Below are 257386 nucleotides of genomic sequence, written 5' to 3'. Positions count from 1 at the left end.
TTGTCTCAACGTATGATGCGTGAGCTCTGACATTTGTTTGAGAAGTTGAACGGAAACCTTGGTGTGACCTGACTTTCAAATTTTTGTTCAACCTCTCAAATGATCGTTGTGTTCTCGTGTTGTATTACACGATCCAACTTTTCATTTGACATGAGTGAAGGAAAAGTGACGTCTGAATTGAGCCTTAGCTATTACTTGGTATTTTTATTCAGAAATGTAAGTAGTGTGAGAGATATATCTGAAGTTACAGATGAGGCCTTAAACTTTTAACTCTAGAGGGCTAAAACATCACATCCTTATCAACGATGTTTCAGTGAATTATCAGATGTCCAATAATTTACTTCCTATTTTTATGGCTACCAATGCAATAATTGCTTTTACACACAATTTTACCAATGCTTTTTCACAAGTATTTTGTCCTATTACTAAAAATTATTTGGCTATCCTCAGAACTTATTTTAACTTCTCAAGAAATGTTGGTTGGCTTCACCTTGAGATTGTTTTAATTTAGTGCTGATCATTGGTTGTACTCATGGTTTTGATGCGCTGTACATTATTCATTTTTCAGAGCTTTCATAAAAACACACCGAGACATTTACCTGCCTTGTTCAGCTGCAGCAATCGCCATTTGTTTCCTATCATCTGGCAGTTCCTTTGATCTTATCGAACAGCCATTCGCAGGGAATTAGTGGCAACCTTTAAACCATCAAGATGCAATTAAGCTTCCCAGACAGAAACCAAAATCTACAGTTCATATTTCACTCTCTTGGCCTCTAATTTGGATAGTGTTGTGATAATTTTTGGTGCTGTTTTCCGTGCTTATTGTGAAATAATTTGAATATGTTTTCACATTGTCAACTGAATGAAATCTTATTTGAAACGTTGAGCGTGCAGTATGTGACGCGAAGGTACAGTGCGGTAGTTTCTCAATTGTTAAAAGAATTATTACATCTCTGTCAAGTATAGTTGGTACTATGTGTCTTCAAGTTGGTGAGTGTATCATTTTCATTTATTTTGATTACAAGGAAAACTTGTAAATCATCTAATTAAATACTAAAAAAACCAGCAACATTGAGTAGAACAGTTCTATGATGACTTAAAGAAACAACACCATGGTAACTTGATGGTGGAAACCTGCATGAGACACAGTGAGTGCTGTGGCAGGTTTCCACGGTGAGAATTTGCCGTGGAGAAATTTTCCATGGAGAAATTTTCCATGGTGACATTTTCCGTGGTGCTTTCCGTGGAGAAATTTTCCATGGAAAAATTTTCCGTGCCCAATTTTACGTGGAGAAATTTTCCATGGAAAACCAGCATGGAATTCCATGAAAAATTTTTAGCAGGGATTTCTCCCCATTTTGGACCACTGTACGTCCAAAATTTTTGAAACTGAACACAGTTACATGCACGGGGGCTCAATAAGAACATTTAAAGCCCAAACCCATCAATAGTGTAACTTTTTCGTCCATTTTTCCCGTCTTTTTGCTGTAAAAATGCTGTCCAGAATGATGGCGATTTGGCAACTTTGCCCCCCCCATTTCTCAAAAACGGTGCGTATACTCAAGCTAAAATTTTTACCAGAGTTTTAGGGTATCATAAGGTATCGTTTGGGCCCGGTTTCAGAAAAATCCCTTCTGGCCCAAATTGTGCCAAAAAACGGTCGTTTTTGGCGTCGCTCTTTTCCATCATTTCAGACGCAAAATGTATACGAATCAGTGTTGGGTTTGGATGGATGGGCGGTTATTTAGAGGACTCAAATTTCACAGCAAAATGAAATCGATAAATTAGAACTTTCATTTTGAAAAATGCTACTCGGGACCCGAACGTGGATATTCTTATCGCGTCATTTACTCCGTGTCCTCTTGGCCGGTCTTAAAAAAGCGCGCGATATTCGAAACGGCACATGACCATCAGTCCTATGACCACCTCCTTCCTCCCTACCGCGCCTATCTGGGCCCAAAAAGAAAAGAAAAATCTGAGTAAAAAAAAAAAGATTGGTCAAAAAAAAATATTAGTCTAAATAAAACATTGGTCAGCAATCGCAAACTAGAGCAACTCTGAAGCAGTTTATACTTATACACCATGTAATAATTTATGCTTGTATTTTACATTTTTTTCAGTGCATGATGGCGTGTCTTATGAGAGAGGCCAAAATTGTAAGTAAAAAGCTTTGAGCGTTCTTTAAGCATTATTATTTTTATAAGTACGCCCCTAATTAAAAATTGAACGATGGCGGGATACGTCCTCATGACGTTAAGCTTTTCTGGGATAAAACATTTAGGCAATCAAGATACTTGTGAGAGTGTCAGCGTTGAGGCATTCAATTATTTATAACAAATTCAAATTCACTAACTAAAAAAATAAGATTAAATCGTCATAATTTCATTACAGCATCGCAGTTGTAAAGACACCATTTCAGCTTGTCTAGTTTTTCGTTTCTCCATACACGTGATTCCTGATTACGTGCCGAATAAAGCTAAAAATTATGGTATGAATGCCAATGATAATAATTACTACTTATCAAAAAAAAAAAAAAAAAAAAAAAGAAGAAGAAGAAGAAGATAAATTTTGGACAGTTTATGAGTAATATCCCCCCCCCCCTCTCTCTCTCTGAGGTGTGCTGCTGGTTTTCTATTTCCTTTTTCAGTCTGATTATATTTTCCTGCACAATTATTTCTATATTTTAGATTGTTAACAAAAGATTTTCAAAGGATGGTGCCATGGCTTTAGCGCAGAGGTATTACAGCACTCAACCTCAGAATATGGACAAAGCAAAGCAGGTCATAGTAGCATGTGATAAGCAAGGTTAGTTCTTGTTTTTGAAATAAACATTACCACTGTCGGTGACATAGAATTTTTATTAATTCCATTCATTTTATACGTGCTTGATACCGTTATGACAGGACAAACGGAGCTCATGCCCTAGTCTGGAGAAGGAGGGGCAGTTTCCAAGACAAATCACAAATTCACTCGAAATTTCATTCATTCAAGCTCAATCAAAATTGAGTCGTAGATCCTTCATCTTAAGTTGATGCAAGTTCGTGTATGTACCTAGGTACTACTTTAGAAACAGTCTCCTATCATCTCCCGAATTCTTTGTAGAGACGGTTATGTACCTAATAGCCAAGGATGCTGAATGTCTATAAATAAAATAACTAACTAACTATTATGTGAAACATTCTTTACTTTCCAAGATTAATTCATTAAAAGAATAAAATGGGTTGAAAATGCTATCTCATTTGAGAGACCTTTGTCTTTAACCCCCCCCCCCCTCCCGCCCACACTTCTAGTTACCTGACCCTGACTTAAATCCTCCTTCAAAGTCATCATGAGAACCTGAAATGAAATTTGTATGTTCAGTAAAACAGACATGACCTAAATGGTGACCACGAGACAAACTTGTTCAAACAAATGAAAAAAAGCGGTAATACAGTCTATGTTTGTACCTCATACTTAGCTCTGTTTTCCTACTGCTTTCTAGTTGAACATGAAAGGAATGAGTGCAACATTGCAGGAAAGCTAGCAGAATGCGTGGTTACTGAAGCTCAAAGGGTAATTTTATCTTGTGAATTTTCTGATATTTTTTCATTTTTCTCTTGTTAGACACGTACATTAAGATGTCTTGTAATTGCACTTTTTACAAGTTTCAAAAACAGGTGATAAAAACCTGGTGCTAATTACCATTTTGTCTAAAATTCTTCGATATCATTTTTAATTTTATAACAGCTACATTAAAATCAAATGAGACAGCAAATTTGCAACATTGGCAGTCAATTTCCATGCTATTTTGTGAAAATACCTGCCTAAAAAGTCCATTGAAAATGAGAAGGCTGAATGAAATGATTTAATCCAGTTTTTTTAAAGTTCGAAGTGTGCTGAGTATTCAGATTTTTTTTTTTAAAATATTGCCAGTCATGAGAACCTCAAAAGATTTTACATAATTAAACTTGAAGCAGTTGATGAAAATTGTTAAGTTCTTATTTTACTTGAACAAAACTTCACGGAGCTTTCTTAAGGCTTTAGAGTATATTTCAGACCTTCCAAATAATGATATGGGGAATCAAATAAGTACCTATTCTGAAACCCTGTCTACATACAGCTACCAGCTACAAAATTCCATAATTTCATGGGGGTGTTTATGAGCAATTTTTCAGTTTTTATGTGTCATATAGGCAGATTTATGTTTTCATTTAAGATTTAGCCTTTATAATTTGAAAATATAATCATCTCTTTTTTGCTTCAACAGGTTGGCTTAACATCAGTGCCCAAAGGCTAAATCACCCAAAATCTATCTACTTCCAATCAAAAGACCTTTAAAGTGACTATTATGTTGGAGAGACAATCAAATTAAGGAGAGATCTTAAACCGAAATCAGCAACAGAGGGCCATTAGTTATGCTAAGGAAATTATTTTTAAGCTAATATTTATCTTTTATTACTTTAGATTTTTATTTTAAGTATTTATTTCTGTACAAAAGCAGTATTGACTGCATAATTTATTATATTGAAAATAAAGAAGTTTAAAGTTCAAAAAAGCTTTCGTAAATGCTCAAATCAAAGTTCATTGGTTTCTCCTTATAATTTCTATAGAGAACGAGACGGACAGCCTTAAAATTTCTAACATCAATTGTATGTATTTAGGCTAAAAGGAACTCCATGCAAATAAATTAAATCAAAAGGAGATGTGTGGCATTCAGACCCTGTGCACAGTTTCTTTCAATATACTTCATTTGTGAACAATTCCTTTCAGCAAAAACACGTCCAATTCTTGCCTGAGAACTCAACATTTTCCATATCTGCCAATCTAAAAGTAATCTCACTTGCAAATCAAAGTCTGTTCCAAGTCAAAACTTGTAACAATTTAGAGATTTCTTTGTGTGTGCTGTGCTGTTCTTCCAAGAAAATCTTATTTAGCATGGAGTATCAGATATGAAGTTTGCTATAAAACCTGACTCAGAATATTTTCTGAATGCAGTGCATAATTCTTAAAGGCTTGTAATAATTTTGGTTCCCTCTGGAGGAAGGAAGTTTTAATTGATATCCATCAATTAAAACTTCCTTCGAAACTTCCTTCAATTAAAACTTCCTTCCTTCGAATTAAAACTTCCTCCTTCTTACGATTTGGGTTGTACAATGTACAATTGGTGTAAACAAAAAATACCATTGAAAATAAACAAATTACTTTAAATAAAAACACAGATACTTTTTTAAAATAGAATTTGACATTTATTAACAGAGCATTGTGCTATTTCAACTTCATCAGCTTTGTAGAAAAATTAGTTCGTTTTGAGGAGACAGTGCAACAACACCCCATGATGCAAATAATTTTGAGAAACTTGTCTATTTCTGGGAGGATTACAAATTTGAAATTTAGATGTTCCACAAAAACAAGAAGTGTTGCATACTTCCTAACTTTGATTTTTAGGGTCGGTTTTTATCCTCGCGAAGATTTTCTCCTTTTTTGTTACTTATAATTGACTACTTATGACAAATTAAGTTATTTATTTCATGGTATCCAAAGAATCATTATTTAAAATATTTAAATGATGAAACAACTTACAAGAATTAACAAACTGAGAGATAAAAACAAAACAGATAATACAAAATATAACAAAAGAACAACAGGGCAAATGCTCAAATATAGTCAAGTAACATACATGATGGCCATGAAAAAATGGACCTTATACGGACTAGATATTCAGATATAAGGTTTAAAAGATGAGTCAGAAATATTAGTTCCTCGATGCAAAATGAAGCTCTAATGGAAGCAAATCTTACAGGAGAGTAATTTTTGTCAAATGAGCTTGTTTAGTAATGTTTAATTCCTGTATTTCTGAAAACTTGAGAGTGCACAGAGTTCACAGGAATTTTCCTTGGTGCATTGAAACAATAATAATCCACAAAAGACGAGCTCAAAGTTGCATATTTGGAGCTCCCATCTAAGCGCGCGTCGGTGGGTCACTAAAAATGGCTGCAGCAAACGCCCGTCGGAGAATGGCCCCGCTCGTTGAGTTAACTCCGTAGTGTTCTGTAGCCTGCTCAAGAACTGTAGAAAATCGCGCTGCATCGCGTGCAAACTATAGGACGCTGCAGTGATTAACTCAAAGAGTGTGGCCACTCTTCGACGGGCGACCGTGGCGGCCATCTTGGATGACCCGCCGACACACGTTTACATGCCAGCTCGAAATATGCAACTTCAAGCTCGTTTTTCGTGGGTTGTTATTGTTCAAAAACATCAAGAAAAATTCCTGTGAGCTCTGTGCACTCCCTAGTTTGTAGACATGCAGGAATTAAGCATCACTAAACAAGCTCATTCAGTTGAAAAATCGGAATTTAAGTTTTTAGCAAAAAATGCTCTTCGCTAAAAGCCGACTTCAGTTGCACTTATAATGTTCTCAGACCTTTTTGACAGCTGCTTAACTTCTTTCCTGTGCTGCCTATCTCATCAAAAACCGCAGAACTTCACTTCGGACTAAGAGTCTTTTTTATCACATGCAGTTTTTATTCTTTCAGGATGCGTACTTTATATTCTGTAGTGTGTACCCTGAAGTAACTAATTTTGCGGGTATGAAAGTTACCTTGTTCTATAGTACCAGATTCAAAAATCACAGAATCTGAAATGCAGAACCGTAATTCTGATGTAGCACAGCACAATATTGTACAGTGGCAATGTAAATCCTTCCTTCACTTTCCTTTGAAAGTCAGAGTAAAGAACCCTGTTTAGCATTATTAGAGCTTTCCTTCCTTGGAATTCAGGATCTCTGATGGCCAAAATGTGCTGAGTTCTGTGTAAAAGTATCTCAATTTTGACGAAGATCCCTTTCCCCTAGGATGTTCACTTGTAGTAAATAAATGATTTGAACCCCTCGATTTCCCCTTTGTTAGGGTGTACTTGAAAATGATTATAAAAATAATCCAAACCTTAGCATTGTCTGATTAACAGTTTCCTTCAGCAAATAGAGTCATATGATCTGAGTTATCATTCATTTTACGTCGCTTTCATTTCTGGGTTTCAAGCACAGCCATGAGAAAGTTTTCGATTGTTCTAACTCAGGTAAATTGATGTAAAAATGATCATGTTCATAATTAATCCTTCCTGAGGTAGAGAAAGGTATGTGCCATGTACCTTCCTGAGATTTATGGGGTATCAAAAAGTGCTCCACAGGATACTGCAAAAAAGCGAAGTATTAAAATTAGAACAATACAAACGAATTGACAAAGAAAAAGTGAACAAAGATGATCAGATAGATTCCTGCTGGTGCAGATTGGTAAATATGTGAAAATAGCAGACCAGCAATGCATTTGTGACCGTGTGGTTAAAGGCAGACTTTTCAGTACAGAGCAATTTTTAGCAAATTGGGTTTCAAAATAGATCTTCAGATATTGACAAAGAACTCTTTCTTGAGCCCTACAGATTAATTTGCGAGCATTTTAGCTAAGGTTTGTGCCAATAGGGGTGTGAGGTTGCATTGTAATCCGAGAATTTCCTATCCTGAACCGTCTAGATTAGAAATTAGAATTTTAAAAAGCTTTTCCTGGAACTATATTTTTTAATTGCCAACTTCAAACTGCAGTAACTTTGGTTGGTTTTGACAGAAAGACAATGGCAATCCTCCCCCCCCCCCCAAACGCTCATAGAACCCTCCTTTAAGCTCTGGTATCAATAACTTAATTTTGAGTATTAATAAGACAAAGGTCTCCTTTTCCATCAACGGTCACATTTTAGGTGGAACATCTGCCGTTTTCAGCTTGCTATTTGTTACTGAAAGGAGGGGAAACAAGTGAATGAGGCACAAGTGACAGATTGCAGCATACGAGCCCGGTGAAAATTGGACAGAAGTTCCACACAGTCAAACGAAGCTCGAATTTCAGACTAATAAGTCAAAAATCAGCCACTTTTACCGGTGAATCTCGTTGCCAAGAACAATTTTAAGCTTTTTTTCAGTTATTTTTTGTCGATCACTTTATATCGGAAAGAGTCAGCATCAACTGTAATTTTCATAGCTGGTGAGCCAAGGGGTGAAAATTTACAAAATCTGTGATTGTTTAATAATACCAAGTGAAACCTTTAATCATGACTCCTTTTTCTTAGGACTGAAACCATTTACTTGTAACGTTTAAAAGCTGAGCTGAAGCGCCAAGATTGAGGTTGCCACATTTTCATACTGAAAAGACTGTCGTAGTGACGTTTAATGTGTGACTAAACTCAAGTAGCTTATTGATTTTTCTATGAGCGGGAAGTTGGATTTCATGCATCGAAAAATGCTAATATCTTGATACAGAATTACTTTCAGGAATTTCCTCTGTACAAATCGTGTTCAACGTGAAGTTTTGATGAGAAAACATGTATCATAGTGCTTGAATTTGCAACATTTCTTTTGGTTTACTATTGATCATCTTATAGCATAGCTTTATTATTCTTTGATATTTTGTCATGTTCGTCTCTTTGACTCAAAGACACGGATTGGGCTAATTCGGTGCTTGATTTTACACTTCAAAACTAGCAAGAGACTAACCTGCAACGCGGTTTCATAGCCTATCCTGTAAGGTACTATTTGATGGGACTGCTGCCATAACTTGAAAGTTTTTCGCAGTTCAGTGGTGCTTAAGCTGGATTTGTGACCTCGCATAAAATCTTTTGAGATGAAACATGTTCCCAGAGGATTATGTAAAGCTGCATACAATAAATAATTGTCATCAGAAGATCTGAAATATTATCCAAAAAAAAAAAAATATGAAAGGCTCAATTAAAGACCGGAAACATAAAACTTTTAGATGACCCTCAGAGATAGAAAGTCATTAGATGAGTGTTCAAGTATTGAGTGATTGGTATTCCAAGGGCTTTATTTATCTCAACTTCTTAAAACAACTCTGATTTTGAAACACAAAGCTCTGCACCAGTTTTTGGGAATGATTTGGTCCCCGAGGCACCCATCTTGCGCGCAATTATAGTTTGGATGTGTTGGTTTAGCTGTTATGTTCATTATTGTAGGGCCCCTGCATCCACCACAGGAAAATTGTACTTCCTGAAGGAACGACTTAAACCAAGGCCTGTCATGAAAGGCGTAAAAATTACACTTCCGCAAAGGGCAGCAATAAGAGGGCAACAATTCTCATGTTTCTAGGTTAGTTTAATTTTTAAGAGATTCCTTTAAGATTTTTTCTTTCTCTCACTTACTTAAGGTTGGTATCCTGAACCATGCATATTTTTGTCCACTTCAAACATGGTTGTTAAACTTCGAACATTTCAACACTGAACTTTGAAAGAACAGCCAAAACTCTGCTCACTTGTAATTAGAAGATTATCCCTATAATATTTGTGCTTTTTTACCCCTCAACCTCTCGTGAGGGGAGGGGACGAATTTGCTGTTTAAGTGGAGGAAATTTCACCTTCGCATTCACCCTGCTTGATATAGTTTTGGTCCAGCATAGTTACTAGAAGGTAACAATTTCGAAAAACAGCAATGATTAAAACAGTCTGTCCAATGTAACTTTCTTCCTGTGACTCACTGTACGATAAGGTGTTTGTCCAAAATATATCTGCCTCTGATCCACTATAAAACAAACAGTTTGTCCGGAAACTCTTCTCTCTCCCCCCCCCCCCCTCCAAAAGCACACCACAATGGAAAAATTGGACTGCAGTTTCCATTTAAATCAATAATATTGCAATTTTTTGACCATGAAATTACAATATTTTTGCACCATTTGGTCAATAAATGCCAATTTTAAATAATCAATATAATAAGTTCCATGCATTGAGAAGATAGAAAATTTTCAGTGCAGCAAAAAAATCAGATTATTTCAATTTTAAAGCGATAAATTTCAAAAAGAGGTGCCCCTTCTAATAGTAGATAGGCAACATACACAACGCTCAAATATACAGTTGGCAATAATTTCACCATGTTATTTGCAGTTTATTGCAACCTGTACTACTTGGAACGTCCATGACTCACTGAGTGAACAGGTCCCCTCATCTCACATATCCGCACTTAAAACTTTTGAAGCTTACCATTTTGCGACAGCATAGCTGATTTCGATTTGACAAAGAATCTTGTCCAGTATAATAGAATTTCATTTGGAGGTTCTTTTGTGCTAGACATGCATTGTGAGGGCTATTACCTCTTTATTTAGGATATGAGACTTTTTTTGTTACATAGAAGGAAAAACTTGTAGTTTCTCTATCCGAGCTAATTATGTTTGACACCACTTCTTTCAATAAATTTTTCAGTTTTTCTTTCCTACGATAGAACACTTAATACAAATTAAAACTTACTCATTATCAACGAAGAAAATGTTGCAGTGAGAGGTGACAAAATTCATGTCAGGGTCCTTGTAACTTTTCATGTGGTTCCGTAAAAAGACCAGAATTTTTTTATTTTGCGCCACAAACGGGTGTACAACCATTTTTAACTGACAGGATATAGAAAAAATTATGCTTCAAGATAAAGAAAACCAAATAATATGCATTGAACAGAAGGTCAAAACTTCTCGACGAAAAACTTGGGCGGAAAGGTTTCTTCAGAATCATATAGCAATGGCTTAGCGCAAAGAGGTGTAACTACCGTTTTTAAAAAATCCAGTCATTCATAATCTTGGTGTCATGGTTATTTATAATCTCAGTAGGTGGGGCTCTATATATTTGAAACAATTTGGTATTGGTGCCTATCAGCAAACAGAATATGCAAAACTTCACAAATTGTGCATTGCATGGAAAACAATTGGACCATTGCTCAGCGCAATTTTCTCATTCAAACTTGAAAAAATGAGGTTGAGACCCTTCCGCTCTAAGCTATTGATACAAGGGGTAAACACACAAAACCACTATAAAGTGCTCTTAATTAGGAACTGAGAAAGTTTTGAAACTATATATTTCCTCTTCATAGTTTGCACATTTGAAAAACACTCACTTCAGTCCCAAGGTCATTGAAAAACTTTACAAAAAGTTTAAGAACTTTTAGTTACTGACTATCTTCAAGGTAGGTTTTGTAATCCACAAATTTTTAAAAAATAATGATTCCATTTCCGTGAATTCTTATTTTCTTTTTAGAAAAGGTAGCAGGCTGTGGCATAGTCTTACAGCAAATTTAAAAGAGCAATTTTCTAATTAATATCACAAAGATTGAACATTCACGAGAACATTTTCTTATCTCAATCTAAAAATTTGGCTATCAAATTTAAAGTCCAGGAAAGTTCAATGCATAACTATTATTTAGGAGCCTCCATAGAGAGAGCACGGCCATGTTGCCCCTTCAGTTTCTCATGTAGGCTTGAGGACCTTAGGATGGTGAATGGTGACAACATTGGATTAGAGTCCCTTTATACTGAGAGTCAAGACAACACCCCTCATGGAGTCACAAACGGGAATAAAGATTACAGAAATTGAACGTTCTTTGTAATCTTTGATCGGCCCATTCTTAAATTCCTTTCTCCGTTCCTTCTCTCATTCCGTGTGTTCCTTGCCGAACCCGTAATTCCCTGGTCCATTCCAGATTATAATCTTTGCAATCGGTGAAAATGTAATCTTTACTCCCGTTTGTGACACTGTGAAGGCCTAAAATACGGGAACCAATCAGAAATGGATTCACATTGTCTTGACTCTCAGTATAAAGGGACTCTACATTGGATGAGATGGGGCCTATTGCCAACCTTTGATGGTTACCTCCCGTTGCGAACATTCTAATAAAATTGAACTATAGTAAAAGCAGTTTTTCAATTATAATGCCCCAACTTGATTAATTAAGTGTAGAAATCAGTAGATTTACGTAATTGCAGCAAAATTCATGGAGGTTAAAGGTGAATTAAATCACATTCTCAGTTAATCTAGCATATGCGCATTTCCGAAGTTCACCATTTTTGGGTCCTAAGATTTCCAAGAAAGCCTTAGATGTAAGAGCCAATGAAAAGCAGCCTCCTCATGGCAATTCTCTTCCTATACAGGTATTCCAACTATTAGAGGTAGTAAGTACGCTACAGTAATCTTCAAATTGGATTAATGTAAAACTAGAGATTTTACCGAGCGAGATTTGAAGTGCCTTGGACCATCTGGCTTCACTAGGTACATGACATTCAGTCCGTCAACAACTATGTCATAGGGAGAGGTTCTTCTGATGAAAGATAGGAAATTTTTCAGTTCATTCGGATTGGTTTTTTTAAAGATATCTCCTCCTATGAGGGAGTCGCTGATGAGTGCAACTTTCAAATTCTCATACTCTTTTTGGGTTATCTTGATTTTAGTGAGGGCTTGAGAGCAATGCTGGCACCGACCACTGGAATTCAGAAAAAAAAAATTGAAAACATGTGCATGTAAAATATGTGTTGCTGTCCGTAGGAACAAAGAACTTCATGCTTAAAAAAACTTAAAATGGAGGTACCTTTGAATATCAAACGTGCAGACAAGGATTTTAGCACAAATGTCAAACCATTATTATGAAGTTAAGAAAAGTTTATAGTTTAATAAAAAGCATGGTTTTGAGAAAATTGATTTAAAGATTTTATCTACTGCATTTAGAACTCTTTCGGCTGATTGGAATGCACCTTAACGTCCCTTTTCATATGGGCTACTACCCAATGAAACATAAGTGCAAAAATTAAGAAAAGTAATGGAATCCGAGTTTTTTTTTTCTTTTAAAACAATCACTTGACTTTTTTGTTAGAATTTGAACACTTTTTTATAGAGCTTGTATGATGACCACAAAATGACTTTTTGCTGTCCAAATATTATTTTGGGAATAGAAATATATATGGCAGCCGCTTGTGTGGTGTATGTTTTGCTCCCAGAAAATGAGTTAATCCTGATTTGCCCAGGGATCTATTTGCGGTCAAACTGGCAATTTTCCATCTCTTCAATTAACTAAGATTTCTAAGCAGATTTTATTTATTTTCATTCAAAAAAAATTAGAACCCTTCTACATGAGGGAATGGTGTCATTTTCATAGGGAATTTTTTTGTAAAACTAATAAAGATAGATTTTTTGTTTTGTGCAACAAAACATACTGTATTCAATGTAATGCTCGACTCCAATCATGGTGGTAATACATTTTTCAAAACAAAATCTTTCCCACCTAAAACCAGAGTTTTATTTCTGATTCTTTATAACTCAGTGCAATTGACTTAAACACAAATGTACTTTTTTAGTCTTTTGGAATAAGAGAAGAAAAAATTTCACCAGGCTTTTTACCAGTAGGAAAAACTTGCGAGCAAGTAAAACTTGTAAACTGCAACTTTGATTGCATCTTAACCTTGGGATGGGCCACCTTGAGGTAAAAATATTTCTTACACTATGGGGGCTATCATTTCGTTCAGATTGATCGATCCCCTTCTCCTCTTGTAGTGCTTATGCAGCGTAGGTCCCAATCCTTTAACCAAAACAAAATTGCGCAACATTCTCCTTGGCCTCTCATCCCCCCCCCCCCCCCCCCGAGCAATACATATTTTATGACTAGCCTCATAGGATAGACTGTAAGAATAATTTAATAATACATACTTTGAGATGGATGTGATAGAACCTTTGAAAGGAACCAGCTCAAATGAGCTCAACTCGACCAATTTTTCAGCAAAACATGCCTCAGGAATGATCATGTGCCGATTCATAAGGTGAAGTAGGGACTCAATATACGATGCCTTACCAGCATCTGAACATTGGGTGATGAAGACAACTATTGTTTTACTTGGGATATCTCTGTCACACTCATAACCATCCTCGAACAGTTTTAAGGCAACATCAAATTTCTTCAGGGATGCTGCTGTTTCAATCAAAGCTGCATAGCTTCCTGTATTTGCATGACTGTCGTCTTTGCAAAGTTCTAGGTATTTGAGTCCTTCCTCTAGTCTGAAAAACAAAATTTGATGATAGTGGACATCTGGATGGGATAATGAATAAGAGGGCAATCATCATCATAATTTTAAGATTCTAAAAATGGATTTCTGGCCACATTAGCTGAACAAGGTCTCATTTTAAAGTTACGAATATGGGCTAAAACCTCCTATGAACTGCTTTCAAACCCTGGCTTAATTGTATCAAACCAGTAACTTTAAATATAAAGATTTTTATACTAACTTACTTATTAATCTTAGCAATGCGATGGACGCTGAGAATCACTGAGGATGAGGGTAGGGTCCTCAAAATGCGTCCATCTGATTGTGAAAATTAGTGGGCAAGCGAGTATGGAAATCTTAAAAGTTAATTAGTTTTATGCTGCCCTTAAGAAGTGAACTTTTATTAGAGCTGTCCTCAGCTAAGTTGACGGTTGTTTACTTTCGGTTTGCAGGCATTTTCGCGTCACTACTATCCACATGAAAACATTTGACTCTCTCAGAAGCAAGAACACAAGCTTAGATAAGTTTTTTAATACTTTCAGACCTTGTAATACTTTAAGTTTTAGCCACAAAGAAATCACAACCACAAAAAAGACACAAATCATAACTAATAAGTACATATAGTTTTTTTTTACGATACGATCATGAGACTGATGTTTTCAGTGTGGATAGTAGTGAACGCCGCTTTGTTCAGAGGCCCAAATTTGTCATTGGTGCTTGCAAACCGAAAGTAAACAACCGTCAACTTAGCTGACGACACCTCTAAACCAGGTTTGATGTCAAATGTTTGGGAATATCCCATGTTGGTTCTTGTTTCCTTTGAAAAATGTTAAAAAAAATAACTAACAATTAATCTAATTTACACTAAAATAAGTAAAACAATATTTAATTAAACCAATTTATTTAATTACTAGATATTTAAACCATGTTTTTATATCAAATCTAAAAATTTATTGATTTCAACTTTTAAACGTTAATAATATTAAAACTTTTATATGTTAATAAATTTTGAGATAGTAAATTTCTTTTTTAAGCTGGCATCCCTCCATCTCATGACGGATGTCCTCTACCCACCGATTGGCTGGACACCCTCTTCGATGCCTAACGGGAGGATACATATAAGTACAAAAAAAAAAAAAAACGAGCCACAGTGCCCTCTGAGAAAAATCTTTTTCAATTTATCTGACATTGCCTTCTTCCTTTAAAAGAAATGATTTAAGAACGATTAAGATGAGAATTTTATTAGACGTGAATGTTACCTGTTGGTTAAAGCAAGGCCAAGGATGAAGTCATTGATGAATTTGCCATGCAAAAACATGTGGTACTTCGTTTGAACAATATTGCACATATTACTCAACTCCTGTAGATCATCCTCTGTCAAACAATGTTTGAAATTGTTACACAGCTTAAAATATGATAATATTACACCTACAGTTAGAGGAGAGCCACTTGATTTTAGGTGGCTTAGGAATGCTTTGCCTGCATCAAAATCTTGCAACTGACCACAAACTTGGAGTATTCTTACTGATATGTTCCTTCGATTGCAAAATTTTACCAACTGTAATGCTTCTTCCTGTATGCTATTCCAGTCTACACTTTTATTTTTGGAAAATTCCTCAGATAACCTGTTTCTCAGAAGACGTATTGGCCCTGTCTCTTTGGGTGATGCGTCATCTTCTGAGGGAGTTTGGCCAAGTTCAGTAAGATTCCTTCTCTGGATTGAAACAAATGCAGAGGTAAGCCCTTTCCTCAGGAAGTTTTTTGTTGCCATGTTCGTGACTTTGAAAACAGAGTGACAAGTGCGCTCCATTTTTCCATGTAAATCCTAAAATCAAAATGAAACCAGCATTACAAATTAAGATGAAGGAGTAATTAGATAATAAAACCAGAAGTGGGGACTTTTATGCTGAACAGGGTTTTAAGTGAAGACTTTAGAAGCTACCATTCTGGACAAATTATGTCCTTATGCCACATAAATGAGACAGAATATTAGATTCTCTAGGCCTGAAAACACATGGCTAGAGGGCTGAGAAACATCTTTTTTAATCATTTTGATCTAACACAATATTTTTATTATCATTGTGACTTGCTTAAGAGTTCCAGCAATGAGCCTGTTGCAAATTTTTGCTAAAGCAAAAGTAAGAGTTGTTCTTTACAGATAATGTCTCAAAAGTCACGATAAGCGCATCAGCAAACTCTGAAATGCACTCCTAAGTTCACAATCTGTGTAAGAAATTTGCGCAATTTTAAGATTCTCGCTTCAAAAAGGACACAACTAGCACAAGTGAACATTTTGTTAGAGGAATCGTTCCATTCAATCTCTGCTCAACAGACGGACGCTTCCACTCGCTAGTTGAGGAGAGCACAAGATCAATCACGGCAGATATCTAACGACGCAAGAAAAATGTGAATGTATGGTTGGATGGAATGACTCCTCTAACAAAATGTTCACCTGTCCTGTGATATCGTTTTCGAAGCAGAAAGCTTAGAAAAATGCAAATTTTTTACACAAATTGTGCAGTAATGAGTGCATTTCAGACTTAGCCGATGCGCTCATTGTGATTTTTGAGACGCTTTCTACAAGTAATAACTCTTATTTTTTCTCTAGCAAAAGTTTGCAACGTAGCAGAGTAGTGCATTTCATAATTTGACCAGAGCTCCTCAGAGAGTTTCTGACAGAAAGTGTGAATGTTGATGACAACCAATCAGGGATGGTTGGTTCATAACAGCAAATTCATCAGTGCAACCGACAATATCGTCAATAGCTCTCCTAATGCCTAACCATAGACTAGAGTCAATCTACTCCGGCTTCTCTGAATGATGGGTGGATTTGTGTAAACCAACCATTCATCCCTGATTGGCTGATACCAGGTCAACAATCACTTCTGTAAATCCAGCGGCAAAGCTCTGGTCAGTTTACAAAACCACTGTTTGTTCTTGGGGCTTTTGAAAGTTCTATAGAAAGGCCTGAATAAAAATAAGATATCATTAATTATCTGGACATCAAGGTATTCCTCAGTAAGATAATCACTAAGAGTGTGCCTCCTCGCAGAAAGTTTGTGAATGTTATACTTACCCAGATACTGAAAAAGTCAAGATTGTGCCACAGAGTCAGATATTGATGTTTAATTTGGTCATATCATCGCGGCGATAAAATAATGAGAAAATGAACAATACTGTGGTCACTTACGGAAGTGATGAGGAAAAATTAATCATTCAACTTCAACACAACATTGGAGAATTCTTTAGACATGTGTCTGCTGTCTCCGAAAAATGTAAACAAATACCAGGTAACTTATTTTGAGGTTATGTTATTATTGACGTCAGACGGCGGGAATTTTAATTTGACGGCATAATGCTGAGGGGGCGACAATTCACCTACTAGTAGATACTGTGACAGAGGCACTTAGCAAACGAGTAAACCGACACGATGATTGTCAGTTTTGATGGAGACTTTTTATCTGAAAAAATTACTAACATTTTAAATCATCCGCTCGAAATTTTCAGCTGCAGAGAAAATTTCAGTGTGTCAATTGTCAAATCTTCCGAGTGAATAACAGTTTAAGACTCTTCCCTTCCAGTTCTTCTCTGTCCACTCGCTTCCTTCCATGAATGTTGAAGAGGTAAGGAAACAATAAATGGATGAAATGATCAAAAGTCAGTGCTGTGTTTTAATGATAGTGATATTTTATTTTTTAAGTATACAGATTAATAAGCTCATACCTAGGTCTAGATAAATATAGGAGCTCACTTGAGTAATGCTTACTTAAGAAATACCTATTGATTTGATTTACGGTGGATATGTTTTCCTTGCATGGCATTGCACAAATAATAACAATTTCATTCTTCGGAAAAGTAGCAAATACTGTGGTGATTTTTTTTACTCTGCACTACTTCTTTCTTACCATTGATTACATAGGATGATGAAAAAGAAAAACATGTACCTTGATTTGTCATACCTGGCAGAGCTATCTATCATGACTTATTTTGAGAAAAGAATCCGGTCGATCATTTAAACATTTGCAAGATTTTTTTCTTTTTTCAAGAATAAATTAGTTGTATTTGTACAAGAGACCCTGGCTGGTTTTCTTGAGTACCATTTGGACTTTTTTTCTTCATTACTTATGATTGCAATTAAAAAAAAAAAAAAATAAATAAATAAATAAATAAAGATTGAGATCAGAGTTTTGGATACCACAATTCAAAAAGCCATTTATTGGAGTTGCCATTGCTAAATAAATTAATTGAATTTACATGAAAACCCCAAAACAACTATTTCCTCAAAGATCGCGAATATTTCCGTCCAAAAGAGTGAGAATTTTGTTTTCTTTTGAAGTTAACAAGAATAATTTTATAGCAAATTTCTTCTCTCAAAGAGTATAAAGATAAAATGAGGAGGTTTCAGAGGAGCTTGTGTACCTATTACAATGATGTACACGCTTCCCTCCCAGACATTACATGTAATTTTTTTGATAGCCTTAAGTCTATGCAGCAAACTTTACACGAAATAGACTCCAACAAACCTAGATAGCAGTAGTAAACTGCTAGGATGTTAGGGAAGATCTGTCGTCCTATTTTGGCATTAAAACTAAAGATAGGAAACAAGATGGCACATTTTCTGTCTTACTTTAAAAGTCAGTCATCTTGCTTGACTTGAATTTAAATAATTTTTTCAGAGAGAACTTAAATTTAGAGTAATTTTTCAGTAAGAGCTTTTTCCTTTCTACATAGAATACTTTAATAAGAAACCACTATCGTTGGCTTACCTTTAAAAGCGCCTATCTGCAAAGGGAAACTAATGGCATACATGTTATTTCCAAAATAAGCCAGAAATAGTAGCTTCTTATTGCAAAATGTGAGCCAACTGACATAAAAAACTGCAACTATAAGTATAATTGGATCAAATACAGTAGAAGAGATGTATTAACATTTTTAAAATATTAGAGATCAAAGATTTCTTTTTTACAGCTTAGAAGGAATAAATTCAGTCTTGAAGAAGTTCATGACTTCGATAAGAACCTCCGGGTGAAGAAACGGAAAATTAATTCTGAAAAAACATCTTCCTGATTTTAGAATTGTGTAGCAATTCCTTTAATGGATTAGCGATTTTGCATTGAGAAAATATCACAAGAAGTACCTTGAATTAAGAGTTATTAGAGGTTAAACTTTCCATTTTGATCTTAACTTCTGACTGCAGAGAATGTTGAGAAAGTGCACGAGTTGAATCCACTTTGTAAGTCTAAGATAAAAGGATAAAACTTCCATACATAAATTTTAACAGTTATTTTGAAGAATTACACTCTTAATTTGAGGAAATGATAGAAGACTATTCAAAATTTCTAGACAGTGTTGATTGTACTTTTTTGGTTGCATTTGATCCAATGTTGAAGGGTTTATAAGACATTAAACTTGAATAATTTTGTTTTAAAACAGTAGGTATGAAAAATATTTTCAGAATTTCAATGAAATAGTAAATATAGGTTCAATGTTCTGTCTAGCATTCCATATATAAAATAATTATGCAGTAAAAAAATAGAGACATAACATAACAATGAGTAAAACTATGATAATATCACGCTTGAATAATGTCAAGGTTGCAACAGTACTTAAAGGTTAGGTGCTTTTTCACCAATTGGTCAGCTTATGACCTAAATTGGCTGACAGAAAAACATTTGATGGCCATGGCATTGTTTCAGGATTGCAATTAATGGTTCTTCTGTCTTTACTGGTGAAAACCGAAGTACTTTGATATTTATAAAAAAGTTTCAATAATACTTATAGTGTTATATGTGACCTTGAAAAGAATTGGCTGAACTGGAATGTTAGTGACAAGTCCACTAAATCGTTTGATTTCTTTGGTGTGCCTCAATCCGATCAAATAATGATCGATTACCCATCACCAACAAAGGTAACTTTCGTTTAATGATTCACTTGCCGGAAAATGGTGAAACAAAGATTTTTAGTGATACAACTGACCAGTCACCAGACTCAATTTCAGTTCAGCCAATCTTGGTCTCATCAACAGAGACAAAATTTTCGACAATTGGTTGATAACCTGCTTCCACAACCCCCACTTACTCGGGCTCTAATTTCTAAATCAAGAGTGCATCACCAGATAGAAGTAAAATGTCTCACACAGAAACAGTTTATCAGTCTTTGGCTACGAAGGAGGGGAAAAAATTGGTGACCTACCCTCTTTGGCAATCCTTAGAGCTTTCAGCACTGCTGCTGTATCAAGTTCTTTTTGAGTTGGCTTTTCGTTATCTAGGCACAAATCCTGGGCTCGGTCACCGAACAGCTCGAAAACTTTTATTCGATAATCAACTATAGTCGCAACAGGGTTGCCTGTCAACACAAGGTAGTCCAAACAAGGAAGCGAACTGATTTGCTCAACTTTTTTAATGTCTTTAATGGAATTGGATCCCACATCTAAACTTTCTAGGGCATATAGTTTTGAAAAATCTTCCAGTGACTGCAATGAATTCTGAGCCATACTCAACGAGACAATTTTTCCTATTTTTTGGTGCAAATTTTCTATAGACTTGTCGCTTAAACAGTTACCTGATAGATTTAGAACCCGCAAGTGAGAAAGAACAGTCATGTTACCTAGGTCAAAGATTTTGTTATCGGCAAGGACCAGTTTCTCAGCATTGGGTATTAACAGTACAGCATTACCAATGGAAGATATGTTATTCCGACTGAAGTCAACTTCAATGAGATCTTTCCAAACATGTGCTGAGTTGACGGTCTCAAGGTTTTTGTGCATTTCATCGCAAAGCAAGAATTCAGACATTAACGTTACACGGCAATTGTTGACATGGAGGGATTTTAAAGATGTCCTTAGTGAGCCCACACTGAAAATGTTACTTACTATGACATTGGTCAAGCACAGTTTTTCTAGAGATTTGAAGATGGTAAGGTCAAAAGGAAGGGAGTTGTACTTGATGCTACTGCGGCCAACAAATTCTTCGCAGTTTTGAACGTGAAGGGTTTTCAATTGGCTGCAAAAGTCGAGGATGTGACTGAAATCTTGCATCTTTCCTTGAATTTCTAGTGATGAACAGGGTTGCTTCAACCGTTCGCTGATTGCATGAAGCTATAAATAAAAAATGAAGCAAATTAAATGAGGCTATAAAATCCCTGCTACAATCCTTTAAGAGAATGACATTTTTTAAGAGTACCATAAAGAACAATGGGCTGCCAGCTATTTTTGGAAAGACTGGCTTGAGAAATACTGAGAGTAATCTGTTAGATAGATTCAACCAGAATTAGTCTAATTGCATTTGTTGTCCCAAACCTTATCAAGTTTTTTCCTTTTTTTTAACAGGGAGCTAAACAACATAACGTCTTGAAATTTTCTGTGAATTAGAGTGTAGAGAATTTACTCACTATCTAAGACTTAAAGTAGGTACCTAAAAAAAGTACTAAACACAATATTCAGTTTAATATTAGTTTTGAAGAGAAGCTGTAGTTAGCATTATGGTTCTAAATATTGATACATCATTTGAATGAGTTAAGTTCAATTCTTGAATCAGAGTCAAGATCATCTATATAGGTTAGTCAGTGCTCAGATTTCCCCGCTTGAGGTCCCCCCGTCCATTAGATTGTGACATCAGTATTACTGCTGCAAAAACCAGAAATGTCAGAAACAATGCTTTTTTTATTGGAGAATACTGTTTTAGTGATGAATTATTTAAATTTCTGACTTTTAAATCCTTTGAGACTTCCTGAGTGCTGAAAAGAACGTTTAGACATTAGCATTCAGGGTTTCAACTTTGCTGAATTCGTTTTTTCATTATTACAGTTGACTCTGCATCAACCATTTTTACATGCCAAATCTATACCATAAAATGGCTCGCACAGTGCTGAATTCAATTACCTACCATTTAAAAATATAAAAAAGTAAATTCGGCTGAATCAAAACCCTGAAAGCTAAGGTGTAAATGTTGTTTTCAACTCTCGAAAAGCTTTAAACTATTTAAGAGTAAGAAATTTTGATGATTCGTCAATAAAAAATAGCCTTCTCCCATAAGAAAAGCACTGATTTCCAGCTTTCTGGCTTTCGCGGCAGTAATACTGATGTCATACGCAGAAGATTCTCATTTTGGTTCAAGATTCAAGATTTCAAGATTTATTTACTTCAAAAATTTAAATTTACGTGAGTAAAATAAAACAGCTCCATATGCCAAAAGTGAGCTTGTGTGGTTCTGGGAATGACTGGGCTATAAGAATAGATCTTGATCAGAGTGAGATTAACAAAATCTTAATCAGTTTTCTCTAGAGTATGCTGTTTGAAAGGACCTTCTCATCTGCCCAGGTGATCAATGATGATTACATAATTTTTGTGAAAAATAATTCAAAGAACAGTTTGATAAGCCATACATTGTCTGACATAATCAGAATCTCGCATCATAGAGTTATAGATGATAAGAAAAGAACGGCAAATAATTGATTCTTTACCTGCAGTGAATCTAAGGTGAAGGATTTTGAACTGGACAAGTACAGATCACCATGGAGGAAGAGATCAGATGCCAACTCATTCAAGAGAAAGAGCGTGTCATACTTGTGGAAATCCAGGAATACTACTAGTTCTTGAGGCATCGTTCTTTGGAGAAAGGAAATAAGCATTTTAAGGTAGTTCTCTAAACCAAAACGACGTTTCTCCAAAAACTGTGGATCTTTATTTCCTATCACTTTCTTGGGAGGAAGGGCATCTTTCGCAACACTGTGATCTTCTACTAATTTCTTATGCAGATCCACGAAGTCACTGTAACGGTGTTGAACAAACCAAGTGACATCGCTCACTTTCACAGAGATGTTATACATAGCGACACCTTGAGGATTCAGCTCCACATTCGGGATAGATACTGATGTATTGTTCTGATTTTTTACAAAACTAGCCATTTCTGATGCGCATCAATAGTAATCGCGTCACTAAGTGTCAAATTTAAGTACTAGATTAAAAAATCTGTTATAATTGCTCTGACATAACCTTAGTGTCCTGGAAGATTCCCAACATAATTGAGCTGATCACGATAGGAGATGACTCATAAACTTCAAAGGAGGGATGGCACATGATGTATACTTCGATAAAAAAATTATTGCACTATCGGCTGATGTCTCTTAAAACTTCAATTAATTTTCTTCCGAAAAAAAGTCAGCAATGACGTGTGTGGTAACAAGTTGTGGAGAGAACTTTCCTTTCACTCTGGGCTATTTAATCAATGTAAAATCTCGAAAAATCTCGATCGCTAGTGAGATTCTCCTCTGTTCTCTTGTAAAAAATCGCTTGAAAAAGCGATTTTTTGTATGTGTGAGTGCGCTCCCATAAGATCTGATGTAACCGCTTATTGTATTAGTGTGTATTTTACAGGGGTTTTTCGAGACTACCGATAGTCGCTGTTCGATACGTCGATACGTCGATTCAATTCTAAACCTACCAACCCTTTCCTACAAAATACCCTGTTCCTTCTGAGTTTCCTTAACTTTGCCTTCTTTAACTCCGTTTCTAAATAAACTGTATTAATTATCTGAAGTTCTTTATATCTTAAAGCTTCAATTTCCAATATGAATTTCCTAACTTTTTCACCATTTTCCTTATAAAACAAAATCAATTTACGTATGTACTTTTTACCCTTGTGTTTAGCGCTTGTTTCATTTGTGCGTCAGCTTTGATACAATGGCGGATTGTTTACGTTCATTTTATAGTTGAGCATTTTCCAATTTTTTCCTTTAAATCTCTTCGAAAAAGTCCCAAAATGACTTAGCACTCTTTAAATAAGTAATTCACCCCTTCAACTTAACATTGATGGTACTTTGGATGGTTCCACCTTTTGCAGTGAGAGAAACTGAATTGCCGAGTTTCTGAGCTGGCTATAGCTGGCTCCTTGGTTTGTCCGTGTCCTTCGGTTTGATTTGTGATTTGTGCAACTTCCTTAATGGATAATCTTACTTATCAAAATACTCTTTGACTGTGCGTGGAGTGTAATTTTGTCTTGAGTCTTGACAGCATTAGCACCATGTGAATCAAAATTTCAATCAACTCCATTTTTGCCGCAGGGTAGGGATCCTTTAGCTATCCTACCGCTATCAGAGTGCTGTCGAGAAACTAATCACAACTGTCGGTATGTTCTGTTGAGCAGTTATGTAAATATAAAACGGTTGTATTTGTTAGTCAATTTCTTTTGTATGTGAACAATAACTGAATGTCCAGAATTCCAAACATCTGACTGTATCTCAAGTATATGTCGGAAATATTTATCAAGGTCAGAGTTTGTGAATCCTTGGCAGCAGTTAATGAATTTCCCCTAAGTAACAACTTCGCTCAACAAAGTTTGGTAAGTAAGTACAGCTCAGATCCACCATCGTACACATATAATTACATATTAGTTTAAACTCAGTGCGAGTAATGTTTTGAGGGTAAAGTGTTCTCTATTCTCCAACATTTATTAGCAGGGGTGCGAATTGCGCGGAGGCTGAGAGGTACTTGTTATTTTTCTAGATTTTTCAGATTTGCAATTTTTGTGGAATACTTACTGTGACTTTGGCACACATTCTAAAATTAACAAGAAATTCCACAAAAGTTTGATCAGCGCGTTGTGCTGACCTTCTTGCGAGAACCTAGCCCGAAGCTGAAAATTGCAGAGGCATGAAACAAGGTTCACTTTGGTTTGTGAGATTTTCTTATAAACTTGGCATCCTCATATTTGTCCGACTTTTACCAAAATAATCTTGAAATTATCTCTCCCATCACCACATAGCAACAAAATTAGCATAAACATTCTTGATAAGAGGTGGCATAGTATCCAGAGACCCCTGAGAGTTTTGTATTAAATACTAATGATGCTCCTCTGGCAGAATTAAAAATTGACCATTCTAAACTACATACTCATATCAACAGCTCTTGCTGACAACAACCTGCTACCTTCATCAACTTAATCTGAAGTTTAGAATAATAGATAAGCCGCCAACTAATGTACTATCATTTCCATGCAAACAGTCAACCTTGTATTTATTGAGGAATGATAAATACAGTTTTTACTATGCCTTAGAGTTCTTACCATAATTCTTACCATTTGGAGTCAGGAAATAAAAATAATTGCTTCATTGTTTGCATTTTTATTGGCCAACTAAGTTCACAGTGGAACTTTCGTCTACTTGGTGTTAATGAAGGTAAATATTTATTCTTCTCTTATTTGGATGAGAATTACCTAGGTACATCAAATAGGTATGACATACTGTGACACTGGGTGCCGCTACTAGGTACTCTACTTATATTTCAACGATACTGGCAAGGTAGATTTACACAGGTATGGACAGAACTAAACAACTGGCCTCTGATTGGCTCTCCAGCGGCCCCTTAACGTCAGCCATTTTGGATGTTTTGATTATTTTGATTTATTATGTTCGGTTTATCGTTTGTCAAAATTTTGTGGGATTTTTTGCACAATTTTGATTATGGGATATTAATTTTAGCGTTTAAACGCACAAACGTTTGAATGTTAATTTGATTGTAATTTAATTAAAAAACGGGCCCCTTAACCTACGTCACGAGGTCATGTGACACGTACTGAGGCTCATGGGAAATTTTCAACTTTTCCATACCTGTGTAAATCTACCTTGGATACTGGAAAAATTCATAACTCAGGTAAGGGCGTTATCTTGCAAGCTACAGAGCTAGTAATTAGTCATATTTCGATCCTTTGAGATTCTTTCATCATTCAGAAATAAAACACTAAATTCAGCTGGAACAGGCACATTTCTAGGAAGGAATGTGACGGATCATTTATATCTAATTTATATCTCATCGTCATCTCATTTATCAAACAATGCTTCTCGTCCTCATCTTGTTCTAATCTTGTTGAGAGCAGGCGAAGATTTGAAATGCGCGCTACAGATTCGGTAGTCGCCTGGCAAAAGTGGTACCCGCCTGACGTCACAAAACTTCAAGATGGCAACAAAAATCAAACTGGGACAATAATCAAAGAAAAGGACTGTGGTGGTTACAAAGGAATACCTAAATGATCATTCATTTTTTCGAACCCTTATAATTTAAACAAATTAATTTGAAGTGAAGTACGTATTTGGAGACTTTACACTTTACTGGGAGAACATCCAATGCCCAGCATGAGCATTGGAAACGTCATTCGTGAACTTTTATATTTTGATTGCACGACTTGCGGCGAAGAGAGGGGCGAGGGGCGAGAGAGAGTGCTGAATGATCATTGGTCGATGTCTACTGACAGAACGTGTCACTGCGATTGGCTGTGTCGGTCTTCTTACGGCGCGCGCCAAAAAGTCTTTAATTCAAATTTACGGACTTTTTTTCGTGGCCCGCTTACACTTTTCGTATGGAACGATCACTTTCCAGGGACAGAAAACTGCGGCTAGTAGGGTATTCCTCAAAATAATCGGCCTACACCATTCGCTTGTTTCATTTTTCGAAAAAAAAAAAAAAAAAAAAAAATGAAGGAAAATAAAACAAATTATCGATTTATTTCAATCACAGATTTGAGTTTCTTTTTTATGATACTCTAAATCATTTGACTGGGTACCAAGAAGGAGTAACGGACAAATCTTCATAGGTAGTGCAGCGGTACCTACCTATCTCGAGAACAAAAAATGGATGAAGGGGACATTTTTGTGGATAGAGAAAGCATGGCATATCCACGGTGTAAGTCCGCAACTGTGTATCTCGTTTGCGGTGTTTGAAAATCTTCGCTCATATTTTATTTTTTTAAAGGAGAAAAAATGGACGTCATTCCTTGAAGTTTTCGCAGAATATTCTTAATACAGAGAGGAAAAATCTGTGCAGTTTTTGAGAATAGCCGTTGAGTAATTTTCCATTTAAAAAATAAAGTGTGTTAGGAAAATCTACAACGTCGCAAACCGAGATACGTGGTTGCGTACTTACGCCGTCGATGCTCATGCTGATGAGGAAATGATTCTTTTAGTTTAAGTGAATGTTTCCTTCACTTCAGTGCTGGAAGAATATGATTTACTCGTTGGCTTCGTTTTATTTTCTTCAAAGAGAATACGTGCACATTTTCACAAAATAATCCTGATTATCGTTGAAGTAAATAGGCATGGATTTCATAGCTCAACGTCTTAATGATACTTCGTGAGATCCTTTTTGCGCTTAAATTGAAGTATTAATTTCAACTTTAAAAATTTCGAAAGTGAGGGCGTGCCTAGAGTGGCCGATGCCTGTCAATAGGTTTACGCATGGTCCATTGGTTTAGTAACGTTTACGTAAAGCGATATTATAATGCACAGTGTTTGGAATGAATAAAAACTTTCCGTGTTCTCCGATATGTTTGTTACCATTGTAGCAATAAATTGAAGGCGACCTTTAAATGGACCATATACGCACCAATAGGTTAACGTCATCATTTATCGGTTCAATCGAAACTAATGGAGCGGTTGAGCACAGGGGAAAATTTCATGAGCCACTGTCAACCCGCGGGCGCGGGCACTATGGTCCAAAACTCAAGAATAGGAAGAAATAAGTCGGATAGTGACTGAAAGATCAAGAAAGTTTAAAAACCAATTTTTTTTGAGTCGCTAATTTCGAATTTGATGTCAAATTGCCTACATTTTAACACCCTGACCTATTAATTGTGGGCAAGTTTATGGCACGCTGCGGCGCGGCTCGCTGCAGCCGCTTCCAACTAGAAACGCGCACTGACGCCTACAAACCTAAAGGGATACTTCAAGCATTGCACAATGCGTGCTGCAGCCGCTTCCAGCTCGAAACGCGCACCGACGCCTACAAACCTAAAGGGATACTTCAAGCATTGCACAGTGCGTGCTGCAGCCGCTTCCAGCTCAAAACGCGCACCGACGCCTACAAACCTAAAGGGATACTTCAAGCATTGCACAATTCGTGGTGTAGCCCTTTAGGTTTGTAGGCGTCAGTGCGCGTTTCGCACTGGTAGCACGCCGCGGTGCGGCGCCCGCCCCCAACGGGCGGGTGGTTAAAGATTTCTTGTGGGGAGAGCTCCCTGGCAGAGAAACTCGTATATCGTGTACATTTTTTTTTAATTTTCGATTTTTAAAATTATTCACTGGTCGTGTGAAGTAATTAGTGAACTCTCAACGCTAGATGAAGTGTAATAATCAAAGGCGGGTCGTGCGCCAGGCGCGCTGCGGTCGGCTCATGCAATTCTCCCCTGTGCTCTGCCGCTAAATGGAGCTAGGTTTTGTGTTTTTCGAATAGGTAACTTTTCGCGCTCTCAGGTATCTTATTGCCTATGCAGTGAAATTGAAGGCGAGATTCAAGTTGATGATATCTACCAATAGAATCACACATCGTTAATCGGTTCGGTTAAAGCTTACAGTGGTATGACAATGTTTTCGAACGGCTTGCCATTCGTGCTGCCGGGTAAGGTTGTTCCTTATCGTTACTCTTCATTTTTTCTCTCCTCTTTTTTCTTTCTTCTCATTTTAGCGTCTTCATTGCAATGGCATGGCGCTAGGGCGTCTGGTCCAACCGCTTCTCATCGTCACCTTTAATCCTGCCCTGCAAGAAGTGAACGTTGCAAGTTTCGTGAAATTTTCCCGACTTTTCCCGCACTTTATCGATAAAATACCCAATGACTATACTCATGCCAACTGTGCCTGCCCTTTCTGTCCCAGTTTATTACTCTCATTTCTTCCAGTGGTTCTCTAAAGTGGAAAGAAAGTTCAGTGAATTGATGCGTTGCGGAACATCTGCGAAAACCCTCATCAATAAAGCTTTCAAAATTTTAATACATCGGCACATAAATAACTCCATGTTAATTCAAATGCAAATCCATTTCGTGATGGAAACTTCACATTGGCTCTCCATTCACTCCACGATTAATCTGATGTTGTGCTAGGCTACTGAAAAAACAGCAAAAAAGGGAAAGTATTCTAGGACAACGATTTTCATTGCGGGGGAAAGAAGGGAGAAAGAGGACGAATGTACAATAAGTATACGGACTATATGATATCTGCAGCCGTGCATGAGAGTGCAATCTGTAAATACCTGGAAAAAACAGTTATATTTACATTTACATGAATGACTAAAAAAGCTATTCGGTTGCATCTCTCACATTTCACACAAAATACGATTCGCTCGTCCAGCAGAATCAACCACCAATTAATCAAATTTTGAAGAAAACTCAATTTTGAAAATTTCACAGTTACTGCTCTTTTTGGCAGTTCGACTGAGAAGATATATTCGTTGTACAGAGATCGAGAGACTTTCCCAACAAATCAAATAGTGAGGCCCCAAGTCAAGTACACGAGTCAGTCGATGTTGAAACCTATAGCCTGTTCATCGTCAGATAGACCCTGGAACGCAGGCGTTTTAATGGACTTCGGGGCTCAACAGCATAAATGGACAAGTGAGGTTTTGACATCAATCAGTTCACATGAACAGGCCTGTCAGGACTCAGTGTGGACGAATCAAAATCGTCCTGTGGGGGCCGAAAAACGGGGGCAATGGAGCAGAACTCATCCACAGAGCAACGGCAACGCGTGAACGCTATGAATTATGAACAATCACCTGGCTGCTGGCCGCAGACTCCCCGGCTGCCCACTCATATTAGCATTTTAACGGGAATGCCCTCCAAATATACAGCCGTATTGTCCGAATAAATCGGTGGTCACCGATGGGCGCTGGGCGCCGCGCGCCGTCTCGGGGTTGCCTAACTGCCCGGCGAAATCGGTCATCTTTGCATGTCGAAGGATCGAGCTTTTGTACTTGACTCTCATCACCCGGTGCAGTCAGGAATTTTTCTTTGGGGAGGGTGCGGTTGTTCAGCCAAAAAATTCAGAGATGCGTCCAGACATAGGCAATAAACAAGTGAAAAATATACCTACCAGAAACACCAGAAACCTACGGAAAATTGAATTTTTCGTTTTTTTCCGATTTAGTAAAACGAATTAATAGTATTAATAGAGTACATATATACATATCGACGGTGTAAGTCGGCAATCACATAACTCGTTTGCGGTGTCTGAAAATCTCCGCCTCTATGTTCATTTTTTAAAGGAGAACAAATTGACATCATTCCTTGAAGTTTATGCAGAATTTTCTTCGCACAGAGAAGAAAAATCACGGCAGTTTTAAAGAATTGCCGTTGAGTAGTTTTCCGTTTAAAAAATAAAGTATGACAGGAAGTCTGCGACGTCGCAAACCGAGTTATGTGATTGCCGACTTACACCGTCGATATACCGCAGTTTTGGGTATTAGCGATCTGAGAGAGCGCGCTCGATGGAGAGAGAGTGGTTTTTTTTCTCTCTCTCTCTCTTGAGGGTTGATATTAGAGTAACTGGAAAATGTGTAAGAGAAGGGCTTTTATAACTTGTTTTGATGGTTGAAATGAAAATAATCGGACATTATTTTTTCATCGAGGCATTAAATTTCTTGAAAAGTTGTGTTTATTTCTTGTGAAAAATTGGAAAATATGACAAATTTTCAACCTAAAATTATTTCATTTCGACAAATTATGTATTCTTCAATGTTTTTTTTTTTTTTTTTTTTTTTTTTTTTTTTTAAAAAAAGAAAAATGTATCTCTGGCTAATCGTACCGGTTATCTTTCGTCTATTTGCCTCATCCAGAGTATTTTTGATGCTATTCGCTGCGGAAAGCCCATACTCTACTGAATAATTTTATAAGGGTGAGTGGTAGAGCCCCGAGAGTGAAATTTTTATACGCCGAGAAAGGTTACTAGAGGGTTATATTAACCTGCCTATGGCAACGAGGCATCGTTAGAGGAAAAATCATCCTCACACCTCGCTCTGACTATGGGCGCACGCATCCAAAAACCAACATCCAACAAAGAGACGGATTGAGCTCTTCATCTTTGCCCGGATTCGAGATCGAATAATTGTGAACGTGCGCGGCTAGCGCTGCAATGACCATCTTATTTTTTTTAAAAGAAAAAAAAATCGTCCAGGATACTGCCGTGCTAAGGAAAAACGCCAGATGAACCTTCAGGCGTTGCCAAATTGCCTTTAATAAAATGCAAATTTCCTGGAAAACTTGTGGAAATTTTCCTCCCAATTTTTGACAGAATTTCAATAATTCAAATTTTCAATTTGTTACGTTTTCTGAAAATTTAAAGAAAAATATTCATAACGCTTCTTAAAAATTAACATTTTTTCGGAGATGATTTGGCAACTCTCGAATGCTCATACGGCGTTCTTCCTTAGCAAAGCAGGATAGGAGAGGGGTCGAATTTTGTAGGGGAAACCTCTATAAAGACACTCAGGAGGAGTGTTACCCGGCATTTGTGACAGCAACCTCGTTATATATTTGATAAATTAAAGCATTCTTCGGAAAATTGACTATGTCGCGGTAAAAATCAGTAATAGTTTACTTCATCGGCACGATAGGCAACGCTAGAATTAAGCTACGATGTGAGAGAAACAAGCAAAGCGCCCTTCGTTAGTATCGAATGCGACGAACACTATCCTAATTTCATTTTAACTCCTGGATGCAACTATTCGGGCTCCATGGATGTCCATGTTGTATACGCACGCAATTGAAGGCGTTTTGTCCGTCCAGGCTTTCACCACTTCACCTGCGGCGCGGCACAAACAGTGGCTTTACTGCGAGGATACAAAATAGCAGAGTGCTTTCAATTCTCCGTTTATACCGACGTGCGACACTTCCCGCAGGCACGAATAGTTGCGTACAGGTGAAGGATGAGAGTAACTTTTGGGCTTCAGTTTTGATATCCCGATGTGCTGAGAATAAATTGTTGAGCAAATGTTCGTGCGCAAGAGATGTTTTCAAAGTGTCAATGAAGAATTATGGGAAGATCCTTGGAGTAAAGTCTACCGCACAATGAAACGGGCCTTTCAGAGAGGTTATGGTTATGGACATAAAATTTTCGTCCGAAACTGTAAAATTTTGGTGTCGCTTCTTCACATTATAAATTAAGTAAGTCGCTTCTGGAATAAATTTTACTTGAAAATCAATTTAACCACTGCTAAAACCTCTACGTTTCGTGCGAATATCGATATGAGCTTAATGTTTCCACTGTTTGTCCGACTGATTAGCTCCACTGAGCGCCGCTGGTAAGGCGATTAGTGTCAGCAGAATTAAAACGCCTTCAGCTCCGTGCTTATGCAACATGGACATCCATGGAGCCCGAATAGTTGCATCCAGGCGCCGGGATGCAATTCGTTGAGTATCGTTGCATGCGACAGTCATTGAGACTTTTATTTATTCTCATACATTGTAGCTTAATTCCAGCTACGCTAATTGTGCCGATGAAGTAAATTATTACTGATTTTTATCGAGAGATAGTCAACTTTTAGAGTAATGATCATTTACATGTATTACGACATCGTCGGCCTTCAAAATCGCAAAAAATTAGGTACCCGAGTATTATATGTAGAGTCTCTTTTAACCTACTTGTTCGATTGAGAAATTTCTAGATTGGATCATTAAAATGTTGTAGGATTTCAATTTGCAACTCAAATACTTATCAGTGCCCCAGAGTCAAAAGGTATTTTAGTCACTCATAGTATATCAGTAGTATAAGTATACTCGTAGTACATCAGTTTAGTATAGTTTAGTATATCATGGGAAAACTGTGCGTTTGGGATCAATGTAAATCGCAATTTTTGAAACACCACATCTCAAAGTCGGCGTAAGATAGGGCTATCAAATTGTCCCCACACACCGAACTGTTATTGGAGATTTTCAAAACGACACTGACTCAATTTTTTCAAAAATGTAAGTTAGGTACCTTTCGGCTCTGGGATACTGACATATATCACGGGAACTAAATTTCATTAATTTTGAACCAAGATTTCTCTTAATCTGGGATAAAGTTTTTTACTTGCGCTTTTGATCAGATTGAGGGAAGAAGGCTCCAAGGTGTTAATAAGTATTAATTTAGCCATACACTTTTTTTTATAAAAAAAACAACTTAAATCGGGACTAAGGCCGTAAATAATAAAAATAACACATAAAATGAAATAAAAAGCCCGGAACGCTCCCCCCGGCCACCCCAAACAGCCGGAACATCTAAACAGAGATCACCTCTGGAACACCTGAGTAATTTCCGTTTAGATGTGCTTTGTTTGAAGTTGCACTTGCTCGTTTATTTTGGTTTCACTATCAGTCTCACAATAACAGCGGTGAGGCTCATAGTGTCTTTCTTATTAATCTCTTAATTTTCTTTGTTTTGCCGGTTAAAAATGCGGGTTCTGATCCCTGAGAAACATCCCGGGCTTTTTATTTTATTTTATGTGTTATTTTTATTATTTGCGGCCTTAGTCCCGATTTAAGTTGTTTTTTTTTTGTCAGTGTTTCAGGCCGATTAAGTTGTTTCTTTTTATTTATAAAAAAATTCCTGAACTTTCGCAAGAGTGAATTTCACTGCATTTCACTTCCCTGGTCCACTTCCAGTAAAGATAGCGCCTAGTCCGGCAAGAGGGGAGGTGGTCAATAGTACGCGCCAAAACTCGAATCCATAGTCCAGCGTCAGCGTTTAGCCACTGCACTCATGTCGCAGAATTTGCAAGTCACAACACTGAAAACCTTGCTAGAGTGTCTTTCTAACTTGGGCTTGGCGTGCATCCTGCCACGATTGTTCCTATTCGGCCACGAAACGTGAGGCCAAAACCGCGGAGCAGCTCCCCCCCCCCCCCCCCCCTAACTCCTTCATCAGTTCCGAGTGCTTAGATCGTCTATTATTTATGTATTATTTCGAGTTGGTCACTCGTGAAGCCCCGAAAATTGATTTTTGATTGTTTCTGGCTGAGACACGAAAAAGTGGGCACACGGTTGCCACCCGCTGGACTAGACAAACACTGGGAAAACGGTTTTGAAAACACGGTCTAGAATTAAAAAAAGTCTCCCGATTGAAATTTTTGTTTTTAAAGCATGAAATATTTTTATACAAAGGAAATTGTTTTCAAGCGAAATAAGGCAAAAGTTCGTGCTCATATCGATGCGCGTCTTGAAGATATATGAATAGCAAAAGAACTTTCATTTCTTGGAAGGGGCCAAGTGGATTTCTGTGGGTGGGTGGGGGGGGCGACCCTCCCTCTTTCCGCCCAAGGACTTTTCCTACGTTCCTGACCGTTGAAATTTTTGGAGAAGTACATATATAAAGCTGTGAGTTTGAAATGTTTTAATCCACAAATTTCTTTCTAGCATTTAAATAGTTCAACTGCAACTTATGAGGACAAATAATATAAAACGGAAGTGGATATTCGAAGGTATTATAGCCGAAGGTATCAATTAATTTACATATGGAGAGACCAATTGGAAATTTGAGACAGATTATTAAAAAGTTATTTAATCTTCTCACGATCCTTATGCTGAAGTACCTATGTACCATGGGCAATCACAGTTGGTCCACATGTCGCGATGCTGAATACGGACCATTTTGATTAAGTTCAACGTTCATTGTGTTCTTTGTCATCTTTACATCACCCAAGTAGCATTGGTCGCGATAAATAGCGATTTTATCGGTTGGTTTTCGCGATTATATCGGTGGCAATATATCTACATATTATCGCATTAAAAATTGCAATACATGGCGATTAAATCGCTACACATCACAGTTTTTGGTTCGATAACTTCGTGATCAATTTTCGTCGATAAAATCGAGATTAAATCGCCATTTATCGCGATTTTTACTTCGAAAATATCGCGATAAATTGTCGGACGATAAAAGCGCAATTTTATCGCGATAAGATCGAAGATAACAGCTCAGATGATAATGATCCTGGCGATTTTATCGGCGATAAAATCGCAATATGTAGCGATTTTTCCGTTGAGAATTGCTACTTGGGTAGCGATTTTTCCGTTGAGAATTGCTACTTGGATACAAACACTGAGAAATAGATCTGACAACGCAGCAAAAAATTGTGCACTTTTAACGGTCTCGACAAAACTCAGCCGACGAAGAGCAACCATTAGAAGAGGATAAGCATGAGGAGGGATTAAGAGAGTGTCACTGTCAAGGGGACGTATGTGAAAGACTCGCAGCATGGACACGATCCTTCACTGGAGTATCGTCAAGAAAGCTCTCCAACTTTCATTGAGGTCTCTTCAGTCATAACAGTTCGAGTTCGCAATCGGATTCCACCCGGACAGTAAATAGTTGCGAGTGTCAACGCAGCTATCACATTTTGACATCGAGGGTAGAGAGACCAGAGAGAAAACATTCTCAGCCCAATGAAGGAAACGCGTACGACTAAAGTTAATTTTTGTAAGGGTGTTTATTGGCCTTAAAATCTTCATGCGAACGTCATTTACCTCGTCTAAATCTAACATTCGTCAACATGTATTGTATTACGATTAATTTCAAAAAGAAATAAACAGGGCATAGTAAAGGAAAACGCAGAGTTACGAAGAATGTATCTTTTTTCTTTTCCTTTTTTTTTCCGAAGCTCTCTGATTTAATTAAAATTTATCGATGAGGTTTAAAGTATGAAGATTTTTTTATAAATACTGGCCGCTAGGAAGGACTCTTTGAGCTGGTCTAAAACTAGAAAATTTGAGGATGCTAAAGCTGCACAAGGCTGGTGTGCCCTCAATATTCGAGGTATCAGGATAGAAAATATCCTCCGTGCTGTTACAGTTGCCTATTCAAAGATTGGAAGGCTATGCATCGCCCGCATTCCTTATCTTGCTGTAATAAGTCTCGTTAAACTCCAAACAGCTGCACAGTCCTGACAATTTTAATTCGTTCTGCTACTCCATTCATCTATCCCGTATGATTGATTAATTAACTTATTATAAATTATATAATTACACATTCCTAAACTATGAAAAAATAGTGTGATTTCTCATTCCAATGGTGTAAAACCAATCATTCCTCCTTCTTAAGATTCCGTATGATTTTCAGAACCTTCTTTTACTTCTTTCAAAAAGTAGGTAGTTTTATTTCCTCTTGCAAAATAAAGCTTGGAAAGAAAACTCTAAACCGGCGCATGTAAGCTACGGAGTTTTTTCTGGTACCATCCCTGGTAAAAATTGGCGATAGGAGCTGCGTTTCAAAATACCATAGGAGTTCTTATAGCCGACTGAAGAAGGCGATAGAAAATCACATATAGCTGGCTGTAGAAAGTGGAAAAAATCGTACGGCCGGGCTACACGAAGCGATAAAAAATTAAACAGCCGGGCTATAGTTCCTGTCGCCGGGCTTTACACTTATCGCCATTGGCTATAAAAGGCTATAAGAAATTGTGTAGAAATTCGTGTGCTTTGGAAATCCGCAAGTTTGTAAGGAATCACCATACTATTTACAAAACGCACATTATATTTTCCTTTACTACATTATTTGTTTTCATTAATTAAAATGAGAATAATCCATACAGAATGTGCAAACATTTCAAAGTCATGAGTTGAAAAACACTGACTCCACGAGATTAAATATTAGAGCCTAACACAAAGCGGAGCGGCGGCGCACTGGCGCCCACAAACCTAACAGGGATACTTCACGCACTGCGCAATGCATGAAGTATCCCTGTTAGGTTTGTAGGCGCCAATGCGCGTTCCGCGCTGGCTGCCCGCCCTCCGCGCTGCGCCGCAGTGTACCACGGCGCTTGAAGCAACTATTTCACACCAGAAGTATTTCACAGTATCGTACGAAATTGAAGGCGCTCCAACATAGGAATGGCAGGCATCCTTCAAAAGTACGGAGCTTCCCTCGCAAAATAAATCAAGATACTACGGCCCAAAAAGAGAGCGGTAGTCCAAAAACTCACTAAGTCCTAGCATCCGTAATTAGTAACGGATAGCATGCACTTTATCGTCAGGCTGTTGCTTAATCGCCATCGGCTATAAAAGGCTATAAGAAATTGTGTTGCCGGCTATAGAAGCTATTGGAAATCTTACAGTCGGCTGTAGGTCTATAGTATTTTGGAACACAGATTCTACTGCCAATTTTTACCAGGGATTAACTGTCTGATACTGTAACAATATGGAGCTACCTTGATAGGAAGTCGCCGATTTTATTCAGGATTTAATCGGTAAATTGCAAAAAATTGCCGCAATATTATTAGAAATCCTTTGATCCTTTTGAGATTGAGCGCCTGGATAATAGGTATCTCCAGAGTTAGGTACCAAATCGAGAATTTCATGAAACGATTTTTTAACGACACTGTATGACATTTCGTGGATTGGTTGTTGCTTTTTTTTTAATTTTAGATCATAGACTTAGGAAGCCATTATATGTCTGAGGATGGTATAACTCACTTTTGAACTTTATTTTGAAAAAACAAAAGCTCATTATGAGGTAAACCTCCTGGCTACTCGTTGGATTCGCGTTTATTTTTTGAGGTTGTATTTTCAGCCCCGCAAAATGTTACAAACCATTCACAGCAAAATAACATTTTCTCTGCATGACCTACCACAAGCAGGATCAACGCAATCGCGATGAGTCACCGAATCAGATTGCAAAGTATCATAGCGTCAAAACTGCACATGCACCGTTTCCCGCGACAAAGGGCTAAACGGTCATTCAACGGTGTGAACTGTTCAATCATAAACGAAGTCTAGAAAGTCCAGACAAACAAACAAAGGGAACCACCGGTATGCGTCAGTTACTTCAAGCGTAATTTATTTGTAATGAAAATAACAGAGGAAGCGGAGGAGAGGAATGCATGCCGTGCGAAAACAGAGCCCCCAAATTGCATGCGAATGGGCTCTCTTCGAGTCGCACGGTGGGAGGAAAATCGTGACTTTCCGCCCGCATCTGGTGACAATGGGCTCTGCGCATGCTTGAGTTTTGAATGGTCCGCCAAATGCTCCCGATGGGCCGTCGCAAATCCTTCCGTGCCGACGAAGAACACCGCACGAGCACTCCGACGTTGCCACATTTCCTCCGAATAAAACGCACATCCTGGAAAACTTAAAAACGTTTCACATTGGATTTTTCGGACAGTTTCACTCTCAGTTTAATTTGCTAATTCAGAAAATTTCAATGGGAAAAGAGAATTTGCAGGTGTCTGAAATTTGATGAATTTCGCGTTAAAGTGGAAACTACACTGGAAAATAAACACATTGGATCTAGAATCCAGATTCTTGAAAACATTGACAAGAAAAAAATACTCTTGATTCAATCGGATTTTTGCTTGAGTCAAAACGAAATCCGCTTAAATTAAGAGGCTTGGTTCTTGATTTAAGCTAGATTCCGATTGAATCAAGAGTACTTTTTCTTGTCGATGTTTTTAAGAGTCTTGACTCTAGATCCAATGTGTTTTTTTTTTCAAGTGTACTGAGTGAACTGAATACGAGGATACCCTTGGTTCATGAATTGAACAATTATTGGAGAAGATATGACAAAATGATTAAATCTGCTAAAATACGTGTGTTTAAATGGGAAATGCCGCTCTATGACGTCACTAGGCGGTGAATTTTCTCACTCTTACATCTATTTTGATTCGATTTCCCATATCAGAAATAACTCATAAAAAATACTGTGAAATCAGCTCTTTAAGCACATTCAGATGAAGCAATAAAAAATTTGTATGCAAATTCTCCAATGTCTAAAAATTTTTGGCTAACCAATCATTTGTTGCAAAGTAATTCGGAAATGTTCAAATGCACATGCGACGTTTTTCCTCAGCATGGTGGAAGATCGAAGTCCGGACATGCAAACGCGCCCGTGGAAGAAGAGGGCCCGCAAATCTGCCGTGCTAAGGAAAAACGCCGTATGAGCCTTCAGACGTTGCCAAGTTACCTTCGATAAAAACTGAATTTGCTGGGAAAATTGTGAATATTTTTTTCCAAAATTTTCAGACAATTTTGTACGCACTTTAGTCTAAAACATCTGAAAATTTCAAAGGAAAATGTGCATGAGTGTCGTCCAAAATACATGTTTTATCAAGGGAAATTTGGCAACTCTCGAATGTTCATACGGCGTTTTTCCTTAGCACGGCAGAAATGGAAGGAAGCTTCGAGGAGAGCGGGAATAGGGGCGAGAAATGAAGAGAGCTCTTCAGGTGGTATCGATATTATGCACACATTCGCACAGGTTGTCTTCAAAGTTGCTTTGCTCGTGATAGGGGCCTTGGTGAAAAAATCCCAAAATCACCGAGCAATGATACCGTGTAGAAAATTGCCTTTGAACGATCGAATGCTATAAAAAATGCCCTCATAAAATATTTATTTTTGAGAGGCTGTCAATATTTCTCCTTGAAATTTTTCAGTGCTCTAGGTTAAGTTGTGTCACACAACTTCAATCTGCAATATTAATCTCGGCACGAGACGCGCAGTAACACCTACAAACCTAAGGGGATACTTCACGCATTGCGCAATGCTTGAAGTATCCCCTTAGGTTTGTAGGCGTCAATGCGCGTTGGGAGCTGGCCAGCCGCGCCGCGCCGCGCAGCGTGCCAAGGCGCCTTAAGCAACTATTTCACAACAGAGGTGTTGCACGGTATCAAACGAAATCGAAGGCGCTCTAACATTTTAAGAATGATAGGCGTCCTTTGAGATTACAAAGCTTTCCTCGCAAATTGAATCAAGGTACTACGGCACAAACTCCCCTGCCGAAAAAACGCGTGTATATGAACTACTAGAAGAACCAGGTGTACTACTTGTGTGTAATATTTTCGGTGAATTTCAAATAAAAATAATTGATTATTATTTTATTGGAGGATATTTGACAACGTCCGACATTCGTACGGTGCGGCAGCGCGGCGTTACATCTCGACAAGACAGGGTGGATCGCAAAACTGATCAAGAACTTAAGCACTACAGGAAATATTCTCGCATCAGAATTTCACGCTAAATACGTTATACGTACTAAAAATGCCCACAACTAACATATACGAGAGAATTTCACACCAGAGTTAGGAATCAGTAGCATTTTCTTACGTATACACTAGGAAAATACTACCTCTTACGAAAAATTTGAAGATGTTTTGTTACTTTATGATATTTATTAATGAATGAATCGCTCGTAAATTGATAAAAAAAAAAAAGAAACCTGGCGTCAAAATCTTTGATAAATTAAGTCAGTTTGCCATAATTTTCCGCACGGCAAACAACGCAGGGGACAAAACTTTGAGGAGATACCATAATTGCACGGATGATGTTATTTTGGCCTACCTAAAAAATTGAAGGGGAAATAGCGGGCGTCTTCTCATTATACTCCAGTTAGGAAACGCCATTGTAGGGAATACGAATAATGGTGGCAAGGCGCGTAGATACATGTAATGGAGATTTTAAACAAGAATGCATTCAGCAAGAGTTATATCCGACTCAAAACGGATTGTTGAATACTTACTTGTTTCTAACTTCACTTTTATACTAACTTTCGAGGCATCCAGTCTCGCCGCTCGTAAAACCAAGATTTAGCTTCAGGCTCAGGCTCGAGGAGGGAAGTTGAAGGAAGGAGGATAATCAAAAGAAGAGAACATAGAGCAAAGGAAACGAGAGAAGACACTTGATCTAGTGCGAAATCAAATGATAATTGCAGCGATTCGCGCTACCCGCACTTGAATGCATCGGCCGACAGCAGCCGCCGTACATCCGTACAATGAAGCAGCTATCTGCATGTCAGCACCCACTATGTGTCGGATCAGTTTCCCTTTTCTGACCATCCGGTAATTGAATTAAGCAGAAAAAAACCAAGGTAAATTCCCGCAATGTGTGAAGAGATTCACTTTCGTCCGAGTCGGCCATAACGTTACAAGCATGCGCAAACTGAGGCGGGAAAAAATAGAGGGAACGAATCCTGCATTGAGCGGATTTAGCTGAGCGGACGAACAACTCACAGATTTTGAGAGAGGGGCATGTTGTGAGCAATTTTGCACTCTGAAACGGGAAAACTGGTTTCAAGCTGAAAACCACACGAGGATCTACGACTCGAAAATTTTGAACCGGCGACTGGTCAACGTACAAGTATAATTGAAGGTCTTGGAGGATAAGGCGCGAAAGTGCAGTTTTTGCTATTCCGAAAAATACGTGTTTGACGTTTCGAAATTACGTGGATCCTTAAGGCGGAAAGAAAGTTCAAACCGGCTTTTTGATGCCTAAAAATTGGAATTTTGGAGCGAATTATTCACAGAATATGTTTTCAAACTAGTTTTGGTCATGAATATAATTTTTGTCAACTCCCTGATGACCTGTGGGAAGACCGAGCTTTGAGGCGATTGGGCGTCGTAGAGCGCCGAAGAGCGCTGTAAAAGCGACTCATATGTATGTATATAATTTTTTCAAAAACTGCACGTATGCGCCTTGTATACTCCAAGCTTCTCAATTTTACCACGAATGGCTGTTAACTCAACGTACGAGGACATTGGCGGTTTGAAGATAGAATTAGAAAAACGTTCTTTTCAGAAAAGCTGTATGAAGTTTTTGTTGTATGCATCATGGTTTATCTGTCCTTTTTCGGGTCTCAGAAGTATCAGATGAGAATGAAACTTTACGCCCGTAACATAAAATTGAACCAGACCTTTCGCAACTTTTCCATTGAAATGTCATCGAGTGCGTTTTCCAGTAAAAGCTAGAATTTTGATTTCTCCTTTGATCTTGATAAGAATTGGTGTTCCAAAAAAATATCCATCGCGCATCAAAGTGTCTTTTCCAGTGAGCAGTAACATCTTTGAGAAATTCCTCGCGAATCGGCACCACTGTGCGACGATGGAAATCGGGGAAAGCGCGAATGACGTCACTGCGCAAGTTTCGCCCCCTCCACGGGGCCATTGATCAGGGGTGATTTTTGCGCAGGACGAAACTCACCCTCGCTACCACAACATTTCCCGAGTTGTGCCTTCCAGCTCCCGACTGACTGAATTACTCTCCTTTTTTTAGCAATTTTTTGTCGCAAATTAGACTGCGTGCCTATGTAAATCGTGCTTCCGTTTTAGATTTAGTTTCACTCCTGGTTGTGACGCCATTCCACCGCGGCTGCAGCCCCGTGAAAAGTAAGTGAATAACCTTTTAGCTTCTTTAGCGTAGCTCTCACAATGTCTGGAATATGGCTCGTATTAAAAATAATAATAGGAATTGCGGTTTGAAAGTAAGGCTCTATGGATGAGCCCAGAGCCATATTTCACGTTCGCAAGAATACTGGTGCGTGGAAAAATTTGTCAACACTGAGGTTACGACATATTTGGTACCATGTTAGGTTGGTGGTACCGCTTCGGATAATATATGTATGAAGACGCGGTTATTTTCTCTCTCTCTTGTTTTCTTTGCTTTTTTCTATTTATATTTGTTGGACGTCCTGCATTCCGACTCAAACAATTTAGCACGTCTATTTTTCATTTTAAAACACCAACAATTTTTACCTGTTGCTCCATACGGAGCTTCCCTCGATAGCCCCATTCAGAGAGCAGGGTCGCCTACCCAAAGTAGCATTTCTCAACGGAAAAATCGGTATATATTGCGATTTTATCGGCGATGAAATCGCCCTTTATAATCGCGATAAATGGAGATTTAATCTCGATTATATCCAACCAAAAATTGCGATGACTAGCGATTTAATCGCCATATATCGCGATTTTTAATGCGATAATATCTCGATATATTGCCACCGATAAATTCGCTATTCATCGCGATCACTGCAACTTGGGTAAACAGATAAAAGCCGCAGGGGAAACTCCCCCTGGGGGAGTAGGGGGCATAGAGGAAAACAGAGGTGTTTGCATTTCGGGCATCTTGGATTTTTTTGATGACGTAGGTCGGCACGGACGACTTTTGTCGTCGATTTTCTTGGAAATGGTGTAGTTTATGGAAAAAAGTCATTCTACTTAAAGTGTTTGAAATTATATCATGAGTTGATTAAAGAAAACGAATCGGCATGGTCCGTTTTTCATACTTCAAAGTCCGGATTTGCTGGCCATGCTGTACCGACCTACGTCGCTTCCAGGACTTAATGTCTTCCTACCATTCGTCCATTAAATAAATGTCCACCGCTATTTATGTCCACTAAACGTTAAGTCCAGTCTTTAGTAAGTCCACATGATTTAATGTCCAACCATGAATATGTCCAAAATTGTCATATTGCGGACATGTTATGTCCACATTTTTTTCTTCTCATTTAAATAACAGGAACCACCTCAAAAATAAATGCATACTACTACTACCTTCATTCTTAAAAACATTTCATTCATGAATAAAGTCATGAAATAGAACAGACTCTAAGAGCAGATAAAAACATATGTTCATGTGTACACTCTACGGATATGATAAGATGAAAACCAAAGCGGGAGCTTAGGAAACGCTCCAATGCCAAATTAAACATTTTTCAGTAACAGATGCAGTCAAAATTGAAAGTCCTCTTTAACTAGTTATTTCGTGCACCTTCAATCTTGTAGGATACTGTGCAACGCCTCTGACGCGAAATAGTTGCTTAAAGCGTTGCGGCGCGGCAGGTTACCAGCGTGACACGCGCATAGGCGCCTACAAACCTAACGGGATACTTCACGCGTTGCGCAATGCGTGAAGTATCCCGTTAGGTTTGTAGGCGCCAGTGCGCGTTCTGCGCTGCTAACACGCCGCTCCGCTCTGTGTTAGGCTCTAATATTTAAACTCGCGGAGTCAGCGTTTTTCGACTCATGATTTTGAAATGTTTGCACTCTCTGCATTGATTATTCCCTTTCAAACTGATGAAAAAGAAATATGTACAACTGGAAAATATAATGTGTTTTTTGTAAATATAATAGTGGTTCCGTGTCAAATTTAATGATTTCCAAAGCATTCAAATTTATTCTTTTATGTGTTGGGCTTTTACTGTGCTGCAGCGTGGTGTAAGTGCAACACGAGACGCTCAAAATTGGACGTATTTGACTCAAGGAGGTCGATGTACAAATAAGTTAAAAACAAAAAATTGCGTGCTTCTTTGTTTTTTTCTTCTTTTATTGATTTTTGTATAGTTTCTTTCATCACAACTACGGCTCAGTGAGATTTATATCGATGCCATTACTTGGAAAAGGTTTTAAAAATATTTACATACATAAAGCCGCTTTTATAGCGCCGCCTCGCGCTCTGCGACGCCCACTCGCCATTGCCCCCTATCCTCCCAGAGATCATCAGGCAATTGGCACCTTTTGATCTCCTCCTCCACCCCTTGTCGCCAACCTTTCACAGGACGTCCACGCCGTCGCCTTCCGGGAGGAACCCAATCGAAGACCTGCTTGGGCAACCGATCATCAGCCATCCTTCGCACATGTCCATACCAGACCAACTGCTTGGACCTGATATCGTGCACAATGTCCTTCTCCACACCCATTATCTCGCGTACCTTCTCATTGCGGATACGCTCTCTTCTAGATATCCCAGCAGAGAGCAGACCTTCGCCAAAAGTCCATCTCGGTTGCCCTAAGCATGTCTTCAGTTCTTTTCTTGAGTTGCTAGACCTCACTCCCGTAAGTTACGATACTCTTCACGATGACGTTAAAAATATTTACCACGTTTTAAAAATGTAAATGTTTTTAAAATGAAGTAATCAATTTCATTAAAAAAAAGAATGTACATTTAAGGCATATTTTATATCGGAAATTTCAAGGATAGAAATGAAACCAAGTATTTACCAAAGAAAATTTAAAAAGATGAATCGAAAGAAGAAATTAACATTTCATTTAAAATATGAGTTACGATAACAACACCTCATTCTCTCTTAATTTTCTCATTTCGATATTGTCAACATAATTTTACACACGGACTAAAATATGACGCTTGAATTTGATTTTAGTGGACTTTACATTTGTGGACTTAACTTAGTGGACGTTTAAGTGATGGACTTAACAATATTGTGGGCTTTAGAACTGTGGACGTAAAAATTGTGGACGAAAAGTCTGTGGACGTAAAAAAAGTGGACATAAAGTCCGCGTACCCCTACGTCACGGGACTTACGGGGTAAACAATCCTCAAGATGCAAACCTCATTTTTCTCCATGCGTCAAGGGAGGGACCCACAGGTGAAGCCAGGAGAGGAGGGTGCAGGCTCCAACTAACGATGCAGTTTCGAGCTTATTCGATGTGAATTTCAAGCCTTCTAATAGCTTTAATTAAACGCGAAAATATCTGAATTTTCAATTTCCAGAATTGTATAAGAGTTACTCACATTTTCAGGTAAAATTTTGCAATGACGCATCAAAGGGGGGGGGGGGGGACTGCGAGAAAGGCCTCTCGACTTGAACAAAACGCAAAAATTATGTTGAAGCGTGAGGTCCCGAGAGGGATTAACAAATTGATTGGGCCCATTGACTGATTGACCCCATTGGGTTCCTTCTGGAGCCCGGGTCCCAGGACGAAAGTCCCTTCCCCCTCCACCCTATGGGCGGCCTTGGTCCCAAACGCACTCTTATACTGCCGTGCTAAGGAAGAACGCCGTATGAGCATTCGAGAGTTGCCACATTTACTTCGATAAAATGTTCATTTTTTAGGAAAGTTATGAATATTTTTCCTTTAGATTTTCAGAATCTTTAGGTGAAACTGCGAACAAAATTATCTGAAAAATTGAGAGGAAAATATTCATAAGTTTACCAGAAAATTTGCATTTTATGAAAGGAAATTTGGCAACGCCTGAAGGTTCATACGGCGTTTTTCTTTAGCACGGCAGTATAGCGCCATGTGGACTACGTCATTGATTATGCCCGGTGAATATCTCAACCTGAGCGCCATGTATTTTCTCCAGTGGCATGGCGTGGTTCGATAAATGTCGATATTTCCCCATTTGCAGCTATGGTAAAGAATCGATTAATTCGGTGTTCGCTGCAAACGACCTAAATTATCGATCCTTTTCCATAGGTTTAAATGGCATAACAATCGATATATCGCAATTCACGCCACGCCACTGATTTTCTCTAATCGAAAGGCCCTCTCTTCGCACCGCGAAAATTCTTCGACGAGAATGAGATTGTATAATATTAGCGTGAACTTCTCGGCTCAGTTGAGTGGATATCGGTATAAAGAAGCGAAGGGCGAAGAAAGTATAAAAGAGAGAGTAAATAATAGATTTAGCGCGGAGGGAAGGGGGGTGTCGGTGCGCGGCGATTGTGAGTCTGTGCGCTATGGGTCCATCTCTATGCACAATAAAAAAAAGAAGAAAAAATATTAAACATGAGACTAAAACTAATTTGATGGCCGTTCGAGGAAAGTCGCGCTTCTGCTTCCACTCACGGTCGTATCATTGAATGTTTTCTTCGTGGCGGTGTTGCCGTGTCCTCACTTGAAATTGTCGGATTTCGAGGAGTCGATAAGCGTAGAGTACTTACCTAGGTATATGCGGGAAGAGTATTGCCATCTCAATCCTTTTATCACAGAAAAAGTGTGCCGCTCTCTGATTGGTCGGCTATCATGGAGCCCCAAAGTTGGACCAATGTAAACAAACCCCAGCAACAGCCCCTCCGCTCCTAGTTCGGCCCAATGTAAACAAACAAGATGGCGACAAAGTTCTACAAAGTTCTAGACGTGATTTTGGATGTGATAGAGTTATTTCATGATATACTTCTGAATTGAGTTCGGATCGATCTTTAATGGATATTTTTGCCGAAAATTAACCTGTGAGTGTGATTTTCATTCCTTTCTCAGCCGATAATACGTATTCCTCTGGGTCGGGTTTGTTTACATTGGTCCAAATTTGGAGATCCATGATAACCTAAGACTGATGAACCAATCAGAGAGAGTACCTATATTGAGAGAGTATGGCCACTGGGCCCCATGGACTGCTTAGGACCCAAAAATGGCGGTGCTTTGTTTTGGTTTTTGTGGATGGGAGGGGGGTCATTGCCAACTTTTGACGTTTATCATCAACCGCACTTGCTGCCAACCTTACTACATCTACGATAATTTTTCTCAAAAATTGCACACGATTAGCCTTAAAAATATGTAAAGAAGTCCCAATAGTGCATTTGGGTAAATTTCTCGTTACGATACCCTGGTAAAAATTGGCAGTAGAATGTGTGTTCCAAAATACTATAGACATAAAGCCGGCTGTAAGATTTACAATAGCTTCTGTAGCCGGCTGTACAATTTCTTATAGCCTTTCATAGTCGATGGCGATTAAGCAACAGCCAGACGATGAAGTTTATGCTAAACGTTACTAATTACGGATACTAGGACTTAGTTAGTTTTTGGACTACCGCTCTCTTTTTGTGCCGTAGTATCTTGATTTATTTTGCGAGGAAAGCTCCGTACTTTTGAAGGATGCCTGACATTCTTAATATGTTGGAGCGCCTTCAATTTCTTATGATACTGTGCAATACCTCTGGTGTGAAATAGTTGCTTCAGACGCCGTGGCACGCTGCGGCGCGGCAGGCGGGCAGAGAGCGCGAAACGCGCATTGGGCCTACAAACCTAACAGGGATACTTCACGCATTGCGCAATGCGTGAAGTATCCCCGTTAGGTTTGTAGGCGCCAGTGCGTCGCCGCTCCGCTTTGTGTTAGGCTCTAATATTTAATCTCGCGGAGTCAACGTTTTTCAACTCATGATTTTGAAATGTTTGCACACTCTGTATGGACTATTCTCATTTTAATTGATGAAGAAAAAAATATGTTTTAAAGGAAAATATAATGTGTGTTTTGTAAATATTAAGGTAGTTCCGTATCAAACTTAAGTAATGATTTCCAAAGCATACGAATTTCTACACAATTTCTTTTAGCCTTTTATAGCCGATGGCGATACAGTGTAAACCCCGGAGATAGGAACTATAGCCCGACTGTATACTATTTTATAGCTTCGTATAGCCCGGCTATATGATTTGCTCCACTTTCTACAGTCAGCTATATGATTTTCGATAGCCTTCTTTAGTCGGCTATAAGAACTCCTATGATATTTCGAAACGCAGCTCCTATCGCCAATTTTTACCAGGGTAAGCAAAGAAAACTACATTTTGAGTCATTTTGCATTAGATTAATTTATGGCGTCCGCCATTTTTGTGTCCTAAGGGCTCCATTCAGCCGAAGATAGCTGAGCCAATCAGAGGTGGTAACACCAGTGGCCATACTCTCTCAATATACGGTACAATCAGAGAGCGGCACAGAGATGGCAATACTCTCCCGAAGGTAGGTACTCTAGATAAGCGAGGAAAAAGACAGAAGATTCGGATGATGCTTTTACTGAATTGCAATTATATGCTCCTGCGGCCCCGAGCAATAAGGTGATGTCTTTTTCTTCTTTGACTACAAGAATGATTTGCCCGAGGCTGTAAAGACAAATGCAGTCGTATTTGCCAAGGAAGCAATTTATTATCATGCACTTTTGTACCTCGCAAATCTATGATAATGACAAGTTCCAATGCAGATTCAGGAGGGGCGCAGGAATTTTTTATGAAATTTTTCCATTATAAAATGGTGCGCCAACATCCGTTTTTTCCGAACAAAAGATGGGATAAGGGATAAGGTGCGTAAGGGAGAAAGGATAAATTAAATAGGATTTTCTTCGGCTGGATGGCAAAAAAACACAACGTTGATGACAAGTCGGAAACTTTGTATCTCATTGCAACGTCCTAAAATCTCAGGTCATTCTTTATTTTTTGTAAAAAAAAATACGATCCGAAGAATAGAAATTTCTGTGGAAATGATTTGATAAATAAAGAAAATACACGAGAAATCTAGAGAGAAGCTATGGGTTCGTTTATCAAAAAATAGTTTATGAGCGGAGACTTGCAACGTTGTCATCGAAGATACTCATTTTCGACTTCAGCAGCCATCGATGTTGATGGTGGAACTACGAAACCGGGGATATTGCTTTGAAACGATGAAGATTTCCTGTCACGTGTTTACTTTTTCGCAAGATTATCTTTTGTAAACACAATTTCATCCGATGTTGTAATTTTTGTATTCCTCTTTCCATATTCTACACGCATTTTTTTTTTGCAAAAAAGTTTCTTTGAATACATACGAAATTAAAGAAGTCTGACGAACAATTCTGAAACATCGCAATCAGGATCTTAGTTTTCATAATTTTATTGTCAATGTAGATATTGAATCTCACTGATTTTAGTTTAGAGGAGGAATAAAATTTAAGTAGAAATTTTATCTGTAGCATTTCAAAGATACACCTAAATATTTTTGTACCAGGACATTGAGATACATTGAGAGCGTTGCCGAAAAATTTTCTTGAGTTGGGTGTCATTCTGTTTACGTGGTGATACTTCTTCATAATTCCTCTCAAGTGGTGTTAAATATAACACTTACAACAAAGCCAACGTTTCTTGAAGCTAGACTCTCTTAAAAATTGCATTTACCAACAAGTTTCGAAATTAATTTTTGGACCGAAGACCCCTAGCAAAATAAAGTACAGACAGCAGACAGTATAAACAGTGCTTGACTTTCAAAGCAGGAATAATAGTTCTATGACGACTGAATACTCGAGAGTTAATCTTTAACGAAATGATACGACGATAATAAACGACGTTATGATACGACGTTAATGTGACGATGTTAATGAAATTGGACGGATTTGCAATGGCTCCCTCTTAATAGTAACTAATATTCACGGAACAAGGTTCATTCTGCCATTCCTCGGAAACATTTTCCCCAAATCATCACCGATATTTGGCTGTCCATTTTTTACGCACCAATAAATCTTCGCCAGACACCAACCCGCATTATTTCAGAATGGTGTTGTTTTTTTTTACTTACCTCCGTTTTCGAGCGATGGTCATCACTCTCGGCCAACGATTTCAGCCACGTTTGCTACCGCATTGAACAGATCCAATAGAGATAATAGATTCCGAATACGAACTACGGATTCCAAGAACTCCTAGTTGTAACTGCCAGCGTCTACGAGAAATATCGCACTGATCTTAAATTGTATACAATTTACATAACATACGTACTTACATTTGCATTATTTCTCTCGTAGATTCAGTCAACACCGCGCATATTGTTGAAACACCATTACCGATGCGAGTATTGTAGTTCATTTTTTGTATTTATCTGCTTCGCGCGCGCTGTGAACGGGAGAAAACATGGGAACTTCGGTGCCAAAGTGTACAAAAACCGTAATTTTTTATTATTTTTTTAGATGGTATTCCAAATATCTGGAAAACACAACTATCCTGTGTAAAATGTTTAGTGAAATGTTGGTAATACATATCTGTATTTTTAAAAAAAGAAGGGATTTCTTGTGCTAGTAAGATCTTTAATATCTACAGGCTGACTGCTTTCACGAAATCTTATCCCGAGGAGACCGCTGCGTCTGAGGAATTTCCAAATTTGATAATTCAAGCCTTTGAAATTCCTCAATTGTTCAAAAAAACAAAGGCTTTTGTTCACGTTCAGGCGCTGCACTCCGGGTTTCTTTTTGTTGCTATGTGCGGGCGTTCACTCCCAGCTTCCAGATTCGATGATGCTGAGGTACAGTAGACTCTGGATTATCCGGATTAATTGTAGCCGGGCCCGATCCGGAAATCAGTAACATAAGACACATTTTCCACAAGCTTGGTTCCGGTCGCGACGGATTCTGAATTAACTGCAGGCTAATGTAAATTTCTGGCCAGACTTTTATCTAATTCTTAAACGAGAAAAAATGCTAATATCTTGAGGCGCGCGCCTGAATTTCTCCAAAAATAACCAAGAAACGACTTTGCCACATTCGTCGTTCTTCAGTCATAGAGGGTAGGGGCCGCACTGCCGTAGCCCACATTTTAGGACGATAACTGAACATTTTTTACAATCAAGATCGTGCGGGAAATTGACGATGTCGCGATTAAAATCAGTAATTGTATGCCTCATGGACACAATAGACAACGCTGGAATAAAGTAACGATGTGAGAGGAACAAGCAAAGCGCCCTTATTTAGTGTCGAACGCTGCAAGCATCATACGAATTCCATCTTACTCCTGCATGCAACTATTCGGGCTCCATGGATGTCCGTGGTGCATACGCACGTAAGTGAAGGCGTTTTGACTGTCCAAACACCCACCACTTCACCCGCGGCCAGCGGCGCAACGAACGGCGGGCTTTGCTGCATAGGCGGGTCCAGACACCTCTAACGGGGGGAAGGGGGCAGAAGGGAGTTCCGGAGAACTTCCGACAAAAAATTGTTGAAATCGTAAAGCATTTAACATGCAATTTGAGTCAATTTTGTCATGAATAATTACTAAATATAAGCGTCCGTCCTTCTTTCTCCCCCTTTTTCCTCCTTCCTCTTTTTCAGCAAACAGAGGAACGTACGCCCCCCCCCCCCCCCCGGTTGGATCCGCCTATATGCTTTACAGCGAAGATCGAAAATAGCACAGCGCTTTTAATTTGTCGTTTATGCTGAAAAGATTTCTTCAAGGCACGAATAGTTGCATACAGGTGTAAGATATGGGTATTAGCTCTTGTGATTCAGTTTTGATATCGCGATGTGTTGACCATGATTTGTAGAGTCACTATTTATGCCTGAAAGACGTGTCATTGAAGTATTAATGAAGAGTTGAAGGCACTCTGCCGTTTTAGATAGAAAAAATCATTAGGATTATTCGGAAAATTTTGCAACTAATTACATACAGTCAGTTTGCGATCATAGTGTTTGAAACGTTGGAGGCTATATTCTGAAACATCATGACCGAGAAGTGGTCTTTCTCCACCCAGCAAGCTGATTATTGAAATTAATAGACAAAGCCATAGACAGAGGAGAGGGGAAATGGAAGGATCCTATCGGTGGAAGTTGTTAGTTGCAATATACAAAGGTGATGAGTATGGACTAACTATCGGCAACCCACGAGAGAGCCTTTTTTCCTATTTCCTCCTAGTCCATGATAAAGTGATAACCACTCGTTTCACGCAATAAAGATCCCACTATTTTCCCGTCATCTTCTTTGCCTTTCGATTTGCCTATCAATTTCAGTAATCAGCCTCCAGCGGGGTGATTGTTGAAATTGATATACAAAGCGATAGGCAAAGAAAAAAAAAGGAAATGGAGGATCCTATTTGTGGAAGGGGGTGGTTGCACTGGACAAAGAACGTAAGTAATAGACTAGCTAACGGCACGGCAACCCACGAGAGACCCGATAGTTGTTCCATCATTTACCCCCTTAGTCTTTAAGAGCCACCCACTTCAACCAATAGGATCGCTGCATACTCCTTATGTCTTCTTTTTCTATCGCTTTGTCTATCAATATCAAAAATCAGCCCGCAGCGCTTCAATATCTCACTTATCTGTTGATTCTGAACTTTTGTAGCAGGTTAAACGTACTCTGCGTGCATTTTCAACCAAGGAACACGAGTATAAAACCTACATAGGTAGTCCTCACTCTATCTTTATCTAGTGGTCCATTGTCGCCTATGCTGCCGTCCTACGAAAGAACGCCGTATGAACATTCCGAGAGTTGCCAAATCTCCTTCAATTAAATGTTTATTTTTGAGGAAAGATGCGAATATTTTCCTTTGAAATTTTCAGAGACTTTAGGTGAAATTGTGAACAAAATTATCTAAAAAGTTGGAAGGAAAATATTTATAAGTTTACCAGCCCTGGTAAAAATTGGCGATAGGAGCTGCGTTTCAAAATACCAAAGGAATTCTTATAGCCGGCTAAAGAAGGCAATAGAAAATCATATAGCTGGCTGTAGAAAGCGGAGCAAATCATATAGCCGAGCTATACGAAGCGATAAAAAAGTATGCAGCCGGGCTATAGTTCCTATCGCCGGGCTTTACACTTTATCCCCATCGGCTATAAAAGGCTATAAGAAATTGTGTAGAAATTCGTGTGCTTTAGAAAGCATTAAGTTTGATACGGAGCCACCTTAATATTGAAAAAACACACATTATATTTTCCTTTAATACATATTTTTTTTCATCAATTAAAATGAGAATAATCCATACAGGATGTGCAAACATTTCAAAATCATGAGTTGAATAACGCTGACTCCGCCAGATTAAATATTAGAGCCGAACACAAAGCAGAGCGGCGACGCACCAGTGCCTACAAACCTAACAGGGATACTTCACGCATGGCGCAATGCGTGAAGTATCCCTGTTAGGTTTGTAGGCGCTAAGGCGCTTTTCGCGCTGGCTGCCCGCCCGCCCGCCGCGCCGCAACGTGCCACGGCGCTTGAAGCAACTATTTCACACCAGAAGTATTGCACAGTATCATACGAAATTGAAGGCGCTCCAACATATTAGGAAGGCAGGCATCCCTCAAAAGTACGGAGCTTTCCGCGCAAAATAAATCAAGATACTACGGCCCAAAAATAGAGCGGTGATCCAAAAACAGTCCTAGCATCCGTAATAAGTAACATTTAGCATACACTTTATCGCCTGGCTGTTGCTCAATCGCCATCGGCTGTAGAAGGCTATAAGAAATTGTGCAGCCGGCTATAGAAGCTTTTGAAAATCTTACTGCCGGCTTTAGGTCGCTGGTATTTTGGAACACAGATTCTACTGCCAATTTTTACCAGGGAGAACATTCGTGTTTCATTAGAGGAAATTTGGTAACGCCTGAAGGTTCATATGCCGTTTTTACTCTACACGGCAGCATGCCGTCGTGCAAAAGTTTTGCGGCAACCTCGGACCGCGTCTTCGGAAGCGGCTGCTGCGATGCGGAGGGGTGGTTCCGCGAGTGAGAGTTCACCAGTGGACTCTTCCTCAGTTGCAGTTGATCGGTGCTTCGCGTCCATCTATGTTCCGATCGATTTTCTTTCCGCGCTAGTTTCCTCGAGGATCGACGCCGAGTGACCAGTGTCAGACCGCAAATCTTACGGTTTGGGCCCTTTGAGGACCTTCGCTCTTCACGAAAATTGCATCGTGCTTCAGTCAATGTTACCCTAGTGCGTTTATCAATCGCTTTAAGCATTTTCTTTAAGATAATTTTCAAAAAATATTCAAAGTACTCGTTTGTCCTCATTCCGAGGGAAAAGTCCAGGAATACGTTTGGGGTTTTGCGTGATGTTAATCTTGGAATAAGATCCGAGGTGCCATTGGACCTTAGGGTCTATTCTGATCCTGAAAAACCCGAGTGGCATTACCGAGAAGGTAAAATCCTCGCTGCTAGAGAGGAATTAACACCGCAAACGTATGAGATTCCGCTCTGAATTCGCACGGTTCCAATGGATGCGCGGGATGCAGAAAGGGATTTCTTGGTTGCAGTGTCTCAAAATCTCCGCTAACATTTCATCCATTATGATTAAAGTAAATGCATAAAAAATTTTTAAAACTTTGACTCGATATTCTTTATGATTTTACAGTGCTAAAAACGTAAAGTTTTAGAAAATTCACCCTATGGTTTCCTCTCTGGAATAAAAATTAGTACGGGAGATTCTGAGATACCGCAACCAAGAAATTCCTTTTCCGCACCCAACGCCTCAATTATTAAGTGAACTATACACTTTGGAGTGAGATGCACTCTGGATCTTATTCCGAGATTTTTAGCAGAGTAAATTGAGTAATGTATCCTCCCCCAAAAAAACTCTTTATAGGATTGTCTTTAGTTCAAAAACTACCTGAAAGTTCTGAACGTTAAAATCGGACCGCGCGAGGGTCTATTATATTTCCTTTCCTTTATAACTGGTCAAGAATTGGCATTTTAATTGAAATTATTGTAAACATTCATTGGTATTGATCATTGCTCGTGATGGCCAGCTGTCATAAGAACACAAATTTCTATCCCAAAGTTATGCTACTTTCCTCCTTTTAAAATAGTGTGATGTGATGTGGGTACCCAGTGAGAAATTGTTTACAACTTTGGAAAAGAACAGAAATGTTCTTGTTTTCAACTGCAACTCAATCATGAACGTTTAGACCCTTGAAACTGGCAAAACTCGGTCGGCAGAGACAAGACACACTACGTATCGATAAACCCAGTTTTTGAAATGCTCAGAGCACATTCAGTTTCCAAATGTTTGAGAAATTGATCGATTGAAACATTTTTCTCTTTATATTCTTTGGTGTATGAAAAGTTTTAGTACTGAAAATTTAATTTCAAATACCTCACTCATAAAATAACTGTCAGCCCCCCCCCCCATCCCGCTCAAAAAGGGGGAAAATTTCTAACGCATGCATTTTACAAAACAGCAACAACAACAATATTTTATAAAACATCTCCTTACGCAATGATTGACTCAAAATAATTCATTATTATGAGGAAACCGAAATTTCCTGCTTATTCAAAATGTCGGTCCCTCCTCAAATAATAAGATTTTACTCAAATCCAAATTTTATTTTTAGAGATGACTTGTGTAACTCATAGGGTATTCCATCCGACTTTGTAAAAGTCTGAGAGGATTTTTACACTTTTCCATGTAATGACAAGTGAAATTCTCGCGACTTGAGCAAATCGGAAGTCTGTTTTAACACCGAACGTATTACATTTCTCAGATTTTAATTGAAGCGGCACGCGAAAACCGTGACTTTTGACGGTTTGGAAAATCAACTTCAACTGACCAAAAATGACGCGTGTGATTAAATTTGAAATATTTTACACATTCGGGCTCACTTGCGTGCTGGCAAGCTGATTTCCATACCAACTAACTCAATTTTTCGTCTAGGTACTTCTGCCAAGGTAACTGTTTTTCATTTCTTTTATCTTACGGTGGATTTAATGGTTTACTCATCAAAAAAAATTCACTATGTTGAAGTATACTGCTCAATTTTTGACACTTTATCCGCACTATGAACACTTATTTTTCTGTTTAAATTAAATTTTTTGAAAACCGACTATATATACCGATTTTATATATACCGATTATATATAACCGATTATATATAATCGGTTTTTAAAAGAGTTTAGTTTAGACAGAAAAATAAGCAAAAAAGAATTGCATGTAAAATTGTTTATGGGTTTCTTGAAGTGCGAATGTTAGCGCTGGTAAAAATTGGCAGTAGAATTTGTGTTCCAAAATACCATAGACCTACAGTTGGCCGTAAGATTTCCAATAGCTTCTATGGCCGGCAACACAATTTCTCATAGCCTTTTACAGCCGATGGTGACTAAGCAACAGCCTGGCGATAAAGTGTATGCTTAACTTTACTAATTATGGATGCTAGGACTTAGTGAGTTCTTGGACTACCGCTCTTTTTTTGGGCCGAAGTATCTTGATTTATTTTGCAAGGAAAGCTCCGTACTTTTGAAGGATGCCTGCCATTCCTAATATGTTGGAACGCCTTCAATTTTGTATGATGCTGTGCAATACCTCTGGTGTGAAATAGTTGCTTCAATCGCCGTGGTACGCTGCGGCGCGGCGCGGCGGGTGGGCAGCCAGCGCAAAACGCGCATTGGCGCCTACAAACCTAACAGGGATACTTCACGCATTACGCAATGCGTGAGGTATACCCTGCCGTCGCGCCGCGCCGCTCCGCTTTGTGTTAGGCTCTAATATTTAATCTCTTGGAGTCAGCGTTTTTCAACTCATGACTTTGAAATGTATGCACACTCTGTATGGATTATTCTCATTTTAATTGATGAAAAAAATATGTAGTAAAGGAAAATATAATGTGCGTTTTGTAAATACTTAAGGTGATTCCGTACAAACTTAAGGATTTACAAACCACACGAATTTCTACACAATTTCTTATAGCCTTTTATAGCCGATGCATGGCGAAAAAACCAACAGCCAGGCGAAAAAGTGTAAAGCCCGGCGATAGGAACAATAGCCCGGCTGTATAATTTTTTATCGCTTCGCGTAGCCCGGCCTTCTGATTTTTTCCACTTTCTACAGCCAGCTATATGATTTTTTATCGCCTGCTTCAGTCGGCTATAAGAACTCCTATGGTATTTTGAAACGCAGCTCCTATCGCCAATTTTTACCAGGGAGCGCTGCTAAACGGGGAGTTCAACAGCGTGTTCCATTTACTGATGGTTTTTAAATGAGCACTGTCGGTGTTCATTCAAACAAGGGCATTCATGAAGGGAAGGAAATTAGTGAATACTCAAAATTAGGTATTTTTTATATCATCTCTAAGACGATAGTTCGCGATTAATGTGATGCGATTAACACGCAAATTAAAGGCGCTGCGTCGTAAAACTTTCGGGAGATATTGTATAAAATCAACAGAATAATTGAATCAGTGAGAACGAAAACACACCAACTCGAAAAAAATGAATATAATCAAGGAACATACAAAACTGCACAGTAGAAGTTAGTCTAGGAAAAAGATGTCTGGTGCAGAAAGACAAGCATTCAAAGCTACTTTAAAGGTCCAAGTTAGAACAGATGCGCTAACTTCAATGACCTTTATAAAGTTGCCGAGTTGGTGTGTTTTCGTATTCTTCAGTGACGTGGCGTGAATTGCGATATATCGATTGTTATGCCATTTAAACCTACGGAAAAGGATCGATAAATAGGGCTTTCGCAGCGAACACCTTATACTTTCTTTACCATAGCTGCAAATGGGGGAATATCGACATATATCGAACCACGCCACGCCACGCCACTGGTACTCTCTGATTCAATTAGGCTCTCCTTTATTTCTGCAATTATGCAATTGTCATAGCTCAGGAGGCAAAATAATTGTTTCGTGAAGTTTAGTCTCTTGTCGCTACGTTTTGGAAGGAACAGTTGCGTTATGGAGTTAGGTTTAAGAGTTTACTATTCTCGGAATAATCGGAAGTATTCTGAAAAACCGTAATATTGATAGTTTCCGTCAGTTTTTCAACGAGGACCGAGGGACTGCTTGTCCCTTGGTCCCGGACTGGGACTATCTCACCGTGACAGTTATATAGTACCTGTATCACTGATATAACAAGTGATAAGGCACCTGTATAAGTGTTCACAAACCAATATTTACGAAACTATCATGACATCAGATCGACTGCGACAGTTTAAAATGAGCAGAAAAGTATGATTTTTACCTCTAAATCTATGTCATGTCGACAGCATCTTACGCTCTTTCAGCTGGTTTTCGGAACGCAGATCATGGCAATACATCTCGATTTTGTCAATGATGATTATAACTTTTTACCCGCAGATCGTCTATTTGAAGCGTTATGATCGAGTTTTTTTTATACTTAATCTTTGGAAGAAATTGATTTAGTGTACTTACGATATTTCCGCTGATATTTTCGCCGATATTTCGGCGATCACAGACACCGTCGACGGTTGATATTATTCCCATCCTAAAGCTTAAAAGGCAATTGTGAGTAACATCAGCTTCTACTACTTAATTTTTCGATAATCACAACCAGGGCCGGATTTACCTACTTGCCGCCCATGGGCCGCCTGTATCTTGCCGCCCCTTTCTCATTCGTTTTGAAACATCAATAAAAACCATCTAATGAACGTGCCAGCGGGGGAGGGGTGCATAAGACGCGTTTACTCGTGTTGGACACATTTTTTGGGAAAGCCCTGTCAACACTACCAGCAAAAGTTCACGGAACTTTGCGTGAAATTTAAGTTTCGTAAACCTATCTCTTTGTCGACAAGACCTTCCATTCATAAGAAATGAACGAGAAAATCGTGAAAGAAGAAACATAAATGTGGTTCAATGATTTTAACTTCCGCCACCGTGCCACGCAGACCGCACCGTGTTTGGCGCAATGCGTGAAGTATTCCGACAGTCTTGTAGGCGCTATGCGTTTCACGCTGACCGCACTGCGTTTGGCGCAATGCGTGAAGTATTCATGCATTCTTGTAGGCGCTATCCGTTTCACGCTGACCGCAATGACCGCACTGTGTTTGATGCAATGCGTGAAGTATTCGTGCAGTCTTGTAGGCGCTAATGTACATGCCGATCGATCGCCGCGGCGAGGGGTTCTCCTTTTCATCTCAAGTCCTCGTCATCATTTCTCTCCAAGTTCCCGGCCAAATTGCGTGTTTGGTTTCTCTCTAAACTCGACTAATTAAAGGTGCTGTCACTTGTATCACTGAAAGACGACAAAATTAGAAATTACTGTACTCTCAGGAAATGAGAGATTTTGTCGCCTTTTTTCGTTTGTATTTTTTTTTTTTCTAAATCCGATTTTTTTATACACCTACATTTAAAATAAATTGCAAAACGTGCCGCCCCCCTAGATTTGCCGCCATGGGCTGCGGCCCATGTGTCCACCCCCTTAATCCGGCCCTGATCACAACCAAATTCTTCAGTGCTAGCTGAATGCCGGAAAATCAAACAAAAAAATTCGGTATTTCAATTTATTATTCCCAAAAGACGCGCACGGCTCTTTAATTTTTTAAACCATAACATTGTTTAGATTTTCTCCGCCTCATATTGCCTCATATTGCGTTATCCATATTGCGTTTCTCAATTCAAACCATCAATATTGGTGCACCATTCCACAGAATTGCACGTTTTATCCTATGGGTAATGTTGTTCCAATGTTAATGCAATATCCCCTTTTAATATTATGCCAGGGATTTTGAAATATTGAGTCAATATTTATGCAGTATTGCTTTGCATCAGAGCGAGTCAGTTCATGAACTTTTCGTAGCTCTGCCGATAACTTTTTTCCGCCTTTGGATATCTGTTAATCATAATTTTATTTTTACACTTTCCTCAGACTGGAATGGCAGGAGATTATCTCAATTCAACGCTTTTTGTGGATCAAATTTATGGTTTTTACCAATGGACTCAGTCATTATCAGGTAATTATTTTCCTATCGCTCATTTTCCGCTTCCTGCGCCCATGAGTTGAGTTCTTGGTCGCTCATTTTCTTTCTAATTTTTAATAGTTTTCTTGTACCTTTATTATTTTCTATGAGAACCAAGGAGCTGTGTGCAATTATGAAAAAAAGAAAAAAGTTCATTCTTATGAAAATATTGTCCGTCGCAAAGCATGAAATTTTAAGTCGATGAGCAACAGGCGGAATAACGGTAAAAATGCAGGAACGCGATCCTCGATTTCACGACGTTGCAGACTATTTGTCATAATTCGTTTTTTTTAATACTCAACTTCTTTGTTGAGAACTTCCTTTTTTTCTTCCCTGTGTGAGGGAAATTATATGATCTTTGAAAATTTCAAGCAACAGCGTTGATTTCTTCTCCTTTCATAAAATTAAAGGAGAAGAAATCAACGCAGTTGCTTGAAATTCTCAAAGATCATAAGATTTTCTTCGGATATTTTAAAGTAATGTTCATGAAAATTGACCCCTAAAATTGTGATCATTAAAATAATTTCAATATTTTGAATCATGCGTTTATCCACGAAGGCAAAGGAGTGTTTTTTTTTCTAATGTGTTACTTTGAAAATCCTCGTAGATCAAGATTTTTGACTTGATACTCATGAGAGACTGAAAACCAAGGTTTCCTAAGGGGGCCACGCTCATTGAAACTTTAGCGAATTGATATCGAATACAGCCATATTGTAATGAGTAATTGCAATGAAATTGAAACTAGTTGCAATTTTTCGTAGCATTTCCAATCGCCTATCTTTTCTGAGCATTTGATCGGTTGAAAAGTGGCATTTACTTTCAGCAAATGAACATATTTATGCTAAAAGGTACCAGAGATTGGTGGGGAAAAAGGAATGCGCTTGTTAGCTGCGAGCCATAAGAGTGAATATGGGAATTATTAAGCGCCAGTGACGTCAGCGGCGACAACCGGCCTCAGTGCGACGATGAGCTCGACGGTTATGGGCTTAAACTCATGAGCCCTGTCACAACGCTCTTGTAACTTGCCCACGGCTCATGAGTTAACATATTTTTGACGCTTAGTTCCTTTTGATTAACTGTAAATTCCCACATCGTGAGACACTTTCAAGAGCGATAGTCGTCGGAAAGAACCTGAAAAAAGGATGATCTTTGCGAAGGGGGAAAAAAATGAAAAATTAAACACTATGCAACCCCAATCCGCTGATTAAGGTTTTGTGTTTTCACAGATCACAGGACGAAAGGATGGCTGATGGTGGACTCACCGGTCCCAACGTTCGTTTACACGACTATGTATCTGAGTATAGTGTGTATAGGACCCAGGTTGATGCGGGACAGGCGGCCTTTCAGGCTCAACTGGCTCCTCCTCCCTTATAATTTCGCCATGGCTGCCCTGAATTTGTACATCGCAATAGAGGTACCTTACAATTTATTTCTAATAAATGCCAAATGAGCAATGAGGCTACGAGACAACTTCATTGTAATCACGGAGGAAAACAACCGTTGCTCCAACAAAGTTCATGGTGGATTCTAGGTCTCATCAATTTTTCTAGGGATAGTTAAAACGGCACTTTTGGCATTTGCTTCGATCTTGGCAACAATTCAGCATTGTAACCGTAACCAGCAACTTCGGAGCCCACGCTGTACAGATAGCAATAAATTGCAAGTTGGTGATTAAATTTTTGCCACCGCAGTGACGTGTTGCGTGCGTTGCATATATTTTAATTGAAGGGGCTCTGCTTATCGAAATTCATTGCGATAAAATTAAAATAATTAGACATTGCTCTTTGTATTGCAAATCGCATGTCCATCTGATGCAACAAACTCACTTAATTAATCGTCTGAGATGGACATTTATCAAACAAATGATGAAAAATACTGCAATGCCATTCTCAGTTTCATTTTATTTTATTTCATTCAATGGCAACTTTATTTCAATATTTTCGTCACACAATGCTTCTTGGGGATTCCGACTAGGAAATTAGAAAAGTACGTTAGATTTTGAATCCACTGTAAGCACCGTGAAAGCAAAGATTCATTTTTCTCTGTGATGCACCGAAGTTTCAGCTAACAAATTATAAGTCTTATTTATTCAATGACAAGAGGTATTTTGATGGGAAACATTTTGGAGGGATTTTCTCAAATCACAAAGAAAATATTCAGAAAAAAAATAAAAAGTGCACAAAAACTTTTGAAGTAATAAACCCTTGCAAAAATCGACCTTTTCAATTAATATTGGCGCAGGTCAATGCAATGTGGTTTAAATGAAAACTTCCAGCCGGCAAACTTCCAGGCGAAATATCTGCCGGAGGCAGCATTTTGTTTGAACCATGCAGCGTGTCTTAATGGTTAAGGATTGACTTGTTGATAGCCTCAAACCTTTGTTACGAAAATTCAATTATAACCTTGAATACCAATCCATCACCATCGCGTGGTAATAGCAACGTGCAGGCCAAGGAAATGGTCCTTCAAATTAAGTTGCATCAACATAGCTTGATGTATTTTACGTCCCATACTTGCCAATTTATGAATAATTGTCTTCCTGGATCCTGAATCAAAGTTGAAGGAGGGACAGTGATTTGTTCAGATTTTTGATTGTTCAAAAGCACCAACCACCTCCAAGAAAAGAATGGCATACTGCTGTCATTGATGCAAACAACTTGGAGGGATGCTTCACTGTTCCCCTCCCGTTCGGTAAAAAAGAAGAATCACATCGGCGATTTTCCTAGCCCATTGCCCGATATCAGGCTAAAAATTGATTCTCTTAATGTGCTTCAATTAAGTACAGTATTTTTTTTCATTTTCAGCTCCTCATTGCCTCGACAAGACTGAGGTATAGCTACGTCTGCCAGCCGGTGACTTTCGTAAATAGTGAAGAGGAACTTCGGGTGAGGATTTTCGTGATCTATTTTTATACTTCGTTTCACTCGAAGAACATATCGACGAAACGTGAAACCACCAAACCACGTATCTCGGTTTGCGACGTCGCAGACTTCGTGTCATACATAATCTTTTAAATGGAAAACTATTCGACGTCAATTTTTAAAAACTTCTGGGAACGTTTGTGCGAAGAAAACTCTGCGGAAAGTCCAAGGAATGATATTGATTTGGTCCTCTTTAAAAAAAATGAAATTAGAGCGGAGATTTTTCAATACCGCAAAAGAGATACATGGTCTGGTAAATGCACCGTCGATATTTTGTTCGTCCACGGGAAAAGAGACCTTCGTGAATGGAGGTTTTTTTCCGGATTACGATTTTTTTTTCAAGTTAAGTCGGAAGGCGGACTTTGAATTTTTGACTGAAAACATTCTCTAGTATCTCGAGAAACAACTTACGAGTTTGTTAGTTCTTTTACAGACTCATGTAAGATGTGAAGTTTTATTTTAATCGAACGATTTTGATCCTCGAGGATAACAAATTAAAAAGCCAACTAAGACCGGAATTTTGTATAAGCACCTTGAAATCCGCCTTAGCTTGGACCATCTTGAGAGTTTTTCATGTGAATCTCGATACCTACAGCTGAAAAAAGATTCTTAGTCAATTCATGCAGTTTTTAGAAGCATCTAAGACCGAAGGGATTGAGCCGACTTAAAAGTTCCTAGGATTGAAATATTTATAAATTAGTATCATTGTAATAGTAAGTAGAAAAAAATCTTCTTGAGTGAGGAAATTTTAATAGATTACGCAAAAATATTTTAACCCTGGTAAAGGCGATCAGCATGATTTCATGTTGAATCAGTATGATATCATGCTACCTCAACGTGTAATGACATGTGCGCCGACCAGCGAACCGCACTGTTAGGCGCAATGCGTGAAGTATTCATGCAGTCATGCAGGCGCTCATATGCGCTCCGCGCCGACCGGCGAACGCACTGTGTTTGGCGCAATGCGTGAAGTATTCCTGCAGTCTTGTAGGCGCTAATATGCATTTTGCGTCGACCGTCGGCCGCACTATGTTCGGCGCGATTAGAAACGACGACCCAATTCACATTATGATATCATGCTGATTAACTTTACCGGGGTAGGGGAATTTCAAGGAGCGTCGCTCAAAATTGTGGCCACCTTTTCGCCTAGATAGTTTCTTCTCAGAACTACTGTTCCTTGAGAGAAGGAATTCAGTCAGAGAAAGTGGTAGTGGGTGGTTTCACGATAACTGGAATAGTTTTGTCGCCGTCACAGACAACACACTATTCGGTAATATTTTTAGTAGAAATGACAATCACTCGAATTTTTTCGCATTAATCTTCAAAGGGTTACGTATTATAACGCTTCCTAATGATTTATTGCTCTACTTCTCAATTAGTATTATGCAAATTCCGAAAATGTGCTATCTGTTACGCGGTAAAAAGTCAGCGTAACAGACAGCACATTTTAGGTCATTTATATATTAAAATTGAAAAGTAGAGCGATACATCTTTAAAAAACGTTATAACATGTAACCCTGTGTAGATTTATGCAAAAAAAATTGAGAGATTATCATTACTATTAAAGGTATGACCGAAAATGCGTTGTCTGTTACGGCGACAAAACTATTCCAGCTATCATGAAACCACCCTAGTACTGTTTCGAAAATCAATACCTCAAGAGACTCTTAATCCTTGACCATAATGTGGGGGTAACACTTCTCTGCGTTTAGAAAGTTTTTGGTTTATCGACGATGAACCCCCCCCCCCCCCCTCCATGGACTGTCATATTTCTCCATTTTTTCCAACATAAACATTGAAAATATTTGTAATCTATTATGATACAGATAGCGAACGCTGTGTGGTGGTACTACTTCTCGAAGTTGCTGGAGTTCTGCGACACGTTCTTTTTCATTCTTCGGAAAAAGGACAACCAGCTGACGTTCCTCCACGTGTACCATCACTCGACTATGTTTGGGCTCTGGTACATCGGCATCAAGTGGGTGCCTAGTGGGTCCACCTTCCTCCCGGCCATGGTCAACAGTTTCATCCACGTCCTCATGTACTCCTACTACGGTCTCACCGCCCTCGGTCCCAAGACTGCCAAATACCTCTGGTGGAAGAAGTACCTCACCATACTTCAATTGGTCAGTTTTTGATGTACATATTTATTTCATCGAGTAAAGATTAAACATAGTAAAAAAAAATTAGATAGAAAGCTGCCGTTGCAGTAAGTATAGCTGTGATATTTTTCACAATGGACCACTAGACAAGGTACGAATTAAAGCATTCTGATACATGTTTCTTGACCAGAATTTCACGTAAAACACGTTTCGCGCAACGAAACTTACCAAAATCAACTCCTAACAAAGATATTAACATGTTTATATCACATTGGTTACGAGGAATTTGAACTGCCCGCTCACAAGAAACTCAAAGCTCTACGTGAGTCAAATCGTGTACTACAACGGTTTCAGCAAGCTTCTCAATCGAGCAATGTTCATTTCCCACCATGTGTTGTTTAAACTATAAACAACTTGCTATTGCTGAGCCAAAGCGTCAAGATTGAGGTTGCCAGATTTTTTTTCGCAGAGGCTGTCATGATAACGTTTAGCGCGCGATGTGAGTCACGTAGAGCATTGAGTTTTCATGAGCGGGTGGTTTGAATTTACGCATCAAGAATCATTAAATATCTTCGTAAGGAGTTGATTTTGGTAATTTTCGTTGTGCGCATCGTATTCTACGTGAAATTTTGGTTATGAAACGTGTATCAAAATGCTGAAATCGTGCCTTGTCTATCAGTCCATTCAGATTGAGAGAGACGCCCTGTTTAAGCCCCTTTTCTGATTATGGGAAAGAAAGTAGTGGTAGTCGTTAAATACATCTTACTTTAAAAGGTGCCCTAATTCAATGGTTATTGATGTTAACACCTTCGTGCTGAAAATAAATGGTTTCAAATAGAAGGAATTCAGACAGAGAAAGTGGTAGTATTACTTAACACGATAATTTTATTTTACCTGGTGGAGTACCTAACTTCTTTCTGAATATTTACACCTTGAGGAGAAAAGAAAAAAGAAAGATTAAAGAATCGCAAAAATTTAAAGAACGGAGAAGAAACAAAAAAATTATGTAAGCTTAAAAGTATAATGAATGGGGTTTTTTTTCTTCTAGGGAAATGAATATATTGTCGTTGATACTAATTAATTACAATCATTTCTTGATATTTATCGATTAATTTCGAATACTTTTCGAAACATAAAACTCCAATTCAGCTGCTAAATTAATGAGCAGTATACTAAAGACGCGCGTAGGCACTAACTGTAGCGCCTGTTGAATACAACTATTCGTTCCCAATGGATGTGCAAGTAGCATATCCAAAAATTGAAGGGGCTTGATCTCTCTGATCGTCGAAACTAATTTATTGTACGTTACGTGCAGAAAACATGCAACTGGTTGTAAGAAACTACTAAGTTTTGGACTTGTCATCGTTGTTTCAGAACTGTGCTAATAGCAATGTTGCTAGGTTTTAAATAACCGTTTTATTACGTGTAAGAATGTTCAATGAAATTGGCATGCTATCCCATGTTCTAGATCCAGTTTACAACAGCCTTGATTTTGGGTATCAATGGAATTCGCTCCGGTTGTAATTTCCCGCTATGGATGCAGTACTTACTTGTTGTCTACATGATTTCTTTCATCGTGTTATTTGGAAATTTCTACGCTCAAGCCTATTTGAAAAAGGTAACCGCGTCACAAAAAAAGGTGACACTTGTGTCTCTGAGTAAAAAAAAAAAAATAATAATAATCACTATAATATGCAGTTTGTAAAAAATAATATTCCACCTTGAAATGTTTACTCTCGCCTGAACGACAGTTGCAACAATCATTAAATTGTTAGGTAATAAGGGGGTCTCATTTTTTACCTCTTTCCGAAATTGACAGTTTTAATGAATACTTGCTGCTCCTTGCCGCCTTCGAAGAAACTTTTTTCAGTCAAACCTAAAGGATAACCGTATGACGTATCTTGGGCACTGTCTTTACCATCAGACACAGCTCTGTTTAAAAAAATCGAGAATAGCCAGGAGGTGTTAAAAAATTGGTGAAAATAAAACATTCAGGTGTTCTAGAAACAACATTATGGTGAACATTTCTGCTTATTCTGAAAAATGAGTGAAATAAAGAACACTCCGTCCTTTCGCTCTCTTTTAAACCTCAATGTAGCTGTACTTAACTACTTACCGCTGAAGGTAGATAGTTTGAAGGATAAATAAACGCCAAAATAGAGTCTTTTAATTCAGAGCAATAAATTCGACGCCTCAGTTCTTAAAGCAAAAGTCTCAATCGCCTTGCATTAATTCGAACGGGTTGAAAACTTAAAATTTTCTTTTATTTTCCTTTTTCAGGGCCAGGATGCATTTCAACGAAATATTTGCAGCAGTCATCTAATATCGAACGAAGATTACAACGAAACTGAGAATCAGGATGGCCAAGAGGGGAAAAAGTCGAACTAACCGAACACTCAACATTTGCGATGACCAATGCACGATCTTATATCTTGCGCAGATTTTTCCTCGTGATGATACTTCAAAGAAAACTATTTCCTCCGTGCGGCATTGGACGAAAGAAAAAAAAACATCGAATAATTTAAAAATGATCTTTTTTAGTTAAGTCAATTATAATGATGAGATTGACAATAATTGAGTTGGCTCACAATGATTATTGCGGAACTCTAATTTCGTACAATTTTGAAATTTTTTGTGCAACCGAATAATTTTTTTCTCTGTACCTTTTCGTTTAGAGTATTGACCTGTAGGTGAAGTGTAAAAACCACCGGATGCCTCAAGCCTCATAAAATGAACTCAGGTGGCTTTCATCATCACAAAAAAAATTAGGGGAGATCAATTAAAAGAAAAAAAGTATTTTCAAAAGGTTTGAATGTGACAGTAACTAGATTTCTATCATGCCAAATAATTAGGTCATAAATACGATACGAGCGTAAAAGTCCTCCAAAGTTAGTCTTCCCTACCTCTCTGATGCTTTTTTTCTTCGATGAGGGAAGTATGAGAACAACATCTTATCAGACTGTGGATGAGAGATTTTTCTTCAAATGAAAATCATTCCATCCAATATGCCAACCACAATCGGGTCGATTGTTAAATTGTTATCGAATCACCTGCATCGGTTTATCCCTCTTAGCAATGGTTTTACATAGCATCGATTGATAACGATTCAATAATCGACCCTAATGGGTTACTAGACGAGGTCTGCGATAGAAAAACACGTAACATGTTATCTCTTCATAACCGTTTATACATATAACCGACCCTCATCGTAATCACTTCTCCATTCTCGAAATCGAAATCTTAAATCAAGGCGATGGACAGGTAAATGTATATTACCGTACAACGAAAGTTTTCTTGCCTAAACGGAAAAATGAAGGCGCGCTTAGCCCGTTACACACAAGAGACACAAGACCCTCTAAAGCAGGAATCATCATCTCAGCAGCCCTGCCCAAGTAGTCGCTTAACGGACTCCATGTTTTTTGGACGGCTATGTAACTCTCACAAAAATTGCGAGTAAAACTCTAAAGACTAAGTGCAATTATTGTATTGTATTAATTCATACCTGATCTCTTGTGAAAAACTACGCACAAACTTTCTTTTTTTTCATGGTTTTATCAGTATTATATTTATTGTCCCCTCCAAAGAATCGTTCTTTTAATTTTAACTTTTATCCTCGAATACGAATGTGTAAAAAGTTTCAATAAACGAATTAACCACATACTTATGTATTCGTAGAGTTTTCAGTGCATTGAATCAACCAAACCTGTCTCCTTACTCGATTTACATTTCACAGACTAATATTATCTCGGGCTGAATTGAATGTAAGCGTCTCTCCATTTCACTTTCCCCCCGTATTCCCATTATTCCCGTAGGAGTAGTTAGTAGTACTTCAAAGTGAAATTGAGTATATGAGGCGTAGAATAAATTGAATGAACTCAAGGACTTTGCTTTCAGTGTTCTTCTTTATAAGGAATCTTCATTATGAGGAAACAATATGTAAACAATTTTGATTTTTCCCTGTCTTCCGGTCAACGAGAGTCCCACCAATCGTATTCTTTCCCGCGCGAAACGCTGATTGGTCATTGCACCGAACGAGCAGCGAGTGGCGGGAAATCTGCGCGGGTAGGGAAAATTAATGCAGTATTTTCCCCTGCTTTTTGATGCGAGTCGTGTGAGCATCTCTCGAAATTAATCGTTCATAGTTTTCATAAACACAGCTTTGCGTCTCGCACACCTCGCGAAATATCTTTCAATTTTTCATAAAATTTTGATTTTTTACGCTTTCCGGCCGACAGAGGCCACCAATCGCGTACTTTCCCGCGCGCAACGCTGATTGGCCGTTGCACTTAAGGAGCGGCGTTTGGCGGGAAATCTGCGCGGGAAGTGAAATGAGGCTTGTGGAGCGATGAAATAATGTAGCTATTTTTTTCAAGCTCTCCAGCTCTCTCTCTGACAACAATTTAGAAATTGTAGATGGTGATGGCTTACGAAAAAACGTAGCACACATGGAGCGGTCGTTCGATAGGCGGGCGGGGAGTGGAAATGGCCAATTGCTATCTTCGTCATAACCTCAAATACATGGGATCTTACTGGAGTTTTTACATAAATGATTTGGCGTTGAAATTTTAATCGTAAACTCACTTGAAGAAAGCTAGGTTTCACATCTTGACACAGATTTTCAAACGGTTGGTTGCGAATTTGATGTAAGTCATTGTTCAGCAAGAGTCCCATTAGAAGCCATGGTAACCGACTATCCTCGTCATAACCTAATTGTTGCTCCTAGTGTGTTACGAAATTCACCATTGGCGGAGCATAGGATCCCCCTATCTATAGTTTTTAGATCGTTGCTCTCTAGTCGATTTGTTACCACTGTGAAGAAATTGAAAGCAAACCTCATGCGAACTAATCCTGCGCCAAAAAGTTTGCGCATCGTGTATAGTATTGGCTTTAGTAAATAAATACAGGTTTCAAAGGATCAATGAAATGAGTTCCATGTGTAAGAAATGTAGGCAATTAGAAATGCAGAAAAATTGAAACTCATTGCAATTTTATTGCAATAAATTTCAATTACTTAGTGACATTCCTTCACTCAAAGAATGGTGAATAGACAGCATGCCCACGAATGGAGATAACACTCCGATATTGTAATAAATTTACAACGTGATTTCAACTTATTACGACCTATACTACTTGGGGAGGACTTGAAAATTTGAATAAAAATTAAATCATATTAAAAAAATGTTTAATTTGTGATTACCTATTAAAACGGCTATTAAAATGCATCCATCCAATCATGCAAAACTGGGTTCGGTTAAAAGGTATAACCAGAAACTTCGAAGTTATTCAAATAAACTTTTTATTTTTAACAATGAACATAAGATATTAAAGTATTTTTGGTACAAAAGTTACAGGTTTCTGGAAAAAGATTGTTTCCAAACTTCATCCTTCATACAAAATTCTAATTAGGTTCTTTGATTGATGATTACTTTTCATGGTCAACGCATGGATCAAATTTGAAATTAGTTCTAAATACTACAGTGTAAAGCCTAGTTTTCATTAAACATATGATGAACAATGAAATAAAAAGTGACATTTTGAATAAATAACCGGACGGTAAAAAAGGAATTACTTACAACAATTCAATAATTCAATTTTAAGGGTGAGTTTAAAAGAAAAATCAAGTTATCACAAAATTTCAGTTTAAAATGATTGCAATCTAATGCTTGTAATAAAATCTGAAAACGTAGAAGAAAACCGATTACTCTGCAACTGACTTTGACAGCTTCTGTAGAGAAACAGCTAACCTTCATTATTGTACATGCCAAATTTTTAAGCTTACTGATCTATTGACTTCATTGACTCCAAATAGAGTGAAAATAATACTTCGGAGACTTGAATAAAAAATTATCATAAAAACACAAGTCTTTTATAAATAGATTTGTCTCCACTTAGAAACAGTCGATAAAAACCAACATAACATGCATTAGTTTACTTAAAATTTTTGGAATATGACTGTCTTGCCTGCTAATTACTGAGACAAGGCTCAAACTTTCAACCGAGAAAAAACATAAAATATCCGAGAAAATTATCCAGGACAATGCTATTGCACTCAACTGTTAGTGTTTCTTCTAAAAAATCCCAGCCTCCATAAAACTAAGTTTCCCCAGACTACGAACACTGCATGCCCAAACCTGCTTGAAGCATGCTGAAAACTGAATAGCTTTGAGGCATTATACAAGAAATGTACTACATTTTGCAATAAGAAACTATTACATAATTCTAGTTCATTTTGGGAACAAGGTATATGCCATTAGTTTCCCTATGCAGATAGGTGCTTTTTTGTCTACTAAGCAGAAATGGTTTTTTCCCTATTGCAGATGAACTGTTATAGTGTTACACCAACTGTTGACCTAAAATTGAGACAAGAATCCTCGATTTTGAACAATTACTAAAGCTTTGCCTTAAATTGGTGCTAACAGTCTAATTAAGTGTCAGGATTTTCCACTAACACAGATGCTTCAGTAACATTGATAAATAAAACTACTACCCCATACGGTAGTAATGATACAAATTTTCGATCAGCAAAGACATTTGAGTCAGTGCAGTTAGTACTATCTTAGCTGTTTGCAAAGAACACCAACTGGCAGAGAAAATCAAGAAACCAAAATGGACAATGTCTGACTTATAAGTACGTACCTACATATTTACACAATAAAAAACCTTGGCTTTTGCAACGGAGTACAAAATATAAAAATAACAAGCAATGCTTAAGATCAATATCACTGTAGATAAATATTCATTTGCAAAGCGGACTGAATCAAAATTTTTATTCCCGGCATAAAACTTGCTATTTGTGCGAAATCAGGGCCAGAGGCGAGTTGAGTGTAGAGAGCAAGGGCACTATTGTAATCTCCCATTTGAATTAATTGAACTAGTTGATGGAGACTGGATAGTGTGTTGTTTGATAGCTGAAACCAAAGAAAAATTAGATGTTGAAAAAAAACTGGGAATTAAATGATAAGATGTAAATAAGTATTCAAATATAAAATCATCCGTTTTCTATTCTAATCTATTTTTTAAAGTATTATATAATTGTATAATTTTTAAATTGTCAAAATAACTGCTGAATCTAGCATTCAACAGTTGGCGAGGACAAATGAAACACATCAATGCTTGAAATGAGACAGTTGAGTTAGTTTTATTTTTTTAAGGATTCCAATAATTGGGCATACATTTGTAAGTTAATTCAAAAGTGCAAAATACTTGGGTAGCCATCGAGGAATTTGAGTGACACACATGCAAATCTAGCAAGTTATTACTCCTAAACAATAGGACTGCAGAATCGAAAGTAACAGAATACGCAGTGGCACTGAAATAGTGATCAGCTTTAGATTTCAGGTTGACTTGAGCTCGGAACTGTTACCGTCATCCTGCTTACGTCATGCAACTTGTGCCTTGTGTAGATGCCTGGGAAGTGGTTCTGTTCATCTACCTTTTGGGCATTTTAGGGCATGTGCAAAATAAGGTGTTATTCCTTCTAGAGGACCATTTTTAAAGCTTTCAACATACTCATCATTTTCTAATGCTATGGATGGCAAGAGACGACTATTTGCGAGTCAACTTTTCTTGAATCTGAATGACTCATGGAGGACAAATATTTTTGATAAAGAGAATAGCATACCTTAGATTCTCGTAGAGCATCATAAAGCGTTTCCAACTTGCGAGAAATTTCTTCCAGTTTTCTTTTCGATTGCTGGAAAAAAAAACCTTGTGTTATTTGCAAAAATTAGTGTTGGATGTTGTTGGTCAATCAAGGGTGCTAATCAAATTAATCTAAGTAATGAGAGATTTTTTTAAAGGAGCAGACCATCTGAGAACAACAAAAACTGAATTTCTGTACTAACAGTAAAACGAATAGTTTTGGAAGTAAATATATATGTAGTATTAATTTTATTTGTTCAGTCATTTTTTTTTTTTACTTTCTCCTTGGACTTTCAAAAACCGAGACACAAATTGAGAATGGAACAAGAAAAACATTTATGTTTTAAAATTACGTAAATATTATTTAGAGAGGATATAACCAGACACTTTGGTATAAAGTTTTCTGAGAATATTTTTGGTAGGGTATAGATAATCTATGAACAAGTCATCCTTGAAAAATACAGAATGAGACGAAAAATCTGCGACCTCGCAAACTAAGATACATGATTCGAGCCATGATTTGAGACGTTAGGCATGGCCCTACTTAAACCAATCAGACGAAGAGAATTTATAGGGACTTGAACAACTTTAACTTTACGACATGAAAACATAGCGATGACTAAGGAACAATACCACTTATCTGCAAACTAACAATTTTACAGAACGATGAAATAGCTTTGCCTTTTAACTTTTTAGTATTTTGAGGTTGGGTTTCCAATTTTTTTATACATTAAAATGTCATTATAGCTGTTCTATGCGGAGTTTGAAAAAACTAGAAACATTAGCTTGCGGGTTTCATACTGTAGAATGTGGCAAATTTGCTCCCTCATTTATGCCAAAAATGAGCGGGTATTTCATTTTTGTCAATTAAGCATAGTGTTCCTTAGCCCTTGATATCTCCTTAACCTTGTCAATGTGGGTTGAAAATAAATACTTACTGGATTTTGGGCAGTGTTGTAACATCTATTTCTCAGATCCTCGAGAACAGTTTGAAGTTGTTGGTGCTCGGCTGGAATTGGAGCTTTTGGACGAGGAGGTTCAGGCTCACTTTTCATTATTTCTGGTGCATGAGCAACCGCTTGCGGCTGATAAGTTGGCTGATAAGAAGGCGTTGCATTAAATTGATCCCTGTAGCCACCGTTCATCTGTAAATCCATTTTCAATAGCATTTATTTTTTAATTGAAGCTGGCAAACATTATTCTTTGCCCCTACTTATTTCATTAGTTTCCATAGTCTCTTAGTGGTTTTACTGCTTTACTATTTACTGGTTCAAGTGATAGAGGATGACTCTTGATTACATTATTCATTAAAAACACTTTTTTTCCCCCTTTGAAGGAAAAAAGACGTTTCTCCACTTACTCATGACTGACTGCAAGAGAAAAGACTTTAGAACTTGAATGTTTGCAAGTTTAGGAGAGCAATTTTCTAGTATTCCCGTTTTCAGAGTCCAGAAAATTGGGGGTTGTCCAGCTTACATGCTAGGTTTAAATAAACTTGGATTTCGTATCAACCTGAACACACCCCCTCAGTAAGCTGAGACTTAGTTTCAATGGATCACAAAATAAGCTATCAATTTAGGCATTCCGATAGATGTTTCTTCTACTAAATTGGACTTAAAATACGACTGATCCAACAAAAATTAATGATGTTTACTCTTAACCAAGTTACTAATGTTTTTATTTAGTATTGGAAACATACCTGAGGGTAGTTTGTAGGCGGAGACATCACTTGTTCCTGCGGTGTTGCTCCAAACAGAGGGTGAGTGATAGGATTCTGCGGTGCAAAATCTTGTCTGGACTGAAATAAAAATGGAGGAAAGAAAAAAAATTAGATTCGTCATGTATCATTCCATAAATTTTGCTGCCAAATGTGATACATGTAGCTAAATTTAATCTCCCCCAAAAGACAAATCAAATTAAAATTTAAGTTTATCACAGGTTTTTGGGACAATATATAAAGAAGAAGGAAAATGAAAGCACACCAACGAAAAAAAGAATCTGATTCCTTGGAATTTTTTTTGAGTGATAATTATTTGGTTTTGTTGAAAAATAATTCCTTGAAATCTGGAGCGAAAATGATCTATGGCATCCCAGAAGCAAAATGTGCACAATTCAGTTTATTTGTGTGCTCACAGAGAATAGAAAGCAGTACTTTAGTCGACAATTTGGAGCCTGAACTTGGGGAATTGAAATCTCGATTTAGCAAAAAGTTCATAAAACACAAGTTACTATAATGGTACCTAACACATCACCTTTTACAGTTACATTTTGATTTTCCTCCCTCAAGTTCTGATGTCTTATTAGATAAAAATAAACAAATAGGAAAGCGAAAGTCAGGTTCGCCATGCAAAGAGGTTCTTATGGGATGGGTACTTGTTGGTGTCAATAATCCTCTGTTTTAATGCAAAATTTACGCACAACCACAAATTTCAAACATAAAAAAATCTTTCAATGCACTTCAAACAAAATATTGGTTAGTTGAAATAAGTTACACGCTTCATTCCGAAGACAGAAATCAATAAAAACGTTCATGAAAGTTCAAATACCTCCTTCAATGATACATGTTTCATGAGTGCACCCCATTTCTTGGTGCCAGCATGTATTGGGGACATCTCACAACTCTTCTCTACGAACTAATCATCAAACTATTAATAATTTTAACATAATTTCATGATAAAAAGTTTCAAAAAGCATACCTTTTATGTCTCATGTCTTTACTCTTAGATTCATGGGACCAAACTTCAATTCATGGAGTGTCGGCTCAAAACCCTTTCAGTAAAACATTTTCAAGGGGGCGAGGGAAATGGGGCGGTTCAAATTAAGAACAAAACTCTCTAATGAAGAGCCCTAAATCATGAATAATTTTAAATGGAGCCTATAATAATGAAAAACTCTAATTTCCGAGACTCTACAAACCTCAGTTTAAATTGATGATGAAACAAAAAGACCTCTGAGAAGAGCTAGAATGGGTAATATTTTAATGTGACAATAGATAAATAAAGAAGAGAAACCAATATTGAGATGAAGAGTCTCTAACACTAGACTCTAAAATTTTAACTTTCGAGTCAATAAAATAACTTTTTGGTGACTTCTTCTTGCTTCATTGTTAAATAAGCTAACAGCCAATTTCTTAAGCAGACTTTTTCAGACTCGACTTTACATTTTAATATAGAGGATGTCTGCCTGAAAGTTATTTCCTCCGATATCTTTTCCGCCAACATATTTCTGTGTTTGTATTCTTACCATGCCAAAACAGCAAATGTGAGTGTCGCAACTACCTTTAAGGGATATTGCTGCAGTGCTAAAGCTACCTTTCATTTGCATACATTATTTGTGATTTGAGGTTTGTTACATAGTAGATGCTTAGATAGCGCCCTTATTATTTTCAAGCGATGAAGACACATCGTAGAAAACACAGGCTAAAATAACCTGTTTGACCTCGGCAAAAAACAGTCACTGACTGGATTTGAAGGAAGCTTGTACAAAATGAAACCATTTTTATTGTTTGAAAAAAAAAGGAATTAATGAATTCATTTTTTAAAAAAAAGGCTAAGATTATATAGATCAATGAATTGCCAGTTCATTTCCTCACCAAACTGATCTATTTTTGGTTATTTTCTGAGTTTATTCTAATGAAAAAAAAATGTACAAACCTGCTGCCGTGATGAGGCACTGAGAGATGGAGGGTCGTTCCAGCCTGGTGGAGCAGCATTTGTGGCAGCTGTCGGACCATAAGGTCTATTCACAACTGGAGGAACGTCTGCATTAGGAACAAATTGAGACTGAGCACCACCGTACATTGCAGAGGACGCTGGCGGCGTGAATGGCATGGAAGAAGCCGCAACATCACCGTAAGCGGGCTGATTAACATTCATAAAACCTGGATGGGCTAATACAAAACAAACCATCAATTGAGTGGAATCACTGCATTTAAGAAAATCTAATGTTGCTCATTATGTCCAAGTCATGAAAATACAGACTTGGAGTGAGAGCTTAAATTTCCTGGAGCAGCAAAAAAACTTGGCTCGAAGAAAATTCTCAGTTTTCTGGTTTTCAGAGTGTTTAAAAGCAAGTATTCATTTCCTAACCCTTCAAACACACAGGGTCAAAAAGTCTTAAAGTTTTGTCACCTTGTTAAAGGTAAACTCATAAAGTTGAAAATGAGACAATTTTTGGCAGGATTTAAGTCAAATTAGGGATTCTGAAAAAATAAAGTATGACTTGAAGTACAAACATACATACAGGTCGCTTTATAGTATTCCCTCGTGCGTGCACCTAACATCCACTGCTCTCTGTCTGATCACAACCCTTGAGGCATTGAGCACCTTAACATTTCTGTTTCAATCCCCTCCCTCCAACCTCTTATTGGGCGCCCTCTGCGCCTTCTCCCGTAGCTATGACTTGAAGTAAACTCTCGAAAAGACTAAATTCATACAAGCTTACGCACCAGGACCTGTGGAGAATGAGGGCTGAGCAGTGATTGGGGCAGGTGTCTGTGAGCGGTACCCTCCGTAACCACTCTGTACAGAAGGATCTACAACGTATTTGCTGCGACTTGATACACCACCTGATACATACGTTTAGCAAATTAATAAACACTAGAAAGCTTAAAAAGAAAGCAAGGGATTTAAAACACAGTTTCACACCGTATCTTTGAATTGATTCTTGAATGGACACCCGCAAAAAGTACTCACTGACAATAAATATTGGCAGATAAAATAATAGTAATGATGTGAGGGTCAAATGAAAGTAACAAAAAGATCCCTTCAAAATAAATTCTTTACACAGTTTTAAAACTCGGTCTCTTATGGGCACCAAGGAAAATAAAAAGACTGAACTTTGGGAGACTTCTATCTGGAAATTTAGAGGTGTTATGAGCAGAAATGTTTCATTGCAGAAAGAATGATTTGATTGACAAATTATCGGCCGGGCCAGTCATAAAAATCTTTTTTAGGGGTTCCTCACAGGCCAAGACAGGCATAGTGATCCATCTCCTCTGAGGCATGTATTCATCCTGCTACTAAGAAATAAGATCACTACCTGTGGGCTGAGAAAGTAATTATTGGTTTTATAGTATAGGCACAACCCACAAGTAGTGCGAGCATTGTAGCGGTTTTTGAAGAGCAATATTATCTCATTGTCTTCACATGTTAGTGTTTCTTTGGCTGTTTTGATGGTCTGCTAAGAATACAAATGCACCAACACATTTGCAGGGAACACTGTAGAAATAGTACATACATACCTTGAGCAGATAAACTGGGGCCAGGGCTACTTTTGCCACCACTAAAACTTCCTGATGCAGGGAGTGGTGGAGGAGGCAAGGCACTTGAAGCAGGCGTCACAGGATTCAAGGTGCTAGGAGCAGCAGTTGGCGGAGGAGCCATTGATGGTGAATTGAAGCTGGGCTGCATGACGGATGGAGAGAATGGTGATGGAGCAACAGGTGGTTTTGTTGTTGATCCAGGCGGATTGAACAAGGGAGTTGTCTGTTGTGCAGATCCGTACATAGGATTGAGATGATTTTGCTGGTTGTTGACAGGCGGAAATCCTGATGCAGGGGACTTATAAGAAGCTCCAGAGGGAGTGTACTGTCCGAACTGCATGGCCGGGGACTGTTGGAAATTTGATGTTGAGTAAGGTGGTATATTACCCAATGATTGTCTCCCATATAAGTTGTTCGACCGCACTGGCTGTGCGTTTAATTGTTTGTGGCCCAAAGCAATCTCTAATCGTTCTCGTAAGTCGTTTATTCGTTCCTCATCTGAGGAGCGTAAATAGTCCAGAGCTGCTTTCAGAGCACCTTGTGTGACAAGAATTTCAGCATACTGAGTCATAATGATGGCAAGATGTCCAGAGACATTGACTGGTTTACCACGTATCTGCAGGGCCTCCTTCAAAACAACAACTAGTTCAGCAATATCCTGAATTTTTGCTGGAGAGAATGAATCATTTTTCCATGCATCAGCAAGCATTTGGATGTTCCCAGCGCAGATATAGCAAAGCTCTGCTTTTAAGGCACAATTTGGACTTCCTTCCGTTTTCAACCGCTCTCCGAGTTTGACACAAAGAGCAGCTAGCTCATCATCGTTGCAATAAGTCAAGAGCCCTGCCAGAACTTCTTTCCAGCTTGAAACATCACAGGTGGAGACAACTGGCGCCCAATCATTTGTAACGACAGCCGATATAATACTAGACAAATTAGATCTTTGATTCTGCAACAACATAAAAAAGGGAATATTAATTGAACAAACTGATGTGATTAGGAATATGAACCTTGTATCATAACAGAGGAAAAAGGCTTGAAATTGCGAGTATGATTATTAAGGGTTGGGCCCTAATTTAAGCAATCGATTCTAGGAAAACTTGGTTTGTATAAAGAATTATAAAATAGTGCTGGCATGAAATATGATATGGACAGATGCAATTTCCAGGTGTACATAAACAATTTCTGATTGAACAAAATAAATTAATTAAGATCCTAGGAGGGCTTGAGCGCAGCTAGTTACAATATTCATTTGACCAACAGACCTGTCTCCATCATATTGAATAAGTCTTTTTCTTAAGCGCATCTGGGTGCAGCCAACTGAAATGGAATCAAATTACTACAGTTAAACACAAGGTTTTATCAAGGTCCATTTTCAAGGTTGAGATAGGAGCATAGGCACTGAAAACCTTTTTTTTCCTATCCTTCACCAAATCTTGCTTGCACTCAATATTCTTACACAAAACTTCGGAGTAAGAAACAATGTCTCAGAGCAAAGAGTTGAATCAGGGTTTGCTTATCATACTCTTGCAGCCCTCTGAAGAAACTCACATGAAAATATTTGGATAAGGTCCTAGAGTAGATTTCTTCACCCGCAGTTTTTGCTAGAACCAAAGCGTCCGCAAATCTACTTTCCGATAAGCAGACTTCAACAGCATCCTTGATGTTCCCCATCAATAAAGCTTTACAAATGGTTCCATCAACATCTAAAAACAAAATTAAAGGAAATCATGATCATATGACTTCATGAAACTCTGCCATCTATAACATGCATCACAATTCTTGCAAATAGAAGGCTTAAAAAATCTTCACAAAAACTACATACAAAACTAAGTGCTTCCAAAAATGCAGCATATACAGTGAAACCTCGATATAACGAATTTCTGGGGACTGGCAAAAAATTTCATTGAATCGAAAACCGCGGAAAACCCGATTTTAGGCCACAATTTTTTTTGGAATGTTCGGTTTTTTCCAGTTTTGTGTGCACCCCCCACCCGCTCTTAAATTATGACGATACTTTACGGAAAATCGGCGAAAAACACCCGGTTAGCATTTGATTAATAAAACTGCGCAGTGGTAGTGATGAGCACCCGGCAGGGGTTGAAATCGTACTGGTGACACTGTTCACGTAGCTTCTTAATCACCCCATTTACTCAAGGAAACATGTGCGCCTTGGAAATCCCTAATCCCGCCATATCGGAAGATGACTTTTGCACCGACACCGACGTACACTACGCGGGTGAAGACAAGCCCACTTTATCCCCAGCAGTGTTGCCAGGCGCGCGGAAATTCCTGTGCATTCGTTAAATAGAGTTTGATTTGCATGGTAAAGTTCATACTCGGACCGAAGATTTCCTTCGTAAAAGCGAATATTCGTTATATAGAATTCATTTCACATTGAAAAGATAGGGATTTTTTCGGGACCGCAAAAAAATTCATTAATTTGAAGAATTCGTTATATCGAAGTTTTACTATAGCTAAAAATAGGGTTAAGCAAAGGATCTTGGCAAAAATGACAGCTTTCCATTGACAAAGGACAAAATATTATTGATGTTGCAGGAAGTTTGAACTCGAAGGAGTCCTTGTACACACATTTCTATAGGTCTCGGTGGCAATATGGGTGTCACTGAGCTTCAATAATCTACCTTGGATGAATATTTTGAGTGAAGCTGTTCATTAAGATTTCTATTTATTGGATTTCACAGGACTACATAGGTGTTCAATCAAATAATTAGTTGTTTTTTAAAAGGAGTCTTGTCTGTTATTTGATACTGATGTTTTTTCCATTTTTGAGAAAAAAATATGCGGCAAATTCATACCATCACCAGAGGAAATCTTGATAGGTGAACTTTGCGGAGACAACGAGGACCTACTGATGCTATCAAAAGGCGAGGCTGAGTTCAAATTTGTTTCATTTTGTTGCTAAAACAGAAAAAAAATGGAAATTAGACTGCAAAAATTAAAATCTTAGAGAGATTTTGAAATTTTTTACCAACAGTCAATCGAAACTGAAAGTTCTACAATTTTAAAATTACATCACACTATACAAATTATGTATACACATGATTGAATAAAAAACTATGCGAAATTCATGCTATATTCAAATATGGGGATAAAATGTTTTCTTTCTGATTTGTTTTTCAACATAATTGATTTTTTGGTAGTTATTAGCAAAGGGCATTAATTCGTGAGAAAATAAGAAAGACAAGCATAAGACTTACGTCATTGTTGAACTGCGAGAAATTGTCTTTAGAAAAGTCTCCATCCGCGGGTTGTTTTATGCTGAGAGACTTGTTAACAAGCTTGCTTAACTGTAAAATTAAGTAGATTCATATTTTATAATCATAACAAAAACAAAAGAAAATTTCAATAGATAAAATATCTAAACCTACTCTCAATCACTGACTTCTGATGGTCATGCTGAAAAATAAAGGCAATAACTCTTTAATAAGTCTTTCGGTAGTATTGTAGTACCTTTTCATAAACTCATTAAAGTTCATTGCAAAGTGTAAGCTGCATGTTACACATAAAACGAAGCAACCTATATTGGCAGAGAAAAACAGGGGTTTCTGGACATTTCGTCAACAATTTTCCAAACCTTCATTCTTCCAAGACATTTTAAATTTTCATCCAAAAACGTCGTGAGCAATTGTCATTTGTATTTATAAGTGGACCAATTAACTTTAGATCTCAATTGGTAGGTGGACCAAAACTCTCCTGCCGAAAAAACGCGTGGACTTAAACTACTAGAAAAAACAGGTGCGCAGACAAAAATCGTTGACAAAATGTCATATAACCAAACCAGGTGACACTCTTCACACTGAGATAAGTAATCATGTACTTAAAAAATAATATCTCACATAGAAAAAAGTTCTTTGAAATATTTTAAGGATTTGCATGATAACTTTGTATAAGTTTTCAGCTTATTTTCTTACAAATTTTTCTACGATTTTATGTTCTCTACAGCATAGATATTGACCCAACTTACTTGATTACTTATTGATTCTTCTGTGAAGCCAAGCAAGTTCAACATTTGAGCTCGTGAATCCACTTGAAAATTGGCACCGATGAAATTCCATATGTCTTGCGTGTGCGGATCAGAATGCGATGCTACTTTATTTTGGCAATACTCTATGTACTGACCAGACTGCAACGCAACTTCTAATTCATCAGACCTTTTGATTATTTCAGGCTCTGTTACAACTTGACTCATGAATACTTTCTTTTCTGCAGATGTAAAAAAAACCAGTCTACCGCCAAACTAAAGAAAACAAACAACAAATCCTGAATTGAAAAACAGGGTAATCTAAAAGAGGAAAATTCATAAATTACAGAAAAAGGCAATCAGGAAAAATGTATGAGAAAACACTTAGATATCAAACCTAGTTATTGGCATTCTATTCAATATTAACTTCAATGAAAAGCAAATCCTTTGTCGATTGACAACTATACTTCAAAGTTTTTCCTTATACAGCAACATTGAATGGGTTTGTTGCACTTAAAAGATACAGCAAACTAAGTGAAATTGATACAGATAAAATTCCACAAAAATTATGTTTTTTAGGTGAAATTCTCTTTTCTATTTTCTTCAAGGAGAAAAAATAAAAAATTGTCATCAAAGGAACTTACCGCAAAAGAAGCTCCTGCAGGCCTAGATAGCCATTTGGGCGGTTTGCGTAAATCTACAACAGAATGATACGTGGGCTGATCGATTGGTTGAGCTTGTGTAAGTCGTTCCATTCCGGGAAATGAATCAGCTATCTGAACACATTACAATAATAATCATGAGTACAATGTAATGGACACCTTATAATAAGAGTTCAAATTAATCTATAACAGTAACATTTGGTTCATATAGTAATGTTTATAGCAGAGAACTTTGTATGTTATTAAAAGGTATCTGCTAGATCTATGGGAAAGTCTACCTAGAGGAGATACGATACAAACAATTTTTTATCAATAATTTTAATATTCAAAGTATAAATAACTTCAGACTGTATAAAAATGCATTGAGCTTCTACCTCTTTTCAGCGTTATTAAAACACTCAGCAACTTAAAATACCTGAATATGTTTGGGAGCCTTTTTTAATTTTGACCAATTTGACTGCATTTTCAACTGTTTCATAAACTTTCTTTCATTAATCTTTTCCTTTCTGTACTGACACATTCTCCTAGGAGCAGATTTATCGACTGACATTTACCACACGACAACAGACTAAGTATACTTCGGCCCTGAATGGGTTCTATAATTATGATGACAAGGCATCTTTGTATTAAAACTTTTCTGATGATTTGAGACCATTTTGACCGTTTACTTAAATTCACATTTTATTTATGCATTTTGCTCATTCATTCACAAAAATGAAAGGCCCAAGCCCAAGAAAGAGAGAGAAAGTGCAGGTTAATAGTATGAGAACTGTTACCTTGTTTGTAGTTGGAGCCTGACACTGACCACCACTTAGAGAATAGATGCTACAGTGTCCGTCAAAACTTGAATTAGAAATTAAGAAAGGATTCCGTGGACACCAACTAACTTCAAAACTCCACTGATTGCTTGTTGATAGTTCGCAGACTATTTCTCCTGTCTAAAAAAAAAAAAAAAGAACAAAGACAATGGACAAAACTTCTATGAACAACATTGAGTTTGAAAAATATAATATTCATTGGAAACAGAAGGATTTTAGACACTGTCTCAATAAAGAGGAGAAATAATGGTACTTCTTGTCACAAGTTGGCATGCTTTGATTAGAAGTTGATGAGGAATATGTTAGGAGTATCTAATATTTTTTTGTAGTTTATTTCACTGCAGTTTTGGCATAGGAACCATTCGCTTCTCGACTGATAATCAGTTGCTGTAAAGTAATCTAATGCAAAACCTCTCAAACCTGAAAGTTCAACAGATGCAAGAAGAAAATATTATCATTTAATTGTTATGTGAGATGGGAAGGGGAAGGGAAACTCTCATGAAGGTTGCAACCACCTTGTCCTTCATTCATGTTATTTTTCTCTGCTTATAGAGATTTGTGGAGATCTAAGGAGAGAGATTTAGCCCCCCTTACCTTGAATAGGTATCATAATTTTTGAGCATCATCAGCAAATGCAAGAGATATTCAGTTGATTAATGTGATCAGTATTAAAATGACCGCTCGCTTCTTTACACAAAGTGTAAAATACAAAAACAAGACATCTCCAGGAAATGGAGTGTTTTCAAACTTCAGGTGCGCGTGATGAGCGTGGCTGTTTTTGGCACTTCTGATCAGAAATTGAAAAAAGTCTGACGGATTAATTTTCCAATGAATAATCAGAATTAAAAAAATTGGGAGTTGGCAAGTTCTTGTGCTATTTGATTTAATTGCCAAAAATTTACAGGGCTGTGTATTCAACTTGACTCCATCAATTATGGAGGCCAAAACCTCGCTGAAAACAATCATTATGAGTTTGAACACTGCTGCACAGAGGCTAGAAAATGCATCAAAGATCACTTACATGAATAACTGTATCAAGCTGATGCAGAGGGCATGTCTGACTAGATCACTGGTGTTCTGACTCAAAATATACAAACCTATAAACTCATGAGAAATATTTTAGAAACTGAAAACGATTGCATTAACAAACCTGATGAGAACTGTTGGGGTTCCACACAAAAAGTTTGTCATCTTTGCCACAACTAGCTAATAGATCTGAGTCTTGACTGCACCAACTTATTGAAAGTACTCCTCTGAAACACGCAAAAAGATCTTTTCATAAGACTATTCTGCTGTAGAGGTTGAGAAAAAACTTTTCTCACTTTTTGGACAATTTTTTTTAAAATTATTGACTTACTTGTTTTAGAGCTTAGGTAGAGGCATCAGTAAATGGTGCAAACCATGCTAAAGTGGTGAGTAAACATAAGTACCAGTCTTAAATTTTTCTTGGAATACATTGATCTTTACTTACACCGCTTTTCTGACACTTGAGAATTCTGACTTAAGCCTATTCTCTACTTTAAATTTCTTTTGACTTTTCCCAGTGTGTCCTAGCATTTGCAAATTCCCAAGTTTATTCCTGGTTGTCCCTGACAGGAAACATTTTGTGAATAATCTAGGTTTTTGCTGACTTTATGAAATTTCCTGATTCTTCCTGGTTTTCCATCACACTTAAGAATTCCTACCTTTTTTAGTTCACTTTTAAAATTCCATGACTTTTTGTGGTTCTCCTTGACATTTAAAAGTTTCCTTGTTTTCCCTGGCAATTCATAGCCTGAAAGAGGACGGCCGACCCGCAAAATGTTGTCCGGACAAAGAAGTAAAACAAAGAAAGTCTGAAGATTTTTAAGTTTGCGATTCCCGTTTCTTTTGTTTAGGTGCAACAAGTTAGGCTAATTATCGTTAGAGTCATTTGTAAAATGGCTTTTTAGGGCAGCAAGTATTTTCCTTGGCTCAATCAGAGACTGCAGGAGTTAGTTGTATTCTTGTGGTACTGAAACCAATTTTTCTTGATATGATGTTTAAAGGGACGAGGAACACTTGAAAATTCATCTTTAAAAACTTTAAAATGTTGATTGTTTCACCTCTGTTCAAAAGTTTGGTCTTAAATATTAGAAGTTGCATCATGTGGACACTGAAAAAAACCAGTATGATAAACTGTGAAAGAAGAGAGGCAAAAGGGATTTATACCTTTGATGACCCTCTAACGTCTTGATTGGAGAAGTAGCAAACCGAAGATCCCATAGCTGTATGACAGGACTTTGGTCTTCTTCAGAGGCTAAACAAAGTTGAGTGGCGACATCCGGATTCCAAGCTACAACTTTCCACCTCACCTGTTAAACGCCATGACAGAAAGTTAATTTCACGTAGAATTTGAAAAGGTAGACAGAGAATGGACAGCTTTAACTGGAATCAACTGAGCTGAATAGCTAACCTACTTTCTTCCTTTGTTTCACTTTTTAATAAAAAGCTGAGCAGAATTCTACCATAAAGTTTTTGTAATTTTGTCCTTATATGATCATTGATCATGTTCTTCATAATCTGGAAAACATTAAGTGCTAGATACAATTTTGCTAGATCTGGCTCGATAATTTTGTCACCTTCCAGACAAAAAGTCACGAGTGCTATTGTTGATGAATTGGAATATGCCTAGAATGATTTTTTTGGTTCAGAACTTTTCTGTTTTAAAGATAACAATTTAGGTGTCACATTTTCTAATTTTTAACATTTCGAAAAACATTCATTGCCTATTGGTTTATTTACTTTTGCTAAAGAAATTAAAAACAGTTTATTACAAGCACCAATAGGTCAAAAAACAGAGTGTCACAGGCGCCAAAATGGACATTTGACTTGACTTTCCACTTCAAAGTTTATCCAAATCAGATGCTGAGTGATCCTGAACTTGTGATCAAAATTTCAAACCTATGTCGAGTTTATTACAGCCGCAATTAACTTTTTCCGTTTTACATTAGTCTTTTGGAGATAAGCACTCAATTGGAACTTGTGATACTTTGGCCAGGAGGTGACGATTTGCGTTACTTGTCATTTTGACCCGCCATGCATTATTTATTGTGCCTTGAAGATTTGGCGATTCAATGTGAATTTATTCTTACTTTTAAAGGTGATTCTGAATATTCTTCCCTGTGGAGCAAGTAATAGATACTGGTAGCACTTCGTAACGAAATCTTAGATAGTTTCAAGTTTTCAATTTTTTCCTGTATTTCCAACTAAGATCACTAAGAGGACTGTTCAACCTTTGGTTTATTTAAAAAGTACGATGAAATTTATTTGAAGGGAACTTAATTTAAATTTTTTATCTGCAGAGCTCTATTTTTGTTTGAAAGGACATCTATTCCAGTTTAATCTGGGTCTAACGGAAATGCACCTAGTCACACCAAGTTTGAACTAAGAAAAAGAAATTTGAAGTTTAGTCCCTCCATTAGACTCAATTTTAGGGGCAAAGCTCAACAACTGTTTAATGTTCAAAATATTTATTCTCTACTAACTAAATTCAAAACCACCCTCGAATCACATTCCTCCAAAATGCAACTTGATGCAATACTGTTAAACTGCGTCCAAACAATATATGACACATAAGTAAATAAAATAAGGACTTCAGATACTTACACGAGATGTGCTGTCACTAAGTTTGATGATTGGTTCATTTTTCCTTAGATCCCAAACAACACATCGAGTTGGAAATGTCGAGGCTAAAATATGTTGAACTGTTGTGAAAATAAAGGGAGAAAAAAGATTACTTGAGATTTGCAGAACATAAATAAATTGTAATGTGATTTATCAGAAAAAACATAAAATGTCAAGCCTTCCCATTTTAAAAACCCTTTGAGGCCTTCCTATTGTTGCTTGTCATCAGTTGCAACTCACCTGGTTGCAAGGCTAGAAGTTTTTTCACTGTTGTGCATTGGGGTCCCAACTTGTTTTGATCCCCTCAAATGTAACCAAGGCATACTGAAAGTGTTCAAAATGATCAAGTCACTGGTTATACATTGAGTTAAATTGCACTTTCAATCAGAACTTGTACAAGAAATAACATTTCTGGAGAAATTGATTGCATTTCTAAATAAAATAGTAAGGTCTTAGTGATTGAAATTGATTTTCTTCCTAGAAATTATTGAACGGAAGAAAATGAATGAAAAAAACTATACTTCTATTTTTCAATTTTTGTTGTATTTCCATCAATTAAGAGGGGAAGGGGTGAGTCTTGAAAAATTGCCAACGTCCTATTTTTAATATAGATTCCACACAAGATCCAACAGAGGTAAATACAAGGGTTTATTTTAAAGATGTAGTGACTGAGTAATTAAGTTTTCTTTACAACTATAATTCTTCAAATTTAGGTACATCGATACTCCTTTGCTTACAACCAACTATTTTTTTCTTTCAATTCTTCACTTCTCCAACCTTTCAACTCGTAATTGATTCAGAAATGAATATTTGTGCCGATGTAGCTTTGAAAAAAGCTTCTCTTTAAAAAGTCTTCTTAAAATTAGAAAATAGATAGGGGAATACCTTGCGTGTTCCACGCCACCCAAACAACATCTTCTGCAGGCTGGAACTTTGTCCCTGGTGTCATTGGGACACTTGTGTTATTCAAATCCCAAATAAAGATTTCAGAGTCTGAGGCACCAGTAGCAAGAAGGTTGGTCTGAAAAACAACACATACATAGAACAAAGTTGTTGTTTCAAAATTATAGTATTGACAAAGACAGGGGTCATTGAATGTTAGGAGCACATAAAGATCTTTCAGAAGTTAGATAATACGTTGGTTGCATGCAAGAGACGCAGCTAGGTTAATAAACTTTCAAAAGGTAAAATTGCACAAAAATCACAGTGGGCTCATGGAAAAAGTCTGAAATCCACCCTGCAGTGTGCAATACGGTGGGCCAAGAAAATTGCTTTGTCTGGAATCGTTTGCGGATAGAAGGGATATAGGGTTACTACGATGCACATTGCTCTAAATCAAATCAAATTTTTTTAATTTTCCGAGGTTCCAAATTGAATATGTACATTTTTGTTTCCACTAATTTCATCAGTTTGTTGTCAATTTCACCTCATAGTTTTTGATGTATGGACTTTTTGCCCAACAGCTAAAGAAAATACTTTAATTGAGCATAAAAAGTGGCTTTTACCAGAAACTGAGCCCAACACTTTTTGGAGTTCGAAAATTGATGTAGATAATTAAAGTTTCTCGATGCATGCAATTTTTGAACCCTGATAATTTAACAAAAATGCAGAAAGTTATTGTCTAAATTTCCGATCCATGTTTGCTTATTAAGCACAGAACTTACTTGAAATGAGTTGAATTCAATAGCCCTAACAGCTCCTGAGTGCTTGTCTTGTCTAGCAATGATGCTATTTTCTCCTTTGAGCAATTTGGAGACATTGTACATCTGAACTCGGCCATCATCACAACCACCTACGATTATTCCATCTGCATTATCGGAACCAAGACCACAAGCTCCCCATGCTAACTTATGAAACCTGGAAAAAACAAAAGCAAAGATAAAAAACTTTAGGATACCTATTCACTGACCTTTCATGACAGATTATAATTCATGGAATCAGAGGAAATAATCGAAAACTGCGTTAAGAGTCAGTAAAGTCTTAAATAATTTTTGAGATAAAACTTGATGACACTCTAAGAAAGCCTCCTCATATGCAGTGCTATTTTAACGTGCACAGGTGTCTGGATATGGATATTTGATTTATAACAAATTTTGCACGAATTTCAAAGATTAAAAGTGTGGAAAGCAGATTCTACTAGTCCGAATATGTTGAGGACAAGCAGAGGTAAATCAGAAAGAAAAACTTTTTGATGGAAAATGTAACCAGAATTTCTGGAATCAAAATACTTCAACGACCAAAAATTTTATAAGAGTATCATGTTATCAAAAAATAGGGATTTGCCTTCAGAACTGACACAAATCCCAAAAAATTGAGTTGGCTATTTTAAAAATTATTTTTAGCTTTTGAACAATTTCTGACTTCCTCTCGTGAAAATTTAGCTTTTGATAATGAAAACTGCAAGTGAAACGTTAAAGAGATGTTAATACTTGTGTTCATTCGGAGTGGATGCAACTAAAGTCATGTCCAATCCTGGCTCTGTCAAGTTCAAAGAGTAAACTTCCAAAGCGGCTGCGGTGCTGAAGGAGGCATCAAACTGTTGAGCAGCAGTCCCGGTCGCTAGCAAAATTGGGTGAAGTGTGGCAGGAGACCATGCCACATTCACAGTTCGATCCAGCTCCTTGACTTTCATTTTACCAGTTTGTATTGCTTTGCTCCTGAAAATAAAACATAAACAAATTACAAATGATGAGTTGATAAGGATGTTCATTCGATATACATTCCATGCGTCCAGATCCTATTGCTTTGGAAATGAAATGTAATTCAAAAAACATTTCCAACTTGAGTCTCATTGATTACACCTGGACATCATTGTCATAACAAGGAACGGCATTTAAGCTTGTCGAGCAGTATATCCTCCCATGATTACATGTATCGAAGGGGAGCTAGGACAAGTTTCATAGGTCAAGCACTTTTGGATACGAGGATGTTCACAAAAAATAACATACACCCAAGGATATAGATTGATGTTTCACCCTTCGGAAGGGAATGCAAACAGTAAATTCATACATGTAAACACTCGCCATAACCTAGCAAATTCAAACTGTATTTTGCCTAAAGAGAGATGAATAGTCCGTAAGATTTTTTGGGAGGAAAAATCGGGATCTATGAGTATGATACTTGCTAAGGATTCAGTACCTATTTTATTCCTAAAGATCTTTACCATAGAATGCAATGAGAGCCTCCAGAGAGTAACTTAGATTCGCCGATCACAACTGAGAGACAGTTATGGAAGTCTTCTGGCTGTGAGAAAAATGATTCACCGTTCTTCTTTTGATAAACTTCTAGCTGCCAATTGTGCTCAAAGGCCTAGGAATAGATTTTGTTCATCTAGACAATTGGCTCTTATGAGAGTCTTCGCCTAGGGCAGACGCAGAGGGACACTCGATAAAAATACCATCTGACTGCCAAGAGAGAATCACTCAATGAATAAGTATTGACATACCGGCAGGTACGCTGAAAGGAGGCCTCATAAAACGTTAATCGCCAAAAGCGGAACGTACATTGAACAAGACTGATAATGGCTCAGAACATCTTGGAGTTGTTGATAACAAATTGTCAAACAGATAACACACACGCAAACTACACTGGTAGAGAGGCTAAAGAATTCTAGAATTACCTTTGAAACTAAAGATAAATCCCAGGCCTTACGTTTAATTAACACATAGAGCACTAAAATAAGTACAACTTGGACTAAAAAATAAAGAAAACGCAATGAAAGAAGAGATAATTGGCTTTTCGGCCGGGCATTACACTCCACTTCCAACGTGGCTTAGGCGAGACGAAGGGCGAGCTTCACAAAATAAACAGGTCGAATGGATCCAAAATGATCCAAACAAAGCACTTGATTGGTTCTTGATTGGTTGATTCAAGCGGCAAAATTCAAACAGACCAATCAAGTGCCAATTTGGTCTCTCGTCATCACTAACACGTATTTTGAACGTTCATTCGATATGTCGCAAAAGAATCGAATTGGTTCCAAATTTGGTTCCAAATCAATGATAAAATGAAAAATGAGGTTATTTGTTGTGATACCGACCGCTGAGGTGATTAGGTGAAAAAGTGAGGAGAAATCTCATCACTTCATTAGAATTGGAAATTGATCGCGAGACTGATTTAATTTTTTACTGCTAACTTCACTTATTTTTCATATTATGGTGCTACATTTGTGTGATATGAGTGTTATTTAGTACCTGATTTGCAGATTTTTAGTTATTTCTTCAGCTACAATGGTGGAGGGAAATAATACAACAGGTGATTACAGGGTTCAATGCCCAGAAATTTCAAGCTCTCTCCCAATTTCACGAAGAAGTTCGATTCCTGGTCCTGAGCATTGTCCTCTTAGTCTCTCTCGACCGATTTTTCAAGAAGTATCTCTCGGCTACCCAAATTTGAGACCCTCACCTCGTAGGCCCATTCACTCCTTCAGCTCACTTGATTTCCAATGTCCAAACGCATCCTCTTTCATTCATCGTAAGCTTTTTTTATTTAAATTTATTTTGAGATTCCGATTTTAGCCATTATAGTGCCCAATGAGTAACATTACTGTGTTTTTGTTATCAGTTGTTAGCAGGGTAGGAACAACAACCTTACTCCACGCTTATTCAATTCATTAACTGTTTATCTCAGGTTATAGTAAAGAAACTTTGTTGATTAGAAACTGTGACTTCCATTTGCACTGGACAAAGTGAACTCGCTTGAATGGTTAAAGGTAAATTTGAGGAAATCTTTGGCGGAAGGGCTTGCAGCCTGATTGTTGAAATTTATGTCAGGACAACAAGATGTTGAAAATAGTCAAGTAGGTACTTATATTACACGGCAAAGACATGACAGTGAAGCAAGATAAAGTTTAATTAATCAGGCTTCAGTGAGGCTCGTAATTTTTTTCACACAACAATTGCAGAAAAGTAGGAAATATTCTTGACTTAGTTTAGGAAGAATACAAAGCAGAGCTTTTGGGTAGGTCACTAGTAGGTATTTGCAGAGCCAGGTTTCATTAGTCTCAGTAGCATTGCAAGTCTTGCAGGCTCTTTCACTAAAAAATGCTCATTCACGAACAGCTCATTTTATTATAAATTCAAATTAACTGAGTTTTATAATTTACATATGTTTGTAGAATTTTTTTTTTACAAACGCTAGGTTTGATAGGAGAATTCCATATAATTTATAGGGAGTCCTGACATTTCCTCAGTTTGTTCCCTTTACCCATTCATTTTCCGACTTATGAAATGTTTTAATTTTCTTAATAACTTTTAACATGACCAAGAATTAAGGATCTGAATACGTATTTGTTCACCCAATTTTGAACAGTTTCACTCCTTTATTTTCCACAATTTTTTGCACATTCTTCATCATTTGTCAATTCTTCGTACACAAGGCATTTTTAAAGCTTGCTGACACTATATCCTAATCATCAAATCAGAATGAGGCACTTCTAATCCTGCAATTTTTTAACGGAATTATACTTCTTCCTATCACATCTCCATTATCAGTTTATCTCCACATTTATCACAAGCACTTATTCCTTCTTTTTTATCCACTATCCTTTCTATGTGTTGTAGGTGCAACCACCACATCGGGACAGATCACGAAGAAATTGGCGATGGGTGAATCAACAAAATCCATAGTGATTCTATCGGGAGTTTTTTTACTGAGCTCGGTCATTCTAGCATCTGTTTATTACACTTTTCCGGAATTAGACCCGTAAGTCATGTTTTAAAGACTCTTTACAGTCATAACTTGTCATACTTTATCTCTTCGTACGAATAATTATATTTCAACTGTAAGCTTATAGTTACTGGTAATCTCTGTGAGGGTTTCATTGTGCCCTTAACAGGCCCATGTAATGCGTGGGATCACAGGACCCAATATAACAGAAACTTTTACATAAAGGTTATCAACTTTAGAGATTAAATTTAATTTGAAAGGGAAGGGAGCTTGAATTGTAATTTTTGTGGACCTTGAGTAGGTGCTGATTCCGAGTAATCCCGGCAAAAGAAGGTATTTTATCCCTGACATTAAGTACACAGGTCTGCATAAATAAAACACAAAAGTTTGTACAGCTGATTTCTATGTAATCCTTAGTGCTGAGTCCAAAAGTGACTTAGTTTTCCCCCTACACTCACCAATTTCCCAAGTATCGAAGTTGATTTAAACGAACAGGTTTTTCAAAAGAAAATTCAATTTTCTGGGAAGTTTGTGCACAAAAGAGATGAATATGGTGATTTTTGGAAACAGCAACTTTTAAGGACAGCTTGCATTGTATGCGTAAAAAAATTTTGCTGCCATATCTAATAACAAGGTATTTCCGCTGAAATGGCATAATCTGCCTTCATACCCTCGCTTTTCTGTTTGTTTTGCGTCCACAAGGTTGGGAAAATAATTTGATCCAGGCGTCTTATGGAGCCAGACGAAGGGGACGCCCAGTGAGAGGGTGGTGACAGGGAGTGATAAATGAGATGAGGGATTGTCAACTCCCTGATGGATTGTGGGAAGACGGAGTTTTGTGGCGATTAGGCGTTGCAAAGCGCCAGAGAGCGCTATAAAAGCGACTCATGTAGTATGTATCCTATGGAGCTACTTCAATGTTCTTTGCTGCTCAATTCGATAAGTACCTTCGATTTTTTTCATGACTCACACTAGTGTTTTCTAAGTTTGGTCCATTGGGAAATTGGGATTTTCCTAAAAAATAGAGTATTTTATCAGGTCCAAAAGTCGTGCAGTAGATTTTATTCAACATTTTAAAGACGTAATTTATACTAATTGCAGATATTCTACTTCTGTTTCAGCTCAGAAAAGCAATATTTTAGATTGCCTCGGAGCTATGATGATGCCCTCAATTTAGGTCGAGTCCTAGAAAGATACACTGAGAAATACTATTTTCAAGTCATTTCTGCTATGATTTGTGTGTATATATTGTATCCTTTTCTTCACTGACAGGTTTTGCCATTCGCTGTCCCATCCATCAGTTTTTCACCTCCTGAAAAGAAATTTTTATAGTTGTTGAAAGGCCCTTTTCTATGCTTTAATTAGAGTTCAGTAACATTTTTATGGTTGATAATGCACAGGAAACTATGCACAACATCCCGCATTTCTTTAATTTTTGTTTTTCAGCCTCATCCTTGCGTTATTTCATTTTCTCTTCTGTGTTTTTATAATTGAAACCATCAATCTGACTTTTTTGCTATCTTTCAGCCTCCTAAAAAGGTTTGATGTTTTGAATTATGTAGAGAATGGAGTCCCCTTAAAGTCATTTTCTAAGGCAATCATTATTTTCTGTGGCTTTTTCCTTGACATTTGTTATTAGTTTACAAACATTTGCTATCCCAGGGTCAATTTTTCTATCCGTATTATCAGGATTTTTGTATCCCTTTGCGGTGGCCTTGGGTTTAGTCTGCTTTTGCTCAGCAACGGGTGCATCATTTTGTTACCTTCTATCTCAGTATCTTGGAAGGAAATTAGTCTACAAATATTTCCCAGATCGAGCCAACAAATACGCTGTCTTGGTAAGACTTTTACTTTATTTTTACCAATCAATTCTTGCTTTTGTGAACAGGAACAGTAATTTTGTTAAGAATTGATGAAAAGAATGAGATTTCCCTTTGAAGTGTCTCTCTTTCTGGTTTCTTTCCATATCATTTATTTCCTGACTGTCTTGTGAGTCTCATCAAGATTTTTTTTAGCAAGAGAAAGATGTCTACAATCAGCCTCTTACCGAATTATTTTCAGTCTTAGAAAAGTTTTACCCGCAAAATTGATCTGCCTGTCAACATAAGCAAAATGGAAAATTGGATTCTCTGAGGACATCAATTAACAATGGAGTTATCTCCTTCTAATTCCTCCAATTTGGCATTCCATTGGATTCGGATGATGGTTTTTGTTTTCTCAATAAATATTTTCATGGACTGAGTAACAAATTTTTGCCTCAATGTAATCAAAGTTAAGACTAATAAAATTGTTAGTTTAAAGTAGATCTCTTTTTTGCAATGTTTAAAATGCTGCCATCTTGAATTTATTTCAAGAAATTTTTGGAACTGGAACTAATATTTTGCAAAAGTTTATTTTTTATGTGTTTCAAAAAAGAGAAAAAGTCACCATCAAAATCTGAAACTGCGTATTGCCAACTCGAATGAACGGGCATGAAAGAACCATACAATAAAGTATGAAGAAAAATGCAACCCTAACAGCAAAATTAGCAGTTGATGTTTACAATTTTTTCACAACAACTTGATAATTTATGCAATTCCATGTTTTCAGGTTCGAAATCATAAAGACGATTTGCTGAGTTACATAATATTTTTAAGAATCACCCCATTCCTACCTAACTGGTTTATCAACATTGCAGCTCCAGTCGTTGATGTTCCTTTAGTACCATTTTATATTGGCACTTTCCTCGGTAATTTATCTTCAAAATTATGTCTTAGTTAGCAATTCAAGTACACCTAGCACAATTCCGCAGAACTTAAGTAGTTGGCCCTAAGAATCAGAGAGACTACTAAACCAGATTATCCAAATGTGAGAAAGAAAATAAGAACCAACTTTTCTCAAGCAAACCGTAGCTGTAACTTTATAGGATGAATTTCAAAAGCCGATGTGATAATCATTTCCTGAGAAATTGGAAGGCAGGGAATCCTTTTATAAGAATATCAACAGTGAAACTGAAAATGCGTTTCTCAGTTGCGGTGTTCCATAATTTCTGCCACTGTTTCATTTTTTAAAAGGAGACATAACCAACTTCATGGCTTGAATCTACAGACTGTTCTTTGCAAAGATAAAAAAATGAGGGAAGTCCTCAAGAAATGTCCTTCAGTTGTTTCCTTCCTAGAAAATAAAGTATGACAGAAAGTCTGCAACGCCGCAAACTGAGAAAGGTGCACATTTCTACAGTTTCACCATCAATGTAGTATCAAAATGATATGTATAACTGTTTTTAGAACAAAGTAGCAATTATTTTGTCTTTATTCATTACGAGTATGATTTTGTTTCTCTTTAAAAGATCGATCATCTGTAAAGCTTTTAAATACTATTAAATCCTGTTAAAACCTCATGTTTTGTCAATCATCCAGGAAAATGAATTTTGTCCATGAGACTGATCAAAAGACAAAACCTATTAGAAGCATTTTTAAACATCTTGTATACCATCAACTTGTTTTCCTATCTATTTATTTGATTTTTATCATTTCGCAACAATTTTATTTTAATCTGAGCCCAGAGTTTTACTCTCGGATAAAAAAATTTTAACATGAAATTTTTTCTCGTTTTGTAGGTGTTGCTCCCCCTTCATTTGTGGCGATACAAGGAGGAAAAAGTCTCCACGAATTGACAAAAAGTGGCAATACTATGTCTCTATCTTCTGTCATTCTGCTTGCTGTTTTTGCAACAATTTCTTTAATACCAGTATTTTTACGGACAAGGTTACGTGCAAAATTTGATTGAAATCTCAAGATACTGTAATTAATTCTAGTCCTTCGTCTTGGTCAATGTATTCTCATTTTGTGGAGTCTAAAGCACAAGAATTTTTTGTATTTCAATGGAGTAAAATTTGGTACAATTACTTACAGACCATCTTATGGCATGTTGCTGTCAAAAGATTTATCACCCCTCTTTTAATGTAAAAGGCAGGTGTTACTATGTAAAAAAGTAACACTTTATTAAGATGGATGGGAAAATGAAAGTAATTACCGGGAGGAGACCTGTGTTTTTCATGTAAAATTATTTCTATTCTTTTTAAATTTATCTGAAGCCACAAAACCATTAGAATTGTTTGTGGTTCAAAATTTGGTCAGGAGGAATCATTCCTCTACAATGTCAATGTATTTTTGAGGTGACAAGAAACTTTTTAAAGCAGATCAAGATTTTAAATTTATCTTGAAAACATAATTTCATCGAAATGGTGGTATTAAGCCCAATCCACACAGTTTATTTTTCATCATCCAACTTTTCCTTCATTTCCATTGCATGGAAATTTTTCCTGATTGAAATATGTGCCTAGTACAAATTTTCACCCATGAAAGTTTCAAGAAAAGTTGCATCATGTGAATTGGGCTGAACAGTTCCGAGAAATGTAACTAGTTCTTTTATTATTGCTATTTTTTTTCTTCTCTTTTTCAAAAAGAAAACTTTTAAAGAAAATCGAAAATTCTAGACATGAGGTAAAGTCAGCTCCTGGAACAGGAGAGGAGGATTATTTTTTATTTTTTCTCTTTTTAATTTTTCTCAGAAGTCAATATTTTTATTTACAAAATAGGAACTTTGCTTTTGTTTATATTTCATTCTTTTCATAGTAGAATTACGAAGTAAGACCAATGAAAATTTGATTTTGAAGGGAATGAGTCTCATTCAATCAGTTAATCATTCTTCTGGGCTCACTTTCAACAAAGAGGTTGCTAGTATTTACTGTTAATTTAATATGAGGGCCATCAAAAGAGCTAGATTTCCTATTTTATAAGTATGAAATAAACAGAATAAATGGAATCATTAATAGGTACGTATTAAGCTCACTTTCAATTTTGGACCACATCCCATTGACCCCTGACCCACCGACACTGAGCAAATGAGTTTTACTTTTCTTCATACTTCTCTCTTTTTTCTCATTTTACTTATCCTTTCCTATTTCAAGTGAAGTTTCAAAGATATTGTAACTACCACATCAAGCTTAAATTCTAGTATGCACTGTTCCCAAAATTTTAGTGTAAACATATGTATCTTCCTAGCTTGGTTGCGGCCAATATGTGTTCAAGCTGTAAATCCTGATAATAACGTGCTTTATCACATACTCAGGATTCTTCAAAAATTCCCGTGAAAGATTTTTAAGGAAATTTTTCCAAGATTTTCTAATATTTCATTTTAATTAATCAAAATAATGACTGGGGTGATTATGGTCGTAATCTTCCTTCTCTTCCCTCCCCCAACCCCCCCTTACTGGTTTTAGGCAGGCAAATTGTCACAGAAGGAGCCTAATACATTCATGAAAATTCTTTTTTCTTTGTCATTACTTTTCAGTTTATGTCAGTATAGTTCGCCCAAGAGATGAAATTATTTTCCACATTTTACAATGCACAATTTTGTCAGTACTTAATTTTCAAGGCTTTAGCATTGAATCAAGCCTAAAAATCATGTGAGGGAAAGTATTTGTATACATAGCATCTTTTGCTATGATTTTTTACCTTATTTATATTTTCTTTTTTTATCTTAAAAAAAAAGAATAGGCCATAAAAAAAAAAAAAAATTCTGTAGGATATCTTGAAGAATCACTCTACATTCCAACAGAGATAGAATTTGTATGTGTCTAGAATTCACCTTTGTAATACATATTCGTTTTTAATAGTTATTATCTTGATATTTTATTTAGTTATGTTTTTCCTTTTTATCAGTTTGAAATTTATTTGACACATAGGGAAGGCCAGGTGGAATTTTAATTTATCTGATTTGTTATCCGATTGCTAAGAGACCATACTTCTTTAATTGATTAGCAAACATAGAATCTGTTTCGAAAAGGAATTCTCAATCAATTTGTTTCGGAATTGATTTTTGACTCAAATCTTAATTTTAGTAAACCCAACTTTAAATTTTTTTGAATTTTTAAATTACCAACGACATACCATTCTGCCTTTTTTTGTAACTTTCACTGTGAATTTCTTTGCTGCTGGATATTGTAATATCATTTTATCATAATATGCATCAGCATTACTTATTTGACGCTGATGCAAATTTTTTTGTCAATCCTCCGATTTGATTTTGGATTCTGTTGGAAATCAGCTGTTGGTTTTTGCAGTGATGGAAACTAGCTCAGTAAAATATGCATTTATGATAATAAATAAATTGACAAGACTATAGGACTATGTTGACGACTCTTTTACTCTCAGATTGCATCCTCTGCTCTATAAAGAATCCAGACCATAGAAAGTTAGGATCGGAATTTCCTGATGCTTCTTTCAGAAAATTTTATGACTTTTGAGACAGTGCAAGATAAATACAAATTACTTGAAGATTTTCTGATTAGGCTCTTGATTGCACCCTCCTGCTTCAATGCCATTCTTTTCCTAGCTTTCCATGACTGTGGTTATCCTTAATCCTCCGTAAAAAAAGAGGAAGATAACCTGATGAGAAGTCTAATGTAGGTGACGAAAAATAAAAAAAAAACTGATAAAATTCATGTTTCATTACTTGATACATATATTTATGTAGAAAAAAAATACCTAGAAAAAGGAACACATTTGCTTTGAAAAATACTTAGAATCAAGGTTTGAAATTTTGATAAAAGTTGAGGAGTGTTGTTGGTGTGCGAGGAGTGACAACAGTGAGCGCATAGTCAAAATGAGAGCGAGAAATAGCCATTGTCTCAAGATCCTCTTCAAGAGCTTTCAAAGCTGCCTCATGGCATACCCCAACCAACTGAACAAACAAAAAGGTAAGGTTAGTATACTTGAACATAGATTAAAAGCAAAGTCGACCTGGAAAGAGTTTACTATGCAACACATTAGAAACTCTAATATCATCTGCTGTGGGTTGAGAGAAATAGATTGGGGAGGGCAAGAAAGGCTGAGTTGTAAAAACTGGATAGCCTTGATTGCATCTTAATTAAAGGACTACGAAGAGAATCGGAAAAATTTAGCACCACCTAAATTTCGAGTTTCTTATTAGGGTGTTCCTAACAATATCTTAGGTAAGACGAGCTTTCAATACATCACTGCATATGCTCCGAAATTTGCGGCGAGCAGTTGCACCGTCAGAGGTGCGCCTGCAGTGGAAAGGATACTTTCGGACGCTGCTCCGTATTGGTTTTCATGGCAATGTATGTTCAGATGGAAGCTCAAGAGACTCAACTTTCAACTCGTTCCATTTCGTTCATAAAAATCTGTGATAATTCCAGAAAACAAAGCGAAGTCTCTACTTCTCAAAAATGCAAAAATTAGCTCATTCTCTTTTGTTGGATTAGCCTGAACAACTGATGTAACGTTCTGTTCTCCATTCTTTGAATTTCGGACTAAGTAGAAATATTGAGACCATATTGTACCCATCTACATCACAGAGGTACGAAATTGGAAACTGTCACCACATTTCATTCTCCTTTGGGGCTTTAAATGCTCGAGAAAGGATCCTATTTTTCATTGAGGTGCTAAATCTATGAAGATTTTTCAGCAAGGGAAAAAATAACATGAAAATTGTTGATTGCTCTAGAACACGCCTTACAACTTGCTTAAAGGTGCAAGGTGACAAAGCATTGACAAATTGCAATTTCGTGAAGATAGCCTCCAGAATTATGTTGCTGGCTATAAAAAATAGTACAAATAAAAAGCATACCTCTGCTCCTGAATAACCAGCTGTTGCAGTGACCAACCACTCCAAGTCTACATCTGAGCATACAGGTGTTTTTCTGAACTTAATGGTTAATATTTCTTTCCTTGTCTCTGCATCAGGTAAAGGTATATATATTAACCTGTCAAGTCTTCCGGGTCGAAGCAGCGCCTAAGTTATGAACAGAAAAAAATGGTTCGAAGTAAGATCGTGAGGAGATCAGAAATCGTTTCTTTCTAATCGAAAAAAATTTCTATAAATGTCACATTGGAAAGACTGCAGATCTTTTTCAGCATTTACATCTCAAGTGCAGGTGTCTTGGCAAGAAAACATACAGGACTAACTTCTTCAAAAAATTGGATTGACACTTAAGAAGCTACTGTAATTACCACGTTCCATCACCTTAGATCTCCTACATTAGGAGGGAGGTATAGATTCCCTCTATTTAGCAAAAGAGTTCAATGATGGACCACTAAACCGGCAATGGTGTGCTGTTCTGGTAAGCAAAGCAAGCCATCCCAAGATTTCAGAGAAAAGAAGAAAGCCGTCCCCGAAAAATCAGTTGAATTTTTGCTAAATATGATTGTTAAGAGGTTTCCACTTAGTTAAGTGTAGTAAACACAAAAGGGGAGAGATGAAAAAGCGCATGAAACCACAATAAAAAGCATGAAGATGGGCTGATAGAGGTGCTAAAGTGGGCTGCGCAGTCAGGACAAAGGCCACTTTCTGCCTCGGAGAATCAACTGTTGTAGGCTAAACAAAGAGCTGCAACTCAATGACAGAATCTAAACAGGGTGAAAGTGCGATACGCGCAGAGTTTGAGCGATTCAATGCTCAATCGGAGCTTGCTTCCCTCAAAACTTGTATTGTGGTGCTTCATTTTGTATCCTGTATAGTAGTTCACTTTAATAGAGTATTCTACTGGCATTTTTAAATTTGAGTGATGAGAGATAGAATTTAAAGCTGCAAACCAAGTCTATATGCCCGAGGAAAAACTACTAACCTTATCAATTCTGTCGGGTCGATTTGTGGCTGCAACCACAGTTACATTTTTCAACGGGGAGACTCCATCAAGCTCAACCAATAGCTGAGCCAGTACTCTTTCCTGAACGTTAGTTCCGCCATCACTAGTTGCGTCACCTCTCTCTCCAGCTAGAGCATCAAGTTCATCAAAGAAAATTATAGATGGCGTTACTTGTCGAGCTCGGTAGAATACAGTGCTCACAGCTTTCTCTGATTCACCAACATATTTGTTCAACAGTTCAGAGCCCTGAAAAATTAAGGAAAAAAGAAATTAAATAAGATAGATAGGTTAAATTAATAGATGAAGAGAAGATATATATTAATCATTAGCAATAGAGAAGGAGAGGTAGAATAATATATACATAAAGTAATATAGTTAGTAATATTTAAGTGTTGACATAAAACAGCACTTAAATATGTTAAATTAATAGATGAAGAGAAGATACATATTAATCATTAGCTTGCTGCAGAGGAAAGGTGTAAAAATTAGATAATCAGAGCAGGTTCCAGTAGCAGATTCAGGGCAGGTTACAGTATTTTCATTATATAATTTGCCCGCTCATAATTGATTTTTCCGGAAAAATGGGAAAAGTTTCTCAGTGCGAAAGAAAGTCTCATTTATAATGTTTTCTGTAAAAAAATAGAGAATTCTCCACTTTCCAATTGAGTCTCAAAAGCTTGAATTTTTTTAAAAACTGTGTTTATTGCTGTTTTAATGTTGATATGATGAAAACTGAAGTCTAGGGCCTTGTCCACACAAGCGCAGTTTGCAGAACTTTTAGGCGAATTGCTTCATTGAACTGGGGTTTTGCAAAATAAGTTATAACTGAGTTAAAATAAGTCCTAGGAACAAGTTTACCCAAAAGTTCCATGAACTGCTCTTATATGTACTATGATATACATTTTTCAAATTTTTGCTTCAATTCAATTATACCTAACTGGAGGCGAAAAAAGAAGGTGGCACGAGAATACATCTTTGAAAATATGAAAATCCCTTTGCTTGTGATCTGATAGGTTTTAGTTAATTGATGATTTCTCAGCTGAAAGCTTTTCAACTTCTACTGATTCAACTGTTGAAATCTTGTGTTCTTCAACTGAATAAGGCAATACAAATGTCAAATGAAGTTGAGTGATTGGTCAGCTTTGTCGGTTATTTTCTTTAAAATGCCTGCGTTGGGTGGCTTTGACAGCAAGCTATCAGCAACTCAAGAGAAGCCTCTAGCTTGTAGTCGATTCCACCGACAAAGGACAACTAATGGAGCTGACAAATCACAGAACTTAATTTTACCTTGACCTTGTCTTGTCCAGTCAATGAAGACAAAATTTCAAAAATTGGCCTGCTGCCTGAGACTGATTCCATAACAAGAAGTAAATAATGCATAGAGAAAATCCATTTTTGGACGATTAAAATAAAAGCGATCACAAAAAATTTACAAATGATCCAGTTATGATGCTGAGAAATTACCTTGACAGAGATGAAATTTAGTTTGCTCTCTGTGGCAAGAGCTTTGGCTATCATTGTTTTTGAACAACCAGGTGGACCATAAAGTAAAACTCCTGCAGGTGGCCGGATACCAAGTCGCACAAAGCTTTCTGGGTGAGTTAAAGGCCACTCAACAGCTTGCCTCAGCTTCAGCTTTATCTCGTGTTGACCGCCAATATCACTCCACAACACCTACTCAATCAAAAATATTAAGAGAAAATAGGCACCAATGTAAGTAAAACAGCGGTGAGTAACTGAGAATGCACTTTTAATTCTTTTTATCCTAGAGCCCTGCAGGATACCAATAGACACTGTCTTTCGACATCATGACATGAAACTTCCATACTTATAGCTAAGAGCTAAGGAGCTGTAACTAATTTCACTGATTTGCGATATTCAGAAAAAACTTGGTTTCCACAATCAAGATGAGCCCATCAAAATGGATCATTAATGGAAGTGTTGAGTATTGTCGCTTAAAATTAAGAGGAGCAACTACTTTTTGATCAACAAAAATCGTGAACAGATATCAAATGAATGTCTATTGATACTCTGCTCGCAATTCATGTTGATCCAAACTTAGAGGCGTCTCCTAATTTTGATCAGCAACACTTAACTGTCACATCAATGACCCACTTTAATGGACTCATTTTGATATGGAAAACTAAGTTAAAAACTGCTCGACAGGCATATTACTCCCAATGTAATGAGCAATTTTTAAAAATCTACATCTTGTCTCTGTTATTTGATATCATTTCCAAATTTAATAACACTGAGCCTCTTCTGGGCATAACTTGTCCTGGGGCGTAATCTTAACTGTTTCGCAACAGCAGAGATCATTCCTATTTTCTTTACATGTGACTGGTTGTAGGCAGGGCTTGTTTGTTTGGAATTTTCAGCACATGGCACCACTGTCATAACATCTTGATATGTAACACTCAGAATGTGCTTTGAGCAGAGAGCAACACTCACACAGAGATGCACAGAGTTTTTACCGTCAGTTCAGACTGATTAAGACATGACAAAAAAAAATTCTGGAGGCAATCAGACAGATTAGATAATAAGAGTAACTTACATGAGGCACCTCTACCAGGACTTCCCTCATGGCGGTTGGATTGACAGATGATAGCGCACATTGCAAATGGTTTATTGTTACAACAGGCGCAGACGATGAACTTGTGTGTTCTAACATGGCCCTCGTTCCAGCATGATTGATCACTGCCCCCAAATCGGCACCAACGAACCCGTGAGCAATTTTAGCGAGACTTTCAATTTCAGAGTCACCTACATTGTTATTGATGGATGAAAGGAGCTGCTTAAGGATTTCATGACGTTCTTCAACTTTTGGTACTGGCAATTCGATTTCAAAATCAAACCTGTAATCGAAATCTTTCATAATTCTTCAATATACTATACATTGGAGTCCTTGGCTACTTAAAGTAATAATAATGATACGAAAAAAAAAACTTGACATCTACACTGCAATAAAATGACTCTGAGTTCAGTGGAAAAACCTGAATAAACCTGGTTTTGAGGGATTTTGCTACTCAGAAGTTACTTTAAAATTAGGATGTAATTGAGAAAAAAACTAAACGAAACTTTAATTTGCGATCATTTGTACGATTCTACACTTACATTCGAAAGATTGATGCCTTAGTGAGCTAAAGCCGATGCTAACAGTGTAAAATTTTAGGTGAATATTACCTAGTTTTTGGAGAAAGTGAGACTTCACCCTGTTGATAGTCTACTATCATTGAACTAGAAAGAACAACAAAATAGGTCTTGACTTCCATACTGAAGTTGGCTGATGAATCTGTAGATTACATTTGCTAGGTATTGATCCCAGCATTGCTTAATATTGAGCAACTTGATTGCATTACAGTCTTCAAATTCATGTAATGAGCCAGTAATGCCCATTTCTTTTCATTCATTTTCTAACAGTATGTAGTGATTTAAGTTTCCAGGAATTTTTTTACCCCTAAATGGCAAAGAAAATGCCACAATTGGGACTTTTTTGAAACAATATTTTTGGGGGGCTCTGATGACGTAGCCAGACGGAGAGAACAGCATTTGCTGATTGGCTAGAGGCTAAACTCAGCCTCAGGCTTTGCCTTACTGCGTTAACTTGACTGTCAGCTTTTCAGTGGTCGGTTTTGTATTAGATTGTTCTCCCCTAAGAAATGATTTTTAATGAACTTTATGGTTTTGTCACAAAATTTTACCTAAGGAAAACTATACTACAATTGGACGTATTTATGCTAAATGGAAATATGTGCATGTGGAAAGATGGGATGCGCTCCTTAGTGGTCGGGCCATAAGAATGAATGAGAAATATAAGGCGGCAGTGACGTCAGCGGCAGCAACGAGAGAAACGACAATCAACGACTTGGTCTCTAACTCATACGCCCTGTCCACAAGGCTCTTGTCACATGCCCACGGCTAACGAGTTAGCGCTCAGTTCCTTTTGATTTAATTGATCCAGCTTTTCCATTTTCTCAAAAGAAACTATATCCACTTTTATATAGTTTCATACCCCATCTTTCCACTTCCACAAAGTTCCTTTTAGCATAAATAAGTCCAATTCTGAGAAAATTTCTTGCCACTGCCCCATTAAATAACAAGAGTAAGAAGTAAATAAACAATACCTTCCAGGTCTCCTTAGGGCTGGATCAATCAACTGAGGTTGTGTGCAGGTTCCAAGAACAACAAGCCGAGTCTTCGAAGACCTCACTGAGTCGAGAGCAGATATTAAAGATGCACAGATTCGCCTTTGCTGATCTGTTCCTTTATGACTGGGGCACAAGATGTTGACTTCATCGATAAGAATAATGCTTGGTTCATTACTGCTCGCTTCTTCAAAATAAGACTTAATTCTGGTTTCGCTTTCTCCGAAGTACTTGCTGAAGACTTCAGAACTCTGAGAAGATTTATAAATTTATTATTCTTTAAATCACATTAGCTTTGGTAGCATTGGTTTATAGAAGAGAAAAATACGAGTGTCTATAATTAAATGGTTTTCTTGTGACTGTATACTCTGAGCGAAGAGTTCAGTACAAATGCATTCTTCTCACTTGTAATTGAGAATTTTCTGATGCCATTTCAGTCACCTAATTCTAGATAGCTTTTAAGAACGTCTACAGACTTCAGAATATTTAATGCCAGGCCAGTCCAAGTTTTTTCTGCAAAAAAATTCCAAGACTGTTTGAAGTATCTTGATTTAACTTACGATGCCTCTTTGGGTATTCAAAAAAGTAAAATGTTAGGAATTTTTTCCAGAAAAAGATCTAGGTAGTATCTTACTTCTGAAATATAAAGTGGTTTTGAATTAAACTACATATTAGGTCTGATCCCCATTCAATGGCTCCCTAGGCCGTGCAGATTGGGGAATTTCTACTTAAAATCATAATTTTGTTCTCATGAACGTGTTTTGATGATTATTTCAGTCCTCAAGTAAAATAATACAGTATAATTAGTTGAACCACGAAAATTAAAACTAAAAATGGCAAGATTTCTTAAAGGATTAACTGTATCACTCATGAAAACCGAATGTAATCATCAAAATAATAGAAATAAAGTTGATACTTCTAAAGTAAAAAAAATTCTTTCAGCATCTGCGTCATAGGGACTGAAAAACATTGTTGGAAAAAATTACATTTTCAGCCAATTATGTAGGAGCAAACTAAGCAATTTTGATAAAAATGAACCTTAGTAATGCTATATGCAATATCTCAAAGATAAAATACCTTCAAAAATAAATGTTTTTTTATCAAATACAGGTAAAGATTTAGGGAAAAATTGTATTTAAGCAATCCGTTACACCACTCCTTGATCTTGTTATCAAAGTACTTCTCTCTGAGCAGGAAACTATTTTTTGCCCCACAATAGAAAAATTTCAGATTTAATCATTTTAGAGATAAATTTTTCATACAGATAAATTATCATCCCATGGTGAAAGAATGTAAGATTCAATGAGAGCAAAATTACCTGAACTTCTACCACATTAACATTGAAGGAATATGCCAGCGATTTCATCAACATTGTTTTTCCAGTGCCATGAATGCCGAAAAGCAAAATACCACTTGCAGGTTTTCTGATGCCTAAACATAGATAAAGAAGAGAGGGTAAATAAATATGGGTGATTTGTGCTATTTCTATGATAGGGAATTAACCCCAAAAAATTCGAATTTCATTATCCCAAAGTTTCCTTGGTCCCCCTTGAAATATAAAATAGTGTGAGAAGGAATTCTGACATGATCATGATTAGCAAAGTTTCTACAGCAGTATTACTGCTTTTGGCTTAAAAATGCATCCAACAGTTTTTTACAGTTTGTTGGGGCTCTTTCGCAAACTCCACTTAAAACTAGTTCTGTTCTTTCATTAATTTTTTGTCTTAATCTATTATTTTAAAAAAATTGCAAAAGCAAGAGGCACAGTGAAAAACTACACACAAAACTGACATAACTTTTCCACCTAACTAGTTCATTCACTGATTTTGGCATCATTACTCCAATAAAATCTTAAGTTATAAAGTGACTAGACAGGGTTGCCAATTTGTGTTTGATCTTATAAAATGGTGTTCATTAGCGAGAGAGCATTGAAAAAGTTTTAGAGGCTGATTTCAGAAAGAGTAAATTCTTAAAAATACCGTAGGCGGTTGTCATTTGCTCCATGTTGAAATTGACATTAATTCGCCAATTTTTAATTAAATAGATTAATCTTGATTTCAATTGACTTTCTTTAATACAGTAGACTCTGGATTATCCGGATCGATTTTGCAACCGGTGGACCAGGGTGTATTTGCAGCAACCAAGAAACTTTTTCGGCGAGAGCTTCTCACTGCTCTGCTCACCTCTTACGACGCAGGGATAGATGTCCCTACTGCGTTGAAAAAAGTAGATATGGTCGACGTTATAAACTAGGTAGCACTTGCCTGGGATAAAATTTCACCATTGACTCTGCTGAAATCATGGAAACCCTTGTTGGACCATGTCGTCGACTTTGAAGTCCCTCAAACTGACGAAATTGATCAACAACTATTAGCATTACTACAACAACTACCCGGCGATAAGGTTACTGGAAAAACCCTTGATGATTGGCTCGCTGCTGACGAGCTCACTGACAAGCTGACAGACAAAAATATCGTCAACACGGTCAGCGAAGAGCCAAACGATACTTCCGAAGGAAATGCGGGAGACAGTGAACCAGCCTGTGTTTCCATTCCACCCTCTCAAGAATACAAGTCCCTCGCAGATGCGCTCAACTACATCGCGGAGCAGTCGGAATCAACGGCAATCGACATCAGTTATTCACAACGCTGGCAGGATTTGGCATCCAAGAAACATGCGGATTCTAAAAGACAGAGACCGTTGACTGCCTACTTCAAGCCCGTTTAAGTTGGTATGTACATGATGCATACAAAATAAGAATACTGTGGTGTTGGTTGGTGGTGTTTGTGTTTCCTACTATTATCCGGATTTTTTTTTATCCGAATCGGGCCCGGCACCAATTGATCCGGATAATCCAGAGTCTACTGTACCATTAAATGAAACCAAAATCAGCTTAATAGATTCCTCAGTTTTTTTAATTACAGCGCTGGTCCCAGCCATTTTGGGACACCGCATGTCTTTGATACTATTTATGGAAAATTTTGGCAGATTTTTGGATGTCTAATGATACTTTTCAAGTATCATTGCATGAACAAATTCAGGAACATACAACCTTGGTTTACGATTGTTTTACTCTAAGTTGCTCATCAGCCCCAGAGAAATGGCTATTCTTGTTATCGTGAAATTACTTACACTCCATTCAGGGATGCAAAAAATGATCTGGGGACGATGGCAAATGAATCAGTAAGTATGAAAACACACTAACTCAGTAACTTGAACATACTCAAAATATATTAAAGACAGTCAATTTGCATAACAGTCATTGAAGTTAGCGCATCTGGTTCAACTTGAACCTTTAACAAGTTATTAATTAATTGTCTTTTGGCACCAAAAAACCTTTCTCTTAGACTAACTTCTGCAGTTTTGTGTGCATCTTGATTATTTACATTTTTTTGAGTTGGCGCGTTTTTGTTCTCACTAATTCAAATGAGGCAAATTTTGGCAAAAATGATAATATTTTTACCCCCTCATCACTTTAAAAAAAGAGGATATGGTAGACCGTTTGCCTGAAATCGGACAGCAGATCAGAAATGTGGCTACATAGCAAAAATGCCTGATCCTAAGAAATGGACGGGGTTTTGGAAGTTTCACTTTGGCTGTTTTCTCAAAACAGCCAGAGTGTACTTCTGGCTGTTTTGACAGGATAAAAGTTCTGCGTATAGAACACTTACCAACATCTTTTGAGGAAAGACACAGCTTGATCATATCTTGCAGCTGACTGATAACATTTCTAAGACCTCCAACTTTGGATAACATGAAGACCTCCTTCTCCCCAGTTTTTTCTGTCTGAGAGGAGCTGCCCGATAATGTCCATTTGGTAGATTCACAACTTTGAACAAAGTTGCCAGAAGCAACACTGTCGTCTTCCAAAGACAAATAGCTAAAATTTACAGCTACATCATTCCCATCAAAATGTTTAACAGCTGAATCGACGATGGCTGTGAGCTTTGTTCCGTAAAATGTGAAGGAAAGTTTTGAGCCAATCTTGAAGTAGTGATTTCGATAATTTTGTGCCAAGTATTCCATGATTTTTTCATGATTCACGTCACCATCAGCAATTGAAAACACTATTTCTTTGGCTGGTGGCGGCAAGCGATCAATTTTCTTAACCTTCACTGGTCCTCTCTCAAAAGAAATATTTTTCAGCTCTAAACAGACACAAAATGAGATGAGAATGTGAGAAATATTATAATAGAATATTTTATGACACAAGAATGAGATGGAGAAAAAACCACTGGTCTTGGTAATTACTGAGAAAAAATGGTTAAAGGTTAAAGCTAGAGGATAGGAGGTTAATGGAAGACGTATGAATTATAGCATTGCATTCTAAATATGTCTTTAGTTTACAATTTGGAGCAGTGGAGGCCACAAAATAAGAAATCTTCACAAATTAACCCCTTTATTTACCTTTATATACCCTTTAATAAGTTTATTACCTTTAAATTAGCAGTGGACATTGAATAATAAATACCAGATAGGTAACCAACAGAATCTTCCTTTCTCCAGGACGATTCATACCACAATTACCATTATCGCAGTTTATTTACAACAATTCCTCTTTTTTGGATCTTCAGCTTCCAACTTTGGAAGCAAGAACTTTGGTGGCAAAGAATTTTGGCAGGGTTGTGATATAGTTTCTCTAACGCAAAATTTTTTGAGAAAACCAAAATAATCATTTAAAGTTCAAAAAAGTATTTCTAAGGAAAGAAGAAGCTGATCAAAATCCGATCAAAATGCCTGAAGCCGAGCTCAGCCAATCAGCCACCGCCATTTCCCCCACCAGGCTAAATCATCAAGGCCTACCAAAATTATATTTTCAAATAGGTACCATTTTTGACAGTTTTGATACAGGTTGTCTTTGCAATTTAGAGTTAAAAAAAAATCTGAAAAACTTCTGAAGACTTAGTTAGCTCCATGCTTTCAGAAAATGAATTGAAAATAGGTGACACTGCACCATTCTTTGGATGGATATCTTTATGATAGCGACAAAACCCAATCAATGAAACTTAGAAATCCTTTTTACCTCTAAAGGCCTTGTCCACACGCACTCAGTTTGGACAATTTATTCCACAAATGGGGGTATCAGGAACAAATTATAGGTGGGTGATAACAAGTTCCTGAAACAAGTTTACCTGAAGTTTCTTAAACCGCAATCGCGTAGACAATACCTAACTTGCTCCTCGAGCCCCCAGACTGTGGAACTAATTTGCCCAAACTGCACTCGTGTGGACAAGGCCTACTCTTTGAAATTTTACTACCATTTCTTATTTAAAACATCATGTTTTAAGACGGATCTTTGGTTTATAGAATTATTTACCATAACATCTCTCTCTCTCTCTCTCTCTTATGAATACCACCTTATTCGGTAACTTACCTTCCTCAGCGATGAATATTTTGAAGTTCTGATTTTGAGGTACTAATGACTGGCGGACAAGTTTTATCACAACTTGTTTGTTTTGAATCAAGAGTACTGCTTCACCGATCACCAGTTTATTGAGCCGGATCATTGCCTCTGATATATGAACATAATTGTAAGCATCATCATCTGAAAAACAATGTAATGTAAATATTGTAGTATCAAAATTTACAAACATGTATGTATTACAGAAGAATTAGAAATGATGATTGAAACATAAAGTTGATGATTCAAAACTGAGCATAACCGAGCAGTATTTAACGTTTCAGAACTCAGAATTTCTGGCTCTTGACAGAATAACGCAAAGCTTACTATTAGATTGAAAAAACTTTGTGTTGCCATTGGAGGTTATATAGAAATGAACAAAAAAATGGATGTACATAAACCCCGGCACAGTTATTGTAGAATGGGATTTATTACTGTGCCAAAGTGTTGATTAAGTAACACTCAAGTCTCAAAAGAGCAAAATTATATCAATAGAGACAATTAAAATTCTTACCAAGAGTGTCAAGAGAGGAGTATATGACGGAGTCAAGAATGAAAGGATGTTTCCAAAGCTCTGCGGAGGGTGGGCAGAACTCCTTTTGATGTAATTCTAAATTGGTATAAAATAATATTGATCCACAATTTTCGCAAAGACACCATGTGCCTTCACCAGATTTTCTCCTTTTCATTTTTAAGCACTTCTATTTTCTTCACAAGTACCTGCAGCAAAAGACTATATCAGGAATTTTCAAAACAATTTCCTTCACCTTAACTCAGTTGCACCCTTTAAAGTTAAATTGCAAGTTGCATGGAGTCATTCATGACCTCGTATTGCTTTTACCTATACTAAGATGTTATTTTCGGGTTTTAACTTCAAATATGCAATAACAGCTTATAAGCTGTCTCATGAATGTCTACTAACTTCACAATCAAAATTTATTGAAATTTATTCCAGTCCGAAAAAAATATCAACTGTGTTGCGGGTCAGAAAACTGCAGGAAATCAACTACCACACAAACTTGTGGTCGTTAGCTCTCTGTTTACACAGTGTTGTGCTGCCACTGTCCAACCTCAAAAAAGATTGATACAACATGAACAACAAGATATTGTGTGATTTGGAAGGAAGTGATCACTGTTACCTTGGTCTTGCTCACAGTTGATTTATCAAGACTTAACTTACTTGTAAGTAACTTCGAGTTGAACAGTCAAACAGGTAAACCTGCTATGTCCAAATTTTGCTAAGGATTTCACAATTTCAGATTCTTAATCCCTCATCTCTTGATTGTTCTTGAAACATCTGAAGGAAAGGCAATGATGAAATAGTAATGTAAATATTTAAAAGAAAATAATGAGAGTTAGGTACTAATTAGATGATGCTCCAATTTAAGCACTCATTGAAAAGCAGCACGAAGTCCAGGAAGATGTCTTACCTTGATAGGTTTATTTTCCCTACTTTGCAGAATGCAGCCCAGTCAACTTTTGGAGGATGTATCAGAAAAAACTTGAAGATGCAGTTTACTCAGGACTTCCTTCACTGGGTGGTCCAACTTAGATTGTAGTAACGCTTTACTAGCAATAGATTGTTCTTCAATTATATGAGAAATTCCACTCGATTCAATTTCAGGTCTTTGACAGATGATACAATCTTTAGAATCTTGCTTATTAGATGCTAAGAGGTGCTCTGTGCCACTAATCTTCTTAAACGCTAAAACTTTCATAATTCCTTCCACTTCACCAAGAGGGAAGTTGTTGGCTAAACCCTCGTTAAAGCCAACATTAAAGGCTTGCTGCAAAGTTTCTTCTTTCCCAATTTCAGCACCTTCTCTAAAGCCTTCTTGAAAGAGAGCTTGGGACATGCGGTTCCAAGATTTATTTCCTATCAATAATTCTTCATCCATCATTTGTAGAATCTACTTTTGATATCAAAGTCTGAAGTCATATCACTTACTCACAAAAGACTATCTGTCTCCAAAAATGACGAATAACACTAAGCGATACAAATCTGAAGATTAAAGTTATGTGAAACAGAATTTTTCGTCGTGAGGCAAAGACGAAAAATTAATACTTCTCTAGAAATATGTGAAAAGCACGTAATCTAAACAGGTCCCGAGAAGCACGATCCGATCTGCTACTCTACTCATGTCATGTAAAGTGAGGTTATGTTTATCACACGCGTGTCACGTGTTTCTGACACAGGCTGACACTCTCCTCTGATTGGCCAACGAGATTGTCTCAAGGTCATTATGTTTGTTGACATTTTTAAACACTTTGATGATTGATAACAACCAATGCAATATTAATTATTGATAAAAAGTAGAGAAAGCAAGTGAGAATTAAACAATTTAATAAACTCAAAACAGTTAAAATTTTCAGTAATTATTCTACTAAAGCTTTCCGTTTGTAGACACACTAAGTTCTAATATTCTACTTTTTCTCTCAATAATTGTGTGTTATTAGTGAGTTTCTGTCATTACCTACAAGATTTTGATTCTCTGCGTTAGTTAATCACACGAAATGGATTTCAAGTCACAGTTGGTCTTGGTCGGTCTGTTAACTCACCTCCAAGAATTTCCTGTATGACCTTATTCAGCGTTCTCAAGGAACCAGTGGGTCTCAAACTGCCGAACTTAAACTCTCTAAAACTGCTGCAGCGGCTGTGTACAGTTGGAATCATGCATGATTACATGGATCTCTCGCATCTCTCACGAAAGGTTAGTCCCGGATCTCCTCACAGTCAGCATTCAGATGTGGATCCTTTGTGTCTCTCACCAAATGCTAGTTCTGGATCCCCTCAAAGTCAGCATTCAGACGCCTCCTCAGGTAAAGAACATGATCCTCCAACCATGGACGAACTCGATGTCTTCGTCAAGCAATTCAAGAAGAGACGAATCAATCTAGGATTCAGTCAAAGTGCTGTTGGATCTGCTTTAGGTCCATTATGTGGCCATGAGATTCCACAGGCAATAATTTCAAGGTTTGAAGCATCCATGTTAAAATTTAAAAATATGTGCAAATTGAAGGTGTTTCTGCAGAAGTGGTTAGACGAAGCCACCAGTATGTCAGTACCCGCAACTAGTATTGGTCCTGCTTCTGCACAGAGTGGAAACAAAAGAAAACGGCAAGGTAAAGATGACTCACAAAAACTTGCATTGGAGCAACATTTCCACCAGCAGCCAAAGCCTTCAAGCTGTGAAATCTCTTCAATAGCAGATAGCTTGCAACTTGAAAAGAAATTAGTCAGGCATTGGTTTGGTAATAGGCGGCAGAAAGAAAAAAGAATGACTATGCCTAGTAGGATAGAAAGGTCCCAAGATCGCCCCTTGGACAGTAAAAAGAGTTCTGGACCATCTGAGCAGAAAAGAAAAAAAGACAACCAGTCTTCATGACAGATCCGTCTACTTGTTAAGTTGGTACTCTAAGCAGCTCTGCTGTTGGTTATAAACAAGATTTTCTCTAAATACATCGTAAAACAATTTTTTGGAGTCTAAAAATCCTAGGGTAAGTAATGGATCTGACCATGGAGGATTGAGTAGGCGCAGAATGTGCAAGGAAGGGTGATGCAGTGAAAGGGGTAGCGGACACACCCGGTGTTAAGTTCTTAAGCGTTACGCTCATTAACTTTATGATTTTATATTATAGAATAAGTTTCTCTATTTTCTCTCCAGATTTTCATATTTATTCCGGAAGCTGAATTCCATCTTAAGTCATTTCATTCATACCCATATACCATTTTTTTGTTTGCGAACATGCAAACTTCACCACATCTCAACCATCCAGTCTCAACTCTTGATTTTTCATTCAAGCCTGATGGTTTAAAAGGAATTTATGTCGGAATGGGTGCCTCCGTGGCTTTCAGCATGGGAAGGGGTAGAGAAGGAACGTTAGCGTGAGGCCCTACAGCCATCAGGGTTCTGGGACAAAGTCCCCCCTTTTCTCAGCTACCCGCACAGCAGTGCCCTTGTGCGATACACATTCTGTAGCTATGGTCACAGCGTTTTCAATTGTGGATGGTTATCAGGATTACCCATGTGCTTGACTCCTTGTTTCGACTAGTAAACCATGTTAATTCCATGGTATTCAGGCTTTTTATTTTGATGAATTCAACACATGTACCTGCTGAGGAGATGCCCCTGACTTCATTGACTTTGTTTGAATTATCTCTGTTGTCTGAATTCTACAGTAAAGTACTTAATTATTATGATATGACATGCCTGTCTTTCCCATTATCCAAGTTGTCAAAGGACCCGAATTGCCAGTATTTGACCCGAGAAAAAGGGTTCTTTCAATGTTATGTATTCATGTGACATGTAGCAAAACCAACGAATAAATGATTAAAACAAAGTAATAGCCTTGTGTAAACTAAATTTTGACACCGTTTCCCGCCATTTTACTAGATTTGGGCATGTCCTTGGATCTGCTCATGTGGCAACGTCCCTTGTCCAAACATTTTTCAGAATTTCCAAAGGACAATTTAAATATACTTCCTTATGTTTCATTATTTAATTTGAAATCCTGCAAATTTAATCAAACTTCACCAAAGACGTTGAGTAAATTTGTTAATGAATGTGGTATACAAGCTGCTATTCTGAAAAAAAAAAAGTTTGGACATGAGGCGTTTTTGCGTAAGTTAATTGAATTAGGAATGCTTAAATTTCTTTCTTTCTTTTCTAAGTTATTGATAGCAGAGCAAAGAAAAGTATTTAAAAATTAATTTAGGACATGGGGGGAAAAAAAACCCCAGAGTTATGACACTCTGAAGTTTGCAGTTAAAAAAATGTAGCCTTAAGAAGAAACTCCTTAAAATTCTATGAAATTAGCATGTTCAGGGTATAAAATTGCTGGATTACAATAAAACTAAACCTCAATGCCTGCTATTTGCACAAAACTGAACTAAATTGTGTGCATCTTATTTTTAGGACCCTAGTGAGAGTTTTCCAGAGTAATCGAAATTTTTAGTAGCTACTGAAAATTTTGCTGCCGATGGCAAAGTCTCTTTTCCCGTGGATGGTCACCAGGGATAGACTGGGACTGAAGAGGAAACCGTGATAATTGGCCAATCAGAGCCTGAAGCAACCCATTTTAGCCGTATTCTCTGTCACAAGGAAATAAACCAGTCTAAAATTAACTAAAATACTGACCCACCAGGATTTTTACAGGGTTCCTGCCTGCTTTTCCGTTCCTGATGGTCACAAATACTTTAATTTCTGTAGGGGGAAAAGCGAAACCTTCCAAAAAATTATTCGGTCAAATTCACATGTGAGCTAGCAGAATTTTCTGTAATCCTCTCAAATTTGGAAAATTTCACAATATACCAAGGCATCATGAGAGGTGATTTTCTCTGATTGCAGTGTTGATGGCATACATACATGCATACATACAACAAAATAATCTGCATAAGCTTCCAGAGCTGTTATTTGAAATTACTTTCAAAACAAAATTCGTTGAAGAGGCCTTAATTGTCTGAAAAAGCAAATACAGCCCGGAAGCAGCCTTTTTGATTTCACCCTTGGCTGAACACAAGCGTCAGGGTACAAAACAATCAAACAAAAAACTTGTTGGATAAAACAAATGAGGAACGTGTGCTACTGATGCGAGCAAAGTGAGTGACTAATTCTAAGAAAATAAGTCGGGATTAAGATCAAATTAAATGAGATTTATTGACTTAAAGAACATTATACATATTTATGTATAAATAAAAGTTTTTTGGTAAAATATAATACAATGATACCCAACTGACAATATAAACCTCCAGTCGAAATCCCTCTGGCTGGAAACTTAAAATTGAGAGGAAAGACAAACTAACAACTAATTATCTGAGGTAGGGTGCAAAGGTAGTAGGTAACTCTGTCCTTTGCATGTCTAATAAGAAAAAACTAATGGATGGCTTAGCTCAAAAACCATATATTTTAACTGCAACATTTCAAAAACGCTGCTGCAAGTGGCAGGGTATTTTTTGCAGGGGTGTCGGCCAGAGGGGAGATGATCTCTCTACAGTCTATGCATTTACACTACAAATCCGGCTTTGTGTTGCACATTTACTAAAAGGGGGAGAGAATATGTAAAAAAATATAAAAAACGCTGTGTGTAATACTTGAACCACTTCTTCAAAGAAGTAAAAAACTTTCAGTAAAAATCATGTTAAAGTTACGTTAACAAGGTGTTCACTAACTGAGGTCTAATAAATAGGTTTCAAGGGACAGAAAAATCCAACAATGGTAGCCTGTGCTGTAGTTACATCTTTAAAACAACTCTGGTCAAAGATTTTTTGATTGAATATTTATCACAGCCTGGTATTATAAGTTTCAAATTCTAGTTCAGGCAAAGTCTGAGAACACTGGGGGAAAAACTAAAAACTAAAAATAAATACATACAAATATGTCTAAATATGATGACGTTAGGTAGTTACACTGTACATTTTCATGATGAAACTTCTCGTAGAAACAAGAGGACTCCCTGCTTAGCGAATGAAAATGAGAAAAAGCCCCATATTTTCAAAATTATATCGCATTAAATTTAATAAAAAGTTTGATTTTATTTTTTTCCATCTCGACAGCTGAATAATGTTCCTCACGCACAAGAATTTGATTTTTCATTCACACTGTTGGCTGGCTTTTAACACAATATACAACTGAAAGTAAAAAAGAGTCTATTTATAAATTAAATGACAGCACTTGAGAGGGAGAGAGGATTGCAAAAAGGAAACGTCGAGCTCACTGCTATGCACCAAAATCAAATTTGATTAAAATAGCTAGGGTAATTTTTTGGGCAGAGAAAAATTTTTGAAACAAATTTTGTCAAAATGGGTCTGTCGCATACTCGAAACTCAGCTAACTAAATAGACTAGCAGTGTGCAAAATCTCTGCTAAATCATGTTAGGCTCATTCAAATCCAAAGACATAAAGAAAAAGTGCTCGTATCTAAAAGCACGGGGAAAAAGTGAAGCCTGGTTTGGCGCTGGGTGCTTGTGTGAGTATGTAAATTAGCACAGGAATTCATGGCGGCAAACGGAAATTGGATTTTAACTTGTCCTCTTGATTTTTCCACATTTCTTCTTCTGAACGTGTTTTAAATGCTTACAACGAACATATTAAGAAAGTAGGGACATTGAATTTTTATAATACACCTACTTTTGCTCGGTAACAGGCAGTAATCTCAGATAAAGTTAGTTTTTCTTCTGCTCATGGTGGTCCTGCCGGTTCAAACAGGCCGTTACAGTCCTAGATGACCGTTACTCCCAAATGAAATTAATTGGTCAATGACGGACCAAAAATAACCTAAAGCTAAAAAAATATATGTACGTAAGTGAATTTGGGCAAAAATCAACTTAGCATACTTTGTTTGCGCCATTTTATTCAGTTCCCGCCTTACACTTGAATTTCAAACTTGTCCCGATTTTGGCGCCAATCCTTTAGCCAATAGTGGCGGTGGTTGAAAAGAAGCTTCATTTTTTGCTTTTAGCGCTCCGTCTTTATGTCTTTGTTCAAATTTCTAGAACTCACTTTCAAGTTTCCCACACTCTTGGGCACTGTTTTTTTGGTTGCTGGCTATCAGGTTAGCTTACAGGGCAAAACCTACAATAAAAGCAGCAATTATTATTATTCCTATAAATTTGCCTAAATTTGCTTATTTTCCTTTATTTTTTTTTTATTTCTTTTTATACACATCTGTCTCGAGGCAAACCTGGTTGCCAGCCACAGGAAAAAGGTGCCTACAGACAGAGAGAATTAAGAAATGCATGTTACGAACACTGAATATTGTGTTTTGAGAGGGAATTTCAAACATTTTTGATGTGCTGAATAGGATTTTTGTGTAATTTTACTTGCAAAGAATCTACTCAGTTTACTATATCTCTTGTGCGCAACAAACCCACTGCATAATCTACAAAGGCAGGTTAGCATTGAAGACTTGACAAAATATAAAAACATGTACAAGTACATCACGTTGTAGATGAACCAGGCCTAAATTTTTCCAAGAATAAAAGATAAGGTCTTGATAGTAGGCACCTAATATCAATCTAGTAATAAAAAATCAATAAAAAAGTTAAGTACAAACATAATATGTGAGGTTAAAAATAATTGATAAAAATTGTACCAAAAATTAACAAAAAGAATATAAAGACAAAAAGCAATCAAGGCCACTCAAAATGGATGATTTGAAAGACAAGATGATACCTCTTAACTCAAAATAAGGCTACAGTGACAAGATTACAGTGGTTTAACAGCAGAGCATCTATAAACTTGGGGGGGAAAAGAAATCCTAACATTTTGAAATAATATCTGGACAACTTGAAAAGCAGCCGCCATTCCTACTGAAGAAGAAAGTTTTTCAAACTTCTCTGTGTTCCAACACATTGGTACGTTTGTGGGGGGGGGGGGGGGGGGATTCATTTTAAAAACATTCCTACTTATAATGTTCCATTAAATTTTCTCTGATCATTAGCTAAACCTATAAAACCAAAAAAAAAAAAAAAATTAGTAAAAGCAAGAGATTTCTGTCCTTTCCATTAATTCTCTTGTGCTTCTCTATAATATAGTATTATATTATAATTATGAGGTAAATATGTTTCTGTGTATCAGTTCAGTGCATCCTAATCACAGATTTGACAAATTACTGCCAATTTCTTCACCAAATATTAGAGAATTTAGAAAAGTAGCAGAAATTTGACTGGACTTTAATACATAATTATGAGAGGCAAAAATTTTTAAAAATTTAATGGAACAGACAATGGAACACAGACAGGGAACACAAAATAACTCCTTTTTTAATACCCTGAGAAGGGGAAGTCTTCTTGTAGCATTACAGAACGGTCTCATGGCGTGCTTTGCAATAAATCAATTGATCTTCCATTTAAACCTTTGGAAAATGATGGATAAACACGGTGTTCGCAACGAACACCTTGATAATCGATTCTCTACCGTAGCTTCAAATTGGGAAATACCAATAATCGATCATTCATGCTTCGCCAATGTTACAAAGCAAGCAGTTAAGACTGCATTGTTTTCATGATTCAATCAATTCTTACAGGGTGTTTACAGATTTCAGCAAAATAGACTTCGCACGAAATATTAAGAAATTCAGTGCCCGCAAAATTTCGATAATATCTGCTATGATGTTCCTGCCGGCGTTCTGAGCCTGATGAGCTTTTGAAATCAAACTTTCTACAAGCCAATCTCCAGAAAAACGGAGCAAAAAAAGGAATCTTTTGATGTCATTATACCGAAAAACTAAAGGGAACGTTGCAATATCTTAGTGTTGATCAAGGAGAGCTTTTGTTTCCTCGCAGGAGGGGAAGATATGACAGACAAAAAGAATAAAATCCTTCCAAATGATAACAGTACGCAGCGCAGCATCTACACACACATATCAACAGTCCCTCATCTCCAGTAGGCGATGCAAATAGGAGGGCCTTAAAAGTAACTTTTTATCCCCCCTTTTCTCAAAATCAGCGCATAGGAAGGTCAATTTTAAAGGCTTATCTTGTACAAGAGATTGCAAGGACGACGTATCAAATAATATCAAAATTTAGCCAACACCTAATTTCTTAGTATTCCGAGTGAAGTCCTTCCTCTAGCTTTCCCAATCAACTATCAGTAAATTAGCATAAAAATAGGAACTATGCTGTCGAAGAACCTCAGCACTTTGTGTTTTTCTCACCTAAGTAACATTTTTTTTTAAAATCTTAATTCGAATAGAAAATAAGACTAAAAATATGGAGAAATATTTATCTTAAGAAAAAAAATTCCATTCTTCCTAATGAGATTACACAATATTAATGGATTCACATTTTGACCATAACTTTCAATGATTGCAGACACTTTGACTTACTGCAGAAATTATAAGTGTCACCTCACTACCATTATTAAACTGGTTAATACAGTTTGTTTAGCGTTTCCAGCCTTCTTATGACTTTAACAGGTAAGTTGCAAAAAACTTACTCCTGTCATGATTTCGGTCCAATCTCAAATGAAAATTCCTTAGAAAACAGATGCAAAAAAGCAGAGCTACAGCCATTGAAGGAAATTCAAAATAATGGAAAAGTAACATGTTTGTAGTATATTCATAAGAAAAAGTCAAATTGTGAGGGAGCTATCCCTACCTTTGTCTTATCTTTTGATGAAAGGACTTGCACCTTTGACGTAGAGTGTAGATATAAAGGACTGCAAAAATCATGAGAAGTTGACAGGAAGTGTAGTACACACAAAAATGGTATTCTTCAGTACACTTGTCTCTTGGACATCCAGAAAAATAATTTCATCGACTTGCGTCAATTTATTTTGAAGTCAAATCAAGCAGAGGACCTAAGAAATAATTCGAGTTCGATTAGAAAATCAGTACTAGGAAAAAAGTTTGTTAACGTAATACTACCAAAAATCAAACCAATTAATGAAACTTGAATGGACAAGGTGTCCACTAAAATTTCAATATGGTTTTTCCTGAAATTTTCATGATTTTTCTTGATATTTTAAGTGAAATTTAATGATTCTTTTCAAGATAAAATTGATACTAGTTTGATTATACAAACCCACATATTTGATTGATTGAATTCAATGTTTCACTTTTGCAAGTGGGAGCTGCATGTAGTTAAAAATTATTGACGTACTCTGAATTTCCTGATCTATGACTGATTTCCCTGATATTTTTCTGATGACATCAAAGTTCCTGATGTTTTCCAGCTTTTCTGGTTTTTACTGACAATAGACACCTTGATAAAGATGTATTAGTAATTATTATTACCATTACAGTAACAACAAGGTTTTTACTTCTTTAAGAGAAACATAGTGTCTCAAAAGTTTCCGGACTGGTCCAATGATTCTGAAACTAAGCTAGTCATTGAGCTGATCTTAGTCTAATTCTAAAGCTTGCGAAGTTCCTGACTAATTGAGATTTAAAAATAATTTCATTTGTTAAAAAAAATTATAAAGCTCTGACAATTTTATGGAAGGGTGAAATGCTGTTACCCAATATTTTTTGACAGATGTATTCTTAGGTACCAAGTCCAACAAGTTTTAATCTATATTTCCCCAGCCCCCAAAATCTAATTGAAAATCAGACAGTTTCTCAACATATTTTAGATTGTTCCTGATGCACTCTTTTATTCGGTAATGAGAATTTCTAAGCGCAGATTTGTACGTCTCGCTGAAAATGCACTAGAAAGTCAACTTGATTTCTGCCTGATTCTCCACCATGGAAAATGAGACAATGTTGAATTTGATTTACAATAAGACAAGAAATTGCTACTTCTGAAACTGTCTGAGAATGAGGATCAACAGCTTCTACTGCTGTTGATGTGGAAAAAAAAGGGAGAGAAAAATATCAATTGTGAATGAGATATCAAATTCCATTCTAGGTATTTACTATTTTTTATAACTGTAACATACAGAGCCAGATTTAGGGGGGGGGGGAGGTGCCATGGCACCGGGCGGCAAATTTTTGGGGGCAGCAAATTTCAGATTTTTTTTTTTTCTTCTTCATAGAAAAAGAAAGGAGAGAGAAAAAAATGAGGGAAAAACTACTGGGCAGCAGCAAGGCACTGACTTCCATTTCGAATTGATTCAATCTCCGGGTGAATCATCTCACTTTGAAAATTATGGGCAACTTCAAGGCGGCCAAGCCGCCTAATAAGAAATTATTTCTTGACTTTCTTGGAATTGGATTCTCTTTGGAATCTTTCTTGAATCGGATTTCGCTTTTGCCGAGTTTTCGAAACTTACATTTCATGCGCAACGCGTGTTTCTATAAGATTATTCAGATATCACAGTTCGGTAGGGGGGCGGGGGTGGGGGCGGCAAGATCTTAAATCCGGCTCTGGTAACATACATTGGAAAATAAAATAAGCCATCACTTACCTTGAAACTGACAAGATAGAAAATCTAGTAAAAATTGGAATCACGATTTCAAAACAGATTAGGAACAGGATTGGCACCGACACCATAACTGAAGAAAACTGAGAGACTGATGGCAAATATTAAAGTGACGCCACAGAGTTCTTTGTCTCTGGAAGATACGCACTGGAAAAAAATGAAGACAGAGTTTTTTTAACGCACTTCAGAAAAGTATTCACGAGGAACTTACAAACCTTTACAATGAATTGCAACAGTAAGGAGGTAATCTAACAAGAAGTTGATAAGCAAGTGCATTGCTCCCTACTGATTAGCAAAACTTTAACAACTACATATGGCTTCGCTGCATGCAAATTCTTGGAAGGGAAATCAAGTCTTTCAATGAGAAAGTTATGGCTGAACGGATTCTTGTACATGCTTCTTTTTCAACATTTAGATTAGATGATATACCATTTGACATAAAGTTTGGAAATAAATTCCAACACTTGATTTCAATTGTAAAAATTACAGTTGATCAAATGCAAAACCTCGTAAAACATGAGCTGACATCCATCATTCTGCTTAAGGAATACTAATCATAGTGAGTAAAGAGTAGCTGAAGCGTTTATTTTTGTTTTAGTGGGGTTAATTATACTTGATTTAAAGAATTAAACCACTCTTTAAAAGCAAACGCTCATACTAGATCATAAATACCATAAAAAGCACATCCAAATCAATGCTTCTTAGTTTTAAATACAAGGACAAAGGTGGAATGATGAAGAAATACATTTTTTTGAGATTTTTTTTTAAAGATTCCCTGATTTCATTGCCTACGTAGTACGCATCCATTTGGCTTAAAGCTCTCAAAGATTGTTATTTATTAATTTATGTGTATATACAAATAATTTTCAAGGGAGGGGACTTTGGCAGAGTCTATCTTGTTGTCCAGGTACCTCCTGAATGGCTGCAAACAGTGCTGTGTCGGCACAATAAATCAATATTCAATGGACTGGGTGTTGAAAGGAACATGGTGGGCATCTGCATTCCATGTTGAGTGATAATGATGTTACATCGCTATAAATTGTACTTGACAAAAGAGCGTGAATATGCTAATGAAGTTTTGACATTGTTTGCATGTAGGCTATCAATCAGAGATTTTTGTCAGGTACTGTGATCACCAGACCAGTCTAAACCGATTCTTTATCTCTGTAGAACTTTCAGAGTATATTGTGGTTCTACTCCCTTCCTAACTTCCATCCTGTTTATTTTCCTTGATTCAATTCAGTAAGAACAATTGTCAATTTTGAAATATATAAGCCTACAAACCTGCTGCTGGCACCAGGCAACGATTAGTCCTTCTATACATTATTTTCTGTATTTTTTTGGTAGTTTTTAAAGAAGTTGTTTTTCATTATTTTTTGAAATGACTAATGCTTCTTTTCATCAGCTAACTATAGCACCAGAAACAACCAGGATCGAACTGTCTTTTTTTTAGTGTATTTTTGGAGGGCAAATATTCTATTACAACCTACCCTGATACCTAGCTTAGTCATAGAACTTTCAAAAGGGGACTGATTAAAGGCTGTATATGTAAAAAATGATACGTATTCTGATTAATCTTCTCATGTGCTATAATGATTGAAGTTCTGCTCAGTGGTCAGTTATACTGACCACCTTTTTAAATAATTATTCATGGCCGTTTTGGCGCGACATACCCTTACCAACCATGTAGTTATACTTGGGATATGGTCCAGAATATGAAAAAAAATATTTCCGGGCGATGTTATATTGGCAATATTGTTTTATCCTCTATTGTTTAACTCCGATTCGTTGGAGGTTTGGTGCTGCCGGTGTTATCTCCAGTTTTGCAGTTGTCAGTTGCTTGTGGGATGCAAATGGTTCTGATTTAGTAGTAAAATATTAAGTTAGACTATAATGCTGTGAGAATATCATTTGGCAAGTGAAAAATTCAAAAGTTTTGATTATTTAATTTATGCTGGAACATGGTGGTTAGTGTAACTCACCACCGAGCAGGCGGCTAGGAGCTGGAACTGGATACTTGTTGCTGAAAGGATTCATCCTCTCCTCATTTTGACGATTTATTTCATTTACTTTTTTCAAACTTATTACACAAATAATTATATGACCTCGAGGAAATCAAACTTTCAGTCTGATAATTTCATTTTTTTTTTTTTTTTTTTTATCGGTAATTTTTATGATTATGCTCATAACTTTTAATTATAGACCAAAATTATTATTTTAAAATTGCTTGTCTCATGTGGGAAAGGACCATTATCGTTACATTTTGAAAAAATGAATTTATTTCATTGTGACTAGTCTTTGATTGCCTTCTTACTTACTCCAGTTACGCTCATATGTTGCTCACTTCAAGTTTTTTTAACATATTTCTGCTCCATTTATACTCTTTTGTAATAAATTATACATTTTTCTAAGACTAGCTTCACTCAATTTCCAAAAACAGAGACTCTATCACTTACAAACATGTAAGAAAAAGTGAAAAAATTACAAAATCTACGTAGTCAACATTTATAATTCACTGGTGAAGTTAGTATGGAAGGTAAGGGGGGGTCTGCGAGGGAGGGGATGGGGGCTTGGAGTGCAGAGAGTGAATGTCTTGCGCGGATAGGTAGAGACAAGGATCATTTTTACACAAAAATAAAAAAAACACGAAAATTATATCAACATAGGTGAATAGGGAATTTGCGTATTCCTATCCTGCTCAGTGGTCAGTCATACTGACCACCCTTTTTTGTCAAAATTTTCGGGTAAAAAAAAGTAAAAAAAGAATTTTTTCACTAATTTTGAGTTATCTAGACCCGAGAGGCCTCAGAAAACTCGAAATTTCAAAAAAAAGTTCGAAACCTATAATGTGTGCAGGTTAGGGTTAAAAAAAAAAAAAAAAAAAAAAAAAAAAAAAAAAAAAAAAAAAAAAAAAAAAACAGATCACTCTCAGCAACAATTTTGATCTGAGGTTAAAGTTAGGGAGTAAATACAGGGGGCAACCTCTGCAGTCCGTTTATGGTAACTTTAGTAAAAGGATGAAAGCAGCTGTATGTGGTATTTAAACTTGCATAACAGAAACCATTTTTTAGTCCCAGAGAGGGCCATCACTTACAAAAAAAAATGGTGATTTCTTTCACTTACTGAATGAAGATGCTGAGTAACATTGTGGAGCCAGCAAAGATTAGAAATGAGTATCCGGCGAGATAGTTGAAAAATGTTGTGAATGTTAAACTGACAAGGAAGTTTCCACCCCAGTTAGCAAAACTTCCAAAAGCCATTGCGATAGGACGAGGCCCAACAGCAAACAATTCTAAAATTATCAAACACGACAATTAGAAAAACCGTAATTTGTAAACTTTATTAAAGTCTCTTGCAGGGATATTATGAGGCCTCATCAAGAGGCTACTAGACTTTCACCATGGTGACTGCTGATTTTAAGAGAAAAATCCCTTGCTTCATTCAGGTTTTTCTTAACCAAAGCGGCAAACAACTTTAATATTTTTTTTTTTTTTTTAAGATGAATCTACTGGCAAGAATTTATAAATGGACAAATTTACTGTCTTTTCAAGGCGGATTCAAGAATGGATCAGTTTTTTTTTTTCTTAACCTATTTGCTCTTTTAACGTTTTTTGTCTAAAGCTTTCTTGCTCTGAAGACTTTTCATGTTCTTATCTTAAAAATTTAACGACGATTTTTGGAGCAATTTCCATTCGAAGAAAATGATCAAACTTTGAAAAGAAGGCTTTCAAAATTGATTAATTTTTTATTTAAATTTGTAGATGCTTTAAAAATTGAGATGCGTCTGGAATGCAGAGGGCATGCAACAGAGGCGCACAATACTCTGGTGTGCATGGTGAAGTCGAAAACTTCACAACATTATGAAACACATGGTAAATAAAAGATTGTTTAACTTATGTGTACTGACCTGACCCAATAAAATAAGGAATAGGACCCAAACCAACTCCATACATAAAAACATACAACATGACAACAGCTATTGATGCATTTGGTAGCCAGCTTACAGTTTGCTAAAAAAGAATCCAGAGAATAGATAATGGTGAGAATGAGATTTCTTTTTGGTAAAGTCAAAATTTTAGAGTAGGTAAATTATGTTGAAAAAGTTTCAAGAGGAGTATATTGATGGCTCTTTGGCTTGTACATTAATTTTTATCATTTTATGATAAGTAGCCACTGGATACATACTCCATTAGACTGATTTTGATAACTTTTATTTTCAAAACGAAATATTTCCATTAGAATGATCTTACGAAAGTTAAAATTCGAATCGTCCAAAAGAATTTTGAAAAAAACAGCTTCATACAGAGGGACTTATTGCTGATTGAGAGTGTAGGCATCAAAATAAGGGCTTCAACTGATTTCCGACGTCATAAAGAGGAGTGTAAATAATCTTGGAAAGTGATTATGAATAGAACCAGTTTTTTTTTCAATTACTTATGAGGGCAACCAAATAAAATTTATAATTAAGAAACTTTTAAATTTAAATGAGAAGGCCTGCGTACTGAAGAGCAATTAAAAATCACAAAATGAAAAAATTTCCGATTTTCTGCATCAAAGACCTAAATCCCATATAAATTTACAGAACATCTCTTGTTCTAAGCCACTTCTGCAAGAAACTTGGCTGTGATAAATTTTTTCTACCAAAAAATCATGCACTTCATTAAAGCAAAATTGGTGTAAGACCTTCAGAGCGTTACTTTCTATGTCACAGCTCTGACTTTACATTCTCCTGGGACTTTCCAGACTTTATGAGCTACATTGAAAATGTTGTTTATTTTTCAACACCCAGACTTATCCTAATATATTTTTCACTCATTTTCAGCACTACAAATTCATCCTAATATATCTGAGTATCACTATCAGCGTCAGAAAGCCAAAGAGGCAACATGCAGCAAGTAATTAAAATAACATTAAGATCTTGAAATAAAAAGAAATAAAGTGTCCCTTGCCAATAGAGAAACTTACCATGTAGTGACTACAAAGCGTCAATAAAAGAAGGCTTAATACTGTGCCATAACAGCTTAGCAGAACTAGGAAGCGCCGCGTGAAATATTTTAAAGTAAAAACTGCAATCACATTTACTCCTAGATTAACACAGCCTGTTCCAATCACAGCATACTCCCGAGAGGTTTCATCAAGACCTGCACTTTTAAAGATGTCAGATGAATAAAAAAATACCTGAAAATAACAGCACAGGTGTAAGAGAATTTTTTTCCCAAATAAGCTATAAAGGACCAAAAAAAAAAAAGTTTCAAAGTTTTTCATGGTTACAGAAGTAATAGATTTGCCACTAAAGTTCAGACTTAAATCCTACACCTTACCAAGGTCTAAAGAATGAGATCAGCCTAAAACTCTATCTCAGTCAACCAATCATTAGATTTTCATTGTTCTGGGTAGATTGAGATTGCCTCAGTAGATTGCGAGTAGATTGCCTTTTGAAGAAAGAGTAGACTTAGTATAATTGTCATTGTGATTTGTATTTGTTTCCTTAAAAAGGATGAAGTAATAGATTAATACGAACTGGCGTTTGTTAGGATGTTTTATTTAGAATAACATGAATTGTGTACTGTTTGTGTAGGGATTTCCCCGATTTTACATCAGAAAAGCATACATTTCTCCAATTATCCCATCATAAGAAATGTATAATGAGTAATTCTTTTTAAGAAAATGACAACGATATAAAAATTCTTACTTTTTGACAACCCCTCCAAGTTTTAAACACAGTAAACTCTCAGTGAATTTGGAATAAAGAGTAAAAATCTGGGTTTTGATTTCAATTCGAAATTGAGAAAATTTAGAATTTCACCAGTAATAATTATCAGCAAATTATATGATGATGCATGAAATCAGTGTACTCACCGCATTGATACCAGCAAATTGTTGTCCAGCCTGTAAAGCGATGACTAAAGCTAACGGTAAAAGGAGCGACCTTGTTCGGAGAACTTGAGCAACGGACCAAGTTTGAATTTCTTCATTGTTAAAATTATTTTCTGCCGTGTCTTTTGAATCTAACTCCGATTGTAATAGGTCTGCTGGTAGTCCTCTGAGCCTGGATAGAGCTAAAAGAATACACGAGTCAGAAGAAGAAAATGATATCGTCCTTACTCATGTTACCCATTGAAGGATATGAGGAATAAGGCCCTTTGAAAATACGGGTAGTGAGGGATTTTGAGCACACCAGTATATTAGATAAGATTCTACAAAAAAACATGGTCGATGAGGCTCTTAAAATAATGTGAATTAATAGCTTTTCAAAACACAGGAGACAACAATTAACAAAAAATACAAAGGATGAAGTCTTTTGAAAACTGCAGAGTCAAATCTTGGAAATGACAGTGATTGATGAACTCCCAGTAAAGATGCAAGTGACCAAAACAAGCATTCAATTTGAAAAAAGAAATTAATTTTTTGGAAAATTTATCCCAACCAAAATTTTGAATTTGGAAACAAATACTGATGAGCTGGTGTTTTTTATACATTTTTCCCAAACTTAGCACTAAAAATTATAAATGAATCACTTGGAACCATCAGGCCATGTGACTTTACCATAAATAAAGTCCTGTGTAATTTGCATGAGGAAAATGTAAGGTGAAAATAAGACCTACCTTGTAAGGCACTTTGTCTTTCATTTTTAACCGAAAATAGATATTTTGGGCTTTCTGGAAGACATGGGAAAGTAAGAAGGCAAAAGAGAACACAAAGTATGTAGGCGCTCAGTAAATAAGGCCAGCGGGTTTCTCCACCTGCAAAAAAGAAAATAAGAAATATTTTAGGGGAAGAAGAGAAAAACTTTTGTGCACTAAAAATAATGAACTTGACTGGAGAGAAGTTAGTGATAAAGGTAAATTAGTGGTAAAGAGGTGTTTCTTGTGAGACATTGAGTGAATGCCTGAAATAGCAGAGAATCTGCTTGATTTAGGGAAATATTTATACCTAGATTGTTTGACTTTGTGGTTTGCAGGGTGGTAATTTTTGGATTGAGAAAGTTTGCAGTATGAGCCATTCATCGGATCTGCTTTTACAGCTGACTTACTATTATGAAATTTTAAGATTGCATTTTGTTACTTACAGAAATCAACTTCAAATAAAAAAAAAAAAGGCAGAGTTTTCTAGGTGGATAAATATAGCAGCTGATAATACGCAATTTGTACAACATGAAATTAGACACTTTTTCTTTGAGGACTCTGCATCTACACATGGTTCAATTTTCTTACGAAATTCTGAGCGCAAGCCCTGGAATCTTGTGACTGCTTTGGATTCTGACACCGACGACTGATTTTAGGAGTGAAAAAACAACACAGGTGTTTACCTAGAAGCCAATTCAGTCCTAATATTTGACCCAAGAGGACACCGATAGTTATGCCAAGAGAGAAGAAAGTAGCAATACTTCCTTGCAATTTGGTAGGTGCTATTTCCAGTAAATACATGGGAACAACAGCAGTGCCAAGTCCTAGAGAAAAAAGAGTGTTTGATTTAGTTGGAAAATTAATACAAAAGAGGGGAGGAAATATACAATTCCAGTTTCTATCTATATTTTTCCTTTTTGAAACACAGTGATCGCACAGAATTATTGACTGTTCAAAATGATATTCTATTAAGTGGCTGAATTTGTGTGGGACTACGACAGAAAAATAAAAGTTTTTAACGATATAGAATGGAAACAATATGATTTAGATGACTTGTAGGAAAATTGATACAAATAGTATAAATATAATAATGACAAACATTTTCAACCTCCTCATTTTTTCCATGCTTTAAAGTAAAAACAGAACTATTTACACATCAATTCTTCCCCCTCCCCAATTCAAAGGACTTATTCGAACTTGCAGTTGCATGAATCATCTTCAAAATATATATTCAAAGAGAAAACAAAGAATCTAGGGCAATAAGTAACATCCTGTCTATTGGCTCATTCCATACAAAACTAACTTCGTAGGAGATAGTATAACGATTATTACCGGCAGAAAGTCCAACAATAGCTCTCCCCGCAAACAAAAGCTCTATCCTGTTGACAATTAACGGAGAAAGGAAACAGAGACCAGCCACAGTAGACAATAAGCAGCTTACTAACATTGCACCTTTCCTGTTAATTAATACATCAAAGACAGAGAATTATTACAAATAAAATAAAAAATGAAAACTACGCCATGACAAGGACTGTAGAGCTTTAATAAGTATAAGTAACTTGCAAGATTTTAAAAAAATTTAAACTTAGTGATGAAAACACAAAAGAAATTGTTATGTAGTTGGTTAGTTAATTCATTAAGATCAGCTAATATGGCTATTTATTTGGAGTCCAGAGGAATTTGATTTTAAGGTTCAGGATATTAAAAAATTGTAGAATAACAGTGACAGAGGTGTCTACATCCATATATTATTCTATTTATTATTTCTATAAATTACTTCTATCTACATGTATATATGATAAGATATTTTGTATTGCTTTTGCACAATCTTATCCTTTTGTCCTCATTGACGGATGCAGCAAGTTGGCAATACTATTGTCTTTCCATTCAAACTATTTGCGTGTGGAGGGTATTGATTCTCCTGGTGGGAAGGGGGAGGGGGGGAAGTGCTCAACACAGGTTTAAATGGAAGAAATGTAGTCTTGTCAATTTGCTGCATTCGTCTCTGTATGGCTTTCAGCTTTGGATTAACATTACATAATCAGTTGCACAGTTTCATTTTAATCCAGTGGCTCTTGAATGATTGGACAAGGTAAGACACAACTGGAGAACTTTGGATGATTTATACCCTAATTTTTATTTTGGGGAATTTGTGCAAATCACAGAACTCATTATAATTCTTAATTTGAATGAAATCAACACAGAGTTTTAAAAAAAGTAGGTTTTGAAGGTAAAGAACTGAACCTGACGTACCTTCCAATCAGATTTGCAAGCCAACCGCCAATGAAACTTCCAACAACTCCACTCAAGAGAAACACTGAGACAATCACAGACCAAATTAAGTCTAAATCTTTCTTATCTGTGAGCACAACATCATAATTGGCCTGCAAGGTTTCATTACACCAGGCTCGGATTACCTGTTTGTGGAAAAAAATGGGAGAACATTAGTGAACAATAAAATAAAAAATTATATAAAAAATTCAATTACTCCAAAGTAAGTGCATAGATGTAGGATACCGAATGTGGTATCATAGAAAACCTAATTTTCTATAAGAGCAAGAAAACTTTTAACTTTTCTTGCCTTTAACGATAGAAAGGTACCTATGTAATGATTCTTGAGGAAAGCAACAATAAGATCGCTAACCTCTCCGATCTTCCAAATTTTTTGAAAATAATTCAACTGTAGGAAATTATGAGAGGGAAACCAATAAGCAGCACTGTTTCTTGACATACATAAATTTAAAATACGGCTCTAGGCCGATTATTGAAGATTTTAATCAAAAGTTTGACTAAAGAGATGTTAAGCATAATAAGTTTAAAATGCGCATGGTGGGAAACTCTATGAATCTGAGAAAATATATTATTCTGATTTTGCGACAGTTTGCTCTTGGGTAGTATTGGCAAATGCACACAGGGCAACAACGGCCATAGAAGTTATCAGTAATAATGCAGTATTATGTTCGATCAGTATATAAATATCAAAGTCTGATAGATTTACACAGGTGACAATGCTGGATTTTGCAAATTACCCTGAAACTTGAAAATAGAACTAGGTACATATTTAGATAACTTTTCAAATTATTTTTACCATAATATTTAGATGGCAGCTAAACAGCTGACATCTCATCCAACTGATTTATGCAACTAACCAAAATTGACAAAATTCGAGATTCACAGTTCAGTGGTTCCACCATTAACTTGCTTTTTACGCTAGGAACTTGGGGAGCCCAAGATTTTCTGTTTTATTTTTTTGGTTGAGGTTTTCCTATATTATTTAGAACAATGCATTTACAACGGCAGTTCTTGCGATTAATTATGCTTGTTCAAATAAATACACTCAATAGAGGGCAAAACTTCTAGATCATGACAGTAGCCAATAGAATATAGAATTAATTCAAGAGCATGTTTGTTTCATTCCATAAAAATTAGAGTATGTTATCATTTTCCTGAAGAAAGAGAAAAACTTACATCTGCGGGAGTGTTAATGACTCCTATTCCATATCCCATTGGAATTGCTAATCCCATGATGGTAGAAAAAGCGCAAAACATCAGCAAACTTGTCCATCCTTGTTTCTGGAGGTATAAATAGAGTTGATAACATTACCAAGAGTTTGAAAAATTAATCGTTCTTAAATAAAACACTAGACATAAAAATCAAGAAAAAAGTCATGCAAAAAATGTAAAGAGGGGTGCACTTTCTCTTGTTCAAATTGGTTTAGGATTTGAAAACCCAACAGATGTTCATAATAAAATGTTAAAAATTTTCTTTAAAGAATGGACTGAGCTAACCTTGTTCTGTTTTTAACAGAGATACTAAGAATATGATCTTCCATCAAAGGTTCAACGCAAATTAAAATAAAAAAAAGTGCTTGGGGGCAAAATAAAACATTTAATCACCAGTGAGTTTGCTACCTAACAAGTCAAGCAAATCCATTTTTATATAAATTTTTTAATAGTTTTAAAGTGCAACCTAAATAAGAATCAACAAAAGGAATCAGTCGTAATTTTATCCAGACAAAATTGGAAAAAATAACAGAGGCTAATTGAATTGCTGGGTGCAGAAATGGCACATCTCTGTTGCAGTGTCTCAGAATCTTCCTTAACGTTTCTTTGATTATAATCAAAGCTAATGTATGTAATTTGTTGAAAATTTTACTCAATGTTTTTCATAATTGGACAATTTTCAAAACTAAATTTTTTTAGAAAATTTACTCAACAGTTTCCTCAATAAAATATGAATTATTGACGGAGATCCTGGTGGAAACCGGTCCATGGGTATTCCATGCATGAAGAACAAGGGCTCAAAAATTTTCTGAAGAAAAAATGTTTAAATTTAAATTTTACAAAACAATTCCTTACTTGCTGAGCTGTCAATCTGCTATTAATATTGCAGACTTCAATTGAACTCACAGGACATAAAATGAAAACAATAATTAAAAATGATTTAGATGCTAACTGTTGCTTAAAAAGAACCTTTTTTGAAAGCAAGAAAAAAATCAAGGAAAGACTTACAATTCTAGTTGGGGTAGAAAATGGTGAGTTGGGAGCTGAGACCAACTGGGTGCTGTCCTGTATCATTTTTTAAAGCATGGAGTACCTATGACAGATTAAAAATATTATATTAAACTCATGAGTACACAGTGTGTAAGAACAGGACCAAGACTCCTTGGAATCCAACACTTCATCTCCTTAGTCCCAGATAAAAAAAAAAAAAAGGATTTTTCAAACTCATTTTTCCGAATCAAAAATGTTCTTCATAAATCTCTAACCTAGCAATTTTATCGTTTGAAACCCTGCGCTCAAAAAAAAAAAATAAAATAAAATAAAACTGCAAAACTTTTGATTAATTTTTCAAATTTCTAATTTGATTCGAGTTTGATACAGGACTAAGTGACTAGATTTTAAAGATTGAATTAAATTCCTGAAGAGGAGGGGAGTTAGAAAGATTAATTCGATAAACTCGACTTGTTCTAGAAAGAGATATTTTGGTAAAACAATTTTGACAGCGATTCTCGTCATTCACACACATTTACACACACAAAAATCAAAGAAATCATGTAACTGTTAACTAACTTATTCTTTCAGATTGAGTTCTTGAAGGTTCTTTTTAAAGACGGTTACTCCACTGCATTTGGGGAAATTCAATAGTTCATAAACTTTGAAAGAATAAGAAATCACCTGAAAGGGTGAAAATTTATACTTTAAAGCCTGTGAAAGTTAGTAGAAATGAATGATTCTAAACAAAATAACAGCACAAGACATTTCACTTGCTTGCTTCTTTATTTCTTATTACTGAAAGGAGTGTAACTGAGAAACAATAAGTAATATGCAATTAATTGCTTTTTATTTACTTAGGTGCTTCAGAAAATTCAGTGGAAAGGAGAGCAAGGTAAAATAAAAAAAATAAGCAGTACATGTTATTGTCATGCTGTCATCCTGGAAATATTTGGAGATTACAGCTACAACGTAGAAAGAAAACATACATGAAAGATACAATGGGGAAGAAAATGAAGGTTACTACGTAATAACAGATACATGTTTGCTTTGAGATAAGCACATTCCTAACACCTGTGCCAGTGCGTAACAGATAAAGTCGTCAACATTCGAGGATACAAGGTGAGAAAGATTGTTCTGTCATGATCGTTGAAAATCACACCATGTTGTTATGAAAGTTAAAAACTGAAGGATTAAACAGCTCAGGTGAATGAAAAGTGGCTTACCTACTTTTTGAAATTCGTGCTCAACAAGTTACTATCAAGTAGAGAGAGAAGTGAGATTAAAAAGTATAATACATAATCAGGAATGTGTAAGACCAAAACTTGATATGCTTGATTTTAAAAAGAAATTCAATGGGAGGGTAAATAAAGAGAAATTTGAGGTAGAGAGGGCGAGGAAAAGAGAGGAAGGTAGAAAAAGAACCTTAATAACTACTAAAGCAAATAAAAAACTCGTGAAGATCAACTGTTCATTGAATGAAATATTATTGATAGGTGAAAGTACTGAATTAAGCTGCAAAATGAAAGGTAGGGGAGAACCGATTTGCAAGATTCAAATGACATGTGAGTTCTGTTCTAATGCATCTTACATTGAAAAAATTCTACATAAAACTTTCAAGAGATAGCGACAAAAATAAACCTGACAGGAGAACTTAGTGATCAAATTTCAAAAACATTGCAAAAGGAAATTAGATTGAAAAGGCCATGGTGCTTGGACGACCAAAAATTGAGGGTGCTTTTCCTTTACAAATTATTAATACTTACAATTTGAGGCAAACTGTTCTTGACGTTTCTAGTGAGTAATAATGGGCTGAATAAAATTTTAAATTTTTTTCACATACACAGAAGTTAAGTCTACTTTCATTGCTAAAGAAAAAAGCATATCAGTAGTTGATCTTCCTCTGATAGGAAAAATGGTCAAATTTAGGTTACAGAAAGGCAGCATCCAGAAAAATCGAAAAAACAAGGAACTTTTTTTTTCTGGTCCAAGCTAAAAGCAAGTCCGGCACTTAAGCATAGCACTAAAACTGCTGATTTTTCTTCTCTGTGCGAAGAAAATTCTGCAAAAACTTCAAGGAATGATGTAAATTTGTTCTCCTTTAAAAAAATAACATGGACGCTGAGATTTTCAGACACTGCCAACAGGATATGTGATTACGGACTTACGCCGTCGACATTCATTTAGTGTGTTAAAGTATTCGATTCCTTTTCAACGAGCGAAGTCTGATTATCTATATCATTACGCTTTGAAGAAAGGAAAAGGCAAAGAGTTCAACATCAAAACATTCAAAATATGTTGCTCCTTAATAGTTAGTTCCATACATGATCTTGACTACAATATTGAAAGTAACTTGAGAGCTTTTGGTGGAGACAGTCAGAAATTTTTATTTTTAAAATTTGTTCCACTTGAAAAATAAATCTATACCAAAAAGAATTTTTTAAGAGCACTTTCCCCTTTACCTTTGATGAACGAAAAGAGAAGTCAAAGCTGTCCTATTTCAATTTGTTTTATTGCGTATAGGATGTTTACAAAAAAAAGTTTTAGGAATATTACCGCTCATTAAAATTATTATAAGAATTTTTTAATTTTATTCTTACTTTTTTAGAAGTTGAAATTTGATAGTGTATAGCTAGTAAAGCATCTTCAAGCTGATGGAAAGCACAAACCAAAGATGCAATGGCTTCTGCAAGTTGCTTTAATGCATTTTTAACAATAAATATCTAGTCATCATCAGAGGCGTAGTATGATAGAATTTAGTATGCTGTTACGGAACACAGTTTCAAAAAAATATAATAGATTCCAATTATTAAAATAAGCAATGAACACATTCACTCATGCTTACTGACTTGTATACTCTCCTTATCTTCCCAAAAATCTCTTCTTTCTTCCTCTCATGGACAAACTTATAAGTACCTGTGATACTATTTATAACTAGCTGAATGTATTATTTTACTGTAATTATTTTATTATTAAACAAATGAACATGCTGTGTAATAGGCATATTCTTTGGAATCTGCATTCAGTAATGAGATACTACATACTGGCATGTTTATGTTGCTTCTGATTATGACTACATATTTCCAGTTTAAAATGCATTAAAGTGAATCACAAAATTCATTTGATATTTGGTAGTTATTTTCATCACCGTTTCAAAAAGTGCTTAGAAGTCCTTTTTCAGAATAATACTGAAAGAAACCACTAGCTCTAAAGCAGCAGGAATGACACTGCAAAAACTGAAAATCCACCAGTACAGATGACAGTCCCAGACATCCGTTACGTAATGGGATAGTAAAATTGTGGCGATGGAATGACTTGCGACAGCTAAGCAGAAGATGAGTTAAGGAGAACATACTTCAGTTTTATACAACCCCTTTAATGATGAAAAGAAACGCAAATCTTGTTATTGTTGTTGTTATGGTTTGTGGCGTTGCAGACTTCCCATCACTCATATTCTGGGTAGAAAACTACTAAGCATCATTTCTTGAGAAATTAGGGTGATTTTGCTTATCTACGAAAAGAATATTCTGCAAATGCCCTACATGCAATAAGATCCTTTTTCTTGTGAACAATCACACTTTCCAAAGAACATTTTTTAAAGCTATCATCAATATATTAATTACTCTCTCTTAGAAAAAAAATTGAAAAGGAGAGGATATTTGAAAAACAGCATGTAGGAAACGTGTTTTTTTCTGATTTCATCACGGATAGCTTTGTATGAGGCAGTTGAGAGGTTCAGATTGTCAGCAGAGAAATTAAAAAGTCATTCCACCAAAACAGGAAAGGGATTAATAAAAAAAAGAAAAGTTATATACATAGATGAAAAAAAAGGATACATGTTAGTGACACGCATGGGAAAAACATTGAAATGCCACTGAGAAAGCCGAGCAATTCAAAACCAATCAGGCATAAGGCAGCAGATAACCCAATCAACATTCTGTAAAATTATTAAGGAAGCTGGTATAAAAAATGACCTTATTACAACCTTCAACGACTAAAGTATGTATGAGAGGTTTTCAATAAAGCCTGGCAGAAATTCAAAAGATATTATGTTACAGAAAATTCAATGGGCAGTATTTTTTTCAAAAAAACGATCTAATTTTTTGAAAACAGTAAAAGCTGTTATATTATAACTTTAAAATATTAAAAAGACTGATGCTTTAACTATAAGATTACATGTTGATCAGGTCGGCTCGTTTATGTTAACACTTGGAGTTATATACAATTTTAATAGAATCATAATATAATCTCTTAGTGAGAGCATGAGTTTTTTTTTTTTAAATATTTTAAAGTTTCATTGGACAGTTTTACCGAATTGAGTCAATTCTGACTTTTTGACCTTTAATCAAATAATTTTCGTAGATAAGTACTGTTCTCCATACCAGGTGAAGCTGAGAAAGTTAATGGTGGCCAAAACTATGCAAGAAGGTCAGTAATTCCCCATAGCACTCACAATCCCTTGGAGAATTTTTTTTCCCTTGGAAATTTCTGCATCATATGTTTCCAACTGCTATTAAAAGAGTTTTGATCATGCTGTATATCTGAAGGCATACTTTCCCACAGACGATACATTTATACAATTTTCACCACTGATAATGACTACATCTACTCTATTCAGTGATGTCACTTCTCTTTAGAATTTTAGGAGTCATGCAAAGCTTACAAGCTTAATTCTTAGGAGCTACATGGACAATCTGAAAAGTAAATGCTATAATTATTGCAAATTTGAGCGATCAGATAAGGATATTGACATATCCAAGCAAGAGGTCAGAGTCTCTTTGCTACCCACAGAGCAAACAAAGCAGGTTCCAACAACAAAATGGTAAGTAAAAGCTAATGAAGCATGCATCTTTTGTTGGAAATTTACCTAAATATGGAATAAAGGACTGCCTTTATTTTATGTTGAAGTAAGTACATAACGAAGGCTGTCAGTTACTCTGAAGTAGCTTGCACTGAACACTGAAATTAATTACCGAAGTCTGATTTTACTGGATGACCGATTAACAGATAAATGGTTAGGACAGAAATACTTACTCTTGATCTTTCGTTTTCAAGTCTGACTCCTCATAATCATACGGCAAGCAAGCTTTCAGATTTTCTTCCTGTTCAAATAAAAAGCTATAGTTAATTCTAATAAGTGATCTTTTGTTTATTTGTTTTTTGGTGCTCATATAGCTACCGACTCCATAACCTTCCGAAAAAAAAATTCTTTCTAGGGCTCCTTTCAGAGCTTAATAACGCAAAGAAACAATTTTTGTAAAGGGATTAGGTCCCTCGTAAACTCGACTTCCTCACTTAGTGCATCCTACAAATTTGCTTCTATCATTATTTGTATTTTGGCTCTACCTACTATTAAAAAGAACGTATTTTAAAACAGAATCCATGTGCACAGGCACTGTAATGTCTGGTAGCTTAAATAGTTTCCATTTTTCCTATAGCCAGTTACATATTAATAACAGAAAAAGATACAACTTCTTCATTTTTGATGTGTTTATGAAACGTCAAGCGAAATTGTTAAGCCCTGTCAAAACTAATGAGACGACTGAATTTAAGAAATTGCTTACTGTCATGAATGAATTGAGGAAAGACACAGTGAATCGATGAACTAAAGAGCAAAGCACTAATCGATGCACTTATTGAATTAGGCGTGTTGGGTGTATTTTACTTGTATCACACCCATGGAGTACATTGGAGCCTCCATGTACTGGAGCGCTGCTGAAGTCAATCCTCCAATTATGGTTTTCTAGCCTTCTGTTTGCTCAGCGTTGGGACCAAGCAAGGACCAACTTTGCCATTTTTGACATAGTGGCTTACGGAGAAATTGCGGGTCGCAAGTGCTTTTTGGGATTTATTAATTTAATTGATAAGTAATTATTATTGCAAACTTGGGAAAATAATGTTGACCAATGTGACGTTCAATCATGTGCAGATCACTTAGTTTTTGTGTTGTAAATTTTTTACTTTAACATATTGAGGGAAGCTAGGAGCTGAGAACTAGCAAATGCAGCACCCCCAGTCGCAGCACAAGAGTCTTAAAAGTACTGGCAAAACAGCCTCAAAATGTGACTTCATTGGCATTCCTGCATGTAACGACTCTGATGAACTTTATGATTACGCCAAAGAAAATAGAGAATAGAAAAAGCCAAACTCACCCGTGACCAAAGAATTATAGCAAGCATAGATAGATGAGAGACAAGGCACAGAAACCGAGCTGGTATTAGTCTATCATTGCAACCCATCACAGTTAATGATTATTAAGGAGTGTAAATCTGTTGTTGAATGCAAAACAAACAAGATTAGGTAAACTCGCAGATGTAAAAAGAAGAGGTAAAAGCAAAGAACAATTTATGCAGCAGATTATTGCAGGTGACAGAGGCTGTGGTTTCTTGCATGCAGTTTCAGCGACTCTTGTGAGAGATATTTTACAGCCTGGTAATGACCGTAAATGTCAAGAAGATGACATCTTCAAAACACTAGTATCAACGGTTTCGTAAAGCTTGCTGTAAGGAATACAATTGAGGGGCTTGGAGGACAAGGCGCATACTGCAGTTTTTGCTATTTTGAGAACTACGGCTTTAAAGTAACAAAATTACATGGATCCCTATAGCAAAAAGAAAGTTCAAACTGCCTCTTCGGTACTTGAACATTGGAATTTTGGAGCAAATTTTTCTCAGAATATGCTTTGAGACTAGCTTTACTTGAAATAATTGATATTACAATTTTGTCATAAACTGCTCTTATGTGCCTTGTCCTCCAAGCCCCTCAATTCAACTATTTATTAGTTAATGGAACACACTCGTTTTTGGAGTATTAGTTCAGTCAATGTCAATTCCTGTTACTGAAACCATGTAGGTATTTACATACTTCTGTGCATGTATTTTATCACAAAAGCGTGAAGTTTCCTGATGGACTCTGAAAGTGAGTGGACTTATTTGGCAGGGACTCCAGTTAGGTACATATTGGATTGTTAAGGTGATTTGTCAAGCTCAAAAGAAGTGGCCAAATTGGCATGCGATACATCGCATCTTTCAGGTCGAAAATCTCAGCAGATTTTTAATTTTTAGCAAAACGAAGGACGATAGTCCCTGCGCATGAGCCTGAAGAATCATTCTAAATCCAAAAATCGGCAAAATTCAGAGAAATGAAAGCAGAATATTGTTTGGAAAAAACCCCGCATTCGATACAGAAATCGATTGCTGAATCGAATGCGAGGTTTTTTTCCAAACACTGTGCTACTTTCGTTTCTCTGAATTTTGCCAATATTTGGGTTCAGAATGATTCTTTAGGCTCATGTGCAGGGGCTATCGTCCTTTGTTTTGCTAAAAATTAAAAATCTGCTGAGATTTTAGACCTAAAAGATGCGATATATCGCATGCCAGTTCTACCACGTTACTTGAGCTTGGCGAATCACCTTAAGGTCAAGTTTACAGACAGCTCGTCTTCTAGGACAATTAAATCTTCAAATTATCCAGGTTGAAATATCGGAAACAAATCAACTGCTGGCTGCAAAATCATGAGGTAAAATGACATGGCTCAGGAAAAACAGGAGTTGGTCAAGATAAACTTCCTTCGGTGGATTGCAAGAGTGTCGACGTTCAGTTCCTCGTCTGATTAAAAAGGCATTCGAGGACCGAATTTTTGGAAAAGGATGTAAAGACTGATGATACTCACCTCCAGGTAGTAAAAATAAAATATAGCGAAGGAAGTATAATATCACGAAGACTGACAAACCATGAAAAATATCAAAATTTTTATTTAGCGGCTGTCTAAATTAGGTCTAAATCACTATCACATTCACAATAATCAAACAAACGAGATTTTGTTGTTGATGTTTGTTTTGATTAGACAAAAAGTGGGAGGAGCTTGAAAAAGGACCGTTCTGATTTGTCATACTGACGCATGTTGGTTGCTTGGCGCGTTTTTCAAATTGCTGGGTGTGAACATGAAAAGAGAAATGAGCCTTGTCTGGTCTGCGGCGAATTCTAAGCAATATGGATTAATTTAGCAAAGAACACAAGGGATTTTCTTCATGTGAGATTCCTTTAATGTTCTTCATGAGAAGAGTTTTCGTTTCAAAATGTTACCAGTGACAAAATATGGGAACTTTGAAGGGTTCTTTCTGCGTAAGGAGGTGAAATTCACTGCAAAAATCATTCAATTTTTTAAGTGATTGAAAACTTAGTTCCCCTCTTCAGAAAGCATTCCCTAATCATTTTACAGAAACTGAAATCAATTGAATAATGATGCTAATGGAGTTCTCTTAAACAGCTAATGAGCACACCCCTTGTGTCTTGTCTGCCAAAAAACTTGTTTCCTCTGATCAGTCAACTTGACCCATCTTAGAATGGATAACTTTTTGAAGACAGGTCGGAAGTTTTGAGCTATCGCCTTGTCACCACGGGACGTTTCACGGAATTTTTCCCAATAAGTTCGAATTGCACGAATGAAATTTCTAGGCTTCTTCCCCGTTAAAAATAATTAATTATTAATAGAAAATAATTTCTTCTTCTTCTTTTGAAGTCGTTCCTGGGACTCCACAAGGACTCTTACAATTAGTTGGTACTGTGATTAGTATTGACTAACTCAATATTTTTCTCAACTTCGCAACTGAGAGTTTTCCCTGAGACAAATCCCATGAAACGTCCCGTGGAGACAAGGCTTTAGTCTTTGGATAGAACCAGATTTCGGGTCATCGGTGCAATTTCTTCGACACTGTCTGAAAAATGATTATTTTCTAAATGGCACTACCAGCAGATTAGAATTCCTAGGATAGATTGAAAAGCAAGTGTAACTTATCTTCAGTGCGTTTATTTAGCGGTTCCTGTCTCCCTCATCAAGATTAGCCCCCAATAATTGAGGAGTGAGCACTTTTTCCTCAGGACCAGTTGACTTCTTCTACAGTGTCACAGCTTAAAACAGCCAGTATAATTCTGAAGTGCAAAATACATACATTCATTTTGGCATTTCAAAATCTTTGATCATAAGTCTTCTATTTTCATTAGAATGAAGCCAAAATATCTCCTTCAAACTTTCATTTCTGTAAATATTTTTTGATGGCCAAAGAAAATTCACACAAAATTTCAGGGTTAAGTATCATATTCTGATGTATTTTGGTACTATGTATCCTAAAATTCTACCTGCCTTGCAAGTTTTTCTTCACAGTTCATGACTGCAAATTAGAACAGCTTAACTGGACGATAGCTAATTTTGTTAGTTGTGAGGACTGCAATTGATATCAGGAAAAATCTTTGCACCAAGCTCAATGTATACTGACAGGATACCCTCATTTAAATCTACTTTACAGGTAATCATAATTTTGTTTCTGTCTTTATGATCAGATGAGATTTTAACCCTATTTACTTACTTGGTGGGAATAATTGTTTCAGCTGAAAATTCCTCAAAAGGAGGTATCATGTAGCTCTTTTTTAACATCTGGCCAGTGTAATTTTTGCTATAAATGGTACATTTAAATTAGAAGTTTTGAAAAATTAAATCAAGTTGATGCCATGTTCAGCACCACAAAAAATAAATTTCTGCGTTCCTGGCTTAACAATTTTTCCCCATTTCGGCTGAACTTTTCAGAAAAGACATGTTATTCTGACTGAAATTAAGTAAATTTTCTAGACACATTTTGTGCATCCAATTCGAATAAAACAAAAATGTTCAAACCAGCAAGTTTGTAGAACCTGAATAATGGCATTGAAATAGGTGAAATCGACGATTTTGTTAAAGTACTGTTCAGAGATTGAAACTGGCAGATCTCAGACAAAGAAAATGACTGATTTGATTATCTCCAGAGTAAGGGCACCATTTTTACCTTCAATTAAAGTGGACATTTTATAAGGTATAAACAAAGAGAAAGATCTGAAAAATTAAAACTAGACAGCAATTAAATCAACTTATTGTTTTTAATAAAAAAAATACAATTTCAAAACTAACAAAATTCATATAAATTATAAAAAGTGAAAAAAGGGTTTATTTAACAATGATAAAACTCAACAGTCCCAACTCACAAAATTAAGACTGAAACATGTAAATGACTATATTTCCTATAGAGGAGGGGGGGAATCGTTAATATGTTAACTGTACTGCATGTCAATATTTAAGAAACTCCTGGGAAATACTTAGAGTAAGAAGATGGTGCCCATGTTAAGAGCTGTGGGCAAATAAACCAACTCCAAGAAGAGATCAATTAAAGGTATCAAAGGGGATTTGTGATGACACACTTTGAAATGAGAAAGTCTAGAAGCATTACTCTTTAAAGTAGTAAATGTTGGATCATTGTGCGGAAGATGTGATTTTGGCACCATTTCATGAGTGCAGGAGAGCCGCAAAAAGATATAAAATCAAGTACAATATGGCCCTTCAAGAGTGCAAACTACAATTCAGCCTGAATTAAGTGGTGAGAGACACCATAGAACTGAATTTTACACTGCTTCCCACACTGAGCTTCTCCAGGACAAATATTGTATGAAAAAGTACACAATCAATAATCACTGAGAGTTAATTCAAAATAACATTGTATCACTAAACCTTTGAAGTTCCGCAGGTGTTCCTACACCAAATCATGTTTGCAATGTGAGTGTAAATGAACTATCAACTCGGACTAAAGAATAGGAAAGGAATGTTAAAATTTTAAAGAGTGAATACTTTAATAAGAAATAGGCACAGGAGAAGTGTATTTTTGAAGTATTTACGACACGGTTGTCACAGAATTTAGAATATGAAATTCCCTGACATTTTCCTGATTTACCTAACACATTTTGGAAAAAATCCTCAATAATTGAAGATATACCAGATGGTTAAAAAGACATAATTTGGAATTGTTTTCAGGCAAAGTTTGTGTTCAAAATGTTAAACCTATTCTAGAAAGCATAGAAAGATGACTTAGCAATTTTGCCTGACATTTTTGTCATTTCCCCCGACTATTACAGGTTTTCCCTAATTTTTTAAAGTCCCTGACATTTCCCGGTATTCCCCGACTGTGGCAACCCTGTCACAACAAGACTTGTCTCCGAGATATCAATGATTAGTGCAGCTAGAGCAAATGACTTCTGTAAAGAGGGAAAAGCTCCTTCATTCTACAGGGCGATTCAAAAGTCCCGCACAACCCTTATAACCTCTAGGGTTCTTGCCCCTCTGTGGGGTAATCCCCTTAAAAGTTCACGGGTCCATTGACCTAGAAGCAATCACAAAATTTCAAGTCTATTTCAATTTATATATAGATGTGGGATTCACAAAATTATAGATTCCACACCAAGCAGGATGTAAACAACAACAGGCAGTCGGAATTTAGCCTTGAAGAAGGGACCGAGGTGTCCCGAAACGCGTCGGCTTTTTAATTTTATTTTGTGAGTTTGAGTTTTTTAATTTTCCGATTCTTCTCTGTTTTCTCATTTAATTAGCTCACAGTTTGTTACCTCGGTTTTTTTCCGTTAGTTTCGTTTGTTTTCGACTCTTTCGGTCGTACGTTTTAGCTTCAAGTTATTTCGAGGTTAAGTGATGGAAATTCCGAACATTTTTCAAATTTTACGTGATGACGAGGGTTTAAGATTGCACTTACCCGAGATTGACAAGTATTTTAGCTACAAGATGAAGATTAAGAATCTATCGGCTGATATCCATTTCTTAAATTTGTGCCTACAAAAAGATGTCTCTCTAAAATTCTTAAACAAACTCAACAAAGTTCTAGAACAGATTGGAAGTTTCCAGAAAGCGGTAAGGAGGAAAGTCTTGCAATTTAATATCTCAAAGTTTTACCAAAAAAGAGCTTGTTTGGAGTTAGAAGCCTATAATCTGCATGTTAAACTATCGAATAAACTTGATGGATGGTTATGGCAAAGTCTTGAGAAGAAACTGTACGATCTTATCCATGTTGAATTTCATAAGAAAAAAGATACTTTGAAGAAGAAGCTTTGGTGTCTCAAAGGTCCTGAGTCTAAAAAGAAAAGAGAGAATAATTTTATAAACTTGTCAGATTGTCCATTATCCAAAATGGAGGAAAGGGTGTTAAGTAGAGGCTTAAAAACTTGCCACACATTTAGTAAGAAAGTGGAAGATTATGTGGTAGATGTTGATCTTGCTTCGTCTCTACTTCCCAAAGAAGAAAAAGAAGCTTTCAAGAGAGATTGTCTCCCTCTTTTGAATTTGATCAAAGAAGAACGATCTGATCTTAAAAAGAAAGAAATAGAGTATTTTAAAGTAGTTAAGCAGCTAAAATCAAGAAATTTGGTAGTCATGAAAGCTGATAAGGGAAATCAAGTAGTGGTAATGAACAAAAATGATTATGTCAATAGAACACAGAGAATGTTAGATGATGGTGACTTTGTTCAAGTAATCAAGGATCCTACTAACGACATAGCAAAGAAAGTGAGCAACGCCTTGAAAGCCGTCACAGTGATGGATGACAAAACTAAAGCAAGATTGAAAGCTTCTAATCCGGTGACACCTAAACTTTACACCTTACCTAAAACCCACAAACAAGGGGAAAAGATGAGACCCATTGTTAGTAACATTGATTCACCAACTTACAGCCTCGCAAAGTGGTTAAATAAAAGTTTCCTGCAGCTAGGACCTATCAATAGTATGTCGGTCAAGAACAGCAACCAATTCATCAATGAAGTTCAAGACACAAAAATAAGTGAAGATCAGGTAATGGTTTCTTTTGATGTTGAGTCACTCTTTCCAAGTGTACCGATAAGGAAAACCCTGGATATTTTAAAGAAATGGTTGCTAGAAAAAGAGCTAGATGAAAAAATTGTCAACAATCTTGTAAATCTAACAGAAATTTGCACCGAAAACCGGTTTTTCCAGTTCAATGGTAAAATTTATAAACAAGAAGACGGTCTAACGATGGGCAACCCTCTATCCCCCTTCCTTGCAGAACTTTTCATGAGTGACTTGGAAAGAAAGATTAAAAATGGTTTCAATTGGCTTTTCAATGTGTGGAGAAGGTTTGTGGATGATGTTTTTAGTATATTGAAGAGAAGAAATTTAGATGACGCCTTGAAGTTCTTAAACTTGCAAGAAAAGTCGGTTAAGTTCACCTACGAGGTTGAGAATAACGAGAAACTTTCCTTTCTCGATTTAATGGTACATAGGCAGAAGGGAATGTTAAATTTTGACATTTTCAGAAAAGGAACGCATACTGACATTTACATTAGTAACGACTCTTACAACCCTCCTAGCCAAAAATTGAGCATTTTCAATAGTTTGATCCACCGGATGCTCAGTGTTCCTTTGTCGCCTATGGATCGTAGTAAAGAAGAGCAGAGAATTTTGGAAATTGCAGTGAAAAATGGTTTTCAAGTTGAAACTGTAAGGAATTTAATTCGTAAAAAAGAATTTCGCAAAAGGGTTCAGGAAGTGACCACTCTTAAAAGTATAAGAGAGGATGAAGGCGCCTTTGTGAAGATCTGCTACCATCCAAACCATTTTTCAAAGTTTAAAAAAGTGTTTCTGAAGTATCACCTAAAAGCAGTTCCAGTTAATAGGCACAATTTGAAATCAGTGTTCCATGGTGATCTTAAGGACCAAGTTAGAGAAGAAGACAGGGCTGGCATCTACAGTTTGAAATGTAAAGACTGTGACAAGCAATACATTGGGCAGACAAGAAGGAAGATGAAAGTAAGAATAAAAGAACATCAAAGATGTATTAAGAACAGAGAAATTGACAAGTCAGCAGTAGCTTTGCATAATCTTGAGACAGGACATCGGTTCGAAGAGGAAGGGAAACTGTTAATTGGATGCAACGATAGAAGGAAGCTGAACATCTTGGAAGCTATGGAAATGCACAAAAAGAGAGACAAGTTGGTAAATTTAGATTTGGAATGCCTGGAAAACTGTTTGCTCAAAGTGATTGGCAGCACTGATAGATTCCACACCAAGCAGGATGTAAACAACAACAGGCAGTCGGAATTTAGCCTTGAAGAAGGGACCGAGGTGTCCCGAAACGCGTCGGCTTTTTAATTTTATTTTGTGAGTTTGAGTTTTTTAATTTTCCGATTCTTCTTCTCTGTTTTTCCTATTTCAATTTGTTCAAAACTTACAGGGATAATGCTGAGTGCTGATCAAGCACACTTATAAACCACCCTGTAGAAGAACTTAGGCAAAGATATGGTTTTAATTTTTATGTAAACAAATCATAAAGTGTAAAATCTCAAATGAAAACATGAAAATTTGAGAAAAGTGTAAAATCAAAGCAAGTTTGGGTACACTATTATTGTGTGGAACTTGTACTGTATTGTGTTATAATTCTGGAACGAAATACATAAAGATATTGATGGCACAAAGAATCAAAATTTGAACTCTTTCTTTTACACTGAATTGGATAAATTGTGCGTTTAAAATATTTTTAGCATCTATTGACCTTTTACATCTTTTTCTCTCCTCTTACGGAATCTTATTTTCACTGACATCGGACCAACCGCTGATTTAAAGCAAAAGTTCAAATTAAGATCAAACCTAGACAAATTTCCAGAATTTAAAAAGAATAATAAGTTACCCAATTTACTTTTTTAGTATACATAGTATACAAAAATATTCAGTACTCACATAAAAATATGAATTCTATTACATTATAATAAAAATTTTAAAAAATAGATGGAACACATTGAGTGAACGCATTGGAGATCATTTGTGAAGGGAAACCTTAATATAAAATTTGTACAAGGCTACCTATTTTGTATCAGAAGGTGCTGAGAGATCTGTGATGGGCCTTCCGTAAGTTTCATTGAATGATTTGATAAAATCTCTACAGCTCCGACATGACAGTAAATTCTCACGAATCTTCTTCAATAGACTAAGATATCGTTTGTGACGCCAATCTTTTGATTTTTTGTAGTGACACTCTGAAACCAGCTTGTCTACCGTGTAGTGCAGCCAAAATACATTCGTTCTTGGATTGAAAGTGCACCAATCATCACTGTAAAATTGGGAAAGAACATCATTGATCATAATGATACATCATGATACATAAATAAAGTATGAACTGAATATATTGTACACAGTCAATACAGTGATGAGAATTTCAGTTTTACACAGATTTTTTATGCACATTAGCAAAAAAACCAACTTGCTTGTCAAAACGACTCGTGCGTTAAATCACTATTTGATTAGTTGAAACACTGCCTTGGCAGGGCTGTTTGGATAATCTATTCACTAGATGGCAGTAGGTTCACGTGCTATGACGGTCACACGCCCAAATCTCGGTTTGATTTTCAAAACCTCTGCTAGCTCAGAAGTGGAAAATCAGGATGCTGTCTACGTTGATGACTGGTACAGTTTAACTCAATATCATCTGCAGTTGCCTTCCTAATTGGCCCTAACTAGTGCGGCACCGCACAGTATTTCCCTAGGAGCAGAAATTGTGCTCAAATGAGCTTTTCTCCTCTGTGGTAGAATTTCCAAGTGGTATACGTTGAGATGGGGAAATCTGGAAAGTTTGATCTGTGCGGTTCAGGGAGAATAAATTGTTAATAAAGACCGTAGGCGGTTGTGAAACATCCTTAATAAACTGCCACAACTTGGCCAATATTCGTTCCAATGAGCCTCAATCAGTTGCTTTTGAAGTCTCTTTTCAAATGAGATAGAAGTAATCTTGATAGGGTGTTATAGTAAGACCTCGATTTATCGGATTTCATGGGACCGGAGGCCGAATCCGTTAAATCGCGGAATCCCCTAAATCGCGTTAGTCGGTCCCGCTGAAGGGACCGGAGGATCGATCTGTTAAATCGCGGAATCCGTTAAATCGCGATCCGATAATTCGAGGTCTTACTGTAGATTTTTTAATCAGAGTGCCAAAGCGGATCATTTTGGGTCATTCTGTATAGTTTCAGCCTCCAAATAAGATCTTCAAGTATGTCCTAAAAATCCAAAATAACTCAAAAGTATTACATTGTACAGACCTGAGAGAGAAACAAAAATTGACTTACTTGTTCGATTCTTTCATCATTCGATAGATATCAAATTGATAATCCCCTTCAGACATAAACAATTCCGGGTCATTTCCGAGGTTGAAATAAACTACGTACTTGCCCAGCTCATGTTTAAACGTAGTCCTGGACAGAGTAAAGTCAATGACGGTGGTCTGAAAGAGATCAAAATGAGGGGTTCCATTATTTAAACTGCAATAGCTTGAACAAAGAATTAGCTGTCTGAATTGTGAAATCACAGATCAAAGAGAACAGTAAAGTTGGCCTAAAACATGATTTTGTTGGCCCATCAAAATCATCATTTTCTTTGGTTTGTGTGGACTTTTGTACAACCTTAGAAATCCAATACCTTGGTAAGACCTTGTGTTAATTGTCTTGGTCGAATGGATTGCATTAATTTGTTTTGAGAGCTACTTTTCAGAATCATATACAGACGTGGTGTGTGAGGATTTAGGAAAAATTATTTAAGAGCATTATTTCTCGGCCAAATGATGAACATTTTCCTATTTTCCTAAATAATGATGAGCAATTATTAACACGCGCAGGGAAATATCAATTTCAACCACTTCCTCTAAAATAGGTCATACAGTTATGAGTTTCTTTTCAAAGTTTCTGGCTAAACTGAGAAACAATATCTCTTGACAGCACTGCTTTAAAATTTCTGCTCCCATTTCATATTATAAAGGGATACAAGCCATCTTCATTATTTAAAATTTTTGCAGAATATGTTTCAAACAGAAAATAAATTGTACATTTCCAAGAAATTACATTGGTAAGTTTTTCTGCTAAAAAATAACACAGAGTGCTATAGTTTGACAAAACACTTCACAACATAAAATTCAAAGACATTTAAGAGCATTTATGCCGTCCCCACTGAATTAAGGATTTTAAAGGAATTTCTGAGACATCAAATAATCTTGCGATAAAACTGGAGACAGAAACCTGAGCTAACTTTAGGAGGGACAAGAGGTTAATGACTACAATATAAGGAAAAAGCCCGCTAACCTGTACACCATGCATTGGGATGCTGTATTCTACTCCGTCGAGGACGAACGGCATCAGTCGCTCCTTTGTTGGTTTGATAAGGAGGTTACCCCAGTGAAGGTCCCTGTGTTCAAATTCGACCTCTGTTTCGGCAACCGCTAAAGCGAAGGCCAACTGAAAGAAGAAAAAATAATAATTAACACCAAGAGTTTAATTAGCATCGACTTAAAATGTACTTTTTCCTTCATTTACAAAACCTTACTGAAGGATAAAGAACCCCGAAACACCAATGAGAGGTCAGTGGCTCTTGATGTATTCTGACAAAATTTAATGAATTTCTTTTTAGGTCCAAAGCCAAACAATTACATGAATTGTACTTGTAAGAGCCAAAGGAGGAATTCTGAGTCCTCCTTCCTTCCTCCTGGCTGTTCGGAACTCATGCATACCTTCAGTAGATAAGCATTGGCTAGATTGGCGCGGGGGGGGGGGGGGGGGGATCTTCTCTGTATTAGCTGATATGTTCCAGCAACTTCCAGTATTATCAGCATTGACCATTTTGACAGAGGAAGCCCAGTCACATTCCTAATCTTCGAACGGAAGGCACCAACTGCTTGCTTCAGACAACTCTCCTCTACCATCTTCCCTGATTCAGTCTTTCCCTTTCTTTAGCCTTGCATAGCTAATTGAAACGTCCACTTGACAGAAGACAATAGACGGCCGTAGGTATCTGGAAGGAGACCTTTTTGCTCACTCAAGTGTACTAAGGCAAGGAGAGGTAACAGTGATTTCTGTACCTTCACCGCATGGAGGATAGTCTAAGTTTAAACGCAAATATTTTGCCTCTTACACTTGCAATTTAAGTAGTTTTTTGGCTTGGGTCTACCACTGGCATTGCAAGCTTTGAGAGGAGGAGAAAGGGTGCGGAGAAAAGATAAAAATAATTGGGTATTAAAATACCGAAGAAATTGGAAGCAAGGATACATCAAATAAACTAAGGTGAACATGGTGGAGAAATCTAAATTTATCTTTCTCCGCAAATAAAATATGTGCCTGGCTAAAAAAAGACTGAAATCTTGAAAACATTCACAATGATGTTGCACACCAAACAAATAACTAACTAAGATAACAGTTTTTTAAAAAAATTGCATAGTAATCACACTGAGCACATTAAAATTATTTTAAGTTGACAATTTAGCGTACTCTTGAAATCTTTGTTCTCAGACGATTTGAATTGTTTTGAAGGATACCTTTCCTTTTTAATTATAATAAAAGGCATAAATTAATGCTTGTAACAATAAAACTCATATGTATCATCAAAAGTCTACACGAAGAGAAATCCTTTCGCAAATCCCCCAAACTAAGTGAGCTACGGCTATAGCCCCCTGGAGTCTTCAACATTCATCACCAAAAGGTTCAGGCGTTAACACCATTGAGTACCCGACAACATAACCTTCAAATTTTGCTGCAATGATGAAGATACGAACACTTCAGGGGAGCAACCGAATCCCAAAGGAACATTGAAGTATTAAGTGCTGAAGTCCTTGGGAGACCATGGTTTACAAAGTATGGTGTAAGCACGGAAAGCTTTTTCTTTGTGTAGAGCTTTTAGCACTGCTGGGCATTTATCATAGAGGACTCCATTTTGGGAAAAAAATCTAATTTTTGATTGAAGCTTAATTGGGCTGAAATCAAATAAAGAAATAAAAATTAAATAACATCAATGCGTATGGATCGTATTCAATACATCAAACAGGTGAGATTGTATCGATATCGATTGGTTCAAAACGTAAACATAGCCTCAAAAGTCGATTGAGTAATCTGATGGAACAGGTTTTTTGTTATAGATTTTTGATTCGTATGAGTACTAGTTGGCCAAGAGTACTTAGTGAAAATGCACCAAAATTTTTCATTTTCAGCTTTTCTGACTAGTATCCTAAAATTTTGGTTTGAGGTTATTGTTTTGAATCAAACGATACATCAGACCACTATCGAATACCAACATTAATTACAAAAACTTGCCATGGTGGTCTTCACTTGCAAATAAAAATCTCCTCAGGCATGAGTGCATTACAGTATATGTTTTAGTACTTAAGCAAGTAACTTTGAGATAGTTACAATAAAAAGTGATCTTGAAGATGGCGGATCCCTTTGCCAAGTTGAAAAATTACTTTTAACAAATTTGGTACATGGGACCCTCTCTGGTATCATAGATAACTAGTTAGTTTACTGATCATAATTTAAAATTTGACAAGGATACATATCTATTAATGACAACGATAGGGAATAGTAACACATGAAAACATCAGGTCCTGTCAGATAGAGCTACATTATTTCAGGTCTCCAGTTTTCATATTCTTGAAATGAGTAGAAGCCTTCATTATTAATTAGCCTAGGTATCAACTTTTTTGCGGAGGGTTTTGCTGCACTTTCAGCTTTAATCAATGGAAGCAGCTTATTGTAGAGCCCCAAAAACACTTTCATACTTTGAAGCAGGGGTAAGTTTCACATCATCCTGTCCCCTTGTGTTTTAGTTATGTACATCAGCTAAGTTTTCAAACTCTTCAAGATTTTCTTTTAAATAAGTACTCTCATAAGTAGAAACTAGTAATTGTCTTTATCCCTAACTCTTTAAAAGCGTTTCCCCAGGATTCTTGATAATTCAGTCCGAGCATCTATTGTACTATTCTCTTTCAGATCTTGGATACTTAGTCTATAAATTTTGCATTTCCCTAGAGGGAAATGTTATAGTTTATTACAGATTGTGCATGTGCAAAACCAATCAATTTGAAAGTTTTAGTTGTGAGTGTAACCGTAAGTTGTTTCATTACATATAGAGACTTAGTTTTATACATACATTATCTAATCACAGGTCCCACCTTAGTTCATTATCAAGCATTTCCAAGATATTAACTTCCTTTGCCTCCTCCTTTACAAAGGCTGGTTAAAATTTCTCTAACCTTGAGTATTGAAAAAGCATAACTTTAGTCTTATCAAGGTTCAGAATTAGCTCTAGATTGCTGAAGTATTGTTCAATTTCTTTCATGACTATGTGATAGCCGACCTCAAGATTTTGCAAATTCAAGGCACTTAATATTATTGACGTATCATCTGCATACTGGGTTAGGTTTTGCTTCTCTAATAATCCGTACATATCGTTAACGTATAGAAGAAGGAACAAAGGTCCAAAGATGCTCCCTTGCAGAACCAACACCAATAACTCTAAGTATTGATTTTGCATTGCCTTTGGTACCCTTAATAAGTGCAAAAAATATTTTGGAATTTTCAAGGAATAAAACTATGTGAAATAATGTATGGTTTACTTAAGGTGATACCTGAACCGCTTTAGGTACTAGACATCTTTAATAATCCTGAATTGGTAGCACATTTCCACTTGAAAATGTGGATAATGAGTTTGGCTTTTTTAACAAATTTTCTAAGAATTCAGGCAAAATTTTATCCCATGACTTTCCAAGCTCACAATCTTGTAAATGGATGAGCTCACTCCAAGAAAATATAAAATCTATCTATGCCTACAGTTTACAGAAATTTCAATGTTAGTTGTACACACAAAAAGTAAGAAAATAAAAACTAGGAGAAGAGAAAGTGCATAATATTGACTGAATTTTTTCCTGATGAAGATGGCGGTGTTCTGTGCAAATCCTGTTCATGGAAATACCAGCCTGAATGAGTGAAAATCTAGTCATGAAACAACACAACATGGGCCAGAAATCCACCCACTCAAGCCAGTAAATCATAAGTACAACCCTCGGAAGGATGAATATCTTGAAAGTGGCAGAGATTCCATTCTCAGTCACACGTAATGCAGGAGTGCGCTGAATTGTTCATCTAAGAGACCTCTAAAAAGTATGAAAAAGAAATTCGTAGGTACAGGTATAATTTAAACCATCCACAGGAAAAGGGACCACAATCCTCAAAAACCCTACATTGAGTTATTGATATTACAGTACAAAGGAAAGCTCTACAAACCTCTGAAGACAAAAACGCCTACAAGTGTTAAATCAAACCAGAGTTGAGAGACTTTGAAGTTATGAGGGGAAAAAACATGTTTTTGAGAAAACACTATTTATTATTCTAAATTTTCATAATCTGAGCACAAATTGCTGACCCCACAATAATAGAGCATTTTTGGCCGAAAACTTAAATTCTGATTCATCAATCCACTTTACAAAATTCACACTTCTAAGAAATTTGACTTTCGGCACAAAGGTATTTTCCTGTGGACAGACTCAAATTAAGGCAACTACAAATTGGAGTTTCAAGAGAGAGAAAAAAAGAAAAAGAAGAAGAGAGAAGGCAAAAAGAGAATGACTTACTTGTAGAAATGCTGAGTAGGATTGGTAGGCACTTGTGAATTCAAAAGATTCCAGGTCTTTACCAGCATTTTCTAGTTTCAAAACCACATACAGTTGTTCCTCATCGAACATATCAGGTCTATCATTGTAAGTTTCTGCACAAAAAAGCATAAACATAGAGGTTCAAGGTACAGCTGAAAGATAATGAGGAGGAAGGAATATTAAATAAAGGGTGGATATTTGCCAATTTGATTAAATACTAGCATCTTAGACTATTATTAGGATACTAGGGGGCTCCGCCCCCTGCCTGCTACACGGCCCAACCCCCGAAGGCCAGCTTCGCGGCCAGCAAAATCTCAAAAGAAAAAAGTCCCAGTATCATTTATATTAAAAAAAAGGAAACATCAATCAACAACTAAGAATGAAATAATGAGAAACATAGCACAAGCCAACTACGAAGGGAATAAAGAGAAACAGAGGACAGAAGTCAGAGTCAACATCAACGCGAAGGGGAACAGCAGCTCCCAATAATCAGAGCTCTTGAGAGCAAGCGACTTAACTGATTGCAGTTAGCAGCTGAATGCTCCCTGCTGCTGTGCCGGCCTGACTCCCCTGATTGGCCTGCACACCTCATGCGATCCCACTTACAGATGTTGGAAATCCCCTTCCCCGACCCTCGCCTATTGATCGTCTTACTCCCCTTCCTCACCCCGTCCATCGAGCATCTTAAAAATGATTTTATTAGAATGAAGAGGATTAATAGGATACAGGACTAAGGATGTTAGGGAGAGAGATAGCCCCAGAGTAGGCAGAAGGAGATAAGCAGACAGACACTTGCTACGTTTTCCCTTATTCACATCAGACTATTTCTCGAGTGGCTTGTTATTTTTGACTCTTTAGCGCCGAATAATTGAAGCGTTCTGGGCATATTGTGCAAAAACGGTACATCATAGAGAGTTGGTGCAATGATCACTTTTAATCAGCATCTTGAGATTAATGGAATGCAGTAAAAAAATTAAAAATTGATCGTGGTGCACTTTCCCACAAGGAGTGTGCGGGGTCCTTTACTTGTAACCTCGTAACTTTGATGACTATCCCTCACTTGCATTCTACGGAGATGAATGTCTTCGGACCAAAAATTGACTTCAAAATTCTTACTTTCTTTCTCTGCATAGATGTCCCACTGCTCGATGAGGATAGGAGGGTATTTCCCACACACAATATTGACTGCAAGCACTTGATTGAAATTCACCGTGTTGTTTGACTCCGTATGCCTCAAGTCTGACAGGACCCTGAAATGACATCAGTTAAATTATTGGGGGAGAGGTAAGAGAGTCATCTAAAATATAGGGTTCTCTGTTTCATACCTAAGTGCTACCAATATCAAACAGATAGACCGAATTGGTAAAAGAGACTAGTTCAGCACATTCCCAAGTTTTTGAAGAACTGTTGAGGGGCTTGCAAGAAAATTAACTGAAGTCAGTTCTCATTGCCTTGTGCACATGTGCTCATAAATTGATATCTATCTAGTTGATTGTCTAAAGGATATGAGCCTAAAATTATTGGTAGAGCAGGGTTATGTACGTTATTTGAAATTACGATAAGAGGTAAACACATGCTGAATGTATAGACATGCGGAGTGTAAAACTTGCATTCTCAGCGCCTTCTGCTTTTTAGGAAAAAGAGGGGCTTTAGAGGGATCCACCAATGCATTGGACCATGGGCATGCAGCGACAGAAATTGGTTCAGGTGGTGGGACCAGTTGCATCCCACTTATTGACCTATCAATCATGATAAGATTTTCTTCTATTGCGGGCGTTTCTGTTGACTTCTGTTACAGTTTAGTTTCATGATTGCTCTTTCTTCTCCTATTTAAAACGTGTTCATAGGTTTCCTTTGTTATGTATAGTTACTACTCCTTAATGTGAACATTTTTGCACCAGCGGCTATTCTAAACTATTTCCCTTGCCTATTCTCCGATTCACAGCAGACTATGAGGCATGTAACATGTAACTTACTGTGCGGTAATTATTTCTGATAGGACTTCATGGAATTTCTTCTGCCTCTCCTCATTGACGATTTTATCTCCTTCTATGGGGATGATTTTTATCACACTGTTGTTTTGTGTTTGACCGAGAAGAAACACTTCGCCGAAGACTCCTTCTCCTAATTTTTTGCATTGCCTTAGAATCCTGCAAGAATATAAAAAGAAATCAGCAATGATAAGTCCAGGCCAGGCAAATAGTCCACAGGGGCCTGGTTATGCATACATACCATGTAGCATAAGTGTGGCAGTAATCGGGTAAATTTCAACACCTTGGTCTGAGTTTCGACTGTGCGCCAAAATGTTTGTGCTGTATAGTTACTGAATTTGGAAAAAATGGCTTGAAATTGGCTTTTTTATGGCTTAGGCTGATATTTCCAGAGAGGAACGAAAGCTCAACTTCAAGATGTCAAAAATGACAGGATTTTTCGAATTAAGAGTGTCATATGATAGGAAGCTTTAGCTCTCCTCTACCGAGGGTTTTTTGTAGTACTTGGACTTTCCTCTTATACATAGTGATATAGTGAGACATAGTTTTTCCAGTTCGGGAGATACTCCGTTTCAGTTAAATTTTTTCACACCTCTTTCTGGGCAAACCTGATAGCTGGCAACTAAAAAAAAAAAATGCTTACTGATGCAGAAACATTGAAAAAAATCTAAGCAAATTGTGTATTGCAGTAGGTATTTTAGATATGACTGATAAGCTCCATGTTATTTTTGTGAATATTAACTTAGGTAGAGAAGTCTTCTCAGTAGGCTGGATCTCCGATGTGGAACAAATCCATTAATACGAAAAATATCGGCTAACAAGGATATGGATTGAGATAAAAAACTTGCTTTTGAGGAAAATTTGCAGTGACTTACTTGTCTGAATAGAGCTCACTAAACTTGAGAGGTCCATCCTGATAGCACCTTTCAAAGGTTAGTTCCTTGGCAGAGATCTTTTGCAGTAAATGATCTAATGCTACCTCCTCATCAGGCACTTCTTGAAAGCCTATTTGAAAGAAAATAAATAATATGCATTGTAATAATACCTAAAAACACATTTTCCCAATTTAAAGAGAACTGTTCTACTGACTTATTTAAAATATCTGTTCGTATGTGCACTGGTCTGTTTTGCATCTATGAGCTCCGTACTGTCTTATTTCTGATGCAATCCCTCTGAAAATACCAGACGATCTACACCAGAAGTCCATCTCTGGTGCTTCTGAAACCTCCTGGATTAGCTATTTCATCAGTATTTTACACCTTTAAGTTTCCATACCAGGAAGTCTACGGACTCAGATGAGAAAGGTTCTCTGACTTTTCCAAGTTTTCCTGGATCATGATGTTCAAATTTTCCTTCCTTTCTACATTTACAATTCCCATGCATAGAGCTGAAAATAAACAATTTTTAGTGTTAATTTCACCGCAAGAGGCAGAAACATGTGAACCTCTTTTTTTTTCAGATAAAAATAATTCAATTGACTAAAATTTAAATTCTCCATTAAAACTAAATTCTCTGACACTTTCCGAATTGCAACTTGCAGCACTGAGCCTGAATTTGGTCTGAGGCACAGTTGGACTGTATGGACAGCACTAATGTTTTTACAGATTTCAAATTTCAAGTTTTCTTACAATTTCCAGTCTTTTTCATTTCTTGAATCATTCATTTCATCATCCCTGACAAGTCCTTGTTTCAACAAGTAGCAAAAGCTACCTGCTGAGGGGGCGCTGCCCCCCCAGACCCCCCTTTCAAATTATATATGTGAGACTTTGAGTATCATAGAAGCCGTGCGGCGACATGCCGAATGAAATGCCACGATTAAAATTATTGGATCAGATGATGAGCTGATAAAAGCCTTACCTAGTGATTTGGGAACATTTCTGACACAGTTTGGTTGCTTTAACTATCACTTTGATTTGCGAAATACAAATCGTTTCGTATGTAGTTAAATTTGATTTTGACTGACTTAGTTTCTAATGGATTCAAACTCATAATATACATTTAGGTTCCAGGGAAAGAAAAATGCAGATGGGCTACACTTCACATGAATTAAATTGATTAAAAATAAATAATCCGAAGAAGTGATGGAATAAATGATAATTGTTTACTACAGTAAATACTCTACCTAGGATTCCTAGGAATTTTTAATAAAATCCCACCCATCACTAAAATAACCCATATGTATATACTCGTGGTGCCTGCTCTCGGCTCGATTTCGCCGAATGGAATTCTTTATCATCGCGGTTGTCCCTGTTGCGTGCGGGAGGAAATGAAGGCGCGCTCGCAGTAGCAAGAAGCAGACGCGCCAGCCACGGTTCGTTTCAGAGGGAGGTAAATAAAATAGTGTTGCCCACTCAAAATTCCTTCGGGATCTTGAAGTAGGATGCATACACAGTCATTTAAGCCTAAGTCATTTAAACATTTGCATAATTTTCTTGGGCGCGTGGTACTAACCCTATTATAGAAAGTTTTTTCACGCCAGAATTTACACATTTTCTCGATAGGACGCCTTCTTTAAATTTTTGTCGACTTTTTCTACCTAATGCATCTGTTTCTGTTAATTCAGGAACAGAAGACTGAACTGAGAGACAAATTTTCAAAAATCCCTGTCCGCCATCGACGCCTATTTTTAAATGGACATCAGACATATTACATGATTTCTTTACAAATTCAATGAAAGCTCCAACATCATTGCAAAATACAAATGTTTCATCATATTTACTTTCGACGTCGGATTTCACTTTTGAAACCTCAATTTGCTCAACTGTAAAAAATTCGTCTACATTGTGAGAGAGTTGCTCAATCTTTTTCTTTAAATTAGGCTCAACTATAAGTTTGTTTTTTGAGGCCACTCTCATAGTGTTGGCAATACCGAGAGTGGTTCTTGCACTAAGATCGAACGATGTTTGCACGTTATGGAAATATTTCGCAGAAAATAAACAGTTATTTGACGTTTTGGGGGTCTTATTATTGACGGAAACTTTAAGTGGCTTTCCTTTAATTTGGGAAAGCGATAAAATTGAATCAACATTTCCACCATTATTTGCAGATTTTGAATCAATTACTTTCTTAATAAGGACTGATGAAAGTTGTTCAATGTTTTTGGAAGAACAAGAACCTTCAACGAGTGAGGAAATATTGCTGATAAGAGAGTTTTTATTACACTTATGTCGAATACCTGGTTGTATCTTATTGAAACACTTACTGCAGCGTTTTTGGAACCTCGGGTTTTTCGATTCACGATTCGTCACGACTGCTTTCGAACTTCCAAAAATTTTAAGTCTAGGGGGTAGAACTTGACCACTTTTGGATAGATTAGCGTTCACTGCACTCCTCGCCAGTTTACACAGATGACAGTTACAAGAAAAGCCACTTTCCTGGGACCGGGTTTGTTTTTGCGGCACAAATGCTGAAAAGTCCGGTTGTTCCTTCAGCGCAGCTCCTCTGTAAATGCTTCTTCTGCACTTGTCACACAGAACACGTGGTAAAAATTCATTGTTTGGGTCATACTGTGGCACTAAGTTCTTGATTTTTCTCTCCAAGTTCTCCCCAATGTTCCGCACTTTTCCTCTCCCTAAACATAAGAGGCACAAGATGCGTCTGTTTTCCTCGTGGGTTCTAGGTCTATTTAGTCCCATATTTCACTGATTTAAAACACTTCAGTGTAAAAAAAATCAACAAGAATCACGCTGAACTATAAAATTATAATTCCCGAAATGTGTAGGACACTGGACTTGTTGTGACTGAAACTGATTCCGAGTACACGCATGAACCCGTCAATCAGTGCAGATCAGCATGCGTGCGAACTGATATCATTCTTCACAGCACTAGATCAGATCTGAGATAAGCATCGTGCTTTCATGCAGGAGCTTACACAGTGGACTGGCTGAAGGAGGCCAAAGGTCATCAAATTATAGAACAGTTTCTTGTTACTTATTCAGAAGTCTCATTTTAAAGTCAAAGAAAGGCCAATTTCAGCATCCAGTTTGAATATAAAAGACAAAAAATATTTTCAAAGCTCTTCCGGAGCTCCACCTGGGCCTACTGCGTGTTCTTGGATTAGGAACCCCCGGATTGACTCGGGACCAAGCGCATTCGATTTCTCGCCCGAAATTACCTGATAATCAATACCCATGACGGCACAGGTTTTCTCACGCCAAAATGGGGAAAAAATGGGCCCAAAACAACCCTAAAATCCCAAAAAGGCCCATTTTTCGGTATATGAAGCTTCGGACCGATTCGGGACCCTGCTCAATCAATTCCTGGTCCAAAAATACGTAGATTTCATCATACATGTACCATTTTGCATATGCACAACCCATCGGAATTGAATCATTGATCGTTTTTGAAGGCCATTTTAGCGCCAAACACACTAAAATCGATTTTATTTTCGAAGAGCTCGACAGAATATTTTCATTTTAGGCTTAAATGACTGTGTATGCATCCTACTTCAAGATCCCGAAGGTATTTTGAGTGGGCAACACTATTTTATTTACCTCCCTCTCACGGTTCGTTTCAGAGGGAGGTAAATAAAATAGTGTTGCCCACTCAAAATACCTTCGGGATCTTGAAGTAGGATGCATACACAGTCATTTAAGCCTAAAATGAAAATATTCTGTCGAGCTCTTCGAAACTAAAATCGATTTTTGTGTTTTTGGCGCTAAAATGGCCTTCAAAAAGAATCAATGATTCAATTACGATGGGTTGTGCATATGCAAAATGGTACATGTATGATGAAATCTACGTATTTTTGGACCAGGAATTGATTGAGCAGGGTCCCGAATCGGTCCGAAGCTTCATAGACCGAAAAATGGGCCTTTTTCTGATTTTAGGGTTGTTTTGGGCCCATTTTTTCCCCCTTTTGGCGTGAGAAAACCTGTGCCGTCATGGGTATTGATTATCAGGTAATTTCGGGCGAGAAATCGAATGCGCTTGGTCCCGAGTCAATCCGGGGGTTCCTAATCCAAGAACACGCAGTAGGCCCAGGTGGAGCTCCGGAAGAGCTTTGAAAATATTTTTTGTCTTTTATGCTCAAACTCACGCCAAAATGGGGAAAACATGAGCCCAAAACATCCCTAACATCCCAAAAAAGGCCCATTTTTCGGTCTATGAGGCTTCGATCCGATTCGGGACCCTGCTCAATCGATTCCTGGTCCAAAAATACGTAGATTTCATCATACATGCACCATTTTGCATACGCACAACCCATCGGAATTGAATCATTGATCGTTTTTGAAGGCCATTTTAGCGCCAAAACACACTAAAATCGATTTTATTTTCGAAGAGCTCGACAGAATATTTTCATTTTAGGCTTAAATGACTGTGTATGCATCCTACTTCAAGATCCCGAAGGTATTTTGAGTGGGCACCACTATTTTATTTACCTCCCTCTACCAGGTTGCTTGCGACGCGTGAATGTATAGCTTAACCTCCACAGATTAACAAACCGTCGAGCAGCCACGCGAAAAGTCCTATACCTACTTAGAGAAAAAAAAGGAGGTATTTGCATCTTGATTTTATTTTCGAAGAGCTCGACAGAATATTTTCATTTTAGGCTTAAATGACTGTGTATGCATCCTACTTCAAGATCCCGAAGGTATTTTGAGTGGGCAACACTATTTTATTTACCTCCCTCTACCAGGTTGCTTGCGACGCGTGAATGTAGCTTAACCTCCACAGATTAACAAACCGTCGAGCAGCCACGCGAAAAGTCCTATACCTACATAGAGAAAAAAAAGGAGGTATTTGCATCTTGATTTTATTTTCGAAGAGCTCGACAGAATATTTTCATTTTAGGCTTAAATGACTGTGTATGCATCCTACTTCAAGATCCCGAAGGAATTTTGAGTGGGCAACACTATTTTATTTACCTCCCTCTGAAACGAACCGTGAGAGGGAGGTAAATAACATAGTGTTGCCCACTCAAAATACCTTCGGGATCTTGAAGTAGGATGCATACACAGTCATTTAAGCCTAAAATGAAAATATTCTGTCGAGCTCTTCGAAAATAAAATCGATTTTAGTGTGTTTATCGCTAAAATGGCCTTCAAAAACGATCAATGATTCAATTCCGATGGGTTGTGCATACAGGGTTATCCAGAAGTCCGGGACCCCCCTTATAACTTTTGAACAAAAAATGCTAGAGATTCGAAATTTGGGGAATGTTCCTAGGTCAAAGGGAACTACTTTTTGGCGTACCCAAAATTTTGGGGGGCGCCCCCCCTGAGGGAGGGCGGACCCTAACTTTTTTTTTTCAAATCGGAACCCCTATCTTGTGATACATCATTCGAAAGGGCTTGAAAGAAGAAAACTTTTGGCGCAAACCGATTGTCGATATCTCAATTTTTAACAAAATGGCGGCCAATAAATGGCGGAAATGCGTTTTTTGGTTATTTACCGACGTATTCGCTTGAAACTTGGTTTCCACAGGTTTTCGAGCACGAAAAAAACAAAAACGATATTGGATATGCAAAATACCCGAGCTTTTCCAAGATGGCGGCCGAAAAATGGCGGGAAAATAAGTTTAAATCGGAATAAGTCAGATTTCCTGTGCGTTGCTCTCAGCCAGTTGAGAATCGTGTTTCCTGATTTGTCATTTCAACTACCCAGGACTCACCACGGGGAGGTGGCTACGCGTCGAGTCCCACCCGTGCCTCCCCTTCCGCCCGACCACTGAGGCACATTTTAACAGCGTTCGCGGTGTCTTAGTAAGCAAATAAATTAAAGAAACTGTTATCAAGGAGAGTTTTAACTGAAATTACTCACCCTTGCCAAAAAAATAAAGGAAAAAAATCTGCCAAATCTTTTAAGAATAAGCATGTTAAGCAATGACTTTATTGAAGGTTGACGTGAGCTCACGCCCTTTAACCCTACAAAAAATCTTACTCATCAGGCTAAGGCTGTTTATTTTTGATGATATTGACCAAGCACTATTTGTTCTACGCACAATTACCTGAATTTTCTTTTCGAGAGTCCTGGGTAGTTGAAATGACAAATCAGGAAACACGATTTTCAACTGGCTGAGAGCAACGCACAGGAAATCTGACACATTCCGATTTAAACTTATTTTCCCGCCATTTTTCGGCCGCCATCTTGGAAAAGCTCGGGTATTTTACATATCCAATATCGTTTTTGTTTTTTTCGTGCTCGAAAACCTGTGGAAACCAAGTTTCAAGCGAATACGTCGGTAAATAACCAAAAAACGCATTTCCGCCATTTTTTGGCCGCCATTTTGTTAAAAATTGAGGTATCGACAATCGGTTTGCGCCAAAGGTTTTCTTTTTTCAAGCCCTTTCGAATGATGTATCACAAGATAGGGGTTCCCATTTGAAAAAAAAAAGTTAGGGTCCGCCCTCCCTCAGGGGGGGCGCCCCCCAAAATTTTGGGTACGCCAAAAAGTAGTTCCCTTTGACCTAGGAACATTCCCCAAATTTCAAATCTCTAGCATTTTTTGTTCAAAAGTTAAAAGGGGGGTCCCGGACTTCTGGATAACCCTGTATGCAAAATGGTACATGTACAGGGTGCGGCAAAAGTCCCGGGACGGCTGTTTATTTTTTAAACGGCTAAACGTAGAAAAACGAATTTTGGGGGATGTTTTTGGGTCAAAGTAAGCTACTTTTTGGCACTCCCCAAAATTTGTTTGGGGGCCCCCCTAGGGGAGGGCGGGGGGCAACTTTTTTTTTTCAAATAGCAACCCACCCTTTGTGATACCTCATTCGAAAGATAATAAAAAAGAAAATTTTTGGCGCAAACCGCAGGTCAAAATGTTCATTTTTGACAAAATGGCGGCCGGTCAAAGTTCAAAATGGCGGAAATTTGGCATCTCCGTTGTTTATTGACGGATTCGTGTGAAAATCGGAATCCTAGGGTTTTTCGAGATGAGAAAAACGCTTCTGGTATTGGTTTTTCAGAAAAGTCAGTCCTTTTCAAAATGGCGGCGGTCAAAATGGCGGCCTCGAGCGGGAAGTGGATATTTAGGCTGCATATCGTTGGATTTGCATGAAACTTGGTATCTGGGGGTATTTCGGCACGTGGAGAACGAATCTTTCATCGGATATCTGAAATTTTGACCAATTCCAAAATGGCGGCGGAAAAATTGCGGGAAATCAGTTTTACGGCTCTTTATCGATGGATTTGCATGAAATTATTTGATATTTCAAGAATCTAATGAAAGATTCCTTTGACGAGCCAAAAACCGCCAGCATATCGAATTTCATGCAAATCCATCGGTAAAGAGCCGTAACACTGATTTCCCGCAATTTTTCCGCCGCCATTTTGGAATTTGTCAAAATTTCAGATATCCGATGAAAGATTCGTTCTCCACGTGCCGAAATACCCCCAGATACCAAGTTTCATGCAAATCCATCGATATGCAGCCTAAATATCCACTTCCCGCTCGACGCCGCCATTTTGACCGCCGCCATTTTGAAAAGGACTGACTTTTCTGGAAAACCAATACCAGAATCGTTTTTCTCATCTCGAAAAACCCTAGGATTCCGAGTTTCACACCAATCCGTCAATAAACAACGGAGATGCCAAATTTCCGCCATTTTGAACTTCGACCGGCCGCCATTTTGTCAAAAATGAACATTTTGACCTGCGGTTTGCGCCAAAAATTTTCTTTTTTCATTATCTTTCGAATGAGGTATCACAAAGGGGGGGTTGCTATTTGAAAAAAAAAGTTGCCCCCCGCCCTCCCCTAGGGGGGCCCCCAAACAAATTTTGGGGAGTGCCAAATAGTAGCTTACTTTGACCCAAGAACATCCCCCAAAATTCGTTCTTCTACGTGTAGCCGTTTAAAAAATAAACAGCCGTCCCGGGACTTTTGCCGCACCCTGTATGATGAAATCTACGTATTATTGGACCAGGAATCGATTGAGCAGGGTCCCGAATCGGTCCGAAGCTTCATAGACCGAAAAGTGGGCCTTTTTTGGGATTTTAGGGATGTTTTGGGCCCATTTTTTCCCCATTTTGGCGTGAGTTTGAACATAAAAGACAAAAAATATTTTCAAAGCTCTTCCGGAGCTCCACCTGGGCCTACTGCGTGTTCTTGGATTAGGAAGCCCCGGATTGACTCGGGACCAAGCGCATTCGATTTCTCGCCCGAAATTACCTGATAATCAATACCCATGACGGCACAGGTTTTCTCACGCCAAAAGGGGGAAAAAATGGGCCCAAAACAACCCTAAAATCAGAAAAAGGCCCATTTTTCGGTCTATGAAGCTTCGGACCGATTCGGGACCCTGCTCAATCAATTCCTGGTCCAAAAATACGTAGATTTCATCATACATGTACCATTTTGCATATGCACAACCCATCGTAATTGAATCATTGATCGTTTTTGAAGGCCATTTTAGCGCCAAAAACACAAAAATCGATTTTAGTTTCGAAGAGCTCGACAGAATATTTTCATTTTAGGCTTAAATGACTGTGTATGCATCCTACTTCAAGATCCCGAAGGAATTTTGAGTGGGCAACACTATTTTATTTACCTCCCTCTGAAACGAACCGTGAGAGGGAGGTAAATAACATAGTGTTGCCCACTCAAAATACCTTCGGGATCTTGAAGTAGGATGCATACACAGTCATTTAAGCCTAAAATGAAAATATTCTGTCGAGCTCTTCGAAAATAAAATCGATTTTAGTGTGTTTGGCGCTAAAATGGCCTTCAAAAACGATCAATGATTCAATTCCGATGGGTTGTGCATATGCAAAATGGTACATGTATGATGAAATCTACGTATTTTTGGACCAGGAATCGATTGAGCAGGGTCCCGAATCGGTCCGAAGCTTCATAGACCGAAAAGTGGGCCTTTTTTGGGATTTTAGGGATGTTTTGGGCCCATTTTTTCCCCATTTTGGCGTGAGAAAACCTGTGCCGTCATGGGTATTGATTATCAGGTAATTTCGGGCGAGAAATCGAATGCGCTTGGTCCCGAGTCAATCCGGGGGTTCCTAATCCAAGAACACGCAGTAGGCCCAGGTGGAGCTCCGGAAGAGCTTTGAAAATATTTTTTGTCTTTTATATTCAAACTGGATGCTGAAATTGGCCTTTCTTTGACTTTAAAATGAGACTTCTGAATAAGTAACAAGAAACTGTTCTATAATTTGATGACCTTTGGCCTCCTTCAGCCAGTCCACTGTGTAAGCTCCTGCATGAAAGCACGATGCTTATCTCAGATCTGATCTAGTGCTGTGAAGAATGATATCAGTTCGCACGCATGCTGATCTGCACTGATTGACGGGTTCATGCGTGTACTCGGAATCAGTTTCAGTCACAACAAGTCCAGTGTCCTACACATTTCGGGAATTATAATTTTATAGTTCAGCGTGATTCTTGTTGATTTTTTTTACACTGAAGTGTTTTAAATCAGTGAAATATGGGACTAAATAGACCTAGAACCCACGAGGAAAACAGACGCATCTTGTGCCTCTTATGTTTAGGGAGAGGAAAAGTGCGGAACATTGGGGAGAACTTGGAGAGAAAAATCAAGAACTTAGTGCCACAGTATGACCCAAACAATGAATTTTTACCACGTGTTCTGTGTGACAAGTGCAGAAGAAGCATTTACAGAGGAGCTGCGCTGAAGGAACAACCGGACTTTTCAGCATTTGTGCCGCAAAAACAAACCCGGTCCCAGGAAAGTGGCTTTTCTTGTAACTGTCATCTGTGTAAACTGGCGAGGAGTGCAGTGAACGCTAATCTATCCAAAAGTGGTCAAGTTCTACCCCCTAGACTTAAAATTTTTGGAAGTTCGAAAGCAGTCGTGACGAATCGTGAATCGAAAAACCCGAGGTTCCAAAAACGCTGCAGTAAGTGTTTCAATAAGATACAACCAGGTATTTGACATAAGTGTAATAAAAACTCTCTTATCAGCAATATTTCCTCACTCGTTGAAGGTTCTTGTTCTTCCAAAAACATTGAACAACTTTCATCAGTCCTTATTAAGAAAGTAATTGATTCAAAATCTGCAAATAATGGTGGAAATGTTGATTCAATTTTATCGCTTTCCCAAATTAAAGGAAAGCCACTTAAAGTTTCCGTCAATAATAAGACCCCCAAAACGTCAAATAACTGTTTATTTTCTGCGAAATATTTCCATAACGTGCAAACATCGTTCGATCTTAGTGCAAGAACCACTCTCGGTATTGCCAACACTATGAGAGTGGCCTCAAAAAACAAACTTATAGTTGAGCCTAATTTAAAGAAAAAGATTGAGCAACTCTCTCACAATGTAGACGAATTTTTTACAGTTGAGCAAATTGAGGTTTCAAAAGTGAAATCCGACGTCGAAAGTAAATATGATGAAACATTTGTATTTTGCAATGATGTTGGAGCTTTCATTGAATTTGTAAAGAAATCATGTAATATGTCTGATGTCCATTTAAAAATAGGCGTCGATGGCGGACAGGGATTTTTGAAAATTTGTCTCTCAGTTCAGTCTTCTGTTCCTGAATTAACAGAAACAGATGCATTAGGTAGAAAAAGTCGACAAAAATTTAAAGAAGGCGTCCTATCGAGAAAATGTGTAAATTCTGGCGTGAAAAAACTTTCTATAATAGGGTTAGTACCACGCGCCCAAGAAAATTATACTAATGTGTCAATATTTTGGTCAAAACTGTCTCTTAATAATTTTGATTCGACCATTGCATGTGATCTTAAGTTGGCCAATATTCTCGTCGGGTTAATGTCGCATTCAAGTTGCTACCCCTGTACAAGCGGGATCGTTATTCCTGCGAAAAATAGTTTTCCGTAACCTGCCATACACTTTGGTGCACCGCTATAGTGGCCACAGAATAATAGCTCTCGCACCGACTCTACATTCACGACTTATCAGCGATTGGGAATCCCACGTTTATTTTCTTGTTTTTTTCCTCTTTCCCCTACTTTCATCGTTGTCTCCACGGTCGGGCCAGTCGATGATAGCTGTATGCCTTCGAGGATTCCCTCCGGTTCCATATCTGTTTCCAATTCTTCACCACGCCGCAATCGGTGGCGAGGCGTGATTAATCGATTATCGATATTTCTCAATTTGAAACCATGGTAAAGAATCGATTATTAAGATGTAAACATCCTGTCTATCGATCCTTTTCCATAGGTTTATATGGGAGATCAATCGATATATCACAAAGCACGCCACGCCACTGACCGTAATAGTGTTGAGAGGTGTGAGCCACAACGTGGACAGATTGAATGAGAAATGGATGTCTTGAAAATAAAAGTTAGGTTCATGCTTAAGCGCCTGCAGTAGGTCATCTACAGCCAAGGCCAAGCTATCAAATATTAATAGCATATAACTAGATTTTTTTTTTAGCTGTAACTCAAAATTTTCGCTCCTATTTTATTTTTTAAATAAATATTTCAATGAAGGATGGGTCCCATTAAAGTCTAATTTGTAGTAAATTCAGCTGCTGAATCCGGAAATGACCTTGATTTTAAATATTATGCACCGTTTTCCCAAAAAAATTGAATCAATATTGAATTTCCCTACGAAAAACTCAATTTTTTTTGAGAAACCTAATTTTGTGGGAAGATAATCGGTCATCGCAAAAGAAAACAAGGTCAATTTTGAACTCAGCAATAAAAATTACATAGAAGCTAGTCAACTATCTAGTCTACCATAAAGTCCGCCGTGTTCAGATTTTTTTCATTTTTGGAGACCATTTTTGGCATTTTAACCGTCTTTTTATGATAGTTTAGTTAGTGACAAAGATATGACGCTAAATGTTAACGCCTACCATGGAGATAGATTAATGGAGATGTTGCATCTGTGAAGAATTTGCGATTTGACTACTGATTCTCATGTAAAAGTTCGCGAGAAACACGATAATCTCACTGATTTTCTCTGAAATCAACTCCCAAGCTCCAAAAACGCTCTAAAAGTTGAGGCTGTAATGATCATGAGAGTTCACGTCTACGTAAAGACAAACTCTCCATGCAAAGATAGGGAGCAAATACATTAGCAGGGTAACTGAAAGCACGGCAACCCTGAGGGTTGCCGTGCTTTCACTTCTACAGTCCCCAAGTAAAGTGGCAGCCCTGTCAATGTATTTGTTCCCTATCTTTGCATGGAGAGTTTGTCTTTACGTAGAGGTGGACTCTCAGGATAGCGTGGGATATCCCCTTCATTACGCCCTCAACTTTGAGAGCTTTTTTGAGCTTGGGAGCTGATTTCAGGGAAAGCAGTGGAACTATCTTGTTTTTCGCAAACTTTTACGTAAGAATCAATAGTCAAATCGCAAATTTCTTACACATGCAACATTTCCATTAATAATTAATCCTTACAAGGAATACCGATATTCAGTCATCCTTGAAAAAATTAAAAGACATGTTCCTGAAAATTTCCAACGTAGCAATCTGAGGTAGATGATTCCGTAGTATCACCAGCGATACCTTTTCTTGACTAGATCATCCTAAAGTACTTTTTTTAACTTTGTATCGATAAGCATAACTACAAGTTAATATGTGTTTTCATATTAACTATTTACTCGACTAAAAATTTGAATGGGCGAGTTGTTAAACTCCAGCTTAATTTAAATCGATAAATAGGGACTATTTACAATGATTATGGTAAATATTGTCCCTGCTTTGCAGCATCCAGAAGGCACCATTGGGGCAAGAGATGGAGAAGGCCATCAAAATTTATTCTGGACAATACTGTGGTTTCCTTTTTTATTCAAACTTTTGGTGAAATTCTCAAGCAGATCATTATCATTTAAGTGTTTTTTGATGAGTATTTTTGAAAACAAGCAATGAAAGAGAAATTGTATTATTCTTCTTAAATTACCGAAAACTTGAGAGAAAAATTGGAATGGTGAAATTAGACCTCCTAAGTAGAAACAATAATAGATCATGCCTTTATGCTCATAATTTCAATGTGACTAACTTCAAACCCTAGTATTCTATGCTGAACTTTTATTGAAAAAACCTGAAAAAATTTGGCTAGGGTCTTCTACTACATGAATTCGTTACTTATTTTGATCAAAACTAACACTGGGCTTACTGCCAAAGCCTGAAATTCACTCCTGCTTGACTGACAAAACTTGTTAACAATTACCACGATTTGAGTTTCCTACGAACGAGATGCATTAAAATTACAGACTAAGTTTTGCTTAAGGAGGCCACCCTACGGAAAAGAGCTCTTCGTTACCAGCAAAAGAAGTCACCGATTTGCTGCGAGAGCTCCCAATGCTCAACTTCAATTCACAATCGTGCAGGGTCAGACTGGCTCGCATCTGAGGGCGTAGACCCTTGGCTGGTTAAAGGGGCAAAATGTGATATTTTCTGATGGGGCATCCCCTCCGTGGAGAGGGGTTCAGCACAAGTTTACGCTATTTTCAGGTTCAAAGTTTATTAATCGTACTGAGTAAAAATTGTAAAGTTGAACGTATTGAAGTGACCGACACACTTCTAAAATTTAAGAAAACATAAAAACTTAAAGCCACTAGACGCATCCAAGCACCATTATTTCCACGAAAACCGCGTCAGTGCTGCGGTTTACACGAGCTTAAGACGTGGGTCTAAAAATCCATCCTAAAGAAGAATCAGACAAGAACCTGAAAAAGAATGGACGAGTATCAACACAGCCGACGACAAAGAAGACGTATTCGGGCCTCTTTTTTTAACTTTTCTCCCTAATCTGAGCGACACCTCATTGGCAGCATATAGCAGAGCATTGAGAACTCACGCTTCGCGTCATCGCGCGCCTTCAAGTTTTCAGATGCAGCACGGACGTCCATCAAGTACGAATAGTTGTATCTCAGCGCCGTCGTAAACGCGCACCCTTTCCCTCCCTCCACATCTATATTGTGTTTGTTTCCGTTTGTCTTATTCGTAATGGTGCTTCAAGCACTACGTGAATAACACAGCCGAGGGTAGGAGAGATGTGTTCGGGCCTCTTTTTTAACTTTTCTCCCGAATCTGAGTGACACATCATTAGCAGCATATAGCAGCGCAATGAGAACTCACGCTTCGCGTCATCGCGCCTTCAATTTTTCAGATGCTGCACGGACGTCCATCAAGTACGAATAGTTGTATCTCTGCGCCGTCGTTAATGTGAATCCTTTCCCTCCCTCTATTTCCATGTTGTGTTTGTTTCCGTTTGTCTTATTTGTAATGTTGCTTTAAACTAGAGCGGGGCATTGCGAGTTCACGACTCACGTCATCGCGTCTCACATTTTTCATATTCAATCCATCTTGCGAGAATAGTTGTATCGCGTTTACACTTTAGATGTCTCTTTCTTTTGAATTTCGAAATAATTTAAGGATAAGTTTGCCCGAGATATGCTATGGTATGTCCAAATCAATAGCCATTTTGAAAAGGAAGAAATAATATGTTTAAAGGTCTCTCATGAGGTCTAAAGTGTGCGTATGTCTAAAAATCGAACCGGCTATCGCTTCTACGGGAGTTACACATAGCGAATGAAGGAGGGGGATGATAAAGCGCCTGTATGTCAACAAAAAGGTGACAATTTCACAGAAAAGTGTTTACGCTTCAGAAAGTAGTTCTTAAACCTCTGTTCACAACTATCATGCGTAAAATCACCTCTCTTCACCCCTAACTCTCTCTTCTTCCGTTCATTTAAGACATTTTTCGCATATATTCTCGGTTGTAATTTTTTTCTTCCTCTTATTTTGCTATCTGTCAGAAGGGCGCGTTTTTGGCGCGCCAAGGGGGCGTATCTCCCAATGGCAGATTGGCCTTATGGCCAGTCCGAGCCTGCAATCGCAAATCAATAGTGTAACTAACCACTTCTTTCAAATATCATGCTTCGCATCCCCTTTGTCTGAGAACTTAAAATCGCGCAAAACTTGAAGTATTTATTTTAGAGCATAGGAGTCGGGCGCAGACTTTACTAATGGTTTTGGTATTATTTTTAACGGATTCATCACTGATATTGATAATTTTCAGTGAAGCTTTGCAACGGGACAACTGTAATGCAACTTCTCGCTTCTTTTTTTTGTCATGTTTTGAACTAAGAATTGGGCAAAATGTCACTGTCATTCTTCTCGCGTGTTCTCATTTTCATTTCAATGCTAATTCGTTCATCCTTTATCCTGAAAAATGGACTGCCTCCTAGGATTTTCAACCTTTTGCCATGTTTTCCTCCTTTTTACCCGAGCCGGGTAATTTACTCCTCTACTGATGATATAAATTATTTTAATTTCAAAGATACAAAACGTATACCTCTATTTAGGAGTTTTCTCCTTCCTGATTGATTTATTTTTTGAATTGGCCACACTATTGGAAGAAACTCATTGCTTGAGACAGAAAATACATTCAATTTAAATTTAATAAAAATCTTCATTAGCATTATTTAGTACTATTCACGGAAGCTTCTTTAAGAGCAAAATATTTCATCCACAGACGACTGAAGCATTATTTACAGTTTCTTTGTGTTATCAAGTTATGCCCTTTTATCAAATGTTTCTTTTTTTTTGGGGGGGGGGGGGCAACGAGTATTAAATAAAAGGAAAGAAAATACTATGAAGATTAAACACGATTGAAACCTGATTAATATTTTTTTAATTTTGTACCATAATCAAGAATAAAAGGAAGTGATCCATAACCATGACTTGTATTACAAAAGTTTTGAATATTGTGACTGTTTAAAAAGAAAGTAATATTAAAAAGAAACAAAAAATCGATGTAATTTTCAATTAGCTCGAACACAAGGGCTGGTTGCCCTCCCCCCCCCCCCCCCCTGCTTGCATGGCGCCTTACACTGGCGCCTAGATATCAGCAGGGCCAGGGCGCCTAGAGTGATGGGTCTTCTGTCCTCTTCGAAATGAAACTAAACTAACCGACTATTGACCCAGTGAGACAAATCTTGTCTTCCGTATCAGTAAAAGTGGGCGACGGATTCGATCAGATAAAGCATGTGATCGTATATTCCGGATAATCGCAATTTGATGCATGCTGCAATGAGGGGAAACGAAGATATGAGAGATACGGTCGGAGAAGGTGCGATATCAATGAGGGGAAAGGCTTTCTTCACTAACATGACTTCGAGCCCGGGTAATCTCCTGTGGTCATCTGAGTCATGTACGGCGGGTTACGGAAAACTATTTTTCGCAGGAATAACGATCCCGCTTGTACATGGTGTGATGTACCAAAAAATGCACTGAAGGAAGTAGGTTCATACAGATCAATTGGTAGCTGTATGCAAAATTATTCTGAATGGATTAAGTCAGGAGCTCAAAAAAAGAGAGCTCAAAAGTTTTAAAAATTGTATAAATCCCCCTATATTTCACACCGATGACGAAAAACTTATCATCGATATAATCCTGCCACCTGAACTCCACCTTTTATTAGGCGTCGTGAACACTTTGTTCGAGCACATGGCTCGAGAAAATGAAGAGGATGCACTGAAATGGGCATCTCATAGACCGAAAAATGGGCCTTTTTTGGGATTTTAGGGATGTTTTGGGCTCATTTTTTCCCCATTTTGGCGTGAGTTTGAACATAAAAGACAAAAAATATTTTCAAAGCTCTTCCGGAGCTCCACCTGGGCCTACTGCGTGTTCTTGGATTAGGAAGCCCCGGATTGACTCGGGACCAAGCGCATTCGATTTCTCGCCCGAAATTACCTAGTGATCAATACCCATGACGGCACTGGTTTCCTCAGGCCAAAATGGGGAAAAAATGGGCCCAAAACATCCCGAAAATCCCAAAAAAGGCCCATTTTTCGGTCTATGAAGCTTCGGACCGATTCAGGACCCTGCTCAATCGATTCCTGGTCCAAAAATACGTAGATTTCATCATACATGTACCATTTTGCATATGCACAACCCATCGGAATTGAATCATTGATCGTTTTTGAAGGCCATTTTAGCGCCAAACACACTAAAATCGATTTTATTTTCGAAGAGCTCGACAGAATATTTTCATTTTAGGCTTAAATGACTGTGTATGCATCCTACTTCAAGATCCCGAAGGTATTTTGAGTGGGCAACACCATTTTGTTTACCTCCCTCTACCAGGTTGCTTGCGACGCGTGAATGTAGCTTAACCTCCACAGATTAACAAACCGTCGAGCAGCCACGCGAAAAGTCCCATACCTACATAGAGAAAAAAAGGAGGTATTTGAATATTGAGGTTTTTTTACCCTGTTACGTAGGTCTGTACAACCTGGCCAGCGAAATTCGAAATTCGAACTATGAAAAATTGACCATAATTTCCGATTTTCCGAGGTGTAAAATACACAACTCAGCAGAAGAAAGAAAGAAAAATCGATTCGATATTTCTAGAGATAAATGTATCGATACGGACGATATATCAACGTTGAAATATCGATACAATATTTTGGCCTAAAATATCGATAGTCTGGTGGCGCGGAGCGTCTTTGGGGGGAGGGGGGGGGGGGGGTTGGGCGCGTAGCGGCCAGTCGCCAGACGATAGAATATCGCACCCGAACTGAGCCTTAACTCGAAACGCTGATCAATGTTCCCACAAAAATGACGCGGCGCAACGGCTGCGGCACACGCCGGAGCGTGACTGTAAGAGGAGGAAGGGGGGAGGGAGGGCCCCCTTCGGCCCTGGGCAGACCGACCATGGCGAGAGTAATAAAAACGAAAAACTCAAGTTCACACGTGCAGAGCTCGAAGCATTGGAGCCAAATTGGTCTGTTTGTTATTTAAGGATAGTGTCCTGGCATAAGTTTATTTAAAAAACAATTAAATAAGAGGAAGGATTTCAACCCTGAAAAATGTCCTCCTCTCTCCGGGACCACGGACAGAATGTGACCCTGGGATCTTTGTCAGTTTTGGTGAGCACAGTTACAGAGATGGACCATTTTTTTTAGGGAGCGAACAAATCAAAATTTTGAGCCTTAAGTTGGTCGCAACCATATCCGGAAGTCGTTACAGTGACATTTTTGTGCAATATGCTTCTGTGGAAAGTGCAATACTTAATGAATACTTTTGACAAATCGTGTTTTTTCCGGTTTGCGCTTCAAACGTGATTTATTTGTGGAGTGTCATACGTTCCTTTTTGAATTGAAAAACTCGTCAGATGCATTAGGTAATGGAGTACAGAATCTCTCATTTCTTAACGCAGGGGGCGGCAAATTTTGCATTTTTTTAAAATGTAGGTTTAAAAAAAATCGGATTCAGAAAAAAAAATTACAAACGAGAAAGCGTCTTTCGGTGACACAAGAGACAGCACCTTTAATTAGTCGAGTTAAGAGAGAAACTAAACACGCAATTTGGCATGGAACTGTGCAGCAATGATGATGAGGACTTGAGATAAAAAGGAGAAGCCCTCAGCGCGGCGCGCACGGTGAATCGAGTCAATGAGAGAGGTCGGAAAAAATTTGGGAACTTAAAACGCTCATAACTCCGTTTATACAAGAATCTAATGTTCTGCAAGCTGTTCCACTGGTTTTCTCGTGATATTTTCTTCCAGTATCACCCCTTGAACTTTAAAATGTGACGAAATAAACATCAACATTTGCAGTTTTTGTCAAAAATTTCATGTCCGACCCCTCTAATTGACTCAATCCACTGTGCGGCGGTCGGCGTGAAACGCATAGCGCCTACAAGACCGTAGGAATACTTCACGCATTGCGCCAAACACAGTGCGGTCAGCGCGGCGCGCCGGTGGAAGTTAAAATTATTAAACCACATTTATGTTTGTTCTTGCATAATTTTTACCTTCATTTCTTACAAATGGAAGGCCTTGTTCACACATAGATAGGTTTACGGAACTTAACTTTCGCGCAAAGTTCCGTGCGAACTTTTGCTAGTAGTGAGGGGCATAGTGTCCTTTCTTTCAATTTTTCTTGTTTTGCCGGTTGAAACTGCGGGTGTGATCCCTGCGAAACGTCCCGGGTTTCTTATTATATTTTACTAGGGGGCTACGACCCCTGGCCGCTACGCGGCCCAGCCCCCTGAGGGCGCTCCGCGCCATCAATGGGCCGCTTCGCGGCCCTATTTTTACCCTTCTTCCAGTGTTAGTTTTATTTTTCCCCTAAAAAATTACGATATGAGGTATACTTTACTTTTAGAGTGAAAAAATTTTTGGTTTTGATGAATAAAGAAAAAAATTGTTTTTTGAAGTCAAAAGGACGCGTTTTGAAATGACTGCTTGATGAAATTTTGCAGTAAAACAACGAACAATGATGATCAGGTAATAATTAAAATAATCAGGGGTCGGGGATCGAACCCACACCGTGATCAAAGCGGACGCATCCGACATTTTAAACGACTCGGCCACCGCTCGTATGGAGGCAAGAAGCGTGCATCTTGTGTAGATAAGTACTAGGGGGCTACGCCCCCTGGCCGCTACGCGGCCCAACCCCCTGAAGGCGCTCCGCGCCATCAATGGGCCGCTTCGCGGCCCTATTTTTACCCTCCTATCAGTGTTAGTTTTATTTTTCCCCTAAACAATTACGATATGAGGTATACTTTAATTTTAAACTTTACTTAAAATTACTTTAAAATTAAAAGGACGCGTTTTGGAATGACTGCTTGATGAAATATTGCAGTAAAACAATGAACAATGATAGTCAGGTAATAATGAAGATTTCATGAGTCGGGGATCGAACCTACACTGTGACCAAAGCGGACGCATTGGACGTCTTAGACGACTCGGCCACCGCTCAACATGAATCAGTAGATGCTAATCTTGTGTAGATAAAAGTGTAGAGCTGATGCGCAGGCTACCCAACTACTGCGCAACCTCCTCGACCATTGCGCATCCTCCCGCGCATAGCGGTAGCAGTACCGGAGCATTCTGTAAACTCACTCACTTTTATAACGTGATTTTAAAAAAACCTGAGTCCTTTTTCCAAAATCTGATTGCAGCGGGCTCATCTAGGGCCTATTACCTGTCGATTTACGCAAAAATCATGGAAATCGGCCCGGTAGAACGCTCAAACAAACTATGACAAAAAGTATACATTTACATTGTTTAAATGGGAGAAGTCGCAATTTTACCACGTAATATAAAAAAACCTGGGCCATATTTTGAAAATCTGAAAAGAGTTGGCTTATCTAGAGGCAATTGCCCGTCAATAGCCGCAAAAATCATGAAAATCGGCCCGGTAGAACGCTGGAACTAAGCGTTACCAGTTTCGCAAAATTAGGAGGTCTCGGAGCTTATAGTATACAGGGTGCATTTATTATTATAATACCGGTTAAATACTCGACTTTAACTACTTTATCTTCCCGCGCAAACTAGTCGCAGGACTGTATGAGCCCCGTCCCGTGGAGACGGTAACTGGGAAAAATCCCAGAAGTTTCATTCCTGCGATTCGAACTTGGGACAAATCCCATGAAAACGTCCCGTGGAGACAAGGCCTTATACAATTGAGTGAATTTGCGGAATGCTCCGGGACTGCTACCGCTATGCGCAGGAGGACGCGCAGTGGTCGAGGAGGTTGCGCAGTAGCTGGGTAGCCTGCGCATCAGCTCTATCTACAGGGTGTCCCAAAAGTCCGTACCCCCCTCGTAACTTTTGAACGGTTAGAGATAGAAAAACGAAACTTTGGGAATGTTTCTACCTTAAAGGGGTCCATCTTCTAGGGGGGTCAAAATTTTTGTCCTCCCCTCAGGGGGGGCGCGGGGGCCCCCAACTTTTTTTTTTCAAATGGTAACCCCTATCTTGTGATACATCATTAGAAAGAGCATAAAAAACTAAGAATTTTGGCGCAAACCGCGAATCAATATCTTAATTTTTGACAGAGTTATGATAGGTCCAAGGTCAAATTTGACCTATTTTCAAAAAATCATATCTCCGGTTCAAATTATCGTAAAGAAAAAAATAAAACGGGAAAATTTACCAAATTGTAAGCACTTTCAAGTAAAAATCACAGAAATTACTTCAAACTAATTTTAAGGGGGGTTTCGGACCCCCAAATACGTCATTTTAAAGGTCATACGATATTCTCGCGAAATGAGCCAATTTCCCCTTACTTTTCCTCAACATTATCTTAGTAAGTTCAAAATTAGTTCAAAATTGCGTTTTGAAGTCCCCAAATTTCGAGCAAAGTTCAAAAAACGAAATTTAAGGTAATTTAATTCAACCATTTAAATTTCATTTTTTTTTAAAACTTTGTTCGAAATTTGGGGACTTCAAAACGCAATTTTGAACTAATTTTGAACTTACTAAGATAATGTTGAGGAAAAGTAAGGGGAAATTGGCTCATTTCGCGAGAATATAGTATGACCTTTAAAATGACGTATTTGGGGGTCCGAAACCCCCCTTAAAATTAGTTTGAAGTAATTTCTGTGATTTTTACTTGAAAGTGCTTACAATTTGGTAAATTTTCCCGTTTTATTTTTTTCTTTACGATAATTTGAACCGGAGATATGATTTTTTGAAAATAGGTCAAATTTGACCTTGGACCTATCATAACTCGGTCAAAAATTAAGATATTGATTCGCGGTTTGCGCCAAAATTCTTAGTTTTTTATGCTCTTTCTAATGATGTATCACAAGATAGGGGTTACCATTTGAAAAAAAAAAGTTGGGGGCCCCCGCGCCCCCCCTGAGGGGAGGACAAAAATTTTGACCCCCCTAGAAGATGGACCCCTTTAAGGTAGAAACATTCCCAAAGTTTCGTTTTTCTATCTCTAACCGTTCAAAAGTTACGAGGGGGGTACGGACTTTTGGGACACCCTGTAGATAGAGCTGATGCGCAGGCTACCCAGCTACTGCGCAACCTCCTCGACCACTGCGCGTCCTCCTGCGCATAGCGGTAGCAGTCCCGGAGCATTCCGCAAATTCACTCAATTGTATAAGGCCTTGTCTCCACGGGACGTTTTCATGGGATTTGTCCCAAGTTCGAATCGCAGGAATGAAACTTCTGGGATTTTTCCCAGTTACCGTCTCCACGGGACGGGGCTCATACAGTCCTGCGACTAGTTTGCGCGGGAAGATAAAGTAGTTAAAGTCGAGTATTTAACCGGTATTATAATAATAAATGCACTCGATTGACAATTAGACACATTATTTTAACTAAACAAACATTAACAATGTAGTAATGAATAAAATATCGCACAATTCGTTTTCACTTCTTCTTCTTCTCTCACTGGGTCCTAGGGGTAGAAGTACCATACATGGTACTGGGAAAAATATTGCTTAACTCAATATTTTTCCCAACTTCGTAAGTGGGATTTTTCCCTGGGACAAATCTCGTGAAACGGCTCGTGGAGACAAGACCTAATGTGATTTAAAAAAAAAAAAACCTGGGTCCTATTTCCAAAATCTGATTAGAGCGGGCTCATCTAGGGCCTATTACCTGTCGATTTACGCAAAAATCATAAAAATCGGCCCGGAAGAACGCTCAAACGAACTATGACAAAAAGTATAAATTTACATTGTTTAAATGGGATAATTTGCAACTTTACCACGTAATATAAAAAAACCTGGGCCATATTATGAAAATCTGAAAAAAGTTGGTTTATCTAAAGAGACTTGCCCGTCGATAGCCGCAAAAATCATAAAAATCGGCCCGGTAGAATGCTGGAACTAAGCGTTACCAGTTACGCAAAATTAGGAGGTCTTGGAGCTTATATATATGATGTGTTTCTTTTCATTATTTGCGGCCTTAGTCCCGTTTTAAGTTGTTTCTCTGTTACTGTTTCGGGCCGATTAAGTTGTTTCTTATTGATGCTTCGAAACGAATGAGAAGGGGGCGGCAAAATACAGGTGGCCCATAGGCAGCAAGTAGGTAAATCCGGCCCATGGGCGGCAAGTAGGTAAATCCGGCCCTGTTTTGTAAATGAATTTTGAGTCAAATTTACGCGAGAAATTGATTTACCAAGATTATTTTTCTTAATTAAAATTAACTTTCTTTTTAATACAGTTTTTACGTAAATACATTTGTTCGTAATTTCCAATACTTTTTACGAAATTTTTATGTTCATTTAATTGTTATGTAAATTTGACTTCCTTTTCCGACTTTTTTCTTTTTTCGCGTTTTTCTGTGACTTTTAACAATTTTAGACTTTCTTTCCTTACTCTAGTAAGGCTCTAGTCGTCAGAATCTATCCTGAACGACAACTTACATTCATGGAAAATAAAGCTTTAAATGTTCCTGACCATTTTTTACCATCCAAACTCACTAGAACACATTGTACAGGTATATGAAAAATTTGAAGAGCATCGCTGTCAAAAGCTAAGTTCTCCTTCAATTTAGCTCTTTTTGTATGGTCTACGGGTAAGGACAAAACTAACTGTTTTTGCTAAACGCTTACTGTTTTTTATTCATAAAATTTGAAAGTCTCAATGAAAGCAAAGCTATGTCCAATCACAGCTAGCTAGGTATTTTTATTTTGAGACTGCACATCTTAACTTCTCCCACTTTTTCAGCCGAATCATTTTTTTTGGGGGGCTAGATTTTGGTTGGTGCAGTAACGCTGATGGTTATTTTTAGAAGACTATGATCAGGCCCGCCACATCCCATCTTGGGCCGTGGTACCAGTTTCCTGGCCCGGGCCCCTAACACAGAGGGGGGTCCGGGGGGCCTCCCCCGGGAAATTTTTGAAATTTAAAATCTATTTGGACGCATTTTGAAGCTCTTATGATGGAGATTTTCCATCAATTCCTGCAGAATAATTACGCCTTTTTTTTACTTTCAGCACCAAATACTTTCCAATTGTTGCATTCAAACCATCTATAAATTTTTTTTTGAGGGGGGGCAGATGATACTTTTCAATTCTAGGAGAAGCCGGGCCCCCTAGACTCCCCCTTCGTACGTCTATGGCAAGGGAGTTGAGCCATTGAAGTCGAAGATGCCTAGACATCAGGAGCCCATTAGCATCCGACAATGGAAGAAAATGAAACGCAGTTACTAAAAATACCATTCTACATATACTCAAAATCTTGAGATTAGATAGAAATCTCTAAAAAAGTAAGACAAATTTTATAGTGCCCTAGCGTGTTTATGAAACTTTAGGGTAATGTTTTCACTTTTCCTTACGAGACAAGGGTTACACATGAATTTGTAGTGGTTTGTCACCTGCGTCACGGGCCCCTCCAGGGCCCGGGCCCCGGTACATACCAAGGACCCGGTATCCCCCGCCATGTGGCAGGCCTGACTATGATGGTGAAACCTAAATTTTCCAATGATATTTTATCAGCATAGTAAACTCAACCACGACTTCAATCATAAATAATTCCATTTAGCGAAATCAAGCTGAAAGGCACAAGTAAGGGTTCATGAAAGTTGAAGTCATAGCTCAACATTATAGGGTAGGTTCAAGTAACTTTTAACGTGTTTTAGACTTTTTTTCTTACCGTAGACCCTGAAAACCACTTGAATTCAAGGAAAATAAAGCCTTAAATGTTCGTACCCATTTTTAAATGTCAGAACTCACTAGACCACAATATATTCATGATAAATTTGAAGAATATCGCTGTGAAAAGTTGAGTTTTCCGTAGATTTAGCACTTTCCGTATGGTCTTTAAGGTAACGACAAAAAGTGCTAAATCGAAGGAGAACTCAACTTTTGACAGCGATATTCTTTAAATTCATCATGAATATAATGTGGTCTAGTGAGTTCTGACAGTTAAAAAATGGTTATGAACATTGAAAACTTTTGGTTCAATGAATTGAAGTTGTCGCATAGGGTCCATTAGCGCTAAGGAAAAAAATTCTAAAACTTGTTTGAACCAACCCTATAAATAGTAATAATTAATCAACATAAACATCAACCATTACTGATAAATCATCAAAGATCCTATTGGGCGAAATTCAGCCAAAAAGCACCAGTTTGGAGTCTTGACATTTTGGCCACCGTTGGTTGCTTATTTACGCTATTAAACTGTGACTCGATGATAAAGAATGCCATATGGCGACATTGGGCCGAAAGGCACCAGTGTGGGTTCTTTACATTATGGTCACAGTTGATTGCTAAACGCTACCAAACCATGGCTAAATGATCAGAAATTCCATTTGGCGATACATGTTAACACTCTTTGAACATCTGAGGTATGAGTTCTGGAAATTTTGGCTATACTTGGTTGCTAAACGCTACTTAACAGTAAATGTTCAACAGTGACTTGATGATAAAGAATGCCATAGGGCGACATTCAGCCGAAAAGGCACCTGTGTGGGTTCTTTACATTATGGTCACAGTTGATTGCTAAACGCTACCAAACCATGGCTAAATGATCAGAAATTCCATTTGGCATAATGGAGATGTTGCATGTGTGAGGAATTTGCGATTTGACTGTTGAATCTTGTGTAAAAGGTCGCGAGAAACACGATGGTGCCACTGGTTTTCTCTGAAATCATCTCCAAGCTCAAAAAAAAGCACTCAAGTTGAGGCCAAAATGGAGGGAATATCCCACCCTACCCTGAGAGTCCAAGTCTAGATCAAGACCAACTCTCCATGCAAAGATAGGGAGCTAATACATTGACAGGGCTAGCCAATTTATCTGGGGACTCCAAAACTGAAAACACGGCAACCCTGCTAATGTATTTGCTCCCTATCTTTGCATGGAGAGTTTGTCTTCATGTAGACGTGGACTCTCAGGGTGGGGTGGGATATCCCCTCCATTTTGGCCTCAACTTGAGAGCTTTTTTTGAGCTTGGGAGATGATTTCAGAGAAAACCAGTGGCACCATTGTGTTCCTCGCGAACTTTTATACAAGAATCAACAGTCAAATTGCAAATTCCTCACACATGCAGCATCTCCATTGGGCCAAAATGCACCGATATCAATACTTCTTCGTATGTTACTTGGTTCTCCTATATAAAACCATGGTAAGGCCGGTATGGGCGTACACCTGTCAATTGTGGGCCTGTTCGGCAAACTCGAACATACGAGAGATAGAAACTCTCCAAAATATTGCACTAAGAAAGATAGCCCAAGCTAGATGGTATGAAAGAAACGTGGATATTAGAACGGAACTTGGGATAGAACGCCTGGAGGTTTTTGTCTCTTGTATGTACGAGAGACACGAAGAGCGTCTGGAATCTCACCCCAATACTAAGGCAATTAAGCTTCTGGATTGGGTCGGGGAGACCAGACGTCTTAAACGCAGGAAGCCCCACGAGCTTCACACACCAGACTTTAAAAAAGTCTGAGCTAACACACTTTTCTCGCTAGGGACCAGATCCCACCTTTAGGGCACTGCTCCCTTCTATCTACGTCGATAAGGGAGCACCCCTGCGTTAAAAGACATTCTGTCTATTAAATTAGCAGATACCTTTTAAGTTACTCATTGCTAGGCTTTTGCACTTTTGCCACCACCATCTCATGTATCTATTCAATAATTATCACTTGCTGTAATCTACCTATAGCCATGTAACCCTGTAAATCTTGTAAATTCCGTATTAGCCCCCAACTTCATCAAGTTTTTTTTTTTTTTTTTTTTACTATGGCATAATTCTTTTATACTCTTCAACTTTACCCCTAGTTTCATTTTCAGTTTTAGTCTAAGTATAATCTCTATAATCTTAAGTTCAGCTTCCCAAAGTACTTATTAAATCTCTCAGTTAAATCAAAATGTAAAAAGACCCATATTAGGGTCTAAACATTCCATTGTAAATACCTTAACATGTATTTTACTGAATAAAAAAAAAAAAAAAAAAAAAAAAAAAAAAAAAAAAAAAAATATGTTACTTGGTTCCTCGAAAATTCTCCTCTTGGACTTAGCCTAAAAGTGTGGACATTTTTTAGCCTCCGGCGAAACCTAGAGTCTATACGGCTTCGCCGCACGACTAAAAACCTGTAGACACCCTGTATCCACTTTACAAACATGTTGTACAGCTTATTTTTTTTCTTTGAAGATACTTTCGCCTCCAAGGACTAAGCGCTATCATTTCATTACTGTCAAAACATAAAATGGACCGAGTTTAACAGAAAGGAACCAAGCCACATCAGCTATTGCCAAATTCAACGAGGCAAATTAATTTTTTACAAAAGAAGGTTTGTGCGGATTCCTTTGAAAATTTCAGGGAATTTGGTTAGTACTATGCAGAAAATTCACTGACATTTGCACAAAAATCCACACAAACGTTTTCATGGAAAAAATTAAATTGCCCAGTTAAATTCGGCAATAGCTGATGTGGCTTGGTTCCTTTCTGCTTAACGCGGTCCAAATGGGAGTGGCAAGATTGCACTACTATCACTACCTCAATGGCAGGGAAATAGATCAACTTTTAGGGGGCTATGGAGAATCACTGAATACTGATCGAAGGAAACTCCAAGAAAAACCCAAAATTGCACAAACCTGAATTACAAAAGGATATTCCCATCAAACAAACATGAAAAAATAAAACTTAAGGGTGAAATAAAGAGTGTAGAGCTTTGATTGACAATGGTTCTGAAACCTTACAAGATCTCAGGTATCGTACAGGAGGTGAGAGGGTGAGAAAAATCAATATCAACAGAAGTAGACAGCCATGTCCAGTTCAAACTTCAAATTGGACATTATTGAGAAAAGGGGACCTATTTAAAATGGAAGATTAAACAACTAAAAGTCTATGGTGCTTTAGTCTATATATATACTTTTTCACTGAATTGACAGTGAATTCACCTTGAGGATGGACAGTTTTATGACATCCAATCAATACACATTAACTCAGCTAACACCTCATTGCATTTAACTCATCAGCAGCCGGATTGTTGAAACTTTAACTGGCTATATCGGCACGATAAGACAAAACATAGCCCTATCTGCGCCGTGTAATATATCGATTTTCGATTCTTGTCGTGCCGACATAAATTTCAACAATCAGGCTGCTGGCATTGACTTAAAATGAAGCACTGAGAAAAAATGTTGATGGGTAGCTTTGACAGTGATTCGGGTTGTCTTCTAGGTTAAAGTCAAAAATTAAACATTAATAAGTAAAAGGAAATTGAATAAAAGAAGAAAAAAAACTTACTTTCATCATCTTGGATTTTGCTGATGTCCAAGAGCGTTTTTTGAGAGATATCTTGGATTTCAGTGTGGTTCAAAAGCATCCTCTGAGAGACATCTTGGATTTTGGTATCACATAAATGACTTTTGTACAGATAATCCATGTTTTGTGTAAAATAATCTGTTTGGTTTGAAAATTGCGTGGTCTCATGCAGGAAATTCAAGCTTGAGCTGTTAGAAGCTTTTGACAAGTTTAATTTTCGTGACTCTCTCCTGGCTCTGAGGAGGGAGCGTCTATAAAGTTTGCCTGTCTCCAAAACAAAACGGTTGGCTGTTGCTGGAGCATTAATGCTCATGTTGGAAGCAGTTGTATCTCCCATTATCGAAAAATTCATATTTGAGGTGCCCAATTTGGAATGAGCCGCCAATGAGAATCTCGTATTCGAGTATCTTTCAATAATGGTGTCTTCTTGAATTGTTGCCATCTGTACATAGAAATTCGGTTCTTTTTTTTGGTGTTTACTGATAGGAATCATAGGAACAAAGGGTTTCTTAAAACCATCATCATCTTTACTTTTTGGAGCGATTAATGTTTCTGAATTGCGGATGGTTGAGGTATGACAAATTTGTTCCGTTTCGCTTTTTCCTGAAACTGAGTTTTCAGTTACATCACAGGATTGCCCTGACTCTTGAGTAGATATAATTGAATCTAAGGTGTCACTTTCCTTTTGTATAGTTTGAATTTTACTCCTACAGCTCTGTGTTGACGATTGTGAAGACTGGGATTTTACATCGGGGTTTGAAGATGAGGGTGAGGAACAACTGGAGTTACTAGATAGAGAAATGTTTTGTAAAGATGTTTCGATATGACTCAGGGCGTTGTTGGTATCCTGTGAAGATTTGCTACTTATTGAACTGATTGAAACATTGGGCAGACTACTTGAGGAAGGCGATTCTCCGGTTTCCAAGTCAGAAGAATATGATGAAGGGGATGCTCCTATTTCACTATAAGAGGTAGAGCTGACAGATGCGTTAGGAGTGCTCATAGCTAGGACTGAAGACTTCTTCCTCTTACTTGACAAGCTTGTTTGCAAAGGGGAAATATCAGACATTGAATCAGTGGATAGCGATAGAACAGAGGAGGGCGATTCGGTCTGGTGGCTCAATAGAGATTTGGTGCTGTGAGTTTTTGAGCTATTTGGTGAATCAGCAAGTGAGGTGAGAGAAACATTTTCACTGATGGAGGAGCTCTGCACGCTTGTCTTTAGAGATTTTGATAGAACGTGTTTCACCAGGTTACAATCCTTGATTGATTTCTTCCTGCCACGTCTCCTTGTTGTAACATTCTTGAAAACAAAGTCGTTCCGTTGACTGGCCTGACTTTCATTTAGTTCAGAGGTATCTTTCATACTGGTGCAGGTTGATGTATTTAACTCATTTTCAGAACTTGATAAATCCAGAACTCTCCCGGTTGAAGATTTCTTTATAGGACGTTTTGCTGTTTTCAAAGCTGCGCTAGGCTGTAGAAGATTTTTATCTGATGTGGGCTGACGTAATCTCTTAGTTGGAACATTCACTGATGGGGTAGGGGGTTTGACCACTATAGGAATTCGGCAGCGCTCATCAGATGAAGCTTTTGCCTCATTTTCACATTTCTCATTTTTTTTTGTCCGTCTCTTTTTCTTGCCTCTCTTAGTGGAGCTTACGTGGTAATTTTCTTTGTCTTCTTCTCTTGAGGAAAGTACGGTATTTGACTCAACTGATGGAGAAAAGAACTCATTTTCACTTTTGAGGTAAGGGGTTCCTTTTTCCTGGTCACTTGATTTTTGGTTTGATTTTTTCTTTTTCTTCTTTTTTTTCTTCTTAGCATTTTGAGAGCCTGAAATAAAATGAAGAGGGTGAATACAGCCATTCATTTGTAGGACAGAGATAACAAAAAGAAGCAGGAGAAAAGTTTATCAATCAAAATTATCCTAAGAGTATACAATTGTAAATTCCCTGACCGCTGGTAAGAGTTTGCTGTACTTCAAGATAATACTGGATGAAAAATAAGGCAAATCTTCAAACACTATTTTTGGAGATTCTAGGGCTTGTATAAGTGATCTGAATAATCTATAGTCTGTGAAATTCATTGGAATGAGGAATCCATGGTAAAGTTATAGAAGGTGAGTTGGTTGCAATCACCTACCTAAGTACTCATGTCAAGCCGTTTATTCGTATTTTGTTCAAATTATACATATTTGTAGTTCAAATTTTGTTAAATGATTAAGTTTCTCATGTGGTTTCAACTAGTGATTTGTACATGCATTAGTTTGTTTTTTATGACTTACTGTTCTCTCATGATGGGAGAAGTCCCAAAACACACAAGTGATAAAAAGAAAATATGGCAACAAAATTTTATACCATTTTCAAAAATTACAGTGTTAATTCCTAAAAATACAACCTATTTTATTTTGCTGCGGTAAAGTTATGTTGTTGACAAGATGATAAACATCAGAAGCTTCAAGTCAATGAGCCATCCTTCAAATGGGTTTTCAAAAATTTCAGCTTAGAGCAAGAGCTCTTCATCTCAAGAGAGGACACTTCAAAGAGCATTAGACCTCTTTTGTTAAATTAATACTTCGAAAAAGGCAGGACAAGGAATTTAAAAGATGGAGAGAAATAAGTACAATATATTTCGGAAATATAATGCATAGAATGCGGTAACAAAAGAAAAGAAAAAATTATTCCAAACAGCATTCACTCACCGGGGTCATCACTGGTAGTTGTGAGTTTGTATGCATCACCACTTTTGCGGATTTCATTTTTTTTAAGCTCTATTTCCGAGTTGAAACGCTCAACTCTGAAAAATGACACAATTTAAATTAACAACAGGTAACAATGGCAGATGCTTTTCAGGCTAAAATAATGGGTCTGTGAAAGTTATACTGAAACAAGTGTAGCATCTTTTATTTTCTTTTGCTTCCTGATACTAGAGTACCTTTACAGACAGAGTATGGCCATTCGTATATTTTTACTACAGGAAAACTGTTCCGCTTTTTGATTGGTCAACGAGTTTTTAGGCTTCATGATGCTCTTAGGGCCGTAAATAAACAAACAAGATGGCGACTCTCTGTATCATTGATAAGAAGCTAAAATTCGACAATAATTTCACTCACACGGCAGTAACAATTTAAACTAGCATATCTGTTAAAGCGCCTTTCACCTTTATCACAGGAGGATGTAAGATGTGCATAACCTCAAACTTCCTTGCTGATAACAGCCATCTTGTTTGTTTATTTACGGCCCTAAGAGCATCGTGTCAGCCTATTCGCTCGCGACCAATGAAAAACCGGAACAGAAATGGCCATACTCTGTCTATAAAGGTACTCTACCTGATACTGCCGATAACCTCGAGAATTTACCAAAAAATCACAGATCTGTTGGAGGATTGAGAATAGTTGTAAACAGTGGCATGGCGTGCTCTGAGATATATCGATTGATCTGCCATTTAAGCCTATGGAAAAGGATCGATACGCAGGGTGTTAGCAGCAAACACCTTAATAATCGATTCTTTACCATAGCTTCAAATGGAGAAATATCGATAATCGGTCCTCCACGCCGCGCCACTGGTTGTAAACTTTATTTTTGTCCAGAAACTCTGCAACATCTCAAGTTTTTAATGTGAAATTCTTACACTTGCCTTGCAAGGAAGGGTGTAAAAACTTTCAAATAATGAGGCCAGCCGGGTCGTATACTTGTCATGTGACATGGGGCAACCCCCACAAGAACAAGGGAAAAACGGGGAAACCCTCGCAAGAACGGGAAAACGCAGGGGAACCCTCATGAACACGGCACTAAACAGGGGAATCCCATGCAAAATACAGTATTTCAGCGGGTGAAGTAGTCTGCTTCTTTAAGTGTGTGGCGGCTAGCCACCACTCCGCCAACCAGCGCAGCTCATTGGCTGGAGCTGGACGGTGTCATGGCTATATATAGTCGTGTGCTCATCACACCTGTCAGTCCGCTCCCGTACGTCAAACGGGACTCACGTCGTCGCACGTCACCTCACAGCACGCAGCGGACATCATGCAGCCGGCCGGCTTGCTCTTTCCAACGGCCCTTCTTAGGGCCACCAATCACTCGAGCACCTCTCATGGCTTAGTCCATAAGTGCTTATTGGTTTCTTTCGGTAGGCAGCCTTCTCCACTTAAAAAATCGGACGGAATTCCATGAACACAATGAAAATACGTGAAATTGATTAGATTTAAGGAGATGCTTCATTTATCAATTGCTTACAAATATTTTTCTGACAAAATGAGTAGGCTAAGTTCAATGAAACTATCTATAAACTTGAGTCACAGTATGCACTTACGATCCAGCTGAAGACAGGCTGAGCTCTTGCAGGAATCTCTGACACAGTGACTCATCTGGTAAAGCCACTAGAGAATCATCTTTGTTTGAATTATCTGAAGGTGAAGGGCTCGACTTGGAGGTAGCCAACAGGGCGTCAAAAATAGAGACCGGCGAGGAAGGGCTAGGCTTAGGCGCATCCCGCAATACATCAAAAGGATCATCTTTCAATTCGATTGGTTGCACAGGTTTCTTGCTGGAGTAGGTTTTAATGACAGTTTTCATGGTGCTGAAAAATTTAAGAAAAAATCAAACTTACAGGTTAGAACAAAACCAACTTTTAAGCAGGGCAAATGCTGCTTCACGATGGACATCTAGACAAAAAAGGATTTATTCAACCAGTCCTGGGAGCATCTAGCAAAAAAATGATATCATACTTCTGGCATTGAATTAGCAGCCATTCCATGGCTAAAGCAGAAAGGTGCAGTCTGAAAATTCCAAATTTACGGGAGAGCTACAAAACTCAGTAATTTCCACATGCATGTGAGCTTGATAGGGTCCAAAACTGGGTATAACATTTCATAGGATAGTTTCCTCAATCTTTCTTTCTATGGATGCAGCATAGAATAAAGGAATATAGACTGACATAACTGCGAGCTACGCTTTTGGACCACTATGGATAATTATGAATTTTCTGCACTGAGTGCCTTAGAGAGAGATAGCCAAAAATTGCCTACCAACCCTCGCCACTATTTAGCAAAGGTTTTCACGCTTTACTTTCCTAGCAGACTGAGCCGCGTACACGGGTTCAAAGAGTGATGACTCATTGGGAAAGGTCAAGATCCCCACATCACTGATAGCTGCTCTAAGTCACTTTCGCAAACTCGATCCTCAACTTCAGGGGGTGAAGCTGACCTGCGCAGTTCTGTAAACCTTAGGCTCGAAGCTCAAGGTCATCGTCAAGAACCTGCTGATTTTAGAGTTTCTTCCTCTACACCATATGCCAGCAAAGGTAACGCATACAGCTCCGAGATGATACTGCATGGCATGACTGCAAGGAGTGTTCAAACTCCTGATCATAACTGACATCCGTCAGTCATCAGTTAGTACCTTCAAAAAAAAGTTGAGAGTGATAAAAGTCCTAAATAATAGCTGACTAGATGAAAGGACCATTCAGATTTTGAGCATGAAGCATAGTGATGGGCGTGAAAGTGAGAATACGGTTTAAAAATTGCTAGCTTGCTGTTTGGACAAAGAACAATAGATCCTAACCTCAAAACTAGTAAAAACAGGAAAAATGCTTCAACGCAAGACTCCCAGTAATTGTAACAAATCAGTAATGAAATGGGGTGGAATCTTACCAAGCGTGTGCGAGTTGCTTCCAATTTCCATCATTTTAGAAGAGAGAAAACGAAGAGAAGTTTGAGTACCAACGGATACTTGGAGACGCTTCTGGCTTCTGCCTTCTGCTTCAGCTTCTCGACGAGACAGGAGGGAGGGAGAGGAGTGGACACTGCGGCCTCAGAGAAGATACTTGATACACGATGCACTTGCAAGATGTAGTCGCGAATGCAATTATAGCACGAGAAGAGGGGAATGACGATAAATATCTGGCAATGAGGGGAGAGGAAAAGAAAACTTATTCTCTGCTCCCTAGACTAAAAATTCTAGAATCACTATTACTTTCGGTAAGTATGAACTCTCAACTCTTACCGTCTACCGTCAGACCGTCACCGTCAGTCACCGCAAGACCAATCCACACAGGTCAGTTATTGCGCAGCTTTTTTGAAATCCACTCCCCCGCCCGGCCATAACTCGCAACACTCATTGTGACGTACTATTGAGTGCACCCATAAGAAATACATTGCAAGCACTCAATAGTACGTCACTGCGCAGTAGAGTACCAAAACTCGTCCACCGGAATGCAAGGTAGATTTACACAGGTATGGACAGAACTTAACAACTGGCCTCTGATTGGCTCTCCAGCGGCCCCTTAACGTCAGCCATTTTGAATGTTTTGATTATTTTGATTTATTATGTTCGGTTTATCGTTTGTCAAAATTTTGTGGGATTTTTTGCACAATTTTGATAATGCGATATTAATTTTAACGTTTAAACGCACAAACGTTTGAATGCTAATTTGATTGTAATTTAATTAAAAAACGGGCCCCTTAACCTACGTCACGTAGTCATGTGACACGTACTGAGGCTCATGGGAAATTTTCAACTTTTCCATACCTGTGTAAATCTACCTTGACCGGAATGACTGACCTGTGTGGATTGGTCTTGAGTCACCGTCACTACCGTACCGGCGTCAGACACAGCAATCACTGCTGAACCAATCAGGAATCTCAAATCAGCCATAAATTAATGAATGATTGGATGAGCCAATGAGCGTTTTTGTTTTGCAAAATAGGAGGCAGTCCGGACCAATCCGGACACTTCTTCCCAGGGGATGCAGGCGGATGGCGGGAAAGGCGGTACTTTGTTTACACTTTTTAGTTTTCATGGCGTTTTTGTGGTTCTTTCTTGTAACCTTCTAAAAGCTTGTGATAACATCTTGTCATAAATCTCAAATGTATCCGTGCATGTTATTATGTTTCTATTTTTGATAATTTACTCTTTTTGATCCTACCATCTACTTAGCTATGAGTCAAAGTCAAATTGGCATGGACTTATCCATTGTTTTATCTCAGCTAAAGATCACCGAACGAAATGCAGAAAATCTTCACCGGATTTTGCCTTCGACTCAGGTATCCTTTCTTGCTTCGACAATATGTCTTCAAGCATTCCACTTCTTTAAAATTAGGGAAGTACATACTTACTCTTCAGTTCCCCAGAATCTTTGGTGTGAAAATCTGGAACATTCGCTGCATATGAATGGAGCCCTTCCATGCGTCTAGAATTTGATGTAAAATTCCATTAAAAACATGCCGATGCCACCAGTTCTCTTACCATCGAACCTCTAAGCTCAAAAGAAGCTATCACAGTTGTTGTTGGACTGTAAGAAATTTCTTACTCCATGCTAAGCACATTCTACTGTCAGTCAATTCTAGAAATGCGGACTTTCAGCGTAACATGAAGGAACCCCTCCATAACAGCTCTGACGCTGAGAGATTTTTTAGCCAGGGGTCTCGTTTTAGTAATAACCAGTGGTAGAGATGGCGATGTTTTCGAATAAATCAATTTCGGGAAATCGATTTGATTTACGGTAGAAAATCGATTCGATTTTAAAATCGGATGGAAAAAATCGATTTAAGGTATAATCGATTTTCTTCGAAATCGATTTTCTTCGAAATCGATTTTAAAACACTTGAAAATCCACCTTCAACGCTAAAAACAAATTTGAACCTTGAAATAAAACTCGGGTTTCACAGAATTTAGGCCTTTTTGTGCCACATTAACGTAGAAAATTTCGATTTTTTTCAATAATTCCATTTCTGCTCGAAAAATCGATTTCGATTAAAAATCGGCAACCAAAAATCGATTCGATTTTTCCGATTATTTTTTCCAAAAAATCGATTTACCTAAATAATCGATTTGATATCGCCATCACTAACCAGTGGCTCAGTCAAGTCTTTTGCCAAATTTCACTTGTGAGAATATAGGTACCTACCTACATACTTAAATCACAAATCAATGAAACGTGCAAGAGCTTCACTCTGTAGCAGTATGATCACCGGTAGAGAAGTCTTACATTACATGTATGGTATCTGGCTGTAGGTACATGCACAGACAACATTCTGCACTGAATAGATTACTTACGGCTAGAGGTCAACAAGTCATAAAAAATTTATATTTAATAGGTAGACTGTTTCACCTTACCAGGTGATTTGTCCTCGGAAGACATACCTAATGTAGAAGAATGAACCGTAATACCAAGGAAGAATTGGAGAAAAGACACTCCATAGAACTCTCATGAGAAGCAAGCTGCCCTAATAAAATATTTATATATGAACAGCACTTCAGTGCTAATGTATCAGATTTTCTTTTATCTCATCACAAGGCAAAATTTAATTCATGAGGCTACCGTTAACACCCAAATAGCCCTTTAAGAAAATACTTCAGAAAATATTTTTTCAAACTCCAAAATATAATTGATTGAAGCAATCATAAGTGAGGACATATTGAAATCCTTTCCTCAATCCAGCATACCTGGAAAAGTGTCTACTCTCCTTTTGTTCTTATTATTATTGTCATTTTACTATCACTGCTTGCTCACTGCTCTAATTATTAAATGTAAACATAAAAGTATTTTTATCCTTGACTGCTTATTGTAGGTACTTCGTGAGTACAACTGTGCTGAGGTGGATCACATCGTTTGCACACTAACAGAATCATGGTTGGAATGCTTTTCACCGGAGACCTTAGAGAAAGAACTTCTTCAAGATATCTTTCTTGTAATCAAGAGTAGAATTTTACTGGTAAGAAGTCTAGTTTATAGCTTCTTTTTTAGGGTAAAAGTAAGAATCTAGAAGAACACACTTAAGATTGAGATTCTGACTTAGGGCTCACTTATATGTGAAAACAAAAATCAATCTGTGATGGAAGTTCACTCTAAATAAGTTCCAACATTCTGAGAGAGAGTAATACGTTCAAATATAATAATTTACGCTGTATTAACTAACAGAATTTTAGGTTTTATTGTTTGAGCTCCTCAAATGTTTACTGTTGGTCTAGACGTTAACACCAAGGCTTACGGTTACTTTACCTGAACTTAAAAAAATGGCATACTGGATGTCAAGAATGTGTCGGGTGATCCCAAGATGCCCAAGATGATCCAAAGATCCAAGATGTGTGATCTTAGCTGCCCTTATCGTAAACTTTATAGCCTGTGGATGCAAACTTAACTGCAGGGGCAGTCAAGCCATTTCTTAAAGCTCACCGTGACACATTTTTGACATTCAAGATGCTTAAATAGCATATCTTTATTTTGTGTTTTTGCAGTTATCATTTATTATGATTTTCATAAGCTGAGGAATTTAATAAAAGCTGTAAAGTTTCCCCTTTGCAATTTATCGATTTTGAGATGAATCATTTAAATAAACCCTCGAAAGTTTCACCCAATATTTGGACTTTCTTCTCAAATTGTTTGTAATTTTGTCTACTTATCCTCCTTATAGGCTTACAACATAGTGGAAGATATTATAAAGAACAAGAACTTTTCTCAAGTGAACCAGCAATTAATTGAAGAAAAATTGATGGTAAGAATTTCTAAACACAGTATTTACATATAGATCATTGAATGTCAGCCCAGAAGTAAGTTCAGTAAATTAATATTTTTAACTGAATTAAACATCTTGTATACTTATATCTGAAAGATTTAATTTTCTGATCATAAAAGGTGAGAGAATGGATTACGGCAATCTATTTTTATTGCTACACATAAGCCAAATTTTGGTTTTGATCAGTTTTTTTTCTCATTCTTTAAAAATGCCTATTTTTTCATTAATGTTAGGAAGTGCTTGTCAACCCTCATGCATCCTCATGTGTAGAATTTTCATGAGTTATGATTTAAATACCTTTGATGATAATGCATGCCTTCAGTGCTGGATGAGGAAAAGTAAGCACCCTATTCCAAATGTACAATGTTACCACTGTATATTACATTTATCTGGTCTCATAATGAATCTGTAAGGATTTTTCACACATAGCTTTGAAAAATTGCACCAGTAAAAACTGAATAAGTCTCTAATTTAATGGACTTAAACATTTTTGGTTTAATAGCTGACAAGTGAGTCTAAAGCTATCCAAAATCCCTTCCTTGGTTTTTTAGTCTTTATTGTCACTTACTACTGTATGTTCAGCTTTTATATCTTGAACATGGACTTATCTACTTGTTTAATCCATTTTTCAGGAAAATGTGAATCTTCTAACAGCTGTCGAAAATGTCTTAGTATTCTACTCAAAATTTACAGAAATCTCGGCAAATTATGTTCCTCTTACATTATTGTTGGTCAATAAGGTTGTGCCTGCTGGTTACTGTCACTTCAAAAACTGGTGAGTCCCAAAAATATTCCAGTAAAGTATTTTGTCTGAAGAAAACACTGTGGCAGTGTTGGATCCAGCTTGGATATTTTCCAATTGTAATAGAGTTAGTCAAAATGGCGGCACTGATCCGTGCCACAAAAAAATGGCCTCACGCCACAGCTTGAGTGAAATATCCAAAATTGTTCCCACTGATTATGGCACCACAGAACTGCATTTTTTTTTGCTGCTGATCTTTGCCTTACATTTGTGGGAAAAATCATTAGCTCATATGAGGTTTTGCCGTAAAAATTAAAAACCATGTTTTTGTTGCTAATTTCTTCCACACATTTATGAGGAGGATCTGCAACTAGAACATCTGTAGTAGTGCTGGAAAGAATCATTCACTATTTGTACTTGTTTCTAGCAAATTGATTCATCCTTAGCACTGGTTCAATATACTCATTCATCAGAAATTGAAATAGAAACAAGTCCTATGAACCACTGGACTAGAGGAATGAGATGAATGGCAAGGATGCCAACCATACCTCCCCAATATCTGGTGATTTTTCTTGTGTAGAAATGACAAGCAACCTTAAAATGGGGTTGGTCTCAATGCGACTCTCGACATTGTCGGAATCATCATGTAAAGAAAAGAGTAAAGATAAAGAGATATTCCAAAATGCTGCCAAATGCTGGTATTTTTTAAACTAGTCAAATGCATTTATAATTCAAAAACGTTATTCAAAGTCTTTGTAGGTTGATTGGGGGTATTATGGTCTTTGCAAATAATTCAGAAATTTAGAAAAATATAGGGGTCAAGAATCATCTTCAGATTTTTGGAGATGGTGAAAATTGAAAATTCATATGATCCCCATGAACTGAAAGATTATGATTGATTTTTAAAGAGCTCCTTCAGAGCTCGAGAGGTAACTTGAACCCTCTGATGAAGAGGAAGTCAATACTAGGAAACTGACAATCATTTGGTGTACGTTCAATCTTCTAAGCCTAGTATAATTGGTATTTTTAGACACACATATTTTTCGCGCTTGAAAGATTGAGCGCAAAGCACAGTTCTGTTTTTCCTGTTTTTTTTCAATTATTGATTCAATAAGATCAATTGCTGTAAAAAATATTGCACCGCTTTTTCTAATATCTCTTTCCCATTATTTTCAGTTTTAGTGATGAATTTTGTACGAGTGGCGTTGAAAATATTAGGAAATTATACTCAAATTTATTTCAAAAGAGTCACAGTATCCTAATCCTTTTTTCACGACTTGTCACTCAAAAGGTTTGCTTCAACTGTGAACATGAATCAGAAATGATCCTCCTTCTTCAAAGTAAGTTTTTTTCCCATTATTCTACGTTTGCAACTTATTGATCTTTATTGATGTAGCACATAGTTCTAACCTCATCTGGCACCTAAAAATCAAGCTTTGGTTCTTAAAAATAAGAGTTGCTGCATTAACCGTAGCATTTGAAAAATCAGTACAGCTTTGATTTCTGTTTTAATCTCATTTCTTGCAAAATTTTATGTCACATTATCAAAAATATGTAGACTTTCCATGAAATTGTAGATTTTAACTACCAATTATGCTGCTTTGCCTTATAGCTTGCAGGGCATTAATTTTGACCTGCGGAGCATGGAGGTGTACTAAGTAAACAGATTCTCTGACCATCTAGGAGGCAAATTCTAATAAGCTGTAGCTTTGTATTTACTCAGTCATCAAGCACCCAAACGACTAGGTGCACCCATTGTTTTAAAAGTTCATAATTTAATAAAATCTATCTCCATTCACAAGCTGTACCTTGTCGAAAACTTAAGGACGCCCCTGAGAAGCCTACTTCTACAGATTTGCCCTAACTGGAATAATAGTGGAGAAATAAAATAGGAAAACTTACTTTTAATGCAACCCTCACACTTGCAATATTATTCACAACCAGTTTTTGTAGTAATGAGTCTAAAAAGATTGAATAATTGAACTTATATTCAGGTATAAATTAGAGATATCTTCTCGTCTGCAACAATTACCCAAGACAAGAACATGCATCTCTCAAAATTTAAGTTCCTTATGACTCTATGAATGATGACTTCTTTGCAGACGAGTCTACACAAATTAGAGACTTTTTATGAAGTAGCTTCCATAATTAACATCCTTTTTATGAAGACTGCTCCAAAGTTGAATGGAAAAGAGAGAAAAATAGAGGGGGGGAGGGGGGAAGCAAATGTCCACAGATTATGAGTGCACTCAATCTTCACATAATGCAGAATGGTTCTGAAAGGGGGAGCCAAGGTTTTAGAAGTAATTAATCGAAAGAGACTGGAATTTTTCATCTTGTTTAAGTGTGGTCCTCTCGATCACTACTGCTGTTAATACTCTGTTAAGGGATGGTTCAAACAGAAAAACCATACCTTGCCTACAAAAAAAAACCTTCATGTGTTTCAAGTAAATATTTGTTTAATTTCAAGTTTTTTTCCTCTTTTTCCTCAGTATTAGATTCTATTCCTGATGTAGCAGATGCTTTAATGAATAGTTTTGATATGAAAATGATGGCGATTCAATGGAAATTTTTCTTCAACTTAGCTCAAAAGCATATTAAGCATATTCATGCTCGGTTTGATGTTTCGAAGTCTCTAAATTCTTTGATCGATCAAGTTATTTCCAGAATGGACCAGATAATTAATAAGGTTTCTGTTTTTTCTATTTCTCTGCTTGTCTTTATACTTGTTAGTGAGCACATGAAACAATTCCTCACTTGTACTTCTGAAAAGAGAAGAGATTATTTACATTACAAGAGGAAAAAGTGAACTCGTAGTAAAATGTTCTTTGCAGAGAAATCTTTGAAGCGAATTTTTGTGATCAAGTGTAACTCACCATAAACTATAATTGCTGAGTGATGTCAAAATTTTATGGAACCTGCATTTGATTAGAGAGAAGAATAGATTGCTGAATGAATCCATTATGAAGTGAAGTAGTGAATATTTTCATTTGCTGAGAAAAGGCAGCATAAAGAGCTTGGTTACTCAATGCTAATTTTTCCAAAGAAATGACAAAGTATGACTCACCATCTTAGATATTGATGACATTTTTTTTATTTTATCTTTAGACCAGCTATGGTGAAGCTGCATCTTTTTGGCTCAAAAACTTTTTGATAAAATTATCCAAATGTTAGAAGTTTTGATGCAAGGAGCATAATTTTTTAGTTTGCAACTAATCTCTTCAAAAAATGACCCTGTTGCGCTCGAACACAACTTACAAACTTGAAGCAACATCATTACCATAGATTTCGCAAGCTGCAAAGTGGCAATTTGGGGTGGTGAAAAAGGATCTCTATCAATGTATTCCTTCTTCTGGGTCAAGCCTGTCTCTGTTCATTCAGGGTAATTCAAAAGTCCCGCACCAGGCAATTTGGGGGGTTTTTTTGGGAGGGGAAGGGGAGGGATCAGGCAATTTCTTTGAAATCAGTGAGTTTACATACATTTAATTTGGTGATAATAACTTCTGCTGATTTGTTTCAGGAAATCAGTGAAAGTAAAGACATAACAAAAAACTTGAAAACTTGCAATTTTTTTGTAAAAATTATCTTCAATACTTGTGAATTATTTCAAGATGAAAACAAATCGTGCTACCCCAAAATAGTCTCTTTTTTGTGCTACATTCTTGGGTAAGATAATTCTTTTTCTACAAAGTTATTTATAACTGAATATAGATACCCACTGGATGGATGCAAGCAAAGACATAATTTCTGACTTGGAATTATTTTTTTTTTTTTGACTATTGGCGAAAGAAAAGTTGTAATTATGCCCCGAAAAACATATTTCAAAAACATACACCCATTTCTTTTTTTCGACCGATGGACTTTTAGTAGCCTCTCTGTAAACCTCACTTCTTTGTTCAATTTAAATTTTAGTTTCTTTCAGTTCCAACAGTTTTTACAGTCCACATAGCTCCTTGGTAATGAGTGAATTTTTTTGCAACCCTTGCAGCTCTTTGCTGGCACTCTTTATATCAGTGGTTTTCTTGCAAACATTTTTTGTTTAACATGGTAGTTGCCCTAGTACCACCAAATTTTTTGTTTTGCCAAATTTGAAAATAATGATCAGATTACATTGAACAGCAAAGAAAGTATCACCTGACATCCACAAAACTTTAATTAAATATTATATCGTACTTTAGTCTTTTATCTAATATTTTCTTTCAATCATTTCCTTGGAAATCAAGAGCCTTGATGTCTGATTTTTGTCATTATTTGATATCGTATTCTAAACAATCTCTTGAGCCTGATGAGCTTTTCAAATCAAACTTTCAATCGGCCCATTTTGAGAAAAGCAGGGCTGAAAGGTAAATTTTCCAGCATTTTTACATGTATTATCTAGTAGAAATGTTAGTGATTGAAGAAAGCTCCTTTCTTCCTTCCCGCAAAGAGGAACCTCTCTCTAATTCGCAAGTATATTTTTTAATCCATGTTTGTCTTCTGAATTTTAATTACTGTGGGTGCTACAAACTTGTTGGCAACAAAACTTAAAAAAATTATTTTTATAATCTGCATGTAATCTACATGCCATCTTCATACTGTGTATCATTTGAACTTTCTTTCTGTAAAGGACTTCCTCACCATACTTAATCTCAATTGATTTGCCCAGACCCACAATTCAGGAAACAGAAACCCTATTAACATCATTTTCAGAACCATTTTTGAACCTCATGATCATGGATTCGCAATTCATTCAAGTAAGTGTCTGAATCAGTCACACCAAATGATTGAATCTCTTTTTCTTTATTATTTTGCTCTTTTTTTGAACCATACCATCCATTTGCAAATGTTCAAAGCATTGCCGTGAAAATTTCGGGCTTATACCGTGTCGTTACCGAATTGATCCCCTTCTTGATAGCTGTTTACTGTTCTAGCCGTCAACTGCAGTTTGGAGCCTTGCCAACATTCGAGCAATGAATCACACTTTAAAACGAAAAAACATTTGTATTCTAAAGTTTTTGATGAAGTACGTTCCCTACAAAATTAATTCTAAAAAATGAAAGAGTTAGCACCAGGTTGCCCAGGAAAATCATCTATTTTTACAGAATGACGAACTTGCTAAAAATCGCTCATTCAAAGTTGCGTCTAAACAAATTAAAACATGCTACCATGCTGCAATTTGGCCCAGTAATTCTTCATAGGTCTTACTTTTACCTTCCAGCAATAGGACCTTGAAATTTGAACCATTACCAAATCACAACAAAATTCTGTTTTTTTTGGGGGGGACCCCCCCTCATATATCAATTTATTTATTTTTTAAATTTTTTTCCAGGAATTTTTCAGCTTGTCTTCAGCTGAAATTGTAGAGCCTATTAATAAAATTGGAATTTTCCTCCTGACTGTCACAATTTTAAGGAAGTTGCTTTCACACCCAGATAAAAAGGCTGTTGAAGATAGGTGGATCAAACATGACTTTAACATTTTGAACGTGCCTTTCAATGTAATGAGAAATGGTTGGTTTTATTAATATTTTGTTTTCATTTGTCTCTTATGGCCATCTTTGTATTGTCTGATCCACTTTCATGACTCCCCTAAGGATATTAAACTTTTCCTCTTGATGAAGATTTCGCAATATTTGGTCGTTAAGAGAACAATTACATGAAAAAATCGTTTGCAAGGATGAGGGCAAGGGCTGTAAAATAAACTAAAATACTGAGAATCCTCAGTGTTCAGTAAGCTAACTCAAAGTTTTTAGAAGTGTAAAATGCTCAAAAATATAATACTTTCTGTTATTCATAATATTTTAAAGACTTATTCCGATTGTGGTGTTTCAACATTTTAGCGCCTGTCAGTGTATTTTCCGAAATACTCTCGATCAGCTGGGGACCATTAAGAGAGAACTAAGCCGAAGCCTTAGGTTATGAATTAAATAGGTTTTGGTTTCTGATGGTTTCGGTTATCGGACATTTTTGTTATCCAACTTATCCAATCATTATTTTGTTGGATAATAAGTCTGCTTAGTTTTTATCTAGGTCTTGGTTGGTATCGATTTTGAGTACAATTGGCCCACCCTTTTACAAACGGCAAGTTTTGTAAGTTTGTGCAGGAGTTCATTTCAGAATATTATAACTTTTTTAGGGGAGCTGTCTCATTGAATGAGGAAAAATGGGGAAAACCTTTGATGCTTATTCCCAGAAATATGGGCAGATTTTGACCTTTTATTGTAAATATCAGTACATTCTAAATCAGAAAAGACAGGGAATTTCTCTCCAGGAAAATTAATACCAACCTTCTTTTATGCTTTCATGTAAGAAAATTTTTACTATCGTAATACATTATGAAATTTGCTTAATGTTTTTTGTAGATAATACGCACTTGTTCTTTCACATAACTCTACCGGGAGAGTTGTATGGTGATGGCAGCGCTTCGGAAATTCATCCTTATCGAAGTCTTATGATATCCTTATCAGCATTCATTGTGAGAATGATTTCAGAAGATGATTCCTCTCGTGTAGAATTAACATTGCTGAAAAATGTGTGCCAGCCTGAAATTTGGCCTGCAGTTCTTGCATCTGATGTGTGGTGCGCAGTCTCTAGGTATGCAGATAAATCAATCAATTACCTTACAGTTTAGTTTAAAAAATGAAAAAACTCTAAACGAGATCCAGCATAGATCTGCTACCACCTAATTTCAACTGTCAACCATCTAAAGTTTGGAATCTACTGCAACCGATGACAAAGCGATTGTTACGATGAGCAAAGTTTCAGTTCCACTGCGCCTGGAAAATAAGTGGCAGAATTGGCTCCCAAATTCCGTAGTGTCCATCAATAGTTTTTATTGTTTCCTGAGGTGTTTCACTCATTTGGATCCGTGAGGATGTGCCAAACCCTTAGCTCGCTCAAAAGCTAAAAGGTTTAAAGTTTCAAAGGTCTCAGGTAAGATGTCTAGCCATCCAAGAAGGCCAAAAGTGAACTGAACGTTTGAAATTTTGCAGAGTCACCATTTTTTTTTTTATTCAATTCTTGTACTTTGCCAATTTTTTCAATCTTCCACATAGTCTCTTGACTGTTAACCTTAGGAGCCGGATTTCAGAGGGGAAATATTTTCTATTACACCATGGAAAAAACCTTTTCTATCTCAATAAACTAACTCTGTAAATAATTCCATATCTCACTGTGTTTTTTAGAAGAAGGTGATAATTGAAATGAATTGGCTCCAGAAAAAGAGCATCTGGTTTGCAATTTTGTTGAGGTCTCCTAAATATACTTTTTCACAACCAGTCTAAGCATAAGAGACTCCATAAGACTTGTACAATTTACAAAAAAAAGAGGAAAACAAAATTTCATGACAGTAAAGATAAATGGCATTGCTTTAATAGCAGCTGTTTGCTATGCAACAGTCTGTGCTGTAATGTTGAAAATTTCTGTAAAATTGAAAAAAACTTAACCTGGTTTTAACTTAAATTTAATTCAAGAGAGCACAGTAAAATCAATCTTTAGAAAATTTAATTTCGTTGTATAATCTTGCGTAAATTTACCATCAGCAACCGCAGATGATGCAAAGATTGCACTCTAGTGTAATTCCTTGCATTATATTTGTGACGTCTCTTTAATGCTGTCCAGGATTTTGCGGGATGTTCAGCTGGGCTCACGGTCTGAGTATGATCTATTAATGAGATCTCAAAAGACGGAAACAGGGATGGATCTCTGGGCATAACCCCAGCTTAGTGTTCCAAGGCATCTGCCGGAGCCAAACACTCCTCCTCCTCTCCCCCCCCCCCCAATCTTGCTCTGAAACTTATTAGTGTTCATTTTGTGACTTGAATGCTTATTTTCAGATTTTTTGGCTTTGATTTCCAAGCAGAATAGCGTGAACTCAGTCCTACTCTACAATCCTGTCACTTACAGTATTTAGGCCGCAATTTTAGTGCTTTTTTCTTGTTTTTACCATTATATAAGCAAAGCTTTTATTGAAGAAAACAAAATCGATACAAGCAGCCATTAGAGAAGGATCAGAAATTTGGCAACATTGTTTTCTTTCCTGTTAAATCTGTGTTGAGTAATCAATTCTCATCGGAGTGCCTGGTCCCTCTTGGATCAGGATAATGGAATCTTGCAATGTCTGTCATCCAAAAACAACAACATCAACAAAATCGATCAATTAAAAAGAAAATGAGATTGGTTTGTGAATAATTTCTTAATCTATTCATTTTGGACCGATGGAAATAACAATTTACTCTTGATAAACCACAATTAGGTAATATTTTCATTATTTTTGTTCAAATTCGAGTCACCGCCATCTTGGTGCACTTGTTTGTGACTCCATGAGCGAGAACCGATCAGAATTGGAATTTTTTTTAGGCCACTTTCAGCCCAACCAAAAGTGAGTTGTCGTAACTCTGGGTTTAAAGGGACTCTAGTCCCTCTGAGCATTAAGATGATTCGATGGACGCCATACTTTGTGTCAGAACAGCATGCGATATATCGCATCGATTGGTTCCAATTTTTCAGCTACTCGTCATTTTTCTCCAATTTTGAGATCGCAATTCTGTTGTCAGGAGACTAAAGCACTCACTCACCAATTTTAACAAAGAAATTCAACGTAATAAAGGCATGATTTTTTTAGAGAGAAAACATCGCATTCGATACTGATATCGAAACTGCACTCGAATGCAATATTTTCTCTCTAAAAAAACCACGCCTTTATTACGTTGAATTTCTTTGTTAAAATTGGTTAGTGAGTGCTTTAGTCTCCTGACAACAAAATTGCGATCTCAAAATTGGAGAAAAATGACGAGTAGCTGAAAAAATGGAACCAACTGATGCGATATATCGCATGCCGTTCTGACACAAAATATGGCGTCCATCGAATCACCTTAACTCAATTCCATAGATTTAAATGGAGAGAAAACAATGTTGCCAACCTCCTGCATCAACCAATGGTAAACATGTATAATTTCCGTAATAATTTAAGGACAAGATACTCATGTCACAAGTTTGTGATTTTACAGGTATGCATCTCCCGAACTGTGTTTACATCAAGTTGAGTTTTTCGTCAAAAAAATTCTAATTTGGCCCACTGAGAAGAAAAACCAACCAGAGTGGATCTACTTCACCTGTCTGGCATCAAGATTGTTCTCTTTCCTGTCAAATCATCATAAAGAGAAGATTATCAAAAACCATCCTCTCTCGGCTGAGAATTTTTGCATCTGGAGTGCTTTGAGAATTCATCCGCCAGAAGGAGGACAGCAGAAATCGGCAGAATGGCTCATTCGAGGAACGTTGATTGATTTTCTCATCTCAGAAAAGAAAACCAAACTCACAAACATGGTAGGTAGTGGAAAATGTATTGTTTATTTTTCTTTCACTTTGCAGAAAGTCTTCGACTTCCGGAAATAGGAAGCACCAAAAAATCAAAGCAAAAAAATTTTTATTAAACTTCCTGGGAACAGGGCTTTCTAGGGTTTTCATGAATAAGACGGAATTTTGTTGTTGTTACCATGGGCAGAAATAAAGTTAGTTGGTGCAATTAGTGCATTGTGGATAGTATTTTAGAAGCTCTCAAAGATATAGAGAGGAGGTGAAGTAAAAAGAACATGATCTCTAAATAGCTGCCTACAAGAATAAGCTTGCTGGAAAAACCAGAAAACAAATTTTAATCATTTGGCATCTATACTATAAGCTCCGAGACCTCCTAATTTTGCGTAACTGGTAACGCTTAGTTCCAGCGTTCTACCGAGCCGATTTTCATGATTTTTGCGGTTATCGACAGGCAATTGTCTGTAGATAAGCCAACTCTTTTCAGATTTTCAAAATATGACCCAGGTTTTTTTATATTACGTGGTAAAGTTGCGAATTCTCCCATTTAAACAATGTAAATTTATACTTTTTGTCATAGTTCGTTTGAGCGGTTTACCAGGCCGATTTCCATGATTTTTGCGTAAATCGACAGGTGATAGGCCCTAGATGAGCCCGCTCTCTTCAGATTTTGGAAATAGGACCCAGGTTTTTTTAAAATCACGTTATAAAAGTGAACAAATTTACAGAATGCTCCGGGACTGCTACCGCTATGCGCGGGAGGATGCGCAGTGGTCGAGGAGGTTGCGCAGTGGATGTGTAGCCTGCGCATCAGCTCTACTCTTATCAACACAAGATTCGGCCCGCAAACCTCACGAAGAGCGGTGGACGAGTCGTATAAGACGTCGGGAATGCTCACATCCTTCGTGATGTGGGTTCGATCCCTGACTCCTCAGCTATATTTTTAATTATGACCTGATTATCATTATTCGTTGTTTTACTGCAATGTTCCATTAATCAGTCATTGCAGAACGCATCATTTTGACTTCAAAAATTTTTATTTTCTTTATTCATCAAAAACAAAAATCATTTCATTCTAAAAGTAAAGTATACCTCATATCGTAATTTTTTAGGGGAGAAAATAAAATCAACATTGATAGGAGGGTAAAAATAGGGCCGCGCAGCGGCCCATTGATGGCGTTAAGCGCCTTCAGGGGGTCGGGCCGCGTAGCGGCCAGGGGGCGTAGCCCCCTATGTATGCATACCTATTGAAATATTCTTACCTGATATCTGATCTCAACACAATGTTTTCATTTCAGATAGCTGCTTTAGATATTGCGTGTGCTATTGACTTTGACGCAGCACCAAGACAAGGGGAGCACTTCATCAAACTAACACTTCAGCTATGGAACTGTTTCTCAAACGTAGATTCGATTTTAAGCTCAGAAGAAAGTAGTTGTGGAGAGAAACTATGGTTCAATAATTTCTTGAGTGCTCTCTCCCGAGTCACTGTTCATCTTTTCAGCAAATTTGACAATAGTCAAATTTTTAATGTACGTATTTCATGTTTTCTTTTAAATTTTTCTATTGGATAGAAGTAACAGCAATATTCTGCTCTTCTGTGTCAGTCTGAATAATTATTTTATTTTGACATGGTCTCAAGAGACTCTGCATGCAGATTTTTATCACAATCTCTGCTTTAGTCAGTCACCGTATTATTTTGAATCAATTAATATTGAAACTGAAGCTTATCACCCCCCCCCCCCTCCTGTCTGCCTGCTCATTCTTCTCACTTGTAGGAAGAAGTGAAGAAAAATTGTTTTGCCTGTTTTTCAATGAAAAGTTAAGCAAGAAAACAGCATGAGTTGGGAGAGATAGTGTTATAGGGAAATTCACTTAGAGCATTACAAGCGAGATTCTTTAAAATGTGAATTTGCTTCGTTATCATGCTGACAAGGAGAGGTCACATAGTGTCCTACCTAGATTTTGATTGGAGTGTGGGCTAAAGTTTCTATGTATCAAACTATTGAACTCCTGTTTTGCCATTTTTGTAAATTGGCTCTGGAAGATCCAAAAAATATTTTAAAAAAATTGTCAAAGGAGGTTGCTTGCTGAAGTGACAAAATAAGGCTCCTCACATTTCAGCTCAAACGTAGTGTGGTGACTAAAAGTGCTATGCTTTGACAGAGAGGACTGAAATTTATATTGTGGCAATCTGTCCCAATATTTAATCATCTCTGTGGTTTTTTTACTTTCTTTTAACTGGAAACATGGCTATACTTTTTAGGATTTTTATATAGTACCATTCTTATATTGATAATTATTATTGATTCAATAGTGCTGCAGTTAAAAAAAAGAAATAAAAAAAAAGTCGCAAAAGAAACACAGTAGACCAGTAGTGAACCTTTATCAATGAACCATCTTGCTGCTTCAGTCAATGACAGTGCTCATGAACTGAACTAGCTAGTGAGTAATTGTGTTGTTGAAGAGAGAAAAATAAAAATCTGAAGATAAGTCCTATTTTGAACGCTTAAAAAGCTAAGTAGTACTTATTTGACTAAGGTCAATCAACAGGAGAAAAATAGGATAGTCACATACGCGGTTGGAAGAGAGTAAGAAAAACTCGAGCGAAGCAATCTTAGAAATGATCAAGTATTTTGGTGGATGAACAAGAAGCAAATGCCAGACCTCACAAATCTTGGGCAGAGCTCTAAGCTACTACAATACTTCAGCACTGAAACATAATAAAATTAATACATTATAAAATAAACATAATAAAAATTATTTTCATAATTCAGCTAGTGATCCTCTTTCCACATTTCTTTACCCTTTTAGTCATGCTTAAGCAAACACTTTTAACAATTGTGAAAAATGAAAACTAAGGCTTCTATGCCCAATTGCTGTTTAGTGAATTGCAAAATTCAATCATAATATTCTCATTTCTCAGATCTTAATGAGAGGCTTAGTACCTCATTTGGACGCTAGTAAGCAGACTGAATCCATCCTCGAAAAAGAAATTAAAAAAGAAAAATAATATTGACCAAAATACTTTATTAGGATATGTATTGTCTTTAAAAATCCTTTTTGAGGGTATTTCTGTTGAGTTTAATGGATCCTCTGAGTAGTGCTCTTGATTTCTGAGAAGATTGAGATGTTTTCTTTTTGCTGGATTTTTTTGTTTTTAAGCCCCTAGAAGCAAAGATTTTGAAAAATTACAACTTTCATAAGAAGAGCTGAGAACTGAGCCCAGCTCTGAAATTAAATTTAGAAATCGCCTCTTTTTATGCAGATTTTTGATACTAAAATTTTTTTAAAGTCACAGAGTTTTTTTTTTTTTTTTTTTTTTTTTTTTTTTTTTGCTGAAGTCTACAGAAGCTTCCGATAAATGATTGCTCTTAACAACTCTCTGATTAACAAGCTTGAGAGGACGAAAAATAGAGGTCTTTTTATAGTTTTAAATTGTTTAATTTTTTATTTGAATAAGGTATGCTTTGGTTTAAAAAGAAATTTGTTCAATTTTTTTTTCCAGGTTTTGTTGAAGTTAAAGAATTTGTGTTCAAAAGGCAATTCTTTTCCCAAGATGTGCACTTTGATCATTCTGACTGCATTAAGTGATAAAATTCTTGAAGAGGATGATAGAAAAAATCAAATCATCAGAACCACAACGGAATTATTTCAGGCTTTGCTCTGTGACTCAAATCCTACCGTGCGTCAAAAAAGTTATGAGACATTTGAATATTTCTCCATCATTACTAGGTATGGTGAAGTGATATCCTTGACTGCTGGCAAAAATCCAAACTTGAAAGAATGCATCAAAAGATATCTGAACCACTCTCTTGAAAAGTTTCTCAATCCTTTGGATGAAAGTGAATACTTGGAAAAATTAAATAAAATAAAGTATTTTCACAAATGCTCAGTGCCCATAGACCCTACAACCCTTAAGCCTATTTGCATCCTTGAGAACGAGGCTCAGTCGTGTGAAGAGGTGCCATTGAAGAAAATTAAACTTGACTGTAAATCAGAAATAGATACTTGTATTAATGCTATCAAAACTAACGGTTCTTCTCTTCTTCAGTTAACGGTCCAGAGCATTAGTCAAGTCAGCGAGGACCAAAAGAGACAGTTAACTTCTGTCCTGAGGGCTTTAACCGAGCGATTTCAATGAACGACTGAACGGCTAATTGGCCATTGAACTTGAATCGGAGTTTAACACTTTTCTATTTATTATCTGCTGTGATCTTATTTCTATAAGTGTTTGGAAACGACTGAATGGCTAATTGGTCATTGAACTTTAATCGTAGTTTAACTCTTTTCTCTTTGTTTTTTTCTGTGATCTTATTCCTATTAGTGTTTGTTGTTTAAAATATCTTTACTTTTTATTCTTGTGGCTATTTTTGTTACGTAGTTGCAATTGCATTTTAGTCTGTGGTATGAACACCGTTTAAACTTTTAACTCCGTTTTAACAGTCACTAATTTATTTTATTTTTTTCTACTACTACTATTCCTCCGGAGTACTACTACTACTACTACTACTTCTCTGGCAAATCGCATTTCCTCATTTTGTGCTATTTAAAAAAAAAGGAAATTTTTGGCTGCATAATCTTTTCTGACTAAAGAATTATCTCTCCTTTTTTTGAGCAAGAATCATGAAGAAAATGCATGCAATTTGTTCCCTTTTTTTATTATATTTCTAATTTTCCCCCCCAGAGTAGTTTTTTTTATTAAATTGCCTGTTTTTTTTAAGAATGGACTCAAAAGCTACCTATTCCTCAGTTTTTTATGCAATTCTTCCAATTCTCTGAATTTCTTCTCCCTCCAATTTGGAAAAAAAAACCAAATAAAATTGTTTTTAAAATATAACAAATACCTATTCATTCTTTTCAGAATCAAAATTTTCAACACTTATGTTGTAAAAGAAAACCACACCAAAATCCTTTGTTCTCCTCTCTTGTTAGCATTAATATGATAAGTTAACATGTATCCTGTCCTGGTTTTATGGAATTTACAAGTTATCTTTCCGTAGTAATCCAGCTGTTCATTTTACATTTTTTAGAACTGAAATTATAATGGACCACTAGACAAGGTACGAATTTAAGCAATCTGATACATGTTTCTTAACCAGAATTTCACGTAGAGCACGATTCGCACAACGAAAATTACTTAAACCAACTCCTAACAAAGATATTAACGTTTTTATTTCACATTGGTTATGAGGAATTTGAACTGCCCGCTCACAAGAAATTCAAGGCTCTACGTGAGTCAAATCGCGCACTACAACGGTTTCTGCAAGCCTCTCAATCGAGCAATGTTCATTTCCCACCATGTGTTGTTCGAACTATTAGCAATTTGCTACAGCTGAGCCAAAGCGTCAAGATTGAGGTTGCCAGATTTTTATATCGCAGAAACTGTCATGATAACGTTTAGCGCGCGATGTGAATCACGTTGAGCATAGAGTTTTCATGAGCGGATGGTTTGAATTTACGCATCAAGAATCATAAAATATCTTCGTAAGGAGTTAATTTCGGTAATTTTCGTTGTGCGTATCGTGTTTTACGTGAAATTTTGGTTAAGAAACATGTGTTAGAATGCTGAAATTCGTACCTTGTCTAGTGGTCCATTATAGGAGGTATCCAATCAATAAAAAAGTGTGGAATAGATGTCAAGTAGGTGACTCATGCATTATGATGTAGCGCTAAGTACATATTCACTACGCACACTATGTGCGTATCGCTAAGTGATATTTCTGCACAGTAGAGGTACCCATTCCTCGCTGTCTTCAACCTACTTGTCAAGAACCGTGTATTTGAGAAATTTTAAAGAATTGGAAATAAAATTTCTGTTTTATATCTTGAATAAAATAAGTTTCATAAAAATATTTTTGATTGAGCTTCTCAATCTCGTACCGTTCATCGAAAATACTTCCGAGGATGCGATTTAATGTGCTTGGAGGACAAGGAGAGCATACTTTAGTGTAGTTTTAGCTATTTTGAGAAATGTATTTGAAGTTTTGAAATTACATGAATCTTTATGGCGAAAAGAAAGTTCGAACTGACTTTTTGATGCTTAAAAATTGGAATTTGGGAGCTTTTACAGATAATGTGTGAAGACTAGTTTCACTTGAAATCATTAATATTTCAATTTTTTCAAAAACTGCTCTTATGCGCCTTGTCCTCCACACCCCTCATTTGACCTCACTTTACAACCTATCCATCTGAGACGGATATCCAGTGTCCAAATAAATTCTCTTTTAGAAGTCATTTCTTCTTTCTTGTGGCCTTTTAGAAGCATTTCCTGACGATTTAATTTTTATCAACAAAATTATAACTCTTGGCCCTCTTATGAACTTAATGTATAGACAGTGAAACTGCAGGAATGCATTAATACAGGAGGAAAATGCAAGTTTTAAAAAAATGAAGTTGAGTATTTTTTCTATTTAAAAAATAAAGTATGATGTACAGGAAGTCTGATAGGTACACGTTTCTGCAGTTTCAGTTATATACGCTTTGAGGAATATCTGATCATTGAGGATGCTTCCTTGAACTTTGAAGCCCTCTTCCCACTCCACAGCAAGGGAAGACTACTGAGGTTTAGCGTGGTTTAATGTGGACCCCTTGAGAATTTGTAATCAGTTGAAGCCGCATATCTAAGAGATTCTAAACCCTTGCAAAGCCTCAATCAAAACTTAAGACTTTCCTCACCCTCCTGATACAGGGATCGGTTACCTTAGTAGCACAAAGACGTATTAACAAAACTAAATATTGTGTTAAACTTGCAAAAAAAATATGTTGTAAAATAGACGAAAAACAAAATGCCTACTTTTGTACCTACTTAGCATTTTACAAGAAAGATTTTTAAAAAGAACAAATTACCTCTCCTCTTGTACCTCTTTGAAAACAAATTTTATAGGTACGTCCAAATCTTGAACTCGGATTATTCACGACCTCTTTACAAGCTTTTCTATGTGCAACTATCAGACCCGTAAAAAGCTGATAGGAAGTACGATTTTTACATTTTTTTCCCCGAAAATTTTCCATTCAGACTATCTCTCCTAATTATAGCTGAGACAGGATCATTCCTTATTTCTGAGTTACTTCTCTTGGGGGCCAAATGCAAAAAATTGTTTTCTAAAATGTTCTAAAATGTTTTTCGTAAATAAAAGAAGCGGAAATCGGACAGGTTGGAAGACGGGCTCCAAGGTTGCCTGAAGTACTGGAAAAATATGCAGTCCTTTATCTTTTTTCGGAAAGTTCATATTGACAACACTGGAAGCAGCTTGTTTTCTTTTTTAGCCATTGCCATTGGTGCCATTTGTTTATAGGTTATCTTCGGTAATTCGATGCTATCAAGCATCAACTTGCGTTCGTCTCTTTGTCGGAAGTAAGAGTTAGCTTTAGCTTTGTGCGGCTTTCATCGAAGTTTTTTGCAGAAAATGGGATTTGAACTTACACGATTCTCCGAAGATGTCGACGAAGAATTAGTTTGTCCGATCTGTTCAGCTGTATTAGAAGATCCTGTTCAAGTAAGTACCTTTTCCATGTATACCTGTAAGTAGGCCATGTTTCAATCACCTAATTTAAGTCATTTTTTGACATTGCTCCCCTACTATGTACTAAACTCTCAATTCTTAAAGTTATTATGCTCTTAAGTTGCTCGGTATATGTTGGCTCTGTAGCTCTAACTTATCATATCTTCAGGAGGCAACTTGTAGCTGGACAACGGAAATGCTGACAGTTCTTTGGGGCCTCTTGACTTGCTACGCTGATTTCAACATCTCCTGCCTCAGTATTAACCCTAAGCCTACAGTCTGTAGTACAGATTGTGGTGGCTGAGGAGCAGAATTTTGTAAGTGGCTCAACCTATTATTCACAGGTGAAAATGCAGGGATTTTGGCACGTTTAAAGGCTCCGAGCATGCCGAAGCCAATCCACCCTCAGATAGCAGGTTGAGCTGTTCACCTGGTTCACCCCTCTGCTGCCACATTTAGTGTCGTAGACTATAATACTTTTGTTAAACATTTTCCAGAGGTGCCCCCTGGATTCCTTACTTTGTCAAGGGCTTGTTATTCTAGACACCTCATCCAGTTCTGCCGAGCGTGGAATGCTCTCTCCCAACTCTACTGTGGAATGGTGCTCTAGCATGTGTCAGGAATTCGGAACTAAGTATTGACTCCTTTGTAAAATTTTGCAAACATTATGAAGGTACCACCAGTTTTCTCTGAAACCAACTCCAAAACTTAAAAGAAACTCTCGAAGTTGAGGCTATAATGAAGGGATATCCCTCGCTACGCTGAATGTTTACCTCTATAACTAGTCAGAGTCTCCATGCCCAGATAGGAAGAGATTATGTTATCAGGGTTGCAACTGTGATTTGAGACTCCTAAGTCGGACCATGGCAACCTCGCTAATGTATTTGCTCCCTATCTGCGCATGGGGAGTTTTACTAAATATAGAGGTGGACTCTCAATGTAGCGTATGATATCCCCTTAGTTACGGTCTGAACTTAGAGAGCATTTTTTAGCTTGGAAGTAGATTGCAGAGAAAATCGGTGGCAACACCGCGTTTCTCGCCAAAGTTCATGCAAGGAAGAGTATTTAAGTCGCAAATCCCCCGCACACAAGAGCTCTATTCTCTTTGAATTTGCCATTGTTTGTGTTTAATGAGTGGTGATTTTATTGATAGACAGCCAGAAAATTTCAGCTCATTGCTTCATGTAGCAATGTCAAGTTCAAGGGTATACTTCTTAGCTAATATATTGTCCTCTCAATTTCTAGGCTCCCATTTGTGAACATGCGTTTTGCAAAGAATGTATTCATGAATGGTTATCAAGGCAGCCAACATGCCCTGTTGATAGACAAGCTCTATTCACACCACAGTTGAAACCTGTTCCTCGGATTTTAAAGAATTTACTTTCCAGGTATGATAATCTTTTTCATGAGTCATCGTTACTCTCTTTCTGGGTGATACCACTGTTTCAAGTATTTAAGATAATGATTAATTTGATTATTTTATTATGTATAGACGCTATTAGTGGCGACGTCATCATAGGGATTCTCCATTATATCGCGTTGGATCCAAACAATAACATCGGCATAACCTCTTTCAATGCTACCAATGTAAAAAATTCAATATGTATTGCTTTTCTGTGACGTGGTACTAATACCGTCTATTTAAATTTTATCTAATAAAATACCCAACCTCACTTTCCTGCCTTTAATGAGTCTCTTAATTATAAAACCTGACTCATCTCTTCATGAAGAGTCAAACTGTGCACTTGCCTCTTGCTGAACTGAACCATGCCAAATTACCCAGTAATAGAGTTACAAACAAATGTTGAATTAATTTTATTATATGCAACTCTTACTGAAGTTCTTGCCTTTGAGTTAGGTTATTCTAAGACCTCAGTCCGACAGAAGTTGCAGCGCTGCAATCTCTGCCTGCGCCCTCAGGTAGACCAGAAAGACCCTCATGCACTGTACCTTTTCTCTGAATAGCAGAGACTTAGTTGCGTCATGCATTCCAAAGAAGTGCAGAAGATGTAAAAGTGTTTTTCTTTTGTTGATAACCCTTTAAGAATGGCAACTTTACTGAAGGAGAAGGTCCCACTACGGAGGGGTTTCCAGCCCTAAAATTTTGAGGGTCTCAGCATGGTAGCCTTTTACTTTAGACCCTAAAGCAATTTGAAATATTCATTTTAACTGAGCTGGTTGTGAATTTGAGGAATTGCATGCTTCATTGTCTGATGAGAAAAGCATGAGTTACACAAGAGGGAAGTAAGTAAATGTATTGTTTTAATTTGCAAACAGACTTCTTTTCACATAAAGCGTCTCCTGTATTACCTTATACTTTAACATTTTAAGCCTAGTCAAATTTAAATTGATAATTGCTTTTCAGATTGAATATTTCATGTGATAATGCATCATATGGTTGCACTGCCATCCTGAAATTAGATCAGCTGTCCAGCCACTTATCTGAGTGTGAACATAATCCAAAACGGCCTGTATTGTGCGAACAAGGATGTGGTTTAGTCACTCCAATGGATGAAGTAAAGGTAGATTAATTTCAGTCTTTAAGTACCATCCTCATGTTTTGAATGCCCATTGTAGTTTGATACCTCCTACTTAAACTTTTAACTGGCCTCGAGGTATGTTTTACTAGAGAATAAATCATTCAACAGGGAAAAGAATACACGCATAGTAAGAGTGATTGCTTAACCATTCTGCAGGGAATTTTTTATGGAATATAATTCCATAAAAGGCAGGAAGTGTAACTCATACGCAGTCATTGAGTCATGGAGTAATATTCTCATGTTATGAATCTCTTTTACCCCGAAGCAACTTCTCATATTGCGCACCTTAACTGAGCCACACTAAAACAGCTCATGGCTGAGTCGAGTCGCGAATTATTTTTGTATTTAATGTAGTGAGAAAATAAAGAACTAATTGAAATTGAATTGACTTTTACCTCCCAGGATCATAACTGCGTCAGAGAATTGAGATCACTGATCCATAAGCAGCAGCAGAAATTATCTGACATGCAGCAGGAAATGAGTGAACACCGATTTCAGATTAGTGAGCAGAAGCGGGAATTAGATTTGCTCAAGGTAAGAGGTCTTCTGATCTAAAATTGTTTGTAATCTTGGTTGGATGCATCAAGTGTCATGGAAACAAAAAATTTGGAATGGTACTTCATTCATCCAATAGTCCAAATAGGGCTCCTAATGACTTAATTATTTCTGTACTCTCGGACCAAAAATTACTTTAGAGATGGGCATTTTAATTCTTCAACGGTAGTAGTAGCAGAACTGGAGGTGAGCATCAAACATCTGGCAAATGGTGATTTTGAGCACTCGTTTAAGGAGTAGCAAAAGCGTTGGAAAAAATATATTGCACCTTAAAATGATGAAAGTGAGAGTTAAAAAGTTGAAATTGACTGAATTTTGTAAAACAAGTGATAAATTTTTGGTAGCACAATATTTTTTAAATTTCCTACAGTCCTTATTGAACACCTTTTGCAGAGAAGTGTGTAATAGCTTTGGCTACCTCCTGAAAAGATATAATGATTCCACAATTTTGTGGATTGTATTGTAAAAAATTGATAGTCAAGCAAAGGAATTTTTTTTGCTCTCAATCATCATCCCATATTTTATTCCCTTGTACGTTACATTAAAGTGGTTTATTTCAGTATCATCTATTTTTAAATTTGAATTAAATTTTTTTTCCCAGGAATTTATGCGTGCCATGCGCATGGCAAATCCAACAATGCAAGCATTGGCAGATGAAATGGAACGAGAAGAGGTTATCAGATGGTCTACATCATTGACGAGAGCCCGAGTTACTAGGTGGGGTGGTATGATCTCAACTCCTGATGAATTACTCCAGGTAGGTTTCTTCAGATTCGCATCCCATTGTTGTGTCCATGAGACATTGCAAATGTTATATTCAACAATCCATCACTCTTGAAGTGATATAAGATGGGTTGCAAAAAAAAAATTGCAGAATGAGCCCATTTAGAAGTTCATTATGCTCACATTGCGCCCTATTTCAAAGAAGAACCAAATAATTTTACTAGATACTGTGTGTAAAATAATTTTTTTATGAACTGAATTAAAATACACTGAAGCTCTTCAACTCTGAGCCATCGCAGGGGTTTGCAAAATGCAACTATATTAAACAATAAGTTGGGTTCTGAGATCACATGTTGGTGAAAAAACAATAGTATAATTCCCAAAAAAGATAGGAATTTTGAGGAAGAGAAATTGGCTGTGGTTGAGGAGGAAGATAATGAGGGAAGTTAACAAACCAACAAAACAAGGTAAAACTACAAGAAACGTTCAACTCTACCCTGCCCTACTGACAGTCTATCCTCTATATTGTCTATACTTTATGAGTTGCTTATGAATCTAGCCGTAAGTAATATCTGTAAATCCTCTAACTCAGCTGATTTTAAGATTATTTTTCCTTTTTACAAGATTTCGGATGAACCAGTGTCTTTTTGTAAAAGCTAAGCACATGCATTTTTATCTATATGGGTTTTATATTGCCAAGTTCTATTTAGAATTAAAGTGTGATATTCATTTGCAGAGCCACATGAATTAGAGCAAACTCTCTCATCGAGTCTAGGTGAGAGTAAATCGCAATCTTGCTATCTTAATTTAGTCGGTATTTTTTTTCATAAAAAACAAATCAACTAAATTACCTGTCACTCTTCAATCAATTTTTCTAAAACAATGTACTCAAATTTCAGGTGGTCATCAAGCGTTCTTTATCGGAAAGTGGCTGTCCTCCACACATCGTTGATGAGCTCATGGAAAACTGTCACGAGACCAACTGGCCTCCAGGTTTATCCTCATTGGAAACCAGGCAAAACAACAGAAGACATTATGAAAGTTATGTATGTAAACGGATTCCTGGTAAGCAGGCTGTTGTTGTACTGCACTGTGATAATCCCCATGTCAACGATGATATGATGGCAGAACCTGGATTAGTTATGATTTTTGCCCATGGTATCGAATGAACTTCATTTTGCTGACACCTGTTCAAGAGATGCTGCTCATTTTTTTAACAGGTTGACTGCCTCCCCTCGTATTTAAAGACTGACAGTTATGTTCCTTATGATGCATATCTACTATAGTGGACCGCAATGAAGATTCTATTTGCCAGCTTAACTCTGGATACATTTATCTCAACTTGCAAAGATACAACCAAAGCTCACCCAATGTATTGAAAAATTAAAATTTATGGCATTCACTTCTTATTCTGATTGAAAAGAGCATAAAACGATGGTTTCAAGTGTATATTTTGTTCCCATCTAACTGTGAAAGTACTTAGGATAGGGAATCCAGCCGACTTAAAAAAAAAAAGTAAAGGGAAGGGGAAAAATAGATCAAGTTGGGCTATAAAAAGCATTAAAGTCATAATATTCGAACAGAGGAAGAGAGTACTGGAGAAGCTGTGTTGAATCATTCACGCTGGTTGTTCATAAATATTCCCATTTGTAAAGCACTGTCAGGAACAGTGGCTACAAGTCTCAGAATAAGTCAGACTTGCCACTTAGTCAGTTCAAGGACAGCGCAGCTCGAATAAGCTCAGCTCATCAAATTGAGTTAATAGGTTGAATACATGGGGAACATCGTCATTTTTTTACGTTTCCTTGCTTTTTCTCTCTCAAGTGAAAGTTGTTCTTCAAAAATTTTAAGCTAATAATTTGATCAGTTTTCCTCCAGAACTAATAAGATCGTAGCGAAAAGTTTGAGTTACTTGTTTTCAGAGTTTGCTTCTGTGGCTGATCGCGCCAGCTTCCTGATTTTGAAGCAGTATTGCAGTGCAGTTAGTAGATTGCGTCATGGAACTTTCCAACCACTTGTTTTTTTCTTTTTGTTTTTCTCAAAACTTGGAAGTTGAAGATTTTGTTTAATTTTTGCTCTGTTAGTGGTACTAGTTGTTAGGAAAGCACTGAAATTTCTTTGGCGGTCAACATGTTAATAGATGTATTTTGTAATTTTGCTCCTATTTCTATGGTGCGTTGCTTGAAAGTAATTTCTCTCTAGATGTATTCTTGTTTTCATTTTATTTGTTGTAAATTTTGCTTTACTCAACATTCCTCAAAATTTTGTCTCAGGATATTGTGATTTTTAAAGTTAGTACAAAGTTTCCATATTCAACAGATTTCCTTTCAGCCTCACTCAATTGAAACCAGTTTATTTTATCAGCGACCTTAAATTAAACATTTAACTGAAATTTTGATTGAATTTAATTTACAGATTTTAAGGCACACAGAACTATCTATAGTGGAACTTAATTTTAACAATTCACTGGGGACTGACAAAAAAATGTATTGAATAGAACCTGGTGAAAAACCAGAGACATTTTCAAGCGACACCTTTTTTTTACTATTGCTTTTGATCTAATTTTTTTGTTATGTGCTTCTCCCTTTTGCATTGTAACTCAGCAACAGTCGAGATTAATTCTGAGCTTATTATCATATTAATAATTTTAGTAGAATATGTGGTAACAATTAATTGATAGTGCAGGAAGAAGTGTTTTTCTAGAATCAAAGCAGTGTTTTTGTTTGCAGACAGTATGAACCTCAGTCAAAAAACGAATTTTATCAAAAGGCCGTTGAAGTATTTTAATCAACTCCCAAAGAGATAAAAAATGCTCAGGGAGGAGGGGGATCTGAGCCTAAGTTACATAGGGGAAAGGTGAGCATTCAGAGCTGATTCATGCAAAGCTGAGATGAAAAATCAATGCGAGGTGGCAATTTGTCATCCTGAATGAATCACAAAATGCTAATTTCAGGGCGGTGGGTTCAACTGGATGTTCAGTAATTTTTATGGGGGGTAACTTAAGCCTTGTTTCCACGGGAAGTTTCGTGGGGCTTGTCCGACGGAAAACTCTCACCTGCGAAGTGGGAAAAATATTGAGTTGATCAATATGAATCACAGTACCAAATAAAGTCTTTGTGGAGTCCTAAGGGGGACTCAGAAAGACGAAAACAAAATTCTGTAGTTTTGTTTTAACTGGGGAAAAGCCCAGGAGTTTCATTCCTGCGATTCGAACTTGGGACAAATCCCATGAACTGTTCCATGGAGACAAAGCTACACATTTAATTGTATCCCGAGGAGGGGAAATTTGATTTTTAGCGTCAAGTATTTTATGAACAGCCCCTAATGGGTTTGTTGCACTGAATATTAACAGAATCATGTTTGATGGTTGAATCCTACAGAGTGGCATTAAACCTTAAAATCTATTCGCACATGAAGTTGCTATTTTTAATACGCATTAATGAAAATATTGACCTTTGAAAAATGCATTAATTGGAGTCATTCACTGTGATAGTTCGCTTCAAGGTTTCCTCCACCCTGTCTTTGCCAGTGATGCATGTGGCTTGAATGCTAAAAGTTCCAAAATCCCGATTGTTCCTTGTCATCTGGTATTTTAGCCTCACTCTCAGTCTTCCATTTTGCCCCACGGAATAACGCCCAGAATTTCGCGGCACAATGACCAATTTTTGAAGAATAAAGCTCTAAAGCTACAACAATAAAACTTGATTCTATGATTGACCCATTCCCACCGCAAGTAAAACTACAGTTTTCAACTAGAAATCACAACCTCAATCTCAATTAGGTAAATTATTATCCTCAATGAAAAAATGATAGCACTCCATCACTGTTCCTGATGAAATATGGTCTGCACATTTATCAACTGAGTTTGACAGAAATAAGAGATCTCTTCTATCATCACAATACGGCATTTACTCTTTGCATTTACACAGAAAGTTCCTTACCAAGACGTTCATTGTCTCGACAGACTTTTGCAGGTTCTACTCCATCTATGAAAGTGTGCTGTCTTGAAATGTAGTTTTGAGGCATTACTTATCCATTGCCCCTTTTTCTAATGGCATTTTTGTAGAATTATTTTCATGCCTATTTTTGTTTAGTCGTAGGAAAATATTATTTTGTAACATTTAATTTTTTAATCCTTATTGCTTGTAATAAAAGTAAGTGAAAGACTAAAAAGTGAAAAAATTGTAAATAAGCAGCCTTTTTGGAGCGTATCGATTTAAGTTTTTATACTGTAACTATCAAATTGTTATGTCCTGCATTAGTTTTAATAGTTCATATTGGTTAAAGTGCTGTTAATTTTTATTTTTGGTAGTACTAATTTTTAAACATGATAGATTTTTTTTTCAATTTAAAGATCTCTTTTGGGGAGCGTAAGTGGTTTTGACAATTAGTTGTCAAACCCCAATAATGTAATGTGCTGTCAAGCAATAAATGAAGATTGTTGGATTATGTACGAAGATACAGTGTATGTTTCACTTGGGAAAAAATAAAAGTGTACAAAACGGAAAGATAAAAAAAAATCATGTAAAGATACTTTCAGGCTTTCTGAACTTGTTCACCTTTGGACATCGCTAATTAGTTTTTTGAAGTCTATAATCTTTTTTGAATGTTGAACAAAAATAAAAGTATTTTGTAAAGAGAAAAAAATAAATAAAACAACTTTGATGTTGCTTTGTAAACGGATTAATTATTAAATAAACTTTGCGCATATAATTCATTATTTGATCGCAATTACCTTACGTTGTAGAACCAAGGTCCTGTTTACAGAGGTAAAGAATCCTCCAAACAATGGGCTGTATCTAAAAGTGGTTTGATGCATCGATAGGTTCAAAATATTGAGATAACCTCAATACTCACCCTTACAACGAGCAATACAATACCAGAATATTTCAAAATATTGCGTTTTTGGTCTCGATATCTTAATCAATAGTTGCAGTTAGTCAGATGAAGCCTTTTCTCAGAAAACACTTGCATTTTACTGCTCATTGTACAGGCAATTATTGAGGTTATTTCAATGTTTTAAACCAATGGACATCCATGTATCGCATGGATAGAGCGCCCGTTTAATGTATCAAATGTGGTCCATGTGAGAAAATTTTCTTACATTCCATTTTTTTTTTTTTTTTTTTTTTTTTTTTTTTGCGCTGTCCTGATATGGCATTAATACTATATATGGACTTGCAATTTATTTATCTTACGTAAACCTTTGAAAAAGGTCATACATTAAAGGCTTGAGAGAGGCATCATTATCAAAGATGCGGTTCATATCTTACTTCATGCTCCATGAGAAAGATGGGAGGCTGACAATGTGAGATGTCTGCAAAAATTTGTGTGAAACGCTGACATGTCAAAAATTCTCTAGTAAAAATATTGGCATAAAATGTCATCTTCCGATGTAAATGGATACAAATTTTTACGAAGCAGCTGGAGACAATGGTAATGAAAGAAAAACAAGGAGAAAAACCAGGAAACAAGGCTAAAGAACAACAATAAAACACCCGCAGCATTTAGACTCAGAATTGAGTCATTCTCAGTCGGAAAATAAATTAAAAAAATATCGATTTAAGTATCAATATCTTTTCACTTTAAATAATTACTTAAAAATCTAAAATACTTTTTTTTAAATTTATTTTCCGTTTGAAAATGACTCACCTTTGAGTCGAAACGTTTTGGGTGTTTCATTGTTGTATTTTAGCCTTGTTTCCTGTTTTTTCCTCATGTTTTTCTCCAGTTACCTTGGATGTAAATGGGAGCAGGAAATCTAGCGAAGCGTTCCATAATTTTTTCAGAGGATTTCAGATCTGCATGGTGAGTGTATGATAAGGAAAGAAAGGAGGGGATGTCAAGAATTCAGAATTTCAGTGTTGCATAATTTAATGGACATAATTTAAACTGATGGATAGAACGTTGAAAAACTATTACTGAGAGAATTTCTCGTGACTGGAACTAGTTAGAACTGGTGGTAAAAATTTTAACTCATCAGAAGGCTTGAAATATTTTTTCTAGATCTTGAAATTCGAATATTTAAACCGAAGAACCCAGTAATTGGAAAAAAAAAAACCTTTCTGTTGTCAGCATTGGTGTAAATAGCTGAAAACTTTGGATATTTTATTTGAAAACTTGAAGAGTCTTTAAAGTTATCACCATCCTTCTAACCAACGAACAAATACAGCTAGCAAAATATTGGTTGTTCGAACTGAAAAGTAATTTCATTGGCTTTTTACAGCAGAACTGTTGAGCTAATTTGGTCAAGAATTTGCTGATTAACAGCAATTTTTGAGTGATAATTGATGAACGATGAGTTCAATCACCCTCCTCCAGGGAATCTTTACACGTTCTTCGAGCAGAGAAGAAAAAATTTTCTCTTCCTAATTTTGTTGGTTGCCAGCTATATCCATCAGATATGACGATCCAAGATGTCAGACTGGCGACCGCGCCTCTTGAGAAATTTGAAAAATTGACCAATAGGAGGTTACTGCTCATGTCTCCATATAATATCCAGTAGGAGCCCTTCAATTGGCATAAGCCAACTGAAGCAGTCCTAGCAGCCATCAATTTGCCACCAGGCTCTTGGACGTAGTGGATCTTCTGATCACAAAAATGGCGACCCTACGGTACCCTAGGGTGCGTCAAAAAAAATGAAAGTCTGAAATGTTCCGCTCCCCAGGCGGCAATCGATGACGTTTGGTAAAAAAACATGTTTGCCAAAATTTGGGCCAATTTCAACCATTTTAAATGGTGCCAAAGGTCAATTTTGTGATGAAATTATGATATTTTGGTTTAGACCTCGATTTCGTACAAAAAACTCGATTTTACGCTGAAATCGTGCGTTTACGAGAAAAATGCCAAAGAACTCGACTTGTAGAGGATGAAATTTTACACTAGGGGGACGTCTTTGTAACCGATAAAAATCAAATTGAACTAGAAAAACTCAACTCGGTATTTATTTTTTTGGTCCTCAGAATTTCCGAGGTCTTACAAAGTAGAGGTTTAAAAGACTAATTTTTCACGAAAATTAGTCGAAAGAGGGTATAAATGAACTGTAGGCAAGTGTTGAGGATGCAAATGTCATCAGAACTTCCTCAGTTTCAAAAAAAGTTCCAACAATTTTGCACAATCCTCCAAAAAGTGTACGGCTCGAGAAGCAGGATCGTGCTATAATAGTAAGGGGAAAGTGCGGTTTGACCGGGAAAAATTGCGTAACAAACTTTCCCTATGTAATCGTCATCAGTAGGTCCCCCTGAACAACTTCCTAAAAGTTAAAAATGGCCCGACCCCGGAACACCCCTCAAAAAAGTTAAAATTGAAAATGGCGGCCGTAATAAGAGGGTCCGGGAAATCGGTATTTTAAAATGCTCATTCTGTCTCATCATGTTAGGTATCATTTCCTATGTAATTTTGGTCGTAAATTTCATTAAGGAATTCCACAAGGTCCTCCGGCCAAAGAAGGCGCTCCAAATCAAAGATGGCGGCCAAATGTGAAAGGCAGGAGGTTGCATTTTTTTAAATATTCACCGAAGGAACAAGGAATGTGAAGTGTCATTATTTTCATGTATTTATGGCCAAGAAACTTAAATTTGATGTTATAAACGTATTTAATAAAGGAAATTAAAGGAAACATACGACTACCGAGAGAAACGTAAGCTCAGAAGGGGCCTTGCGGAATTCATTTATGAAATCTACGACCAAAATTACATAGGAAATGATACCTAACATGATGAGACAGAATGAGCATTTTAAAATACCGATTTCCCGGACCCTCTTATTACGGCCGCCATTTTCAATTTTAACTTTTTTGAGGGGTGTTCCGGGGTCGGGCCATTTTTAACTTTTAGGAAGTTGTTCAGGGGGACCTACTGATGACGATTACATAGGGAAAGTTTGTTACGCAATTTTTCCCGGTCAAACCGCACTTTCCCCTTACTATTATAGCACGATCCTGCTTCTCGAGCCGTACACTTTTTGGAGGATTGTGCAAAATTGTTGGAACTTTTTTTGAAACTGAGGAAGTTCTGATGACATTTGCATCCTCAACACTTGCCTACAGTTCATTTATACCCTCTTTCGACTAATTTTCGTGAAAAATTAGTCTTTTAAACCTCTACTTTGTAAGACCTCGGAAATTCTGAGGACCAAAAAAATAAATACCGAGTTGAGTTTTTCTAGTTCAATTTGATTTTTATCGGTTACAAAGACGTCCCCCTAGTGTAAAATTTCATCCTCTACAAGTCGAGTTCTTTGGCATTTTTCTCGTAAACGCACGATTTCAGCGTAAAATCGAGTTTTTTGTACGAAATCGAGGTCTAAACCAAAATATCATAATTTCATCACAAAATTGACCTTTGGCACCATTTAAAATGGTTGAAATTGGCCCAAATTTTGGCAAACATGTTTTTTTACCAAACGTCATCGATTGCCGCCTGGGGAGCGGAACATTTCAGACTTTCATTTTTTTTGACGCACCCTAACGGTACCCACACAAATGAAGCCTTGCCCTTTTCTGATGGCATTGATCAAATAAAATTCAAAGCATCGCACTCTGATGACACAATATGGTGACTGATGGAGCTGATGTGGACCAATAATATGCGACTTTAGTTCGAATGAAATGAAGTTCAACAGACTACAATTGACAAACAGATGATCTATAATGTGTAAAAAATGAGACAGTGGAACACATTAAACTGAAAAATTAAATTGATTACAACATGTAAAAAATGATTTGTACTTAAACGCTGTACACTTAAAATGGGTAATTATTATGTACAAGTATTTACATGAATTACCATGATAAAATAATGGGGTAACAACATGGTAGATAACTGTACTTTGTTGCAGGACCAACAATTTTTTTAATAAAATTGAACAAAGAATGCATAAGAGGTTTTTTCCTGCTGAAAACTATCTGCAGCAGGCATCTTCTCTAGTGTGGACTTGTGTCAAGAACGAACTACAATTCGTGACAAAAAAGGCGCTAAGAGTGACTGAATCAGTCGCCTTTTCTTCAATTCACATAACTTCTGAAATTGAACTATGAAAGTAAGTTTGAAAATTTAAGTTAAATTAGAAAAATGCATGTTTGAAGCATTCAGAGATAGTAACAGTCATCTCATCAAACTGAGGAGTTCTCCAGTTTATTTTTATTCTTTAACTTAAATGTACAAAAAATTGAGATTAAAAATTGCCTCTAAAGATCAGATCGGCATTTATATTGTTAAACCAAGCTGAATTTCTCTCAGTCTTTAAAAGAGCTGTACATAGTCAATTGACGTTACATAAAATACATTAAACTGTCAGAAAATTCGTAAAAGTGATGATAAAGACTGGAGAGTGGAGTTAAAACTCACACAAGATTAAAATACATAAAAAACAAAAAGGAAATCTAACTTTACAGCTTTCTCCAACGTAATAATTAATGGCACTACTATGAAAATAAAAAATTTTGGGGAGGGATAAGAGTTACCCAGAAAAAAGTATATACCAATCAGGCAAGAGAAGGGGAAAAAATGAACAGTCTAATGGACCGAATATCAGTAATTAACATAAGCGCCACATTAATGGATTCAAGACGAATTATAGTAGATATTCGGTTTAATGTCAGTCTTAACATTTAAGAATAAATACTTCCTTTGAAGGAGCAACTTTCAAAATTAATGATTGTTTCTTATAACAATCCATATTAGGCTGATTCATTTGAACCCATTTTTACACTTGCATGCACTGGAAATTAGTCGGGTCAACAAATTCTCTTGCTTGGGCTAAGTTGACGTTTCTTGCTTGTTAAAAATTATGTGTCCCTTCTCCTGCTTCCAGCTTTGAATTTTAAAAATTTAAATTCAACGCATGGTGGCTGTTTAAGCCACAATATTATCATCCCGTATATATCCAAAATGAAAATGAAAGATAATGACAGATGAGATTTTGTCAGCTCTCATTTAATTTTAGTTTTACATTTGATAGAATGTGATAGCTAAAAAAGCTGTGATTAACTCCTAAATTTTCAGAACAAATCAGGAGGGAAAGGAGGAGAAGAGCCCATAACTAGGTAACAATTTGCATTATAATTAAATAAAACTTATTCTGTTTTGTTTGAACAAATTATGCAATCACAAATAAAAACGAAAATAATCAAGTATATAAAAATGAAAAAATGGTGATGATGAGAGCATTGAATTTCAAACATTTAAAATAAAATGAGTGAAGTGATGTCACATATTACAGAAAGGTCATAACAACTGTGTTTGTTAGGATGATAACTTAAGATGCTAGTTTGATGTAGAGAGGCAAAACATCTTTCGACGACGAAGTAAAAAATATAAAAGAGTTATCAAAACGAATAATTATGAGGACAAACTAAAAACAAAAAAGGTTGTAGAAAAAGGTAATTGAACAAATTTCATGAAAAATTGTGATGTAAAAAAAAACGCATATAAAAGTAGAGAAGAAGTAAAAAAATGACAAAATGTTTTCCTCTCCCGCATCAAGGCAAACGGGTCAAATCTTCCCAACCTGTTACGTTGCTAAATGCGGAATGATCAAAAATGCTCCATTCCCTGGTAGTATAATGCTTTGCTGAAAAAATATACACTTGAAGGATGAAAATATTGAAAAATTTAACGGCAAGTTTTCAAGGGCTTTCATCCATAATTAATTATTTTTTCTGAGTGGTTACTAGTCTTTTCTGGGAGTTTTGCTAACTATAGCAAAATCCGTCCAAACATCTCTAAGCACTTAGTTACAGCTGTTACATTGCAGAAACAAGATTTCATTATGCATCAGGCAGGTTGCGGCAAATTTATAGAATTCTTGGTGTACAGAGCAGAATAGAAAAGAAAATTGGAAGGTAGAGGGGTTTGTGTTTAAGAGACAAAATCCTCATAAATTTTTCCCAAAGAGAAATATACTTCAATGATCAAAGAAACTGATACTTTCTGGTGAAACTGTCTTATTGAAAAGTATGTTTCACAGAGGTTAAAGCTGGAAAAATACTAAAGGATTAATAATAAAAAACAAGCTGCTGGTTCCAACACTACTGTGTTGGAGAGCTCGCCTTCGTGAAACTATTAACATGACAAATTTTTCACACCGCAATAAATAAACTGAATCATTAATAATTGAATATTGCCGACGATGGAGCGACTCTTCTAACAAAATGTTCACCTATGCCGTAGTATCGTTTTTGAAGCGGGAAGCTCAAAAAAACGCAAATTTCTTACGCAGATTGTGAAGTTATGAGTGCATTTCAGAGTTTTCCGATGCGCTCATCGTGATTTTTGAGGCATTATCTATAGGAAACAACTCTTATTTTTGCTCTAGCAAAAGTTTGCAACAGGCCCATTATTAGTCAATGTAACGCATATTTGCTCTGGTTATAAAATGTAAAACTCGGCAAAAAACGTACATCAACAAAAATTCTGTGACCAGCGCATTATCAGATCCAAAAATTTGGCAACATTGTTCTTTCCTCATTTAAACATATGTAAATGTATCGATTCCAGGAGGGGCCAGGTGCTCCGCCAAGAATCGATTATTCAACACAGGTTTAAATGGAAGGAAGGCAGTGTTGCCAAATTGCTGAATCCGCTTTTGAACTAGCCCATTAATATGAGTACATATTACCTTGTACAATCTAATTTTTCAACAAAACTCAACACGAGTCTTTCACATAACAAGTAAATTTGAATCTGTAAACTATAAACCTTCTTTTCCTGCGGACAATCATGTGTAAAATTCTATCACATTTATTCTTCGTCTTTCACAAAATTATTAAGATTTATCTGGAAAGTAAGTATAGTACTTCGTAAAAAATAGGAAGAAAATAAATGAGTTCAAAAAGCAGTACCTGGTTTGTAGAGCGTCTCTTCATTTTATCGGAAATAGAAAAATTCAGGATGTCACTGTCTCATCGGAAAAGAAGGATTTTCCATTACACTCTGTAACCGAGGAAACTGGAAGATTCTCTAATAAGATAGCATAGAGATAGCAGTCAGCTGATAATTTTATCGCAACGGAACAGCAAAAAAATAGGACTTCAGTTTTTGAAAATGTGAACGGAAAATAATACATATAAATAATTTAGCATAAAGGTGAACACATACACAAACAAATTCGTGTTGGTGTGAGTCAAGTCTGCTCGGCCACCGGAAAGTGCTGCTCTCTAGTGTAGCAAACGAGGAACAATTAATCCTCAGTTGAATGAGGGAACGGAAATGTTCGACGGAGGAAAACTGTAACCCGCGAAAATTCAACTTTTAGACCTTGAAATCAATGGGATTTTGGCCGTTCCTCCGACGGCAACGAGAACCATCCATTTGTCGCCACGGACACTACCAATGCTAAAAGAAATCGATCGCAAAGAGCTCTCCCGAGTGGGCGAGCTCAAAAAGAAGGATTAGAAATTTGTCAATTTCTTCATTCAGCTGATGTTACTGATCACGCTAACACTGAATGGAGTCTTAGAATGAATTTTCCTACATACAATAATCAGTCTCGATGAAAAACATAGGACACTAGAGCCTAGCACTCAATATGAGTTGTCAGATAACTTGGAACTATATAATAGTCATTACACGATGCAGTTACTATGAAGTCATCACAGATCATGAATTTAAAAAGCAAAAAGCTGTACGAAATTTCTGTTGAGATTAAAAAAAAATGACTTAAAATCTAGATTGACTAGAGTTTGATTAGATGTGCGCTGGATGTTTATTATATGGTGGAGGCAATTTGACGATGAGCTGATGCGGCGAGGACAAGTGTGTGGAGCTAGTGCGGTCACTACTGCTGTTGGTGCAGTATTGAATGGTTGTTCCTCGCCATTGTCGTAACCTTGTGTGGATTTCTGGAAAGTGCGGACGCCTGATAGGAGCTTCATGCCAGCATTCCATCATCAGTGAGTACATTCGACTCGGACAATCTTCAGGACAAGGTAAGAGCTGTCGCGATCGAATCATCTCAATTACTTCTTGATTACTATAACCATAATAAGGCTGAAACAGAATGCATACTTCATGAGAAAACGGGATTTTAGGAAATGGATTGGAATTTCCTAGTGTTGAGTGGAGGAAAATGAATATTGTTCATCTTGTCTTTTCAAAGGATGTCCGTCCTTGGTAGGGCCATCAGGAACATTGAGTAAAATGATTGCTTTTTCCAGGGTTCACTTGGTTGATTTTTTCTTCAATTTTGGGGCCAACACATGTTTAGGATAGAAAAGCGACATAAAATTTGATTTTTCAATTCTCAAGTATTTTGGAAAAAAACAAAAAGTCACGAAAAATTGGCTCACCAGTCTTCAAGACAATTTATCAAGGTTACCCAAAAATTCCAAACATTACTTTCCTCATTGTATACTTTTAGCGGTACACCAAAAAAAAAAAAACTTCAAATGCACGTTCCTCAAAACAATTTTCTTCGGGTGCAGTTTTCCAGCAATTGCCTCAATTGGGGATCTTAGGTGAATAGAAATGTTTCTTTTTTGAAATTACTTGTAACCACAAGAGCTAGTACATATAGATGATAAAGAAAACAACCGCTGACTAACTTCCTTCACTAGAAATAAAGGGACAGTAAATAGGGAAACTATTAGAAAGAGAACTTACTTGAAGTCCATAACTGTAAACCTCCCACAATACAACACCATAGCTCCAAACATCAGATTCCGTAGTGAATTTTCCGTATAGTATAGATTCAGGAGGCATCCACCTCACAGGTAACAATGATTTAGATTGAACTCTAGAATAATGGAAAAGAAAAAGAAATTAATATGGATGATGTAAGCCCTAATTAAACACCTCCCTCTCCTAACTTAGTGGAACCTGTGCCGTGATCACCTGTGGCCTGCTACAGAACAGCTGTTAAGAATTAAACAGCTAGTTTCTGTGCTTTTTTAAGGCAATAAACAAGAAAGTCATTATTTTTGGAAATTGCCTCATGGCCCAGGATTTGCCTCCTGTTTGCCGCATCTTTGGATTGCAAAATCACGCATTTTTTGGCATTTACAGACTTGGGTATTTGCAAGATAAGTATTTCAAAAGCGAAATACTAGAAATTCCAGACCATTTGCATATTTTCAACATCTTATTATTTCCAGGTCTCTTTTGTAAGATCCGCATCTTTTTGAGACTTGAGGGACCTGCAGATACTCTGAGGAGATAGATATATATAGGTTACCTGTAATAATCCGATGAGTAAATGTCTCTTGACAGACCAAAATCAGAAATTTTAACCGTCAAATTTTCTCCAACAAGACAGTTTCGAGCTGCTAGATCTCTATGGACATAATGATGGCTGCAAAGATATTCCATTCCTGAGAAAAAATATAGAAAGAGGTTTAAAAATACATATTTTTACAGAAAAACCATGTTTTTCTTTATTTTTTCGATTTTATCATGACCTGCTGAAATAATTTACATAAACTGTTCAGCTTCCTCCTTTCATTTCAAAAGTTCAGGAATTTCAATCAGCTTTGCTGTTTCCTGGTATTTCCATTGATTTTTGGTCAGTTCAAATCTTTAACTTCTAGAGGATACAATCAGAAAGCTGAAAGTTTGAGTTAAAGATTTTAAGTGAAAAGGTTGGATTTTTCAGAGAATCAAGGTTTCATCAGTGATAAAACTACGATGAAAAAATAAGGAGTTGCGGGAAAAAACCCTCGAGAATAAATCCTCACATAGTTAGAAGCATTTTACTCACTCTTTACCTCGCAAGAAAGGAAGCATAATTTTGCAGGGAAGAAGGAGTTTGAATACAAACCAAACTTCTAGAATGTCTACATGATCAATTGTAAAATTAATACCCCATACACTAAGTTTTCCCTTTTTTTTCATTAAAAATTTTTGAAGCGCTCAAATTTATCTCTGAAATACTAATTTGGCCAGTTTTTCAGTTTTATCAGTTTGCCAGCATCCTACGGTATAGCGAATGTAGCACTGGCTCCATAATTAGGAGGTCTCGGGTTCAATTTCCGGCCAGACAACTTGAGTTTGATGGTCTCAAAGAATGGTTTGCTGGGGCTTTTTATGTTGGCTCTTACAGTGGACCGATGCAGCGCTTTTGGGACAGTCTTTGTGATTCAGCAAAACCCGAAGGTTCCTGGTTCAACACCTGAATTTTCTGATTTATTATGACCATCAGACACTCTGCCAATGAGATGAGAAGTTGATTGAGCATTCTTCGAAAAGAAAACTAACCTGCTGCAATCTGTATAGAGATATGCATGAAATCTTGTTGATCCAAGGGCTGACTCAAGTGAGAGTTGCTGAGGTCTGAGCGCGGTGAATGTGCCATGAGGAACTCATGCAAGTCTCCACGAACCATGAACTCAAACAGCATGCAGAGAGGCTCACTGGATAGGCATACGCCAAGCAGACACACAATGTTTGGGTGCCTTAATTCAGACATTAAATCTACTTCTCTGCGGAAATCTGCAGCAGTTTTGGCACTTGCGTTTTCTTTCAGCGTTTTAATCGCCACCAGCATTGGCTCATTATCTTTCATTACTTCTCCTTTGTACACTTTACCTGTAAAAATACATAAACGAATAATGAAAAGGGATGCGGCAATCAGTTGATAAAACATATTTGGACACTCATGAGTTTCTTAGAATTTGCTGTATCCATCGCACACAATGGTGACACTTCGGGGTATCTCATATGAAAATAGGATGGATAGTATTTATTCAACAAGAATCAAAAGTTTTGTAAAATTAACAAAAATGTTTTTTTTAAGCAAGGAACTAATATAAGGTGCATAAAGTCTGTGATATACCACAAAAGTTGATTCATTGACGATAGCAGTTCAATTTTGTGAGCATTAACATTGAGCGCAAATTTTGATTTAAACAAATCATTGAGAGATATTTATTTGTAAGTGGGTCTCATCTGCCATTAAGATAAAGAGAAGTTTGAAATTTACACCTTTTACACTGAAAGTTACTTCAAATGAGAAGAACTAAAAACATGAAGGTGATACTCACACATAACATGAGGGTAATGCACAGGTACAAAATTTTCCGCATTTTCACGCGCCTGCCAGTTGGCTTTCTACAAAATTTCTTCTATTTATTTTTAACTTTCAATCTATGACCTTCAGAAATTTTCCTTTCTTCGACATTTTAACATACTTGCCTGGGCATGTGATTGAGCATTTTTGGCACTCCTGTGGTGAAATTCAAGTGAAATTCAAGGAGAAAAAAACTCTTTGGCGCAGATGGAAAAAAAAAAATGAAAAAAAAATGATGAATCCTTGTAAAGAAAGTAGAAGCGGTATGTATATAAAATACAAAGCATCTCAACTGGCTGCTCTGTTTCAAAACAACATTAGCAACTGCATTGATCTCTCAAAAGACCAACAACATCCCAACTGCTATTTTAATTTTTGGGTAAGAGGATTTATTCTGGTGATTTTAAAACATGCACTCGACAAAGTTGAATATTTTACCCACCGAAAGCTCCTTCTCCAAGTTCTTGGAGGAAATGAACGTTTGATAAATGGTATTCACGAACTCGGGATCGGGTTTCAGATTTAACACTGGATACAGTCGAACCTGGGATGAGAGCTGACATTTCAAGTCCTGTGCCCTTACCATTACTTGTTTTGTTTTTGCTTGGAGAGTTCTGTAAGAAAAAGGTCATATTATTGAAGTCATATATTTCATGAATATGTTGTAAGACACAAAGAAAATTATGGTGAACAGATTTTTTGAAACAATTTGTAATATAAAGGAAAATGTTTTCTGAGCGGCACCAAATTGCTGGAGATAGAAGGTGAAAGATTAAGGAGATAAAGATTGTTTCATAAGGATTTATTTCTCTTACTCCTACAAGAAATTTGAATTGTTCAAAAATAGTCAACATCTTTGTGTTAATCTTTGTACTCAGCCTCAGCCTCCTGTGGTGTAGTGGTTGAAGTACTACACCTCCTACTATAACCCCCCCCCCCCCCCAACTTTTATTTTTAAAAAAAAAGCATCAAAAGACCGATTGATAACTGATGGAATTTTAAAAAAAGAAAAAGTGGGCCAAATAACAAGGGGGAAAGACACACCAATCAATAGACACAGGTTGACGATCATACAATCAGGGCCGAGATGATGAAATGACTCTGCATTACGTACAGTATTCTTACTGTAGAGATAAAACAGCTAAATTCTATGAGGGAAATTACAAATAACAAGGGAGAAAGACACACCAATCAATAGACACAAGTTGACGATCATACAATCAGGGCCGAGATGATGTGATGACTCTGCATTACGTACAGTATTCTCACTGTAGAGATAAAACAGCTAAATTCCATGAGGGAAATTATGCTCTGTGCAAGATTTTGAAAAAATTGGAAGGCAAGATTAGAACTGAAAAGATAAATACCTTTACTCTAACTGGGGATGAAAGCCTATTCCGCATCGACTTTTGATTCTTCTGCCGAGAACAGCAAAGGTATATGACAAGAAATACAACAACAGTCACTGAGCAGGATATGCCAATTACCAGATACAGCCAAATATTATCGACTGTGAACAAATTTAACAAACAAACCGAGAAAATTAATCATCTCATCATAACAAAAGTAAATTTAAAGGTAAGTGCCTATTTTACCTCTTCATTCTGACTAGTAAGGGCAAATCGCACATTTTTCTAAGGAATTTTTTGGCTTTTTTCTGAGAAGCCGATGAAAAACTGGCCATGAAGCAGAAATATGAGGTTACAAGAGATGGTTCAGGTTTTTGACATATAAGCACCCCTGTTTCAAAGTTATTTATCATTTCACTCAGCAGAATTTCATAATTAATGGTGCGCGGTATTTACAAACGTAATCAGACATAAAAACAGGGGTTTAGTTATTAGTTTATTATTTTGGTATTGGAATCCTCCATGTACAATTATATCGACTACATTAATAACTTTTTCCTACCAAAAATCATCATTATAATCTCTTGGTCCAGCAAGCGAGGTAGCATAGGTCTGTGTGCTGGGAACTTCGCTTCATAATAGAGTTTACTATTCTTGCCAGTCTGTAAATTGTAACTATTGAATTCAATTCTGTGACACATACAACTGACCCAATGGCTAAGAAAAACAGTAACAACTTGATAATAGTAAAGATAGTTGATAATGTAAAAATCAATCTCTTACCACACTGAGGTATGCTACAAAATTGGCGCTCATTGTTTGACTCTGTGAAACACCAGGGCTGCTTTTCCTGAGACCCTGGATTTCTACAGTAAACATGACTGCCTAACAGTTCTGGGTAAAGCGAGATGCGCAGAGACATCCCATGATTATGACTCCATTTCATGCACTTCTCTCCTGAGATTGCAACTGACACATTTCCGCGATAACTTTCACCGCGCCCCCAGTAACAAGTCTGACCTATATGGTGGGAAAAAAAAAAAAAACTATATTAGACAACAATTTACAATTTTCAAACTTGAATACCTACAGAAAATGGCTAGATTTCTTGAACTGCTGATAATATGCTGAGTGAAGCAATAGTTTCAACCCCCTGCCTACGGGTTGTCAAAAAAACATCGGAGCATTAAAATGTAGGTAAAGAAAGAAAGAAGAGAGGAGTTACAAGAGGATAGAGGGTTGACGATGAGAAGAGGGAATGGTATGAATACGGGAGGTGGAGATCAACAAGGTTGCGAAAGCCCAAATTAAATTTTCCAAAAATACCAGGTTGTAATCCAAATTCTTGGCTCTGAAATTAGCTTAAGATGAGCTTTTTTGTTCAAAAATTGTTTGAGTTACAGCAATTTTTGGGGGATGCATTAAAAGTATTCCCAAAAGATTTTCAAGTAAGTTTTCATTTCACAAACTGTTCTTCCAAGACCAGCATACAGGAGTCCTCATGGATTTCGATGTTGTAAGTCAAGTTGACAGTTGTCTATGCAAGTTTCAATTTCTTTGCAAGTGTTCTCATTGCTATATGGAAATACTATCTACCTGTAAGCACAGTTGAGCTAATGACTATCTACTTCGATGACGCATCTTTCCTTCCTATGCAATGAGTTTACCTGCAGTATTGAAGCAAGAACAACAAAATATCGTCTATTATTCCGATTGCCATGGTACATACATTGGTCAAAACAAGTCAAGGAGCATTGTTCCTCAGGCAATGATATGTAAAGCGGAAAAATAACCGCTCAATTAAAGGTAATTATACTCAGCGAGTTGAGGGTTGCTTACTTCCATCAACGGGCTCTGGATCTGGAATACCTAGTGGTAAACAATCGGCACTTTCTTGGGTCTTCCGAGGGGGCAGGTCATCACATTCCGGTACATTAAGTGCCTTTCCAATCAATGGATGACGCTTGGCAATGGCATATTCCACGCGACATAATTCGTTTTCTAGGATTTCACAGTCCTGAAAAATAAAAATTAACATTACTTATCAAGATTTTTTATTTTTGCCCAGAAGATCATGAGATAAGTAAGACAGGGGGATGATGACAGGTGAGATAAATATGTAATAGATTTTTGGGACAACATGAGCCCCCAAAACATGACCTCAAGAGGAGATGAGAAGCACTTAACAAACATAATTAAAGATTCATGGGCTAAAGTACATTTTTGGCAAGTTTTTTTATTAATTTTTTTTTTAAAAAGTACTCAAAGGTCAAATTCTTTGTTATCTCTTAAAAACGGGGAGTTTCTTAACATTTCAACTACCTACAGATAACAGCTGATTGGTACAAGCTAGAATGGCGCAGGATAGTCACAGAAACTGTATAATTAGAGTACGTTCTATTTGAAAAATCTGGTGCAAAAAACAAAACCAATGAAATGGGAAAAATCGAAGGAAAAAATTACCTGAACACAAATTTTTCTGGGTATTTGAGTGTGCTTCCGACACAATGGAAAATTAGAGTAACATAATGAAGGCTTCACAAATTGCTGACAGCTTGGAGACAAATCCCTAAGGAAGAGAAATAGAGGGCGTTAAGTAAATTTGAGAAATCGATTTGAAGGTCATTAAATTCTAGTATAATACACTACATGGGAGAAAAGAAATCCTTTTCTGCGTTGCAATGGTTACAAAAGGAAACGGTTATAATAGGAAAGCAATGAACCAGAATAGACATTAGTAACAAAATAAAAAAGCAAAACAGAGCTTTAAGCTTCTCAAGTAATTTAAATTAAAAAAGGTTGAGCCATTTTCTGATAAAAAATAGTGACGACACACAGTAAATTTACAAAGAGAAAAGTAATTTGTGGATAACGGTTTGAAGTTGCCTTAAGAGGGGCTCAAAAAATTCTAGAAACAACAGGATAAATAATGCCACCTAGACTCTTGAATGGATTCCAATTCCAAACTATCAAATAAGTGGCATGCTTCTGATACCGACAGTAAACTTCACTTGAAAAATCTAGTTCTTATAACAGTCAGGTTCAAACTTCAATAACCTGTTTCATCCACTTTTGATACTTTGAAAAGATATCTCCCAACCTGTGTGGCATTTTGAACTGGCATAGCTTACACTTTTTTACTGCAGTATAAAAAAACTTACGGAGAGGTATTGACGACGGTTAGAGCTGATCCTAATTTGCTCTCAATTTCAGCTTGCGTTTGGCCTCCAGGAATGTAGACCAAATCTGATTGAGTAAATTCTGTGCACACAGTTCCTGTGTAGACCTAACAAGATAAATTACATTGGATTAGAATGAAATAATCATAAATACAAACTTGAGAGCATGAAAAAAAGTAAAAATTTCGGGCTTCAGTTTTTCATTTTGGTCCCTTTCCTTCTTTACGGGCGTGCAAAAAAGGCCTTTTTAATTTGACTAGAAAAAGCAGCTTGTACAACCATTTTTTCAAAAGTTATAGCCATACCTCCAAAATTTTTATTAAGCTTTCTTCCTGACTGTATTGAGCATTTGCATTAATTTCACTTCATCTTTTCATAGCTTTGATTTTTGTGAATTCTACAGTTTTTTGTGCTTCCTGAAATGTAGCAGTTTTTGATATGTACCCTTTTTCCGGATGGTCCTTCAGGTATCATGCAAAGTGTAAGAACTAATTAAATATTAGATAATTAGATTTCAATCTCAAGATAGTTCATTTGTATTGAAACGCGTTGTCCGAGCAGAATCATTTTTAGGCAAACGAATAAAACACTCAATGGCCAAAATACAAAACCTTGTATCTCCATTGCTATGTATCTAAGTTTCTGCTTTTATTTTAATTTTGGAAGAGAAACAAGTTGACTTCATAGCTTAAAATTTATACCACATATATTTTGCTTACATACAAGAAAAACTGAGCAAGTTTTCGAACAACTTTTGTTTTATTTTTTAATAATTAAATTTACCTTAACTAGTTATCCAAGGAAAAAATATTGGAGGTATGACAGGAAAAGCAACGTCGCAAACAGAGATACGCAGTTTTGCACTTTGGCTATCGACATGTATGATGAATTGGTTCAAGGAGTATTTTAAAAAGTCTGTCCAATTTTCCAAGTTGAGGCTGTAGCTGTTTAAATTTCCCTTCTTAATTCTCATCTTTTATTATCTTACATTACTTTTGGTCTTTGTCTACATATAATTCATTGTTGCTATTTTTCCTCACAATTTTGTGGGTTTGCTTTGTTGACTTAATGCCATACATATTGTCAAAATTTTGGCTGATGGTTTGTGCAAACGAAAGATTTCCGCAGAGGAAACGAACAAAATAAGTTGGCAAAATTCAACCTTTGAACACAGTAAGATACGGTGGAATACAACAATATACGCACCTCACATCGCGCCTCTTTAGGAGCATGAGAATCTAATGAGGTTGGGATACCATGTGGTGAACCAGAATATCCGGGCATTGTGAAGCCGACCCCCATGCTGAAACAAATAATTCAGTTAATAATGCACAAAATATGGTTATGGTACATCTACTCATCTAGGTTTCGAGACAGATGAGAGCCCATTTTTGAACTGAAAATATCCAGGGCTAAGCTTGTCCCAGGGGTGCAGAAAGTTCTTGGACTTCCCATTATAAAAACCCCCTTTTTCTCCAAAAAATTTGAAAAGATAACTTTAATATGCATAAATTGGTGCTACTTTGAGCAAAACACTCAACTTCTACAGTGATTTGACGCAAAACACAAGATTTCTATCGCAGTTTTTCCAAAATACCTGATCGCAATTTTGCTATCTTTCCCATTTCAAAAGACTGTTTTTGTGGCCTTCCCATTTTCACAGGTGTCCGATCGTGACCTGCCTGTGTGGTTCTCGGACCCATTCTCCAATCCTCGAGTGGTCGAGAAGTTTTTGCACCTCTGGCTTGTCTTATCAGTTCCCTGAAAGTATTGTCTGACTCAGTTTTAATTACCCATTGACGCATGTGTTAACATATGAATGTACTTAAAGAATTTTACTAATTAGATAGGAAGTTTTTCAATGTAATTTAACTGGAATCTTCAATTCTAGAACTTAACTATGGTCACTAAAGCTGGTGGTCCTAAAGACAATGACTCGAGCTTTTAGCTATTGAAGAGCTGAGAACTTTAAAGTCATCCTGATTAAAAGCAAGAGGGACTTGAACGACTGAAACTGAGTAAGGAGTACTTATACTACTTAAGTCTGTTTCCAAGTTAAAGCGATATCACTTTCACCTAATACCTAATTGCTTCCCCTGGGAATTTGACATGAGGAATCAAAATCCAACATTTCGGCCAATGGATAGTCAAATGACTGTTGATATATAAGAAAAATAACCATTCAAAAGGAAGCTTGCATATTTAGTATCAAACCTTGAGGAACTCGTGGTTGTTGTTTCTGTTTCTAGAATGATGGTTGAAGTAGACGCATTATTTACAGAAACTGTTGATTCTGTGGAGGATAACGGTGATCCTGCTGTGATCACTAATATAGATGAGAGGAGGAAAGATAGGAACATCGTTACCGGTGGTGGTAACACTTTAAAGGAAACGAACGCAGTCATTCTGAGAGGCTAATTTCCAAAGTAAAGGTAAAATAACTCGAAATTCAATCAATAATTGTTTAAGAGCTACGCCTGAGAAACTCAGTGTAACTTATTGCCATAGTTCATGATCTGATACATTGTAGATCTATAAATAACACACTTCATTGAAAGTATAGAGAGGTAAATGACCAGTAAACAACATCCTTAGAATTAAAAGTACTTAATTAAATCCATGAACTGATAGTAACTGACAGAAAACACACTGCACTAAAAAAATGCGGTCTCATACACATCACACGAGACTCACGAGAGATAATCCTCATTCCCCGAAAGCCAAAACAATGAAAAATTGATAATGATTTTTGAAAAACAAAGCCAACTTCTCACAAAACGACGAGATTGATACACAGCGCCCTCTGCCGGAAGCTCTGTTGCACCGAGGACTGGCGCGGTAATTTCAAAACTTTGAACCCGGTGCATAGGACCGGTGGTGCCGCCGCACAGTGGATCGAGTCAATAGGAGAGGTAGGACAAACTTTGGAAACTTTAGACGCGTATAACTCCGTTTATACAAAACTTTGAGGTTCTAAAAATGGTTTGATTGGTTTCCTCGTAAACTTTTCTTCTAAAAGCACCCCTTGAAATTTAAAATGTGACAAAATAAACATCAAAATTTGCAGTTTTAGTCAAAAAATTCATGTCTGACCTCTCTCGTTGACTCGATCCACTGTGTGCCGGCGCGGCGTGAGGTCGCGTCGACGCTGAATGTCTTAAAATATACATACTAACTAACTAACTAACTATTTTTATGGTAAGTGAACATATTTATCTATTTTATATGTAGAAAATGAAAATACCTGGATGTAATTTCCCTGCGAATTAATTTACAAAATAAGTTATATCTTTCCCTACATAATCAAGTATAAGTAAGTATTCAAATTATTCGTTTTTACCTTTTTCCAATATCTGTTAAGGAGTTTTTTAAACTTTTCTAAAACCCCCTTGTTATAATGTCAAAGCCGTGGAAAGCGTGATGAGTTTGCTTGTTTTCAATTTTTACCCCGCAAAGGCCATGTAAAATAAAAAAAAAGTTGGATCCTAGCTGCGCGTGACCTGTAGTTTTTCATGAGTGCTCAGCACCAGTCCATGTGATGTATTGATTCACTTTTTCTTAACAGTTCTTATTAAAAATGATAAAAGGAAAAGATAAAGGAATTATTTATACGGGTCCATTTACCTTCCAAGAATGTGAGATGGCAACTGAGAGAGGTCCAGGTTAGGTCCGCGATCCTGAGCTGTAAACAGACAAAAACGTGGAGTCAAAAGTGAGCAAGTGAGCTTTTTTATTTTTAATTACATTTTCAATTTTCTCTGCAAGATTATCTATAGTATCTGAAAATGTTAAAGAAAAATATTCTTAACTTTCATCGAAAATAAAGATAGTTGCCTGAAGAGCGAAACCGCGTATCTCCGATTGCGACGTTGCAGGCTTCCTGTCATACTTTATTTTTGCTTTGAAAAACTAGTCCAAGTAAATTTTTCCTTGAATTTTCTTTCGTGTTAGTAAGAGATTCCGTATAAATGTCAAGCTACAAAGTCAACTTGTTTTGCTCCCCGAGAAAATATAACAGAAGCAGATATTTTGAAACACTGCGACGGAGATACGTGGTTCCGTACTTTGGCCATCCTTTTGGTTTCACGGGAAATGTGGGAAATTTTATTTGACCATGCGGCGTTTTTCGTTAGCACGGCAGAGTAGCAACAGAGAATGGAGAGACTCTTACGTAAAATTATGTACCTACAGGGATTTCATCTTGTTACTTGTTGATTTGATATTTTTCGAATCTTACACCAAATCGATGAAACAGATATCCTCTGTGACCGTTCATTGCATGAACTGCTTTTTCTCCAGCGAATGAATCGGACAGTAATTCTAAGTATACTTTGAGGGAGGGGGGCATAGAACCGTCTAATTCTATCCTTGCCGGAAACTATAATGGTATTAAGTGGCCATACGTAAAAAAACAAAATTACAACATTTTCTGGGGGAGGGAGTTTACTTAAACATATTACAGCTTAGACATACTTAGAATACATCATCAGCATCACCATGCATCAATCATTAGCAGCAATACAGAAAAATCTGTGGGCAGTCATATTCACTGACAATCTGACGCGAATTTAAAAGTGGCCAAAGGTAGAGGGCTAAAACAGGCTAATTATTACGGTCGAGCAACGCGCCTACTCGCTTCGTGAATTCAAGCCTCGTGCCATCGCGCCTTCAACTTTGCATATATGCAACCCGGACATCCATCAAGCATGAATAGTTGTATCTTTGCGCCGTCATCAACGCGCGCCATTCCCTAGTTTCCATATTATGTTTGTCTCGAATACTTATGACTGCCAATAGTTTGAGTTGAATGACGAGGGTAATGACCAGATCTCATAATTAACTGGGACGAAAGCAAAGGCACAAAAAATCAAATCAAGGGGATGCGCGCGTAACCGTGGCAGTAGCTCGGAGGATCAGTCAGTCCTTTCTTCCACGCTCCGAATGTTGTGGGACAAGAGAAAATCTCGTTATGCAAATACAGAAGATTCGAAAACGCCTTCAATTGAGGTGTGATACCTCACGCGTTCCGCAGAGTTCAAATAGTTGAATCCCTGCGCCTTAGAATTACCAAGACGATGGAAGCTTAATATTGAAGTAGCGGCCCCGCTTGGTTTTTCGGTTTTCCTGTGCTGCTACTGCAGTTTTGACCGTTACGGCCGTAGGGTAAGGGCGCTAAAGCCAGGGTTGTATTTCACATACGGATAATTTTAGCAGAAAAATTAAAAATAAAGAAGCAGGTAATTCAACAAAATAATAAAAAGAACTCAAATCAACAATTTAATGCAAAACAGTTTGGAATTTCACCAAATAGAAGCTACTCAAATCAACAATAAAATTCAAAGAACTGCGATAAAAAATGTGTCAGCAAAGCTCAAATTTGAGCCAAAGCACGTCCGAGCAAATTTTGATCTCAAGGACCAATTAGTAAGAGGGTTTTGGAAATTTGTAGTAATATGACCGTGATATGTAAAATTTTTATGAGAAAACATAGTTTACTATAATTTTTCAGCAGTGACGCTTTTTTGAACATGCACATGTTCGGAGACTTAAACGCGGAGTGGAAAAGTAAATAAGTGCTTAAATTGCCATTGTTCGTTATCAGGTAGAAACACAATAGAAAATCATTCTCCTTCATGCAATCTTCCTCAGCGACGGCGATTTAACTGTTGTACCTAGTGCATCACTTCCATTATTTTCCTACCATTTCGGCGCGTTGGAAATTCTTTTGAGTCTTAGAACTTTGAAAAGCGGGTCAATAAACCTTGTGTTTTTCATTTAATATTCTGAAAGTACCAGGTGAGTAAATTACGTGGTGATTTATTGCGTATTTTTGGAACCAAAATCCTGGACAAGCCCGCTTTTGAAAGTTGCAAAGACTCAAAAGAATTTAAAAAAGAATGCCGTGTGGTCTACTCAGAGACAAGAGACCCTCCATTCTTATCACGGCTATGGTGGAAGCTTTTACTTTCGGGACTTCAACATAAAACTGATGACTTACCTATATGGTTGATGTTTAACAACGTGTTGGCAGTTTTGTTTGGCAAACCATTGCAAATGAGCCGAAGTTTAGGGAATTAGTCTGGCTCACGACGTCACCCGAGGCTCATCATCCACCATGAAGGTGGGTCAACAGCCCTGGATAGACGATCAAATTTCCGAACCAATTCCGATCAAAGTAGCATCAAAGTTTCGGGAGTCATCAGTCTTAAACTCATATGTTTGCTTCATTTTAAAATGAAAACTTGGCAGAAATGTTTCCTGTGGCAGGAAATGATGAATGGTGGCACTCCATTCTGATCTTACTTTGAACAAACAAGTGCGGCCCGTCAAAATTTGATGGTAGATGGTGACCATCAGTCATCAGCATGTCTATTTTGATCGGAATTGGTTCGGAATTTGATCGTCTATCCAGGGCGAACAGCCGAAAAAAGAGTGATGACTGTTGCTCCCATATAATTGTCCACAAGGAAGTGTTGAATCCCCGAAAGTAAAAACTTCCACCTGTCACCGCAATCACACGCTGAATGTGGGAGCTGAATGTGGCTTGAATGTGGAAGTCATCGGCCCGATGCCTGAATTTTGCGCGTGATGCGCAAAATTCAGCAACGATTCTCAGCAACCATCGGACAGATTTTGAATTTGTCTGAACTATTCGAGTAGATTTGATACGCATCTGGATGAAAATAACTCGAATTTGCTTAATTTCAGCCGTTGGGCGATGACTGTTGACTTTCACATTCAGCTGCTAAATTCAGCGTCTGATTGCGGCATGTCGCAAAGAGACCAGTAGACCAGTGGTCTCTTGTCTCTGGGTCTACTTGAGCCGCACAAACTACTTTAGTGCTACTTAAGGATTCTTACTTGAAGGTGGGGCTTTGACCATGAGAACGGCGGTGGACTCGATGGTGGAGATGCCGTTGGAGACCTGGCACTTGTAGTAGCCCCTGTCGTGCGGGTCCAAGTGGTTGATGACGAGTTTCGTGCCGAGGACGGAGGCGCCGAAGTCAACCCTCTTCGGGGGATAGCGTTTGACGGTGATGCGCCCTCGCTGCTCCTCGATGGGCACCTCGTTCTTGAACCACTGGTGCTTGTTCGGAGCCGGTTCCCCGCCCACCTCGCACCTCAGCTTCACGTTGCTCCCGGCCTCCCGCGTCAAGTTGCTCAGCGATCGGTGGAATTTCAGCACGCCTGCAGAGAAAAATTTCAAGGAAATTAGAGCCCAAACTTACACTAACAAATGGAGAAAAAAAAAACAAAAAAAAAACTAAGAAGTGGCCCGAAACCTGAATGTAACAAGGTGGAGAAATGGTGCTGGGTCCACACCATTTCCAGGGGAAATCAAAGCCAAGAAGTTCCAAAAATTCAAATTAGAGTTAAAAATAATTTTTTGAACTCTAATGCGCACCAGTACGAAACTGAGGAGGGAGAGTGTGATCTACTGATGAGGTCTAAAAAGGCCCAAACCGGTATAGATCTCTCGACGTGACTCCAACTTAATATTCCATTGCAAACTGCCTGAGCTGAGCACTCTCCCTCCTCAGTTTCGTACTGGTGCGCATTAGAGTTCAAAAAATTATTTTTAACTCTAATTTTAAGTTTTGGAACTTCTTGGCTTTGATTTCCCCAGGAAATGGTGTGGACCCAGCACCATTTCTCCACCTTCTTACACTAACACTGATGGACCACTAGACAAGGTACGAATTTTAGCATTCTGATACCTACATGTATCTTAACCAGAATTTCACGTAGAACACGATTCGCGCAACGAAAATTACTGAAACTAACTCCTAACAGAGATATTAACATTTTTATTTCACACTGGTTACGAGGAATTTGAACTGCCCGCTCACAAGAAACTCAAAGCTCTACGTGAGTCAAATCGCGCACTACAACGGTTTCAGCAATCTTCTCAATCGAGCAATGTTCATTTCCCACCATGTGTTGTTCAAACTATAAGCAATTTGCTACAGCTGAGCCAAAGCGTCAAGATTGAGGTTGCCAGATTTATATATCTCAGAGACTGTCATGATAACGTTTAGCGCACGATGTGAATCACGCAGAGCATTGAGTTTTCATGAGCGGGTGGTTTGAATTCACGCATCAAGAATTATTGAATATCTTCGTAAGGATGTGATTTCGGTAATTTTCGTTGTGCGCATCGTGTTTTACGTGAAATGTTGATTGAGAAATATGTATCAAAATGCTGAAATTTGCACCTTGTCTAGTGGTACATTAATTAACTTTAATACTTTTTTACTTTTTTTTGCGGAATTTACTTACATTTACACACACTTTTTTTTTTTTAAACTTTACAACATTGTGAAGTTTTTAGTCGCACAAATACCTCCCATTGTCTCTTGTTCAATCTGATGTACACAAAGCTGTGGTTTGCACTCTTTGTGAGTCTCCTTCATTACTCAGTCTATACGTACCGATTATAGATATTGAAATTAGCTCCAGGCTATTTACGAGTTGGCAGCGCTATTTTTCTTTCGTTTGAATCTATTGGAAATATCGATTTCAGGTGAGGCAAGGCAAGTTGCTCCACCAAGAATCGATTGTTTTACATACATTTAAATGGAGGGAAAACAGTGCTGCCAACTTTCAAGAATCGACACTAACATGGGCGGAACTAGGAACTTTTTCGGGGGGGGGGGGGGCGAAGGGGCACCTCATTGTGAAGAGGGGCGAGAGTCTGAGTCCCTTTAGGTTTAAAGGGGGTGGATAAAAGGGACTTTCTTAGCTTCAAATGGTGGGTTTGAGGAGACTTCCTAACAAATTTGAGTCGTCTCTATCAGGGAGAAATTTGAGCCGTTCCTTCCAAAAATTGATGAAAATACGATTTTTCAAAGATAAAGGATATGCCACGCACTCATTTGCTTATGTTTCTCACATTTTATGGAAGGGACCAAGTAGATTTCGGGGGGGGGGGGGGGGGGCGCCCTCTCCAGTTCCTCCCTTGTTCCACCCATGTTCGAACACTTGTTTTCATTTTTGAATCTTTTTGTCCCTTCAACGATGAGTAAGACTGTTTGAGGCTATGATTGATTTAAGTCTAAAAATGTATAGTATATCCATTGGCTTGTTAAAAATATCCAATCCTGCTTCGTTTCTTTAAAAAAACTAACGAAAAATCTCCTCAGAATGTTCTATAAATGTTTTTAAATAAATAAAAATTTTCACTAGAAATATGAAGAAAACTGTTGGCCAGTTAAAAATAAACGAAAAAAAAAAACAAGAGCAAAAAAAACTTATAAAGATCTAATCAAAGACGCACGATTTTTGCCTAAAAGCCATTCAATATCAAAATTAAATATGCGAGTATGAATCCGCAAGGAATTTAGAATAACTTACTAGTTACTTGTAAACTTACTAGTACTTATTTAGTTTAACTTACTAGTTTTGTTTCCTGAGAGCACGCCTTGATCGACCCCTTCCGTCCTGAAAATAAGAAAAAAGTAGATTTAAAATGTATTGATACATTGAGCACTCACTACTGATACCACTAATTTAAAGGAGAATAATAACTATTTAACAAAAAACCTTCTAGTTCCCTGAAAAAATCCAATTTGATGGTTTTCTGTATGCCTAAATAGTCTATATACCTATCGCAGGGTAGGTACCAGGTAAATGATCTTATATGTATTTCAGCTCATATGGATCCTTAGTAATTGGAGGAACAACTTTAAGCTACTTTCCATTCGTCTCTAAAGAAACATTTTACACGAACTTTTTGGCATTTCATTTTTCTTTAAAAAAAACTTCTTTAAGCTATTTTTTCGAAAAGTCCAAAATAGGTCGATTCTGTCCCTTTTTTCTCCATTTTTTGTTCGATAAATCTGTGATTCAATATCATTAGGTAGGAGTGACCATTTAAAAATTTTCTTTCCGTGATTACGTTGCCAAAACTTGATTTTCGAAATTTTTCATTTAATATCCTGCTGCGAACAAAATGAAGTGTCCAGAGGATCTGAATTTATCTTTCTTCCTTTAAAATATTGACTGTTCGCAGTTTTCAGGTATTTGGAGCCTATTCGGTCTTGCTAAGGAAGAAAGCCGTATGAACATTCGAGAGTTGCCAAATTTCCACGAATTAAACATGTATGTGTGTGGAAAGTTTTCAGATAATCCAGATTAAATCGCGAACAAAATTGTACGAAAACTTTGGAAAAAATATTCACTGTTTCCCCGGTAAATTTGACTTTTATTGAAGAAAATATGGCAACACCTGAGGGTTTCTACGGCGTTTTTCCTTGGCACGACACTAGTGACCTCCCGACTCCGATGTGACAAATTCCTATCTGCGTCACCCTCCAGTTGAGCGTCTGTGCGCTGTGTCCCTGTGAAAATGTGAAGCTGTAGTAAATCCATTTTTTCCGTAAGTAGATGCCTACGCATGGACTTGGAGAATTGGTTTTTAATTAAAAATTTGGAGGCAAAAGACTCACTCATTAACAGCTTGTTCGTAGTCGTCGTAATCCGTGGGTTCGCCATCTTCGTCGATGTTCGATGCGGGGGCGTCAGAATCGTCCGTCCAAACTGAAACAAAAATAATGATAAAACAAAATTAATATTTCATTGGAATTTATCCAGTAGTATAGACCAGTGAAGATTTTGGGTTCAATGACCTCTTAGCAAAGCCTGAAAAAAAGTTATAGAAAGTAGAAACTTGTGACAAAAAGAGGAGAGGAATGGTTATGTAGCATTAAAGAAAGAAAAGAGTCCGTTTTTTTCACACAATTTACAACTTTTTAAACGTTAGACATTTAGAGAGACTTGTATATGGTTGACACGCTTGTGCGATGAAAAAATTATTGCATTACTACGTAGGTAAAAATTAAGATCGTGCCTACGGTCCGTTCAACTATACATCGTGTGAGAACCTCGTAGAACTAGAATTTTTAATGAGTTTCGCGGTTTTCCAAATTTGAAATCGGTGATGCCATCTTTGACAAGTTTTTACGAGTTTTCAATGTGAGACCGTTGTAAAACTCTAGAAGAAACTGAACTTTGACGAGTTTTACACAAGTTTATCCCCCACAGTTCCTGTCCAAACAAGTTATAATACATGCAAAATGCGAACCTTTAAAATTTAGTTCCTGTTCCCTTTTTTTGGGCAAGTAATTCGTCGTTTCCCCGCAGCGAAGGAACGTAACTCCATTATAAGGTCGCAGAATTGACTCGAAAAAGTCAATTCTTTTACAAGGATGCACCTGTGCAATTTTTCTACATTTTTTTTTCTTCTTTTTTCCTCTCTCTCTCTCTTTCTCACGAGATCTGAGCATAAATATTTGATTTGTATAGTGTAATTTTCGGTTGGAAATGCCCAGGATTCTCCAGGTAAGAACGGAATTTGCGAGAAGAAATTTAGCAACTTTGAAACGCAGTTACGTGCTTCCGCGAGGAGGGGACGACGAATTTTCACCGGTTTTTTAACAGATTTTGCTACGAGGGAGTGCACTTATTGTTTGTTGCGCCGAGAGACAACGCGGGATGAAGCAGGACGCGATATGCTAACGAGACAAGAATTGGAGCCAAATTGTACGACGAAATGAAACGGGTTTGTTTTTTTTTTCCTCCGCTGTCTCTTTGAGCTTTTTTCGACTTCTGCTTCCGAGCATATATGAACGAAATAACTGCCTCAGTCTGTCTTGTTGATGATGCTTTGAACGCTAAAAACACCGGGAGGGGGGGGGGGGGAGGGAAAAACAGAGCTGGCAGAAGTTTAAATCGCGAGGAGAAGTATCCCAAAACACCGGAAATCATTCGCGAGGAAACGATCCTGCCGCACGCCGCACAGTGGATCGAGTCGATAGGAGAGGTCGGACAAAATTCTGAAACTTTAAACGCTCATAACTCCGTTTATACAAAATTTCGAGGTTCTAAAAATGGTTCCATTGATTTCCTCGTGAAATTCTCTTTCAGAAGCACCCCTTAAAATTTAAAATATGACGAAATAAACATCAAAATTTGCAGATTAAGTAAAAAATTTCATGTCCGACCTCTCTAATTGACTCAATCCACTGTGCGCCGCGCCGCGCTGCGACAAGATCCTTGCCGAATTGGACATCTCTCTCTCTCCCATTCCTTCTATTTCAATCCGAGCAATTTTGCTCCCTTCCGCTGAAGTTCAGTTTCAGGAAGCAGCTCGTTGCGAAAAACGAATAACTCTATCCCTAAGCTGAGACATTCCAAAAAGAGGGCGAAACGGGCGAGTATAAAATGGAATACTCATACAATTTTTCGGTTGCAAATCGATGACTCCATTCTGGGAAATATTGGACCTTTATGACTTTTGAACATCCTTTACTCGTCTAATTAGAGGTCTCGAGCTACATTATTGAACTGAACACTCCTAGAGAAAGTTAAAACCCTCGCATTACACGAAACTGCTTTTACAGGGAATGATTAGTCATTAAAAAAGATGTTTGAAATGTCGGTTGTCATTTCTGGTAATTTTCGATAAATATCATCGATATTAGTTGAAAATTACACTCATGAGCACTTGAGCAGCTTATCTCATTTTCTCCGTGTCATTAGCACGATACGCGAAATGATTCTCACTTACGGCTAATACCTGCCTCATAAATAAATGCGAGTGCGGTATATCGTCGCGAAATCAGACGCTGACTCGGGATGTAATCATAAAATAGCTATTTATCGAACTGAAAAGGTTGCTTTAACATCATATCAGTTTCCCTTCAATTTTTACTGTAGGCAAAAAAATTTCCTGCGTGGTCGAATAGTGGTATCATACCCCTTGTAATAGTCGGAGGGTCTCTGCCCCTGTTGGCGAATTAGTTGTCGACGCGGTAACTGTGGTTAGAATCGTCTCAACTCATTCTTTGTGAATTGTACACTTCTACGAAGGTTGAGTTCGATTTATTCTTGAGCGCAGTGACCGTTTACCTATAAAAGGTTGCAAAAACGCAAGTTTTCCTCCGCCTTGCGCTGTTCTCCACAAAGCTGTTTTTTTATTGTTTCCCGTCCGAGGAAGAAGATGAATAAAGAGAGAAGGAGGAAAGGGAGAAGAAGAACAAAAAAGGAACGAAGAATGAGAACACAGGAGGAAAAAGAGGAAAAGAGAAAGAAGAAGATGAAGAGAGAATGAGGAAGAAGATAGCAATCAAGCAGAAAAACGAAAGAGGAAAAAGTGGAAGAATATAGGAAGAGGAAATGGAAGAGGAAGAAAAGGAAGAGAAATGGAGGAAGTAGGAGAAAAAAGGATGAAGAAGAAGGAAAGAGAAAAAGGAGGAAAATGAAATGAAAGAAAAGCAAAGAGAATAAACAGGAAGAAGGAAAAGGAAGGGAAAGGGAAGGAAAAAAGAAAATACAAAAGAGGAATATAATAGAGAAAAGAGAAAGAAGAAGGAGAAGAAGAAAGGAGGAAGAAGAATGAGAGAAATGGAAGAAGTAGAAAAGAGAGAAGAGGAAATGAGAAAAGGAAGAGGAGAAAGTAGAAGAAATAAAAGAAATAAGATAAGATAGAGGAGGAAAAAAAGAGGAGAACAGATAACGGCGTGTATAAGTTCGCCTTCAATTTCAGCGTGGGCAATACGCGCTCCCACGTGGTTGAATAGTGGTATCATCCCCCATAGTCCGGGAGCACATTTAGTCCCGTGGGACCGTTAATGATACAAGTTGGCGAGATGGCTTGATCTCTTCGTCTTGATGTCCTGAAACAGAATTTCGATGCTGCCAGGCTCAATTTTTCCCGGAACACCCTTAAATTCAAGATGGCGCCCAAAATGGCCGCTACGGGAGTGAAGTGGGTGAAAGTGACTCCCATGGTCGACATGTATGTCGGTTCCTACGTATTTTTGGTCGAAAATTTCAAATATATGCTTATAAATGTACTCCGACTTCTTAAAGACCCTTATATCCAAGATGGCGGCCAAATTTCCCCTCCTGAAAGTCAAACGGCCACGTGTGCTCCTATATGGCATGTGAGGTATCTTACATACCATTTTTTGGGCCGTAAAATCCAAAAATGATGTTAAAAAATCCTTTGCGATTCATTTAAGGCTTCAAATTACAAGATGGCGGCCAAAATTGCTGAAATTTTGGAACCAAAAATTCTATAATAGCTTCTCATATCATGTGACGTATCGAACCCCATAGATTTCTGGTCGTAGAATCCAAATCTTGAATTCAAAATTCACCCCGGCCCCTTGGGATGTCCAAAATTCAAGATGGCCGCCGAAATTATCCCTCACAGGATGATACAGTCAGCCTTGACCTTAGAATAGCAAGATATGTATCCATTTACAGGTTTACTGGGTCGTAGAATTCATAAATGAAGGTTAAATCAACCTTTCAAACTATTAAGAGCCCCCCCCCCCTTCAGCATAAATTTAATGGGCAAGATAGCAAATCATAATGAATCAAAGATTATGTAGCTTTAAGAAGATTACACTAAACGAGATAGGATTGTCTTTTTTTTGGGAGAAATCAAAATGAGGTTTTATTTACAGACAAAGTAACAAAATGAGAAAAGGTTTATAAAGCGACATGATACACACATCATAGGTGTACATTTTTGGAAAAAAACGAAGCAAGCACAGGTTTTTGATAAGAATTTAGGGCGTTTTTGGTTTTTCTCTGGGTTCAGTCTTTTCAATGGGCATTAGGAAAATATTTCAAAGGAGAATACTAGAAGAGGATCCTTTCAGGATGCCTTGCAACTTATCCTTCGTAATAAACTTATCATTCATAAACAAGAGCACTAACACTAAACAATCAATTGCATTTTGTAGCACCTAGCTATTCGTAGAAATGTAAGATATTCTTCACGGAAAAAAGAGATTTCCTGAATTTAAGTAAACGCGTCTACTTGGATTTTTTACTTATTTCAAAACGGGTTTGACTTGGAAGAAACTAACGGTTTTCTTAATGTAAGACAACATGATTCGCTTGAAACAAGCGAATCGTGTTTTCTTAAGTAAAATAAACGTTGTTTTAAAATAAGCCAACTTTTGCTTGAATGAAGAAACCAGTTTCTTTAAAATTAGTAAACGGGGTGAACGCCTTCTGAGTCCGGCCGTTGCCTCTTTTTAAGTCAACAGCATGCTTGGTAGAAGAAAATACGTTGTGTCGAAAGAAGAAACCGGTTTCCTCAAAATTAGTAAACGGGGCTAACTCCTTTCGAGGCGACCGGATGCAATTAGCAATACGCCCGTTGATTTTTTACAATTCAACAGTTTGCTTGGTACAGTGAAACACGTTGCGTTTAAAGAAGAAACCGGTTTCCTCAAAATTAGTAAACGGGGCGAACGCCCTCAGCGGGGGAGGATGCAATAAGCCAGACGCTGTTGCCTTCTTTTAACCCAACAGCTTGCTTGGTAGAAGAAAACACGTTGTGTCGAAAGAAGAAAACGGTTTCCTCAGAATTAGTAAACGGGGCGAACGCCCTCAGCGGGGGAGGATGCAATAAGCCAGACGCTGTTGCCTTCTTTTAACCCAACAGCTTGCTTGGTAGAAGAAAACACGTTGTGTCGAAAGAAGAAAACGGTTTCCTCAGAATTAGTAAACGGGGCGAACGCCCTCAGCGGGGGAGGATGCAATAAGCCAGACGCTGTTGCCTTCTTTTAACCCAACAGCTTGCTTGGTAGAAGAAAACACGTTGTGTCGAAAGAAGAAAACGGTTTCCTTAGAATTAGTAAACGGGGCGAACGCCCTCAGCGGGGGAAGATGCAATAAGCCGGACGCTGTTGCCTTTTAATAACCCAACAGCTTGTTTGATGAAAGAAAACACGGTACGTCAGAAGAAGAAACCAGTTACCTTAAAAGTAGTAAACGGAGTGAGTCCCTTCCGCGGGGAACGGATGCGGCATGGGACATGTGCGGTTGCCTACTTTCAATATAACATTTTGCTTCGAAGAAGAAACCAGTTTCCTTAAAATTAGTAAACCGGATGGTGACGCCTCCTATGAGAATGATACATGCAATTGCTACCAGATGCCGTTAGCATCTGCTTAAACCAACACCATTTATGACGGAATAAAAGGAGACGGAAGTTAAAAAATCAAGATGCCCATTATATTTGTCTACAAAATAATTGTTCTTTAGGGAGAAATTCATTTAATGTGTCCTTTGAGAAATCACTCATATGCTCGGCGTCGACAAAAAATTAAATAAATAAAGAAGTAAAGAAGGAGAGGAAGAGGAAATATTTGCGTTGTTTTAAATAGATCGGCACTGTGCATTTGAAGTTTTAATTTTTATTTTTAAATGAAGGGGGCCTCATAAAGAGGACTTAAATACTTAAGTAGATTGAAGCCGGGAGTTTTTTGCATTGCCTCAGTTCAGTTTCATCGGACAATGTATTTCCTCACACTAAAAAATCGCAATTTTTTTTACTTATTTTCTTCCTTACTTTTCCTGTCCTGATGAATGAAAGATCCCTCGCAGATAGAATTAAAAAGGGTCAAATAAAATGCATGCTTATGCTAAGGGCCGAGGAAGAAATTAAAAAATGTGGAGAGAATCATACTTTTCAGCATGTCACCCACCAAGTTGACAGATGAAGATAATCGAATAACTCTGCTGCTACGTAGTGTTTACACTGTTCAATATCGATTTTCCGGGTCCCTTTGATTTATGAACGCAACGATGGAGTGGATCGAAAACAAAATACAGTTTTTTCTGTATTTTCGAAAGGAATTTGCGAGTGCAAAATTGTTGATATTTAAAACTTTGATTCATTTGTGTCCGGGGAAATTTTGGGTCGAAGGGCCTGTCGGGACCGATCTTTCCGCCCCCCCCTCCCTCCACAGTCTTGTACGGATACTCATAAGAGCTCAACATTTGTTACCGTAATTGAAGCATTTGACCCTTTTTACCTTGTTTCCCTGCAAAATAGGGTGGATCCAGCACTTCTTTACCACCTTCCTATCAACTTTAGAGAGTGTAACGAAAATGAAGTGCAGCTATACAATAAAATATTAGAACGTCACGCGTGTGATTATGTAAACTGAGTAAAATATAAGAGTAATCGAAGATTGAACTTTTTTATGAATAAATTGTGACTGTCCACGGAAAAAGATGCCTTAATCCAGAAAATCTCAAAGCTTATTTTTCAAATCTTATTTTTTAAAGTAAGGAATTAGAACTATTAATGTTTCTTTTATAGTGCTCACATTCTTCCTTTTCCGCCCGATGTGAATTAATTAGAACTATTGAATAGAACTATTAATATTCTAATTGAAATAGAAAAGTCTAATAAATGGTCCAGAATAGTCTTGAATATTATAATCGAATTGAATAGAACTAGTAATATTTAAAAAATGTAACAATCTCAGTCATCAAAAATAAAAAGTTATTGTGTTACAAACATTTTCGAAGAGTTTCATTCTTTATTCTTATTTTTTTAAAGTCAGCGATTCTTCAAGAAAAAATGAAGAGAGAAAATTTTAAAAAAGGCGCATTGCTTTAAATTCTTTTTAAAGAGATTAAAAATTAATATAAGATGGGAAAGAAACAAAAATAAACGTAAAAAAAGTGACAACAGTAACACGCGTATTTCTTTTTTGCTCCAAATTCATCTTTTCGGGTTCAAAAAATCTTAACCCATCAGGTCTCACGCATATTCACTATCACAATAATGGTGAGAGCCTAAGTCAATGACTTATATAGTGTAAATTCGGCCGACGTAGACATAAGCCCCGATGGCTAAGTAGGTAGGGTGTTAGGTTCGTAAACTGTAGGTCCCAGGTTCAAATCCCGATAGGTAGGCCAAAATTTGCAAGTCGGTACTTGCCATGTCGAGTCTTCGATACTTGCAGATATACAATTGAAAATTTTTTTCATCAAAAATTCGATAAATTAAACCATTTTTTGCTATTATTGATCAATAATAATACATATGATATGGGTGCAGTGTGCATACCTGCAGTGACTATTTACTAAATTTAAAACAACAATTGGCTAGAAATAAGTAAACACGCCTGGGAGTTAGGCAACATCCATTCATGCCGGGCGTCCCCGTTTACTAATTCTAAGACAACAGTTGGTTTCAATACAATAAACGCGCATTCCCGTCCAACACGCCGTTTACTAATTTTAAACAAACCATTAACTTGAAGCCAGTAAATGCACGTGGGAGTTACGCAACTGTTTCCTATTTCTAAGTAAACAGTTTACCTAGATCAATACGACGGATACTCACTTCAAACCAACGATAATTTCTTAAATTTAGGAAATATTTTCACGGCATGGAATGTTTCCTTTTTTTAAGTAAACGCTTTCTTCTTTTAAGGGGACGTGGAGCGTTGGATTGAGAAAACGCTATTTCTTGATCCAAGGTAACTCCGTTGTCTTAGTTCAAACCTCCGTTTCTTGTCGATACTTTTTAAGTATCCAGTTTACTTGGTCTAAGACGGCTTCGCCTTGTATTTAGGAAACATTTTTTTCAGTGTTGGTAACGCGATTATTGCTAATTAACTGTTACCAAGGAAAGGAACAAAAAACAAAGCAAGAAGAAGAAAAAACCGGGCTTGTAAACAGTTAAGCAACATGACCTTTCAAAATTGAACTAAATTATCTTTTAAATGTCTGATAACTACTTTTTTCTGAACATCCCATCAATAACGAGAGGCATAAACCAAATTATTTTTTAAACAATTTTGTCTAGAGTTTTTAACTATTTGTACACCGATAACACCGGTCAACATGGGTTCCGTCCTTCGAACCAAACCAATTTTTTTCGATTCCTAGGTACTACAGAAGCCCGAAAATGGCCATATTAACTTCAGAAAAATTGGCTGGTCCTCAGGGCGCCGCCATTTTGAATTTTTCAAAATTAAGAAAACTCACGATTAGATATTTGCAAATATCTCCTCAACGGTTCATCTCACGAAAAAACCAAAAAAACCAGTGGAAAGAGCATAAAATTTCCTATAGAAATCATCCTCTTTTATTTTTTCTAACTTAATTTTTTGGTCGTGAAATTAACGTTTTCTTCAAAAATTAGCTTAAAAAAGGCGTATTTTTGCTGATTTTAGTAGAAACTTTGCTACATACCTCCAGCCACAATTATCTGAGAAAAAAACTGTCATGCTCATTGAAAAGAACGTAAAATTTACTGCTAGAAAACATATGTCATTAGTTCCTAGACTTGATTTAATCCTGTGAAACAGCAGTTTATCAGCTCCGCCCTTAAAATGTGATTTTTTCTACCATTTTCCCTAGAATCACGATAAAAAGAGAAAAAACTCTGAACACGTGACCCGAACTGTGTGCCAAAGAGGTCAAAAATTTTCGATCAGAGTCAACAATTGTGAGTTCCAATGAGTATCAGTACAGAACTGAGGGGGGAGAGAGTTCAGCTCAGGCAGTTTGCATTGGAATATTAAGGTAAGGTAACGTCGAGAGATCTATAATTTTGGGTCTTTTTATACCTCATCAGTAGATCACACTCGTCATGTGAATCCAACTGAAAATCTCGCAAAATCCAAGACGGCATCAAAGCTCAAGTTCGAAGTACAAGTTTTGTATTACAAGACGGCAAGTTTCGTATTGGTACTCATTGGACCTCAAAATGTTTGACTCTGATTGAAAATTTTTGAAGTTTTTGGCTTTTGATCTCACTGACGAGTGTGATCTACTGACGAGATCTATAACAAGACCCAAAATTATAGATCTCTCGCCGTGGTCTCTTCTTCATATTCTGATGCCAATTGCCTGAGCTGAACGCTCTTTCTCTTCAGTTATGTACTGCCGTACTGGTTATCCATTAGAGCTCAAAATATTGACTCCAATTGAAAATTTTGGAACTTTTTGGTTTTGTTTTCAAAATAGTGTGGACCCAGCACTATTTTGCCGCCATTTTACACAGTTCGGGTCACGTTTTTAGGGGTTTTTCTCTTTTTTCGTGATTCTAGGGAAAATGGTCGAAAAAAATTACATTTTAAGGGCGGAGCTGATAAATTGCTGTTACACAGGATTAAATCGAGTTTGAAACTATTGACACATGTTTCCTACAAATAAGTGAATCGCAAATCAGGGCTTATCCATCAGAATAAGCGATGAACGTTAGCAGTTGTAATTAATTTTTTTAAACGTGTAAAAATTGAAATATTTCTTAAATCCACACGCGTCACGCCTTTAAGCCGCAATTCTTAAAACTAAAATGTCGCAAATTGTGAAAGGAAGGTTACTTTAACCTTCATTTATGAATTTTACGACCCAATAAACCTGTAAATGGATACATATCTTGCTATTCTAAGGTCAAGGCTGACTGTATGATCCTGTGAGGGATAATTTCGGCGGCCATCTTGGATTTTGGACATCCCAAGGGGCCGGGGTGAATTTTGAATTCAAGATTTGGATTCTACGACCAGAAATCTATGGGGTTCGATACGTCACATGATATGAGAAGCTATTATAGAATTTTTGGTTCCAAAATTTCAGCAATTTTGGCCGCCATCTTGTAATTTGAAGCCTTAAATGAATCGCAAAGGATTTTTTAACATCATTTTTGGATTTTACGGCCCAAAAAATGGTATGTAAGATACCTCACATGCCATATAGGAGCACACGTGGCCGTTTGACTTTCAGGAGGGGAAATTTGGCCGCCATCTTGGATATAAGGGTCTTTAAGAAGTCGGAGTACATTTATAAGCATATATTTGAAATTTTCGACCAAAAATACGTAGGAACCGACATACATGTCGACCATGGGAGTCACTTTCACCCACTTCACCCCCGTAGCGGCCATTTTGGGCGCCATCTTGAATTTAAGGGTGTTCCGGGAAAAA

General features: G+C 37.1%; 12 protein-coding genes across 27 annotated transcripts; 6 read left to right on the top strand and 6 right to left on the bottom strand.

Annotated features, from left to right (window-relative positions):
• Positions 1 to 5201: 5201 nt before the first annotated feature.
• On the bottom strand, positions 5202 to 17120 carry LOC109029942 (mitochondrial ribonuclease P catalytic subunit). 2 transcript variants are annotated; one of them, XM_019040664.2, is made up of 7 exons: positions 17005 to 17120; positions 15074 to 15639; positions 13483 to 13827; positions 12013 to 12265; positions 10273 to 10409; positions 8516 to 8705; positions 5202 to 7168 (listed from the first exon to the last, which is right to left on the bottom strand). In XM_019040664.2, exons 2-7 carry the CDS (start codon positions 15622 to 15624, stop codon positions 6983 to 6985), a joined length of 1662 nt encoding a protein of 553 aa, XP_018896209.2. In that variant the 5' UTR covers positions 15625 to 15639; positions 17005 to 17120; the 3' UTR covers positions 5202 to 6982. The 2 variants fall into 2 exon arrangements, with proteins under 2 accessions (XP_018896209.2, XP_018896208.2); XM_019040663.2 differs by having other exon boundaries at positions 16891 to 17086.
• Positions 17121 to 17479: 359 nt separating this feature from the next.
• LOC109029943 (nischarin) lies at positions 17480 to 22995 on the bottom strand. The gene is made up of 2 exons (XM_019040665.2): positions 22275 to 22995; positions 17480 to 20910 (listed from the first exon to the last, which is right to left on the bottom strand). Exons 1-2 carry the CDS (start codon positions 22716 to 22718, stop codon positions 19975 to 19977), a joined length of 1380 nt encoding a protein of 459 aa, XP_018896210.1. The 5' UTR covers positions 22719 to 22995; the 3' UTR covers positions 17480 to 19974.
• Positions 22996 to 41502: 18507 nt separating this feature from the next.
• Positions 41503 to 67920, top strand: LOC109029930 (very long chain fatty acid elongase 4). 4 transcript variants are annotated; one of them, XM_019040641.2, is made up of 8 exons: positions 41503 to 41694; positions 55019 to 55202; positions 59136 to 59220; positions 60453 to 60640; positions 62031 to 62111; positions 63974 to 64273; positions 65718 to 65867; positions 66530 to 67920. In XM_019040641.2, exons 3-8 carry the CDS (start codon positions 59142 to 59144, stop codon positions 66635 to 66637), a joined length of 906 nt encoding a protein of 301 aa, XP_018896186.2. In that variant the 5' UTR covers positions 41503 to 41694; positions 55019 to 55202; positions 59136 to 59141; the 3' UTR covers positions 66638 to 67920. The 4 variants fall into 4 exon arrangements, with proteins under 4 accessions (XP_018896186.2, XP_018896184.2, XP_072154109.1 ...); XM_072298008.1 differs by lacking the exon at positions 41503 to 41694 and adding an exon at positions 53246 to 53472 and having other exon boundaries at positions 55032 to 55202; XM_019040640.2 differs by lacking the exon at positions 41503 to 41694 and adding an exon at positions 53246 to 53472.
• Positions 67921 to 69521: 1601 nt separating this feature from the next.
• On the bottom strand, positions 69522 to 90061 carry Sec31 (secretory 31). Of its 3 annotated transcripts, none has more exons than XM_072298004.1 (20): positions 89709 to 90061; positions 88693 to 88920; positions 87928 to 88120; positions 87149 to 87284; positions 86246 to 86343; positions 84809 to 84951; positions 83769 to 83871; positions 82577 to 82738; positions 81783 to 81914; positions 81142 to 81414; positions 80375 to 80464; positions 79973 to 80075; positions 78705 to 78859; positions 77133 to 78102; positions 76338 to 76457; positions 75544 to 75779; positions 73591 to 73688; positions 72829 to 73045; positions 71871 to 71942; positions 69522 to 71157 (listed from the first exon to the last, which is right to left on the bottom strand). In XM_072298004.1, exons 2-20 carry the CDS (start codon positions 88893 to 88895, stop codon positions 70969 to 70971), a joined length of 3693 nt encoding a protein of 1230 aa, XP_072154105.1. In that variant the 5' UTR covers positions 88896 to 88920; positions 89709 to 90061; the 3' UTR covers positions 69522 to 70968. The 3 variants fall into 3 exon arrangements, with proteins under 3 accessions (XP_072154105.1, XP_072154104.1, XP_018896179.2); XM_072298003.1 differs by having other exon boundaries at positions 89883 to 90061; XM_019040634.2 differs by having other exon boundaries at positions 72829 to 73035; positions 73590 to 73688; positions 89883 to 90060.
• Positions 90062 to 90284: 223 nt separating this feature from the next.
• On the top strand, positions 90285 to 98095 carry stas (Transmembrane protein stas). Of its 2 annotated transcripts, none has more exons than XM_019040644.2 (6): positions 90285 to 90517; positions 91825 to 91966; positions 93052 to 93180; positions 93570 to 93768; positions 94520 to 94658; positions 95529 to 98095. In XM_019040644.2, exons 1-6 carry the CDS (start codon positions 90493 to 90495, stop codon positions 95696 to 95698), a joined length of 804 nt encoding a protein of 267 aa, XP_018896189.1. In that variant the 5' UTR covers positions 90285 to 90492; the 3' UTR covers positions 95699 to 98095. The 2 variants fall into 2 exon arrangements, with proteins under 2 accessions (XP_018896189.1, XP_018896190.1); XM_019040645.2 differs by lacking the exon at positions 90285 to 90517 and adding an exon at positions 90524 to 90736.
• Positions 98096 to 98413: 318 nt separating this feature from the next.
• On the bottom strand, positions 98414 to 112258 carry LOC109029929 (ATPase family gene 2 protein homolog A). Of its 3 annotated transcripts, XM_019040638.2 has the most exons (12): positions 112078 to 112258; positions 111310 to 111426; positions 110644 to 110849; positions 110103 to 110273; positions 108400 to 108876; positions 106047 to 106159; positions 104708 to 104979; positions 103138 to 103438; positions 102048 to 102257; positions 100563 to 100829; positions 99566 to 99730; positions 98414 to 98656 (listed from the first exon to the last, which is right to left on the bottom strand). In XM_019040638.2, the coding sequence occupies exons 3-12, from the start codon at positions 110816 to 110818 to the stop codon at positions 98501 to 98503; spliced, it is 2307 nt and encodes a 768-aa protein (XP_018896183.2). In that variant the 5' UTR covers positions 110819 to 110849; positions 111310 to 111426; positions 112078 to 112258; the 3' UTR covers positions 98414 to 98500. The 3 variants fall into 3 exon arrangements, with proteins under 3 accessions (XP_018896183.2, XP_018896181.2, XP_072154108.1); XM_019040636.2 differs by lacking the exons at positions 111310 to 111426; positions 112078 to 112258 and adding an exon at positions 111560 to 111698; XM_072298007.1 differs by lacking the exons at positions 111310 to 111426; positions 112078 to 112258 and adding an exon at positions 111560 to 111680 and having other exon boundaries at positions 110644 to 110862.
• Positions 112259 to 112387: 129 nt separating this feature from the next.
• Positions 112388 to 114474, top strand: LOC109029976 (POU domain protein CF1A). The gene has a single exon (XM_019040715.2). The coding sequence runs from the start codon at positions 112706 to 112708 to the stop codon at positions 113513 to 113515; it is 810 nt and encodes a 269-aa protein (XP_018896260.2). The 5' UTR covers positions 112388 to 112705; the 3' UTR covers positions 113516 to 114474.
• A 1287-nt stretch (positions 114475 to 115761) lies between these two features.
• On the bottom strand, positions 115762 to 191267 carry LOC109029964 (solute carrier family 2, facilitated glucose transporter member 3). 6 transcript variants are annotated; one of them, XM_019040696.2, is made up of 14 exons: positions 140782 to 140915; positions 138145 to 138212; positions 133129 to 133213; positions 132085 to 132189; positions 130870 to 131033; positions 129949 to 130073; positions 129300 to 129440; positions 128596 to 128733; positions 127850 to 128049; positions 126956 to 127168; positions 125898 to 126000; positions 125114 to 125282; positions 121976 to 122137; positions 119033 to 120427 (listed from the first exon to the last, which is right to left on the bottom strand). In XM_019040696.2, the coding sequence occupies exons 3-13, from the start codon at positions 133192 to 133194 to the stop codon at positions 122095 to 122097; spliced, it is 1467 nt and encodes a 488-aa protein (XP_018896241.2). In that variant the 5' UTR covers positions 133195 to 133213; positions 138145 to 138212; positions 140782 to 140915; the 3' UTR covers positions 119033 to 120427; positions 121976 to 122094. The 6 variants fall into 6 exon arrangements, with proteins under 6 accessions (XP_072154106.1, XP_018896241.2, XP_018896242.2 ...); XM_072298005.1 differs by lacking the exons at positions 138145 to 138212; positions 140782 to 140915 and adding an exon at positions 115762 to 118574 and having other exon boundaries at positions 120226 to 120427; XM_019040697.2 differs by lacking the exon at positions 138145 to 138212 and having other exon boundaries at positions 140782 to 140922.
• Positions 144703 to 147078, top strand: LOC140224148 (uncharacterized). Its single transcript, XM_072297570.1, has one exon. The coding sequence runs from the start codon at positions 144703 to 144705 to the stop codon at positions 147076 to 147078; it is 2376 nt and encodes a 791-aa protein (XP_072153671.1).
• Positions 191268 to 192063: 796 nt separating the features above from the next.
• LOC109029974 (FIGNL1-interacting regulator of recombination and mitosis) lies at positions 192064 to 210632 on the top strand. The gene is made up of 13 exons (XM_019040712.2): positions 192064 to 192270; positions 193798 to 193941; positions 194641 to 194721; positions 195375 to 195517; positions 196661 to 196824; positions 197977 to 198173; positions 199005 to 199150; positions 200091 to 200217; positions 200793 to 200973; positions 201825 to 202056; positions 204471 to 204789; positions 206076 to 206309; positions 208286 to 210632. The coding sequence occupies exons 1-13, from the start codon at positions 192166 to 192168 to the stop codon at positions 208919 to 208921; spliced, it is 2709 nt and encodes a 902-aa protein (XP_018896257.2). The 5' UTR covers positions 192064 to 192165; the 3' UTR covers positions 208922 to 210632.
• Positions 210633 to 212079: 1447 nt separating this feature from the next.
• Positions 212080 to 220820, top strand: elgi (E3 ubiquitin-protein ligase NRDP1 elgi). The gene is made up of 6 exons (XM_019040658.2): positions 212080 to 212276; positions 213528 to 213670; positions 214648 to 214804; positions 215225 to 215356; positions 215979 to 216134; positions 217000 to 220820. Exons 1-6 carry the CDS (start codon positions 212187 to 212189, stop codon positions 217267 to 217269), a joined length of 948 nt encoding a protein of 315 aa, XP_018896203.1. The 5' UTR covers positions 212080 to 212186; the 3' UTR covers positions 217270 to 220820.
• A 6645-nt stretch (positions 220821 to 227465) lies between these two features.
• Positions 227466 to 243697, bottom strand: LOC109029938 (tyrosine-protein kinase transmembrane receptor Ror). 2 transcript variants are annotated; one of them, XM_019040657.2, is made up of 13 exons: positions 243492 to 243697; positions 240255 to 240312; positions 237837 to 237933; positions 236613 to 236737; positions 235915 to 236020; positions 235291 to 235468; positions 234235 to 234471; positions 233470 to 233612; positions 232545 to 232716; positions 231292 to 231621; positions 230273 to 230408; positions 229702 to 229834; positions 227466 to 229089 (listed from the first exon to the last, which is right to left on the bottom strand). In XM_019040657.2, the coding sequence occupies exons 1-13, from the start codon at positions 243511 to 243513 to the stop codon at positions 228787 to 228789; spliced, it is 2040 nt and encodes a 679-aa protein (XP_018896202.2). In that variant the 5' UTR covers positions 243514 to 243697; the 3' UTR covers positions 227466 to 228786. The 2 variants fall into 2 exon arrangements, with proteins under 2 accessions (XP_018896202.2, XP_072154102.1); XM_072298001.1 differs by lacking the exons at positions 240255 to 240312; positions 243492 to 243697 and adding an exon at positions 238845 to 239374.
• Positions 243698 to 257386: the final 13689 nt, after the last annotated feature.

Source organism: Bemisia tabaci, chromosome 3 (genome assembly GCF_918797505.1).
Source record: "Bemisia tabaci chromosome 3, PGI_BMITA_v3".
NCBI classification, from domain to species: Eukaryota; Metazoa; Arthropoda; class Insecta; order Hemiptera; family Aleyrodidae; genus Bemisia; species Bemisia tabaci.
This window is presented reverse-complemented; position numbering and strand designations above follow the sequence as displayed.

Excerpts from the sequence above, each read along its gene's own strand:
- LOC109029976 (XM_019040715.2), top strand. The coding sequence starts at position 112,706 with ATGACCTTATTCAGCGTTCTCAAGGAACCAGTGGGTCTCAAACTGCCG.
- LOC109029930 (XM_019040641.2), top strand. The coding sequence starts at position 59,142 with ATGGCAGGAGATTATCTCAATTCAACGCTTTTTGTGGATCAAATTTAT. Across the intron at positions 62,112-63,973 it reads ATAGTGAAGAGGAACTTCGG|ATAGCGAACGCTGTGTGGTG; the intron begins GTGAGGATTTTC and ends ATTATGATACAG. Across the intron at positions 64,274-65,717 it reads ACCTCACCATACTTCAATTG|ATCCAGTTTACAACAGCCTT; the intron begins GTCAGTTTTTGA and ends CCCATGTTCTAG.
- LOC109029929 (XM_019040638.2), bottom strand. The coding sequence starts at position 110,818 with ATGAAAAGGAGAAAATCTGGTGAAGGCACATGGTGTCTTTGCGAAAAT. Across the intron at positions 106,160-108,399 it reads TCTTTCCTCAAAAGATGTTG|GCATCAGAAAACCTGCAAGT; the intron begins GTAAGTGTTCTA and ends ATCTATGTTTAG. Across the intron at positions 103,439-104,707 it reads GCCCTAAGGAGACCTGGAAG|GTTTGATTTTGAAATCGAAT; the intron begins GTATTGTTTATT and ends TTTCGATTACAG.
- stas (XM_019040644.2), top strand. The coding sequence starts at position 90,493 with ATGGTGGAGGGAAATAATACAACAG. Across the intron at positions 91,967-93,051 it reads ACTTTTCCGGAATTAGACCC|CTCAGAAAAGCAATATTTTA; the intron begins GTAAGTCATGTT and ends CTTCTGTTTCAG. Across the intron at positions 94,659-95,528 it reads TTATATTGGCACTTTCCTCG|GTGTTGCTCCCCCTTCATTT; the intron begins GTAATTTATCTT and ends CTCGTTTTGTAG.
- LOC109029938 (XM_072298001.1), bottom strand. The coding sequence starts at position 239,035 with ATGACTGCGTTCGTTTCCTTTAAAGTGTTACCACCACCGGTAACGATG. Across the intron at positions 236,738-237,836 it reads CTAAAGAGGCGCGATGTGAG|GTCTACACAGGAACTGTGTG; the intron begins GTGCGTATATTG and ends TTATCTTGTTAG. Across the intron at positions 232,717-233,469 it reads CATCCCCAGTTAGAGTAAAG|AACTCTCCAAGCAAAAACAA; the intron begins GTATTTATCTTT and ends TTTTTCTTACAG.
- Sec31 (XM_072298004.1), bottom strand. The coding sequence starts at position 88,895 with ATGAAAGTCAAGGAGCTGGATCGAACTGTGAATGTGGCATGGTCTCCT. Across the intron at positions 83,872-84,808 it reads ACGTTAGAGGGTCATCAAAG|AGGAGTACTTTCAATAAGTT; the intron begins GTATAAATCCCT and ends TGCGTGTTTCAG. Across the intron at positions 78,103-78,704 it reads CCTTATCCAAATATTTTCAT|AATCAAAGATCTAATTTGTC; the intron begins GTGAGTTTCTTC and ends ATGTTGTTGCAG.
- LOC140224148 (XM_072297570.1), top strand. The coding sequence starts at position 144,703 with ATGAAGATTAAGAATCTATCGGCTGATATCCATTTCTTAAATTTGTGC.
- LOC109029943 (XM_019040665.2), bottom strand. The coding sequence starts at position 22,718 with ATGGCTAGTTTTGTAAAAAATCAGAACAATACATCAGTATCTATCCCG. Across the intron at positions 20,911-22,274 it reads TCACCTTAGATTCACTGCAG|CTTCATGCAATCAGCGAACG; the intron begins GTAAAGAATCAA and ends TTTTATTTATAG.
- elgi (XM_019040658.2), top strand. The coding sequence starts at position 212,187 with ATGGGATTTGAACTTACACGATTCTCCGAAGATGTCGACGAAGAATTA. Across the intron at positions 213,671-214,647 it reads TTAAAGAATTTACTTTCCAG|ATTGAATATTTCATGTGATA; the intron begins GTATGATAATCT and ends ATTGCTTTTCAG. Across the intron at positions 214,805-215,224 it reads CTCCAATGGATGAAGTAAAG|GATCATAACTGCGTCAGAGA; the intron begins GTAGATTAATTT and ends TTTACCTCCCAG.
- LOC109029942 (XM_019040664.2), bottom strand. The coding sequence starts at position 15,624 with ATGGAGCGCACTTGTCACTCTGTTTTCAAAGTCACGAACATGGCAACA. Across the intron at positions 13,828-15,073 it reads GGCCTTGCTTTAACCAACAG|ACTAGAGGAAGGACTCAAAT; the intron begins GTAACATTCACG and ends TTTGTTTTTCAG. Across the intron at positions 12,266-13,482 it reads TCTATCACATCCATCTCAAA|TGGTCGGTGCCAGCATTGCT; the intron begins GTATGTATTATT and ends TCTGAATTCCAG.
- LOC109029974 (XM_019040712.2), top strand. The coding sequence starts at position 192,166 with ATGAGTCAAAGTCAAATTGGCATGGACTTATCCATTGTTTTATCTCAG. Across the intron at positions 194,722-195,374 it reads TAATTGAAGAAAAATTGATG|GAAAATGTGAATCTTCTAAC; the intron begins GTAAGAATTTCT and ends TCCATTTTTCAG. Across the intron at positions 202,057-204,470 it reads GTGTGGTGCGCAGTCTCTAG|GTATGCATCTCCCGAACTGT; the intron begins GTATGCAGATAA and ends GTGATTTTACAG.
- LOC109029964 (XM_019040667.2), bottom strand. The coding sequence starts at position 189,802 with ATGAAAACTGTCATTAAAACCTACTCCAGCAAGAAACCTGTGCAACCA. Across the intron at positions 188,028-189,539 it reads AGCCTGTCTTCAGCTGGATC|AGTTGAGCGTTTCAACTCGG; the intron begins GTAAGTGCATAC and ends GTCATTTTTCAG. Across the intron at positions 187,065-187,932 it reads AACTACCAGTGATGACCCCG|GCTCTCAAAATGCTAAGAAG; the intron begins GTGAGTGAATGC and ends ATTTTATTTCAG.